This window comes from Labrus mixtus, chromosome 20, assembly GCF_963584025.1.
Source record: "Labrus mixtus chromosome 20, fLabMix1.1, whole genome shotgun sequence".
In the NCBI taxonomy this organism is placed as follows: Eukaryota; Metazoa; Chordata; class Actinopteri; order Labriformes; family Labridae; genus Labrus; species Labrus mixtus.
The window spans coordinates 19,077,721-19,305,503 of record NC_083631.1 but is presented as its reverse complement, the minus strand read 5'-3'; the positions used below and the strand labels follow the sequence as shown (position 1 = coordinate 19,305,503).

The 227,783-nt window shown below is 41.2% G+C and overlaps 10 protein-coding genes and 1 long non-coding RNA gene across 21 annotated transcripts; 4 read left to right on the top strand and 7 right to left on the bottom strand.

The window, feature by feature from the left end:
* Positions 1–2,841: 2,841 nt before the first annotated feature.
* clcn7 (chloride channel 7) lies at positions 2,842–18,617 on the bottom strand. Of its 2 annotated transcripts, XM_061065484.1 has the most exons (25): positions 18,376–18,617; positions 17,289–17,366; positions 15,765–15,830; positions 15,114–15,179; positions 14,861–14,993; positions 14,032–14,141; positions 13,494–13,574; positions 13,279–13,341; positions 13,014–13,097; positions 12,655–12,748; positions 12,082–12,146; positions 11,835–11,951; positions 11,036–11,090; positions 10,829–10,889; positions 8,698–8,839; positions 7,818–7,911; positions 7,505–7,677; positions 6,358–6,409; positions 6,019–6,146; positions 5,546–5,631; positions 5,246–5,378; positions 4,830–4,889; positions 4,564–4,740; positions 4,365–4,445; positions 2,842–4,272 (listed from the first exon to the last, which is right to left on the bottom strand). In XM_061065484.1, the coding sequence occupies exons 1-25, from the start codon at positions 18,487–18,489 to the stop codon at positions 4,186–4,188; spliced, it is 2,400 nt and encodes a 799-aa protein (XP_060921467.1). In that variant the 5' UTR covers positions 18,490–18,617; the 3' UTR covers positions 2,842–4,185. The 2 variants fall into 2 exon arrangements, with proteins under 2 accessions (XP_060921467.1, XP_060921468.1); XM_061065485.1 differs by lacking the exon at positions 17,289–17,366.
* A 1,751-nt stretch (positions 18,618–20,368) lies between these two features.
* Positions 20,369–24,915, bottom strand: LOC132954015 (pentraxin-4). The gene is made up of 4 exons (XM_061026440.1): positions 24,719–24,915; positions 23,559–23,740; positions 22,318–23,144; positions 20,369–21,391 (listed from the first exon to the last, which is right to left on the bottom strand). Exons 1-4 carry the CDS (start codon positions 24,842–24,844, stop codon positions 20,691–20,693), a joined length of 1,836 nt encoding a protein of 611 aa, XP_060882423.1. The 5' UTR covers positions 24,845–24,915; the 3' UTR covers positions 20,369–20,690.
* Positions 24,916–26,460: 1,545 nt separating this feature from the next.
* slc2a6 (solute carrier family 2 member 6) lies at positions 26,461–31,528 on the top strand. Its single transcript, XM_061027041.1, has 8 exons — positions 26,461–26,694; positions 27,148–27,419; positions 27,623–27,719; positions 27,863–27,962; positions 28,158–28,351; positions 28,817–28,992; positions 29,256–29,533; positions 30,736–31,528. The coding sequence occupies exons 1-8, from the start codon at positions 26,647–26,649 to the stop codon at positions 31,062–31,064; spliced, it is 1,494 nt and encodes a 497-aa protein (XP_060883024.1). The 5' UTR covers positions 26,461–26,646; the 3' UTR covers positions 31,065–31,528.
* Positions 31,529–40,777: 9,249 nt separating this feature from the next.
* Positions 40,778–47,838, top strand: si:ch211-157c3.4 (Lipopolysaccharide-induced tumor necrosis factor-alpha factor homolog-like). Its single transcript, XM_061026851.1, has 5 exons — positions 40,778–40,884; positions 45,859–45,908; positions 45,994–46,095; positions 46,217–46,418; positions 46,707–47,838. Exons 2-5 carry the CDS (start codon positions 45,863–45,865, stop codon positions 46,822–46,824), a joined length of 468 nt encoding a protein of 155 aa, XP_060882834.1. The 5' UTR covers positions 40,778–40,884; positions 45,859–45,862; the 3' UTR covers positions 46,825–47,838.
* Positions 47,640–48,397, bottom strand: LOC132954317 (uncharacterized). The gene is made up of 2 exons (XR_009665739.1): positions 48,149–48,397; positions 47,640–47,871 (listed from the first exon to the last, which is right to left on the bottom strand). It is a non-coding gene; the product is annotated as an uncharacterized LOC132954317 (long non-coding RNA).
* A 1,328-nt stretch (positions 48,398–49,725) lies between these two features.
* Positions 49,726–134,386, bottom strand: usp7 (ubiquitin specific peptidase 7 (herpes virus-associated)). 8 transcript variants are annotated; one of them, XM_061026194.1, is made up of 49 exons: positions 134,240–134,386; positions 132,736–132,787; positions 126,264–126,362; positions 119,407–119,720; positions 118,490–118,537; positions 115,187–117,253; positions 114,880–115,075; positions 114,310–114,743; positions 113,957–114,088; positions 113,684–113,848; positions 111,364–111,552; positions 111,036–111,199; positions 110,768–110,845; positions 110,398–110,565; positions 109,482–109,637; positions 109,130–109,249; positions 108,788–108,967; positions 107,842–107,892; positions 74,543–74,594; positions 70,385–70,489; positions 70,070–70,268; positions 68,714–68,852; positions 68,491–68,579; positions 68,251–68,359; positions 67,247–67,377; positions 66,989–67,043; positions 66,824–66,904; positions 66,152–66,242; positions 65,907–65,989; positions 65,094–65,203; positions 64,228–64,405; positions 62,430–62,574; positions 62,109–62,239; positions 60,495–60,629; positions 59,440–59,541; positions 58,919–59,024; positions 57,309–57,401; positions 57,130–57,197; positions 56,755–56,855; positions 56,134–56,287; positions 55,784–55,851; positions 55,222–55,330; positions 54,550–54,627; positions 54,313–54,413; positions 53,346–53,445; positions 52,727–52,846; positions 52,522–52,593; positions 52,311–52,401; positions 49,726–51,437 (listed from the first exon to the last, which is right to left on the bottom strand). In XM_061026194.1, the coding sequence occupies exons 5-49, from the start codon at positions 118,533–118,535 to the stop codon at positions 51,331–51,333; spliced, it is 7,449 nt and encodes a 2,482-aa protein (XP_060882177.1). In that variant the 5' UTR covers positions 118,536–118,537; positions 119,407–119,720; positions 126,264–126,362; positions 132,736–132,787; positions 134,240–134,386; the 3' UTR covers positions 49,726–51,330. The 8 variants fall into 8 exon arrangements, with proteins under 8 accessions (XP_060882177.1, XP_060882180.1, XP_060882179.1 ...); XM_061026197.1 differs by having other exon boundaries at positions 55,222–55,324; XM_061026196.1 differs by having other exon boundaries at positions 107,845–107,892.
* hapstr1a (HUWE1 associated protein modifying stress responses a) lies at positions 79,237–89,549 on the top strand. Its single transcript, XM_061027241.1, has 5 exons — positions 79,237–79,631; positions 80,740–80,820; positions 81,984–82,051; positions 82,229–82,439; positions 84,537–89,549. Exons 1-5 carry the CDS (start codon positions 79,436–79,438, stop codon positions 84,851–84,853), a joined length of 873 nt encoding a protein of 290 aa, XP_060883224.1. The 5' UTR covers positions 79,237–79,435; the 3' UTR covers positions 84,854–89,549.
* On the bottom strand, positions 90,201–93,211 carry dctn5 (dynactin 5). The gene is made up of 6 exons (XM_061027242.1): positions 93,033–93,211; positions 92,815–92,883; positions 92,578–92,696; positions 92,296–92,407; positions 91,317–91,419; positions 90,201–90,873 (listed from the first exon to the last, which is right to left on the bottom strand). Exons 1-6 carry the CDS (start codon positions 93,078–93,080, stop codon positions 90,776–90,778), a joined length of 549 nt encoding a protein of 182 aa, XP_060883225.1. The 5' UTR covers positions 93,081–93,211; the 3' UTR covers positions 90,201–90,775.
* ndufab1b (NADH:ubiquinone oxidoreductase subunit AB1b) lies at positions 93,807–96,918 on the top strand. 3 transcript variants are annotated; one of them, XM_061026806.1, is made up of 5 exons: positions 93,807–94,006; positions 95,911–96,036; positions 96,121–96,208; positions 96,494–96,615; positions 96,752–96,918. In XM_061026806.1, exons 1-4 carry the CDS (start codon positions 93,839–93,841, stop codon positions 96,583–96,585), a joined length of 474 nt encoding a protein of 157 aa, XP_060882789.1. In that variant the 5' UTR covers positions 93,807–93,838; the 3' UTR covers positions 96,586–96,615; positions 96,752–96,918. The 3 variants fall into 3 exon arrangements, with proteins under 3 accessions (XP_060882789.1, XP_060882788.1, XP_060882790.1); XM_061026805.1 differs by having other exon boundaries at positions 93,808–94,006; positions 96,494–96,609; positions 96,735–96,918; XM_061026807.1 differs by having other exon boundaries at positions 93,810–94,006; positions 95,911–96,030; positions 96,494–96,609; positions 96,735–96,918.
* Positions 134,387–152,658: 18,272 nt separating the features above from the next.
* rbbp6 (retinoblastoma binding protein 6) lies at positions 152,659–170,324 on the bottom strand. The gene is made up of 19 exons (XM_061065511.1): positions 169,845–170,324; positions 167,951–168,056; positions 165,792–165,843; positions 163,330–163,374; positions 163,123–163,205; positions 162,156–162,252; positions 161,895–162,034; positions 160,652–160,818; positions 160,270–160,373; positions 159,913–160,083; positions 159,455–159,603; positions 159,085–159,196; positions 158,873–158,939; positions 158,452–158,734; positions 158,107–158,247; positions 157,877–157,993; positions 155,487–157,589; positions 154,602–154,707; positions 152,659–154,366 (listed from the first exon to the last, which is right to left on the bottom strand). The coding sequence occupies exons 1-19, from the start codon at positions 170,008–170,010 to the stop codon at positions 153,368–153,370; spliced, it is 5,208 nt and encodes a 1,735-aa protein (XP_060921494.1). The 5' UTR covers positions 170,011–170,324; the 3' UTR covers positions 152,659–153,367.
* Positions 170,325–190,838: 20,514 nt separating this feature from the next.
* cacng3b (calcium channel, voltage-dependent, gamma subunit 3b) lies at positions 190,839–217,741 on the bottom strand. Its single transcript, XM_061026503.1, has 4 exons — positions 216,179–217,741; positions 202,830–202,913; positions 200,026–200,166; positions 190,839–196,848 (listed from the first exon to the last, which is right to left on the bottom strand). The coding sequence occupies exons 1-4, from the start codon at positions 216,393–216,395 to the stop codon at positions 196,337–196,339; spliced, it is 954 nt and encodes a 317-aa protein (XP_060882486.1). The 5' UTR covers positions 216,396–217,741; the 3' UTR covers positions 190,839–196,336.
* Positions 217,742–227,783: the final 10,042 nt, after the last annotated feature.

Here is a 227,783-nt window from a genome sequence, read left to right as displayed (position 1 = left end):
TTTCATTCAATCATCTCCTCCATCATCTTGAATTTTTCCTCGCCCTCCTTTTTTTTTTTTTTTTTTTTGCTTCCCTCTCCTCTTCACTGACAGAGAAACACAAAGGGGGATACTTCTCACTTGACAATCAGACACACTCCCTTTCACACACGTCTGCACGCACACACCTTGTTCACATGTCGTTCAGCGGCTGTGCGGCTGTCTTACGGCATGTTATGAGACAACTTCTGTTTTCTGTCTCTCACCCTCTAAAACCTCCTTTTTATTTATTTTTTTTACAAACATGCTGCATGCAGTTGAATTGAATCTCTAAATAGTCTGTATAAACATGAATTGAACACCCAAAGCGTAAACGACACCTGAACAAGAATCTTTGGCTAACCTGATGTGACCATGCCCAACAACAAGACAATCCAGACTCGATCTTTAAAGCACAGACAATACAAAAAAAAAAAAGAGCTCATGAAAGCTTTCAAAAGAACAAACCGTCTGGTTCTCTGATTGAAATAACCGTCATAATCCGTCAAAACTCTTAAGCCTCACTTTCAAAAACCTCTTACAATGGTTCACAAATGTAAAACTATCCATTTTCTATGACTAGCCCCACATATCACCCGTGTCAGTGTCTACAGAGGGTCTTTTTCACTGTCTATCCCGAAGCAAGCTGTGCTATAAACCCATTATATCATACTGCTTTATGGAAATATAAATCAGCGGCAGCAGTGGTCCCTGGTGGAATGAGTGGCGTCTATAAAATGTGTGCTTGAACAAGGTAGTCGGGAATGGTGTCATAAAGAGTGTCTGAGCATGAGAGGCCCCCGCCCCCCCCACCCCCCAGGGTTCAGCCATGCAGAGCCACATATTTCTATTCAAACAGGATAAACCTGATAAAATGCTCAGCAGGCAACGGCTAACTTCCTGCTGTGCTGAGTTTTATTTTCGTAACATGGAGTCAGCCGCAGAACGGAGTCAGTGCATCACCTCTCTATTTAGCGCTAACTCAGAGCAGCTGTCATATGTCGTTGTCTACTGTTGCTGCATATTGTATCCTGATTGGCTGAAAGGTGCAAAGGTTAAAGGTGAAGGGAAACTGTCTGTACATCACTCCAGTTTAGCTGGCCACTGCTGACTTGTTTCTTCTTAAAACTGCTTCCAACACTTAATAAACTATTGTTAAAATATTGATTTGGGGACAACAACATGGCTCGCTAGCTCTCTAATCTTTCAAATGTTTTCACTACATGTCAACCATTCACAGATATTTGCAGTTGAATCTCGCTAGCATCCTTTTACCTTTCTGGCTCATAACTCCAAAGCATACATTTAATTGCATTAGGACAGTTTATCAATTTGTTCAGATATTTCAGTCTGTCAAAAATACTTAAAAATACAATTAGCATTTTTCAACGCAGACGCATTTTGCTCATAAAAGGATATTTTGCATTCTGATGGAGGCAATGCTGAGTCATCTGACGCATTTAAGTGGGTTAGAACAGGTCTTTAAAAAACTAATTATGGCTTAATTTAGTTTCAGTCTTGCTGGTTCATGGTTAAATCTTACAACACAGTTTGAAGAGACCACAGCCACGGTTAATGTGTTTAGCATCTTTCTTGCCATGAAAGGTGGCTACATGAGCTTCAAGTTTACAGAATTGTTTGCATAATTCAATGTGTGTATTAAATGAGGGGAAACTGTAAACGTGTAATACACACACATTAATGTACTTTAAAGCTGCTGCTTTGTGAGTATTTCTAGCTTTAAACACAGCTAGCTTTTACCCCCTTTTTCCTCAGTCTTGATGCTAGCCCAAGCTGCCAAACTGTCTGTGGCCTTGCTATCTACAAAAGTGACCAAAATTGCCAACAAACCACACTCAAGTTTCAGTGTTTTTACTGTTATTAAACAAATGTAACACACCATAATGATAAGTGAGCAGAGATAGAGCCATTTGCTACTAGCTGTTCTATGCTAGCCAAAAGCTAATACAAATAACAAATGATATCATGGAGGTATGGATTTACAATGTAAAGTGATCTTAGTATACATCATGAAAACTGACATAAAATGAAAACAGTAGGTCGACTGATATGGTTTTCTAACTGCACACATTGCTCACATGGAAGTGTGTATCAGGATGCGATACCTCTTTCCATTTGGAAACACTGGGCGGCTACATCAGTTCCATCTCAGACCAGTTAGTCAGGTATGTGGACTTACATCAGGAGAGACCTGTGCCAGTTTATACACTGGAAACTGCACTCCCAAGTTGCCTATGAGCGAAAAACTCTTGATGTATTAGATCTGTTTTGTTAACTCTGCTTATTAAATAATTATATAAAGATGCTTTATTGATTTTGTTTGTAATACTTTTAGTGTTACCTTTTTTTTTTTGCTGTGGTTTCCAAATGGAGGGTTCTTCCATGGCCCCTCTTCATGTGTTTTGTATTCTTGTATTAATGACATACGCAATAAAACATACCAAACTGAATCACTATCGGTGAAACATATACTCATACATCGATGCAAGTGTATACAAGTACTGTTCTAATCATTAGCTTTAAATCAAACATGGACATCATATCATTTTGAGCTGACTAGTTAATGAAGATTGCATGCCTGCAGCAGCCCAATAAGCCAGTGCTTAATTGCTTTTACTGACATCTAGTGGATACTGAGGGAAGTGCTACAAGAGCTATGAAGGTGCATCTCTTTATTTTTGTATTTTTGATGGCTTAAAAAAAAGCTTTTGAAAGACTTAACCAGCTTTACTGATGAAAAGCAACAACAAGAGTCGAAAAGTTGTTTTCAGGTGTACCAAACAAAGTGACTCACAAATCAAATAACAATCGGTAAATTTCAACTTTATTCACAAAAGGCGTATCCAGTGGTTACAAAATGGAGCATTGTCTATATTTTTACACTAAGATCTGTACAACAGAACAAAGAGCGCAAAGTAGACAAAAAAAATGAAAGAGTGAAACCAATGATGACAAAACAAACACATTAGGTAGAGAAATGAGTTTAAATAACAGATTTATAAATCAAGACTGTTCTGTGGGATATTAAAGGAAAACACTGATTATGTGGTAAAGAACGGTTCACATTCAAATAGAGCTTCATGAAGGACAGCTGTGGTCCTTTCCAGAGAGGGAATTTTTTCAGTAGTGAGTCAGAGTGCAAACATTAAGTAGCAGGGAATAGGATGTTAGTTCCTTTGAGTAGTCCATGTGTTTATTGACAGCTGAATAAATATATTAGATCAGTAAGTAAAAGAAAGAAGGGAGCATCTGTATATTCATATCTCTACTCAGCTGAACGAGAGAAACAGGGGGCCATAAACTCTCCACTCATCACACTATACCTGTGAGAATGTCTTGAATTACGCGACATGTGAAAACTTAACTTTGCCTGGATGCGTTTTAAGTCTAAACCACACACTTAAATTAAAACAAGCATTCAACATCAACAATAAATAACAGCTTTCATTCAGTGCAAAACTACACAACAATGGAATAATAATAATAATAAGAATCATAATTTCCAAAACAGACCTTAAATAGTACAACATGAAGTCTCACTCGTAATCAATTAAAACCATCAAAATATGTCTCATGAGTTCAGTCGTAAAACAAGCAGAGCGTGTGAATGATTGAAAACGGACTCAATGTGCTAACTGATTTATAACCATCACGTTACCTCAAAAGGGAAGTAACATTTACCTGCTCACGTGATGCTGAGGGGACAGAACAACACAAAGAACTGACAGAGACGCACCAGCGGACAAAATTGAGTATCTTATCTGGTCAGCTGGAAAGGTTGACGGGACTTCATTTCACTTGTTTCACACACAGTCTTTTCAATCTTTCCTGTCCATTATGTAACCTTTGCAAAAACCCACAGGTTGATCTCTTCAGACACAATTAAAAGAGCGAATTTGTGCTTTAGGTGTCATTATGTTTGTAAACAAGATCAGTTTGATATTTGAAATGTGGCGTTAAAGAAGTGCTGTAGAAGTTGTTTTTTTTGTGTTTCCATGGTGACCATTTTGGTATAGACAAAGAAAGAATAACAACAGGGACATTGTAGACCTTTCTCGTGTCCTTTAAGGCTGCATAGCTGGTGGATAACCGCTTATGGAGGCATACGGTGGTCATAGTTCGCAGGTTTATTCATGTGTGTGTGTTCTATGTCTGGGCCAGCTGAAGTTCCTCCAGACCGTGTTTGCCCAGGTGATACCTTGCCAAGTCTTTCCTGGTCACCAGTCCAACCACCTGCAGATGTAAGATTGGAACAAATGCTGTCATCATTGATATTGAAAGCAAAAAAAAAACCGAAAGAAAGTAAGAAAGAGAAACGCTCTTACCCCGTTTGAGTCATTCACCACCACCAGGTGTCGGAGTCCCAGCGCTCTGAACAGCTTAAACACGCGAGGCAGGGATGTTTCCTGCAAAAATAAAAGAAGCCTTATTTAAATTTAAAGCTACAGGGACCTTTCATTTTGTCAACATAGCAACATGAAACATTTTCAGATCTGTAGTGCAGTATGTCTACGTGTTTGTTACCCGTGGAACGGTGTAAGGTGTTGCATTCATGAACTCTGTGAGGTCCATCATACACTCCCTCTCATCCTGGGAGACGTGGATGCTCTGAATCGGGGGGAAGCGGGGATATGCGTCTCTGAAGTCCTTCAGCTGGAGCTTCCTCGTGGTCAGCCGGGTCCTGGCCAACTCCACAAACACCTGACGGGACAGAGCGTGGGAGAACGATGACAAAGTCCGTCTAAATGACCGCAGTAACGATGGAACTTTTTCTTGTTTGCTGATGTTACCTTGTGCTTGAGGAGGACGATGAGCTGTGAGCGGAGGATGAGACCGCAGAGCTTCGGCGGCTGAGTGGGAGAAAAGATCAATAACAGGTGTGTTGAATGAAATCAAAGTATTTCCATTGGCATTGAAGCTCAAATTCATTATTTAAAATCTGCATCATTATCAAAGATTTCTCCTAATTGTTGGTATAAAAAATACACCTTAACAGACAGAAATCCAATATTAACTGTGGATGACTAAAAAATGAGGATTTGAATTGTCTCTAATTTGTTGTTCTGTAGAATGACCGCATATGAACTCCTAATTTCAAGAAAAATTTGATTTCAAAGTTTTTTAAGCGTATTTTAAACAGGAATAAACCAGGTATTAACACATTTATTTTTGTCCTTGTGCGAGGTAAAGGCTCGGTCAAAAGTACCTCATCACCAGCAGTAACCTCCACGACGACAGGGAAGCCGTTGTGATTGGTCGATGTGTTGCTCAGAATGTCCACGATGGTTCCCACCTTCTCTAACCGGTTCAGACAGGTGACCGGAGAACTCATCACTTCTCTGGACGAGCATCAAGGAGAGAGAGAAAACGATAGTGAGAAAATGACAGGCTCATTCTAAAGTGTAAATGTCTATAATCATAGTTCACTTTAATTCCTTTATATTAAAATAAGTTTTAAGACAAAGGGAAAGTTTTGATTTGAATCTACAAACAGAGAGGGTGTTACCTGGCTGTCAGCCAGTGGGAGGTGGCAGGAGCGTCCCAGTGCAGGAAGGGCACACTCTGCAGCTTGATGTGGATATCGTACAGACCCTGAGGCAGGAAGACACAGTTACAGGCAAGGCAATGTGTCCCAGTGCTAACTGTACACAGCAGGCAATATATCTTATCTTTGTGCTGCACATAATTGTTCAAGAAATCACCATTTTGTTCAAAGAGGGAATTATCCTTTATGTGCGCAAAATAGACGTGAGTGGAATGGGATACCTCTTGACAGTCATTTCATCAGCTATAAGTAGCTCATTCATTTCTTCTCTGTATTCTTTATGAAGAGTCGGATGTGTACTTTAAAGGCACATCAACAATCAAGCATTTTCCCAATACTCATTTTCACTTTTTTCATGTAAATGTGTCAATAGTTCTCAAATTCAGTGATAAATCACATTTTCCAAACAGCACGGTGTGTATTTCTTTACTCACCTCTACAAAGTAGTCTCCTACTATCTTGGCGGTCATGAGGACGAGCATGATGGGAAGACCGTACGTGACGTTTCCTGTCGCCTCCACCATGATGACGGTCAAACTGAGAGTCATCCTCACAATGCCACCTGTGGAGCGGGCAGGGCATTATGTGGTAATATTCTCATTTCTTACAGAGTATCAAACAAAAATAGTCATCTATAAAATCAGGGTTTTATAAAGAAGGCGTGAGGAAAACACTGGAGAAATCATTTCAAAGGATTCACAGCTGATTATTGTTTTTAAATGTGTTTTTTTTTTGTACAAAACACTCACAAGGTAAGGAAAGACATGACTCACCTAACTGAGCTGCGGCTCCAATCAGGGCATATTTACCAGGGACAGCCCAAATCTAAGAAAACACACACACACACAACAAAGTTAAACTAGAAATCAAAGCATGGGCAATGTTGGTTCAGCTGAAGACAAAATAGGTAAGAAATATTATCTGCCTCAATTGGATTACCTTCCTTTCACTTTTTGACTGTTAATACTGAAACATTCAGATACCTTGAATACAGTTTCTGTACTTTGTAAAGCATTACTGATCCAGGCAAGTGACGCAGTGACAATCCTTATATTCACCCAAGCTGACGACTGGGAGTTGCCCTTTAAAGCTTTTTTTTAAATGTTATTTTTTGCAAGTTTGCATATTTGAAAATTCACAGCAACTTGTTGCAGGTATGTATTGTGAAAATGATTCATGATCGCAGTCATTTGATCGGCTGGTATAATCATCTGTATCACAGGGCAATCAGCAGAAATGTTACACAACATTTAAAGGTCCCATATTCAGCTTTTTCTGGTTTTATATGCCCTTTAGTTTGTTTTCCAGGTGTCCTGTGCATGTTTAGGAACATCTATGTGCAAAAATTCAAAGTCCGCGGAAACGCTGCTTCTCCTACGTCCTCCTGTTAGCTGTAGCATTAGCCGCATGTAACGCTCGGTTCTAGCCTCCCTCGATAAAAATTTGTCAGTGTGAGATCACTGATCTAAGCTCATTGGCTCGTTGTGGCAAGCCCTGCAGCTCATGTTGCAATTTCCGAGAAGCGTGCTGAGCAACTGACCAATAACGACAGAGCGGATCGGCAGACCAATCAGAGCAGACTTGGCCCACGTGGGGTCTAACAGTGTGGGCTCAACAGAGTGTAGCTGACGGACTCAGAGCGGAGAGGGAGCAAGGAGGAGCAGTACATGAAAACAGACACTTTTTTCTAACTTTAGCTATTGTGAACGAACAAAAGTAGGAACATAGATTAAATATACGAACCCCAAAAAGGGCAGAATACGGGCTCTTTAAAGAGCAAGAATGGATGTTTTTTTTGTGGACAAACTACATTAGATGAACTGGACAATTCAACCATATTAGGGGGTTTGTTTCAAACGTGGGACCAGACAAGATTTCCCCTAAAGCTCATCCAACAGAGCAGTGCGTTATACACATTACGTTGCCAGTGGAGGTGAAGGAAGCCAGCAGTATCCCAAACAGTCTTCCCCAGGCGGCTCCTATCAGCAGGGAGGGGATGAAGACTCCAGCAGACACCGCCAGGCCGTACGTCCAACACGCCAGGAAGAAGTAAGTCAGAGTGAACAAACCCAGGGTCAAAGGATTGTAGGTTCCTTTATGAAGGAGAAGAATAGGAAGGTATAAAAAAAGGAGCACGGTAATGTTCCCTATCCTCCGTACAGTACACAAAGAGAGAAACAAATGTCTGTTGTATGATGATTGAACATTAATATGTTTGCTAGCTTTTCCTTACCTGGCTGGGTGTGGAAGAGACTTCGAACACTTCTCTCGGGAGTGTTGAAGAAGGCCGTTGCCATGGAGTTATACTCTCCATCTGCACAGAAGAGCTAAGAGAGAAAATGTCATAACTGTATGAAAAAGACACAAAGAGCCTCCTCTTCTATTAGTCTGTGTGTCTGCTTCAAATCGAACAAGCTGTTAACTTGCTGACATACAATCCTGAAAATGAAGAAACATGCAGACAGCGAGAGATAATACAATGTATGGTGGTATAAAACAGTATAAAACACAAAACAAACACACATAAGGACAAAGTTCTGAACCATTAAAACGGAGGGTTTTATTCTGAAAATAAACTGGATGTTTTAATGTTGTTTCGGTGTCTTATTTCTTTTCCCACTCGATCTTTTCTGTGGTAACTTGATGCGCCGTGATCTGGCAAAAATAGAAGCCTTGCGTATCTGCTACGTAGGGCTCTGGACTGATAGAGCTGAGACGCAGCGCAGCGAGAGCCAGTGGAAGCACACACATTGAATTTGCCCGTAAGAAGACTTGAGCCTCAGCTTTTCTGCAAATAAATACAGAGACTACAGGGCTGCAGCGAGAGCAGCTTCAAGTGGCAACTGTCACGTTTCATTTTGCAAAACATCCTGTGCTCAAACAGCTTTTTCTGTGAAAGGAGTCAAATCCTGGAACTCGCTACCTGATCACTTTAAGCTTACTGGGAACTTCATCACTTTTAAAAGAGCCACCAAATCCTTATTTATTTGGAACTGTTTTAATCTTTTATTTACCACCCGCTATAAACACTATGATGTTTGTCTATGTATTCTGTATCAGTCCCCATCAAATAAACCATTAAAAAAAGTATTAATATGTGTGTGTGTGTGTACCTGCAGTGGATACTCCTCCGTGTGATCTGGTCCCAGAGGCTGACAGTCATTAGAGAAGTAGATCATGGTGAAAGACACTGCCGCTGTAACTGCAGCAACCAACATGGCCTCCATCACTTGCAAGCAAGGACGGTGAACATAGCTGTAAAACACACACACACAAATACACACACACACACACACAAGAGAGAGGAAGTTTTGAAGTCAAACACATAAATGAAATCAACCAGCTACGTCCATAAAGTGGTTGTTAGTGTTATGGACTTTCCCGTGTAAGGAGGAAACTCTTGGTTCAATTTAAAAAAGACAACAATAAAAAAGAAGGCCGTGCCAACTCATCGCCATTTTGTGCGCAAGGGTGAAGTCGCTCTGTAAATGTCAAGTGGAGTCAAACTAGTGTTATAAAAATGTGAAGCAAAAACCCATTGTGTGAGAGGATAAAGGAATATTTTCAGAAGCAGGACTGGCATGACACCAAACACTAAGCGAGGAGTATTTATGCACAGATACATTTATCAAGGTTATACAAACATACTATGTATAGCTTTCAATGAATGTTTTTTTATGGTTCAGTAATTGTTTGGCTGTGCAAAGGTAAGATGTAATGAATAATCCCTCTTTAAGAATACTAGACGACACCTTGTCATGCTGTCGGTTTATTTAGCAACGAGGCCGAACACAAAAATACAAAAGAAACTGTTGCTCTGTATTCTTCGATCACTACAGAGAGTATGTGCTGATGAGTGAAATGAGGATTCAGGAAGTCTGAAGGCTTAATAGCGTGATGATTACTCTGTGCCAAAGGAATGTTTGTTTGTGTTCAGCTTGAACATAAGCATCAGTTTTTAAAATGAAAGCAGCGAGCCTTCTCGGCTGTTTATATGTCGTTTATTGACTTCATAGTTGACCGTTAGCCTCCAGCTAACAACACATTGCTGTTGTTGATGTTGTAACAAAGGCTGTGATGTCACCATGTTACGGACCTCAGTAGTTATTTCCCTACTTTTGAAAAAAAAAAAAAAAAAAAAGGTGTAGAGGTGTTTTTACACATGCATCAAACTCCTGTAATTGTTCTTAATTTTCGGTGTGAGCTGCATGTGTGAATGAAAACGACCAGATTTTTGTCACCCTAACTTTACCTGGATTTTTTCCTGCAATCCCCTAATGAAAGCGGTTGTGCGGAACGCAACAAGAAACATTCAGGAAAATTCTCAGCCAGCGATGACGTTTATATCAAGCAACTGGTAAAATGTCGATGTATGTTACCCAGTACGTCCTTTTCTACTCATTTTTTACAACTCTGTTTTTGCACATTTACATTTAATCTTTCATATTTAAGACTAGTAATGTTTAGTTAAATCCTGGTTGTATATATTCACATTCTTAGTTTTGATATTTTTTGTGCTTATTTACTTTGTATTTAATATTATATTGTGTTTAGATTTGCTAACATTGTGTTTTTTGCTCATATTGTGTGTTTGGATAACCTGCTGCTGTAACGCCACAATTTCCCAGTTTGGGATCAATAAAGTAATTCTATTATATTCTATTCTATTGTGTCTAAATACATCCAATCGCATGTACCACTCATAGAAAGGGGGAAAAAAAGTAATTTTTCTGTTTAACTCCGTTAGTTGTGAGCCACCTTTGATTTGTTTTTTGTCCTGTCTTACCTCCTGAGACACCCCCACCCCTCCACCCCTCCACCCCTCCACCCCTCCACCGGGAAAACTTCATGCAGGTAATGACATATGTGTAATGTGTCAATAAGCAACTCGAGAAGATTTCAGGGGCAAACTGTCCTGACATTTTCTAAAAACTTTTCAGGAGTACCTGTGTGAAAACTCCTCATTACAAGGAAGCAGGGACCAGCAGGTGTATGACCAGAAGTCTCCCAGTGATCAAACCTGATGTGATATATTTAAACACTGTAATCACAACATGCCGACATTCTAAGTGATAGATTTAAGAGCTCATGTGAAAATGTCCTCGTCTTAGGCTGCGCCCTGTTTTTGACAGACAACAACAAAGCCTTCATGTTGCCTTGTGTTGTTTTTCTTGGCACACGGCACACACAAAGCCATTCTTTATACGCCACCTGACTTTTTGTTGAAGCCCTCTCCCAACTTACCGGATCCTGAAGATGGTCAGCCAGTAGTTGAGAACGTTGAACAGAGCTCCCAGTAATCCCCCTGAGCAGGAGAGGAAAACAAAAAGGTTGATTATCTTCATAATATTACAACCGCAGGACCGTAATCGAATAGATAAACACCACATCTATACTAGAGGCGCATCCAGCCCCTGAGGAATAAATTACAAATAATAATGATTGTTTTACCTATAGCACCCATAGCGATGAACAAGGGAATCTCATACAGGTAGTAGGCCACAGTCTGAAAAACCACAAAGTGACATCAGGTCAACTTTGACACGGACTCACAAACGGCAGAGAGCAGGAAAAGTACTTCATATTCAGTCTTTCTTCAAATAAAGAACAGGGCGCTGCTGAATGATTTACCTCATGATTTCTCTCAAATCTAGAAGATAACAGGCTCTTATTTGAGTCAGGCCTTTATTTCATATCCTCTATATTTCATCACTATGATTGGTAATGATTTAATAGAAGACCTTTTTTTTTTTTTTTTAAATACTTATTTTGGGGATTTTTTAATAGGACAGTGGATAGAGTTGGGAATCAGGGAGAGAGAGAGAGTGGGGAATGACATGAAAAGGAGCCACAGGTGGGATTCTCACCTTGGGAGGACTACAGCCTCCGTACATGGGGCGCGCACACTAACCGCTGCGCCACCAGCGCCCCCATACAAGGTCATTTTTGATCAGTAACATTGTGCTGAGGTAATTTTACTGCGACCTGCTGTTAGTACAATCCAACATTTCTTGTATTCAGTTTGATTTAAATGGCTTCTTACAAAACTTTTACTTTACTAAAAGTGCAGTTTGGCATGATGCATGAAAGGGGAAATTAAAATGACTGTAATACAATAGAAATGTAGGGTTATTTGATGACCCTTAACTTTCAGCTTGTATTTGGGATCACTATAATTAATGGGTAGCAGCTTCTATTTGACCATTGGCTCTTATTTGAGGAGATTTGGTACGTGTAAAAAGTTTCCTACATCGGTCTCAAAGCGTCCAAAATTGATCAGACCGGGGTTTGAAAGGTCTCCTGGGTTGTTGTGGTAGATACTGAGGAAGAAGTTCAGGGTGAACGTGGAGATCATGGAGGCAAAAAACTGCAGAGGAGAGACGTAGAGAGGGGGGGGGGGGGGGGGGGGGTGAAAAGAAGACATTATTTACCATCTTTTTCCAACCACCTTACATAAACACTGCACAATATTTATGAGTTGATAAACAGGGACTTACTATCCTCCACGTCAGCATCTGGTTCCAGAAAGATGCTCCCTCCTCCAGAGAAAACAGAACGCCACCTGTAGATCAAAGAGATTGAAAGAAAAAACTCACTCAACGAGCACCGGCAGCGTTTTACATGATGGGCTGATTTCAGGTGAGCTCAGTCATCGCACAACTTTATTACTCAAATGAATATCTGAGGCTGCAACTTCATTGAAAGAAAAAGCTTTGATATATATATTTTTTTAAACTTTGTATGGACCTGCAGATGCATTTATCTGTTGATAAAAAAAAACCGAGGTGCCAGTTTTCACATAGTCCTAACATTCTTGTGTCATCCATCATCAGAATGAATCTGCCAAGGTGCGGGACGGGTGCACAGCCAGTCCTATAACAACAAGCATTATAACAAGTGCCTCAGAGGGAGTTTCCTCACAGCTGCTCTTTGTCTTCGGTTTGGGCGTGCGGCTACACTCCTGCACTGTTGCTCAACTCAGGCTAAACTGCTCACACAAATTAAGACAGATTAAAAAACCAAAGATCACGATTAGACTGGGCTGTGTGAGGACGGCTGCATTTCTTTACCGACTGGTGCTCCGAACGCAGCTGAAACTCCGGCGGCGGCTCCAGCAGACACAAAGTCCCGTTTTTCTGTGTCTCTCCGGAAATATTCGAAGATCTACGAACGCAAGCATGTCTAATTAATCATAAACAATTATTCATAATGAAGTGCATGCACTCTCAAAAAAAGCATTTTGAAAATATCCAGTGTTGTGTGCTTTTAAAGGAAAAAATTGTTGTATTAAAATAAGATGTTTTCTGGCATTTGACATACTAGAACTACAACCCGACCGATAATGATGTTTATCGCTCCCCATTATCCATATCGGTCGGGCCCAATAACATGCACCCACGCAGGCCTGTAAGTCACTTCCCACACTCACCTTGAAGTCTCTCTTTAAAGAGGTGCTCCTGCCTTGAGAGATTCCTGCGGCAACCACGGCACCAGAGTGGATCATGGGACCTTCCTAAAGTAATTGTGGGTAAACGAGAGGACAGGTGTGACAGTGACAGTTTTGCATTCAACGTTGAATTTAAAGTATTTAAAAACTTGTTCAGGCACAAAGTATCAGAATGGTGTCTGTAAAAAAAAAACAAAAAAAAAATCAGAACTGTAATTGTTTTGAATCTGCATTAGGGGTGATTTACCTTTCCAACTGCAAGACCACCAACCACTGAGCAGATAACACCGCACACTTTCACTAACAGCGTCTGCAAGGACAAACACGTTACAGATTTTAAAGTCCAAGAGTGTGTGTGTGTGTGTGTGTGTGTGTGTGTGTGTGTGTGTGTGTGTGTGTGTGTGTGTGTGTGTGTGTGTGTGTGTGTGTGTGTGTGTGTGTGTGTGTTCTAGCAGCCTTTACCTTGAGTCGTACCACCCGGGGAATCTTGACTCCATTCAGGTAACATTTTATTTGAGGAATACCACTTCCTGCTGCTATGGGCTGGAAGGAGTGTGAAGAAAAAAACAAGAGTTTAAAGGAAGGAAGATGGAAAATCCAGTGTACAATGTTTGTGATTTTCAGGACAGATGTCTGAGGATGTGAGAATAGTGATTTTTAACATGTTGATAATGAGACTACACTCTGTGATTCTCACATGAAATAGCAGCTGACACTAGTGGAACTCTAATGCCTCCTTTTAAAAATACACAAACCAAAGCAAGCTGTGGCTAACCAATCTGGCAGAAAAAGAGAAACAGAACCAACAAAAGTTCAATATTTCACCATCGTGGAGTCGACTGGTGCAGATATTCTATTGCCCAATCAGCTCATATGATTTTTCAATGGCGGGGAATTACGACTGAACGAGAAGCTTTTATGACACTTTACTCACATTTGAGGAAACACAAAAAGAGGAAGACAATTAAATAGGGATACGTTACTTCTCCTTCACCCTTACCTCAAAAAACGCTACTATGATTGCGCCCACCATGACGATGGCAGAGTTGAGGACGGCCCAGAGAATGAGGGAGATGGAGAGGCCACCGACCTCGGTGAAATTCTCTATGTCTGTGAGGAGTCGGAGGTCAAGGAAAGACTTCTTAGCACGGGGCGGATTGAGGCACAACATGGCCACGCGGCTGAGGCTCGTAGTCAACAAAAAAGAAGCGTTTAGAAGATAGTAAGCCAAATGGAGGAATCAGCCTCAATAACGGATACGACTAGTGGACGATATACTGTAGGTCAAATAGCTCCAACAATCCAAAGCTGAAAGCCAGGCAGGTTCAAAGAGAAATGACTTTCAGGAATTAACATAAATATTAAATGATTCAAATAACTACATCTAGACCAGATTATTAAAAATCTTAGGGCTGTCAGCATCGTGTTAACTGAGGTGTGTTATGTTCCCCCTCTTGACACCATTGCTTAGCAACAGTACTGACCACGGCGTCTCGCTGCAGCCACAGTGACAGAAAAGAATGACTCATCTACGGCAGGAAGCTCAGATGATGATTCAGAAGAAGTCTCCACGCTGTGACATCGAACATTTCACCTTTTTACGAAAAGCCCGACCGATTCATTTGCCAGCTGATAAAATCGTCCGACATTAGCATATCCAGTGACTTGTTTTTTTTTTTTAAACGCAGATATGCGCCGATCTGTGTCCCTTGTGGATCACTTTAAAATGAAATACAAGGGGAAAGCAAAACCGTCATGCTCCGTGTCTTCACATAGAAAACCGTAGACATCCGTGATTAGCACGTTGCTGACACAGCGCTTCAGGATACTCTTTTTGACCACTTGGTATTTGATTCCAGCCAGTTCCTCCACAGCGATGTCAATGAAGCAGGCGATGAGGCCAGTGAAGAAACCGATTAGACCACAGACGACCCAGCGACTGATCTCCAGACAGCGGAAACCCTAAAAATAAAAAAAAAGAGGAAAGACAGAGAGAAGAGGGCACAGGAGAAGTAGGACATTGAAATACAACACATGTGTACACACTGAAATATTATGACTGTGTCAAAACGACAAACTTACCATGTAACTCATTCTCCTCTCCTCCTCCAGAAACAGCTGGTTCTCAATGTTATCATAGTCCAGACTCTGTAAGAACACAGTCAATACGATCAATCAGTTAAAAAAAGAGAAAGGAGATGATGAGGAGGATGCATGTAGCGTTCAATTCTTCAATCTTTCTTGATAAACAGAATGTGTGTGTGTGTGTGTGTGTGTGTGTGTGTGTGTGTGTGTGTGTGTGTGTGTGTGTGCTCGTTTCCAGTCATATCGTGTTGTGTAGTAACGTAGCATATTGTAGCGTCTCCTATCGCGGGTCACCCTGCAAGCTTCACCCTCCACCCTCAGGCGGTTGGGTACATGCCTTTTTGGGTGAATGCCAACAATTTCACAGATTTATTTTTTTAATACAAAGCTGATTTTATCGAATGTTGCAAGTTTCCATCTCGTCTGAGCAGATTACTGTATTATTTGTTGCCCAAGAAATGCTGTTTGGACTCTTTGGCCTATATTGCATTTTCTCTACCTTTGTTTTTATGACTCATTTCTTTGTTTTGAAGTATCAAACGCAACACACACATATAGAGGCTTTAAACAGCAATAATGCCGTCATGTCAAATCAGGGTTTCTCCCTTTTAATAATCGGAACTGCGTTTGAGGAGTTTTCTTTCATACCTCAAATTTTAGCGACAGCAGCTTCTCGTTATGAGCGATCTCTTTAGGCCGCCCTCTTAAAGAGTCCTGCAGAGGTAAAAAAAAAGAAAAAGAAAAGAAAGAACAGAGGTCACAACACCCACACTGATAAACCAACACAATGACTTCTGAATCATGAGAGAGACTAAGTCACTGAAATCAGAGGAAGCTAAGTGTTTGGATGAAACAGCAGTGATGAAAGCTGCAACATTTCAAACGACATGAAGAAGACATCTATGACTCAAGAAGAACTGAAGAGGAAGAGCTTCATAGATTTGATTTACGTGGATAATGAAGAATTAATCTGAGGTGGATGGAAGACGCAGTGACGATTGAAACACTGGCGTGAAGAAGAGACATGCATAAGAGTCAATTACATGCAATTCCAAAGTTCATTTTGTTATGCATTGAGCCTCTGTCACACAGCTACGCTCCCAGCTTGTGACCACACAATCAGCAGCAAATCAAGCAACTAACATGCAAAAGACTACAGACCACACAGGAAGAAAAAAAACATGTTTTTTTGCAAAAAACAATCATGCAAATCACATGCACGGCATCACATTTCCATCAGCCAAAGAAAAACTGCTAGTAGCTAGCTATAGTCATTTGCTAGTTGTAAACTGAAACAAATCTTCAGACTGTCCTCTACAAACTACACAGCCAGGTTTATTTGATTAATTCTAAACTGAGCCAATGGTGCATCAAAATATTTTAATGTTAACACCTTAACACACCAATTAGTCAGAAGAGACACGTTGAGGTAAAATGTAAAAAAAAAAAAGAAATAGGTGAAAACAATGATTAAGTGTAAGGGTGGATTCGGTGTCTTAAATTTCAGAGTTGTATCTGTAATCTTACAATTCTCAGAATGTAGACTTGATAACTCAACGTATGAGACTAGTTTGGAATAAACGTCTACCATGTAGAAGTTGTAATCATTATCTAGTATTTCCATCAGTCCCCACAGTGTGTCATCCATCAGCTTCTGACCACAAACACTGAATGGTTGAGCTGTCAAGGCCATGAGCACATTATCTGTTGAATTCTTCATTTGCAATGCATCACGGTGGAAAATATTAGATTTTTGTTTCTTTTTTTTTTTAAACACGTGCTTTTTATTCACTGGATGAGTCAGCTGTCTCTGTGCCAATCTTTTGCAGCTCTTTTCAACACCAGACTTGAGCTTAAATGAAATGAAATAATGTCTGAGAGCTCAACCTATCTCACTCTCCCTGTGCACACAAACCGGCCTGAGCGTGAGGCTGAATCACATTAAGTCCACTCTACATAATGCCGAGTTCTTAAGTCTCAAACTCATCCCTTTTCATTGATTTAATTAGAAAGATTGGGTTTTATTTACGTAGACATTGCGTCAGGAGTCTAAAAGATATGTCCCTTGATGTCTTGATGGAGTGATGAGCGACAGAAACGACAGACACAGAGAGAGAAAGAGAGAGAGAGAGAGAAAAAGGCGATTGGTGTCAATTCGAGCTCGGGCTTTACCTCCTCTGATGTCATCTCCTCCTCCAAATCCACCGTGCTGAGTCTGCCTATTTGAAATACATTTCCTCCTCCAGACAGCTACAGACACCACAGACAGTAACAGAAATATATACATATGTATACAGCTATTTGTAGGCGTGTGTTTTTTAGGGATGTATGTAGAGACTCAAGCGGTAAAAGAAACCACATCGCATGTAGAATAAAATCTACAAAGCGAAACTCTTCTGCTAAGTAATCTACTAATCTTTTTTTATACTGTTATTTAATTTAATTTGGCTTGAGTTAAAGCAAAGGTTCATGTTTCAAAATGTTAACTTAAAATAACTGAAGAACATTCACAAAACAAAGAGCAACACTTCCACTTTTGGTCCTGATGGAAGGAAGTAGATCCTGTTGTCTCAAGGAAAAAGGAAGCTGCATTTTCCATTATTTCAGTCTAAAGAGGGCAACTATTAAATTATTAGAGCTAGATTGACTTAAAATACTCTAATTCCTAAACCATGAAATACATTTAAATAGTATAGTAGCAGACTCAATGTAGGCAACCTGTAGCACCTGTATGACCTGCTTTTAAATGATGAAATGTTATTCCTATTTGTGGTCTGTCACTTTAAGAAATAATTGATATCATAATGTTTAGTCTTTACATGTGTAATGTGAACCTTTAAGTTGTTAGAAAAGTGTAATGTTTTCCTGCAAACTGCCTCTTATAATTAAATACAGCAAGCCAGATGGACAAGCGTCACAAAAGTCTCTTTCATTGAATTTCTGGTTTTTATAACAAAGAATTCTGAAGTGCATCATGCAAGCAATTGCACAAACCCGCTAATGCAATTACTTTCAAGCAGTTACATTCAGTCTCAAACAAAGCTTGTTGTCCCATCTGATCAAGTAGCCCAACCGCAAAACAAACCAAACACAAGAAATCAAACCCGAAAATAAACATTTTAAAAGGTGGCAATGCATTCAAACTCGTTCAAAACGTACATAACCCATGCATCTTTACCTTAAAATGGTTTATAAAACATGACAAAGCATCTTAATGATGCTGTAGGGGGCTAACTTTAGCCTGACATGCTAACAGTACCTGTCTGGAGAGTGGCCGCTGCTCGGCGCCGTTAAGCAGCGGTGTCGCCTCCCCGGTTATCCCGGACTCGTCGGCCCGACTGGACCACGACACTTTCTTTGTGATGTTGGCCATGCTGGCCGCCGGTAGCTCTTCCAGAATGTCCCTAATTTATTTCAGTGTAGTTGTTTGCTAGCTAACTTTTGTTATTCTTTCTCAGCTCCCCATGATCGTCCCCGCAACTCGTGACGTTTTGGATGGGTCGCGCGCAGGGCCAAAACACTGTATGCGCGATGCATTCTGGGATTTGAAGTAAAATTATTTTTCGACTAAAACTCTTGACTGATGATGAAGTAAATCAATAAAAAAGTAAATCTTAAATCTTAATCTTAATCTTAATCTTAATCTTAATCTTAATCTTAATCTTAATCTTAAATCTTAATCTGAATGATGGAAAGTTGAAATGTAAAAGACAAGTCTTTTTCTGTTGTTAATTAGGGCCCGAGCACCGACCTCGGAGCGAGGAACCATTTTGAAATCGAAGGAGTTATTATTCTCCCTCGCCACAATGAATCACTTATTTGGGGGCGTTAACATGCATGAAAACTCCCCAAACTTCACCCAAAATTCAGCCTTGTGTGAAATTTACATATGAGAGTGGTTCGGTGCGTGGCCGTCGCCGAATGGCTCCAGAGTGCCCCCAAACGTCACTCAGGGTACTGCGATTAACCTACATGAACGAAAATTGGTGAGCCATGAAGCTCAATGAGACAAGAAAAAAATTACATTATTACCATAGTCTTAAATGTAGGCCTACAGGAAGTGCGCTAGGTACAGTCAAAGTACATTTTTTGCGGTTTTTCAGATTTCACAGCATCCCTATTTGAAAGCACTTGTCATGCAAGATACAAGGCCCGCCTGACTTCATACTTTTTTTTTAGTCACATGGCCACCTGTTGACAACAGGAAGTCACTACTGTTCATATCTCCCTGAATATTCCTGTGGATCATCCTAAGACCTTGAACATACTATGTTTCCAAGCTCAAAGGCCTGTTTCAAACGGTGTTGGCGTATGCCCCTGCACATGAGTGGACCAGAACGGCATATGCCACTCATGTGCCATGGCATATGCCACTCATATGTGGCATATGCTGCAGCACATGAGTGGGCCAGACCGGCACATGCCACTCATATGCAGCATATGCTGTGGCACGTGCATGGACCAGACCGGCATATGCCACTCATGTGCTGCGGCACATGCCACTCATATGTGGCATATGCTGCGGAACATGAGTGGACCAGAACGGCATATGCCACTCATATACAGCATATGCTGTGGCACGTGCATGGACCAGACCGGCATATGCCATTCATATGCGGCATATGCTGCGGCACGTACATAGACCAGACCGGCATATGCCATTCATATGCGGCATATGCTGCGGCACGTACATAGACCAGACCGGCATATGCCACTCATGTGCCGTGGCACATGCCACTCACATGCGGCATATGCCACTCATATGTGGCATATGCTGCGGCACATGCATAGACCAGACCGGCATATGCCACTCATGTGCCGTGGCACATGCCACTCATATACTGTGGCACATGCCACTCATATGCGGCATATGTTGCGGTACATGAGTGAACCAGAACGACATATGCCACTCATATGCGATATATGCCACGGCACATGCGTAGACCAGACTGGCATATGCCATTCATATGCCTCGGCACATGCCACTCATATGCGGCATGCAGATGACACGGCATGTGCCAATCTGACATAGCACGTGTGCCATCAGTGCCACTCATATATGACTGTACCAGACACAGAGGCAAAATATGTTACTACACTGCTGTGTCTCTGCACTCTGTGCATCTAGCAGCTCAGTCATCCTTTTTAAAAACTCAAAATCATACTTGATGATAATTGCACGATATTGCACGCGTGTTTATATAAAACTCTAGGTCTTAATGATTATGATGACAGAGAGATGCTTCTTTTAAGAGTTGCAACACGCTTTATTGTTGGGATCATATGGTTTTTATTTTTTTGTACAGAGCACTCTGCCTAAGACAATACATGTACTGTTAGAGTTGCAACATTCTAATTTAATAATTCTGTTTTATGTTGTCCAGACTTTCCAAAGAGATTTGAGCTGGCAGTATGAACATGAGAACAGACTGTACATACAGGATATATAAAAAAAGGAATAACAACAATATATTCTTATCCTGTCAATACAGGCACAGAAGAGACATTAAGTATTCCCTGCAGTTATTGTGTTTTGGAAAAAGACCTAGATTTCATTCTTCCTCTGTATCTTATTCACACACAATGCTCTAAACATTCACATGACACTTGCTGCACTTCTCCATGAAGCTCCTTTATGTCCTCCATGCCAAGGACCACCCCTCTGGGCACACCTCTGCCTTCTGCCACACCCTCCACCTCTGCAGGACTCAACACACGTTTCCACACCCTAAACCCAGCCACCTGCCCAGCAAAACCCTCAGCAGCATCAAACCCACCAGCAACAATGTCCTGCTCCTGCCCCAGCACCAATGATCCACCTCCAGGAACCTCCCAGCCCTTCCTAAAGTTGGAGCCTGAGGAGATGAGGTGTTGGTCACTGTAATGCCAGAAACGACCCTGGATGGAGGACCAGAGGACGCAGAGGTGGTGCCAACGAGCATCCAGCAGCGACCACACAGGGAGACGGCGATGAACAGGGTCTCCAATGACAAAGTCCAGAGAGGAAGAAGAAGAGGAGGGGGAGGAAGAAGGTGAGGATGGAAGAAGAGAAGAAGAGAAAGATGCAGATGAGGAAGAAGCGCCGTGTCCGTACAAGACTAGCTGGTTGTCGTTATCATCTGTGGCATAAGAGAGCAGCGTGCCGATATGCTGGGCCTCCACACGGAGCCACAAACAGACCGAAAGTTCATGGAGGTCTGGGAGTGTCAAGGAAAAGGTGACGTAGTTCTCTGCGGAGGCCATGGGAAAGAACAGCATGGAGTCCACGTTACAGACTGCAGACAGAATGAAGAGAGGATCTGTTCAGTCAATTAAAACCCTCATGCTTACATGTAAAAAAACACTGCATCATATTAATTTTGGAAATATTAGGATGAATTTTAAACACCTTAAACTTGCTTACAGAATAGTTCTAACCCGTAAAGCCCCTCTAGCATATAAGTATGTTACAATTTTTTAAAATTATACAATAAATCACACAGCAGGCCAGATAAATTTGACTGATATTTGCATTAAAAAAAAACCCAAAAGGTATCAACAATGTGTTTCACAGAGGTTATGTTACTGTATGGGTTAAATTAACAGAAGTGACACTTGGCACGCAGCCAACAGCACCTGTCACCTGTAATGATGCATAACTCTAGACTTTCATATAATCTAAATGGGGGATTTTGAATTTTTATTTATAAAATTCTAGTTAGGTAATCATGACGAAGGAGATTAGCAACCTCTCTTATGGGGATTGTCCATATACTGTATATTAAGATGGACAGACTAACAGCTGAGTAAACAGATGGAACATGGGTCAAACTATAAAGTTAAAATACACGTCAAATAATTTTTTGGGCAAACCGGGATTCTCTCGTGACATGTAAGTGTTCATTTAGTTTAGTAGTTTTGTGACAGCTCTGTTGTCAAATGCTGCCACTGCAGTGTTCTCAACCAACTGGTTTCAAGAGGAAAAGAGGAACAGCAAGAGAAAGCATAACGAAAAGTAACACCAAAGTCATTGAACTTCTGATAAATGTGTCTGCTCTAAACCAATAAAGGAATTAGTCCTCGTGTGGATTGTATCGACCTGAGGGATGTTTTGTTGGGGAAATGTCTGCTTAACTGCTTGTAATTGCTACAATACTAACACAGTGACAAAGAAAAGTATTGAACTATCAAGCAGTTGCACAGAGGTACGAGCATTACTTACTGGTTGCATCCTTTTTTGGAACTGGTTGTGCAGGGATCTTTTGCCTGACAGGAAGCTGACGCAGGCTGTGGATCACTGAAGACTCTACTTTTGTGTCTTTTTCTTGCTCCCCTCCTCCATACCTCTCATTGGCAGGTTTAGGACGAGTTTCAGTCTGGGACAAAGGATGGGACCTAGAGTGATGTCTGTGGGGTTTTAAATGAGACTGGGATCTTTGCTGTTTTCTTGGCTTGGTCTTGGCTCGGACTTGGATCTGCGATTGGGGGTTGTAAGGTACTTGCAGATATGATTCTGGCTGAGGTCTTGACTTCTGGGCCTTTGGATATTTAGGCTGATTTGGTGTTCCCTGGTGCTGATCGGGCGGTTGAGGCTCTCTGTTCTCAGCTGTGGCCTTGGAATGATTTTCAGTCCGCGGGTTGGTGATACTTTCGGGTCTTGATTGGGTTTGTCCATCCAGAATCCTTTCAGGTCCCCCTCCTCTATAAATCAGGCTCCTGCTGCGTGGCTCATTGTACTTCTGAAATTCTCCGGTTTTAATCTGCAGGACCTCCCCAAGCCGACCCTCCAGCCGGGTCACACGTAGCACCTGGTTTTTCAGAGATTCCTGCAATCCTCTCAGCCCAATGAGGAGCTCGTCCCGTTGAGCCTGGAGGGCAGCCAGCCTTTCTTCTTGGCTCTGGAGCTCCAAGGTGAGGTTGGAGAAATCCTGACCAGGATCAACCTTCTGTTTGTGGGCAAAGCGGCGGCTCTCTCTCAGGTTCCGATCCATCAAAGCAACACGACCCTCCAGTCGCTTACTCTTCCTCTCTAGCTTCCTACTCCACTCTCTGGGATGATAATACACATGGGAACACATGAGCTCTTTTCACACATACAATAAAATGACTTTATCACTTAAGTCAAGTCTAAGGCAATCTTAAACTGTTTCATTACAGTTTTTGGGTGATTAGAAGCTGTTGCAATGATGACTTGTTTGGCAGACAAACTTAAAGACACAGATTCTTCAAAATGGAAATTACCCACTGACTGCACACTTCAGTTATATTACAAAAACAACTGGGGGGCACCGGTAACCTAGTGGTTATTACGTGTGCCCCAGCATGTCATTCCTCACTCTGTCTTTCCCCAATTTCAAAGTCTATCTTCAGTCCTATCTATAAATGAAGGCATAAAAAGCCCCCAAAAATAAACCTTGAAAAACAGCCAGTTGAAAACCTCCTCACAGGTGCATGTCCTCTAACCTGAGACCCCCTATCTCCTTCCTTGAGCTCTGCTTGAGGTCCTTGAGGTCCTGTGATGTCTGCAGCAAGCGGTCATTCAGGGCCTGAACACGACTCTCCAGCCCCCATGAAGAGTTCCTTCTGTCCTGGTTTAGGGCCAACATGTCCAAACGGGCCTGGGTCAGCATTTGGAACTGCTGGAACTAACACACACACAAAAAATGTTTTCACAAGACTTTCTGCAGATGTTTGGTACCTGATTTCTGATTTAAAATATATATTTTAATGCTAGGTTATGGGTAACTTTATTCAAAGTAGTTTTGGTAAAATGAAACCATATTTAAATTCACTGTACGTCCCAGCAATAAATGAAACGCTCTGATACAATCTGACTGTCCCAGGCCTTTAAGAGACCCATTTCAATTTTGTTCTCACCAAATAAAACGATTGAAAGGTTCACCTGAATCTCCATCAACACGCCTGCTTAATACAGCACTCTATCCCTGCATACATTACACACAAAGGAAGTTTGAAAAGGTAAAGCTACAGTAACAACAAGTCTAAAAAGTTATACTGTAACATGTCTAATAAGCTAAAACTAGCTAAAGCTAAAGATATCAACAAGTCTTACAAAGATAGCAACAAGTTAACATGCTAAAGCTCACAACATGTTAGAGGTATCTTGTATACAGTTAGCGGTAGCTAAAGCCACTTTTACACTTTCAAGATGGGATTGTTATCTTTTTTACACCACGCAATTCTGACTAAAAGGTTCGAGGTTAATGGTGGCTCACGGTCATTTTGCCACTGGGACAGCAATTTGACAGTGCTGTTTGGTGCAGCCTAATCTCTATTTACAGATTCATAGAAATGTAGAAGAAATTAAGTCAAGCCTCTTTGTGACACTTAATCTACTGTTGAGTAAAACATAAAGTCATAATGGCAAAGTATCGTAATGGTGTTGTTGCAGTATAGCTGTTAAAAAAGGCATGTGTTGTTGTTCCCCCCAACACTCTTTCTTAACTTGTTTTCAATCAGAAGTCAGAACATCAGTGTCTTCTTTGGCAGTTGTTTAGACATATCCTGCAGATAATCCATCACACTAGTTGGTTTTCCAACTGCTGCTTCGACAACTTTGCATTGCTGAAAAAGAAATATCAAAAAACACACAGCAAGCTTACCTGCTCAGTGAGTCGACGGAGCTTCTGGGACACATTATCAACCCCGTGCACCAAAATGGGCTGAATATGTAGCAGAAGTATGTGGACCAGGACCAGGTGCCAGAGGCCGGGCCGGAGGTCACCCATGGTTAACTGAATCTGGGATGGATGCAGCTGTGAATCAGGGTCTCTGTCTCTTCCACACTATTTACAGATATGTGCAAACACAAGGCTCCAAAACACACCCACAAGCTTGGACAAGAACACATTTTCCATTTTCCACAACATCACTGGGGACCAAAGAGGAAATGCAGATGGATATAACAGGTAGTCAGCTTCTTTCTGCCTTTCTCTCGTGCTCCTGCACACATAAACACAAAGAAAAGATCAGCTCAGGGCCAAAAAACACTCAGCCATCTCATGCTGAACGTTTTGTTAAGCAAATGGAAGCATATCGCTGCACCAGTTTCAATGAACTGCACTCATTGCTCCATTTTCACTCCAATACTACAATCCCAATTTTGAAACGTTTAGATATATCTTTGATTGAGTGTTCAGTAGTGTGCTCACATTTACCACTAACCAGCAGCATGACAGTTAATGTATTGGTACAACAAAGCACTTACTGATGTTTGATTCTTCATGATTTTATTCAACAACTTCTCGAGTATTGGCTTTGGGCCTTTATCTGATGGACAGCTTTAGAGAGACAGAAAATGCAACGAGAAAGTGGGGGATGAATTTCAACAAATAAAACTAGGATCAGAAGCCTTTATACTCTAGAACAGGGGTGTCCAAAGTACGGCCCGAGGGCCATTTGCGGCCCTTGAGGGGATATTTTGCGGCCCGTGACTTCAAATGAAGAATCAGAAGATTTTGGCCCGTGGCCTTGATTAAGATTGGCACAAATGTTCAGTAACATGTATGTTGTTGTTTTTTTAAATCTACAGTTTTTACTATTTTCCACATTTTTTTGTAAACTATGAAAAAAAACGTTTTTGCAAACAAGCGGACTGTTGTTTAACCATTTAATGACCTGAGCTAAATGCAGAAAGCTTTTCCAAAAAACTGAACCACGTTACAGGTTTGATCCTGAGAAAAAAACAAATAAAGTAGAACGAAGAAATCTAAATATTTGATTTCCTTTTATTAAAGCGTTTCTTTAGCGAGCCTTTTGATTCTGATCTACAAAGACTTACTATTTTTTCAACTATATTTTAAAAAACAAAACCTGTGGCCCGCGAGCGATTCTAACACGACAATTTTGGCCCGCAAGAAAAAAAGTTTGGACACCACTGCTCTAGAAGTCTGCTCTACCAACCGAGCTAAAACAGCACCCTGTGACTGGGCACTTTGATTAATTGATTAAACTGAATGATACGTTGTTGAGTCAGTCTAATAAGCGTGTAATCCTTGATTCGTGTGTGTATTGTGATGGCGGCTCAGAACAGTTAAACTCATGATATGTGAGCGGGTGGAGAATCAGCCTGTACTTTCCCTCTTCCTCCTGACTCATATCAGGGGGCTCTGTTCTCTTCTGCTTTCTTTAGGACCAGCCCAATCCAGGAAATCCCTCATGACCGGGTTGCAACACTGTGACTTTAAACATTTTTAAAACGTTGCACTTTTGAGAGGTGGTTGCAAAAAAAAAAGCTTTAGTCTCAGTTTCATTTTGACCTCTGTTAGTTCCAGTGTGTCAGTATAGAAACACCACTCTGCGCAGAGGAAGTTCAGGCTAATCACCTGAACAAGCTGTTTTTAATTCCACAATCACATGTGTGTTTCCATTTGTCATCCTGGCCTGAGGAAGAAGCAACATTATAAGGAGATTTATGAAGAAAGACTGACTTTGATAGCAGTGTTATTCTTTTTTTTAGTGAAATCTTTTCATGAGGAGAACAAAGATTTAAAAAGGCTCCTGCGTGCTGTGCTGTCCTGCTGCTGCTGACATGGATGAAGAAACCCCACTGCTGACCGGAACACCATCTAAACCCAAGGTTGGAAAATGTTTTTTGACTGATCTTAATATCTCAACAGTTGTCCAAAGCCGCTAAGAATTATAGCTGGGTTACAGGTGATTATTTGATGACATTTCCTACTGGTCTGTAGTTTTATCTAAATGATGATTTCAGAAAAGTGCAAGGCAAATAAAAAAAAAAATTAAGATAGACTTTTATAAACCCTGAAATCTCTCGGGCTTTGTTATATTTGCGACTTCATAGAAAGTTAGGGACTTTTTGCAATCTGCCCTTTGAGAGGTGAGAAGAGGAAAACTCACGGTTGACATCAAAGAATAGAAAAGAAGGGGCGTGTTCAGACCAGGCTTGCCAAATTGGTGCGCTGGCTTATGTAAGAGTGGCATGAATTATCTATAGAACCTATTGTCCCAATCTTAAGCACCTACACACATGACCTCTGAGTTTGAACTTGTGCACGTCTTTCCACAACAGATCAACAACTCCAAACTGTTCCTGGCCGTCTTCGCAGCCGTCTTGGGGAACTTCACTTTCGGTTACTCTTTGGTCTTCTCGTCCCCGGTCCTGCCGAAGCTGAAGAGCCCTGATGCGGACCCTCGGCTCAGGATGGACACGGAGCAGGCCGCCTGGTTCGGCTCCATCTACTCACTTGGTGCAGCCGCAGGGGGGTTGGGGGCCATGCTGCTCAACGACTTGATTGGACGGAAGCTGAGCATCATGATGTCAGCGATACCATCGACTATTGGGTTTGTAAACCTTTTGTTTTATACTCGGGGAATGTACCAAGATACATAAACTCAAGTTCTGTTTTTTTTTTCCCCCAAATCACTTCATTGTCCATTAAAACATCGTTGTAACACTCAACGGTCTGTTTCTCGATAAACGCTGTTACATCCACACATCGGCCATGATGACTGAGTGCTGAATGTACATCTGTACATGCGTTTAGATACATGCTGATGGGAGGGGCTGTGGACTTGTGGATGCTCCATCTGGGGCGTTTCCTCACGGGCGTTGCTGGGGGAATGACGGCGGCATCCATTCCTGTAGGTCACCGTGGTTACAGAAACTTATTTATAATACAAGCAAGCTTCCTCTTTTTTTTTTTTGGTCCATATTAACCCCTTTTCATCATGATTGTTGGATGTTTGAACATGTATTACCTTCATTTGTTTTGCATGTTTTGCAGGTTTACATCTCAGAAATCTCCCACAAAACAGTGAGAGGAGCTCTGGGCTCCTGCCCTCAGATTACCGCTGTGATTGGAGCTTTGGTGCTCTATTCCCTGAGTAAGAACAAATAAATGCTGCTTAATACAAATGACTTCACCGTTCAAAGACATTTAGCTTAAACTCCTATCCAGAGCAGATAACCATTTCTGAAAATATGCACCATTCATAGAAGCCTTATTGGACCAGATAACAAAGTAACTGCATTACGGCCCGACTATCTCCTATTATCTATTTATCACATATGATGTGCAGGTCTGAAGGTACCGTGGCACTGGATGGCCGTGGCAGGGGAGCTGCCGGTTCTGTTGATGGTCGTGCTGTTGGTGTTCATGCCCTATTCCCCCCGGAGGCTCCTCTCTCTAGGCAGGGAGGAGCAGGCTGAGAGGGCCCTCCGCTGGCTGAGGGGAGAACACTACGACACACACGCCGAGTTCAGAGACATACAGGTAAGAGAACACATTCATCGAGCATCGATTTACCATTTTGTTAATTTTCTCTGAATTATTGAATTACCGATTTTACTCCTCTTTTTCTGTATGCTCAGTTCTCTTATCTAAACCTATCAAGGTGCCTCAATAATCCAAGTGTGCATCATTAGTACTTACATGTAACTAGATACAGTTATTTTTCATTGAGCATTTATACTTTGCATGTGTTAAAAGTCTGATCTGGTTGTTCACACGTGCACCTCACATCCAGAGGCTATACCTCACTATGTCTGCCGTGTGTTTATACAATCTGAGACTAATAACTAACACACTGATATGTGTTTAAGGATAGGTGGAAGATCACACCAATAAATTACTTTAGTAGTATTTATGTTTGGGACAATGATGTACTTTTTCCAAATCAAAGAGATTAAGCACATGTCGTCTTTTTTTTTTTTTTATCATGCGTGTCTCTCCCTGCAGCACAGCATCAAATCACAGGGGAAAGTCACATGGTCCGATCTGGCCGCACCCCTCTATTACCGACCAATCTTGATCTCAGTGGTGATGCGTTTCCTGCAGCAGATGACAGGCATCACTCCCATTCTGGTCTACCTGGAGTCCATCTTTTCCCATAGCAAAGCCGCCCTGGAGCCAAAGTTAGACCCCTGTTCTATTCATCTTTAAGTTTCATGTTTTCTTTTTTAAATGTTGCTGTTTATAGAAGTTTAATTAATGATCCTGTCAAGCTATGTGCATATTAAGAATTGTCTATTATTATTATTATTGTTATTATTTGTCAATGATTGCAATAAAGAAACAGAAATATTTGATCCTAATTATAAAAAGATTACAAATAAGTTTTTATCTTCAGTTCCAGGATCATCCACTTCCACAGTAATCCCTGTTCTTTGTCTGTCAGGTATGATGCTGCCATCGTGGGTGCAGTCCGCCTCTTGTCTGTTGTCGTGGCAGCCAGTTTGATGGAAAAGGCCGGCCGAAAAGCCCTGCTGTACACGTCCAGCATGCTGATGTTCCTGTCCACCCTGACCCTGACCATGATCTACCACAACCCAGGTTGCCCGCCAGGCCCCGCCCCTCCTAACATCACTGCTATTTCTGACTTCAGCTCCCATAGTGTTGTTGGAAACCCCGTAGCAGGCCTCCTGCCTCTCATCTGCACAATGGTGTTTATATTTGGTGAGTGTTGGGAGAAATTCAGTCTGTTTTATGTCCATGCTTTACCTTATCGCACATTTTGGTTTTTGGCCTGTAGCAATGTGTGACGTTCAGTCAACCACATCGACCCAGACTGAAATATCTCAACACTGAATTCATGACATTGCCAATAAGCTGTCCACCTAGTCTCTGTTTTGTGCCAATTATACAACAGCTTGTTCTGACAAAGTAATCTGATTGGACAAGAGGTATCCCATGAGCGCTGACATAAAGTATTACAGCACTGGGACTTTACTCTTTGTGTTTCACTCAGCCTCAGGTGTTCTGAACACCATTCATCAAACATTACATCAACTTATTTGTTTGTTTATTAAAGTTATTGAATAAGGACAGTGCACATGAATCATAAAACATCAGCAATCGCATCAGTGTAATTATGCCAGAATTAGCGCAATAGCTCATTTTCATCCATAAGGCATATTCATTCACATTGCAGCAAGTGCTGTTTGTCAAGTTTAAGAAGTTGGTACTCTTTTAATCCCACACAGGCAGCCAAAGCAACTGTCGATGTTTGCATCATAACGTTATCTAATGTTTTCTTTTTACTGTTTTTGTCACTTTTAGATCTGTTGTATAAAATCAGCACTGAGAGCTGTGCTGTTGTACGTAATATCAGCACAGATCTGACTCATGACTTAGACAGAATCATAGCCACGCTGATACCCAGTGGAACAGCACACCTTCTAGGGGGGTTAATTGCTTAATTGTTAAACGCGAGTTTGCCTCCGGAGCCTTTTCAGGTAGGCAAAAAAAAAAAAAGCCTTGCTCAGAGGCCATTAAAAGCAAACTGTCTATTTGATAACCTGTCAGGCCTGTAAATATGTATTTAACAAATCACGTTCTGTTTGCTGTGAATTATCTTTTGTTTTGTCTCCACAAGTCAAGACCTGTTATGGCCTCGGGTCATTTTGTCAAACTGAGCTCTCAAAGCTCTATTGACTGTCATCGGTTACTCGTCAGTCTGCTAATAATTGTCCCTATGAAACGTTGATTGGGTCGGTTGTTTATTACATGATTACACGCCTTATTTAATTAGGAAGACTTCCAAATCACAGGACGTTGTGACCTTGCCCAAACAAAGCGCTATCCAGGACTTTTGTTGCCTTTTGTCGTACTGTAGCATCAGCTGCTTTGTCATCACATCATTGTTGGTTGTCTCCTAGGATACGCCATGGGATGGGGCCCAATCACGTGGTTGCTGATGTCAGAGGTGTTGCCGCTCGCAGCCCGGGGCGTGGCCTCAGGCCTGTGTGTCACTGTGAGCTGGTTGACGGCCTTTATGATCACCCATGTATTCACACACCTGGAGGACAAGTACGGCCTGTATGTGCCCTACCTGCTTTTCATGGTGGTGTGTGTGCTCTGTCTGCTGTTCAACGCCGTGTGCATACCAGAGACTCGAGGCCGCTCGCTGGAGGAAATCGAGAACTATTTCAGGACGGGACGATCGTTCACCATCAACAGGAGTAATTCTAATGCACAGACAAGCTGAAGGCCAAAAATTCCATTGATTTTAAAAAAGCAACTTTTCACATTATGCATCTCTAAAGCAGTGATTTTTTAATTATATATCAATAAGAGGGTCTAAGGAAAGACATTGTGTGTCTTCAGAGTGTGCATCGTTTATATCTCTACAGAAGATAGTAAACTGTATGTAGAGCCTGTAATATCAGCAGTTATAATTGTTCCTAAAATGCACCATCTGTATTTAATCAATATGTTCTTTTAACTGTATTTCTACCACATTTATTCCCTTCTGATTGCAGGTTGGGTGACGTATGATATCGTTAACTTCAAACATATTTTTGGTCAATTTAACTACTGATGTGGATGGAATGTATGTAACTGCCATGCAACCACGGATCTGGCAACATCAAGTACTTTGTTGTTTTCTATGTAGTTACTTGGACTGGTCAGAAGAAGAATATTTTCTCAATAAATACTTCACTAAAATCAGCCTTGCCAGCCACTATGTCTGCCACATTGTTTAGAGCAATGGTTCTCAACTGGAGGGTCGAAGACAAAGGTTGGTGGCAGATGTGTGCCTGGAAAAGAAATTGTATAAAAGTCTATGAAGCAACCCCCCCAACCTCCCCCCACCCCTGTGTTAGCTTAAATAACCAATTTTTCAAGGTTATAATTATCGTCCAGCTGCTCCTGGACGTGCTCAAAACAAGGCTCAAAACTAGGGGCGATCGAGCCTTTTGTGTTGCAGCTCCGACACTTTGGAACAGATTACCATTTAAAATAAGATCTGCTGCCACAACTGAACAGTTTAAGTCACTTTTAAAAACCCATTTATTTTCCTTGGCTTTTACCTCTAGTTGAGTGTTTTATCCCAGCAGCAGTGTCTACTAGAAATTTTACTATTGTTTTGTGTTTTAATTTACTTTAAATTTTTGCTTTTATGTGTCTTTATGATGTTTTGGATGAAATGTATTTTGCCTAATTTACTGTACAGCACTTTGGTTCACCTCGGCTGTTATAAATGTGCTATATAAATAAAGTTGACTTGACTTGACTTGACTTATCTTTATGTTGTATTCATGGGTTAAATAGGCTAAATAAAAGTCTATACAGACTGTATATTAAGATGGACAGAGGAACAGCCAACTGGGAGTGAAGCCAAATATTCAAAGCTTGGAAAAGTTCAAATACTTCTCAAAAAAAGTTTTGCCAAACCTAATGCTGGTTCATGTCCAATAATTAATTTGTCGGAATAGTTCTCTTTTAGTCAGTATATGATGCATGGTTACATGAATAAAACAGGAAACAGAATCACTTATCCTATCTAAAGGAGACCGAGCCTTTGCGATCAGAGCCCCTCGACTTTGGAACAACCTGCCTGAGGAGATAAGGCGGGCAGAGTCAGTGGCATCTTTTAAATCACTTCTTAAAACACACTTTTATAGACTTGCTTTTATGTGATTTCTCCTTTAAAGATCTATCTCTTCCTTTTATTAATTCTACTGCTCTTAACCTTTTTATCGTTCTCTTCTTTAAATGTTTTAGCCTTTATATGTATCCCTTCCTGCTCTTAGTCTTTTTAAATTCCTCCTCCTTTCATCTTTTTAACTCTTCAGCTCTCTGTTGCTTTATTCATTTAACCAATGTCCCGTTTATCCCTTCTGTTTATCTTCATTCTGTGTTTACAGCCTGTGATGTGATGTCGTCCCACTCTCCCTCAATTTCAATTTTGTTCTCTCCTGATTGATTTTAAACTAATTTTCCTTCACTGTGCTCCATACCTGCCTGTCGACTCCATATCATTCTGTGTTCATGTTTTACACTCTTTGAGAACGAAACATCAACTGAATGAATCAATATGTAAATGCAAGTAACAGTATTTTTAACAAATAAGTGAGGATTAGTGATCGACCGTCTACTCTGGGTCTATAAAAACAGGACAGGTCACATGCCACAGAGAGCACACAGTGTTTTAGGTTCGACTCTGACTCACACGGTGAAGAGCATCAGTGCCACCCAATCCTCACAGTACTCATCATAAATTGCAGCTGTTACGTACTGAATCACAAACTGCTTATTTTTTTATAAAAAGTACAAACTTGTCCAATAGACTTAAATCTAAATAAATCATTTCTTGCCTACATACAAGTGGAGAACATCAAGCATAGAGTAAAAAGAGGCCATACAAGTGAATGATATATAAATACATAGTCAACATTTTCACACCTCTCCGACAACATCAGGTGTTAATGTTATTTAGCAACCACCTGTATGTACTGTAGTTATAAGCCTTCTTCAGTGAGCCTGTAGGGATTGGCCTATGAGGCAAAGATAATCAGGAACTCCTCGACAATGTTATGCAAATCTGTGTTGTCTGTTCCATGCTTGATTGACATGGCGAGTTTATCAAAGAAGGCATGGCACGATGCCAGTTTCGGTATGTGAGTGTGAGTGTCAGGTTTTGATCTCTTTAGACACTCCTTACTGATGCAGTGTGTTCATTTGCAGCAAACAAGATAATGTAGAAGGTTTGATACAGCGCAGGTGCAGTTATAGTTAAATGTGAAGCCCAAGTGATCTTACAAAGAACGCCTACTTCACTTAGACGCTATTTTTCAACTATAGGCTGTATTGAAGTTACTTAAAGATAAGGCTTTAAGAAACTAACACACGTACTTTGAAATGACTGGTCTGCTAAGGATCTGTGATCAGTGGTTTTAAGATGGGAGTGTAGAGTAGTAATTAGCCTTTTCCTCTGTTTCACCAGCTTCTTCTCTTGTCAAATGTCTGGAGAAATCTTGTATCCATTTTGAAACTATCTGTGGAAAATAATTTATTATACCGATATAAAGTTAATTGGTTTATAGTTTCATAGAATTATTTTTTCAGCCACAAATTTATTCTAATAAATCTAGCCAATGCAAACACCTCGCACACATCAACAACCACTTTGGGTAGATAACTAGCAGATAGGCCTACTTTTTTGTGATGAGGAAAACCTGCAGTCATTTTCAGCTGTAACTGAATTAACTTAATGACCTGATGTGATGCTTAAACCACAAACATGTGAAATAATTAAAAGACAATGTGGCTTTAACTTAACCTAACATAGCATCAGCCTAGCTTCAATGCTCACCTGGCTGTGAGTATTAGGCTTGCTAACTTCTTAAAGAAAAAAAACAAAAACCTGTGGAGGGTGTTTTGTCAAGTGGTAACCACTGGGGTTCAAAAATGACGCCATTGCAGAAATGCTAAAAAGTGCAATTCTTTGACTGTCCGATTGAGGCTGGCTCCAAAAGTCACATGTATACCATCAATGTAATTATTAATGGACGAAGCCTGAGTAATGTCATCCATCTGTAACTGTAGGGGGCTGTCGTCATGCTGTCTCACCCTAACTTTCAGTCAACCTAACGACAGGCGAAGAGCTTTCTTATCTCCCCCTGTTTGAATGTTTCTTGGTTGGCTCAATGTCAGGTTGAGATAACATTATGAATTTAGGCCGAGACCAATTAAAGAAGCAATTTATTAAACATTACATAATGGCTTTTGCTTCCTTCTGAACTTGTCTTTACCATCAGGAAACTGTTAATCAGCTCGTTAGACAGAACACATTCCTTGAAGCATTACTCAATGAAATACCTAAAGGTGACAGTCATTAACAAACACACCTTCTGTTAAAACATACATGTTGCTATGGCAGGCAGTCGTCTCTTCAGGTGTCTTTACTGTATGTGAGCAAGGCTGGTTCAATTACGCTAACATCAAATATAAAGAGATATAAACTTTTTCTATAAAGAAAACATTAACAATATTTAAAAAATCCTTGGTAGTGTGGTATAATTTGTTAAATCATCTAGATCACAAAGATAAAAATAAATATTTAGATGACGGTTTCATTTTTTGGAATTGATTCACATTAGAAAAAAAAGAGAAATATTAATGAAGTTGCTTTTGCAGATAACAGTTTGTGTTTAAACAAAACAGAACAAGCTGTGTAGAGAAAGGGCCAATCAGATGAAAATCAAACAAACAGAAACAAGTGAGATAGTAAAGAGTTAGGAAGAGATGCAGACGGTGAAGACGTCAGTCTCATTGAGACACTGCTTATATACCCGTTGAGTCAGAGGCTATTTTTATATTTCTGATTGTACCCTCCTCCTTCTTTCTCCTCCCTCTCACCATCACTTCCTCTTTCCTCATTACCTGTCTGCAGTTTAAAGATAAACTTTTTAAAATCATAGTGTTTAGAGATTAAACAAGAAGGTTTAGGTTTTATTTGACATAAATTATAAATATCTTACTTTCACTTCCCACATACATTTTCACATTTCACAGGTGCCATCCTTCTCCACTAATGGCACCCATGCAAAAATGAAAGAGAGAATATTTTCTTTTTAACACTGCATTATTCCAATTTTGACTTAATAGGGGGCGTCACAATACATTTAAATGTTTTTATCCACCATATCTGGGTGCATGTTATAGTTGTAGCACAGGTGGAAATGTTTTTTTTCTGTTGGTCCGTTATAGAGTCTCTGCCTCAGTGATTCAGATTTGTGGCAATCCTAAGCATTTTTTTTAATTCTATATGAATAATCCGCAAATGTTCTTTTACTTTACTTCTATAATACTAAAACAGTAGCCCACTTCTGCATGTCCAATGGAAACGAGAAACAAAAACGTAATGTCAGCTATCCTGTCCTGACACATTTTCGGATTGCTTCAACCCGCTTTTGTCTCGCTGCAGACCGCAGCCGTGCACAAACTCCTTGAATCATGTTGTGGGTTGCCAGGCCGCAGAGAAAGGGGGTTGAAATATTATGTTGCTGTTGATTGGCCATGTGTATCGTCATTCATACAGGATCTGGCAACTTTGGCATCTTCAGACAAACATACACAATGTATGGATTCATGTTAATGGGTTATTTAGAATTAGGTTGTAGGGCCGTGATGATTACAGGAGTTTCCCCCAGAGAAATGACGGAATGGGAGGGTCTCAGTAGATGACCTTAGAGGAGAAAACTGAAAAAAAAACTGGGGTGTTGGCGGATATGTCCGTTAGTGATTTAAGTGAGAAACATAAAAAAAAGTGTTTCATTTCACCATATTTTCTTCTATTGGTTAATCTTGCCAAGTTCAGATGATTCTTTAGTCACTTGTTCTTAGAGGTGCTTTAGTCTAGATAATGTCTCCCTATTTACATATTCACATCAACAAGTTACAATAACTACAGGTTCTTTTAGGACTTTGTAAAAGACAAATAACAGATTTCGCATTTTGTTTATAACCCATCAGACTCCTCATGTCTTTGCATCAATACTAAATATTTTAACCCTCTTTTAAAGAGGAAAGTAGCTTTAAGGCCTTAAAGGCTTTATATTCGATTTTTCACACTTAAATATAATAGAAATCAAGTATATCCTCTGAAAATAACTCTGTGAGTCATGACTGTCTACAATGGGTGTAACACCCGAGTCCCACTGTCTGTGATGTTTTCAGAGTTTTCAGAGTCCTATCTTCTATTTGTTTACATCGCCGGGACAGCGGCTGACTCCTCCCCTCGCGTATAAAAGTTGTTTAATTGAGTGACTAGAGAAAAGAAGAATAACATACTGTACTCACTGCTTAACTGCGTTTCTAGATCACGCTCATTTCGGGTACATTTACATGCAGTGTGAAGATACGAGCATAATAAAGATCGCTAGCATTAGCATGCTAACACAACAATGCACCGCGAGTTGTTTTGGTTTCATGCTGGTGCTCAAGGGCGACATCTGCTGGATCAGAAAATTGCATATAAAGCCTTTAAGCATAATATCTGCTTGACGCTGAAATTAAGATTAAGTCCTTAAGTCTTCTTTTTTTCTTATATCTTTCTTGACAGGTGTTTCAAATCAGCATTTTGCTATAAACACTACACGTTCAACACCAACGTTACTGAATTTTAAGTAATTTATGGTATTTGCCCTTCCGCTGTGGTTCTAAAAGTGTCATAGATAAAGCTTGTATACTGTTGTATATGAACTACAAATCCTCAACATTTTCATTAGTATCTGCATTAAAATCGTGTCAATACTTCTAAAGGGAAAAGGGAACAACCTCTGCGCTGTAATCACTTAAAAATGTTCCAGTCAAAAAAAACATCACAGCAGACACACACCTCAGCCTTTTAAGGAATGTAAAACTCTATAGGGATTGGTCAATTCCCTGGAATGTTGTCTATCAGGCCCTTCAAACACACACTCGCACAGACAGACTGAAACACACAGGCACTCACACACAGACTCACGCTCGTGCACATGCACACACCTCCACCTCACCCAGATGACACGACTAGCAGAGGCAACACCCCACTTTCACACACACCTTTTGATACTGATGTTCCTCTTTTGGGTTGGAGGAACATTTTAGAAGAGGAGATTGGTTTGCAATGTCAGGCCCTCTGTCAAAGTAACAGTCCAGCATATCTTCAGTTTCAACATAGCAGATGTCGATGCAACAAAAAGAAACCTGAGAGCATCATAGGGGAAAAGGGTCTTCAGCAACCAACTTTCATCCACATTCAACACTTCAGACTGAGCACCCTCCACCACCCTTCCCTCTGGTTCTATCACTCATGTTGGCCTCACATTAGCCAACCTAAGCAGGGAGTAAATGACGCCAGGATGCCAGATCTACCTGTCCCCAACCTCCAACACCAGCAACACCTCCCTCATGGTAAGGCATCTGCCAACAGTATGCCAGCACATCTGCAACATATTCAACATATTCCAAGCAATTGCACAGTTTCAAGAAAGCTTAAGTATTCGGCATTGATTTGCCCCAATCTCCCATGGTCCTATCTCCAGCAAACCCACCCACGTGTTTGAGTTGGGGCATTGTGCCCTGGGATGCCCAGCTTCTGACACAACTTCCTGGGCCCTTTGGTGCCTTTGGTGTTGGCTTTAGCTCGCTCACCTGGCAGCTGGGTTTCCCATTCCCATACCTGTTCATTTCCAGCAATCATAGCAGATGATTTAGCTGGGGCTCTTGACTACCAGGTTCTTTCTTCTCCCTGCTTCACAAGAAAACTCCACATTGCAAGCACCAGGCATACCTAAGTTTAATTGATTCTTAATTGAAGTTTTCCCTCCAAACGGTTGTTGCTCAACTATCAATTTTACGCTTTTCCACTAGTATACAAAATACAGACCATCAATGATAATTGCATAAATCTAATACTCCTTATCTTGCCTTTCATTCACTAAACGCCTTGACAAGAACACAGCATCATCAGTCTTCTAGCACCCCATTGAAGTGCCACTCCCAAATTCCTATCTGGATTGAATTGCCTTTATGTTGCTGCTGAAAAGCACACACGAGTGTCTTTTCTGACCCACAATGACTTCTTGTGATAATTTAGTTCATACCCACAAGGTTCATTCTTGTCATTTCACAGTGGTCCAAAATTCCTGAACACTCTGCCAGAAGCCCTCTGCTAGATCCTGTCCAACAACTATTAGATTCCATTCCTAATTCAAAGACAGGTTACCTAACTAAATCACTCTTCCAATCTTTAGTTTCCTCATGGCCCCAATTTTTGCCTTTATGTCAATGGTAAGTGTAGTTCAATATATTCACGGTACCAATGATAGAGAAGAGACATACTGGCAAACACAGGATACAAATGTCATCACCCTCCCCAGCTCCCTCGGTACTATTGTGCTGAATATTTCCTGCATCATTTCGACATTGGCTCACCCCAAACTAATGTGGAAATTTTACTTGGGGGGCTGGCAAGAAAATAAATAGGTAAAGACAGAGTGACTGTTTGCGTTCTTCTTATAAATACTCATCAAACCTTTCATTCTGGAACCCTCCACCCCCCCACTGGTTTTCTCTCTTTTTTCGGTCCTTTATATCATCTGTAAAGGCCAGGTGGGGTCTGATGTGCCCTGGTGCTAGGGTGATCAACAACAAGCATCAGCAAATAAAAGGAGTAAGGCTGACAGACTAATGGAAACCTGAGCCTTGTGAATCAATCAACAAACCCGGGCTCCATTCATAAAAGCTAGCCACATAGTGACAAAGTATGTACTAATTGCCTTTCCACAGGATTTCTAACATCCTATTTCAAACAGTGGTTCAGCTTCTTCTTAAAACACCCAGCCTCGGTCCTGACATCTGGTCTAATTTTAGACTTATCTCCAAGCATCTGATTTTATCTAAAATCCTGTAAAAAGTTGTTTATCAACAAATAGAACCATACTTCAACTAGATTAAATTATTTGAAACACTACAGTCTGGTTTTAGGGAAAACCCCAGTACTGAGACGGATCATATAGAGTTCTTATTGGGTTTTTTTTTTTTAGCAGCAAACAACAGGGACTGATCTATTTGAATTGTTTTAGACTTCAGCTCTGCATTCGACACGTTTGATCATAACTTGCTTATTACTGTCTTAAGACTGGGCTGTGATCCCGGGGCAAGCCCCTTCGTTTGTTAAAGTCATATCTGGAAAACAGAAGTTTTAATGTAAGTTTGCGTTATACCATTTCCTCGTTGTCCTTCCTTACGTGGTGTCCCCCAGGGATCAGTTTTAGCACCTCTTTTGTTCTCCCTATAAATGCTGCCACTGGGTCCCCTTATAAATAAACATGGCAAATCTTTTCACTGTTTTGCCCATTATATACCTCCTTACATCCTTACCTTTAATGACAACCCAAAAAGCATTGGCACCTTCAATAGACCAAAGCTCTTTCAATGCAAGCTCCCAAATATTGACAACACTGAGAGACGGACAGTGAAAGCCAGCACATCACTGGGGTTATCAAGTGTTCACCTACCTGCACCAAATCCCTTTTGTAGACAGACGTATGTGAGATAAGAAAATCGACTTACAAGCGCATTTGTTTCAGTGTGTTTCTGTTGTTTGTGCTACATTCTGCCAACCCTCTGTCATATAGTTCAGCAGATGGATTAGCGTTTTCTTTTTAAATACCATAATGCATCCTGATATTTTATGAGGTCTGTCTGACTGTTTAACCAAGCCTGCTCCCAGTAGATCACAAAACACACACACAACTGGACAATTCACTCTGACATTGTGCAATAATAATGTTATACTAATGTTATATTATGTTTATCAAACCACTTTGTGCAATAACATGTTACACTTCATGTGCACTGTGCATGTCTGTGTATTACAGACTACACTTTTGTCAAATAGCTGATCTATTTTTTATTTTGTAAATCTATTTTTTTGTACATTCTTAATTTTTATTTTTTATTTAAATTGTACTGTGTTCACTTTTTGTCTGCAATCTTTGCTCTTTGCTGCTGTAACACTGTAAATTTCCCCGTTGTGGGATAAATAAAAGATTATCTTATCTTATGTTTAGTGAGAGTAGCTATTCAGAGCTTAAAATTATTCATCCAAATACAATTGATATCTGAAAATGGTCATATTGGTCCATACTCACAGTAAGTGTGTGATTACGTGTGTAAACGTATGTCACTCAAAAGTAGCTTTCTGGTCACATTCCAACACAAAAACTCTGATTGCCTGCGATACTGTCTTAGAAACACAAAGCAGCAGCAGTGGAACTGGTTTTTCACATGTAAGAGTGCCAAGAACAAAGAACAAGTTAAAAAAGACCAGTACAGCTACACCTAAACTGCTGAGTGACTCATTCCTGCTGTGGATATTCACGTCTTTGTGGATGACGGCTGGCTTTGGGCGGGGCTAGAGGGAACCTTGTACAGGTACAGGTGAAACAGGTGGATGTCTCAGTTATCTGGACTCTACTTCAGCAGCAGGTTACACACACATCACTACATAGTGACTGCAACACACAACCGAGGTAAGAAATTCATCTGAACATCTGTTGAGTTTTGATAGACAACGTCTTAAACTGTTAACAGGATGTTAAACTGAAAATGTAACAGACGTTACTGTCAGTAGCTTATGAAATACCAGCTTTATGACAGAAAACGTACTTCGAAAATGTGGGCCAAATCACTGTAAAGTTGAAACAGGATGAACTGAGAGACCATTCAACAACATGTTAAATGCTCACCCGGAAAACTTTCAGTAGTTTGTTGAGAAAAGAAAACCTCAAACATAGAATCTGTTGTAACCTAAACCTTTGACATTTAACAGGAAAACGTACAATTTCATATTGCAGGGATTGAACTTTAGGTTTATTGTCATGCTTATTCCTGGTAACACTTGTTGTGATTTGTCTCTCCTTCCTTTTAAATCAAATGGAACCGTGATGGGTGTAGCCCAGCTGGGTGAATCCAGTTGTGATAATAGTCCAGGTTTTGTTCAGTAGGTATACAGAGCTCCCAGTACTTGTATGTATAGACATCGGATTTTTGCAAAAGCATTGAAAACAAACGATTTTAGATGGTTCTTGAGTAACAATATAGTAGTCTATGGATCTGTAGCTTTTCTTGTGACATAGTTCAGGTTTTTATATTTTCCTCCAGTTTTCACTTTCTTAAATAAGAGTCACTGATTTGAAGTTTGGGTCTTGGTTTTTTATTTACTAAGAAGTTGCTTCGTAAAGTAGTATAGCAGTAAGAATACTCAGACCACTTTTAACATTACACCAATGACTCATGATTGTATCTTTTTAGAAAGGGCGTTAAGACACAATAATGTCTTTATCGTGCTGATTGGTGAAGTTTGGAAATATACAAGTTATCATGTCTTGAGAAATTAAAGAGAGGACATTTTTAATTTCAGGGAGATAAAATAGGGCAGTGTGATGAACTTCTTATATTATGCTGTTTTATTTTCTAGAAATGTAAAGGAACAGATATAATGGAAATGCTTTTATAAGTAGAAGTGCACAGCCCTATTATTATAGTGCATGGTTTTAATTGTTTAATGTAAAACAGAACACACCCAAGAATTACAATCAAGACAGAAAGCACAATCCTACTAAATGGATAAGGTGCGGCATTTAAAATGTGTTCCTTTATTTATTTTTTATTTGAGTAATTATTATTAAAGTTTAAAACTAGATTCAAACATTTCTCTGTTTTTTTCTCTTTGTCCTAAAAATAGTTTTGTATTGTCATAGTTTTATGGTTTTACATATTAAATCAAAGGACAACATGAATTAAAAAAACAACTTCTAAACTGATTTATTATATTAACTTTTAAATTAATGTTTGAGTTTTTGACAGTATATAGCAGGCTGTGAGAATAAATACAAGTTCACAAAATGCAGGAAATGTTTTGAGGCAGTATTGGGTTCAGACTCTCAGGAAGCTATATTCGATTAACTTGTTATTTTTCCCTTTAAAATAAACCTTGTTTTTACAAGCTGGTCATTGAAATACATCATGGAGAAAGACCAATAATACTCATCTCCCTCACACAGAGAAAGAGAGAGTCTGGTTTGACAAGCACAGATGCCACAACCAGTAAAACCACACCCATGAACCAATAGTGTCTCGGGGTGTTAACTTTAGAGGACAATTCAGTTCATTTCACTGAACTCCACAGGTCAATTTGTCGATGAATGGTCATTTTGACCACAATTGATTAACAGCTGATATAAATGTAAATGAAGACACCGTGTTATCACCTAAAAGGCTAGAAGGCTTGTGTCAACTTGTCATTTTGAAGAATGGTTAGGAGGGAGAAACTGGCTCATCATGGGCCAGTTTTTCTTGATCAGTCACACCCAATTCTCTTCCTGTCATCCACTTCCAACTTGAGGGATTTCAGATGCTGTACGAGCTGAGGTCATGTTGCGTGGCTCTCACTGATAAAGGAAGTATTGTTTTCTCAGCAGCTTCAAACTTTTCCCTGTGTATTTTTAAAGCATCATTGTAATGTAGCAGATGAACTTTTCAAAAGCTGCACCCACCGGCTGCGTCCATCAGCAGCCTTAAGCCTTGTGTGCAGACATGTCAGTTTTTTTTTTTTTTTTTACAAACAAACAAACTCTGAGGTTGCTGGAAACAACTTTATAGACCAAACTGTTTCCTTATCTGACTTAACAAAAGCTACTGGAAAATTATATTTCCATTTTCAGACACAAAAGCCAATGCAGCTTGTGGGTTCAATCGATGGGAAAACATAGAGACACCATTGAGAATACAATTATATTCACAAAATAACCCTTTAGGATGTTCTGGAAAGATTTTGCAGTCTAGGTTTTTGCTTATTTTAGAGCATACTTTAAATGAAACCGGTCAGATACATAATACTATGTCAGGATACTTTGTCCCTCTCATTTTGCTCACAAGACAGATTTTCAGATAATTTTGTGAAAGGCAGTCTGTATCACTGAGGAAAGCATGCAGGTCAGTGGCATTCCTGCACAAACATATGGGCGTATATGTGTGTGTGTGTGTGTGTGTGCATGCCTGGGTGTGTGGGATGTACTGTGACAAGACGACAAAGCAGTCTGTCATGTCTCCCAGGTTTCATTGCTAGCTGTAGCTACCTTTCAGTACATGTCATTATTAGTTTGAGGAAAATCTGTGTGTGTGTGTGTGTGTGTGTGTGTGTGTGTGTGTAAGGGAGTCAGGAGGTACTGGACGAGTGAAACTATGGTCCCCAAATCTAACTTGAGTCTGTGTGTCTTGTGTGTGTGTGTATTAAAGGGAGATAGGAGGTCCCCTACCAGAGACCTTATAAAGAATGGACAACACGGTGCTGTCACCTCTCGCTGTTCAAAAATGAAGCCAAAATACCCCTGTTATGGACGCTGAAGAGTTGCGCAATTTGGACCCGAAGTCTGTGCGGCACGAAACAGCTGGAATAGCTGCGGTATTGACATCTTGGTGCTTCCACAACCAAAAGCACACATCGTTTCTAATAAAATGTGGAGAGACCGCTCAGGCTGACACAGTCCACAGCAGAACAGATTCTCATGTTGCTTTGAAGGACTCGCATTATGGAAGTTCAATAACTTTTACGTTGCCTCTCACTGTGTCTGCTCCTCCTCCGCTACCTGTTGCACACGGCGCGGTGCTGTGAACCCTCTGTTAACCTGAAGGAGGCGGGGTTTACAACCGCGTGCAGTCAGCAGGGGGAGCTCTAGTTCTTTTGGCTTCACTTGAGGCGATTATTCCGCTCTCCTTTCTTCATACAGTCCATGCCCCCTAAATATAATATATAACCTATGGTCCTCAAATGTGACTTAAGGCCTGTATTTGTGTGCATGTGTAAAAGGTGTTTTAGAGAGGTCCCCAGTGAAGTAAAACTACGGTCCCCAAATGTGACTTAAGTCTGTTTATGTGTGTTTGAGAGGTTAACAGAGTGATGCAGTTTTGCCACAGTGTATTTAAGGGTTTGTTTTTATGGAAATAGTTCTCCAAGGAGGAAGAAGAGACAAAAACAGATGACTTAGAGTCATATGCATATTTTAGGCTGTTTTTTTTTCCTGTATGGGACGGACATATGAAACTGATCACGTTACTTTTTTATTTTTTTGAAACAGACTTAAAACCAGACATACTACCAGCATGTGCAGTAAAACACTTAACTAGACTGGCATATGGAAAAGTAATGGTTCGGATTGAAGCTACTAACCTGTGGATATGTGAACACTATACTATGCATCATTGTAGAGTTACTCACATTAACACATTGCTTAATATAACTGTATATTTCCTTTCAAGAACAGCCAAATAAACAAAGCTGTGCTTGAGTATTAGCTCTACAAGCAATACATACATACATTTAAACACATTGTTTGAAATGGGCACTTAATATCATGTCAAAACTAGACGGTGTTACCTTATTTGTAGATCAGATATGTGTCACATCAGGAGAATGCTCATGATGTTTTAACGAGGCCATGTCGCACTCTGAGAGATGCTCCTCATCTCAGCTGCAGAGAAATGTACTTGAAGTAATCAATGTAGATCTATAGCTGTCAGGGCTATGAGAGACTTTGATTTAGCCTTCTAACACGTCAACTAGTGTTTAACATGACTTGATCCCTCCACCACCCATCGCACTGTCTGATGGCTGTGTGTTGCTTGAATTGCAGTCTTGTGATGTTTTATTTGAAACAAATATTTTCTATATAATAAGGCAGCAGCATGTTTTTTTTTTGTCACCTACATGTAAAATATATTGATAATCAATGTGCCAGTGTGCGAGTGAAATCCAAACGCAACCACAGATACAGATTTTCAACAAGCAAAGAAGCAAGCACTATGTTTACATTTCAAATAAATATCAGCCACACCACTACTTTAGTTGATACAGAAAGTTGTTTAGTAGGGAAACAGTTGTGAACACAATGCTGTTTCGCGAGTCGTTTTATGTGAATGACTTGTTTAAATGTCTAGTAGAAGATGTCCATTAGAAAGAAGGCATAGTGACATTTCTGATAAATCGTTATATGTAAACAAATCCCTGCAGTATCTCAGTCAGCTTTCGAGATTTTCGGCGTGAATTGCCAAAGACACTAAAATGCAAACTAACCTTTCATTTAGCGACCACACCCTGAAACATGTCAATCATCACACCTCAGACTGAGTCCCGCCCAGGCGTTTCCCCTCAGGGCTACTGACAAAAAAACAGCTACACAATGTAGTCAATATTCTCTGTACCAACAACTGATTCACTTCACTTTGAGCTAAATTTTACTCAGGAAGCGACAACAGTCACAAGTAGCACAGCCTGACGGTTTTAAGAGCTGCCATTCTGGCTTTGGCGCCATCTGGTGGCAGAAAAATATATTGAAGTAGTTTCAAGCAGGGACAAGGTGTGGGAAATGTATTGAAAGGTATTTTCATCAGGGCTTAGTGTATTTTCTTAGTTAACATATCTTTGTGTGTTCTCTCTCTCTCTGCAGCACAATGAGTGCAGATGGAAAAAAGCAACTCCCTCCCTACATCATACCAGGTAAACGTAAACACAAGCGAGCACATTGTTGCAATCATTGTTGTTGGACTGCCTCACTGACTCAATCTTGTCTTCGGTCAAGTAGAAGGTCAAGGTCAAAGTCAAGGGGATGGAGTGACGGTTTACAAGGTCCACAGCCCCTTCGATTTTCAGAACCACGGGACCAACGCGGCTAATGCCCAGCCAGGTAAACACACGCACCCGAAGTAACACTCTCCTAAAGACACCAGTCAAAAACTGAAGTTTATTTTCTTATAAACACTTTACTGACCCCTCCCTCCATCCCTTCATCTCTCTGACTCGACCAGTCTTCACCAGTGGAGGCGGAGGTCTTGGTTCAGGTCTGGAAACTGGCGATGGCAAAAGACGGTTCGTGAGCTACGATGCAGCACTCGGGGATTCTCCAGGAATGACGTCCTGCACGTCCTGCCAGCAACAGGTCATGACCAATGTCACCTACAAAGCAGGGACGTACGCCTGGCTCATGTGCTTACTCTTCATCTGCTGCGGGTGAGTGTGCGCTTCAGGATGCTTGTCATAGTTTGCCCATCTTCCTGATCTCGTAATTATGAGATAATATGCGTTATTTTATTTGGTGAATGCAATGCGCTTTCCGTATACATTACCTACAAATTATAGTGAAAAACATGTGTGCATTATGAAGAATAGACCAACTCATGCAGACAGCAGTGGAAGCTAACTTTGCCTCAGTGTCTAAAAGGTGAAAAAAAAACAAAAAAAACATGTCTTCTGCACTGCTACATGACGCTAACAGTGCATTGTATATGTGTGTTGTAGGTTAGTCCTGTGCTGCTGCCTGATTCCCTTCTTCATGAAGAGGTTCAAGGACGCGTACCACACGTGCCCCCGCTGCAACAGAGTGCTGCATGTGGAGAAGAGGAAATGCTGTAAATAAATGACGAGCATGAGGGGCAGAAATGGACCCATAGAAATATGAAATAACATCCCGCTACCTCTGCCTGTGTTAGGGATGTTCATGTTTATTTCTATGGGTGTGCAGTGGCATAAGCCTATCTGATATCATACATCATATTATCTGCAAACAGACTGGGAGTGATTGCACTGTCAAAAGTTCTGACAAGTTAAATCGAGCACGCCCTTTTTGCACTTTTTGTAAGCAGTTTTTTTTTTGTCTCAGCAGAGAAAAACTTGTTATTCTTCCCAGAAACATATGCATACATAATGTTATTAAAATGAAGGCTTGTACATACACTTCAACAAATATTCTATTTTTAAAGGGATTGTGGATTTGAAATAAAACAGACCAGTCTCCTATTTTATGGTATAAAACAGTCCTAATAAAAAAAGAAGCCAACGCAATGGATAAAACCAGAGACCTTTTTGTTAGTCAAAAATTAAACGTAGAGAATATTTAAATCCAGTGTGACTCCTTTTGTGTTATATTTATATGTTTACACCTCATTTAACTCTTTTATTCTAACATTATGGGATGACGGGTGATGTGAGTGAGCAGCAAATTCAAAGAAAAGTTTATATAAAGCACAGCAGCAGGAGGATGTAGATATAATTATCTTTAGCTCGATCTTTACCTCTGAAGAAAGATGTCACTTTGATGCATAACAATGCAAAGAACAATGCAATATTAAAGCAAGACTACACTATGATGGGATGTGTTCAGTGGCAGCGGCAGTCAACCTCTCGGTGACCATCTCCTGTGTTGAACTAACATCTACTAAGAAATATAATATATTTCTTTTTGTCTGATTGCTTCGTTGTTCTAGCGCATGAAAGATTTCAAGAAAGCAGGAAAATTGTTATGCGGGATGTGACTCGTCTGCACATTTTCCACAAAATGAAACCTAGTATGTTTGGACTTCTGTTATGTGCTATTATTATCTATTTTATATCATTATTTCCTTAATAAAAGTACACTAGATGATATATGACAGACGGTTGTGTTGTTTCTCTTTTTGTCTTCTGCCTCGCCCTCCACCACAGAGGAGTTAGCCTATTCATGTTCTGAACCCATTCATCCCCTTAGACGTCTTAGATCATGGACTCACACTTTACAGTAGCCACCGCCAGGGGTTCCCAAACTTTTCAGGCTGCGACCCCCAAAACAACAGTGAAAGAAAATGAAGACCTGCACGGTCCCTGGAGGTGGTTAAGGTATGTAACATTGCCCACAGCTGCATACTGCAGCGCACACGCACTAATAAGCCTTTCCAAACACGGACACAAGATCAACCCAAAAGAACACTACAGCCTAAAATACAGATTATTTCATACAGTAAATTATTCTAGTGAGCATTACTGCTACTGTCTGCATGTTAGCATTTAGGATAGTCTTTCCTAAGCCAGCTGTGTGTAGTCTTCTGATGTTTGATGAATCACATGTTCACCTCGAGTAACAAGGCAGCATGAGCACTCTTCACCTAAAGTGTCTCTGACTTCTTCAGAAGACATGTTCCGTCCTGAAGCATGCTGCATGGCTCTACAATTCAAATTAAAAAAAACTTCATTGAACGGGAGCAGGTCTTAGCCTCCTGGGAAGATTCTTAAAATAAACTCAAGGATAACTCAAGGTAACAGGGATCATTTTTCTCCCCCATGCCAGTAGCATGTGACGTAAACTAAAAGGTAAAGTTCCTGACCCAAGAGTCCAACAGTCTTGGAAACACTTAATTGCTTTGTGGCTAAAAGTTAAAGGTAATATTCTTTTTCATGTTTGTCTGTCATTTAGAAGCTAGCTGCCCCCAACAGCCAATTAGCTACATACAGGTTAGAACCACAGACTGTAAATATTAATGGACGACACCTGAGTGACGTCACCGTTGGGCTGCAGGGGGCTTTGGAGTCCCGTCAACGGTAGTGGTAATGCTTGAAATGCTCTCAGTCAAGCTAACGACGGGCTAAGAGCTGAGACGGGCTTGAAGCCTCTTGATAAAACCCGTTACATCGTGCCCGCCTGGTCAGTTCCACGCCTTTTTGTGAATAATGCTTATCCAGCATGAAATCAAAATAGATGAGTTATCAAAAATCACTCCTTGTACAGTGAGTTCCAGAGGAGACCTGAGCTAATCAGACCTATTTTGTTCTTTGTACCAGGCTGTAAACATTTTTGATTGCTGCTGTATAGGCCGGCTGTTTTGTCTTGGTGTGTATGTGACATCGGGTACCTCCGCAGCCAGCCTCAAGCGGACACTGGACGAACTGCAGGATTTTGCACATCCGCATTGGCTTCATTTTCCAACACCGGAGGATGCTACAGGGAACTATCTAGGTGGTTTTCTTGGCTGAGGTTTGGCTCATCAACAACCAGAGACACATTTTAATTTACTCTTGTAAGGATAAGCCAAATTAGACATTGCAGAATAATTGGGGAGATTTTAAGGTCATGGAAGGTAGCTTCTGAAACCTTTGGAAAGAGCAAGGCTAGCTGTTTCCCCCGGCTTCAAATTGCAATTTTAAAGCTATTGTACTTGCATGCCGGCTTTTATTTTAAATTGCAAACGAACCGACAAGAGTTCAGCATGAATCCTCTCATTCTACTATCCACCACCAGACAATAGTACATCTTGAAAAGTCCAACTTTCCCTTCAAGTTGTTGAGGTCGAACACTAGTATGGACAAGCAGCAGTGCTTTAGGTTTTATAGAAAATTTTATTCAACATACATTTTCCAGCAAAAGGCAATATACAGGAATAGTTGTCGTACACTGCTGCTACACTGAGGATTTTAAACTGGAAAAGATCAAATTAGGTGTGATTCTGCAGGTCATCTTTGTACTGCACTTTTTAACAAGACAAAACCAATGCAGTTAGTTTTTAAAGAAAAAAAAAAAAAAAGAAGAAATTCCAAATGTAACAGAAAAAAATCGTCAATGGTACATCAGGAACGCAAAGAAAAAGAGAAAACCCTACACACAAGAAATATGAACACCTGGCTCCTTCTGTACCCAACAACAAAGGCGTGTGTTTCTCTTAAATTTTACACGTTCATATTTTTAAATATACAATTCTTAAATGTTGTTTTTACAGAGCCAGCTATGCGCTATTGGGGGGAGCATTCCATCTGTGCTTTTAAAAAAATAAACAAAAAATAATAAATTCATAGGGCTTTAAGTGTTTCATTACAATGCTGGTTTTTGTCTCTAAACGATCCTCAAACCTGCAGGCTCGAAGTGTCAGCAGCTCCCTACCAAGCACAGCACAGTTACTGCCCCAAAACCACCCGGAGGCGACAGTTTCAATCAAGAGAGGAGATGTCAAAGCTCATTAATGATTGTGGTCAGAGGAGGAATGACTGAGAAAGACATTAAACCCCCTGAAAAAAAAGAGAAGCAAATAAAGAAAGATGGAAGCGTAAGTCAAGGGGGGGTCATGTCCATGCATGTGTGTGTTCCTTCGAAGTTACAGAGCAACTCAAAAACACAACCAAACTGTACATTTGCCAGTCCTGAGAAACCTCTGACATTAAGTGCCTACGTGCAAGATGAAATACAGACAAATTTCCTCCTTTTTTTCCCCCCCATTTATTTTTAAACAGATGCAGTGGATTTTATTTTATTATACAAGATCTGCAGAAAGAGAAAAAAAAACAAACATATTCCTCCAACCAAACTAAGAAAGAATTGTGTGTAAACTTGGAAAAACTTTTTCTTGTTGCACTAAAAAGGATGGCAGAAAATATTTTTAAGAACCACATCAGGCCAACTCAAAGATGGTCACCCAGTTTGCAGCCGTCTTTTTGCAAAAAAATGAATGACCATCAGCCCTCCCTCTCTTTTCTGTCAGTCCTCACAAACATCCTTCCTTCTCATTCTCCACTCAGCAGCATGGTGCCTCTGCAAAAAATCATTAATTAAAAACATTCCCCCAAAAAACCTGAAGGGAAAAAGCTAGTGAGTGGGTAGGGGAGAAGGAAAAAAACTAAGTCTAGAAGTTCATATATATATATATTTATGTATATATATATATACACTTATATTTATACGGTGTCCCGCTTCATCTTCCCCCTATGCTTATTTTTGTGTTAAAATCCAATTTCTTGTCTCCCACTTCCAGATCGGCAACAAAAAAAGAAAAGGAAAAGAAGCCTCAAACTAAGAGGGAGACGATAAAAAAAAAAAAAAATCAACAGTCAGGAGGTGGTTGGTGCAGTTTATTTTGTGGTTGAGGGGAAATCCATCAGCTGCAGCAAAATCTATTTTTCCGAAGACATAGTGCCGGTGTAGAGCTGTAGAGGTGTCCAGGCGGGTGTTAAAAGTGATGAACACACACACACAAGCACGCACACACGCAGTCTCTCACACACAAACTCACACGGTTGGTTACAGTCTGTGGTTATGGTGTTAAAGTAGGAAGGGAGGAAGGCGGAGCTGGAGCAGGAGGCAGGAGGAGGATGAGGAGGACAAAGAGGAAGGGCGGGCAGCTTTTTTTTAGTTGTGGATCTTGATTGCTTTCTCCAGGTAGGTGTAGCGTCCTCTCTTTGGAGCTTTGTTGAAATGATCCAAGCCCAGCCAGGGGCGCGGGTGGGACATGTTACCTGGAGGAGAAACAGCGAGTTCAAAAGTCTCCGTACACGAAGAGAAAAAATAAAGAAGCTCACGCGGTCGTTTTATATATATATATATATATATTTATATATATATATTTAAAAAAAAACGTAGATTAAGGTTGTGTGACATGATTGTTGAGTGTACAGAGAATTTATGGAAGTGGGCGCCCTCTGCTGGGCAAACTTAGTTATTACCCCACTGCACTTTGGTCCTGAATCATGAAATTCTATTTTTTTAGCAAGTTGCTCCCGCTGCCTCGTTAACGGCGTATGAATGTGTATGAATTAGGTTCATGACTTCTGATGGTCACTTCACATAGTAACCTCTGCAATAAGTGTGTGAAAGCGCAGGTGTGACATGAGGTGTAAAAAGTGCTTTGGAGTAATCAGAAGACTAGAAAAGCACTTTACAAGCTCAAGTCCATTTACCATTTAGACCTTTACTACATTGTTATTGAATTTATTCTCAACACATTTATACCTGCATTGAATTACTTGCAACAGGAGTTGACCCCAAAGCACTTTAGAGTCAATATGCAGCCCTTCTGGGCAGCTGTTATTGTTTATAAATGAGTTGAAATGAATTGCTACGACTTAAAACACATCTTCCAGAAGGAAAAGTGAAGTCACTATGGCTGTCTTAGGTTATAATAAAAGTATCCGTTTTTAAAAGTTGGTTAATGACAAAACAAAAATATGGTAAAACTGAAAATATTTTAGATTAAATATAATTTGTGTCTTACTTATGGCAGCTTAATTTATCTTGTTTTAAGAGATATGTTGCTGTTACACTGTTGCTGTTTACACATTTATTCGAACAGCAGCAGTGTGACAGCAGCAGCAGAAGCAGTAGATAAATACCTGGCTGTGGTTCAAAGTCCTTCAGGTTGACCTCGTACTCGTCTTCAGTTATGTACTGATGCCGTCCCATCATCACAATCGCAAACTTGAACTGAGGAGAAACACAAATAAAATACACATTTGTTAAGAGTCTCATTTTAAGAACTAAGCGGATTGGTTATTTTAGCCAGAAGCTAAAAAAATGATACATATCCATCAGAAGGTGTTGTACCTTCTCAAATTCTTTCTCCTGAATCTCCAACATGGTCTGGATCCTCCTCATCACCTCCCGAAATGACTCGCCCTGAGGTGGGAGATGAAAGATAGGAACAACCAGACAAACACAGAGAGTGAGTAACAGGGAAATAAATTATGTTACCTGGACTGCAAACTCTCTCTTAACACATTCGTGATCAAAAGCATGCACACACACACACCTGTCTGATCTTGAGCAGGAAGGGGATCCCGAAGGTGCCGAAGACTTCCTTGTGGAAGTGGGCGACAGGAATTAGCATTTCACTGTCTTTATCCAAGTCCACCTGGTCCAGAGGAATCTCCTGATAGGAAATATGCCAGAGAAGAGGTTTTGTCAAGACAGATACTTTAGAAGAGTTTTTGAAATGGTTGGGAAAAGGTTACCAACTTCAAAGCTTCTTTTACAGCGTTTACATTAAATGGAAACTTATTTACCTGCTACTCTTTTAATTTATACATTGCTCTTTTATTTGTAAAACTTTGAAGCTGACTCTAGTGGAGATGCACACAGATTAAATGTACTGTCTTTGACCTCTGCTTATGGCAGTAAACATTTTTCTAGTATGATCTATTTTTGGTAGTCTCTGTCTGTTGAAGTGCAAGACACTCAAGAAGTGAAATCTTCTGGCTGACTAAGAAAGTCTGAACAAATGTTTTTGAAGGAGTGAGACACAGCAAGTGACGGCTGCCAAAGTGGCGGCTTGTGTAGAGAAACTTAGCGGACTGCTGTTAAGTGGAGTAGCGACTACACAGGAAAGGATTATAAAAAAAAAAAATACACACACATTGCCTCACACTTACCTCTATTCTGAAGGTGCGGCTGGCAGCCGGAGATAAACATTCTAGCAGCTCGTCCTCCTGGTGAACTCCGATGATTTTATAGCTTACTATCTCTAACAGCCTACAGGGAGAGAGACAGAGAGTCGGGGGATTAATACCACACACTGGCTCATCAAAGAAAAAGTCACATTTTTTATAGAGCAGAAAATCACATTAAACAACAGATAACATGAATTAGTGAAGACAAAAATGTAACCCCACAGTTGATCCAGACAGCGTGTTCTCAAATGAGAAAAATCAGTGCGGGTCTTTGATTTGAATACCGCATGAGGGACCAAATGGCTTGTATCGCAACAAGACCACAGTCGGGTATTTCAATCAAACAAGCACCTTGTAAATGTGCAACTGGTTATATAATGTCAACTAAATATATATTTTTTCAAATATAACTGTCACTGTCGGTGAGCTGGAATAATATTTGACATGGAAAAAGGATGAAATACACAATAAAAACAGTATAAAAAGAATTTTAGTTAATGATGAAGCCTGGTGATTTGCAGGTTATCGTGGGCGCTGGAGTCCGTCTCAGGGCGGAGGCCAAAAAAACATGCAGCACGGACTCTCTCTACCTTAACGGCACGCCCTTTCCGTCTGCTTTTAATTGCTCTACTCAGTCTGTTCACAATGTTAAATCAAATCTCAGTGGGTATAGAAGTGAGATAATACGATGATAAGAAACATGATCGCACTCAGCAGTGCAGTTACTGAGACGAGAGAGACGGACTGTTTATTTCAAACGCCACACTTCTGAATGAGAGCGAAACCTGAAGCTGCAGATAGCTGGAGCTGTTACACACATGGCAGCAGGAAAAGCCGTGACAGCCGTGTGCTCCTGATTGTATGTCTTTGATTACCTTGGCAGCGATGTCTTGATGTCAAATAAACGGTTCACATGATGCACACATGCACATAAACACAAGGTGAATACCTGAGCTTCTCCGAGCCTTTTTCAGAGAGCTCCACTGCCTTTTTACATTCTTCCAAAAGGTCGCGAACACAGCCGTGCTTGTCAGGGTAGAGGGTGATCTCCTAAAACAAAAACATCGGCATTTTATGTGAGTTAAGTGTGCTCCAATCACAGAGGCACACTCCATGTGTCACAGGAGAAATGGGATTCAGACTGACATGCATAGCATGGTTGATAATGAGCGTGCGAGTGTGTTACCTCCTCTCTGAACTGGCTGTTGAGCCAAATGGATTTAAAACTCCTCCTGTTTTCAAAGTCTGTAATTTTCATCTTTAACTGTGGAGAGAAAAAAAGAAACAAGACATCAAACAAGTTGTTGTTACCCTGAGAGCTCCATCAGGAAGCTCTCAATAATGGGATTTGATCAACACCAAACGGAGACTCAATGTCAAAATTGTCGAATCATATAAGGAGAATACAAAAAAAAGAGTAAGTATAAATAAAAGGCTGAAAGTAGGAAAGTAGGACTTCAGCAAACTTCTATTTCAACTCAAAGCCCATCATTTAATCTCTTGGTCTTTAAAGAATTGTGAAAACGCACAAGTTAAAATCTATTAAATGGCTTCATTTATCATCCTGCTAAAATCTAAAACCAAGAAAAGAAGCAAATTCTTAAATTTGCCCAGCACCTTGTTGGTATCAACTTTTCTTTGCAGCTCTAATTAAAAGACAAGGCTAGAATCTCAAGTATGGATAAGGGGGAAAAGGGAATGTGAAGATTGACCAAGTAAACAAAATGAGAAACAGAAAATTAAGAAGAATTATTTGAAAAGTCATCTCATTGGCCCCATTGTGGATGTCTCAGAAAAACAAGCAATTTATTAAACACAACTAAAAGATTAAGTTGCAGAGCGTGCAAACGGCTCCTACCTGCTGGTAGTACAGTTTCTTGGGCTGCCGAGGTTTGAAGAATTGCAGCAGGTCCCGCAGCGTTCCCTCATAGTTGTGTCTGAGAGGATTCCCTGGACCGTCCCTGTACCTGGCCACCACACCACCAGGCAGGGGGGGAGGATGACACAAGGGAGGAAGAGAAGGGAGCCAGGAGAAGAGACAGAGAGGTTGGGGGGGAAAAAACAAAAGGAAGGAGGAGAGAAGAACGAGGTAGAGACGGGTAAACGGGAGCAGAAGAGAAAATTCAGAGGGATAAAGAGAATGAAGAAAGGAGGGAGGGAGAGAGGAGGGGAGGGAGGCAGAGTGGGAGGAGTTAGAGGAAAACAACAAAGAAAGGTGGGGGGGGACAGGTTACGCAACATTTCTACTGACAACTGAGTATCAAATCAGAAGCAATTTCAACACAAACAGAGAAATGTGTGCACAGAAATGCACTTCTTGGGTTGCTTTTAACATAATCCATCATGTGAAATTCAACACAAGAGACTTTATCTGTTCATTTGTGCGTATGTGTATGTTGGGAATGAGACAAGCCTCCTACCCCTGTGACTTGAAGAACTGCAGCAGCATGGGGTCTGTGTTCAACCTCTGCGCTACTGTCTTTGCCACCTGAGAAAATACACAACACAGTCAACTGAAGTGGAGATCATTGCATCCTGTCAGGGTTCATCTGTGTCTGTTAGCATTCAATTATTGTAAAGAATCAAAATAGTGCACCATTAGTCCACCAAAATCTAAAAATCTCTTCTTCACTTACGTACCAGATGTTTTGGAATTTCACACAATGTGGAAGAATTTCAACTGATATATCAAAAACTGTTTTCACACACGTACTCCTGAAAAGTGCAAGAACATTTCAGCAAGGCCGGATGTGCCTGATGGGGGCCATACCTGAAAATAGTTCATGCGGTTAGAGAGCGTGACCACGAAACCGGGGTCATTGTGGATGGTCTTGTCACAGAAAATGACGTCCACGCGGTGGTAGAGGTCCCGGAAGTAGTCCTTGGCCGTCGGCAGCTCACTGCTGTCGTTCTCTGGGTCGTCCCTTTGTGATTTAAAGAAGGCAGGAAAACAGATTTATTGAGGTACAGAAAAAGGAGTGCTGACAGGAGCAGACAAAAGACAAACCGAGGGAAGAGTAGACTGAGGTGTCGGCTGGGAAGTGAAGAAGCAAGATCCATAACGGGTGAGAATTATTTTGGGCTTTTATGCCTCTGTTAAGATAGGACAGTGGATAGAGCTGGAAACGGGGGAGAGAGAGTGGGGAATGACATGCAGGAAAGGAGCCACAGTCCACAATTGAACCTGAGCTGCCCACTTTGAGGACAACCTCCTCTGTACATCGGGCACACAAACTTGCTGCTAAGCCAACGGATGAGTAACATCATGAAGAGTGTATAGAAATACAAGGACAGAGGGGAGCACCGAAGTGGCACACACCCACACCCACCCACACACACACACACCCACCCACCCACCCACCCACCCACACACACACACAGTAAGTCTTACTTCTGGAAGACAATGATGTCCCCGTCCATGAGCTCATCCAGGGCCTTGTCCAGAGAGACATCATAGTCCTGTATCCGCTCTGTTAAGTTGGGCTTTACTTCCTGCAACACACAAGGCAACATGGGATATGAAGTCAATGTGTAGCTGTCTGTTTAGTGCAGAAGAGTATTTGTTTGGGAATGTGAAAAAAATTCAAATCAACAGAAGGAGAAGAAGTGTGAAGAAAAATAGAGATGCTGCATATGACAGGCTGAGAAGATGCAAACGTTTGTCTGCCTGCCAGAGAGAGAGAGAGTGTGAAGAGTCTGAAGAGATAGAAGGAGAGAAAACAAGAGAGGAATGTGCCTGTGAGTGAGTGTTGCATAAATAGATCACCTCATAGAGGATAAGGCTAGTTTCCTGCTGAAACCCTGCTCGCTCACACATGACTGGCAGCAGGTCTCCTGTTTACAGCAAGAAGAGAGCGTCAGACACATGATTTCACATTTCACCTTTGCATGCATATTTACTGAATGCACAAAATCATTTCCAGCCTCAAGTTTGCCACTACTTACTTATTTTGCAGGATATAGGTGTGTAGATATGTCCACAATAATTTAAGCTTCTGGTTTTGGGGTCATACATCTTCAAGAACAACATGACATCATCTGCAAAGAAGGAGACAAAGTCAGACAAAAGTTAGAGGTAGTTTGTTACATCAATCCTGATAATAAATGTTGTAATAAACCTAATGAACATTAAACCACTAAAACAATCTCTGTATTATTATCTGTCCTCAAAGTCCTTCATACAGATTGAGTCATTATTGATGATAACTTAATGATGATGGCCTTAGCACTGTGTTTGTGACATTATTTCACTCCATTAGCTTCAGTCAAAGTGTAAAAAAGCCTACTCACTGTTTTAACAATACCCTCAACTTTGTTTGATCACTACATAATCATATTTGATTTCCAAATACCAGACGAAACTTTACAGTTGACAAAATGTATTCATTGGATGTTTGTCTGATAGCGCTCCGGCTACATTTAAGGAAGAAAGTCCAGCTACTTTTATTTCAGTACCCATGTCTTCCTACAACAGATAGCTCTTGTGCTAACGATAGTACCTCTCAGCCTGATCAGTTTGTTGATAGCAGCAGGCTCACTGAAAATAACTCCTGATTACAATGACGATGAATGCAAGTCATTATCAACAGGCTTAGTACCGCAGTCATTTGAAATAGTTGTAATTAAACCTATTCCTAAATAGCAAACACTTGATTCAGGCTACTTAGCTAACTATAGGCCTATTCCTATCCTTCCCTTTATCACAAAAATCCTCCAGAAAGAAGTGGCTCATCAGTTATGTGACTTTCTTTAACAAAGATTTAATCGAGGATTTTCAGGATTTAAAGTGAACCATATCTCAGTTTATGAATCTTAATGATAAGTCTCATTAATTGCTTGGACCAATTCTTTTCACTCAATAAAGAATATCTTTCCTCTTGAAAAACGTGAGAGGTGTGCTACGTACACTTCCATTTTTATGCAGAAAATACTCAATTATACTTCAACCAATGCAGCCGGACAAAACCAATCAGTTATGTAAGCTAGTAGCAATGTGTCAGTGATATTAAGACCTGGATGACAAGAAATATTCTGTTACTTAACTGAGACAAGACTCAAGTTTTTGTGCATGGCCTAAAAACCTCAGACACATTTTCTAGTGATGTAACTGCCCCAGATGGCATCAGCCTGGCTTTCAGCACCACCGTTAGCAATCTGAGTTTTATTTGATTAGGATACGTTCTTCAACTCCCACGTCCAACAAACTCCAAGGACAACCTTTTTTTTTTTTACTTCACAACCAGCAAGGTGCATCACCTCATGGTTGGACGTTTTAAATGTCTTTTTATCAAGCTGTTTAAATGTCTTAAAAGACATTTTACCCCAGCCTGCTGCCATGGACCTGCCTGACTCCAACAGCTACGACTATTTATATCAGTTTTAATTTGATTATAATTCTTGATGTTAATCGTAAGTTGCTTGACATAAACTCCTACAAAATCACATGCTCCCCATATGATCAGCATTATATGTTGTTGATGCTTATGTTAGACCTGTTAACTTCATCTTTTATTGTGTGTAATATGACATTTAGAGATGGGACCGGTTGGACTTACGGTCTTTGTCAAACTTGGGTAACGTGGCCCCGCTGGCTGCCATCTCTGGATCGACAGTCTCCAGAAATATTGTCCAGGGGTTCTCGCTGTCACTCAAGTCAATCATCTGGAGCACAAGCATGCACAAAAATGTGTTTACATTAGAACAGGTTGGATCACACATGATTGAACACATTAACACAAACAAGGGCAGCTTGCTCAAATTACTAAATGCACTAGCAGTAAAGGGGCGCTTAGAGAATCAGGGACTTTGAGCTGATTAAGGTAATGTGGTAAAAAAAAAAAAAAAGAAGAAGCTATTATTAAATGATTCACTTCAGATAGTGATAATAGTAAAAATACAGTTTGGAACGGTTTTAAAACTGTGCTGCAGTTTAAAGTGCAGACTAAGTAATTCTTCATCTTTATGATGCTCTAAAAAAATTACAAAACAAAGCACCTCAAATGATTGCAAGTAAAAACGGCAGAAGAAAATGTTTCAACAGTACCAGAAATACACACTCCACATGACAAACACTTACCGACTTGTTGCAGTCGGCCTCGTAGTCGAGCATGGCGGGTCGCTTGGTCCCATTGCTCCGGGCCTGCATGGGCCACAGCCTCATCTGGTCCTGTGGGAAACCCTGCAGTGCAAAAACAGGCGAGTTTAAGATTAATTGGCATCAAAGACAAAATGACATTTTAGCATAAAAACATTGAAAGTAGCAAGAGGACAAGAGAAAACCAAATTCAGCAGATTAAGATAGACACGTTAAAAAAGCATTTAAAGGACAGGAACGGCAGGGTTCAGAACGATTTCAAACAATATTTCAAATTATTATTTAACTATTTCCACCCAGTAATCCAGGCCACTGTTGTTCAATGGTAGGGCGAATTTATGAGTGTGTTTATACTTGTTTTTCTTCACACTGGCAACTGACTTTAAAGCTAACACATAACAGGCAAACAGGAAAATCAACAAGCCTTCTCTTTGCCGAGAGCAGTGACTTATATAAAAACAGAAAGTTGCTTAAAAGATTGGCAACATATAAAGTTTAATAGGGAATTTAATTGGGCACATAGTAAAAAGTATTGGATCAATCTACTTCTAAAAAAAATCTACTTTGATTATTTTGAAATTAAAATCTTGACTTATTAATAGCTAGATTAAAGTCAAATAGAAGTAACTGTCCTGCAGCTGAGTTTGTCTGGAAGCTTGAAGGGTAACAAAACATCTGTGAACCAGGCTTCACACACACAAGCCCTTTTTCAGAGTATGATTCCTGCCACCTCACTGCATAACGAAGCTGCTCTATCATTACGTCTTTGTACATTCATATTGATACAGCTACAGCGTAATGACTGTGTCCTAGTCTGTGAATTCACAGTGCCGCGGAAGCACAAAGTATAGAGAAACAGCGGGAAGGTAGTACAGAGGGGGGATCACTTTGTCCCTAATTTCACCTCTGTGACAGTCACAGTGAAGGTAAAACATCAAAGGGAAGGGAGGTAATTATCCAACTTGGACGGTCAGTCAGAAAAGGACTACTGACACAAATGTTTCTTCCTTACATACACACAAAGATACGCCTCTTACCATGGTCTGAGAGAGGTTCTGGACGAACTCCTGCAGCGTCGAGCTCTTCAAGACCTTGAACACCGTGTACTTCACCTTCTCCTCGTCATACATGTCGTTGCCCTGATGACCACAGAACTGGTCCTCTGTCACCATCTGTGGGGAGGGAGAAGGCAGGAGGAATACAAACTTAGTGACTTTGAAAAACTGAAAAAAAAACATCAAAACTATAGACAGTACAATGAGCAGACATATGTCCAAACTGTCGGCTGTATCATGTCACCTGGAAAGGTCACTGTCGTTACTCATTGAAGGAACATACGAGCTTTGTCGGGTTCTGTCTTAGTGGCACATTGTGTCCCTTTTAAAACAATATGAACTTTGTGGGTATTCTTTTCTAAGACAACTAAATTAAAATCCATTGCCAAGATTGATTTATACAATGAGAAAGAAGTCTTACACATTTACAGTCACCTTGGTGTTACCACATCATCCTCATGATGAGATTTATTTTTTTACCCATGTTGCTTTTCCAGAGTAAAGTACAAACCAAAAATAAGCCATTTGTCCTGACTTAATACTTGTCCAAAGATGTTAGCTGCTCTGTCCTTTGTTCTTTTGACAGCGTAAAACTTTATCTCAAAACATGTTTAGTTCTAATTATAATACGCTTCTGCTCTCCACAATCTCATAGCAGACGCTTTTGTCCAAAGCGACTTACATCAGAGAGTAAGAACAACACAAGCAAGGATCTAGAGAGTCCTAGCACACTGTGATCTGAAGTGAAAAACCTGAATCATCGTCTGCTGCTGAGTGAACTTAATTTCTCAGCCAGTAAGTGAAGTGCTCTGCTGTTGAGGAGTAGCAGGCTGTTTGAAAAACCCTCAACATATGAGCTAGAATGAGTAGGCAACGACCACAAGTCTACAAGCATAAAGCTGAAATCATATTTCTAATCATAACATTTTTTATTTTAAATGTTAATAGACTGTGACACAGGTATCACTCACATAGGTTAAGACAATTCAACAGGTTTCCATTGTGAGGAGCTGATGTTAGCTTATGAGCAGCAGGGATGTTTTGTTTCCTGACAGCTGAGTACAACACTCCACTTTCAAGAGGGCAATGAAATGCATGGACACATAATCATTTGTATTTTTGACATTTATGATACCATGGTATTTATTTAATCCTGACTTTATAGACAACGTTCAAGACTTTTAACCACATTTAAAACTTAATTTGAGAAAATTAAATGTAAGACTTTTTAAAGACTTTTAAAACCCTGCAGGTTCTGTGTTAGAAGGCTGTACAGCCTGCACTACCTACTGGTGGAGGATTCACAGGCATCAGCAAGGATCTGAGCCAAGTTCCGTGGGCAAAAAACATCCCATCAGTTTTGATTCATTTGCCAAACACAGTTCATTGGTTGACCTTTGTTTTGCATAGCTTCACATGCATCTTCTTTTTAGTTTTAATGTGGAATCTTTTTAGAAAAATATTGATAGACTATAAGTAAAGAATGAAATATGATGATCTTCAGTGCAGGTATAATCATGATGGTAGTGTAAGCAGTTTTGCACTCAGCCGACCAGCTTGCAGCTTCAACAGCTTACAATTGTTGTTGTTTCCTACCTGGACCTGCATGTAGAGGTGAGCCTCTTGGCGCTCCTTCCTCTTCTGTGCCTCCACCCTTTTCTCCTCCTGCAGACGCTCCACCAGCTGCTGCGGAATGTCTACATCAGTCATTGGCTGGAGAACTTCACCTGGGGTACAAGGAGAGATGCAAGTAAGAACTGAAGCTGCATGCAAATTGGGCAGGCCCTAAACCTTTGTGCAGTAGTCATTTAAAAGACCAGCAAAGATTTAAATCAGCACTTAATGTTCACATGTTTGAGAGAATGCAAGAAGGGGTTCAGTTGGATCTTTTGTTTAATACAGCACGGTGTTACTCACTGAGCTTGGACTCTCTGATGTAGACCAACATGTATGCGTTGGTGCAGTGGCGCACTGACAGGTCATCATCATGTCCACCATAGTTGTGCTCTATGGCTTCCTCCTTGGTGCACCGTGAGACCACATCATCATCAAACTTGCACCACTAGAGAGAGTGTTGGAATGATGGAAAAGAGAGGGTGGAGAGGAGGAGGAGGAAGGTGTGGGAGAAAACCAAAAAGCACTTAAGACAACCATTTGTGTAATAGAAACAACTGTATTTATGTAGTTTTTATTGACAATGTATGTGTAGTGATCTTTACATGCTGTCAGTGAAGCCCAGTGTCAACTTGCTAATTGATGAAGTTGAAATAAACATTAATCTGTTCTTCTAATGCTAAATATTCATAAGCTTCTGATTGTCCTTCTTTTGGAGGATTACAACAGGGGTGCTCAACCTCTTCATCAGTCAGAAAGTAAACTAAATTGAACTGCACCACTTTGTGTTGGAATCAGGAGTTAAGTAGGTGAGTTATTAAGGTTTAAGAGACACACTCACACTTTGGATTAGAGGCAAACTGATATATCAGTGATGTTATGAGCGGCTCTAGTATGTCTGATGAAATGGAATCTCATAGACATCACTGTTGTCACGGCAACCTATTAATGTATATGGTGATGTGCCTCGACTAATCAAAGTGCAGATGTCGGTAGGTTAATTTAAAAACCCATCAGATCATGCTCCACCTCCTTGGCAACACACTCAGCACTATCTACAGTCACAGCGGCAGAGCATCACAGAAGAGTGAAGATGGTCTGAAGTCGTATTGATCAACAACGCCTAATAATGTTGAACATTCACTAAGATGTCATTTATTTTTCATAATTGCCTTGTGAAAGCATTCACATAGATTTTACACTTATTTCACTATGTGAAAAATCTCAGTTTTCATCCCACTTAAAGAAATTATATAGAGCGGCATATTGTCAATCTGTGATTTTGTCCCCCTCTTTGAAGTCAGTGTTGGTTTGTGTCTCATAAACCCCAAGTCTGTGGGGCTGCACTGCAGATTTGCAGATTAAACATTTCTAATGAAAAAACACAGACAATACACAGACTTAGCTTAAATAAAGTCATGTGCTTAGTCAGCAACAAAAGCTGTATTGGTTGGTTTTTAGTCCACTACTGACAGGCAGAACTTATGCCGCTTAGTCACGATTCCAACACTGGCATTGAATCCTCTGATCTTTAGATACGAGACATTTTCTAACACCAAGTAGCTTATGTTACTGCTTGTTGGTCAACTTAGAATCTGAGTGGGCAGCTCAGCAAATGATTCACCTAGTTGTAGCAACCCTCTATACTTCTGGAATAACTTATCAGACACTAGTTTCATCTTTGTCAAGTCGCTGATTCCAGCTTTTACATTATGTTCTCAAGGCCAAAATTAAAGCAGATAAGTGCAATATACAGTTAATAGCTGTAGTAAGACTTTAAACGTTGGGTTATTACGGTTATTAAAGTTCTTAAAATAAATAGCTACGTTAGAATATTTTTTTATGATATAGTAGATTGATAGTTAGCCTCTAATCCGTTAAAATGACTGACAGCCTTTAGATTTCTCTATCATTATTCAAAAAACTTAATTGAAAACAGAAAATATCAGTTTAATGCAATCTCTTTTGAGTAGTCAATGGCTGGATAACCCAAGTGCTAAAATAATCCCTGGCAGTATTACCAAGAGACAGTGTTGACATTTAACCCCAAATATGTCCACAGAATTTTTGAGTGAAAGGTGTGTAAAAAAAATGTCCTCACTATTGGTTCCTTGACACTCACTTTGCCGTCTCCTTTTGGGTTAAGATAGACGACGTAGTGACCGCCATGGTTGTCCCCGCTGTGCACTAGAACTGCATGCAGGATGTAGTTGGCTGGATCCTTGGAGTCCGGCTTCTGGAGGAACTCATCCAGGGGTAACTGATCTGGAAACTCAAATCTAGTGAGGACAGGGGAGGGCAGCAGAGAGGATGGACAGATGGGGAACGATGGGGGGGGGGGGGGGGGGGGGGCAAAGTGTGAGAAGATTGAAAACAAGAATGACAGAGGTGAGGAAAGGAGAGATTTGAAAAAATAAAAAGGACACAGGTTAAGACAGGGAGCAACATAAGTGAAAAAGGAAAAAATTGTGTGTGTGCGTGTAAATAAACAAAGCCTTCGGGGGGCCAGGTGCAGTGGTTTCGTCACAAGGATGACTCACGGCTTGTTGAAACGCAACAGACAGAATAAGCTAGTCTGTAGGCAGTATGTGTGTGTGCTCCTCATGTGTCACATTATCCCAGGAGGATTTTTAAACCAGCATTAGCTCTCACAAAGCATAACACACAATGACACAGCCAACAGGAAACACTCTCTGTGACTCACTTTCTCTCACAGCAGGAAGTCATGGTGTGCTGTTCACTGTCCTGTTTCTGGAAATAGCCTGATCTTTTAACCTAGGTTTATATGGACCAGACCTGTCACTAAAATGATGTCTGTGCACCAGCCACAGACGTATTGTGGGAGTGTGACAGTGACCTAATTCAAGCTTGGCGATGTGTGTGTGTTTGTAATGGAATACGTGCATGCATGTAAGAAATATGAAATAAGAGGTGTGTGCGCGTGTTGAGCTCTTGTGTTTGTTCTACCTGTCGTTGATCTTGATGTTTTGGTCAGTCTGTGGGTCATACATGAACCTCATCAGCTGCAGGTGAAGGATTGGAGGGAAGGTGAGGAACTTCACTCCCTTTTCTGCCTCCTGCAAACATAAAAACAAATATGTCAAAAACGTCTCAACAATCCGTGCACAAGTTGTATTCCAAGTATTGCGCAACAGCTGTTAAGCACCATAAAGTCCGGAATATAAGTTGCACTTATGTATGAAATGCAGTCTGTTTTTTGGGAGGGGGGTCTCCCACAGAGAAAAAAAGAGATTAAAACTGTCGTCCTGCAGCTCTTTAGTACCATCTTTTTTTGTTTTTTGGTATTTGCATTCCTACTAGCTGGAGTGCTCAGCCTTTGGGGAAAGTTGTAAAAGTAGGGACCCACAGCCTGCGAGTCAAGATGCCCATCACTCGCTGATTTTAATTTATGAATCTTTCAGTCAAAAAGAGCACTCAATACACCAGCGTTAGGTTTAAATGTTTGATTATGACCTCATGAGGGAGAAAAGATGTTTAAAAGTGGCACTGCCTGACTGGTCTGCGTCGCTATGTATCCTAACACAGTTTACAATTCACTCGTGAAAATTCAAGTGGTCTCTTAATTTCTTCCGAAGCTGCATACGCAAGAGGATCATGCTTCAAATGTTGACAGATTAGAAATAAAACTTTGATTTGAATAACCTTGAATACCAGCTTCAATATAGAAAAATAATTCAAACATTAAAAAAATATGTCGACAAAAATAAACTAGAATAAAGTCACATAAATCACGTAGATCCAGTCACTGTGCATCCTCACCTGCAGGCCATGCTCTCCTGCGTCGTATTTGTTGTCTCCATCTAACTGCTCAGTTGCAACATAGTCTTTGAATGACTCGAAGACTGGAAATAAGCAGAAAAAAATATAATCTATATAGGTCACTTTGAATAAAATTGCTGTCAACAGTCATTCAAGCCAATGTCATTAACAAGAGTGAAAAATTAACATTTAACATTACTGATTCATTCTAGAAACCAGGGATTAGTGTTGTTGTGTCTACTCACTGTTCTTCTTTCCTTTTATGCTGAGCTGGATGTCATAGTAGTCCTCTATCCGCTCTGACCGGTAGTCCACATGCTTACACTGAATGTATGACTGGAGACAAACACACATAAAAGTCAGACTGTGTTTAGCTGCATTTTCACAATTCATCAGCAGCACCTCTTTCAATTTTGCAATGTTTCATTCGATACTCCATTCTTCTAACAGGTGATCCGCATGTGGATGAAGTTAGAGTATCGCAATGATCCAATACTATTAAAACAACGTAATACGGAAGGACAATCTTCAATAAGAGACGTCAAAGCTCTGGGTTACAGGAGGGACGTACCAGTGGACATTATCTGTCTCTCACTGATCGCCTGCAGAGCATGTGTCAGAAATGACAAAAGGCAGGGCAAAGGGAGACTGTCCATTAATGTATGGATCGAGGGATATCTTATACATATAAAAAGGACAAATGCTTAAATAATCGACAATCCTACTTAGGCAGCATTGCCCGCTGACTTCTCCAGGTTTTTCATGACCATACAACCCCTGTCAATAGTTATTTTACTGTTCCACATGTGACTCAAGAATGACCATCTGTGTTAACATGAGAACATCTACACAAAGTAACTGCAGACGTAAAGACGAGCAAGTAAGGAAGAGGACGAGAAAATAAAATAAAAACATACCACCATCTTTCCTCTGAAGAGCTTGGGGATTGTTCCCTCAACACAAGTGCCTTTCATTTTGTTCTCCACATTGTCCAGGAGCTGGAAGACAAACACGCAAGGTCAGTAATGATTCAGCATTCATACGCACTTAAGATTTTGTCAAGACAGGATGAGAGAACTCACCACTCTGCACAGCTCCTGTACATCATGTTGCATGAAGCTATCAAGTGTTTCCCACCTTCAAAAAAAGGAGACATAAACAATCTTGATTTTTCCCACTCCTGCAATCTTTTGAGCCAAATTTAACACCCCCATTACTGAACCTTACAGACTCAATGCTAGTTTAACTTCTCATTCCAGCCTGCTTTTGTTCGCCCCAACACAGAGGACAGGTGAGCTGTAAATATATATATATAAAAAATAAAATAAAAATCACACTACCCAAAGGACTTGGTGAGTTTCTTTGTGCCGACGGGTTTGTCGCTGTGTTGCAGCTCGTAGAAAACCCTCTGCAGTGCAAGAGGAACGCTCTTGGACGAGTCGTCTCCCTCTGTGGGCATCATGTACACCGCCTGGGAAGAGAGAGAAGAGGGTTCACACCAGGATTAGAAAACTCAGAAAAACGCATAGATTGAGGGTTTGATTCAGGTTAAACTCTTTGTAAAACATAAACATTTATAGGGAATAAATGCCATGGACCTCACTGTTATTGTCTAGTTTGACCGTTAGTCACAAGTTGAAAGGAAATAAATTCCATGAATCTAAGGCATTCATATGAACAATCTTTTTTTGACACAATTCTCAATCTTGTGTCTGCCAAACAGCATCTGATAGACACCAATTATTAACATGAAACCCCTTCATTCTCTGTTTTTAACAGTTTGAAGGAGCTTGCCTGTTTATTATGAACAGGAAGACACCTACAGTATGTGTATGAATCTTGTTGGGAACACTGAAGGAATCCCAACCCAACTGAGATAACAGTGAAGCCCCTCTCACAGCCCCCTCTTTTCAACGTAACTCTGATCAAATCTACACTCGCTCTGCTAGCACTTCCCTGTTGTTGCCCTAATCATCACAGGGTTAATTGCCTGATATTAGTTCAACAGTAGCAGTGGAAATAATTCATGGTGGCAACAAACAACTGAACCGTCTCTGGCTGCACTAGAGCTCACTGATGTGAGGTGGAAAGAAAAATTGATTCCCCTTAAAACAAGTGGAATTATTTTTTCAGAATCGGCCCATGGAATGGCGCAATACTAGAACCTGACGTCGCTTTCAAGACGGTATGGAGGATGTTTTTATGCTGATACAGGTATGCAGATAAGGCCAGCATAAACACATCTTTATCTATTCTTGAGCCAATGCCCCTAACTGACTTGTAGATTACTCAGCGAAAAACTCAGCTAATATAAACACAAAAACACGGAGGGATAAAAGTTTACCCGCCGCAGCTGGTTGGTGAAGAAGAGCGTCTGTAGCAGACTGTTCATGTAGCACGTAGCTCCCTGGTTCTTGAGACCAACGTAGCCGGTGTGTTTCTTAGAGTCCCAGCTGGTAACAAGAGAGAAATCAAATTTTAGCTACAAAGTTCATAAAACTACAAAAATGCAGAACCTTGTAGAAAACAGAACCAGGACAAAAAAAAAAAAAAAGAACTCAGAGGAGAATTAGGAAGTACATACGCCACTCCGTGTGGAGCATCTGCCTGAACGTAGACTTCAAAGGTGACTTTGTCATCGTCAACGAAGCCTCTCTCTGGATCAGTCACATCCTGAAACAAACATCCAAATCAGTCAGTAGACGCAATACACTGAGGTTCAAATAAACAATGTGCTATTTTTGTGTCTACTCTTTGGGCCTCTGTAACAAAAAAAAACTATCCATCCCGTCAGTTTCGGTACTTACACTCCAGGACATGAAGTTTGAGAAGCCCCAGTCGTTCTCTTTGTGGAAGAACAGGTGACTGATCCTGCGGCTGAAGGACTTCTCGTCATCTTTGTAGTTGATGATCTTGAGCATGGCCTGTGCGTGGCATGACCATGACCTGAAAGACAGTAATCCAGAGATCAGATATGATGTACACACCTTTTAGATTGCACTCTTGATTATGTTGGCAAGATTTAAAAAAAGAAAAAAGAAAAAAAAAAGGATTTGTGCAGGTATGATGGATAAATGAGCTTTTAGACTTTTTGTTATTTAACCAAAATAACCTCATAAATGTAATTCAAATAATCAAAAACCAGTTAAGTAAAAAGTACCAATCAGTAGTCGAGTAAAACTGATCTGAGTTCATTTATGTCAAACACAAAAGGAGCAGTGAGTGTAAAGACACTTGGGAAGGAGAAGTCTGGATGCTAATTAAAGTTCAGGCAATGCTTCATTATCATGTGTAATATTACTCTTCTAAATTGAGCTTAATCAAGTTCTTTAACATCTGCAATTATCTTTTTACAACACTTTCGCTAGCAAGTGAAATATCGCAGTCATATAGTATCAAGGTGCAATATAAGATGGGCAATAGAATGACCGTTGTCACTTTGGAGCTTCCTTAAAGGGAGTCCGTGTCTGAAATGCTAACACTACTGTCAATTACTGCTGTCTTACTCCTTTACTGAACTTATCTCACTTCCTTCTTTTGGCACCCTTTCCCTGAATGTGACCTTTATCCACTTTATAATACTCTTCATGTTTAAGTATTTCTCTAATATTTGTGGTGCCAGACGCCACACAGAAACAAACCATGCACATTATGCAGTGTGGTGGTGGTGATAGCAGACTCATGCTGAGGGGATGCTAAAGAAACAATGGCAGACTTGCTGCTTAAAATTGAATGAAAGTTATGGAGGACTGCTGCGTGAGCTGTACTTAATGTGCATCAATTTGCAGAGATTGATTCACATGGACATGAAAGAGTAATAAAAAAGTAACGTTCCGTCAACTGTGACTCAATGTTATAAAACTCAGAAAGGTGTGTGGGAGGGAAGCCAGCTTTTTTCTGCATGTTATGAACTAAAAGTTTAACTTTAAAACTTCAAACATGTTCACTCAAGGAAGCAAAATCTGTCAGTTAGAAAATCAGGACAGAGGTAATAACTGTAAAATAATTGTTTGTTATTATAGAGGCTGTTTTTTCAATATTAGATATCACTGTTTATGTCCGTGTACCATATCAGGACCACAAATATAAAAGCTAAGTAAAAGGTTTGCACGAGTGTGTCTCTACTGTGTCGCCCGAATCCCCCGTCCCAACGAGAAACCTACGTTGAATCGGACTCTGCGTTACACTGCAGGAAGAAGCCCACGCTCTTCTGGTGTGGCCGGTCCGGATAGAAGCGCGGCATCACCATGATCTTCCATGGGAGGTTTCGGACAAAGCAGGACGGGCTGAGCACCGACTCACTCAGGCGGCTGAAGCGCTCCACCACAAAACGGAATGTGGCCTCTGAACGCCAACTGGTGTCTGTGGATAGGAGATGGGATGCTAGTTAGATTATAAATGGATAGTAGGTTTCCTCCAAGTTCACCTCACAAGACTCACTGATTATTATTATTTATTAAAGTGCACATCCTACTCACCATCCTCCATGTCCTCTTCTGTGTTGTTGTGTCCGTCTGCCATAGCCACGTTACCATTGATCACTGGGTTGGCTGGGATTCTTGGAGGGTCGTCTGTGTCCCCAGCTGCACAAAGAAGAAAACGATATGACAAGACTGTATGGACAATAGGGGAGCTACCTCTTCCACCGGTAGGAAGCATGTTGACGCTGCATGCTTTTAGTAGGTCAGAGACAGTGGGTCAACTTTGTCAAGTATCAGGGACTTAATAAGGAAAAATAAACAGCTTCTTTTCTTTAATCTGAGTCATGTGAATTTATCAAGATGACCTGGCACCAACTACAAGCGGTGCCCATAACAGACACCGCTAAATTTGCATCAAATATCTGTTTAAACACGTTATTTCCATTCAATTTAAATAAACAAATCGCTTCAACTCAACTTTTTTCCAATCAAGGTTGTCAAAATTGTCATCTTTGGATACCAATTGTTTTAAAACGATACAAACTCTGCTTATCTCTTAATCTTTCTATTTTAACAGTTGATAGTGTCTAAAAAGAACCAAAGCTTTAAAAACATTATATATCTTCAGTTACATGTTTAACCAAAAGCTAATACAAGCTGTTCAAAATGGAAAATCAGACATTTCTGCTTCTTTTCAGACTATTAAAACATGTCAACGTTACTAGTGTGTTTGTGCAATCTAGACCCTGCGCAGAAAGTTTTCTGTATTTAAAAACAAGAAGCTGTTTATTTTTCCTTATTAAAAGAGGAAAAACAAGACTACATCATTTGCAATAAGTAATGCAGCAGCGGTCTCCCATAGATCTTTTTTTGTGGGAAAACCCTGCTGAGGCAGCATGACAAGTCTTCTTTACCAGACTGACTGTCAGGTTGAGGACCACAGGGAGAGAATGTGTGTGCATGCACGTGTGTGTTAGTGTATCGCCCATCGTGCAACATTACAGTAGGCTGGGTAATTATGGACACACAATACAGGATTAAGCTGCAAGTCATCAGTACAAAAACAAACGCACAGGCAGAACAAAAATCATCCTAGTCGCATAATGAGCCAGCTCACTGCACCGTCTCATCTATTGAAACGCATTGATAACAGAACCAGAGGAGCTTTGAATAGACTTCAAGGACTGAGTGAAATCTGCTTGGGCCCTGTGATGAAGACAATGATGCTGCAGAAGCGAGCCTTGAAAAAAAACACTGTGGAATGTCTGCAAACGTGTTCCTCTGTCTCTCACTCTGCATCTCCCTAAAGCTGCAAGAAGCAGTCGTATCAGTGTGTGCCTTTGCAGGTAACTTTATCGACAGAGTCCTCCGGGACACTGACCTCGTTTCCCCAAGTGGATTACACCCTGCTAATGGGGTCTGTCATTCAACTCCATGACAACTTCCTGTCCCGCCTACTGTATCCACTTATTCTGAAACCTCTGAGAAGTCCACTCCGATGGATAACATTTTAAAAACCTGCACAAGCTTTAACCAGACATTTTTCTATGGTAGAGGGAAACTCTTGAACTTCAGCCACAAGTCGGTGCTTTCAGAGGAGGACCTTAGACATTTTAAAATAATTCAGTGGACTCCTCTCAGCCTCTGAAGAAAGTACTGGAGCACTTTATTATATTATATTAAACACAATTATTTAAATGCTAAGTAGACCAGTACGTCCATTTAAACTGCACTGGTGTTTAATGGGCAAAACAACTAGCATCTCAAAAAGCCAATTACAAGCAAATAATTGCTTTGGTGGCACTTATCCGAAAAACTGTTTGTAAACTGCACCAAACATCCTTCATATTAAGGGACAAGTGTCAAAAAAGTACTTCAATCTTACCATGTTTTTCACAGCATTAGAAATTGTATCATTTGAGAAAAAGCACAATGGTTGCTTCTGATCCCATTCCACAAGTTCCTATATAACTGCAGGCCATACAGGCATAAAAATGATTGTGTTGCAGCAAATGCTCAACATCCAATTAAATGATTTATGATAAAATAAGTGCAATATACAGAGCAGGTGTTGGATAAATGCAACTGTTCTTAACCTGATATTGTAAAATAAAATGACATTAAAATGTGAAGACCTATCGTCAACTTGTTTTCACTGTCCCTGTAAGGATGCAGTGCACTGGTGATGATGTCTGAGGAGAGCACTTGCTTCCAGTAAGTCAAGTATAAAATGAATGGCAGAAAAACAGAAATGCCATCCTGGGAAGTTTCTGAATGCGTTTGTCATAATGTAAAAAAAAAAAAAAAAAAAAAATAGCATGGTGCAGTGTTGTATTAAGAAAAGTGTATGTTAGAAAATAATAATAAAATCACCCGTGATAAATGACGCAGTGATGCTGAGGGCTCCCTCAAGCCAATACTCTGTCCAAAGTTGACATTAGTAATAAACTTTGATGAAGGGCGGTTGATTCTACGTGAGAAGAGCTAAAACTGAAAGAGAGGTGGCCCCTGTCTCAAAAATCTGCCAAACAAAAACACAGATCATTAAAAATGGCGAGCTCCATGCCGTTTTGGTCCTCCATACAATGAAGCAGCAAATCCCCCGCGCTGCCTCCGTGCAGGCCTGGCTTACCGCAGCGGCGACCACCACCGTTACATGCCAGCAGCGCGGACACGTATCATGGGACACAGCGGCTAAATCAGTTACACGAACAAGTTAACAACACAGCAGAACTCAAATTTCCACTGACACCTCGTCTAACAGAACGACTGAACCTGTAACAACACAAGTCAATTTAGCAAATCACGACTGACGCATCTGCGTTAGCGTTAGCCACCTAGCTATCTAGCGAGCACTCGCAACACATCTACAGGCCGTTACTGGCTTAACATTAGCTGGAATCACTAATACCGGCTATCAATATGGAGAAAATACAAGATTAGAAATACCGCCTAGGATTATACACACTACATCGTAAAATAAATATTTAGATAACTGGGAGAAAAAAATCCAAATTACGTGAGGCAGATATTCAAGGCCTAACATTCGAGCAAAAGCCAAATCGACCGATGCAAAATACAAGCCGCCATTTTGGATCGCCACACACCCCCTCCGTGAGCTTTAGCCGAGGAGCTAACTAGCATGCTAGCTGGAACATTAACGTTTAAAAGTGCGACTGGATGTTGTTCCACTAGATTCAAAATTAGCTGTCCCGCAACGTTTTTTTTCCAGCAATATGAATACACATGGTGGATCATCAAGTATCATGTTTTTTTTCCTACAAAAAAAACCCCATTACAAATAAATGACTTCTCAATTTTAACGATTTTAACCTGTTGTTAACCAATATCAGTTCTGCAGGCCTGTATTTGATGCACAAGACACGATGCTAACCCACATTGTTTTTGAGGCTGGTATTAGTCTTTTAAATGACAAAAAAATTCAACCTCATGGACAAGACGAGCAAAGAAAGTCACTATTTACTAAAAAAGCTGACTTTTGACAAGGGACACACCTGTCAAAATAGGTCCAATGCGCACAAAACACCTCGCATTATCAATATTTATTTACCTGGCGAAGTTCCACGGAAAATGCAGGACCCTGTACTAACATGTAGTTTATAAAAAAACAACAACATGCATTTGGTTTAATGACTGCAAAATAAAAAACTAAAATGTGGAAAATGAATCCTATTTGTTGGTACATCACGACACCTAACATGTAGTTTATAAAAACAACATGCATTTGGTTTAATGACTGCAAAATTAAAAAACTGAGATGTGGAAAATGCATCCTATTTGTTGGTACATCACGACAGCTTGTTTTGAAATATTATGACAGAGTGAATGCACGTTTTGTGTGGCTAATTTCCAACATTGTGGATGATGGGCCAGTTGTTTTTTTTTGGTTATCCCAATATAAAAGTGGAACTTTGCAGACACACGGTGGAAAATACCAGCTCTACTGGCTTATAACGCAAAATGAGGTCAGCTCCACACAAGTATGCTGCAACGGACGCACAATCAGCAAAAAAAAAAAAAAAATGCAGCCGGCTATCCTGGCTAGCTTTTGGGGCCTTCATGTTTACTGTAAAGTTGAGCTCAGCCTGAACATGTGAAGTTTTTATTTTGCATTTCTGATGCAGTTGTGAAACTACGAGGCAAGGGTTGCGGAAAGTCCCAGTTCACACTTCTAAAAAAAACCCGTCTTCTTACCTTCCATCTCCATGTCCTCTGGTTCACTGAGCTGCTGCTCACCGGCTTTCTGTTGCTGCTGCTGCTGCGTGTGGTGATGGTGGTGGTTCATGTTCGCAGTTGTTGTTGTGGTGGTGGTGATGGTGGAGGTGGTGGTGGTGATGCGGGGCTCCTTGGTATCGGGGTTTCCCTCGACCTTGTCCAGGGTCGCTTCGGTTGGGAACCGGATTCCGGACTGCTGGTGAGGTGTAGTAGGATGCTGAGGCGGGGTGGACAGGTCGAGCCTCGGCGGCCGGGCCTGCTCTGCTGCGGCGACCTCGGCCTTGTCCGCTGTCAGCGCCGGGGATTGAGGAGGGGAGGTCGGCGGGGGAGCGGGTAGAGAAACGCGGACGTATTTGCTCGCTATTCGCCCAATCTCGGCGCCGTTAGCGAGTCGCTGTCTTGACTGCGGGGTGTGTGTGTGTGGGGGGGGGGATGTATGGACTATGGGGGGGGGAGGCCCGCTGAAATTTACTGAATCAACCCCGGGAAATGTGGGGGTAACGGTGAAATAAGACAACGCACAGCACGGTGCACCTTCAGGAACAAAAAAAAAAAACCCGTGTTTATAGCTAACGTTAGCGTTCAGCTACCTGACACTGGGCAGCCAACTGGTCGTATAGGAACAACAACAATGAAAACAAAGGCTCATTTGATATTGACACACATTCAACAACTTTGCCTACGATATCCCCAGTCCGTGTGCTCCTCCGATTGTCCCTCGTCTGGGGGAGAGCGGAGGAAAAAGCTATCCATTCAAAGCCGTTTCCAATACGGAACAGCGCTAACGTCAATGTTGCTTTGGAAGTTCGCTGAGATAAGAGTCGCCGCGGCCCAACACAAACCAATTCCGCTAACACGACAAACGACAGTATGTTGCACCGTGTTGCGTTTCCTGGCTAACCTCTTGTTTTCGTACGAAGAAGGTGGGCCCGGTCACACAACGTTAAGCCCGAGCCGTGTAGCTCTCAACCCGCTCCTCCAGTTAACGGCTTGAGATGTGCTCAGTCTGAAGTAAATCTCAAAATGGCGGTCGCGCTCTTCTCTGAAATGTCACATCCGCATGGAGATCCAAACACTGGCCCATCCCCGACTAGGTTCAGATCCATGTTAGAACGATACGGATCATGCAAGTGCACAATGATACAGCGGAATAAGAATAATTAATTAAGCAATATTGGGGGAAAAATGTAATATTATGAAAGAAAGGCATTATTGGGCCGGGCATTCTGGTGGTTGCATTAAAGCCCCAATCACCATCACTGTAATGGGGAAGAAAATTACTGTCTGACTAAACTAACCTACTGAACTTTGTAAATGTGTCAACTCATTTAGCCTAATTTTATTTCCAAATACAGAATAAGTTTTCTATAAAACAATTAAAAAAACAACAACATTTGGCCTCTTTCCTGAGTTAAGAAGTGCAACGTTATGGCAGTAGCTTATGGGTTGAAAGAAAACATATGAGCTCAAATTCAGAGTAAAACCGAGAAGCTTCTTCAAACAGAATATCACAAATGAAATAAATAGGCTTAGTAAATTTATATATTTACAGTGGGTAGCGTTCAACCTTCAAAGTGGGTTAATTTAACTGAAAATGAGGCTAATTTAGAATTTTTGATTCAATTCAAACTACCATACATTGCCCATCCTACCTGAATGAGAGTTCCTTTTTTTTTTTTCTTCTTCTTTTGTTGTTTTTAGCTGTGGATGTTTGTATGTGTGTGCACTTTAAAGGTGAAGCCAAATAATTTCGTTGTACAATTGTATAATGACAATAAAGACATTCTATTCTATTCTAATTCAATAGGCCTATTTATATTTACAATGACATATCCTATGTCTAGATCAATCCGTTCATGGCAGTCATAAATATTTTGAAGTTAATTTGAATAGGCCATTGCCAGTTTCTTTTAATGATCTCATGACTACAATTGGTGTTTTGTTGCGAAACAGTTAACAAATGAAATAAAGCAAAAATAGCAAGAACTTAAATAATACAATTTAAGAAGCAATTACAAATAGCTAAAATATAATTTAAAAATGTAAAAACACAAAAATTTATAAAATGCGCAATGGAGGAGCTGTGCAGTTGACAATGAAAAGGGTGGCAGAAGGGACTTGGGTTGGGAACCAGATCCAGGTGCCAGATCACTTCCTGAGCACTGCCGAGGTGCCCTTGAGCAAGGCACCAAACCCCCTCCCCACCACCAGGAGCGCCTGCCGGGGGCGGCTCCTCTGACATCTCTCCATTAGTGCATGTCCATAGGATCCTGTTTGTGCATGTGTATATTTCAGCCTATGTGTGTGTTGCATGATAAACAGAGTGTAAAAACAGAATTTCCCCTTGCGGGATCAATAAAGTAAATCTTAATCTTAAAACATCTTACAGTGTACTCTACTCAGAGAGTGCATGTAAACAAAATACATTTAAAGTCCAGTGAGCACTAATGTAACGCATAAAATCAGTTTCAGCCTTCACATTACTGTGCTATTCTCTGACTGTGGGAATGGATGTGACTCTGCGTGGCTAAATAGTTAATAGCTCCCTATCCTCTGGCTGTGTCCCAGAATTCTTGAAAACTGCCACCGCTTATTAAAAAACCCATCCTTGATCCACCAGAATGCAGTAACTATAGACCAATTCCATTTTTTTTGCAAAAATCCTTGAAAAACTATCTCAGTGCAACTCCTCAAAGTACTGGAAAATAATGACATTTATGAAAAGTTCCGGTCTGGTTTCAGACAAAAAGTAGTTGCCTACTGAGACTGTGCTTATTAGAGTAACAAATGATCTTTAAAGAATTGCTAATACTGGTGAATGCTCTGTCTTTGTGCTGCTGGAGCATTTGTTACAGTCGACCATAAAAATTCTGAATGAGAGGCAGCAGCTCTGGGTTAGTACATCTGGAACAACTCTGACATGTGGTTTTACCTACTTATCTAATCTATTCTGTTTAATGTGTATTTTGCATGACCTTACTTGTCTGTGATGCTGCAACGCCCGAATTTCCCCTCTGGGGATCAATAAAGTACTATCCTATCCTATCCTACTCATCCTCAACAGGTTGAACATGTCTTGTGTCTATTGATGATCCTGCTTCCCTCACTCCACAGTGAATTGTGGAGTCCCTCAAGGATCAATACTGGGACCAATTTTATTCTGCTTCTATGCTCCCTCTTGGCCGCATTATACAAAGACACAATATTCAGTTTCACTGATGACACAGAGCTATATCTCCCAGTCAAACAAAGGGCCTCTCCACTCCTCTCACGTCTCTGAATTTAATTTTACTCAAATTTTTTACAGACATTAAAAATGAATGTCGGCAAATATTCTCAAATTAACCCTTGTAAAACTAAGATTTTAGTAATTGGTCCTGATAGGTTGCACCCTGACATCCAGTTCTCCCTTGGTCCACATCTTTTAATGTGAAGCAATATGTCATGAGGCTAGGTATGACCTTTGACTAAACACACAAACCAAGTCGTCCAGTCTTATTTAACAACCTCAGGAATATTGCAATATTTAAGGACACACAAACAAGCATTCATGCTTTGACCTCTTCACAATAAGATTATTGTACTGGTTTTTAAACAGGTAAACAAGAACTTAATCAGTCATATCCAAAATTCAAAATTCAGCATGATGCGTTTCTTTAGTAGTTGTTGCCATTTTCATGACATATGAGTTTATCCGTTTGCCGCAAAAAAATGCATATAGGCCTAGGCTATAACTTCTTAACAGTCCACTCACATAAAAATACAACAATATTTTGGTAATACAATAGCAAGCAAATTCTACTTCTAATTAGGCTACTTAAAAATGTTCACTTTATTTACGAGCGAAAGAACTTTAGTTTCTATTTTTTTTGGGTTGCAAGAACTTCTGTATCCAATCATGAATGATTTATATTTGTTTCAGTAAAAATATTTAATACTTGATTGTGAGTCCGGTTGTTGAGTCAAATACCAGTGAGTTATTAGGGGGGCTCTTCCTTTTGGAGGGGTGGCCACCGGGGGGTCCAAGATCAGTGTTACAGGGGCACTGGCTCCTGTTGGCCCCTGCCTAGAACCGCCCATGCTAAGTATCACCGTTTCCGCAGTGATAAAACCTGGCCTCAGGGAAGGAACAGGTAAGAGTCTAGATTTGAGTAAATGGCACCATCCAGTGGCGAAAACATAGAAACAAAAGACAGTGCTAGAGTGATATAAATGCCTTCACAGATGAGCTTTTTACGCCTGTTTCATTATCAATCAACACCAATGTTTTCTCTTTGACTATATAGTCATGTTAGCTCATTTACATCTACACTATAGACTGTAATTATAATTTCGTCCAAAGTGTCACTTTGTCATTTTTTTTTTATATATGAAATATCATTTTATATTATATTATATTACTAGTTAATTTTTTTTCTGTCACGAAACAGGTTTTATGACAATAATTGTACTCTCTTGCAAGCTTAACTGACAGAATTGTGAGTGTTGTTCTTTTGTGTCAACACTGCGACGGACTTGTCGCGCAGCCAATCACGTGTCGAACAAAGATCTAAAGCCCGCCCTGCGGTGCCCAACGCGCCTATAATCGCTTAAACACGATGCAACGGGCGGACTTAAACGCACAGCAGGGTAGTCTGCGATATATATATACGGACGTCGCCAAGTAGGAAAAACAGTTAGCGAAGCTCATCTGCCACATATGGTGTAAAAAGAGGAGCTATGTTACGCTTGGAGTGCGAAATAAAACAACGCTAACTGTATTCATGGGTTTTTCGCACATAATTTGTTAAATATATATATCCTTCTATAAATATTAACAACACTATAAGCGCATATTTTTTTTTTTTTTTAAAGCGGGGTTTAGTGCACTAAATGGAGGAGAAGAAGGAAGACGGAGACTCGGAGATACAGGAACACGGACCCGAACACTGGTTCTCAAAATGGGAGCGGCAGTGTTTGGCCGAAGCGGAGCAGAGGGAGCCGAGCGAGGAGGAGGCCGACAACGACCAGGATAAACTGTGGCACCTTTTCCAGAACTCCGCCACAGCTGTAGCACAGTTATACAAAGGTTCATACCGGCACCTTCTGTCTATATATATCACTGTGTATCCGGCTGTACGTTGCCAGTGTGTGTTTTGTTATCAACCTGCCTTCTTATCGATCTACTAACGCTGTCGGTGGAATCAGCAGAATGCTAACTAGCCTTAGCGACCGGACTCTGGGGTAACGTTTACAGCTGATTTTGCAGAGCTAAATTTAGCAACCTTGTGGCATCCAGCAACACAGTTATGAGCGTAAATCGTTTATGATTAACCCCTTCTTCAGTAATAATCACTTATATATATTGAGTGGCTTTTTTTTTTTTTTAGTGAGTTAAATCTGTCTTTACAAACAGCTTGTTGACACGAAGTTACACAGCAGAGGGTAGCTCAACGTTAGCAAAGGCTAGTTACAAAATGGCGATGGTAACAACAATCGTAGCTACGCGACATTCCCCAGATGACAGATAAACTGTCAACTGTTATACCGGTTTGAAATGTGCCATCAACACGTAGAAGTGTACACTTTTTTTTTTTTTTTTTTTAAATAAAAAAAACCCCAGTCTGCTGCTGCTGCTGCTGCTGCTGACTGAGCAGCTTGTAAGGCAAAGAGAGGCAAAGCGTTATTATCACAAAATGGCGAGGATAGTGAAAAATAGTGGTATGTCAGCAAGTCTGCAATGATGCTTTAGTTTCGAGACTAAATAAGTAAACACGCAAATTGACAAGAGCTGGACTTTAACGCTTCATTTTTTTGTTGTGCATGTTTTAAAAATGGCTTTGCAACTTTTACTGCTGAGAGGGCAGTTAAGAAGTTTGGTTTTTGCCGGTGCTTCATTTGCTAAAACAAGCTGCTGCCAAGTTGGCCATCTAGCGCCGACTGACAGTTATTTATACGCCAAACCCTGCAAGTCCATGCAATTCTAGATGCTAGACAAAATGGCGAATGAAAATGATCCTCACCTCAACCCTGTAATCTTCCAAGCTGTTGTGCCTTTGCCGGTGTTTTTTGTTGTCCTTTTTTTTGGGGGGGGGGGGGGTCACCTTATCACGATTGAGTGCTTTTGTTTTAAATAGCTGCTGCATCATGTGCAAGACACTAAACATCTTTCCCTTTTTTTTTTCTTCCTCCCACAGACAGAGTATGTCATCAGCAGGGCCTGTCATTGTGGGTGCCATTTCAGAACTCTGCCACAGCAGTAACCAACCTTTACAAAGGTACTTCACCGCCGTCCTCCCTCTTTCCTTGTTTCTTCTAGGGAAATGTACAATTCACTTACCAGACGCTTTTATCCAAAGCGACGTACATCAGAGAGTAAGTACAACACGAGCAAGGATCTAGAAAAAAAAAAAGGGAACAATGTCAGTAAGAGCAAACGATCGGCTTTGAGTCTGATTGGACACACAGGTGCTGACAGGAAGTGACCAGAGGCAAAGCACAACATTGACGGCAGTTCTTGAGAGCTCTAATCAGTATAGAAACCATCTTATAAGTCGTCGTTATCAAACAAAAACCATCGTCACAACCATCATCATCATCAATAATATGGAGACCATCATCATTAAGTTAGTAGGTATTCATGAAAGAGCTGGGTCTTTAGCTTTTTCTTAATGTATTGATCTGCCAACCTCTGGCCCTACAGTTGTTATTGTTCTTTATCCAATATATAAGATTAAGATAAGATATACTTTATTCATCCCAGCAGGGAAATTTAGGTGTTCCAGCAGCCAGCATACATACAAACACACAACACAACACATGTATACATACATATCCCACCCATACATAAAAACATGAGCCCACAATACAGTTTGATATATGATATATGCAACTCAGGTCTGTAGCTGGCTGCCACTGTACTTGATAATGTAGACATGTTTTTTTATTTATTGATAAGCTCACCCAACATGCAATAGACACAAACCTCCTGAGTATTACTCTTATGTACCTGTGTTGATCAGTTTATCACAGGGCCTTGTCTTTTTTATGTCAGTGAAAGACATGTTAATTGTTGGGTAAAAAACAGACTCTATTCTAGAACAAAAAAAGCAGGAATTCACCAGTGCAATAGAGCTGTTTTAGAAAAGATCTAATTGTGCTGTATGTGACTTGTGACAAGTTTTGGAGAGGCAGATTGCTAGAAAAGGGTGAACCCTCTAGAAGAAATGCTGTTGTTGATTTGTGAAAGCAGGCGTGCGAGAGCTTTTTCTGTTTTAACAAAACTAATATACAAACCATTTGGCCTTAAAGTATGACATGATGCACTAACATTACATAACAGTTTATCCTCTTTATCTTAAAATATCATATTTGCTTTCCTGTGGTATATGATGATGATAAGCAGTTATAATTAATCTTTTATTGTCATCCACCATAACAGAGAGTGTGGAGGCCCATCAGAGGAGCTTTGACCGGGGCTTCCAGATAGGACACCAACGGCGCAATAAGGTGAGTCCCTTTGGTCGTTACGGTATGTTTTTGTGTAGATAGGGAGATTGTTCTATCTGATATGAAAGGTACCGGGTGCTTAGATAACATATAAGTTTCACACAAAGGGGTGTTATGAAGAAAACGTATTGTTAATCAAATTAATCCTGGGCTCTCTCTCTTGTTTTGGATTTGCAGGATATGTTGGCCTGGGTGAAAAAGCGCCGGAGAACCATCCGTAGAGAGGATCTTATCAGCTTTCTGTGTGGCAAAGCACCACCACACAGGAGCAGCAGGGCCAACACCAGACTGGCTATGGTGGCCCCCAGCCGGGCTAATTCCCCAGCTGAGACTGGCTCGTCTGTGGAAGCAGACCTGCAGCCCTTCAGGGAGGCCATAGCACTGCATGGTGAGGAGCAATCTTAAATATATTTTGCATGTGGCCTCAGCATATCGCAAAATGTTTAAATAATATCAATTCATGACTCAAGTATCGTGTGGTGATTCACACCCCTACTTTCTATAATTGCACTTTTTCCTGTATTTATCGTGCTCTGCCACTCACGTCTCTGAGTATCTAATGAAGATCAGAGAAGATTCTGGAGTTCAGGAAAGAGTATGAGGCTGTTTCATTACGTGCATTATGACACAGGTCAAAAGTCACAATGAAAAACTCAGGGTTTTTTGGTCACGTTCACACCAAGATATTTAAGGGGAGATTTCAGGAGCTCTGTGTTTGTGAATGCAGCACAATTGGAGAAGTTCCCCTAAATGTTGACAAATTGTAATGCAGTCCAAGCACTGAACTACAGTGTGTTATTTTGTTTACTGCGCGTGTGCTATTGATAGTGTTTGTGTTAGAAAAGGTCTGTCCTTCACATGTTGCTCAGCGATAAGGGTTAAGGGTGTGTTGGTACTGGCCAATGGTGAGAGAGGGCCTCCCTTAGCTCCTTGTGTGTGTTGTAGAAACGTTTTATTTTTTATTTTAATAACCCTGGTTTATATATTATTTAAATCTTACAACGCTCTCTGTTTTTAATTTATTAAAACACTGATGTCTTGTGGGTGTGGGGAGATATCACCTGATATTAAAAAGTGATGATATTTCTTGTCGAGTTGAAAAGGGCTAGAGATATCTGTACATAGACGCAGAGCAGCAGCCATCATGGCCGAGTGGAGAAGAGTGTCACAGCTGATCCGTGATCTGTTTGGAACACCCACCTCGGTTGTGCATTCGTACATTTAGTGGCAGGTTCTTGATTCGTTTGAAATGTAGGACTTTCAATCGGAATAAAAGACAATTTCTCCCGTCATGTATATTTTGTCATCGTAGTCTTCTTAAAACTTTAAAAAAAATATTCATCATTAGCTGAGTCACACCTACACTAATGTATTGATCCTTCTGTTGTCCTGTAACGGCCACACGTATTAAAAATGATCTGAAGGTTTCTACGCTTTTAAAGGGGTCCTTTTAGCGTGTAGCTGAAGATAGGGTGGGTTGATGTTGATGGAAGGCTTTAGGTATACACACAAGTGAGGTGTGAAACATGTGTGTCAGGAGGTTGCAGTGTGTGTGTCTCCTCTCAGGTTTCATATATTTAGCTGTCAACACCGATGATTGTGTGCGTTGGGATTGACATACACAGAACATTTTTACATTTCTGTGAACAACATTCTTCTTTCTGAAACTCACAAAAGTGTGTCAATTCTTACCCGTCGAGAAAATGAATATTTTTGGATTGGTGTAAACACATTATGGTTTAAATCAAAGTCGTCGATTGTAAAATATAAATTTTACCACAGACATGAACATTTTTTTATTCCTTCCTCTCTGAGTCTTTCTTTTTGAGATGGCTTCATCTATTGCTTATGTCTGGAAAAACATCATAACATGGCAATTCTGTAAACGCTAAACCTGACTCCTGCATTTCTCTGAAATCCAATATTGAGACCAAAACAGACCCTGAAATAACCACGTGAGTGAGGGACTTCTACAAATGAAGTCAAAGAGCTGCTAAGTTGCTGTGCCCTGCCTCACAAAAGGGGAATGTCTTACAACCGCCCGTTACTGTTAATGGGGAAACACCAACAATATTATCGTTCAAAATTGTGTTAAAAAGACGGCAATGTCAATTTTTATCTTCGTGTTTGTCTTGGGCAAATCTGAGGAAAATGTATTTTTTCAAATTCAAATAATGTTACACATTCTTAATGATTATTAGTTTGCATACATATTTTTGCTTTGGTGGTACAGCTGTATGGATATGAAGCATTTAACAATACCCTCGACAAATAACTATACCATACACAAAAATACCAACATGGCAACTAATGGACAATTTCTGCTGAAGAGTAGAAGGTCATCAGACTCTATTGATCCTCCGTTTGAGAGTCAGACACTTAGTCTGAACCTGTACTTGTTTCAACTAGCGGTAGCTGGCGTTTCCCCTGTATTTCTTTGTCCAATGACTCCCTCCTCATCTTTATACTTCTCCTCCTGTCACAGGTCTGAGTGGAGCCATGGCGAGTATCAGTGTGCGCTCCGGTGCTCCAGGGTCTCCAACACACGTCAGTGGCAGCAGCAGTAACGGAGGTGGCGCTGGTGGAGGCGGCTCCTCTGGCTCAGGCCCCGTTTGCCGCAGCAGGCGTAACGGGCTCCAGGACGTCGACCTGAACACTTTCATCTCAGAGGAAATGGCCCTGCATCTGGACTCTACAGGCTCTGCCTCTGCCGGAGGGGGAGGAACCAGGAAACGAAACTCCACCCAGTGCAGTGATGTCATCACAGACTCCCCTACGCACAAACGCAACAGGATGATCTGATGTGCTGCCTGCCTATGTTTGTGAGGGGGTGGGGGGAAGCCTTGGAAACTGAGGCTAGGAGAGGGGGATGGATGGGCTCATGTGGGACAGATTTGCAGATGGAAGGACAGACATATGGATGCCTGACTGTGCAAAAGATCCCCGCTGAAAATGAAAACAGTGACTGAAGTTTCAGCCTGAGTTCACTCTTCTGAGATGCGGAATGAATTCTGTTCCTTGTCTCCTTTCCCAACATTATTTCTACAAATCACTGAACTGCAATCAGATCACTCAAAGAGTGTGTGGGGGGAGGGGGAGGAGACCAGGGTGTAAGTACTGCATCGCTGCCCTGGAAAGGAGACGGTGGAAGGGAGTCAGCAACTCATTCTCGGATGCTAACAGTTCTCAAAGGGGGGGGGGGGGGGGGGGGGGAGGGATGCAGCGTACTGCTTGACAAGAAAAGCCACTTGATCCTTGACACATTAGTGCTCTTCCCTCCCATACCTTAACCTCACCCATCCTCACCCGCCACCTTAATAAGGAAGTGAGGGCCATGATCAAATCGACTCACTCACAGAATCAAGTTTCTCTCGCCAAATGTTGATTCCCACTCTGTCAGAGACTGGCCTCCGCATCGAACCACACGCCTCTTTCTGTTACTTTGAGGTAAATTGTCCAGTAGGAGATCATCTGGGACATCATCCTGCCGCTTGTACACGGTTACATTTCTCTGGTTACTCAGTTAAAGGCCTGCAATGTTCGGACATTCAGGCCCTATTTTCTGCTTCAACAGTGGCTCACTTTAGTTCATCCTGTCGCCCCTTTTGTCTTTAGTTCATCAGCCACCAGTATTACTTTTCTAGGTTTGTTGCCACGGCTTTTCAGCAGTGATAGCCAAGTTAACTTTCGGTTCTTTCTCCCTCTTGTTTTTTTTTTTTGCTTTGTTATTGTTGTACTTGAGGATAATGAAAAGGATTTTTTTTTTTAATATTACTTGTGTATACAGCTTCTCAGACAGCTGTTTCCTTATTGCGATGTCCTCTCCCTCCTTTACCCTTAGTCTTATTTTGAAAGCAGCTGCTGTTTTATGTGATCTTGCTGATGAGTTGCAATAAGGATTTTTTTTTTTTGCACTTAGCTTTCACCTCTTACTCATGCAAACTAAATCGGCTCTTCCATTGTATCCCAGTCGTAGCCTTAGAAAAGCCCCGCTTGAGGTCAGTCCTTACATTACTTTACCAGTTGGTGCTTAGAAAAAATAGGAATGGAGCACTCTCGCACACCTCTGGTTTCCAAAAAAAAAAAAAACTCTTTAGAAGTATTTGAATAAGTTGTGGAGTGTTTCTGACTCAGAGTCCTTTCGCTGTCTGTCAGAAGATTTCACTTGTGGGAAGATAATCGGTGAGCAGAAATCACAGAATTGTTCCAAAAAAAAGGTAGCAGTTTTTTTTACAAAGACCCACCAAACAATGGCAGCCGGTGCAGAAAAGGGGGCTGAAACTCTGGCCCAAATGTTGGTTGTTTGGACTGGACACTATCTGCTCGACGTATAAGGGATGTGTGCATTAATGAGACGTGGATGGGTTTTTGTTTTTACCTGGTACAGGATGATGCAACTCGCGGCTTGTTTTTGTTCTTGAATTGTTTGTTGCCTTCCATCTTTCTGTAAGGGAGTAGAGCAGGAGACACTGAAATCACACAAGTCACAACGTGGGTATATTTAACCATCAGTAAAGTGAAGCGAACGGGTACTGTTGTCGCCTAGTCTTTGTGCGTTTGTTATCTTTTATTTCTCTAATGATCTGTTTCAGGGGAGTCTGAAAATGGTTTGAGTTTAAGGGCATAACAGAATATTAAAAGAAAAATTTTTAGCACTGCGCTATATTAGTTAACAGACTTTAGAATACACATTTTACAGACAAATCGGGCCGTCTGCTAACGGAAATTTCTGACAAAAGCCGCAATGAGTTGTAAAAGAAGCGCAAGAGGCAAGGTGTGTAAACGCGCAGCGGGAACCTCACATACACACACTCAAACACCCCGCTGTACCAACCTGCTGGCTCTGATGTTACACTTTGCCACCGTCTTCCTCCCACTGTTCCTGCCTCCGATGGCGGATCAGGTGTGGAACGACTCCACCCCACCACTCTTCTTCTTTGTGTCACAGATTACAGACAAGGCGTTACAGGCACAAGTACACCGCCTTCGATTTGTCACTGGCTTATGTTAACCACAAGGCTTTTTCCTTCACGTAGAAGGCTTGGGCAGGGTAATGTCACATATGTCCAACACAGAAGGTTTCTGAGTTTCTTTTTAGCCTGCGTCTCCCTGACACATTTGAACACGCTGACTCTTTTCATCGAGTAACGATTGGTCGACTAAAGGAGGCGTTCCTTTTCATTTAGCAATCAGAAAGTACTTCAAATTCAAATTATTTTAAAAATCTTATTTAAAAAAAAAAAAAAAAAAAAACAAGTTAAGGGTGAGTTCACCAGGGTGCAACTCCCTGCTGTGGCTGACTTGTGAGATGTCAGTGTCTCCTTTATTTTGATTCCTTGTTTATGTGGACTTATTCACCTCCACCTTCATGACCGGGAATCAGGGGTATGTCGTTTTGTTTGTATAACGCATGCCAGTTGTTATTCTGTTACATTTTGGAGTCACAGAGTTCCCTTTTTTTTAGCATTCATAGGTTGGCCTCTCTATTCATACATGATTACTGACTTGTCAGAGTGAGAAAAGAACCAGGCGGAGATTTATTAATTCTGTCCAGATGAACAAAGAATTCAGCATTTGGGTTTTTTTTAAATCTCTCATTCAAGTAAAACCACTGTTGAAAATGTAAACTGATTTCTGTGAAGGAGTGCCAACATGACAGTCTGGGTTTGAAAATCTGATTTCAGCTGTCACAGGTCTGATGACTAATGCAAGAAAAGAAAGATCCATATTTATAGAGTTGACTCTCAAGTCTTTAAAGCTCCATTAGGGTCCTTAACAGTTCTACACTCATTGGTCCTGCAGATCGATCGGTTACAGAATATGTTGCACCGGGCTGGCAAAGGATAAAAGGCTGGTAGAAGTGCAATAAAAGTTGCTCGCCAATCCTGTGCACCAACAAAAATTTCTATCCTCTATCTGCTTTTCCGGGGTGGACATATGAAGTTCCTCTTTCTCCTGTCTCTGACCTTGGTCCATGATGACAGAAGTGCAACACGTCATACTCCAGAGCTGTTTTCACACATGCACTCCTGAAAACCTCTAGAACGTAACATGACAGCCTTCCTGAGTCGCTTATTCACACGTCCCTTACAGTAAGACGTTTTCCTTGTGTGACGGGGGGGGGGGGGGGGGGGGGGGGGGGGTCTCAGGTTGCAAGATATGATGTAAGAAAGATGCTGCAGAAATCCCAGATGGCTGACAAAGCGACAAGGTCCAACACTATAATCACAGGTTTTTAGCCTTTGTGTCAATACTTGGTGAATTTGAGTGCACGGATCACGTGCACAACCATCGCACCAGCTGGTTGATAGGTGATCCCCCCCCCTCCTGCTCGCCTGTGGTGAATATTCCTACATTTCACATCAGCTCACCCTGACTTCATGCAGACATTTCTTTAAGGTTCTGACACTTGAATTAGACTTCAGTGCATGTGTGAAAACTCCATAAGCCAAACCTACTGAAGATTGAAAACTGTAGCACATTCTCTAGTCCTGAAACCCTGAGATCTAAATGAAAATAGCTTCACACAAGGATATCATTGGATTTTAGGATTATTTCAGCGCCTTTATTCTACCAGAAAGGAAGTACATGTACAACTATCTTTACATTCTGTTTGTCTCATTTGCTTCTCTCCCTACCTTGTTTTTCTTCTTAGAGATATGATCCCTTTGAGTTTAATTTATGAATCCAATCACCAGGTAAAGTCAAGTAACCAAAAAAAAGGAAAAAATGTATGCCTTGCGTACCTTAGCAAGTGCCCCCCCCCCCTACTCATGCTTAGTATCCTGTTTCCACTTCTGTCTTCCTCTAACTTTAGTTTTTTCCTTTCGGACGCTCATCCAGTTCAGGGTGCTCTACCCTGCCAGTGGTGCAAAGGCTCACCTTAAAGGCATTTTTCTGTTGTTACCGGGCAGACTAAATGACAAGGAAGCACCTTCCCACAATACAAAGTCGATGAGGCCATTAGCAGTTTATCTTTCTGGTGTTTTGGAGGGAAATCCCACTCTGTCTCTACAGACTTTTTCATGATGTCATCGATTTGCAATGCTTGATTAGATTGCAATGATAGAAGTCATGATTAATCATGTTTGCAGGGTGAAATTCAGATTTGTTGTCCAGAAATTCTCCTAAGAGTTGGCTGTTAGCAACACTGTGCCGTCTTTCAAATCCCAATCATCCGATTCCAGTGTTTGAACTGCATTGATTAGCTGGTTAACTTTAGAGGGGACACTTTAGTTTTTCTTTTCTCCCCCTGAGCCAGTCACCGGCCTTCCACCACAGCGTTTCAAAAAGGCTGACTCATGCCTCGTGTCTCTGGAGCCAACACTCTTCTCAGCTGTTTCTTGATACTTCTTTGTTTGAAAAGTAATAAATGGCTAATCTATATACTTAACATTTAATTGTCGGTAAGATATATGTGGTTCACATTGTAAAAGAAATAAAACCATGAGTTGCAATTGGATGGACTATGTTTCATTAAAAAAAAAAAGTAAGGAAACAGTGTGTTGTGTTGTTTGCTTTTTGAAAGTTAGATTTGCTAAAAATTGAACTGACATTTTTTTAATCTTCACTATCATGTCAAACAAGAGTTGAGGAAGTAGGGTCAGTCAGCACAGGAAGCTCAGTCTTTTTGTGGTTGCAGATATTTTTGTAAACGAGCTTGCGCCACATGCTCCAATTTAAAAAAGAAGTAGTGAAAATGCAAAAGAAAAACCCTACAGAATTCTCTCCATATCAGGGTCAGCATGTCTCACTTTAGGCCACTAGGTGGTGCCAGAGCACAGAACTGCAAAACTGAACCTGTATGTCGAGCGTATGATAAAATGCAAAAACATGACACAAAAGATGAGTTATTTCTCTAACTGCGAGTTGATGGTTCTTTCCAGGATTTCACAAATATTGACTTAACAAAATACGGAAAATGACCGTTTGTTGCAACAGGTTACAACAATCATCTATGATACTGAAAAAACTACATATTGATATAAATAAATCAAACCTACATTGTTTATAGAGCTTTTTTGTATTATGTTGTATTATCAGAATAAAATCTCAAGCACCCCCTTCAGTTCCCTAAAGTACCCCAAGGGGGCCTCATTCCCCATTATTACACAACACTGTTCAAGAGCAAACACAGCTTGGACCCGTATTAGACTGGTTTTCATTGACATTTATTGAATTGTTGCACTATTTCAGATTAGACGTTGGCTGCCCTGCATTTCTGGGCATTGGAATCAACTCAGTATGAAATACGTTTCTGGACAAATAGCATTAACCAGCAAAAAAAAGAGAAAGGTTTTTATAAATAAAAGTTACAGAGAGCAAAACAGCGGAAGTGTTCATACGAGTGTTCTGTTGTCTAGATGAAGTGCAGATGTAAATAATGGAACATCATGTTACTCAACTTTTGCTTTTGTTTTGGTCCATGGATTTAATTTCTAAACCAACACCTGTTTCCTGTCCATCTCCACCTACACAGAGCCACAGAGGTCCATGAGTTTCTAAATTTGAGCTTTTCTCATACTTCAAAGGTAGCATCATATTGGGGCTTTTTATGAGACCAAAATGTGTTTCCTAGTTTGGAGAAATTCATGTCCTCTGAGTGCAGAAGGTGATCTTAGAGAGTCCACATTGGTCAGATGAGAGAGCTGGACACGGGCCCAGATCCGGAGGTGGCTGGAAATGCTGCGGATCCTGCTGAAGGTGTGTGTGTGGGAGCAGCAATCAGATCTGGCTGAGGGGCAGAAACTTCTGGTAGTAGCTCTTTGTTACGTCGATCATCAGGTCCTGTGTGCACTCCGGAAGCTCCCCTGAAAATAAACCTGAGAGAGAGAGAGAGAGAAACGGTAAGGTCAGCGAGTCAAATCTGATCTGGCAGAAATGAATGAAAGGAGTGTGGCGTCAACAGCAACTTTAATTCCAAGAATTCAATAATCTGGCCCAAACATTTTTATTTAATTCTAGCTTTCAGCACTTAAACAAAGGTTTAATAGAAACCAATTATTAAAAGAAATGGCAAAACTATAAAGCATTGAATCCGTGTCATCAGCCACCTGAAAAACAACTCTTATACAAGTTTTAAACAATTCCTCTCAGTTATTATACAAACCAACAAGTGTAGATAAAATCCAAGGTTTTATTTATACCAAATGTTCGCACTACAGTCAACGACATCCTGATAAAACCTGAAGAAGAATAAAGAAAGCAAGAGAGGAAAGGGCCTTTGCATGCATGTTTGATTGAGTGTTTGTGTGTCGTGGTCGACCTGGGCATCCAGAGAAGACAGTGAAAGGAGGCACCACAGTCTCAGGAGGGAGCACGGTGTTGTCTAAGATCTTACAGCAGTCCTTCAGCACACAGCGACGGCCCTGCAAACACACACACACGCACACACACGCACACACACACACACCTTTAACACTTGCAACCAGTACAACCAAAAGCAGACATCTGTGCTTTACTGCTCAAACTTGAACATCATCTAAACCAGAATCGACTTTCAATTGTTGAATCAACCGGATAGCCTAGCGGTTATGTCGCGCACCCCATGTACAGAGGCTTTAATCCTTGTCGAAGCGGCATTGGGTTCGATTCCGACCTCGGCCCTTTGCTGCATGTCCTCCCCCACTCTCTCGCCTCACAAAATGTCCCGTCTCTCTTTTTTAATGTAAAACTAAACACCCCAAGAATTGTTTTGTTAAATCTAGCTATGTAATTTATTTATATACACTTATACTTATATGTGTATTTATCTTTAAGACCACTCATTTAACCGCTTCTAACAATTATTTATGACCTATTTATCATGCTTTTAATAGAGCCACTTGTGTGTGTGTGTTCCTGCTGTATGTGCACTGATGCTCTGTTACACAAATGAAGCTCCTGAACAGATAAATAAAGTTATTTGAATTGAAAGGTAATAAAAGGTTTTTCTATTTCTGCTGTGGCAAGTTTACAAAACTTAACTTAGTTAACATCAAATTCAAAAGTGAAACGGGTTTCCTTTCGTTTTTCCAGGTCAGACTCGTGTGTGTGCAGGCGGTTTGCTGCTGCGCTCAGTTCTTCTAAACATGACCGCCATGTGACTGTTTCACCTCAGGCAAGAGGAGACACTGCCTCCGTTTGTGTCCTCTAAACCCAGAACACAACGTTGTGTCTCTCTCAGTCTGCTTTCTTTCTTTCTTTTCTCTCTAATGGATCACGAATGTGTGTGTGTGTGTGTGTGGGTTTTTCATCCCACTCACTATAACACAGTTCTTGCCGATGTGGACGTAGGAACCGATCTGCGCTGCGTTGACCACACAGTCCTCCTCGATGAAGACATGGTCTCCGATGTGCAGCGGGAAGAACGCCACTCTGGAGGGAAGACAGGGGAGAGGGACGGAGATAAAAGATCAGGGGTTCGTTTAACCCTGTGGACATTCACCACGGTCTCTTTTTAGTCATCATCACTTTATCTTTTAGTTCAGGTTTGTTGATTTAGTCTCACTCTTATCAGATCACATTGAATAGAATAGAAGTTTTACCCTTTGCTGAACTTCTTGAAAGGTGGTCTAATGACACTCCGGCTCTTCACCACACAGTGTCTGCCCACCCTGACGTTAGCCAGGTCTCCTCTGATGATACAGTCGTTCATGACAATAGTCTGGAGGAAATCAGAAAAACATAAATCACAACAAAAGCTCTTCACCTCAGTCTAACAGAATACACAGTAAACACAGTCTAACTCGCTGTGCTCACAGATGCTGTTTAGTTTTCCTTACTTTGCCATTGAGCACGATGTTTTGACTTCCACACAGCACCGACTGTCTGCTCACTTTGTTCCCAGAAGCCTGAAATCAACCAGGAGATTTTAATATTGTGTTTAATGACTTCAAGAGTAAAGAATAATGTCGATTACAGACCGCCCAACGCCCCTTTAGCTTCAGTGAGCTAAAGCTACTAGCCAGCTAATAATAACAACTTAAATCGAACATATTACCGTCTCAATGTACTCCGCTTTGTTGTACAGTATTTCAGATAACTCCATGACTGTGGATTTAGAATGAAATCCAAGAAAGCGTGCACTTATTAAGCACTAATAACATCTGTTTTGTGTTCTGTGTTCTGCTGTCTCGCCTAGCTCCTCTTCTTCTTCTTCTCTTGTGACGCGAGAACCGGTGTTGCCAGATCTCGCGAGAGAAACAAGCAACCGGCTCTATGGAAACAAGCCCAAAACAAGCGACCCCCGGCTCCTCAAATAAATAAAATGAAGCCAAACAGGTGACCTAAACCTACCACATGGAGCAAAGCAAGCAAAAATAAGCAACTGCACTTTAGAAAACAAGCCCCAACACTGGAGAACCCTGCTGAATGGCTAATTCAGACCGTACGGGTTGAGCACCGAATCATCGATTGACGGTCGTTGAAGAATAAAACAGATGACATTTTAAGATCTGAATTTTACCGCACATCACTCGAGTTAAAACTTTACATTGAGTGCTGGATTCGTCTGATTCCTGCACTGTCCACTTATTCGTCTGTAATGAATCATTCGTGTGATTCGGCGATTGATTGGTGTCCCTCAAGAAGAATTCTAATTTCCTTACCGCTTAGCAAGTTTTTTTTTTTTTTTAATGTTTAACTTCCTTCCTGATTTATAATTAGTCACACACAAAGAAAAAAAAATAAAAGTGTAAATTAAAACATATTTTTTGTGTGTTGCGCATGCGTACAGCGAAGCCCTTGCTTGACCCCGTTTCTTATTCGCTTTGCACGCTGGGAGCTTTCAGTCACTCATCCACCGTCATGGCGTCCCGTGTCCTGCTGCAGTGTGTCCGCTCGCTCGGCCGGCCCTCGCTGAGGCTTTCCTCCGCAAACCTCGCAGTCAGAGCCGCCGCTGCCCCGGCGGCAGCCCACCGACCCCTCTCCTTCGCCGCGGACAGCCGGAGGCCGCGATGGCTCGGACGGAGCCCGGTGAGTCTCCGGTAACATTGAACGCACGTCGTGGCCTAACCGTCTGGCTGCTGTGACCTACCCGACGTCTTTCAAAAACGTCCGGGCTGCTGAGAGTTCACAACGGCATGCAAGTTGTTTCTTTAACCACAAATACAAAAAGTACCGGCGTAAAAATCCTGCTCAGAATCCACGACACCTTAATAAGTTATATTCGTGGTTATACAACAGCCATGTTTTGCTTGTTAGCTGCGTAGCAAGTGAGCTACCTAGTTGTCTAACTAAGTTCACTGACTCATATTTGTGGTTTTGCTGATCTCTTACCTGCAGCCTGGAGAGATATTAATGTCTAAGTACTCATTGTTGATAAATCTAGTTAGTGAATATGCATCAAACGCATGTTGCTCTAAATGCTTACATGCTGCTGCAGACAAGGATTACTTTTCATATTGTGTTAACTTTTTCATCTCTTAAGAAGCATGCTGTCTTAAAGGTTTGGATTATATCAAGCTGCAAGTGATTCAATCAATCAATTTTTATTTGTATAGCGTCAACTCATAACAAGTGTTATCTCGAGACACTTTACAAAAAGCAGGTAAATTACCTTACTCTTTGTCTGTTAACATTACAAAAGAGCAGGTAAAAAGACCTTATTGCTATGTTACAAAGATCCGGCCTATCCATCAAAAAAAGTATTCAATACTCAGTTATACTCAGATGTTTTCAATGACCAGACAAATGCAGACCGGTATGTCCAATTTAAATTTGATTGAACCTGACTAATTAGTAAGAAAATAATTTAAAAAGTTATCTTTTAAATCAGGTTGTTTTACTGAGAAATAATTAAAAAACATCCTCACTGGATCTAAATCTTATTCTTTAAGTACAGTTTAAAAAAACAACCACCCAAAAGTCTTGAGAGATCATTGGACTGTCCCTGTGCAGGTGAGATAAGGATTCAGGTGTCACACAATATAAGTATATTAGAATTGAATGTCTTTATTGTCATTATACAATTGTACAACGAAATTATTTGGCTTCACCTTTAAAGTGCACACACATACAAGCATCCACAGCTAAAAACAACAAAGGAAGAAAATAAAAAAAGGAACTCTCATTCAGGTAGGATGGGCAATGTGTGGTAGGAGTTATTTACAGGTAGTAGCATAACAGAATATAAATAGATATTGCAGAAATATAAAGTATGAAATGTAAAATATTACATAAATATTAGTCTGAAATGTAAATGTTACATAAATATAAATAAATATTGCACAGTATGAAATGTAAAAATTACATAAATATAAATAAATATTGCACAGTATGAAATGTAAATATTGCACATGCCAGAAGTGTGTGTGGTGAGGTTGTGTTTTTGTGGGTGAGACGGTCAACGCATGTCCAGGTTCAGTGTGGTTATGGCTCTGGGGAAGAAGCTGTCCTTGAGTCTTTTTGTCCGTGCTCTGACAGACCTGTAGCGTCTGCCAGAGGGCGACATGTCGAACAGATGAAAGCCGGGGTGTGAGCTGTCCTTTTACAATGTTTTTTTTTTTTTTGCTCTGTTCAGGCAGCGGGAGTTATAAACTAGTGATTTAAGTTAGTTTGTTCTGAAATATTAATGTAAACAAAGTCCTGGAGTAACGTGTTCAGCTTTACTCTTAACTCAGACAAAACAGTGTTAGAGCGGCTGAAATTCACATGCTTAGAATATGAAACTAGAGTCAAAACATATTATGAGCGATGTTGCTAAAGTGATTATTTATCCCAATTTATGTGCTTCAAATCATTCCAGGTTGGCTCGTGTTTATGATCTAGAGCTGCCCTTTTACCCAAGGATGTGAAGGGTCCAGTACCTCTATACCCTTCATGATTACCTTCAACATACTTACTTCCCCCTGACCGCTTCTTCTTCCATCTCTCCTCAGATCCCCTCAGTAGGCGTGCTGTGCCGACAGTACGGGGACCTGCCCCCCCTCACTCTAGAGACCATCAAAGACCGCGTCATGTACGTCCTCAAGCTCTACGACAAGATCAACCCTGAGAAGGTGAAGGCGAGTGGCCACTAGCTGGGATACTATTAGACTTAGACTCCGCACACTGACTGGCTAATACCCGCGTGACTTTGTGTTCCTCAGCTGCAGACTTCCTCCCACTTCATGAAAGACCTCGGTCTGGACAGCTTGGACCAGGTGGAGATCATCATGGCCATGGAGGATGAGTTCGGTGAGTGTTTGTTGACGTAGCAGAGATGCACAGTATGTTGTTATTTTTATATCAGCTGTGAATTAATTGGTCCTAATTTAAATGACCTACACTGTCTGCAAATCCTTTTTTTTTAAGCCAATTTACTACAACAGTTAAGTTCAAATAGGCCACGCCCTTATTATGTTTGCCTCTCATTCTTAAAATAATCAAAACAGAAGAGTTATAAAAAAAAAAAGATTTCAGGCACAGTGAAGTTTGAACCCAGAACATTTTGAGTTCATACCCCGCTTGTTTCTCCTGCAGGCTTTGAGATCCCCGACGCAGAAGCGGAGAAGTTGATGAGTCCCGCGGAGATTGTACAGTATATCGCAGACAAGAAGGACGTCTATGAATAATCTGTCCTGTAGCTCACCGCAGAGGTAAGTCTCTGTGTCGGCCATGTTTCCTGCCTCTTCTCCGTCACTGTCACGCACACATTCTACTTTTTAGCTTGTTCGTTTATGACTGATCAGTTCTGTGTTTTTTTTTTTTTTTTTCCTTCCAGAGAGGTTGAGCCACGACATGACCCCCCCCCCCCCCCCGCAGGAAGTAGCAGATGGGCACCAATCCATTTCCCCACTTCCTCCCCGTCAGCTCTTCTGTCCATAACAGCACTGTCGTTGGCTGCCGGTCTTGTTGTTTGACTGTATTTAAATGAACATGTGCTTTTTGGAGCTTGGAGACAAAAATATTAAACAAGGTTATATCACCATTTTATTTTCTTCTTCTTCCAGCTCCACCCTGTGGTTCCAATGTATAATTTCTCATGAATAGATAATAAAAACACATGCTGTGTGACGATCTGATATTCATTCCTGTACTAACAGGAGCATCCTTTAAACGTCTGTGACTCCAGAGAGAAAGATTTACATTTGACATGAGAGCCACAAACACTAGTGTGAAGGTGGAAACATTTTAAGATTGAATACACAAATTCTTGAGTAGAAGTATACATCACAAAGCTTTTAATGGTCGTCTGCAACATTTTTTTAAGAAATAGAAATCAAATTATGTTCCAATATTTAGACTTCACGTTGGCCTGATGAGGTCGTCTGACAAAATTGATGAAAAAAAAAACTTCACATTGGTTGTTATTATTCTACCATTGATCTCCCAGGAGGGAAATATTTACTCACAAGATGCTTTCGATCTGCCGCCTCCAAACCTCCAGGACTGAGCTCTGCTATATGGGGGGGACGGAGCCTTCTATTCTGCCGCCCCACATCTATGGGATGATCTCCCTGACCCTCTGAGGGCCCCACAGACTGTGGACGCCTTTAAAAAAAAAAGGGCCAGAAAATGTTTCTCTTTAAGAGCCTTTCCCTAAAACCATTGCTTTTAGATCTTTTTTTATGAATGGTTTTATTCCAATTGTAGCATCTGGAGATTTCGTTCAAATGTAAAGTGGGTTATAAATAAAATGTATTATTGTAATTTTTCTTGAGATAAAATTGTCAAAGCTGTAGAACATGCAGATTCTTGAATGGAGTTTCTAGCTCAGTAAGAATGGGCAACAAAGTTTTGAAAAAGTGAGAATTATTCTGCCCTTTCATTTGAATGGGAACCATTCTTTGGAATATTTTTGGAAAATACAAAAGTCATGTGAAGTGCAGGCGCAGATTGCCAAGCAAGTCATGCACCACGTACAGAGGCTTTAGTCCATCAAGCGGGCGACCCAGGTTCAAGTCAGACCCGTGGCTACTTCCCCGCATGTTATTCCCAACTCTCTCTATTCCCTTGTTTCCTTCTCTATCCACTGAAGGCAAAAAGCCAAACATGCATATTATCACAAATGTTGTGAGAAGTCCCTGCTCACCATTTCTTATTGGCATCTAATCTTTGACAGAAATTTGTAAGTCCCAAAAAAACCGAGGTAGTGGCAGAGCTGCTGTTTTGGAGATGATCTGACCCAGTAGTTTATCCAAAGTCACTCACACCATCATCCCTTTTCATTGTCCAACACGTCAACTTTGCAGACAAAATGTTTAAGTTGCTGCCTAACATGTCCCAGACACCGACAGGCTTCCATTGTGAAGAGATCATCAGTGTTGTTTACTTAACCCGTCAGTGGTCTTAATGTTACAGCTGACTTGTTTTGTCTTCTTAGCAGAACCATGGCCGTATTTAAATACAGAAACTCTGGAATTGGTCAATGAAATAATGAGTCCATGTGCAAACCCGAGTCGTTGTTAGTCTTTTATTGAGGGTTGTACCCAAGTTTTACAGCTTTGTATGACGGCTGCAGGAGCCATAGGTTACAAACAGTAATCAGTATACGAGTACAGCCAACAGAAGACCTACTACCTACTACTTCTACACCTTAGTACAGATTCTCTTAAGAGCACTAAAATCCAGAAAAATAAAGAGAGAAAAAAAAATACAGAACAAACCAAGCAACAAAAGCAGAATAAAAAGATTAAATGAAACCAAACAAATAGACAGCATCAGAGGAGCATTCATTATTAGAGCACACTGGAGTTGGTTTTCTATACCTTGTAATATCAGGCGACTTTGTTTTTGTCAATTTTTATACCCATACAAATAAAGATTGTCCTTCAAAAAGTGCAGTTTTCCCCAAAAGTTTCAGATAAAATCCTTTGATGACCCAAGGAAGACATTTGAAAATAAAAAGGTTCTTCCTGTTTTGTTTGTAAGAGAGGAAGACTTCCCTCTCGTTGATTATAGACACTGTACGTTTATATTCTCATATATATAGATATATATATATATTATATATAGTTTCAACAGTCTCCCAAAGCAATGTGCATAATAGGTTTACAGGTGATCCAACTACACACTGTGGATTGATAGAATCTCTATAAAAAACATTGTAGTCGTGTAAAATTTGCAGTTTCACCGGCCCCGCCCCCCTCGGCATATCGAGGGGGAGACGCGCTGTGAAAATAAAGAAATGGACTTTTGCAAATCTTAACCTGTCCTCCTCTCCTGCTACAACTGGCCCGACGGTTGCTAGGTAATAAAGGTTTTTTTTTCAGTTTTTATTATTATTAGTAGTACTAGCAGTACGATTCAACGATGGCACAACATGTTTGAGGAATATTATTGGGAATCCCATCTCAGCGGTTTGTTATAAAAGTTTTGGGATTGTTTTTTTTTTTTTGTTTTTTTTTAAAGAGAAAAGCAAAAACAAGAAAAAACCCAAGTTGGACATGGAAGCCTGGGTTCAACACTCCACTGCATAGTCTCTCTGAGCGAAAAACCTACCCCACCCCTCTGTACTGGACCCACCCAACCCAACCCCAATAATACGCCCCTCCCACCCCCACCCAATCCCACCCATTTCTTTGTGCTGGTTCGACTAAAGCTTTTCAGGGTTTGTTTGTGTTCATACTAAATGTAAAATGACAAAAAACAGCAGATTCTCACAGTTTTCGTGTTTGTTTTTGTATGCGTGTCAAAAAAATAGCTTCAGCGCTTTTTGATCAACATAAGGAGCTGTTGGGTGTGTGGTGTTATGATATAGCATAGCATTAGCTCACAGGATAGTGAAGTCAAGAGAGGAACTAAAGTCACATTATTATTAATTTTCTTAAACATTTAAAAAGTAGTATCACCAGCCAGCTTCCCTCCTCTCCTACCCTCCTTTCCTTGCTTCCTATCTTCTTTACTCCCCTTGTCTGGCCCTGTCAGGAAGCCGCTTGGCAGCCCCCCGGGGGATTGTACATTGCTCGTGGTGGTTTTCACTTAAAAAGGTTTTCCTCACATCATCCTTTTTGCAAATGACATTTTTTTTTCTTCAAGCATTTAACATTGTCCAGCTTTTTAAATACATGTACACACATACACAACAAGAACCAGAAAAAAAAAAATTCAATCCCTTTCCTTCCCTCTCACCCTCCCTCCTTGATTTGGCATGATAATATGTTCGACACACACACACACACACGCTCACACACAGACTCACACACTAACAGTAGATCGGACAGAGCGAGATTAAGCTCGGAACATAAAACAGTAACACCGACAATGAAAGGCGTTTTACAGACGTTGCTTATCCCTTCTCTAACAGCAGAGCGATGCCGTCTCCTCAGCTGCTGATCTGGGCTCAGTTCATTGGTTTACGGTAAAGATGCTGAAGAGCGAAATAACTGCTCCTAGATCAGCACTTGGAAAAAAAAAAGGCATCGCAGAATCAGAATGAACGAAGTGTAAGATCATTTCAGCGAGAGTTCAAAGGGAATATCGACTACTTTAGTGTTCACTTGCCTCAGACCTCCTGTCAGTTTTGTGCCACCTCTCCTGTAGGAGTTTGGAGAGGGGGCTGATCCTGGATAAGCCAGAATTGAAGAGGCAAGTGTAACCCTGTGTCCCTGAAAGCCAGTCACAAGTCACATCCCCTAGCCTGAGTCACTACGGGGCTGACGGGAAGCCTCGCCTCTTTTCAGTCAATCTAAAGACCCGAGCGTCTTCCTGCTGTGTTCAGAACGGTAGCTGAACACGCCGAACGAAAACGCAAAAAAAAAAAAACAGAGCACGGTTGCTGTAACTGATTTTTTTTTTCCACAATGTGCTGGATACAAGTTTGAGGCCTTTGTTTAAACCTTCTTTTATTTTTTTTAAAACCGTTCTCGGCTACATCCTGTGACGACAAGTCGGCCCAGCGAGAAGGGAGAGGTAAACCTGGAGACGAGGACGCCAACGCCACCCTCTCCTCCGCTTGCTCCCCTGACTGGAGCCAACAAAGCACCATCTTCTCACAACACAAACACTTTTTATCCTGCCTTCTCCACCTCAGACAGACCTAACAAAAAAAAAGAAAAAAAAAAGAAAATGCAAACCGAACCAACACCGTCCGCCATGGCTCTATATCCGCTCGCTCGGCTTTTCTCTAAAACCACACAAGTGCAAAATCCAAGGCTCCTCAGTTCAATTTGTAGGATTAAGTTAAACTCAGAAAACAGAAACAAACACGGTTCAGATGTTCCACTTGATAACATTTGTTTAACAAGACACAAAACAAATAAGATATATTTATATATATAGTTTAAGCAATGAGATCTGGAATTAAGTAAACTAATCCTTTAAATTATTTGGTAGAGAGCAGTTCAATACTGGCACACACCAATGTCAAGTCTGGCTAATACTCAAGGTTCTGCCTCACTACGTTCGCTTTTAAGTTGTTAAATATTCACGGCTAAACTTAAAAACACAACTAAAGACGACCTACTTCTGAAATTAAAACCTCTCACGGGTAAGTGGGAAAACACACACACGCAACAGGCAAAATAATAACACGATGAAGAAAGGAAATTAAGGTCCATGGCTTCGCTAATGCTGACGTCTCGTTCACACACGCTCTCTGAAGCTTTTTTTGTTTTGTTTTTTTATCTCCCCCCCCCCAAATATTTGTGCATCGTTAGTAACTAAACAATCACTTTTAGAAAGGTGAATCTAGCGTTCACATGTGGATGTTGTCAACAAACAACACTGCTGGGTTTACATTCACGCTGTTCACACACGCTCACACACACACACACACAACCCCCCTCCCTCTCACAACATTTCCCCTCACATACCACACTCACATGCGCACACGATTCATAAGGTCAGGAACTTCAGATGAGTACACCCCCACCCTCCCACCCTCCCCTAATAAAGAAAAAAAAAAAAGCAGTACAACAATACAATCATATTCTATTTGTAAACAGGTAGAAGCCACTTGACTTGTTGTTGCATCTTCGGACACAAATAGGATCAAGGCAATGAAATGTGGACGACTTTTGCACTGTTAAAATAGTATCTTCAACCAAAACACGTTTTTTTTTCGTCTTTCCTTTTTTTTTTTTTTTTTTCAAAACACCATTTGTGGCAATGAGAGTGATTAAAACAACGAAAAAAAAAAAGCAAGTCATATTTCGCATTTGTTGTACTCAATGAAACATTTAAAACATTTTCAGACATTGGAACAAAAAAAAAAAAAACGCCTCTCAGTAGGCCATGTGAGAGGCTACAGTATGCATAGATACAGATTCGCCTTTCTCTTGGTTTATAAGTCTGACAAGGAGACAGAACTGACAATCACACGCACACAATAAACACTCCCCACTTTAGATTTTTACATCAGTGGAGTGGAGGACAGGAGGAGAAGAGAGGGGATTATTACAGCCAATCCTCCACCCCCCCTCCCCACCCCTAGCATAAGGACCCCCCCCTCCCTCACAAGACAGCATATTGAAAGCAGTGTGTTGAGCTTCTCCAGCTTAAAGCAGTTATTTGGCAGAGAAAAAAAAAACTTACAGACTTATACATAGTTTTCAGTGCTAGAAGTTGGATTTTCCTTTCCTACAAGGAGTAGTAGTTTTTTTTTTTTTTAATTCACCTACAAGGGGGGGAAAACTGGCTTGATTTCCTGAGAACCATTGCTGGTTATTTAGCAGACAAAGAGGAATAGTTCAAATAACCAACGCCATGGCCAAAAAACACTGATCCGAATTCCCAGAGTTACAAAGTATCGTCTTCATCCTCAATAAGAGATTACATTTTTTTGTTTGTTTTTGTTTTATAGATTTTTTAAAGCTTTTTTTTTTGTTTTTTTGTAATTTTTTTTAAAGGATTTTCTATTTTATTCCATCTTCTCTTTAAAATGAAGAATGAACACACCTTCTGCCTCCTAAGTCTTGTAAACAAGAGGTTGCAGTGTGGCACCTCCAAAACATTGAAAGCCTATTCTGAAAGTGCTGTTCCCTCCTTGCCCACTAGGGGGCTAGCGGGAGGGCTTGCTAGATAGACCCCGCCCCCTCGATTAGGGTGGGCGGGGCTTGCTAGTCCCAGCTGCGGCTACAGTCCTTTGCACTGCAGAGCTCAACGTTCTTTAGTTTTAAAACAAAATTGGTGCAATACTTTTAATGTCACTTTTACTATCACCAGATAATCCTCCTAAGTCAGCTTTTATTCTTCTTGAACTATCTGTTGATCTTGAACTCCAAGACAACGCAGTAAGGTAGGCGTGCCAAGGCAGAGAGGAGCGCACACATACTCGTTCACACACGCGATCTCACACACACAGAGTACTTTCACACACACACACACACGTGCGCGTGCACACGCATACACACATACGGTAAGGACCGCAATGAGTAAACAGCTACACTGGAAAAACTGGCTGCTCCCTCTATATTGCAGATTATATATACTGAGAAAAAAACCACATTCAGTGCAAAGTTAAAAAAGCTCATACTCCAACATTGTCAGCCAACAAATGCAAAAAAAAAAAAAAAAAATTAAAAAGAAAAAGTTAAAAATGAAAAGAATTGGAATTCAAATAAACATGACGAATGAAACAAAAAATATATATAATATAATGAGCTCGATTGAAGCTTTTTTCGGTCTGAAAGAGCACTACCTGGAAGCAAATATCCATCTGTTCACATTATAGAATTGGCCTGCATGATTCAAGTATTCCAACTGATATGTTTTTGGGCTAACACAAAGTGGACATATGTGCAGAGAGAGAAACGTAACTTGTTTTCCACAGGGAGACCCCGTTTTGTTGAATATATTGTAAGTGAGAGAGAGTCCGACTAGTGCCATTGCGTTTATAACTACTTTTTTCCCCCATTTTCTTCTGCTGATTATTGATAAATTCTCTACTGACCCTTCCTCGCACCTGTTTGATTAGCAGGCGGCTCACATGGAGTCCCCGCCCCCTGTCAGGTGATCCACTGGGAGGAAGGAGCTGATTGGAGAGGAGCTGCTGATCCGGCCCACCTCGGTGCAACTGGGGCTCCCCCACAGGCTACTGGAATAGTTTGGCCCGCCCCAGAGGGAGGAGCTGTGGAGGTCGCTGCTGTTCCACTGGTTGGGTTCAGGAGCGCGGCTGGGGAAGGGGTGAGACTGATCCATCCTGCTCTGAGAGGAGCCGACGGTCTGCCAGCTGGAGGAGGGGGTGGTCAATGACTGCCCTTGTGCAAAGAAACGGTTGATTTCCTCCTCGCTGGCAAACTCGGCCAGAATGGTAGTGTTCCCCAAAACACACCTGCAGAAAGACGATAAGTGAGTGTCTGCTGCTTCATTACATTCACATCAGTTTGTTCTCACTCAAATAACCAGATCAGAATGTACCAGTCTGAGCTCAGGTTGACTTTAGACAGACTGCTTTGACACAGTTAAGTCATAGTCCTGTACCTACGCAGCCTAATTATGTACCATGACCGGCACCTCCTCAAATATGTAACATTGAGTTGAAGCGATGCAGACTGCGAGCCCTGTGATTGGTTCGCTGGATAGCATCATGTTTCCTGCATTAAGAACATTTTCATTACTGGCCCCGTTTCCAAATCTGCAGAAGGAAGAACGCTATAACGCTATTCATCACCTCCAAATATAACACTTGGTTTCCGTCTCTCTGTGTTTACCTGTACACAATAAAGACACTAGCGATATATAGTGTTGTAACAGGCGGAGTATTGAAGAGCTACAAAGACACACAAGTAAGTTTTGCTCACGACTATTTAGGCCACTAGGACGTAGATTCAAAGCAGACGTATAAACCAGGCTTTAAAGATGGTGTTTTCAGGAAGATCTAAGGGGCAGCGCGTCCTGACATTTTCAGGAGTACATGTGTGACAACAGCTAGAAAGTAGTGAGTCTGCGTGTGTGCGTGTCTGCTTTTGTCTGGGGGTCTTACATGTGCAGGCTCTTCTGGGCCTTGGCGGCCTCATCTTTAGAGCTGTAGCAGACCACAGCATTGCCATGCGGCAGGTTGAGGTGGAATGTGATCAGAGGGCCGTGCTGCATACACAGAGTCCTCAGGGTGGAGCCGTCGATCTATGAGACAAACACACCAACACAAAATTGAACAAACAGATTCAAACATGGATAAACATGCACAGACAGGATCCTATGGACATGCAGTAATGGAGAGACCAGACCAACAAACTTCCATTGAACCAGCGACCCTCCGGTTCCCAACCCTAGTCCCTACAGACTGAGCTACTGCTGCCCCATCAAATATTGTACTCATGTATATACGAAGTGCACGTACCTGCGGTGTGAGATTTTTCAGAACAAGCCATTGGGATCTCCCTGAGCTGCTGCTGCTGTCACCCCAGCTGGAACCTGCCAATACACACAAGGTTTAATCACTACAGCTTCAACACAAGCTTTGTATGCAGAGTGAGGTCATGGAGTTAAAAAAAAAGCTAAAACAAAATGAATATCTCCTTTTCTATGTTGAACCAATTTTCTCTTTTCTGCAGTTCACAGTTTCATCCTCATTTCCATTTTCAGCACAAGAAAAATAATTAAGAACCGTAACAATCCCACAAATACAAAACAACTTGCTATGGGTTAAACAGTTAATTTGCCTTGGCTCTCACCAGGGGTGTATCTGGACTCAGAGGAGCCCCAACCCCCCAGCCTCAGGGCAGAGCCGTCCCAGCCGGAGGAGGCAGAGCTGGGCTTTTGGCTGGTGAGGCCGGGTGGGGGTCTGGAGGGGGCCGCCACAGACAGAGCCTTGGGAGGCAGGGGGACCTTCCACAGCTCGTGAGCCAGGGAGGAGTTGGACACAGAACCGCCGCCGGGAGACCATTTTGACTCATTGGGTCTGGCTGCAAGGACCAAGGGAGAGAAAATTATTTTGTCACACATTTGTTTTTTTTTTTATTGGAAATCAAAAGTCTGAAAAAAAGAACACAGACCCAAAAGGGGAGGAAAGGTAAAGATTTCCACAAACCTGAAGTGCTTTGTGCTGTACTGGTGAGGGAACCGCTGTGGCTGGAGGCACGAATGGATGACCAGGCACTGTTAGAAGGCATCGTGGTGTTCAGTGATGAGGATGGCCCTGTGTCACAAAAAGAGTGCATTGAGTTTATGGGACAGAGTGGCGCATCTTGCTCTCATAAACCATCTTTGGCTGAGCAGAAACTGGGTGTAAACTGATAACAGAATCTGACAGTGACAGCTGTTTTTTAAACCAGCTTGACCATCAGCTGCTGGTTTAAAAACAAACAAGATTCCTAAGAGATTACCCATTTTTAACTGACCTGCTAAAATATAAGCGACTTATAAGCAAAACCAAAATAGAGCCAGTTATCAACAGCCTACTTTCTTTTGTGTGTCCCTGAGTGTGTGACCTACCGTTGTTCCTGTCCCTGAGGTGATCTGTGTCACGGACGGTGTTGATAGAGAGGTTGTTGATGACACTGCCGGGGGTCACATAAGGGTCAGTCTCAGGGTCAATGTTGGGGTAACCTTTCCAAGGCTCCCCGGGCCGGAACTCTGCAGACACAAGCAAAAACACAAACACATGGAATAAGCGTTTTTTTAAACAAAAAATTTGTTTATCTTCATAGATGTGGAGGCAGGATGTATACCTGGGGGCCAGGTGACAGTGTTTCCATGGGGCGGGGGGGAGTTGGCACGGGGAGGCCAGCCATCACCCACAGAGCCCATTGACTGGCCGGGAGGACTCAGGGGGGAGGGGCCAGGAGACAGGTAGTCATAGAAAGGGGAGTCCTCCAGACGCAGACCAGACGACATAGCACCTGATGGACGAACAGGAAGGGGAAAAAAAAGTTAGTGTTGAAACATTTTAGAAAAGAAAGGTAGACAATTTAAATGTTCAGAGTCTGAAAAGTGGATGTATGCATCCACTTTTTGAAAGCATATTTTCCACATTTTCCCATAGTTCCTAACTGAGGCATTAATACTGAAAGGTGAGTGCTTCAAGTGCAAGTAAAAAACTGAAGATTGGCTGTTGTTGATATTTGAGCTGTACTACACACTGTTTGATCCATCCACAGAGAAAGAATGTCTAAAGATTATCTAGGTCTAACTTTGAAGCCAAACTGTGAATCCAAGCGGAAACCAGGAAAAGCCTTCTGGGGAGGAACAGTGACATTTTTCATATTGCGAGCTCTAAGTCCACACGGTCTAGAGGACTGGAAATGTGCTCAAACTCATTCATTCACAGACGCTTTCATGTACGGTAGTTGATACCCTACAGGTCGATGATCATCAGTTTGTGACCCAGTTCTTTACTCACCAGGTTTGCTGTTCTGCTCCAGAGGGTCAGTAGCCCAAAGTTTCTTCAGTTTGGACTGGGGTGGCTCTTTGTAGCTCATAGCTCCAACTCCACTACTACCACCGCCCACGCCCATGTCCATGGATACATTCAGGTTAGAGTTCAAGCCTGAAGGGAGTTGGTGGAGAAGAGGAGAGGAAGAAATTCAGTCACTATGTACCCCTAAATGTACCATCAAAATATGTGAAAACATACTGATCTAACTACGAGAAAATAATAAGAATAGTAGCCAACGTACTTAAAGGGAAGTTGCTGATGGATCCGAGACCAGAAGTGTCCTTCTGCATCTCAGGAGCATTGTGGGACAAGTAGTTCTCCAAGTACGGTTTTAGGGGCGGGGCCTGTTTCAGCAGGGAGGGGTCCAGGTGACGTGGTGGCTGCATCATTGAAGGAGACGAACCAATAGGACGTGTCTAAAAACAGAGAAAACGAGGTTAGAGGAGGCAACACGTGTTTGGCCGTGATAGGCCAGGATACAGATTAGATACAGTTAGATTATAAGACGCGCACACACCTGTTCAGTGGGTCGTCCCACTGGCATGGCTCTCTGGCTTTGAGCTTTCTGATGCTGCTGCTGCTGTTGCTGCTGCTGCTGCTGCTGCTGCTGGAGGAGAAGACGCTGCAGACAAATAAGAGGAAACTTTAAGTAATGTTTTGCACAATACTGGAGACTTTGGATGCACTCATAGGCAGATTCACATGCACACGGTTCTAACAACACTGCAAGGGAACATTTTATAAGGTTCACTACATGTGTTTCAGTGCAGATGATATATACATGATGTGTGGTATACAAGTGTAAGTGGAGTGAATAGATACAGTGTATTGTTTAACCTTGCAAATGATCCTCTAAAATTACAAAATGCACAGTTTAATAGCAGAAATAATTATGTTTACAGCCTAGTACCAATTACTAAACCGGTCTCTATAGCTCCTTTGTTTATTTGTAAAAACTGGGGGTGAGTTTTTACAACAAGTTTGTTATGATAATATAATAATAAGAGCTTGGCTGAGTTGACTGACAGGTAGGTGCATTGTAGCTTTTTAGTCAGGAGTCTTAAGCCCTGCCTCAGCTTCAGCTCTTTGCCCGTTACTGGACAGATCCAAAGTAAGGTGGAGGTAGCATCTCCAATATGTAGACCCCTATCTTAGGGCTTAATAACACCTTTTCAGAAAACAATGAGTGATGTCACCGAGACTACGTCCACAGTCTTTGAAATAGATTTGATTTCAGAGCCGGCTTCAAGCGGCCACTCCAGGAATTGCTGTTGCACTTGCAGTTTCAAATACTGCTTATTATCTTCTGATTTTTTTTTTTTTTTACATATTTAAAAAAACATATAGACAAGACCATATCTCAAAATTAATTTGAGGGGGTCTTAAAGTGACAGTGTCTGACAGCTAATCGGTGTTACAGGCTCATTCTAATAGAGCACTGCACATGATTTCAAACATTAGAAAAATACTCTTTTCTCTGTGCCTGTGTGTTTCAGAGCATTTTCCCATCACCGTACCTGTAACTGGTTGATGTGGTTGAGCTGAGACAGCTGGTTGAGCTGGGAGAGTTGATTGAGCACAGCCACCTGCTGAGGGCCGAACAGAGGGTTCAGGCCTCCGTTACCTCCTGGGTACTTTAGCAGGGAAGGAGGGACCTGACCAAAAACACAGTTCTGGTTGAAGTTCACATAGTCTTTCTGTAAATATGACGATAAGTACACATCAAACTCCAGACGAGAGAGAAGAAGGTACATGTAACTCTCAAACTTTTACATCAAGTTGAGCAAATGTCAAATCATAATTAACCAATTATTTAACTCAGGAGAAAAATGCACGACAGCATGAGTCTTGTGTCTTACCTGAGAGGGGAGGATGGGGGGAGGCACTTGATTACGAAGGTTGGGTTGGGGAGGGACCTGGGACTGGGGGCCACCTCGGCCCTGTGCTACGCTGCTGCCACCCATCATGGGGTTTACATTCTGGGTTGGGGAGGACACAAAAACACAAACATAAATGGTTTGACACTACGACTTTTGCATGAACTCACGTGCAAGCACAACCACAAATTAAAAGTCAGAAATGAATGTGAAAGAATACCACTCGAGTAATGTGTATTTTTTCACATCAACAAAATTATTCTAATGGTTTAGTATCTCAGGGTCTGATGCTCAAGACCTAAAGATGGAATCCTCTTCATCCTCCCACACTCACCTGCCGAGTGACCCCAGGACCAGAGTGGGAAGGGGACGGCCCCGAGTCGAGACCCGGGACAGGCGGAGCAGAATTGGAAGGGGAAAAGCTCATGCTTTGATTGGAGGAAAGCTCATCAGAGGCTTGGCTATCGTAAGCAGAGGAGGACATAGACAGCTGCAGAGGCAAGGCCGGGTGCACAGCAGATGGATGGCAAGCACAGAAGGACAGGAAGCACCATCGGCAGCCAGAGAAGTGCGCAGAGGGAAGGAAAGAGAAAGAGAGGACGGAAAAGAGTTAATTTTGCAGAAGAAGAGAAGAAAAGAGGAGGAAAAAGTAGAGGAGATTTTGAAGTAGAGTGTGAAGACCATAAAGGAGAGAAGTGGGATGAGCAGTAGAGATAAAGTCAATAGGAAGGAAAAAGAGACGCTAGCACCAGAAGATGAAAATAAAAACAGAAACAAGCAGAAGCAAAGCAACAACGTAAAAAAAAACATGGTAGCTTCTTCAGAAATAAATAAAGGAAATGTAAATTAAAGTAATTGCAGCACTAATATGGAAGTGTTCATATTTGCTTTGCAGCTTTTAAGTGACAGGTGTTTAATGGCCCTTTCCTTTAAATGGTGTGTGCAGTGTGTTAGACCAACCACTAAAGGGCGCTACAGGTCTGAGAGTCAACTTGCCAGGCAGACAACTGCAGCAGATTTAACCCTTCCACACCTACCTCATGAGCGGTGCAGAGACACTGATCAACCTTCATTATTGTTACGTCGCTAAACATGTAAATTATTATTCCTAAACCTACCTGATTCTTTTTGGCTCGTTACATCATTGTTGTTTTTGTTTTTTTACATAGCTGCTGAATCCCCAAGATTCAACCAAGTGACCTTCCCCTCACTCAGAATACACTAGGGAAACTTAAGAGATTTCTGCGTACCTTGTCATAGTAAGGGCTGCGATCCATGGCTGAGTCCTTGTGGAGCTGGTGTCGGGACCCGGGGTTCTTCCCCATCACTCCGTTGTAGTCTCCAATGCTGCCCATGTCCATACGCTTGTCCTGCATCATCCCAGCTCCAGTCTTCATGGAGTCGTCGGGAGAGTCTCTCTGCGGGGGAGGAGACGAAAAGAGAAGGATAAGGATGCATATTTCAAACAAGATAGATCGTCACAATCAGAATAATAACACCCTGCAATCACAGATTATTTAAAATCTTGTTTTTCACAAAATTATCAATATTTCCATATATGAAACATCAAAACATTCAAAGACACATTTTTTTAAAGAAAAAAAGAGAACTGTTGCTTACAGAGAAGTTCATGTTGTTGAACTGGTTGACGAAGGGTTTCATCCAGGGTTCATCCTGTTTGTTGACTGGTTTGTTCATCTGAAACATTCCAGAAAGGAAAGACAATTGAGCCACTAGAAGAGTTTTATTTCACTTTTATTGCCAGTATATTCTATTCTGTCACGTCTAGAGTGTTTTTTTTTAAACTTACAAATGAGGTATTTATTTGAAGCAGTTTGATGTCTGAATGCTTGGGAGGGACAAATGTGCAACACTGAGGTGTACAAACCTTGTTGGAGGTTTTATTCTTGTAGTTCCAGGTGTTTTGGTCATGGGACCGGTTGTCCTGTTGACTGTTGTTCCACATGCCGATCTCCACCTCCTCTTCCTGGTCCCAGCTGTTCATGGACCCCTCTTCACCACACCATGTCTCCATTGGCTTAGGACCTGGAGCTACAAAAGAAAGAAACTACATGTGAGCAAGTGACTACATTCAGTAACATTGCTGCCATGCAGACGTTACTCCTGCCACTTTGCATCAAAGTCAGAGAGTAAACATGACTTCTTATCCTTTCAATCATTTTAGATGAAGTAATCAGGATCACGCATGGACCTACCAGACTTATGCTGGTTGCCCCATCCAGGTCCAGAGTCTCTGTTGCCTCTGCTGGGTTCCTCCCAGGTGGAGCTGGTGTCCATGGGCTTACCCCAGGCAGACGTCCCGTTGTCCACTGACACAGGTGGAGCATTGGTCTGCTCGCCCCATGTTGAAGACTCTTTGGGTTTCTGGTAAGGCTCGCCCCAGCCTGGAGGAAAGAGAGGTGAAGTTATTAGAATGAGGATTTACTTCTTGTTGTGTCAACAAGCATTACAAGCAATATGTTGAACTATGCAATACTGTTCTCTTAATAAAAAGGAGCCATGCCACGCCAGTTTGGATGCCCTAAATCTTCAGATGCCAAAAAGATGACCTAAAAAATGCATACAATCATTTTTGCATCAATATTATAAGTTTATATTGTGTTTCTCTGCTGGAATCAGACACCTATGCTCGATATGAGAGCCCTGCTCATGACCCTGGGGAACCCTTTATCGACCTGCTTATGTAAGTGTTGTTTACTTTAACTCTGGTCAGAGTGTGGATGTGTGCACACGCTCCTATACACTTTCAAATGTCAGAATATGTTCGAGGTTATGTTAGTACGAGTTCAAAAGGCTCCTGTTACAGATGACCATCCAGACCGGCTACTTTCTCCCTGCACAGGAGGCGCTTGGGGAGATGCTAGGGATGCCTCCCTGTAAAAATAGGACAGGTCATGGGGTGGCCTCGGGATCCAGTGTCCCTCGTGACTGGGCGCAAAAAGTAAATGAACATAAAAACACTAAGAAACAAACACAGCTGAACAGACGTGCAGCGGTCGATGCATGCAGGATACATGTCGAAGGATATGAACAAACTATTGTGTGTCTACATGAACCAATGCAGACATGCAAATCGACAAAATGTAACTCTAAGCTGTATCTTTAGCATTGTTTCACTGGCTGCACAACAGTGGGTGTGTGTGTGTGTGGGAGGGAGGGAGGTGTCACACTGAGTCTAAAATATATTGGCATGTTTCTTTGACACTTTTTCTTCTCCATCTTCCACGATGGTTTTGCCTTTTTCCTTAAATTACCTTTCATGTTAACAGAAATAAAACTATAATAAAGTATATATAAAAAAATATATATATAATAAAATTCCTGAGGTGAATCATTATCTACAACCTGATTCTTTTTCTCATCACAATAGCCTGCCATTTTGCCCCACCTTTACTTGCCATCCAGTTTGCTGCTCCAATTAGCTCACTGGTAACCAACCCTGAATAACCCTATTAGCCCCTCCCCCCTGCTCTACCAGTTCTAAGCCCTCTGCCACAGAAAAGCTGTCTTCCTCCTTTTTATTGCCCCCACTTTACATTGGAACCGTTCCTATTACTAAGTCACCAGAGCTCCCTCTCTACCACTCACCCTCTCTCTGTCTTTCAGTTTCTCTCAAACCCAACAAAAGCCAGAGTTTCTACAGAAGGCAGAGCTGGCGGGTGAGAGAGAAAAGGAGCATGGAAAAAAAAAAAAAAGGCGAACGTGGAAAGAGAAAAATCGATGCTCTTAGCATTCCAAAGGGATGACTCAACCGGCTTTACAAAAAAGCTCTCAACATAGACAACACCATGGGGAGATGGGGGAGAGCGACTATTTGTTTTCTCTCCATACTACTGTGCAAACTGCGTATGCTCCTGAATACATTTGTAAATATAAGTGTGTCCACACCTTTTGTGTTTGTACGGTCTAAATCTTTTAAATCACGCTTCAGCTTTCTCAAAACCAGAGTGTGGGTGGGACTTGCACGTTTTTTTAATTTATTCTTATGGCTTCCAGACTGCACCAGAAGGCTTGCGCTAACATGTCCATATTATTTTAAGTACTGGCTCACAGGCTCACATCCTAGCATTTCTATTTTTTACCTAAATGCAATGCTAAACCTAAATTACATTGATCTGCAAGGTAGTGCAACGTATAATTGCACAAGTTCTCAGAAATGTACATCTGACAATCTGTAGAACTATGAAATAAATTCACACAAGAGGGTGCAATGATCAAAATCTCTTCATAGTAAATTAGAGGATTTTAATCATGAGAACCTGGTTGCCCACATCTAGCAATAGTCAGTGGTGTTAGAATCATTCTTTTTCACATTCATAACCATGCAAAAGGTGAATGGTTATGTGTATATTTGTTGGACATTTGTCTTAATTTGTTTTCATAGTAAAAGCTTTGAGAAATATATAAAGAATTGTGGACAGAAGAGTGTTCTATTCCATAACACATTTCAATAAAATTAATTTAAGTTAAAACAGTAATCTATTATGACCTCTGTAAATTAATATTTAAACTCACTAGAAGTGCAGCTTTTGTCCTGTGCCATAGGGTTCGGGGGCTGCTGAGGGGGATGCTTGACAATGTGTGCTGGGTGGGATTGGTGCTGAGAGGATGGGCCCACAGCCTCCTGAGCTGATTGGCCAGTCCTGTTCCACTTGGTGGCAGGTCCACCACTGTATTTACCTAGACACAAGGTTTTATTACATGGTGAGTCATGGAAATGCGTTTTATTTAATTTAGGACTACGAAATCTACTTTTGAAGAAATTCATAATTTTTTTTGAGTGTTTACCAGGTTCTCCCCAAGCTGCCGTCCCATCATCGATCTCCATCCTCCGACGAATCGACTCTGGAGAAGGCTCTTCCCACCCGGATGACATCTCCTCCTTCTGACCTACTGTAGGTATGGGACCTCCCAGCCAGCCTGATGGCGGAAAAAGAAGAATTAAACTGAGTCATCAATTGTACAACCTCCCACAAGCCTCTCTATGTATTGCTAGAATAGTAGAATTCCATTTTGGTACCATTTCGTCTTCCTTACAGTACAGTAATACACAAAAGGAAAATGACAAATGAGGACTCTTTTAAAAAAAAAAAGGAAGAATCTTGCTCTGGAAAGTGGTTCTGGATAAATTTGCTGACTACCTGTGGGCTTGCTGGAGCCTTGATTGCCTCTGGACATGTTGGATTCAGGACCTTTTCCCCACTCATTGGAGGGCTTGGGATTCTGCTCACCCCAGCCCTGGCTGTTACTCTGAGGATTGTGTTTGTGGACTGAGTCACGCCAGTTGGAACCTGGGTTTGGAGTGCTCTGGTCAGGTGTATTTGATCCTCCGCTCCCAACCCAGGTGTTGCTGCTGCTGGTGTTGGTTCGGCTAGGCTCGCTCCAGCATCCAGAGCCGGAGCGGTCACTGTCGCTGTCCCAGCTCGCTGAGCCGGCACCTTTCTGGGGCTCCCCCCAGTGACTGCTGGCCCCTGGTCTGGCACCATCGCCACCTTTCCCCCAACCTTCACTTCCATTTCCAGTGTTGGAACTCCAGCCCTGCTGCGATTTGGGGGCATTAGTCCATGTGTTGGACCTACAAAGAAACAGTAATTGATCAGTAAAATGGAAACTGAAATGTGGACAATAGAGGTTGAGAAGAAGTAAAACATTTGAAAATTAATGGCAGTCAAACATTTACAATAATTTTATGATTCCTAAACATAAACTACCTGTCATCTTTGTTGATGTTATTGCTCCAGGTGTTACTGCTGTTGTTGTTCCCTTTGTAGCTGGATCCATCATCCCAGCCACTCTGACCAGATCCTCCACCTGCTGAGGGTTTGCTGTCCCATCCAGAAGTAGGCCGCTCTCCCCAGCCAGACCCACCTGTACCTGGACCTGAGCTGCCTGAACCGTTTCCCCAACCTGAGAATACAAGAAAGGGAAATTGTTAAATTTTGGTTTTATATTTAAATATATGTGACTTTATCCCTAGACTGCATCCAAAGATTTCTTGAGGACATATTACAGCCGTACCTCCAGAGGTCTGGGATGGAGCTGCTGGTGTTGCTGTGCTCCAGCCTGAGCCTCCGCTGTTTGGCTTTCGTACGTCACCTCTTAGACCTTGGTGCTGATTGTGAGGAGAATTGACATCCCAGGCGGTGTTCTGCCGTATGGGTGTCTGACCCCATCCAGTGTTGGACAGAACCCTCGGATCCACATCGCCCTGGGGCACGGCTGCCACTACTGGTGCAGCAACGGGGCCTTTTCTACGGTTTCCCACTTTTGTCTGGTCTCTGTCTGAGCCTGATCGGCCTCCAGAGCTCTCTCCGCTTCCCTCACTTCCTCCCGAGCGACCCCAAACTCCTGTGACACTTCCCAATGCTTGGGCTCCACCTCCACCCACTCCACCTCCACCCACTCCACTTCCACCTCCACCTCCCATGCCCATGGCGTCATCCTCCAGGCTCTTCCAGCCATTGTTGGCAGAGTTTCCTTTATGACTTCCAGCATCTGCATGGTTGTTACCAGGAGCTGCTGATCCCCAGTCTCCATTTGACATCTTGTTGTTAGATGTGGAAGAGGATGATGAGGACGAGGAAGAAGACGATGTGCTGCTCCCCCAGGGGCGAGGTATCCCTGCTGGAGGGCCCATCGTGGTTTGGTTGCCATTTCCTGGTGTTTGGCCGGCAGAGCCAGTGGCTTGATATAGACCAACCCCCCAGGACATGTTGTTCTGAGGCTGGTTTGGGTTAGTTGCAGGCCCCTGGTCCCAGCGTGGGGCCCCAGTGTTATTGTGGTTATTATTACTCTTGTTAGCAGCAGAAGAGGAGATTGGGGGATTCCCAGCCTGCATTAAGGCAGGGTTTTGGGGGTTCACAGTGTCTGCATTTTGGTGGCCCTTGTCTCCAGGGTAGGAAGTGGTGCCCCATGGCGTACCGAAGGCCCCAGGACCCCCAAGCTCACCTTTGGGTTGCTGGGGGGCTGATGAGGAGATTCCATTAGCCAGTGGACCCCCATTACCTCCTCCTATAGATCCCCAGGAACAATCCCCGCTGAGCTGGGGTGAGGCGGTAGAGTTTGGTGGACTAGAGGTCATTGTGGCGTTAGTAGTAGTAGTAGTAGTATTCATCATTATAGTGTTATTTGGTCCATTGGATTCAGTGTTCAGGTTGGTAGGCTGCAAACCACCATTTCCACTGTTGCTGCTTCCTAACACCTTGCTGCTTGCTGTACCATTATTCACCTCAGTGTCGTCCATCATACTGCTGTTGTTTGGAGCTGCCATGCCACCCCAGCCCAGGATGGGGCCCTGTTGGGGAGTCATACCCAGTTTAGAACTCATCCCCTGAGCCTGTGAAGGCCGTTGGCCCTGGGACGCTGGGCTTGGATTCTGCGGCCAGGCACCGTGGTTGGCATTTGGATTTAAAGTGTTTGGGTTCACCCCTCCATTGATGCAGGGGTTGTTTCCGCCAGTGGGGATCATGTTGCTGCCTGATTGGGTGCCCCACACACCACTGTTATTGACGGGCTTGTTGTTGTGGGTACCCATGTTATTGCTGCCAATACTACTGGACCCTGCCATGGAGTAGTGGGAGGGCCCAGAAATGTGATTATTTCCATTATTTGCACCGCTGATGGTTCCCATACCTCCACCAATTACTTGACGACTGTTTCCGTTGCTGTCTCCGTTCACTGAAACGCCGACCATCATCGCGGAAGTCACCAAAGGGGAGATTGGCGGAGAAGCCGCTGATGACACAGAAGGAGAAGCATTTCCCGACATCATCATCACTGTCGTCACAGCGGCAAGGTTTTTCTCTGAGCCAATCGAGGAGCTAGAGTCTGCGTCCATACATTCTGATGCCAGCTCAGGGTCTGATCCCGACCCGCAGCCAGAGGAGGAAGAAGACGAGGAGCAGGAGAAGGAAGAGGAGGGGGGAGGCCAAACAGAGGAGTTAGTTGAAGACGGGTTGTTGGGTTTGTCAGTGCTTCCATCCACTAGGACTTTGCCCCAGTTGCTGTTGCTGTCACTGCTGCAGGGAGAGCCAGAGGACCAGGGGGAAGGCTCATACTGGGAGTCCAAGCCAGGGTGCTCCAGACCTGGAAAGAGAATAAAGAGAAGAGTGTCAAAATGGTCCATTCTTTTAGATGTCCTTAAGTTGAAGAATATTGGTTTATTTAATCAAGCATTCAGCAAAGTGGATGTGTCATTGTTTTCAATAAATGATAAGACACAAATATATACTATATTAAATACAGAACAATGGCAGTTATTCTTTATTCACGGCCACTATTGATATTTTTTTTTTATCCATCCAACCTTCAGCTGCCCAACTGTTCTGCATGTGATTAGTGCCAGGCCTGAGCCCGGACACAGCTGCCACCACTTTGTCACCACAGCAGGACCCAAAATCATGCCAAAGCTTTAAACCAGCATTCAGGGAGGTGTAGGATAATTATCAGCAGGAGAGGAGAGATGGAGGGCATTAGGGTAGATGGTAAGTGAGGCTGAAAAGATGGGAGGAGGGAAAGAGAGGAGGAGGTGGTAGCAACTTAAAGAATAAGACTACATTTGAAACTTAATGACTTTCCCAAGTAAATAGAAACCGTCTCATCAGAATTCTCCTAGAGAGTTTCTAAAAAAAGACTCCAGTAATCTATTTTGACCTGATTTTGCTTTTATGGCCACTTAATTTAAGTACTGTCAACTGCCTGTATTTTCAAAACAATAGCAAACCCCTCTACATGCTTCAACCGCCATGAATCCATATATTAACTTTTGTCCATATTTAAACATTAAAGGTACTGTTAAAAGTGAATCATAATAAAGTTAAAAAAGTCTGGAATTTTGAGCAGATTTGATTTGGTTTAGTAATTCTAACTTAAACATGGTAGATGGATACTTGCACCATGTGGTGTTACAGTACCACAGATGAATGCCAGATTTGTTTTCCAGATTCTTCACCAGCAGTCGTCTGAAGAAAAAAAATGGCTGTATACAAGTTTTAAGCCTTTTCACCACTTGGTTGCTTATCTCTGGGTCCTTCTCCTTTTTGCATCTCACTTCACAGCTCTCTCATTCAAATAGTCTGGTTCCCAGCTCTCTGCGCCACTGTTAAAGTGTGCTTGCCAAGTCCTCCCTTGTATCCTCTCACACCCATCACCTCACTCATTCTTCTCTTCGTTTCTCTGATGTGCCACTAATACAAAGCACCGTCTTTCAAGTTCAGGACAGACAGGGTCTACGAAGTGGGACCCTCACAAAGCAGAGAGCCAAAGTAAGACATTGGATCAAGAATGGGACGCAGGAGAAGGAAGAAGGAAATGTGTAGTCACCTGTTTGATTAGGGGAGTGGCTGACGGAATCCCGAATGGGAGCCATGTCTGGAAACAAAGAGAGGACAGGCTGTCAAACAGACTCGGAGGGAGTAAGAGAGAGACAGCAAACAAACAAAGTGGGGAGATGTTAGGCAAAGCACAGATAGGATATTCAATGAGAATCAAGCAAATGTAGAAGAAAAAGTGTGTTAGTGTCAGAGGGGTTTAAAGCAAGAAAGGCTTGCAAGTACAAAAGTATTGGTGGACAGCCCCAGCTGGCAGCTACCAGAGTTAGCATTTATTAAAAAAAAAAAAAAAAGGGATTAATCCAATATTTGAATTCAATTTACTCTGCTAATTGTTGTTTTGTATAGAGATCTGCATAATTCTCAGTGATGTTTTTGAGCTGACATTTAATTTTTAGTGTTTCTTAATTATAAAGCTTGACAAACAATCAATTGTGCTGTCGTGATATGAATTTAGTTAACAGTCAAAATGTAGTGCACATATACTTGGGAAACCAAAGAGAAAAGGTCAATGTTACACTATATATTTGTTTTGTCCTTTAAAAAAAAAAAAAAGCAACAAGTTAGGGTTTCTTTCTCTCCAAATGACTCATGTTTAAAGGTGCCATTTAGAGCAGCCAACAGTATGAATTAATTCCAGTCATAAAAAAAAGTTTGTTTTCATTCTGAATGGATGATTTGATTTTCCACTACTAGGACAGAAGTACAAGCTGAAACTCATCAGCACCTATGTGTAAGAACAAACTCACATGTTAACATTTAAATGTGATTGTCAAATTGATTTCATACTTTTTCAAGTGTTTGATTACTGGCAGACATTGTGCTTGTGTAGGCCCTGAATGTGTTTGAGGATTCTGACTAATCTAACTTGACTGTTATTCCCTGCTGTTGGCTCTTTTCAGTATTTACCTGTGAGTGCGGCTCCTGGCAGCAGCTCCCGGCTGGGCAGGAGGGTGTCCCCGCGTTCAGTGGCGAACAGGTGACCTTTGGTTCCCAGGTCGACGAAGGGGAGGCCAAAGTTTGAAGTTCAGAGGGCGTAGCCTCAAGGGTCTGAGGTGAAGAGGCAGGGCTTGTCAGAGCGGGCAGCAGGCTGATCAGGCCTCCTTGGCATTGCTGAGGACTGTAAGTGTGTGCGTTTTGGTGTGTATGTGTGTGTTTGGGGAGGGGGAAGGGGGGGTGCGTTGTAGATTTCGGACTCTGCCTTCACTTGGTATGCTCTGGCACTGCAGAAAAAGGTTAAAAAAAAGAGACAAGAGAGTGTAAGCAACCAAAAACTCCAAAGAAAAGCACCAGTCAAACAATACATCTGTCAAAAAACAATATTTCATTTGTATTCTTTTTTTTTTAAAGAGCTTCAGGAGCATTTCATGTGTCACCTGTTTGACTCATAACCACAGCACCATTTCACTGTCTCCAGCTAGATCAACCATGATACTGTGATCTGTTAAAGAACAATAAAACCAAGACTACCAAGGTGTGAAACATCAAGTTAAAGAAAATTGGTTGTTTCTACATCTAAAGCATGATGTTAGTGGAGGACATACTTAACATAAGGCCCCCACTATCATTTGTTTTTTCCCCACACCTAGTCAACTGACAAAGTTACTATTACTGCAGTCTTCTGTAACTAGTGCAGGTTTTCTCTGAATGCCTCATCTTAACCTCTGATGTGATTTCCAGTTTGCCGTCTGGTTGAATGTCCCTGAGCAGTTGCTTACCCAGGTGTTGTCACTGGTTCATTAACTGGTGGGTTTGATTCCCCAGCATGGGGCGTAACAGCATGACTAATTGTGGTCAAATTCTTCATTCCACATATGAGGATTATTTCTGGCATTGCTGAAAGGCAAAAGATTGGATTTCTCAATGTTATCTTCACTATCTACCAACCCCACCCTCCACAAACAACCACAGCTGATCACTGATTTTATAGTCCCCTCCTGGAACCCCTTTAGTTGCCACAGCATCTGGTGACAGTGAGTTAGTAAGTTAGGAGATGGTGCAGGCTTGATGCGGTGGAACAAAATCTGCTCTATTTTGCATTAGCAACTTCCACTCTACTAATGTAATGACTCAGTGCACAAGGTCTTATCATTTGACTCTGTTCTTACACCCACTGAACGAGACTAATAATTCCCATCCCTCCTTGTTGAAGGTAAACTGAAGCATGATACATGTATAAGCATAAATGTGCAAGATGGTCATTTTACTTCAGCCTTCACACTACTTTTTTTTTTACCTACCCTCTACTAAGGGGATATAATGTGTATGGGACTAGATTAGGGTTATACAACCGGCTTAAAGCTGGTAGCACTGTCCTAGGACACAGTGGTAACCACAACCGCTTATCTTAGAGGAGAGGGAAAACAGGAATGCAAGAGAGTGAAGTGACAAGAAACAATGAGAGATCAACAGAGAGAAGACGGATGCAGTCATCCTTCAGTAAGAGTGGACCGGTGTGTTTGACAGCGAGAAAGTAAAGTGTGTGTCTGCGTGTCTCCTGACCTTTTCTTCCTGCAGGTTACAGAGTGTGCTTGCTCTCACTGCCTTCTGCAGCAGTACACAGGTCTATTTATAAACCTTTAGTGCAAATAGCAACCACTCCGTTCACTAGCCAGCACGATAAGAGAACAAACAAACCCATGTGTGCACTGCGCCCTGTGTGTGCACATGCAATGAAGCGTGCAAGGCTACAAGTTTGGGGCATGTTTTTCCAAATGAATGACTTTAATAAGTCGAGTGGCCCGTTTATGGTTTAGTGTAAAGTACAACTTCATTATAACAAAAAATAAACTGATGCAGTTCATATCCGGGAGCGAGTTCATTTAGAATTCCACAGAAAAGGTTAACCGAGGTGATACGCCACCATTTCAACATCTAAACAGAAAAGGCTGCCAGAAGATGCTTGCTGTTCTCTGGAAACAATCAAAACTACAGTACAATGAAGTCATCATAACAAAACGACCTCCCACCCATCAAAGCATTTGAAAAGTATTGTTCATCTTGCCTCTTTAAATGACGCTTGTTCCTTAAAATAAACAGAGCAGAAGGTTTAAGCATTGACTTCTGAGTTGACTTGCTCCCTCCAGCAGCTGCAGCACTTTAAAAGTACAAGCCTCTTTCCAGAAAGCTGTGCTTGTTTACACTTCTGGATCTTGACTCAACCGTCCTGCATGGAAACACCTCCGTCAACACCAAAGCATCCGAAGCAGAGACACACAGGGCTGTTGTCCTTATAAGGCAGAATTAATCATAGTAATGCAGACAGATGGACTTATTGTGCGCAATTTGTTTGTCTGCATTATATTGTGTTGAAGTGCTGAAATGTTGTTCTTTACAACGTGAATGACCAATGAGCTGACCAAAATGTCCTCAGCTGGAAAGAGAAATAATGGTTTGAATGTTCGTCCACCAAATATTCAGTATCTTGGAAAGGTCAAATAAACCTTTAACAAGTTCTTTTGTAAGGTGACAAAACTTTTTAGCTTTTCTAATTGAACATATTGTGTGTGACAAAATATGTCCTCCAGCTGTGGTGCCATATAGCCTAGCGGCTGTATTGCACGCCCCATGTACAGAGACAATAGTGCTTATCACAGTGGCTGTGGGTTTGAATCCGACTTTGCCCCTTTGCTGCATGTCGTCCCTAACAATCTCCTCACAACATTTCCTGTCTCTCTTTAGCGCTCCTATCTAATAAAAGGAAAATATAATATGTCCTCCAGCTAGATAAAAAGTGGAGGTTTCTTTGTATATTGCAAAAATAATGATATTCTATTTTACGTTCCTTAAGGTTTTTTTGTTGTTGTCATATTCATTAAAACACAGCTTGCCAAGTCTGGAACTCTGGCTATAGGTTCTGATTTTTGACTGATTTTTTTTAAAATACATAACACAATGTACCTTTAAACACAATGTTGCTGTAAGGTTTCAGGCAAAAAAAAAACTACCAGCTGTTTGTTTATTTAGCTGATAAATGATTACAGCTCCCATTGCATTCTCTTTTTACGTTATTCTTGAATAGCCACAATTAAAAACTCCACTGAGGCCCAACCCTAGTCCATATAAGTATGTTCAGTGCCACTGTTCAGTACACAGAGTACAGTTTGTTCATCTCGGCTCCTGCTTCCATCTGAGAACGGCTTTCATGAGGGCCCCTGGAGCTGGCAGCAGCCCAACTGCTGCTATCATCTTACAGACAGACAGACTGAGAGAGTGAGCGAGAAAGAGAGGGTGGGGGTAGAGGGAATATAGGGACAAGACACAAACATGGCGAGTGTGTCTGAGGGAGAGTGAGAAAAAGAAATGTTAACAGAATAGGAAAAAAACGAATGATTCTCAAGTAAGGAGAGGGAGGAGTGGAATGTGAAAAAGAGGCCGGAGTAAAGAGCCTGTCATTGAGGTTGATGAGAGAGGAATGCAGCTGCAGCTTCTAACATGTATAAAAAGCAGAGGTCAACTTCCTGAAGTCAGTCATGAACCCAGTACAATGTGTACTCGGTTACCTCTGGGTGCGAAAGAGTCCAAGCAGCCAACTGCTGCAAGGTCCCAGAGAGAGCTAAAGGATCAAAAGACTAACTCGAATACAGAGTTTTTGACCCCGTTTTCTACCTTTGTAGAAAACTCAGGTGGAGGGTAGAAGTATTTGTTAAGAGTTGGACTTAAACAAAGATAAATCTGAATAGCAAGAAAAGGCTGGCCTTTACAGCATTTGAAAGATTCTGTAAAAGCTGACTATTTGAACATATTCATGAAGCTTATACATTAGGCCTGCATGATATGAGAAAAATATGCAAAGTGCCTGGACATTGTTGAATATTTCAATGATTATATGTAGTGCGAGGAATAAATAAATGTTAGCGTGCATAGTATCTATAACTCAGTTTCTATGTATTTCTCCTGTTCTTTAGGCTTTACAGCCTGTGTTTCCAGCATGTCCCTCCTAAATCCCAAAATATATCCAAAAAAAGCACATTTTCCAACCACTCAATTATCACCAGTTATTCTGACGGCAGCTAATAGCTAGCTTGAGATTGCAATCTGAGCTTTTTTCAATATCATGCAGCCCTCGCCTACACGTGATTTTAGGTCAACAAGGCTCCAGTCTCTGTTGTATGATGATATCAGAATAGCAACATTTATAGCTCACATTCATATTTTTCCTTTGTAAAAAAAAAAGAAAAAAAAAGAGAGAAGACGAGGTGTTAGTTGGGCTTCCTTCTCACATTATCAGCTTACAGCGCTGCATGATTAAGAGATCTGATTGGCCAGTGTGCGTTCTTTCTACAAACTGATTTCTTATCCTAGACATAACCTGCAATTTTGAAATGTTGACTCTCTAAACTGTATAAACTAAGTTTATCGTTATAGATTATGTGATTATTTAATGGATTTCATTTGAAATCGTTGTAATTCTAGTTGGGGAAAATCTCCCAAATGTATTTTCTGGACATGTTGTTTGGAAAGACCATGTTGTCATAGCAACACGCCTGAACACTCCCAATTCCTCTGGGCTTGTCTGTGCAAGATGTCTGTCTGTCTCCCTCCAATATGCAAAACCCCTCCTAGTAAATTAGAGAAGCTCCAGCAGGCCTGGAGTTTTACTTCCGTGTTTCAGGTAAGACCATCATGGAGGACAGAAGAGCACGAGCAAGTGTAAAAAAAAAAAAAAAAAAACTTTTACTAGAGTCCAGGTGTCATTATCAGTACCTATCCAAACAGTGCGCAGGAGGTGATATTGCATGCGTGTGGGGAAAATGTGTGCAGGAGGTGATAAGCGCACTCATCATACAGTCCACCACCTTCACGTCATCGCTGGGAGGGGCGCAGAGGGGCACACGCAAACACCAAACTAACCAAAAGACACGTGTGCACAAAGTACTATCTTTAGGTTTTGACTTATTCAGCTAATTTGTCCATCATTCAGCCAACCATTGGACGTATTAATAACTGAATCTGTCCAAACACACAAAACTTTTATCATCTCAACAACCAGTCAATAAGATTAAAGTCACTTTCCTGATTGGATTCTCAAAATTGTTCTGAAATAGTTGTTTTATACCATGATAGTTTTTTATAAAGCATGCCCTGGTTTGTATCCAAAAACTAAACTGCAGCACTGAGGGATTTTGAAACTGTTGGTGTCCATTCCCATTAGAAGGGATCATAACGAGGGATTTTTCTTTTTACTCTGAGTTTAACCGGGCCTGAGCACGGTTACCTCTTGTACATAACGTCGTAACACAACACACGAATGGCTTTGCGCAATCACGAAGCGTGCTTAGTTAACAAGTCAGGCAGCTTGAAAAACAAAAACAAATAAAAGGGCGATCGGACAGGACAGCTACTTTACTGACTTTGTGGCTTATTTCGAGTCATTTTAGTCAGCACCCGTGCACACCTCTCCTAACCATGCCAGGAACAAGGAAGTGTACCGAAGCACTCGCACTAGTTAAAAAAAACTGGACTTTAGGGGTGAATTTCCAAGGTTTTTTCATATAATATGAGGAAACCTCGCAAATTTTTACATTCGAGAAGCTTGGACCAGATAAACTTTATGTTATTTTTTTAATGAAAATTAAATCTGAATGTTAATAAATTGTCACAAGTGGTACAGATGGAATCATTTTATATTCCTATTGGAGTGAAGACAAGCTGATGGATGTAGCTGGTTCCAGATGAAGAGCTGCTGACCACTGAGGGTAAATCAGCCTATAGACTGCAGCTGTAAGTACGACACAGTCAGTATAGACACTGCGTCTTTTCAGAGAAACAATGACCCCACTCTTGTTTTTCTATAAGCATTATCAGTCATGGAGCCTCTGTGACGTTTCACCTCACACTCTGGTACTACAGAGACTGATCTGATTGTACTGACGCACAACAGACTTTAACAGCAAACTGAAGGGGAGGGATGGAGAGGAGCGACGGACACATAAAGACCAGCTCAAGGTCAGAGATAGACGCTATCAGACATCCTGCCTACATTAGCCATGACCGGGGTTTCAGGTGTAACGGTAGTAGGCTTGTAAACACAGGACTCAATGGAAACTGTAACGGCAATTCAAATGGAAAACCCTACTGCGTCACATGGCAAAGGACACGAGTGGTGTCACAGGAGCAAAGCACACAGCACTGGGGGGGGGGGGGGGGGCATAAAAGACAACGCAGACGATTCAAGCTAAGAAAAAAAAAAGGTTGTAAAAATACACACTTAAATTGTGAAAGGATTCACAGGTGAATCAGTGAGATATCTCATACAGCAACAATTGCTATATGTATTACAGGACTCATGAATCACAACTAAACTGTAGCAATGAAGGCATTGTTTTTTCAACTACCAAGAGTAAAATTCTGCCATTACACAAGATTATCAAATTATCCTTAGAAATACATGAAATGTTTGGCAAAATGGTCCTCTTGAAAAGAGGTACAACCCAATTTAGATTGGGCTCATTCTTTGGTGACCACCATTATTAAACAAAGGCTACAAGTGCAATGTAAGAAGGAAGAAAACAACTTGTAATCAGGGAAAGATAATGTAATCGGACCTCTTCTTTTAACCATCTAGTAATTTGAAGCAGAGTTTCTGTGTAAGAATAGAAGTGAGTATCCTTGTAGCAAGGGCTTCTAATAAATCAAACAGGAAACAACTCAATCAATACAGTTGCACCTCCCTATGAATGATGGTATCATGTTTGAACGGACACTGACAGATGAAACTTCACATCCTAATTTGGCATGACAGACACCGTACTATCCTTTCTTACCTTTTGACCAGACCTGTATCGTCTTATCCTTCTTCCTCTTCACACTCTCCGTCTCTCTCTCTCTTCCATCCACTGTTCTTCCCTCTATGGGTATGTACCCTGTGAACAACAGGAGGCAATACTACTTATATTGAACATACAATGCATTCTTGGTGTCAAGTTAAAGACCAAATAGCATGTGCCCGTACCACTGCTTTGGAGTTTCACGTCCATATTCATCAGCTGTATGTTTTTAAAAGTTGCCCGAACAACACAACTTCTGTTTTCAAATGTGGAACTCAATAATATTTGGTTATGACAACAGCGGATCCGCTGTTACTTGGACCGCCTGCCCAGTTACCGTCTATGTGTGGGAAGCACTATGGTTCCTACAAGCTGAACTTAGACGGCTGTTACAGAGGATGAGAGTACCACAGAAAAATCCTCAAATTAGACAAGAAAGCTACAGCAGCATGTGATGGCATCAATGTTTTCATCAAGGTTTTAAATTAAACTTCTTCACAACACTTTACTGAGAAGAATATTATTTTTTTTAGACAACATACTAAAATGAAGGTCTTCCAACTAGGAGTGTAATCAGACTGGTTCTTTTACTGATTGTTGCATTTAGCTGCACTGGTCGTCGTGGTGGGTGTGCCATTTAGCCTGCAGGAGAAAGCTGCAGGCTGCAGACTAATCCTATAATGGGATTAGAGCACAGCACTTACTTTAGCTATAAACAGACATACGTACAGAGATGCTCACACCACTCAGACAGACTGCATGTCTGCACATTGCACTGTTTCAATCATTGGAATAGTTTATGGGTAATATGCACATTGACTTCTAGAAATATTGAAATGTTCTAAAATGGGATAATTAATCAAAGTGCAATGCAATGTCATCATTTGGGAAATGTTATTGTATTAGGAAAGTGATGGAAGGACAATTACAGCTGCAACAATAATATATAAAGTGTCAACCATTAAATGATTCACTGACTGGTTTGATAATCAATGATTTCAATAATATTTAAAGATGTAAAGGACATTTTCTCTCATTTGAGCTTAAAAATACAGGAATCGTTTCTGGTTTGTCGGGCTCCTCTGTGACAGTAAACTAAATACTTCTTTGGGTTGTGCAAAACGAACAAGACATCTGGGGATGTAATAATGGGCACATGTCGTCCGCATGATAAAAACAATTCAGACACGTGCACGACTCACAGCTTCACCACAGTAGATAGTTTATGGGTTTGCTTGCAGTAACTGACTTCAAGCAAAGAACAAAAACACCTTTTTTCACCTTGATTTCAATACAACAAGTCCTTTGCTAGTTAATGAATAAAATAAAATGGGGCCGCCGGTAGTGTAGTGGTTCTAGCGCATGCCCCGTTGTACAGAGGCTGTAGTCCTCCAAGCGGATGGCCTGGGTTTGAATCCAAACTGTGGCACCTTTCCAGCATGTCGGTCCCCGATTTCTGACTCTATCCACTGTCCCATCTCGAAATAAAGGCATCAAAAGCCCAAAAATAAACCTTCGAAAAAATGATTATCATCACTTGCAATTCTGTACTGATCTTAGAGACACTGTTGACTGTTGTACACACTGGTATAGCCAACCCCCAAAATTACTTTTGTAAAAATGTGCATGATTCACAAGATCACACATCTTCAGGTCAGAAGTCCAGATTAATCCATAGAAATCCTAACCCCGCCTAAACAGATTTCACTTTCCTTTCAACATTCATAAATACCAGATAACATCAACCGATTGCCTTTATCTATAATAATTAAGTATAAATGCACACACAGTGCAGCCTACCACCTTCACACACAGACACACCCCTCCCTCCCTCTGTTCCCACACTCCCCCCCCCCCCCCCATCTCCTTCCTGCACTCCTCTCCAACCACCGAGCACTTCAGCAGATGGCACCGGACTCAACAACAACAACAGCAGCAGCGAAGCATGGTGGGGGCCCTCCTGGAGAGCACACATAAACACCATGGACAGCATCTGTTTATGAATGGGCCAACAATTGCCCAACCCCCGACAGCTACAGCTGACGGGAAGAGGGGAGGGGAAGGAGGGTGTTAGATGAGAGGGAGGAAGGCCAAGTATGAATTTGTTATACATTTTGTGGTTCTTGCTTTTACATTTCGTTAAAAAGAAAAAAAGAGAAAAACTTGAAAACCCCCCAAAAAAGCTTACAATGAATGTGGATCAGGAAGTTATGTTTTTGGGCCATTTTTGCATTTATTGGATGAGATAGCTAAAGAGACACAGGAAATGAAAGGAGGAGAGTGAGGGAATGACATGCAGTAAGGGGTCGAGGCCGGATTCGAACCCACTGCTGCCACGAGGACTGTAGCCTCTGTACATGGGGTTCTCAACATAACCGCTAATCTATATGGCCCCACACATTGTAACTTTTTTATTGCGGACAGTTTCCTTCACTTAAAGAAGCAGAGCAACATCTTCAAAACAATAAAACTGTTTAGAACCGGAAAAGCAGCTGTAGTTAAATGCTTCCTTCTGTCTTTGTTTTACAATTGTATAATGTATTATAACTGTGCAGAAACAACATTAAGCCTCCAAGTTTAATGACCCTCAGAGTTATAATGAAATTTAACTGGCAAACAACACTGGGTTGGCTAATCATCTCAACTTTCACCTTTAAAGCTCATGGCTGCGTCTGTGTGCGTCAGGACAAGGGTCAGGGTTCAAGAGTAAGAACTGGTCTGTAATGATTATATATCACAGATGAGCTTCATTTATTCGGCAGTGCCAGCTCTAGATTTAACGTTAATAAAAATACATTTATGTTTTAAATTCACATTACAATGTGCTTCACATAAATGGGACAAAGCGTATTACTGCAAATATTTATCTAAAAGGCAAATTTCATCTTCTATAGTCCACAAAGTACACTTAGAATCTACTTAAAAACATTCACAACATGTGTAAGGTGGTAATTTAAAGTGCCTTTGATCTCCTCCTTACAGTCAAGCATTCAATCCCTTCACCCTAACACATGTAGGAATCACAGTGTAGCTCACTTGCCTGCTCTTTTCTTTCCGCCTTCTGTCAAAGAAAGCTAAAAAAAAAGCAGTATATTTGTGTCTCTGAGGCAGTAGAGATATAAAGAATTCTAAGACTTCGTAGAGCTGCATCCCATGACCCTGTAGGAGTGTTTTTCTCCTTCAAATTGAGTCATACAGTGAAGATGGCAAGTACTTTATAATTTATAGGAGACGGGGTATTGATCGTGTGAGGTTTCACACATACACGCCAGACAAACACCCAAACACAAGCTGAGGAACACTAGCATCAGAAAACACTCCAAAGACTCTGTCTGTGCCTGAAGAACAAAAGCCAGGGGGGTAGTCGCATGGCTAATTTACATGTACAACATTACATCATTTGCATCAATTTGAATTAGCATGTTCTCACAGAGGCAGAACACTGGAGGCTCCGTTCAGGGAAGCCATCACTCAATTAGCGAATGACAGCAAGTGCATCCTCATCATAAACAGCCCGAGAGCGAAGGCTTTGTGAGGAACCGCAAGATGTGACATTTCCTGCCTGACTACATTAAACATGACGTTTCAATGTTGCAGTCAAAATCAGGTCGGTGCATCTCAGGTCATGAAACTTCTTTTTTTTCTTGCTAGACAATAAGATGTAGTAGCAACAAAACACACAAAGAAGCAGAGTAATATACAGCAGCCAGATGATACAGCATAGCCTGAAGTATCCAGCTGCCTCTTAAGATCAGTTGAGCGGAGAAACTTTGGGTGCGAGTTTGGTTTTTCATTGGGAGAATGCCGAAAATGCTAATGAAAATTAGACTGCGTCACCCTGAGGTGCCAAACACTGGAGCTAGGCAAAAGAAAAAGAGGGACCGAACAACCTATCCCCGCTGTTTTTAAAAAGCCTCTGGATGTGAAAGCAGAGAGAGTCACAGACATTAGCGAAGCTCATTAGGGTATGTGTGCTAATGCAGGAGTAGAGGACCCCGGATTTAAGGTTGTATTACAGTGCATAATGTCCAATCCTGCTCACAGTGACGGCACCCTTTGGGAGTGATCATTTTGAACTGGTAAGAGGTGCATAATATAATAAAAATGAATCATTAATGAGCTATTGCTCCTACAGGCACATATTTTATTTGTCATATCAGGATATGTTCTTAATTTATGTGTCGTTTTTTATTTTAGCTTTTTTTGTTGTTTAAGTTTTAATATGCGTCAGGCAGTAGGACCTAGCCCAGATTCAGACTGACACAAGATGAAACAAACTGTGATACGCCAGTTTAAAATAAATGAGAGAAACCTAGAAAAATGCATCCCGGATTTTATGTTTCCTGTAGAACGGAAACTGACCCCAAAACCGACGTATATGTACCAAACTGTGACCTCTCTGAACGTGACACCCCTGACAAATATGGAAAGCTCCTGTGAGAAACTTTCGGTTTATGTTGTTTTTGGTGCCCCCTGTGGACAACGTAAGGAGTGATTTTTCTTTGCTAAATGAGTCCTGTACAATTGAACGCAGTATTTTTCTAAATCGAGTCTCATCCTGATCACATTGTCATTATAGCATCGTATAGCAGAATCTGTTTTATAACTGGCCAAGAAAACCTCACAGGAGCTTTACAATTAAGATGTACAGGTCTAAACCTGTTCAAGTTTTAAAAGTATGTTTTCGACATGTTATTATGTCAGCTCCATTGATCAATAAGCACTGTACACATCAGCCAAGGCACATCAGCTACTGGATATAGCCAAAATAACATGCTCACTTCAAATTGTTTTTGAATCTATGTACCCTGCCCGAGTGTGTAGAAACGGCATCAAAAGCTCCACTTCAGCTCCTTCCTTGTTTTCAGTCTCATGACCATCTGCAGGTGTGGCTTTACTGCTCACACGGGCAATGGTCACTACATAATCCTCAAGCAAAGCAGCTATGAATTTATAGCACTGCTGTACCAAATTCCAAATATAGTTTACAGTGCTTCGGCTTCAACACCTCTTAAACCTCTTGGGAACTCGCTGGATATTTTTAGACGAGAAGTTAGAGAACAATAGTTTCGAGAATGGAGCCAGACAACCAAAAAAAATAAAACGAAAGTGGACCTGGAGAGCAGGCGATTTTATAAACACAAGTCACACTTAATCATACGCTATTTTTACACTGGGTTATGATTACAGACCCACAAGAAAGAAACTGGATTTGTGAGTATCTGTGAGCATGCTGCACGGTGAGGCTGTGTCTAGAGACTGACTCACAGTCGGATTTGTTTATGCGTAACTAGAGGGCTTCAGAGTATGAGCGCTTAAAACTGTTTCAGTTTTTGCCCCCGAAGGATGTGGTCCCCACTGGTGCCACACAACTTATAAATGTATCACATTTACGCTGCCGGGGTTTTTCCTTTTATAGAAACATCCACACGACAGGACTTCTCCTGATTATATTAAATTGAAACCACTTTACAAACTATGAACTGAAACAGAAATGCCCTTAAGCAGTGCTGTACTGTTGGCAGTGTGTTATTTATAGAAACAAAATAAAGATTGAATCTAGGTTTATTTGAGAACTGATTTCTTTGAACATAAACACAATTAAGTGTTACACTGTGTTAAATTAGAGGTTAAAAAAAGTATGTATGATACCAGTGTGATAAATTTTAAAACAATTGTGGGCAACACGTACAAAAAACTAAACTTCTTACTATTCATTTATTGAATAGTTAACCCTTAAAATACTCCCACATACACATTAATAGAAATGATGTCCCTGTAATCAGAAGATATCGTCATCAACTGGCTTTGGCAAGCAACCAAAAGAAACCAGCACAATAGAAATAACATCACGTCATTAGTAAGAAACTATTTTCAGACCATGAATCACAACAAATACATTGAAGGAGATGGGTATAAACTAGCAACAACAACCCCCCCCCCCATTAAACACTGAAAACAACAAACAGCAACAATGAAGATGCATGGATACAGAGGCGTTCTATGATTACACACAGTCAAAAATAATTATTCTCGAAAACTGTGCTCAATATCAAAACTTGCAAACACGTTTAGGATTTCAAATCAGATTAAATGTAGCCTTCAGAGCAGGCGGGTCACTAGTTTGGTCTGTGGCTCTCTTTTTTTGTGTGCCTGCTAGACCAACTGTTTGGACACAATGTGCTGCACAAACACCTCTCCTCACACAAAACATCAGGACACTGGCTTCTCATTTAGCGATTTTAAAACAGCAAAGCTTACTCAGCACAATGCAGCCTAGACCAACCCAGACCCTCCAATTCAATTCAAACGGAACTGCATGTGCTTGCATAAGCAGCAGTTGCCCGTCCCCTCCTGCCCCCCTGACCCACACACCCCTTTAGCAGCCCAACCATACAGGAGGTACACACTAGGTTGTACTCAAACCAAACAGAAGCATCACCTAGGACCTTGCGCTTTGTACACTAACCTGTTTAGATGCTTCTGCTTCTTTGGTGGCAACAGCTTCCAATTCCGAATCTCTGCAAGAGAAAGAAGTGGATAAAAAAAAAAGTTTAGTACCTCAACCATCACCACCCATTGTGATTGGTTTTGTAACTGCACTGACATTTCTCAAAATCATTTTTTTAATAGTGCTCGGGGTTAAAGCCATGCACCTCACCCACAAAATCCACCCACAGACAGGCATAAACAAACAAACAAACAAACAAGCAGCCAGTAATTGCGGAATGAAGAGTATGCCCATTAGTTGAAATGCAGGTCGAGCTGCATAACAGGGCAGTGCACGTACAGCTGGGGCCCTACAAGGTGATTGGAGAATATGTGTGTGAGAATGAAAGATAAACCACAGAGTGTGTGTGTGTGTGCGTAGGTCAGAGTTACAGCTCGGGTCCTGATCGGCCATTATCTCAGCTGTTGCCTGACTTACAGCTTAACCAACATGGCTTCTAGCGAGTCTGGTATTTTCCCCCAGCTTCTGCCAAGACTAACAACGACCTTAACATCGCACCTATAACAGTGGATAGCACAAAAAATAGGATTCGGCTTTGCTGTATTTGCAGAGAAGTCAGTGAAGTGTGCAAAACACTAGGAGAATACGACGGCAGAAGCCAAGCATAGTGGAGGTAAAAAAAAAAAACCCAAGAAGCTGCGTCGTCTTTCTGCCGACAGAGGGGGTTAAAAACTCCGACATTTCTGCAGGTTTTACAACCCCCCAATAAAACTGTGCATTCACACACCGCGTCTGTACGCCTTTTTAATAATTTAAAGACACGTGAAAGTCAGTCTCCAGTTTGCATTTCAACAAAACAGTCGAGTAATATGCTGCAGGAGTCGCCGCCGCCGAGGAAACCCTGCGTCGTCAAAAAAATCGCATAGCTGCTAATGCTACCAGAAAGCTAACGTTACGAAGCGGGTCGATATTTCCCTTAAAATTAAGCGAGGTAACGACTTAAAATAAAAACAGGTGGTTGATGAAATCTATAAACTGTTAAATATTGCGCATAAACAAACCGCTATGAAACAGTAATAGACAGAATTTACTCGCGTTTGTCAGTAAGTACGCACAACTGGCGAGCTAAGGTTAACCCAACACTCGATCAGTTAGCGTTAGCACACTAAGGTTAACAACCTGCCCTACGAATACAGAAAAAAAAGGTCTTGCCTGTCACACACACGACGTGAAATGTTCAGCCACCTGCAGAAGAAAAAAAAACCGCAATCCCCCCTTTTGTTTTCACTCGATGCGTTTGTCAGTTTGCAAACGACAAATCGAGCCGCCGGAGGAGGAGGAGGCTAGTTAGCTTAGCTTAGCCGCGTCGCAGCTAACTAAACAACAGCGGCTGCTCCAGCTTGTCTTAACACCAGTCTCCTCCGGCTCCGGGCTCTCTCTCTCTCTCTCTCTCTCGTGTGTACATTAAGCTCGACAGAAAATACGTGGTTGTATTGTCTACAAAGGTGAAAGCAAACCGTACCTCATTGAAGTATAAAGTGCAACAGAGTGGAAAGGAAAAGCCGGCTGTAAGGCTAAAAAGAATTTCAACGCGTTTGCAGCATCTGCGGGGGGAGGCATCCGTCCTGCATGATCGCCATTTTCTTAACTCGCTGCTGGCTAACCTTCTTTCGCTTAAGCTCTGCTTTCCCCTCCTCTCTCTCTCTCTCTCTCTCTCTCTGCATTCACTTAAGCTACGGCTGTGTGTGTGTGTGTGTGTGTGTGTGTGTGTGTGTGTTTCTGGAGGGGGGAGACACAGGGCAGGAAACACATTCACCACCACTTCCCCTGAATTAGAAAAACCAAACACAGTCAAAGTAGAATATAGAATATAATAGAATGACTTTATTGATCCCAAACTGGGAAATTGTGGCGTTACAGCAGCAGGTTATCCAAACACACAATATGAGTAAAAAACACAATGTTAGCAAATCTAAACATAATATAATATTAAATACAAAGTAAATAAGTACTAAAAGATATCAAAACTAAGAATGTGAATATATACAACCAGGATTTAACTTAGCATTACTAGTCTTAAATAGGAAGATTGAATATGGAAGATTGAATGTAAATGTGCAAAAACAGAGTTGTAGATGGTTGTAAATTAAATGTAAATGTGCAAAAACAGAGTTGTAAATTAAATGTAAATGTGCAAAAACAGAGTTGTAAATGGTTATAGATTAAATATGGAAGATTGAATGTAAATGTGCAAAAACAGAGTTGTAGATGGTTATAAATTGAATATAGAATAGAATTACTTTATTGATCCCAAACTGGGAAAGATTAAATGTAAATGTGCAAAACAGAGTTGTAAATGGTTGTAAATTAAATATGAAAGATTGAATGTAAATGTGCAAAAACAGAGTAGTAAATGGACAGTATTGACATAAGTTAAAGTGCATGAGTGTAGACATATTATAAACAGAAACTATACAATATAACGGTGAGTAGACAGCCAAGTGAACAACTTTAGGTAGTTCAACTTTATCGATATATGTGTAAACGCAGGTTAAGCTTAGCTGCTCAGTTCATTAAAATCAATAAAACCACAACTAATGTTACCACTTATATCTTCAGATTCCCTCAATTCTTTTAAATCCCTTCTTAAAACGTACTTTTACAGACTTGCTTTTATGTGATGTCATCTTCTTAATGTCTTTTCTTACTGGTTTTACTATTTTTTATCTTCTTTTACTTCTTACTGTTCTTTTATTTATGCTCTTATCTCGTATTTATGCTCATATCTTAATCTCCTCTTGTGTTTTAACTTGGTAATTTCTTATCTTACTTACTTTGTCTATTTATGTTTCATATTTATATTTACTTTTTCTTTTTATTAATATTATAGTTGTTTTTTTATCCTTTAACCACTTGTTTCTATTTCTTTTACTGCTCGTACCTTCTTATTGCTGTTATCTTTTTATTTATTTTTCAGCTCTTTTAGTTTCTTACATATTTTTTAATCTTTGGTCCTCTTGGTCTCAGCTCGTGTTGTTGGGTTCTTGTGTTGCCTGGGTTCTTATGATGGTTCTTATGATGGTTCTTGTGATGGTCGGGTTATATATGTCTGTTGGGTATCGTGCACTTTGGGTTCTTTTCTGTTGAATTGTATTTAATTATTTTCAGTATTTTGCATCTGTTATATTCTTGCTGTTGTTTATGTTCTTCTGTGTTTGGTTCAGTTTGCTTTGTTCTTGTTTTTGCTGTTTGTCAAAGCACTTTGTAAACCTGTGTTTTTAAAAGGTGCTCTATAAATAAAGTTATTATTATTATTATTATTATTATGTGTCATGATGCTCACGAGCTAGCACTAGCCTGCTACTTGCTAATGTATAATAGAATAGAGAGAACACACAAAAAATGAAGAAAGACGATTGAGACACTAAACATTTTAAGGATGTTTCTTTTTTATTTCCTTCAAAATAGCAAAAAACTAAACTTTCCTCTGGTTATGCATTCATCATTCATCCAGCATTTCCTTTTTTTAAACCAAATATTTACAAAATTAATAATTAAAATTAAATTGAATTGTATTTAATTATTTTCAGTATTTTGCATCTGTTATGTTCTTGCTGTAATGTTCTTCTGTGTTTGGTTCAGTTTGCTTTGTTCTTGTTTTTGCTGTTTGTCAAAGCACTTTGTAAACCTGTGTTTTTAAAAGGTGCTATATAAATAAAGTTATTATTATTATTATTATTATTATTATTATTATTATTATTACTATTATTATTATTATCATATCTTTGCTTTAATACAGTGTATAACTTCTGTACAGTTTATTTTAATTTACTTAGCTGTTAATACAACTTACTTATTTTTACTTTTACTTTTTTTGTACTTTTTTGTACTCTTTTTTTTCTTACAATGCTAGTCTATTTTATATATAATTTTAACTTTTTTTTGTAGAAGCTGACTCAGGGAGAAACGCACAAGAATTCCAATGTACCTGTACTGTCCTGTACCTGTGCAAATGGCAATAAACATCCATTCTATTCTATTCTATTCACTGCAATTGGAGTTAAGAATATAAAGATGAATAGTCATTTATTATGTTTTGCTCATTTTGCAGTGGCCTAATTATAGGTATTCTCCATATTCATTAGTAAGAAAAACAGCCTTATCAGAGTAGGAAATGTTAAACACAAAATATTAACACAGGCACAGCCCACCTACTGTAATGTTTTATTAATCCGTCATACTAGGGCTGGGAGTTGTGGACCAAAACTCATATCTCAATATTGTTTAGCTGAATGGCGATACTCGATATATATCGATATGTATTTTATTAACAGTGAAAACACGTGGAAAAATAAACTACCTGTTTGTGAATTTAAAAAGTAATATTATAAAATAAAAATGTTCCTTAAATACAATAAAAGAGAGAGAGAGAGGAGGAGCAGGGTTAAGAGGGACAGACAGTCAGTCACCTGGCACCTCTGTAACATTATTTTAATGCAACTTAAACTATATTACTATATATTAACTATATTAACGATATTAACGATATTGTCTTACCCTATATCTTGTTTGAAAATATATCGATATATCTTAAAAACTCGATATATTTCACACCCCTACGTCATACAGGAAAATATGTTTCATTTCTGAGTTTGGCTGCAACGCAAAATCTGCTGTAAAATTATGATTTCGTATCCTACATCTATCATACATATTTTTTACCTTTTTATTTAATACATATATTTTATTGCCATTGGTGTACATTAGTCTAAATCCATTTCTGTTTGTACCATTTTATTATTTTGCTTGTTTTCAGTCGCTGTAAAGCACTTTGAATTTCATTTGATTTGTATGAAAGGTCGAGGTATATTATTTAAACGTCCTTGCATCAAGGAAAAATTGTGCTTCAAAGCATTTTCTAAATACAATCCTGAAGCCTATTAATCTCTTTTTTTTCCACCTAAAAGTACCCAAATTGAGTCTAAAAATACTAGAGTGAGAACAATGCGCCTACTGTTTTATTTGTTATCCTACTGGCTAGGTGTATTTCATATTTGACACACTACGCTCAACAGTCTGCTGTTGCTTATCTTATTGCAAAGTCATTATAATGATACATAAAAAAATTCAACATCAAAACACAAACACCGTTTGGTGCTGGGGCCCAACAACGGCACCTCTAATGTCTTTAACTGTGATGTCAGGAAACAACTCTAACAAACAGGAAAAAGAGAGGAGGCATGACTAAACATCAGAGAAACAAATACAGAGAGGAATCTGCCAACTGCAACATTTCACCAACCGGACAAAAGCTGCTAACAGGAGACACTAGCAATACGTGTGTGCAGAGCAATGACCATTGAACTGTCATTGGCAAAAACAACCCCCATCCTTGTGCACAAATTACCTCTCTTATCTGTGTTTATTTGACTTTGAGGGAGAGGGAAAGAGGTGTAGAGTTCATCCTGGCAGACAGGGATTTTATTTGACCCTGTATCAAAGACAGGGAGATTAGATTTTACAGTATGTAAACAAGTGAGTAAACTCTCAAAGGTGGGGCACTGCTGCCAATAGGTTGTTTTTTTTATAATTCTGATGATCATTATCATTAGAGAGTCAGATACTATTGGCCTGCATTTGTTTAAATAATCATTTATTTCCCCCTTTACTCTACAATGTCTGATTTGTGATAAATCCACCCTTCACGCATTTTTTCTTAAAGTTCTTATTTCCAACTCAATTTAAGATGGACAAATACAAAATAGCTGAATTCCCAAAGGTTAATGAATAACACCTTGAAATAAAACTTAATACAGCAAGGCTACCTGGTTATGTAAACAGGTCACTCTACCTCTGAATAATCAAACCCATGTAATTTTCAGAATTAGTTTAAAAGCTATGGAGGACATTGATATGAATGTTTTAGTTAAATCATAGTGTTCCACTGTCATTATATTGCCAAATAAAGGTTTTTGATGTCACAAACGCATTTTGTGGTGACAGTTAACAGCCAGGCTGGTAATCATTGTATACATGCAGAGATAGTTATTAAAGGATGTTTATAACCAGTGTAAAGTCCAGAAGCTAAAGCCAAAACACACAGGCTATTAAACAAGAGTCTACAGCAAAGTGGTGCTTTAAGCTTAATGCTAACATCAGCATGCTTTTAACCTTCACAATGAGAGAATGCTAACAATGAGATGGAATGCATATTTATTAAATATGTATTATATATATAAAATAAACTTTCCCATGTTCCCAATGTTTCCCAAATATTCTCTAGTTTGTCTACACCCCCCCCCCCCCCCCCCCCCCCCCATTATATGAAAAGTCCATCCTCTCTGTCTTTTTCCTGCTCCACTTTTCAGAAAATTGTGTGCTCAAACAGGCTGTTTGGAGAGTTTCTCTTTGTGACATCACAAGGGTCAGTAACCCCTCCCCCAAGTGGGTGACACTCCCACAGCTGACAGAAACAATAGGGCATGGTGCAAGAAATCCCAAGCCATGTCCCCTTCGAGAGAGGGGCGTGGTCATACACAGCACGCTTGCATTTAAAGTTACAGACTCAGAAACAGCCTGTTCTGAGCAGGGCTGAAATAGAGGGGTTTATAGACATGCTAAAATACAGGACCAGATTGGATTTTTAAAAAGAAACTTCACATACATGTTTTGGGGACCTCCAAGTCTTATTTAAACTTTTGAAAGGGACGATAATATGTGACCTTTAAGTTAGAGTTTAGCTGAGTTTGTTGAGATGGCCGGGATAGTTGATGGTATTTTAGTGTAACAAGAAATGTCTGTATACAGTTAAAAATTCCCTCTTACCGAAAATCCCAATATACACTAGGCTAGGCTAATGTTGGTAATACACGGAAAGCATGGGGCAGTAAAGGACATGCTGACATTTGGAGCTGATAGTCTGGGGCACTTTGACACATCCATACAAACAAACCACAGAGCTCACACACCTGTCGGGTTGTAACTCTGTGTTTGATAAAAGTAACAGAGCTATAACAATAGCAGTGGTGCAGTTTGGTGCTGGGTGAAACTACATTGGTACCCAATGTCTAAACTCAGAATTTATCAAGTTTGGTGTATTTGAAAAAGTCTACAAAAGTAGGCCGATACAAAAGACCTGCAAGTTATCTAGCTCGTCTCTTAACAATCTGCTCATGCATCAGTTACTGAGTCAAACTAACAATCAATTAAAGGTCATAATACTCCTTTTCAATAATTGAATTAATCTCAGAGCTCCCTAAAAGTTTCTTGTTTTATATCCACTCTGATCCTGTATTTGATCATGTCTATAAACCCCTCTATTTCCGCCCTGCTCAGAACAGGGTGTTTCTGTGTCTGTAGCTTTAAATGCAAGTGAGCTGTGTTTGACCACGCCCCCTCTAGAAGGTGATGTGGCTGGGCTTTCTTGTGCCATGCCATGTTGTTTATGGTGGAAAGGCAGACTCAGAGGGCAGAACAAACACCGAGCTGTGGGAGTGTCACCCACCTTGGGGGAGGGGTTACTGGCCTTTGTGATGTCACAAAGGGAAAATCTCCAAACGGTCTGTTTGAGCACACATTTTCTGAAAAGTGGAGCAGGCAAAAGAGGGAGAGGAGGGCCTTTTCTCATAATTTGTGGTGGTTGGTAGACAGGGAAGGGACACATATTAGTATTAAAAAAACATGGTGAAGTGTAAACATAATATGGGACCTATAAGCTGATAGGCTTACACAAAGCAGTAATTTCCAGAGACAGCCGGTAATCAAACCTGGATAGCAACATGACAGAAATATATGACAGAATAGAGCCACATTGTAAAATGTGGTGACATCTAAAGAATTTTATACAAAATCTTAAGCCTCTAATTTTTATTTTAAGAATGGTCTCGAAACAAGCACGTGAGTGATTACAGCAAATTAATTACAGTTTTTGTCCTCTTATTAAAATGAAGGATCATTATACAATTTTAAAATCAGCGGTGTGTGTGTGTGTGTGTGTGTGTGTGTGTGTGTGTGTGTGTGTGTGTGTGTGTGTGTGTGTGTGTGTGTGTGTGTGTTTGCATAACATGGTTTACTAGCCAGAAAGCAGGGGCACTGAAGTCCAAAACTTTTGTAAAAGTCTGCAATAAGTCAGTCACCTCGACAGGCAGACCAGGCAGATGTTTAATCATTCACACACATGCACACACATGGACACACACACACACACACACACGGACACACACAAGTTCAAATGCAGGAAAGAGATCCTGGTTACATGAGCAAAGAAATGTTAAAAGGTACGCTACATTTTTTCAATTTTCCCCAATATTTTATTGTTTTGTGAATTTGGTTGCATTTGGTTGCAAGTGCATACAAACAAAAACACGCGAGCACACACACACACACACACACACACACACACACACAGAAATACATTCTGGTCACAGTTGCAGGACAGCAGGGAAAGTAAGCGGGCAAGAGAAGGGGAACAGAAAGTCTGTGAGTGTTCATGTTGAGCGGTGAGAATGTAAGAGACAGACAGCACCGACTCACAGGCAGAGGAAGGTTAGAAAAGAGATTTGCATGTCAAGTAGTAATAGGCTTGTCCTGAGCACACTGCTAAGCTGCAGCTTGTTGCAGGTGCATCATGCAGTGCATTGTTTCTCCTGTGGTCTGCAAGCGTCAATGAGCTGCCACTGCAGCCCCCCCAAAAACATAACTGCTGCTGTCTCCATTTTACTCTGTTTATAAAGCATAGAGTATATGTCTATTTAAGTGTGTTAGTGACTGATGGTCTGCTTCTTCCTCTTCTTCAAACAGCCTCGCTCCAGGCTTTACTTTTCATCATTCTTCACCTTCTCCATTTCTAAGGTCACTATCTTCTCCTTTATACCAACCTTCTCCTTCACTTCCTATCATCACAGACACACAGATGTTCTAACTCAAATTCATTTGATCAAATAATAGTTGTAAAATAATATACTGTGAGGTGACTTCAAACCCTTAAGAAAGTAATCAGCTGGAAACGTTTTCATGTACTGTGGAATGATGCGCCGGGTAAAACGCGAGGCTCTCGTAGGATGGTACAGGTACTTGGTGTGGCATTGAACCAGAAAAAGAAGAACAAATTTGAGTAAGTTGAAGCTACATTGCTTCACAATCTGTGATTTTCCATATCTTTTTCCCAGAGTACCAGCTCTGTTATGGATGTATTGTGGATTAACAAACACCTACCAATTACCTTAACATTTAACCCCCCCCCCCCCCCCCCCCCCTCGCTCTCATGCAATTCGTTGGCACACAACAAGCTGAATATCAACCTAATCCATCAAACATCTTCCTTGTGACTTTTTTACATCCTGATGTCTCTAACTTACCCTTGCAAACTGTGTTTTGCATGCAGATTATAAACAAATGCAGTTTTTTCTGCTCCGTAGAAAGATAATATTTCTTTATTTCCAACAGATCTTCTCATGTACGTCCCTATAATCCATCACCAGGGCTTGGATGTGCAGATAGTCTTGATAAGTGTGCTAGGTGACAGTATAACATATTCAAATGTTCCCCCTTTATTCAAATTCACTCTCATTTATATTCATATCACTCATCCAATACTGGCCTTGCTCCCCTATTCACAGGAACTCATGCAGATCGCCGGTCACAGGGTACATTGACTGGCTGGTTTTATTGTCATTTATCCCTCTTGTACATATTTTACTATTCAGAGGTGGAGACATTAGACTGTTTTACATTTACACTGTACCTTCCAAGGATCAAGGATTTCCTTATTGTCCCTGAGGGTCAATTTGATCTACAGCAAGGAGTACCACACAAACCCTCACACCAAGAAAGAAAAAAAGCAATTTCATTACATGTATACAGCCAAATGCTAAAAAAAAATGAGCCCTCAACAACTTGCTAAGGTCAGTCGGTTAAAGTGGTAAACAGAAGGCTGACACCCTTGTGCTGTTCAGTCATTTTCATGCTTGTTTCTGTGGAGGTAGACGGAGCGAAGAACAGATGACTTAAAAGGAAGAATGTCATTTTTTGCTCAGTCGACTTTCGCAAAAATGCAGTTTTCTAGCTCTTTCCAGCAGAAAACACTGTATCTCTTATTGTTACAATTTCACCTTTTAAATTTGTTTGGCCAAGACTGGTTCAGATGTGTTGAATGAGAATGATCAAATATAGACTCTAGCCCCTTTATCTAAATGTTACTGTATAAGTATCCTCAGAGAAAGGCTAGTAAGACAGCTAACTATTTGTGTGTTGAAATATTTAACCAGGACTGAATGGTTTCGTTGATTCCAAAATCAAAAGAGCAACATCTGAGATGTGGATTTGGATTTTGCTACTTTCCTAGTCCTTTACTATTTATATTTTCTAGTCATTTGTTTCCTGAGATGTGTTAACTGCTGTGGCCTTTAAAGCATTATACGTCTGAAGTTTAGATTGCTGAAGGGGTTGAGTTTTTGTACAGTTTGTCACATTAAGCCCAGTTTAGTTTCTCTGCTGGGCTGTGATGCAATGTGTGGCATGCAGGCTGACCTGAGAGTCCATTGTCATGGACAGAGCCACTGCTGGTCTTTTGTTAGTGCTGCAGGCTAGCAGACCTCTTGTGGAGAATAAGCGAGTGTGTAACTGCAGTTCAAAGTGTGAATGACAAAGAGGAGAATGATGTGATGGAGGGGGTGTTGAGAGTGGAGAGTGGAAAAAAAGAGACAGTAGCTGACAGGAATGACTGAGAGCTCATCCTGACAGTGAAGGACTTTGTCGCATTAAACAATGCACACTCACGTTTAAGTATTCTTAAATCACCCTGTCAAAATCAATGATTGTACACTTTTCTGTTTGGACAATCTACACACACCCCTTCCCCCCTTGCACTAGAACATTCTGAGCACACGTCCAACATATTCACACATGGACTTTGGTTTAGGCCCCTCTGACTGGCACATGGGGGTTGGGGCAGTGTGTGTGTGTGTGTGTGTGTGTGTGTGTGTGTGTGTGTGTGTGTGTGTGTGTGTGTGTGTGTGTGTGTGTGTGTGTGTGTGTGTGTGTGTGTGTGTGTGTGTGCTTTCGTGTTGGAGTGTGTGTGTGTGTGTGTGCTTTCGTGTTGGAGTGTGTGTGTGTGTGTGTGTGTGTGTGTGTGTGTGTGTGTGTGTGTGTGCTTTCGTATTGGAGTGTGTGTGTGTGTGTGTGTGTGTGTGTGTGTGTGTGTGTGCTTTCGTGTTGGAGTGTGTGTGTGTGTGTGTGTGCGTGTTTGAGTGTGCAATGGGGGCCTGCCAGCATGACGGGCGTCACCAAGGCAACGACAGAGCAAGCTCCAGGTTCCAGATGCAATGCATCATATTTCTACAGGAAAGAAACACACACAAATGCACGTGCACACACACACACACACACACACACACACACACACACACACACACACACACACACACACACACGCACACACACACACACATGCATCCACACATGAACAAAGTTAAGGGGTAGCAGACTTTAAGTTAGCCATGCAGATAGATTTTTCGAGATTTAATCATAAAGGATGAACTCCTAAATTCTCATCTGCACTCAGATGGATTATTGGCTGCCTGCAACACATATACACATGCTGAACACAGACAATCTACATCTTGTATTACCTGTTAGAAGATAAAATGGTTTAAAAAGAAAAAAAGTATGTATACCAAGTGTCAACCTTGAAAAATTAAGCCAATGTGGATTTTCAAAGGACTGCATATCTATCTATCTATCTATCTATCTATCTATCTATCTATCTATCTGTCTATCTATCTATCTGTCTATCTATCTATCTATCTATCTGTCTATCTATCTATCTATCTATCTATCTATCTATCTATCTATCTATCTATCTATCTATCTATCTGTCTGTCTGTCTATCTATCTATCTATCTATCTGTCTATCTATCTATCTATCTATCTATCTATCTATCTATCTGTCTATCTATCTATCTATCTGTCTATCTATCTATCTATCTATCTATCTATCTATCTATCTATCTATCTATCTATCTATCTATCTGTCTATCTATCTATCTATCTATCTATCTATCTATCTATCTATCTATCTATAACGCCTTTGTCCTCACACATTGCATCCGCAATACCATAATATTGGTGTTCCACTTTGTGATTTAATATTGCATTGAAGCTTCACATACACAAACATTCAGACATGCACACACACAGCGCTGTTCCACCCTGCCGGTGTTCCATCGAATATTGCTTCCCATCGAGATGTGCCACCATGCAGCATGTAAGCCCCATGCGATTTTTTGGTTTTGGTAATGGAGGAAATCGGGAGGGTTTCCTTATTCAATCAGGAGATGTCACACAACAAAGAGAAAGAGAAGGTATGTGTATAAGAGAAAAGAGGGATACAACAAGCATGTGTCATTAAGTGAGTCCATAGGAATCTTCCTGTGTTAATGAAAGTGTGTGTGTAGTGTGTGTAGGGTTTCAGTTTTCATGACTTATTCATAACGGCATTGAGTTACAGTCAGCCCTAACACAAACATCTCAGCAGCAGGTAACCATGGAGAAACCTGAAAAAACAGAATTTCTGAATCACACACAACGACATATTTGAATCTCTTGAACAGGAATTTTCAAATTGAAACATTTTTCCTTTATACATAAACATTTACAGGACAAGCAACTCAAAAAACACAATCATCGCCCGTCTGGAATCCCAGTCTTTGTGAGCAAAATATGATAGTTGACAATGTATGCAACAAGTCAATGCTTAGTTGTCAATGATGTTACTAGGGCTACAGCATAGAAACAACCTTCTGCCATCGACACATTTAATGGTTGAAATACAACTCTGGCCTCTGTGATTGTTAATGTTTTGTCTGAATTATTTTAAAATGTTATTTGAATGTCTCTCTTCTTGTCATGAATTTCCCTTGTCACCGAAATGTGCTATCCTAATAAAGTTGCCTTGCCTTAACTTCAGTTTGCATCCTCTTATGTGTTCAACAATATGACGACGTGTAAATGGGTTATGTATGTGTTTCAAACACTCGCTCGGTTTGAGTGCAGAGCAACAGGAAAAGAAAAAAAAATGTGTAGGAGGCGTGTGACGATGCAGCTCCAGGTCGATTAGAGCACTGTGTTTATTTATAACGCCCTGTTCTGTTTTTCTCATTACTGTCACAGTAAATATGTCTCTGGATGTGGGCGTAAAGCTCTGAGGGCCAGAGTTCATATATAGGAATGAAATAAGACTGGTGAGGTAATAATCACACAGATCAATAGGTAGAACGTTTATGTAGCCTTTATGGTGTATACATATAATCAGCAACAGATACCACCAACCAATTTCCTGTCTCAATAACCTGCTATTTAAACAAGGGTATGTTTATGTAGGACTAATGTTCATATAAAAATGTGTGAAATATAGCCTATATAATTCATAGACGTTCATAAAGGCCTTTATACAACTTTGATTTTGGCCTTCTTGAACCATTAATAGATATCTCCTATAATCGGAAATGTGTGTCAGGTGGTGTATGTGTCTTGAGGATGAAGAGAGAGAAAGAGAGAGAGAGAGATAGATACGAGAGAGAGAGAAGAGAGAGATACGAGAGAGAGAGAGGGGTAAAAGTGAAAGAGAAAGAACGACTTAACAAAGGGGAGGAAGCTCTGCGGGTATTTCCACTCAGTAGTCACAAGTGGAGAAACGGCAGGAGATGTGTCAGAGCCAAATAAAGATAATGCATATATCCACATGATGGTAATCTTTCTCTGGCATCACAACCAGGGCGGGGAAGTGCTGTTATCATGTAAAACTGATGTGTTCCAGGTTGGAAAAAAAATCATTGTCAGTGGTCAAATTATTATTTTATCAGTTTCAGATTGACAAGCAGCTGAAAAGAGAATACATAAAAAAAATCTGAATGTTTTATGTGCACTAACATCGCACATGTCCTGTGTTATGAACTTCATCAAGTCCAGCTGGTTGCGCTGAGTTTTGCTGAAGATTACCTGCTGCATCCACACATCGGCTCACACCAACTTTTAGGCGTTAATGATAAACAGACAGACATTGTCAGTCTAAGTAGAACTCTCTCTAATGGTCTAGTTGGCTTTTGTATGTTGTAACAGTAAGAGAGAGAGCGAGAGAGAGAGAGAGAGCGAGAGAGAGCAAGAGAGCGCTTTATTACTCAACATTTCTATTTGTTTTTCTTTAATGAAGCTTGTGAAGGCTGTTCCAGAGAAAAGAAAAACTTGTTTACAGAAGGATTATTGTGCCCAAAATAGCAGAGGCAGAACAAACTGAAAAACATGAAACTTGAAAAATATAAATACATTTTTTCGTGCCTTATACCTGAAATGCAGCTACTCAGACATTAAATGTAAAACTCAAACTTCAGTGAGAGTGGCTCAAATATTAGCACTGATTGAATGTGTGTGTGTAAAGATGTGAGTGTGTGTGTGTGTGTGTGTGTGTGTGTGTGTGTGTGTGTGTGTGTGTGTGTGTGTGTCAGAATGACATTTCAGCTTTTGTCTGACCACAAGACAGCCCACCAATTTGCATTATTCCCACCGCCGACCCTCTATTGCCCCTCCCCTCTGCATGTTAATTAGCAGTTGCCGGGGATACGCTAATTATACAGAAAGCTGCAGACTCACTCGTTCACTCAGTCAGGAGTACAGAGGAATGTACACATCACCCAAACACTTACAAACTTACTGCGGCCTGGTGTTGTGGTGGGGTTAGAGCTCTAACACAAACACGTGTACACACACATAGACACGCATACACACATAGACACGCATACACACAAAAAAACACACACATGTTGATTAAAAAGTATGACAGACAGAAAACCCAAACACACATAAATACTTGGCAGAAACCAGAATCACTCTTTTTCATCTTCTGTAAGTACACACCAATGGATGTGGATGTGTGTGTGTGTGTGTGTGTGTGTGTTTAAAGTGACATGCCTACTTGTTTTCTGAGGATGGCCACCAACACAAGAACACACAGCCATTAATAAGATGTCTAGACGAGCACAGGCGACAGTCTGCCCTCTGCTGTGTGTTGAACATACAAATCAACAGAGTGACGGGAGCAGGGGAGAGAGAGCAGAGAGGCTTTATATAAATATGTATGATCTGTCTCCTCCTTCAGGAGAGACTGATTCATCACGACTCCTGCTCATGAACACACACTTACACATGCAGAATAATGAACCTGGAGGTATCTAAATGAACAGTAGAAGAATATTTCTAAAGCTAAATTTTTTTTAAATGATCTCTATAGCAAAACATGGATGAAGGTTCTTGGTAACTTAAGCGTCTAAGATTTTATAAAAGCTCATTTTGCTAATAATGTCCATATCATATTATTGAGTCAAACAGATTATAATTAGAGAGGGGGGATAGCTGTTTCTGGGGGTCAAAAACTTGTACGGTCTAAAAAACTTGCGGCACACTGCAGAGTGGATGATAGGGGGGATTCAATCTTGTGTGCATGTGTGCATGTGTGCATGTGTGCATGTGTGCATGTGTGCATGTGTCTAGGAAAAGAAACACACACATGCTCACTCATACTCCCATTTACAGAAACACACTCACACACAAAGTCAGGGTATCCTAAGATGCTCATTGTTATTCTGCACACAGTTGTGGTCACAGACAGGACCATGCAGGAGTTCAGACATGCACACACACACACACACACACACACACACACACACACACACACACACACACACACACACACACACACACACACCATGGGGCACATGGTGTCATGACACATTACAAATGCTAAATACCATACAAGATTAAGAAACACAAAAGCAGTACTAATTTGCATACACACAATGGCACGTAGTACCACACACACACACACACACACACACACACACACACACACGTATAAATTTCATCACTGCCAGAATAACATCTGCCACCACTACACTCATTCTATCAATGCCGTCTTCTTTAAACTTTTTTAATAGTTTGAGAAGGGTGAGACAGAAAGAAGAGAAAAACCACAACGTGCTGTCTGTTTGTAAAAAATGTTTTAAAAATTAACCAACACTGAAACAATCCTCTTCAATGATAAGAATGATGGAAGTTTGGACTAAAGTTTTGGCTTTATTGGTTGAAATGTCCCTAGTTTACCACAACTCCACACTAGAGGGCACTTAACCTACGACTTGTTTACACATCACCTTGTTGTCACTTGTTGAGACATTAAAATGTAACAGCCAAAAAACTAACAAATTAAAAAAACTATGTTTAGTTTCCTCTGACCTCAGACCTAAAAACATAAATAATGCAAAGTTTGAGTTGGAACTGATGTCTTACTCTCTCTCCCGCACACACACACACACACACACACACACCCACACACACACACACACACACACACAAACACAAACACTGCTCTAAGAGTAGTATGTACACATACGGCAATTGTATTTTATGCTATTCCACTACATCCCAGAGGGGGAATTCTGTGCTTTATACAGAAATATAAAATATGATCATGATAACATTATAATATACATATACCGCATTACCTCTTACACTAAACTACCTTCGAGAACTAAGTAAAATGCTTCTCACACACTGATGCATTCATAAAATGGATCTCATAATCTAATATGCAAGGACAAACATGGCAACTTTTAATGAAAAATAATGTCCTTTTATTTTCAATTTGATGAGAGTATTTGAGCAGATATTTATGTGCACACCGTCTACTTGTCATGCAGTATTTTAATATTGCAGTAGTGCACCTTTAACCTAAGTGAGTGATTAAACCTAAGTAGGTAAAGGTATTTTTTTTGCATGATTATGTATTTATTACTGACTATCATTTGCATCTGCTTTCCATTACTGCTGTCATAGTGAATACACTTACAATATGTTTTTATACTGATTTTGTTTCTGCTTTCTTATGATCTTAATTATTTCTGATGCATTATTTTTTCTGATAAATAATCCAGGAGCAATAAGCTGCAACATTATATAAAAAAATGGAATCATGGAGGATTCTGCAAACTGCAATTTCAAACATGTTTTTGTTTTAAATGACCTTGAATGCACCAAAAAAAAAGGATTTGTTGTCCACATTGATGGACATTTCTGACATTGCAAATTCTAAAGTATGGGTTTTGTTATTTCAAAGGGCAGACTGGCAGCAAGTCCATTTCCTTGCGGTGCCAATAAACAAGTGTTTGCAGCTGCCACCGGCCCCCCAAAACAAGCCAATCTGCATACACCAACACACACACACACACACAAACAAGAGCACACACAGCTCGGTCTTCATCAGGCAGCGCTGGCACGGCGCCCTGAGACGTCGGCACACATCACAGGCACAAAGGATGGAAGGAAACCCAGACACAAAATGAAAGACACGTCAACAATAAAAGAAGAGGCTAAAATAAGAAGAGAGGAGGAAACAAAGCGGGTGGTGGGACGACGGAAATAAAGCAGACTGAAGATAAATCTGACAAAGCGTACCTCGTTTCTGATCCTCACCACACAGGGAGAACAGGAGGGATGTTGCTCCTGATTGCTACAGGGTCCACCTGTCTGTGTCTCGATCCGTCTGCATGCCTGGATCTTTGTCTGTGCATCTGTCTGCCTGATGTCTCATATTTTCTAATGTGCCTTTGTGTTACACAGGGTCAGTGTCTGAGTGTTTTTTTTTTTGACATCTTAATGTACATTTTGCTTTCTTGTTCAATCAGAGCAACTACCTGTCTGTCCATCTGAATCTGTCTATCTGGATGTGTCTCTCTGTGCATGTCTGTGTATTTATCTGTATTTTGACTCTTAAGTTTTTCTATTTTTAGCATCCAAGGCCAGCCTGAAATATATAGTTATAGTCTGCTACCATCTATGTGTATGTGTCTACAGTGTTCACCCACACACACACACACACACACACACACACACACACACACACACACACACACACACACACACACACACACAGTATGCCAGACAGCACAAAAGCAGTCAGAGCCCAAAAAAACAAAAAACAAAAAACAACAACAACTGCAGATGACACACAGTAGGAAACAGGGCGTCCCAGAGAGCTTGGAAGCCATCTTGGAGGACACGCAGCGAAGCACCAGAAGCCATTGGAATGTGTTTCAGACTCTCCGGTCACCCTTCAGTCCAACATTTTGGGACACAAGCCAGGTCGAGCATCCTCACACCCACCAGATTTCCCCTGCTCAATCCCAGCATGCCCTGGCACAACCACCACAAGCGCTCACGGTCACATCGACAACACAGTGAGGAGACAGAAAGAGACACAGGCGGCTGGATCTCTGCCACGTCTTCCCTGTAGTGAGTTAATGAGGCGAGAAAAGCCTGGATACACTTCAAGCATCAACTCTCTCACACACACGTACGGGCACACACAATAACACAAGCCGGGCGCTAGACATATTGAACATGTCTTTGTTTGTTTCCAATATCCTACACTAAGAAAAAAAACCACAGAAACAGAGAACAACCTGTAGGAAGACGAGACACCTTCACATTTTAGTTCATTTTGAGGTAAAGCAATGTCATGGCAACGAGCAAACAAACCCTAAGGACAGCACAGACATGATGCTAAAAAGCATGCAAGTTAATATCTTACACATTTATCTCAGCTCCCTTTAACCCTCTTATTTAATGCCATTTGCCTTTTTAGATTTTGGATATCAGATTCAGTCTTTTTGTCTTCTGTTTCTTTAAGTTTGTGTTGATTGTTTTTTCTGTCACTGTAGATGTGATGTATGTTGTGTAATGTTTGTGTGTCCTGATTTAGAATGTGAATCTACTAGGAGGAATAACTTATTGCTTCTGCTCAAACTAATGGGGATCCAAATAAACAAACAAACTGAGATCATTGTCCTGTACTTTAGACATTGATTTCTCTGCATTGGGTTAATATATCTTTAACATCTTCACGGTACAATACCGTGAATACAAACACTGTCATTGTAGTGTTAGACACTGTGGCTTCACTTGCCATCTTGGAAATGTTGTACGCAAACTGTGACTTCCACATGGTCCCTTTAACCCCAATGATTGCGCTCTTGAGACCCCTCCTCTCTTGTCTGACAAGGAAATTCTCCATCAGTGAGTGACACATGGACTCCAGACAATTTCTAGAAAAGTTGGAGACAGGGGGCCCTGAACTCTTCCAGAGCTGCTTACTGAAACGTCCCACAGGAGGCAGGACTTGATGTAGTGGAAATCCAAGATGACGGCCAACAATATAATGACGGTTTTTGCAATAGAATCAATTCTACATGTAGTAACAGTATCAACGAACCATATAAAAAGATCATGCTGGCGTGCAGAGTATGAAGCAGCTTTGTTGGTTCTCATGCTCAAAGGTTGTGAACCGGTCACATGATAAGGTCATCAGCTACTCCAGCTTGATCGTGAAGATTACCTGCTGCGGTCACCCGATCGGCACAGTATCTTTTTATTTGCTTTTAGCTCTTTTAGTTTCTTACATATTTTTAAATCTTTGCTCCTCTTGGTCTCAGCTCGTGTTGTTGGGTTCTCGTGTTGCCTGGGTTCTTATAATGGTTCTTGTGATGGTTCTTATAATGGTTCTTGTGATGGCCGGGTTATATATGTCTGTTGGGTATCGTGTACTTTGGGTTCTTTTCTGTTGAACTGTATTTAATTATTTTTTAGTATTTTGCATTTGTTATGTTCTTGCTGTTGTTTATGTTCTTCTGTGTTTGGTTTAGTTTGCTTTGTTCTTGTTTGCCAAAGCACTTTGTAAACCTGTGTTTTTAAAAGGTGCTCTATAAATAAAGTTATTATTATTATTATTATTATTATGTGTCATGATGCTCACGAGCTAGCACTAGCCTGCTACTTGCTAATGTATAATAGAATAGAGAGAACACACAAAAAATGAAGAAAGACGATTGAGACACTAAACATTTTAAGGATGTTTCTTTTTTATTTCCTTCAAAATAGCAAAAAACTAAACTTTCCTCTGGTTATGCATTCATCAGTCATCCAGCATTTCCTTTTTTTTAAACCAAATATTTACAAAATTAATAATTAAAATTAAATACAACACAGAGGTTCAAATCATAAATATGGACAGTATTTGTTTTCAATTGATCACAAACTGCGTTCAGCAAAACTCGACGCACTTCGTGCTCCTGCATGAGACCGACTGGCCTGCTGTCAAAATAAACATTTTCCTTTTCTGCTAGTTGTGATCCTGCATGTTCAGTAGGTAAACCATAGTTGTTGGCAGTCCTGCAAATTGTGCAAATTACTCAAACTATTAAGTATCAAGAAGTCAAAGGTTTTACACTTGCTGTCATTCACATTCATTTGTTTTTTTCATATGTATTCTTAAAGTGCTTCAGCTTCACATTTTGTTCACTTTCACAGAGTGATGCATGTTTGATACGAGATATTTTAAAGTGAAACGAAAAAAAAGAGGAAAAAAAATAATCCAGGCACTTTTGCACAGAGAAAGAAAAAAACATAATTCAAGTAAATTTGATTTTCTTTCCATGACGATTAGATGACGTAACAGCAGAGCTTGGTGTGGTCCTTCACCCCTCCGTCACTCTCCTCTTCCCTCCATCTTTGCTTTTCACAAGGCCTCCTTTTTTCCTCCAGCAGCTCTTCACTTTTGTGCATCTTCTCCTACTCTTCGGTTGTCCCTGCAGCTCTCCTGGCTCGATGAAGAACTGTTGCTGCTGCGGCGGCTGCTCGGCCTCTCCCCATCCTCCATCTTTTTCCTGTCAGCGGAGTCCATCTGCCCAGATTTACGCCTCATGCCTCCGTCGACCACCTCCTTCTCTCTTGCGAAAAATCCCTGATTTTCTTTTCTTTCTTTTGTCACTTTATTCATTTTTTTCTCCTTCCATTCTTTATTTTCAACCTTGCTCTCTTTTCTACTGCTGTGCGTTACTTCTCGACCGGAGCTGCCTATTCTGGGCTTACTGATCGCTGACCCTTCAGACGATTTGGAAGAGAGCTGGTCTCTCTCCCAGCTGTAACTGGGACGATCTTTGTCTTTACATTTCCAGTCAAGTGACATGTTTCTATCTCTTTTGTGCACATTTTCATCAGGCAGTTTGAAAGCGTTACTTATCGCGCTGCTTTCACAGCTTTTGCCACTGAAGGAATTCCCAACAGGGAATGAGGAACTCTTCTTCCTGCTCTGATCACCCTCTTGATGCTTCTCTCTCCTCCCTGAGTCACGAGTTGTCGAAGAGGAGTGAGAGTGAGACAAGGGTGGGACACTCCTGGAAGTATTCCTCTCTCTCTCCCTGTCTCTCCCTTTATCCTCCTCCCTTGTTCTCACTTTTGATCTTGTGCCCTCCTTATGCTTTTCCCTCCGTCTCTCACTCTCCCTCTCTCCCACCCTGTCTCTGTCTGAACAAGGGGTGTTGTCATGTCGGTCTCTGCCACTGGAGGGAGCCACACTTCTGTGTGAGTTTTTCTCCCCGTCCCTGCCTCTACCTCCGTCCTTCACCTTTTCTCTAACTATTTCAGTTGACGTCTCTCTCTGACGTTCGGTCTCTCTCCCGGTTGTTGCCTCTGCTGTCACAGACACAGACGTGGAGGGCAGAGACACTTCGTCCTCAGACTCTCCCTTCTCCCATTTGGAGTGTGGGACCTGACAGAGAGAGAGAGTAAAGACTGATAAAACAACTTGTTTTTGTCTGACGTGTATCCATGTGTGCTGAGGCTGTAAATCTCTTGCAGAATAAACCTCTTAACTAAAAATAACAATTCAAACTTGTAGTACAACTAAAGAGTTACTAATAAAACAAAACACCTGCAGAACTACTGTTGAGTCACACATTTTAATTTCTTTGGTGTCACTCTGCAGGCTACTCCCGAACACAAACCTGTTTGAGAACGAGCTCGTCTTCCTCGTCTGCAGCTGGGTCATCAGTGTATTCCTCCAGAGTTTTCAGCAACCCTTTTCTCTCCTGACAAACCTCAGAGCTGCTGCTTTAACACACAAACACACAGAATACAGAGTAGTAGGAAACACCTGTGTGTATACATGTGTGGCTCCGTTTACTTCCCTTTTTTTTGTATGTTCTGTATTCTTTGCATTTTTTATATTTTAAATCTATTCAATAAAAAAAACTGGAAGAAGCATCACTGTGGGAGTAGCTTTTACATATAACGACTGTCTAATTACTTGTGGTTTCAAAGAGTTGAAAGAAAATAAAAAAAATATACCATACACTACTGACACCTTTCATGTAAATCTGAAGTAGTCTTGGGTTGTTGCTTAAAGTAATCAATAACATAGGTACTGGAATTAGTTCAGGATTAAATGAGTGGTTATCATTTTCTACAGACTGATAGAAATTTTCTAATGTAACGCAAGACGCATCAGAGAGCGCGTTGTAGACTATTAGCCTGATTATTAATAACCTAATTAAATGAGAAAATAAAGGCATAACAATAAGAGTTTCTATGCTACTATCAGAGTCTTTTACATTAAGATATCTCTCATGTCATGGCTTTATTTTTTATACCAAATAATGAAGAGTATTATGGATACGTATCGGTAAGTTTTGTGTATCGATAAGCAGCATCGGTGTCGATAAAATCCGGATAATACCCATCTCTACTGCTAGTGCATGCTGAAATATTGAACTGGTTTTCGTTTGAAGAAAATCACAGGATATGTATTTAAATATGTGATTTAGATTAGTGATCTGATAAATTAAGATCTAAGATTAAAACTTAAAAGAACAAAGAAGAAACCTCCTAACCTGTCTTCATCCAGAGTGGTGTTCGGTTGCTCTTGGTTGCTTTCACTTCTGCTCCTCTGTGACTTTGACATCGATATGTCTCTTTCTTTTGTCCTCCCCTCCATCTCCTTCGGCTCGGCCTTCTCCAGCAGGGTTTCTCTGTTTTCCTTGCCTGCGATTTCACCTTTGGCTCCCTCTTTCTTGGCACTTAAAAACACCTCTCCCATCTCTTGACCTCTGCAATCGCTTTCTTTTTCCTTTCTTCCTCTCACACTCCTCCCTTCATCATCCATAACTTCTTCTCTGTCACTGGCCTTCATCCTGTCTTTATCCACCCACAAGTTTTTACTTTCCTCCTCTTCCCTCTCCTCCTCACAGTCCCATTTGTCCAATTCCTCATATTCTCTGTCCTCTGTCTTACCTCTAACGTCTGTTTTATCTGCAGAGATTTTCTCAGACATCTCTACCGTCTCCTCTTTGAAGGTATTTTTCGCCCACATCTGTCTTGCCTCTCCTTCTATCTTTACTTTTTGTTCTTCTTGGTCTCTGCTGGATTCCTTGTTTTGATCTGTGTCGGTTTCCATTTCTCCTCTAATCCCAATCTCCTCCTCTCTAGCACCCGTCTGCTCAGTTTGTTCCTTTGAATAAGACGTGGCATGTGCTTCAGTTTTGTCTTCGTTCGGTTTTGCATCCAGCTTGATGTTGATGCTTATCTTCTTCTGTGGTTTTACTTTCATCCCATCCTCCCAGATGTCTTTCACTGCCAGAGACCATGCTTTCTTCTCATATTTCTTCTCTGGTTTCTGCTTCGTTCTCTCAAATGGATTTTGGGATTCCCCCTGGAGGGGTTCAGGGACCTCTGTAGTTTTAGTTTTCAGCCATTTGCTGCTTTGAGCCTTTTCAGATCTTCTCTCCATGTCCTCTCCTTTTCTTTTTCTATTCTTTTCAGATCTGGAGTCAGAAGCTATGGGGTGTCTGTATCCGTGTTTCTCCATCCCGTGTTTCCCTGTGCTGGACCTTTCTTTGTTCTTTGTGACATCTCTCGAAATCCTGGAGTCTGAGCATTTGTTTCTTCGCATTCCTTTCTCTACATCTGTATTCCTTTGTTCCCTGCTTTCTCTGTCATAGTCTTTATCCAAATACTTATCTGGGTTCATGTGTTGTTTGGCTGATTCTGAGGCCTTGCTGCCGGTTGCCTCTTCTTCTACTGAGGAACCATCATTACAGACACTTTGGCTCTTGTCCTTTTTGCAGTCGTCCATTGAAGACTCCTCTCCTCTTCTTTCCTCTTGTTTTAGGGTGCTTAGATTCTCCAAATTCTTCACCTGAAGCTGTTTCACATTTTTATTTTCTTTTACCCCGACCTCCCCACTTTCCTTTTTATCTGGCCGGTTGCTGTACTTCTCGTCGCACCTCTGCTGAGCTCCGTCTTCAGACTGAGTTGAGCGACTGTCACTGGAATTCAGAGAAGTAGGGGAACGAATGCGGTTCGTTGAATGCGTTGGGGAGGAGCTTGTGTCGCTAGATGCATGAGATGATTTGGAGCTGCTGTCACTTGAAGACTGAGATGAAATGGAGCAGCTGTCACTGGAGGACTGTGACGGAGGGGAGTGGTAATGTGACCGGGAAGCACATCGACCTTGGTGCTGGTCACGCGAATTGGCGCGCTTGTTATATTTGCTTTTTTCTTTGTCCCCGCCAGGAGGAAAAGGAAAAGGAGGAAGAGGAGGCAGCTGGTGGAAGTGCTCCAGGTAGCTGCTCAAATGTTTCTCACACCACTCTTTGTATTCTCTTTTCCATTGAAGGTAGCGCTGCCTGTCCATCTCCGGGCTGCTCGTTTGATCCGCATTCTGAGGACACATGTAGCCAGCTGAACTTCCAGCAGAGCCTCCCTCTTCACTGTGGTGCTCTCCTCCCCTCCTGGACCTGGAGCTGCTTGTAGCTGATTTCTTCCGATGATGGGGATGATGTGATGGCGACTCATGCCTGGAATGGTTACCTGCTCGAGGTGAAGAGGACGAGGACGTTGTAGGAGAGTGCGAACGCTTGTAACCAAAGCTGTAAGCATGGGAGGAATGGGAGCTGGTGCGGTGATCTCTGTGGCGGGAGGAAGATGAGTGGGGCCTGGAAAAATAAAAAAAAGGCTTTTATTCATTCATGTCTTGTGTTGTAGTCCGTAACAGGTCAAGGACAGCTATCAATTTCCTCGGATAGGATTTTTTAGGCAAATTTTTCAGGATCCATAAGGGGCTAAAATTAGTTGCACACTATTTACTGTTTTAGCATTTTCACATTTTTCCAACACCCTTAAAACCACATCAGTATTTCGCAGGCCTTCATAATTACAATGCAGGTGATTACCAATCTGAATTGATATAAAAATCTTAACTTAAAAAAAGGGCACAAAATACCTTGATCTGCCTTTGGATCTGGACCTGGACCTGGATCTGCTTGAAGGGTAAAAGTGAGATGATTTGGACTTGAACAACTTTGAAGAGCGTCTATAGGCTGACCCTCTGTGAGGTGACCTGAGTGACAAAGAGAGGAGAACAGCTTAGGGGATGCAGGTATTTCTTCTTATTATCAGTATTTTTGTCCTCCTACAATACATTAAAAGAAATACAAAAGATCATATTTATACCTTGGACTGCCTTTGGACCTGGACCTGGACCTGGACCTGGACCTGGAACGTGATCTAGATCTGCTTGACGGGTAGGAGTGAGAGGACTTGGACTTAGATGACTTTGAAGAGTGTCTGTAGACAGATCCTCTGTGAGGCGATCTGAAGGACATAGGGAGAGAACGTAGAGAGACTATGAGACTGTAAAATCTAACGTCTAAAGCAATCGCCTTCATAAAGTCTAAAGCCGATGGACTTTGGATGTTTAGAAACCTTTCAGCAACTGACATTTATGATGACATAAGTATAACTGGATAAGGGTTACACTTAACTGGTAAGTCCAGTTAAGTGTAGTGTAGTGTTTACCTTTCCTTCGTCTTCCTCTGATACATGTACCAATCATTGGGTATGAGAGCGGGGATGGGGGAGGAGGAGGTAGTGGAGCAGAGGGAGGGAATGGGAGCTCTAGTAAGTGTTGGGAAAGTCCAGACAGGAGTGGCAGGTGGGTATCCAGAGGGGTATCCGCTGAGAGGCTGGAATGTGGGGAAATGTGGGGAGGCAAAGAGAGGCGGGGGAGTTGGAGGGTACGAAGAGGAAGAAGAAGAAGAGGGAGGAGGAAGGTGCTGTAGGTTAGATTCACTCCATGAGCCTGTGGGACAAGGGGAAGAGGAAGAGGAAGAAATGTGTGACCAATACGTCAACAAAATGAATTTCTTATGCAAATGATATAACACGCCAGGAACAAAACAGACGGTTTGATGAACAGATGAGAAGTTTAGTCTCTCACTTGAGGAAGACTTCTGTTGATTCACGCTGACCGACTGTGACTGCTCAACCGCTGGAGTGTGGTCAACCTGAGCAGAAACAAGCACCCCAGATATCACAAGGAGAAACTTTGCAGTATGGAGTCAGTGTTTCTGTGTGTGTGTGTGAGTGTGTTTCTGTGTGTGTGTGTGAGTGTGTTTCTGTGTGTGTGTGTGAGAGAGTGTGTGTCCTCACCAGTGGTTTGATCTCTGATGGAGCAGCAGTTTCTGAAACAAGTCCAGACGGGGCAGCAGCAGCAGCAGCAGCAGCAGCCTCTGATTCATCCTCTGTCTTTTCTTCAGATTTTCTGATTAAACAGCAGAAAGATCAGAGAGGAACAAAAGTGTAATTCCTTTAAGTCTCTTCATGGCATCATATCCAAGTAAAGATTGCACCACATGTTTAGTTCCTGTGTGCACTTGACGGCCGTATCTGGAGAAATTAGGACTTTATAATAATAATAAAATATTAACTTCTTGGGACCGTGAAAATATGTCAGATTAAGTTTAGCTCTTTAACCAGGCCAGACATGACTCACTGCAAACCCTGAAGAAAACTAGCTTACTCAGTTGTCTCCTGGTGGATTTGCAGAGTCTGGGGGGACCTCTCGGGTGTATTAGAAGCAGAGGTGGGGCCTGTGGCCGAGGGAAGAGCCTCAGACTCCTGAGACAATGATGGTGTGTCAACAGTCTCCAAACAGTGCAGGAGAGGATCCTAAAGAAAAAACAGGGATCAGAATACAACTGAACTAGCATGAAAAGCAACCACATCTTATATGAGAAACAGTAACGAAGTATAGCCACACAATGTAAAAGCACATTTCTTGTTCGTTTAAATATGGCAAATGCTCCAAAAGCTCACAGTTCCTTAAGAGTTCTTGAAAACAACTGTCACCCTGAGACGTGAAAGACGACTGACTGGGATCAAAAATACTGTAATTATTCTGTCTGCGACTGAGTTGCAGGTTTAAGTGCTGTTCATATATTGTTCCTCTCTGACGAAACAAATAATTATAAGGCTCACCTGTTGGCTCTGGATTAGTTGGACAGGCTTCTGAGGTTGGATCTGTGAAAAGAGAGGGGGCGGACTGGGAGCTGGGCTCGGATTTGGGGTTGGGTTATTGGACTGCGAGGTACCACACCCTATTCTCAGTGTTTTGGAGTTTCCTCGGTCCTTATGAAAAGTGTTGATAGCCTACGATGGGAGAGAGCGGAGGCCGTGTCAGAGCGTTACTACACTGATGTTAAGAACTATAAAACAACATAATAAGAGGTGATAAAATATTTACCCCCCCCCCCCCCCCCCTTCCCTTGTTACTTCACTTCCCTCCGTCCCTCCTCAACTCAAGCAAAACACATTTTCTATACATCTGACAATCACCTGTCGGAGGAATTTATTGGCTATCAGGGTATCGGGGGAGACATCTGATTTGTTACAAGTGGGGCAGGTGTGTTCCTCAGAATCCAGTAAGGCAGTGCGGATACCTGAATCAAGGAAAAAAAACAGGTGAAGTGTAAATAATGAGACCAATGAGGTAAATTAGTCCTTAACTGAAATATGGCCAAAGCATTCCTTAAATATCTGAGATGATAAAGATAACCCTTTTCTAAGACAACATTGGGAATATTTTAGCAGCTTTCATTTCACTGTTTGTTTACAGGTTTTGTTTAGATTCTGAATCTGCTGAATGTGATAACGTATTACAGATTATCTGGTTCTTTCATTTCGGGAGTTACAAAGTAGCACGGAGACAGTCGCTCACAGTCATCACAGTAGCTGTTTTTACAGCAGGGGATGACCACAGCGTCACTCAGCAGGTCTCGACAGATCAGGCAGAGAAGTTCATCAGGTACAGGATCCTCGACTGCCTCTGGCTGATCCGCCATAAGAAACGCAGGCTTCTCCTTCTTGCCGATGGCGTATGCTTCCCTACGTACAGACAACAGTTAATTGGACAGATATTTGGGGGTCATTTTAAACCATTAAAAAAATGTTTTTCTCGTTTTTGTTTATAGAAAAATTAGATCCAAATTTTGGATGGAAAAGGACATGTTCCAAGTATGTCAACACAATTGGTTGAATTCCTTTATTCTCTGCAAACCAGACATGAAAAAAACGAAATAAAAATGTTAGAAATTACTTATTCAGATTTTACTAATATTTCTGTTTTACATTTATTTCTGTTACTGAAAATAAATAAACTCACACCAGTAGGTAATGTGTACTGAATGGCCTATTCCACCTTTCAACCTGTCTTCTGCCTTATTTTGCATTTTTGATTGAAAGGCTTTAGATGCGATTTTTCACACTTAAATGTAATAGAAATCAAGTATATCCTCTGAAAGTAACTATGTGAGTCATGACTGTCTCCAATGGGTGTAACACCCGAGTCCCACTGTCTGAGATGTTTTCCGAGTCCTATCTTCAGTTTGTTTACATCGCCAGGACGGCCAGCTGACTCCTCCCCCCGCGTATAAAAGTTGTTTAATTGAGTGACTAGAGAAAACAAGAATAACATACTGTACTCACTGCTTAACTGTGTTTCTAGATCACGCTCATTTCGGGTAAATTTACATGCAGTGTGAAGATACGAGCATAATAAAGATCGCTAGCATTAGCATGCTAACACAACAATGCACCGCGAGTTGTTTTGGTTTCATGCTGGTGCTCAAGGGCTACATCTGCTGGATCAAAAAAATCACATATAAAGCCTTTAAAATGATTATATTATTTATATAGATGAATTAAACACTTTCACATACATACAGTAAAGATGTTATTTTGTGACCTTGGGAGGTGCTGGTAGGCAGAAATGGTTACCAAAAGACACAACCTGTTTTCAGTCTTAATGCTAAGCTAAGCTAGCTTGCTGTTGGCTGGAGCCTTTCATTTCACAGACAGATATGAGAGTGGTATCGATCTTCTCCCAGAGAAAGTGATTCCCCCAAAAAGTGGAACCACTCCTTCAGAGGAACAGACTTATAAACATTGACCCATTTACTCACGCGTCGATGGCAGGGATGGCGTAACGTCCAGAGTTGGTGAGCATGGCTCCTTTCATACTTGGATCATCAACCTCTACCATTAAGGAGCGAGGAATTCCTGTGCTTTTTTTTATTTTTACAGGGGTCTCAACATTTTTATCCTGCATTCAAACACAAACACACATGTACACTTTATGCAAGGCTTGAAGTTAAGAAAATGTTAAAACTCACACATACATAAGTAGTTATTTAGTAAAATATAGAAACAGATGTTGCTCTCACCTTACTGCTGGGACAATTTTTGATGTGGTGTCCGGTATTTCCACAGCGATAACAGATGTAGTTTAAGGGAAGAGGGTTACCAAACTTATTGTTGTAACTACAGAGACAAAGAGATGAAGGAAGGACATTTTTTAGAAAAGAAGAGGGAAATAAAGAAAATTAAAAATATATATATATATTGTAAATATTGTACATATTTAAGTAAAAAGGATTAAGGGGAATAAGGAGTGAATGTTTAGTTAGTCCAGATTCACAGCGGCCATTTTCCTCTGGTGTCTACAGGTTGGGAGGCTCAAATGCTTTTTAAAGTCATACCTGTGTTTTAGCTTGAAAGCAGTATGAATATAGACAAACTATTATTTCACTGCCAGCCAATCAATGTAAAACTAAAGACGTTTGTATTTCAAGCTAAAACGGCTATTGTTAGCATTCAACTGCTTCCTAGCTAGCATAACATTTGCCAGAATTTGAAATAAAACACAAGATACGTGTGTCCTAATGAAAAGAAAGTAGGCCTAACCTTCAATCTAACATCAGAAAATTGAGATATTTATGTATTTTCTTTTGTAGAAAGTAACACACTGACCAATAAAAGTATAAGCCTCCAGGTAGACATACCTTCTAGCTAACTGTAATGTTAGCTAGTTCCTCGGTTGTCTAAAAAGGAGCTTATCTGATTTCAAGTAGGTAACTTTACTTTGAAGTATTGGCAGGTTTCTGTCTGTATCCTAACTGTTCATTGTTTTTTTTTAAGCTGTGCCTTAATCAAAAAGTGTCTGATGACAAAAATGTGTAGAATTTGTGATGTGGAAAACAGCAGTACAACGTCATGACACTACTGAGCTGAGCTTCCCATCCTGAGAGTGACGGCTTAACAAACACAGAGGTGCAGATTTTTACAAAAATGGAGGGGAAAAAAACTGGAATAAAGAAGAAGTAGATTATAAAGAGTTACAGGAAGACTCACTTCATGGAATCATAGGATGACTGATTCATCATGAGCTTGATCTTATCCTCCTCAGACGCATCTGCATCAGCCAGGTTAGCCATCTAGTTTGTACATGGACACAAAAGAATGTATGCAAGAGAAAAATAATGTGGGTTTTTTTTTTCCCCTACAAAAATGGCTCACAGAGTTAAGGCAAACTATGAAAGATATAAAAGGAGAGTATACCTGAGAGAAAAAGAGTGACTCTTTGGAAGAACTCTGGTCGGCCATCTGTTAGAATTAAACACAATATCAGTTTTACGTGTAAAGTGATGAGAGCCTCTGGATTACTCTCTTTTTACATAACGGATGCCCATGTTTCACTTGAAAGCGAGATCATTTGTCCTGTTAAACGTAATCCTTTAACACTGTTGTTTCCTAAAAGTCATACCGTATTACCCTTGAATCCTTTTTTTTTTTTCATAGATCACATCAACATCAGCATCCTGCAATGATTTCCATAAAGTGGATAATAAACTGATTGTCATCCGATAACTGCTTCAGCATATCTCATCGGAGTGTAATATTTACAGTCTACGATCTCGTCCCTTTCAAACTTGAGTCGCTGAAAATAAAGACGACAATGCCACAATGCCCCCGACAAACTGTCACCTGTTGGGACTTTGTAAAACAAAAATCATCACGTCTACCACACAGCCTCCTAGAACTCAGTTCTTCAGTGTTACTGACCACCTGTGTCTGTTTTGTGCTGGAAAAGATAAGCGGATCACACAAGACAAATCAATACAAGGACAGATGAGGATACTGTTAATCCATTTGGATGGTTGCCCATAAATTTGGACAATTATGGTAACGGCGTAACAACTATTTGATTTATTAAGTACAGACATTTATGGCCCTTGGAGGATAACTCCAAAAAAACATTTTGATCATTTGACTTTCCATCCAGCACCACGACCAGATCACAATTTCATATTTGTTGAATAATTTGTTTTTCACCCAAATATCTGCTAAATGGACGACAGTGTCTACATTGTCAGCTTGACTTTGTGTCCACTGCTGTTGCAAACATTAGCATGCCTCCAGGCTGCACTGTGATCGTGATCGTGGTAAATATTAACCCTGCTAAACATCAGCATGTTAACATCATCAATCATCATTGTGAACGTGTTAGCACAACTAATTACAGCCACAGCTGGCTGGCTGTGCTTAGTCTTTTCACAATTTTTTTAACCTTTTATTTTTTACCACCAAAGCAATAAAGTGTTAGTTCAAATAGTTTACCAAAGTTTTAAGTAATCCTAAAAATTTGACTTGCTATGATGACTTCTTCCAGTCGCTCAACTTTTCTAAATTTACCTCTTAGTTGGTCAAATTATTTCACAGAGGTTGTGTTGTGATCCGGTCAGGGTTAGTATTGTGACTGACTGATCTGTATATCCACAGTAAGAGCACTTAATCCTATGCCGATGGCAAATGGTGGAACTTCCTGCCTCTTAAGAACAGCTTAATCTAAAGACTGACGCTATCAAGTTACATCAGGAGAAAGCGCATTTAAAACTTCACCCAAATTGAGGACTAAAGTTATAATTCTCCTTTTTGGTAATATATTCCCAACTCTGTGAAAGTGCAATACTAAAAAACCCTGCAGTTCCCCTTTAAGCTCCTCTGGTGTCCGGTGTGATTCCAGTACATGTTGATCTTTTTTTTTTTTGTTTGTTTAAGAGGAAAAATGCCGTTAATTCAAACACATAATCAATACACAAGACAGCTTCATACAAACGACTTTATTGATAAAAAGCACAAAAAAAGTATGCGTAGTCCAACAGACTCACAGTACAGTGAGTCAGCAGACTCACAGTTGCAGACACTTCTCCTACTGAGAAACCAGAGAGAGAATCAGGTCAGGTCAGTGCACACTAATTCAGTCTGCAGTAAGTCAAAGCTGTTGAGATGTTTAAGAGATAGTTTAAATGATAAGAACCAAAGCTGTCAAAAAAAGAACAATGACGCATCACTCGGTTTCTGAGGAGTGAGGTGAAGAAAGGCTCAGTTGCTTTTGTCGGTTACATTATGTTATGAGGATACTCCCAAATAAATCCCTTTATTATAATCTCAAGCCCTTCATCAGTTTAGCTAACAAAAGAAGCTGAAAGTGTATACATGTACCCTACATGCTAAGTTAGCTTCAGCGGCTAATGGAGATGTGACTGCTGTGCAATGAGCATCATGAAGAGACGGTTGGGTTTATCAGCTGTTAATAGCTGTCCCGCGTGATAATGTCCGACCCGCCCAGGCACCACCCACTGATAAATACTGAACGAGTGCTGACTGGTGACACAGCAGCTTGTTAAACAAACAGCTAAGAGCCTTTATTTACAGTTACATTATTACGCTCATGATTAGGATTTAAACACTAAGGTCTGTGGTTCAGGGAGGTCGCTTTAACAGCCGTTGTAAAACGTGATTTATCTGTGAACACTACTTCCCCTTAAATCACACAATCACACTTCCTCTTCGCAGAATGACTTCAAACTACTGTAGAGGAAACTAATCTTTAGATTCACTACTGGTTTGTTTAAACCGATCATTCCCACGAGAACATACAATATCAAAGACGTGTGTGTGTGTGTGTTTAGTGGAGTTGTGTGAGGAGAGGTGTAGCTTTGTTTGGTGGGGTTACGTACTGCTCTGTTGGCTCCGTGGACGTGGCGCAGCTGCTTGACATCTGATCGCTCACTGCAACATAAAGAGAAATCATTTTTTTTAACCAGTCATGCAAAATCAGGGCCGATATCACCAACATCTTTCATGATCTAAGTGGATTTGTTTTGTGTGCGCCTTTATTAGAGATAGGAAAGTGGATAGAGTCGGAAATCAGGGATAAAAAGAGTGGGGTAAAACATGCGAGAAAAGGAGCCACAGGTCGGATTTGAACCCTGACCCGCCTGCTTGGAACACCATAGCCTTCTTACATGGGGTGTGTGCAAAAATAACACTACTCCACTGGCGCCCCATTTTATTTTTAATACTATACATCAAGTATAAAACATAAAAGTGGAGTTGAACGGTTGCATCATCAGTCTGATATCCTGATCCTAAATGTTAAGCCTGCCTCGCACTGCAGGATAAGCGGGCCGATTTGAGATCCGATTCCTCCTTCCTCACAATCGCAGAGTAGAATATCTGTTAGGATTCTCCTCATGTATGCTGCCCCAATCCAAAATCGGGAGGGATTTTAAAACTCCTGCAGTGTGAGCCAGGCTTAAGTAACCATACCATCCAGCATGGGACTCATTTTTGTTCAACAATAGTGCACAAAATCCAACTCTTGTATTTCTACAACACATATTGATTTACTACATTCCCCAGAATGCCCCTTAATTGTCCATAGTCAATATGAAGATTATGATGCTACTGAGGATCAAGAAGATTTTTTTTTTTTAGTTGCCATGTTTTCTAACCATGCACATTTTTTTTTGTTTTGTTCTGTTTTTCTTAATAGCTCAATTGGAGTATTTTTTTTGGATTGTCCATTTAGTTTATTTTATTGGATTTTGCATTTGATAATGGTGAAGAATGGGGGGTAGGACTTGACAAGCCTAGGCTTCTTCCTATCCCTTTTCGAACGAGTCAAATGTGTATTATATTGAAATTGTCTTTTTTATTTATTTATTTTTATATACAGATTTTTTTTTCCATTTGTTTATTCATTTTCATCTATTTTTTAATCGTTCGAAATAAAGAAAGAATAATTTTATTCATTCATTTTTTTTAAAGAATGAGCGTGCAAAAAAAGGAAATGTTAAAATGATTTCAGTAGATTTCATATCTAGAAAATCTATAAATGTGTGTATGTAGAAGCCTTGTCTTAGTTCCTTGGAAGTGCCTTCGAGTTGAGGGACTGTTAACGTGCTCTAACGGGTGGACCGTTTGTTTCCTATGTTTAATCTTTTGTTCAGCACAACTCATCGTTTAGCCTTCCTGGAAATCCCTGCACACATCCCAAAAACACAGAAAACCCAAGAGCCTTCTGTTATTATGATAACCTTCACTTTTATCCTGGTAAGAGTTTATCATATGAATTAATTGTCAAGTAGTGGCCATGTGATGCCTGCCTTTAACAGTAAATGTTCCTATGACCACGACAGCACCCCTGGGTGGGGTTTCCAGGGCACCTGAGTGCTGTGCCCAAACACAGATGGAGCAAACTGTGAGCCTAAATCAGTCTCAATGAGGCAAGACCATCAGGGGAACCTGTGTCCATCGGGAGGATAAGACTCCAGAGTCGCAGAGCAGATAACATTTGACAGTTTATTTATATGATTTGAGTTTAAATGTCTTTTTTTCCCGCTTGATGTCATATTTTTGGATTTATTTTGGATTTTTCTATTTTAATTGTAATTAATGTTTTCACATTTAATCTGTGTTAAAGGTTTGTTTAGTGATTTTTTAAAAACATTTTCTATTTTAATGTTTCTTTTTTGTCTTGATGCTTTTGATGTCTTGTCTGAAGCACTTTGAATTGCCTTGTTGCTATAGAAAGAAACTTTACTATGACTATGACTGAGGCTACTGTCTGTTAACTCACTCTTTAACCATGTAATATTTTAATAACTGTTTTTTGAAGGAGTCTTCAACATGAAGTAGAAGCTCTTTCAGGCAGGGTGGAGACTATTCAATAGAATTCATTCAAATTCAAAAACTTTATTTGTCCCCATGGAGGGCACTTCAAAGGCACATGGAGCAGCTTAGGACAGGTCAAGGTATCATCCCCAATAACACTACATGCACAGCATCCCCCCACCATCACCACCACCCCGAAAAAATAAGGAAATACATTTACATGTTGCGTGTTTTGCTGTTCATGCCCGACTTCACTCCAACGATGGGGATTCTCCGGACGATGACGGAGGAGCCCTTAGGAATCGCACCTTCTTCATCTTTGTACTCTGAGACAAACAGACGAAGACGGTGTGAGATGGAAGTCAAACGAAAATGATTTCTTTGAGAATGAAAATGTTCAGCTTACGCAATATAAGCAAATGTCTTCCAGTCTTTTCAAAAAGATCTGCAAACTTTCTGATGCTTACTTATATAAAATGAATCTAAAGCTCTCTATCCAAGCTAGGTAGCTAAGCAGGGCCTCCAGCTTTAAGCTGAACACATCAATAGCTGTTGAGATCACCTAGTCATTAGTGCTCTGAACATCGAAGACCAATAACACTTCAGTGTCAGATTCAGCCGTTCGTCATCTTATCGGAAACATAATGTAAAGAGAGATGTTCATGTGATGCCTTAATGGGATGCATTGGCTGGCTTGTTTTGTCAGAACTTAAAATTCAAATATTTATCCAGCTGCTGTCATTGCCAGGTTAGAAAAGAAAAGCGAGAAGCTGGAGGTTATTGGCAATTTGCTTATAAAAACAAACACACGAACAAACAAGGATCAGTCATCAAAATAGTCACTGAATGCGTTTTTGCTAAACACAATTTGATTTATTGAATACTTGTCAGCTCTAGATGAATCAGTTGTACATTTTCTGGTCAAGAGATAAGTGACACTCATACACAAAACGCTGCAATGACTATTGAAAAACGACAAGACTTCATTTTAGACCTGTCAACATTTACATTACTCCACAGCTAGAAGGTTGTCTGAGGTCCCCTGGCAAGGCCACTTTAGTTGCTTCACAGTCAAGGCTCAGGACAAAGTGTGCCTTCTCTGTACTGTGGACCAGTGAGGAGATGAGGCTAGCACAATCAAATGTACAGAAATAAATCTCTTAAAAAACACTTTTATAGTCAGGCTTTTAGGTAGACCATCTTTCAGTACGTTTTATCTTTATATGTCAAATTTCTAGGCAAAAACTGTTTTTATCTCTGACTGCTGATGTGGTTTTAGTTGTGCTTGTCTAAATCAGTGGTTCCCAACCTTTTCTCCTGCCCTCCTTCTTGTATCAAAGAACCCCCCCCCCCCCTCTCCAGGACCAACCGGGACAAAAGTGATATATTCCTTTAAAAATTAACACAAGTTTTAATAGTTTATATTTATAAAATCATATCAGAATACGCCTACACACTTACCAAAAGACATACATTTCCCAGTAATGTTTTAAAAAGATTTTTTTTATGTGCAATTCTAATATTGACAAATTTAAAGCAGACAGAGCCTTGCGCCCCCCTTGAGAAGCCCCTGGACCCCCAGGTTGCAAACCAACAGTCTAAATCACATATAGCATATATTCTCTTTATTCTTACATAGCAGTAAATGCATGCACAGCTTAGCCTAACATATATTGCAGGTCTTGTATCTACAGACAATCTCTGAGGGTATACTGTACTTTTTTTTTTTTTTTTTAAGTATGTGTGCTTCTGTGTCGTCTTAAAGCTTATGGTCATGCCTATTGCCTACAGGCTGTGCTCCTGAACTCCCACCTTTTGCTATTTTTATCCCACATCTCTCGTGGCACTGTCAGGGCTGATCCTGCACCATCAGGGCGTCTGATTAGGAGCATGTGGCGTGGATGTGGCAGGAATGTGGCCCATTCATCAGACTCTTTTGTTAAAGCTTGACTTTTCTGGACCCCACCACCACCACCCCCAAATCCTGAACGTTGACGCAGCACTCTCACCACACAGCTGTCAACCCACGAGCACGTGTTTGTTGTCTTCCCAAAGTTCAAAAGTGTCACGATAAACACACACTCATTATCAGCACACAGCAGCTGCGTCGTTACCTTGCTTGGTCTGTGCGTTGGTGATCTGCAGGTCGCAGTAACCGACTCTGAGCTTCTCCATGTCCATGATCTGCCTCTTCAGATCCTGCAGCGTGATGTTCGGCCCGTCGTGAACCACCGTGTTGTAACTGAGTTTGGAAAAAAATTTATAATGCACATGAGTCATGTTGAAATCAAGCAAAAAAAACCCAAAAAACCCCACTTCTACACTGCAAGAACGCCAACAGCTGACAGTTTCTCTGCAATGACAGAAAGCGTGTATCCTGCCAGTTGTTGCTGTGTGTGACTACAAAGTTAGCCGGCTAGCTGGCGTTAGCACCGCTCGGCTGCGTCGAGGTCTTTAACTAACAACTGGCTGGTGAAGTGGCGTTCACAGGATGACATTTCCCGGCGTCTACTGACACGGCCACTGTGAGTCAAATCGAAACGCTCTCGGTAAATTTCGCAGCTAATTTAAACTTTTTTTATTCCCTGCCCAAAAAAAAAAAGAGCTGCTCTCACGCCGAAGTGTTCGCTGACAGAAACTACCAGCTGTTTCCAAAAGCAACGGGGCTCGTCAGCACAGTGCGCACACAATCCGATGGTGCGTTCAGGTCCCCCTCGAACACCACAGAGTTATCAGTGCAAACTCACTCATGACCTCATGACCAGTAGACCTATCGTTTACAGTTACGTTAGATTTATGAGGAAGCTCTATTGTACTCATGCCTTTTTATTTTAAGACAATTTCACCATGGAAAATGTTTATTAGGCTACTTGTTCCATATCGAGTTTAATAATCAGTTTAATATATATATTTTTTTCCGTTAATCCTTTGAATAGCTGGTAGAAAAAAAAAACCCGGAAAGGCTCTAACCAAAATCAAGTGTGATCAGATAGCCTACAATTGAGCTTTGAATGTATTAAACGATTGTAATTATATATATATTTTTACATTATTAGACATAAATCGTTATGTCTAAAATGCATGCAGGAAAAGGTATGCGAATGAAATCCCTGCAAACACCATAAACATTTTTTTGATTAATTCAATGATAATCTTATATGTAATGACTATTCTGCAGCAAAAGTAGCAAGAAAATAAAATACAATTAAAGCGTTTACAGATTATTAACTCGGTAAAGGAACAACAAATTACATTTAAATATGTTTTAATTAATTAAAAATCACCTTTTTTTGTCAATTCCTTCAACCTACCATTCGGTTGACATTTTACAAATTTTCCTGACTACACCTGAACGCAGCTTCTTGACTCCTCGGTGAGAGCAGTGCACCTGTTTGGACTCTGGGGAAAACAGGTTGGCCAACTGAAAGCGAACCAGATTTACACCTTGTAAAGATTAAATACTTGCGGTCACTTGTCAGTTTCTTCTGTTATAGATCCGATGCGTTGATATTTATGAACTACATTTAAACATAAAGCAGGCCTCACAATCCCATGACACTCCCTGAGAGTTAGGACGATAGAATAAACATCTACTTTTTCAAATCACAGAAGCTACAGAATGGACATATCTGTTAATTAAATATAATTGTTGACTGCAGGTCTGTTGCTTGTGTTCCGTATATTATCCACTAAGGGGCGACACATTACCATTTATGATAGCCAACTGACGTGAAGCTGAACTGTCCTGGAATTCATAATCTCAAAGGTTTATACTTTGTGACATTTGGTCCTAAAGCCTGACTAAACATTCTTTGTGGTCTTTAACCTAAATGTAGCCCTGCATTATGTGGCTTTACAGCACAGACTATAAGCAGATATCTTCTCAAACCAGATGCCTTAAATACATTTGAGCATTTTGCTTAAACTGCAGTTACTTTATAGCATGTGGCCCCCATCAACTCTCAACGTGGCCCTCAGGTCAATTTTTACACATCAATTAATTGGAAACATGAAGAAAACATGACAAAATCTGCCATGAAATCATGAAAACCAGAAATATGTCCATAATAATATTTGATCTCTGGTATATGTTGAGTTAAATTTGTGACATGATCGACTGTAATCGTTTTTTGTATGCTACAATTTGGCCCTCTGGCAGTGAGAATTAAATGAATGTGGCCCTTGCTGTGACCAAAGTTTCCCCATCCCTGCTTTATAGCAACCAGTTAGCATAGCTTTCCTGAACCACAGATCTTTCCACCAGAAACAAAATCCCAACCAGAAGACCTACACACACCCAGAATCACTCGCTATTTAGTGTATGTTTTTTTATATATATCAGGGATGGGCAACTTTGGTCACAGCAAGGGGCCACATTCATTTGATTCTCACTGCCAGAGGGCCAAATTGTAGCATACAAAAAACGATTACAGTCGATTATGCCTCAAATTTATCTCAACATATACCAGTGATCAAATATTATTATGGACATATTTCTGGTTTTCATGATTTCATGGCAGATTTTGTCATGTTTTCTTCATGTTTCCAATTAATTGATGTGTAAAAATTGACCTGAGGGCCACGTTGAGAGTTGATGGGGGCCGCATGTGGCCCCCGGGCCGCCAGTTGCTCACCCCTGCTATATATAGTAATTAGTACTGTCCGCCATTGAGATTTAAAAATCTGAGTTTTAAAATATATCCACTTAAAAAAAATAAGAAGATTTTTTGGGGGGCTATTTGTGCATTTGTTGGAGAGACAGGACAGTGGAAAGAGTTGTAAATGGGGAGAGAGAGAGAGAGAGAGAGAGTGGGGAATGCAGGAAAGGAGCAACAGATTGGGTTCGAACCCGGGCCACCCACTTCAAAGACAACGGCCTTTGTACATCGGATGTGCAAACTAGCCACTTGACCATCGGCTCCCAAAACATTTTTCCACTTTAAGATGCTGACAAAATGTTTAAAGATATATTTTCTGGGGCGCTTGTGGCGCAATGGTTAGTGCGCACGCCCCATGTATGGAGGCTGTAGTCTCAAGCGAGCAGCCCGGGTTCACATCCCACCTGTGGCCTCCCTTCCCGCATGTCATTCCCCACTCTCTCTCTCCCTGATTTCCAGCTCTATCCACTGTCCTATCACTCCATTAAAGGCATAAAAAGCCCAAAAATAAATCTTTAAGGATATATTTTCTATGTAAGACATAAAATCAATTCCACTATATAATGTAAATAGAGTAATTATGAGAATTACTGTCGAAAGACTAAACCACGTTGTGAAATTATTAAACGATGATGATTATTAGATGACTTTCTTCACCTGGTAAAGCTGCTGAACATGAGACAACAATGACACCGATAATGATACAGCCCAACTTTACATCGCAACCAGTTATGAATAATACCTGCAAGAAAGCACGACATCCTTCTCGCTCGGTCACTCTTTTTCTCTTCTTAGCTTCATCCCTCTTCAGCATCTTAGCCATTTTATCAAACAGTATCAAGACCGGCTAACTGGCTAATTATGCACGCACTTCTCCTGAGGGTGCCACGGCATGCTGCCAAACTTACATCGTGCTATAAGCAGGCGACCGGGGCGACCTATGGACATGGGATCGACTTCACCATGTTGAAAGTTGTTGTTGTAGATCGACTTTGAAACTCCTATTATAAGGTGGAAAAGTTACACGTTGTTGCTTTAACATTCCTGCAGTTGTTCATATGAGGGGCGACATTTCCTGTATAATGTTACCTACCTGTTAGCTTCCTTCATTTTAAGCCTGTGTACACTTAATTAACTCGCCATCCATGTAGCTGCTGCCTAACAGAAGTTAGCAGCAGCTACTTTAGCACATGTCGTAAGCTTAAAGCTTGAGCTAACACATTTAATTTAAAGGCGTCACAAAGCCTACAGCAGACATACAGGTGGTAACTTTCTTCTTCTATGACTCCCCCCTTAAAGTAAATAAGAACACATTTGAAGAATATTTACATAAATTAAAAGTTTTGTTGTCTCAATTTTAGAAAAACGTAGACTTGCTAGAGTGACAGACACGAGAGATGAGGAAACAAGTAAGCTAGCAAGAAGCTTAGAAAGAAGGAACCTTTTCTGACATCATCACCTCAGGTTAGTGATGACACACACACACACACACACACACGGAGGCACACAGGGGAGTCGAGGAGATCACAGTGGAGCTAGGAGACAGTGGTTTAGCGGGGGCTGCATGCTGATTGGTTGGATGCCGATAAATGGAGGGAATGAAAGGAGAGATGAGAGAGGAGTGTTTGAGGAAGCGTTTTGCACTCGGTCTCCTCACTCTCTTGCCTGCTCTGCTCAGAGGAGGGATTTGCCCTATCTTCCCTGGCTTAGCGCACATTGTGAAAGCAGTGGGAGGATGGAGAGATGCAGAAGGAGAGAGAGAGAGAGAGAGAGAGAGAGAGAGAGAGGGAGAGAGGATAAAAGGGAAACAGCTGCTGCCTTTAAACTGATGTTCTTCTTATCGTGATATGATACAGGACATGTTCTGTGACTCAGCCATCAAAGAGCTGCTTGGAAACAATTACATCCTCAGATTTGGATGAGTGTGGGTGTGCATGTGTAAACTCGGGATGGCAAATGACGTGTTTAAACGGGAAAATATTCCACTGCTCAACAAGGTGAAAGCCCATTTCTGAAAATGTAGGAATGTCAAACACTCATAGTGAATCAAAACGAGATTTGACATCAAATCAATACATAGAGAGGCAAAAAAGATACATTAAATGGGCAGTATAAGCCTAAATTCAGATGTTTTTTTAGTAGGTTATGGCTTGGTATTTTCAACGACCTCACAATTCAATTATATTTTGTTTCTTTGGGTGACGATTCGATTTGATGTTAATCAATTTGTTTGAAATTGATTCAGTAATACATATACTTTCTGATATAGAATAGAATAGAATTATTTTATTGATCCCAAACTGGGAAATTGTGGCGTTACAGCAGCAGGTTGTCCAAACACACAATATAAGTAAAAAACACAATGTTAGCAAATCTAAACACAATATAATATTAACTACAAAGTAAATAAGCACTAAAAATATAAAAACTAAGAATGTGAATATATACAACCAGGATTTAACTAAGCATTACTAGTCTTAAATATGAAAGATTAAATGTAAATGTGCAAAAAAATATATATATTTGTTGAATAATTGTGTGTTCGTTATTTGTGTTGATTTAAAACAAACCATAGCATTATTCTTCAAAACATGAAACTACTACAGGATGCTTTAAAGTGCACATCTGTGTTTGAGCTGAATTTACAGCACAAAAGCAATAAACAGAACTGTGCTGTAATAAAGTTAAAGTTGAAATAAGTACTTGGAAAAAAGTGTAGTGAATGTACACCTAAACCCCCCCCCCCCACCCCCACCCTGAAATCTTTCTCCAAGGATGTCAGATGAAGTCCTATATAATCATTACACCATAAATACAAAACCAAAGTAAATGCAAAAATTAACTTTCTCAGATGTTGAAATAAAATAAAAAACAACAAGTGCCTTAGAAATGTGTTTGAAATATCTGTTTTGTAAAAAGAGCACAGATATACAGACACTAGAATAAGCTGAATAGGATGAACCCATTCAAAACAGTTCTATCTTTTCTATTTCTTTGCTGACAGCAGGCTGTGACATGTGTTTCAGGCTTCATTGGCTTCTCATTGGCCCAGTTGATCGTTGATACAGTCTCTGATTGGTCAACAGACCAAAACAAGATGGCAGCTTTCACGTTGAAGCTGAAAGAGCAAACAGAAGTTACACTAATTCACTAAAATGTTTACGTAAATCCTCACGGGTTACATTCCTTTTGGGGAGAATTGGATTTGGATAGTTACTGAATATACATTATCTTGAACACATGGAGTTTATCACTGGAAAGCCGCTGTTCTCACTCAGCTAGCGGATGTTCCAGTAAGTTGCTACATCGTAGAGTTTCATTTTTAGAACTGATGATGAAGGCTTAACTGCCTTTCAGTATATTTTTAATGATAATCAAGTCAGAAACAGTTCACAGACTTATTTAAAGAGTGCAGTAGACTTTGTTTATTAATTGAAAAAATGTCCTTTTAAAGAGACAGTTTTGAAATTTTGAGATGGATGTCCAAGCTTCAGTCGGAGGAATGGCAAGTGACCTGTTTTATGTTGTATGTGGAGGCTGGTGGTTGTTTCTTACATGTGCTGAATGAGGAGGCAGCAGCTGATTTTTTTTTTTGCCAGAGGCTACAGTTGGAGGCAGAAGCTGCTGGAGTTGATCAGAGGTTGGAGTTGGAGGGTATGGGCTGCAACTGTAAGCCTACAACTTAGGATTGAGATGGTTGCAGGTGAGGTTAAGGTATGCTGCTGCTGTCTGCAGGTTGTTAGCAGAGGATGGACTTGGACGCATCAACTGCAGTGTAGTGAAGTAAGACGTTGATGGTTTCTGGCAATGCTTGCTGGTGGAGGGTGAAGTGGTTGAATGTTGGAGTCAGCAGCTCACTTCAAGGCTACAGGTGGAGGCATCGGTTACTGATGTGCTGCATTGGCTTCAGTCGGAGGTGGTTAGTGTTGGTGTTTGGCAGAGACTGCAGCTGTCAGGGTGGAAGCCACTTCAGGTTGCTGCTGGAGGCTTGAGTAGGAGGCACAAGAGGCTTTTATATTTCACAGGTGGATGTAGAAGCCGATAGTTTTCTGGTTTGTGCTAAAGGTGGATGCAGCTTCAAATTCTAAGCTGAGGCTGCAGACAGAGACACGAGCTCACATTGCAGGTAAAGAGGTAGGGGCAGTTCATGAGTCACAGAGGCTGCAGTTGGATGCATCGCCTGCAGCTGTTGTCCACTGACTGCAGGTAGAGGTTGTTTGAGTTGGAGGCGCTGGAAGCAGACGGCTTTGTTGTTGCAATGGTTGGGGGTAGAGGATGATGGTTACTGTCAGAGGCAGCAGGTGCAGTCAGCAGATGCAGGTTGTTGGCAGTGACTGCATGTCGAGTGAGCAAGTTATTTTTTCTGTCAGAGGCAGCAAGCAGAAGCAGCAGCTGCTGGTGTTGCAGAGGCTTGAGGTCGAGGCATGGAGTACAACAATCAGAAACTATAGAAGTCTCTATGTGGAGTTGCAGATTGGCTGCAGTTTAAGGAGGCATATGTTTGGGTTTCACAGTTTCATGTCTTTATATGGGAATAAAAGGGGTGTTTTTCTATAATATTTAGGTAATACATGCACAGGCTTCTAGTGCAGAGGACCTTGCATTAGTCAATTTAAGAACACAGTTGTGAACAATTTGTTGTTTTTAAGAACAAGTCAAGAATCCAACCTAGGCTTTTCTTAGAAAGTTTCTTGAGAGAAATCTTAAGAAGACTTAAATGAGTGAAACCCATTGCTGTGAGTTTGGCTGAGGTCCCAATTGGGATTCATTGGCGTTGGATTCATTGGTGTTGGATTCAAGGTGTTGCAGTTTGCTGCATGAGTCTTGAGTTGAAGGTGTAATAGTTGTATTTTATTATTTAGAGGTGCAGGTGGTTGATCTTTTTTGCTGTTGTTGTAGAGGCTGATTGTTATTTGCAGAGGCTGCAGGCAGAGCTAGAACCTTACATAATTTGTAGAGGCTTAATTTTGAGGCAGCTGTTGGTGTTCAGCAGAGGTCCTACCTGGAGGCATGTGTTGAAGCTATTGACTACCTCTTGGGAGGAGGTAGCTGTAGACTTCTGGCAGAGGCTTGAGTTGGAGATGCAGTGGTGGCTGCTGGAGCATAGACGATGCTGCAGGTGGAGGTAGCTGGCTATAGAGCTATTAACTACAGAAAAGTTCAGTTTGAGGTGGCTGCAGTGTGTTGCAGAGGTTTGAGTCGGGGGCAACAGAGGCAGCTGTCTCACAATTTGCGAAGGTGGAGGTCGACACTAGTATTTTAGGAAAGGCAGTTTAATGCTTTGGCTACAGCTTTTGGCCAAAAACTGCAGCTGGAGGCGTCTGCAGTTTTCTGGCTGAGGCTTAGGTTAAAGAGTTAAGTCTAATGGTTTCTAGGAGTGGCTGCAGCACATGGCAGTGATGGAATATTCTTGGCAGAGATGCAAGGTGGAGGCAGCAGCACACACTGCTGTGAGAGGCTTCAGGTGGAAGAAGCAGCAGGTTATATCTAGTAGAGGCTGCAGTAGAAGGTTGTGGCTTTTGGTGTTTGGCAGGGTTTCAATTTAAGGCATTGGTGACAGCTGTCAACCACAAACTGCAAGAGGCAACTGCAGGTAGCTGACAGAGGATTGAGCTTGAGCAGGTGGAAGCAGAGGCTGATGGTTTGATTCAGAGACTTGAGACGGAGGTTGAAAGATGTTTTTTCCCTGTGCAGCGTCTTGGTGGTAAAAGCTGCTTGCACATGTTTGAGGTCGCAGATGTTTTTGAGTTTTTTTTTTTTTTTTTTAAATGGAGGCAGGTTCGATGTTGAGGTTGAAGCAGAAGTTTAGAAGAGGCTGAAGATGGAGGACGGTTCAGGAACTTCAGGTTGTTTGCATAAAGTTTGTCTGTCCTGGCACTTGGTGTATTTGGAGTTCTTTCCCTGATACTCTTTACTAACTACTAACTTTTTTTTCTAAACTTAAACTCAAAACAAAAACATTTTACACTCAACACTAAATTATTTACAATATTTACAGATCCTAACTGATCAACTAAGGTAAAGACTATCGTATCAGTTCTTTACTCTTTTTCTCTGGGGTGCTCCGGGCTCCGGTTCCCCAGATACGTCCACATCATACAGGGGAGGATTGACTCCAACCCCGTATGAGACGTTCACATGAACGAGTCCTGTCTCGTCTACAGTTTCTGTGAACATCGGGCGATCCAGTCGCTCCCACAACTTCTGCTTCATAAGAAGTCCAAGAGTTTTGCTGTAGGGCCGAAGACGACCGTCCTTGTACCTGATCCCGTCGTTCCACCACAGAGTGATAGAGCGACTGGTACTCTTCTACTGAATACTGGTGGATCTTTAGTGAGCTGTTGTCTAGCACTGGAGCGGTGGAGGGCTGGAGACCGGGGACAACAGAGGTGACCGTAGGTAGCTGATCAAGTGGAATGGTGGCCCGGGGCCTGAGGACCAGAGCAGGAGAGTCAGCATCGTTGGCAGGGTGCTGAGGAGCAGGAGAAGTGGAAGGAGGGGCCACAGAGGTCCGCTTCCTCTTCCTGGACGGTTCAGCAGCAGGAGCTGATTGGTGCTGCTTTGTGTCCTGAAATAACAAACAAACAAGAAGATGTCAGGCTCCAAGTTCACAGACGCATACTTTCCCAAACTCACAGGTTAATTTAAACTGCATGCAGACACTATTATGGAATAATAATTGAAAAAGACTTCAATTGTGCATATTTTGTAAACGTTTATTGGCCGATATCAGGGATGCAGTTGATGAAATGCTAATTTATATTCAGACTAGTCGACTAGTTTAAAGTCAACACTCACTGAACTGTCAATATTGAGCACAATTTATGCAACACATTTTATTGAAGCAAAATGTATGTATTAATGATCTAGTATGGTTGACTTTAACGCTTGAGAAAGTTGGAAATGATTTTCTCAAAATATGGATATCAAATGTCTTACCAGGTCGTTCCTGCAGCACGAACATCGAGTGAAAGCTCGAGGCTTTCTCTCCGCCCCGGCGTGCTGAGACTCTCACTGTGTGACGGTTGTCTTGGTCCTAAAGGGTGAACGGGCACAACACACTGTAACGACACACACACACACACACACACACACACACACACACACACACACACACACACACAGAACAACGCTTCAGAGATACAGTCAATGCAACAAAAACACTTCATGACTTCATTAACAATGTCCTGCAAATGTTAATACATGCCAGGAATAAGGCTATTTTTAATAGTCAAAATGACCCGTTAGTCCTTTTGATGCATCCTTTATATAACCCACCAGACACAAAATGAGCTCCTGCGCCACCACTTAAATCCAGTGTGCTCGATTTTAAATCATTAAAATACTAACCAGCTCTGGATTCAATGTGATGAGAATATTCAGAATATGGGAAAAAAGGTCTTATAAATATTCAGATGAACCATTCCATAATAGATATAACTGATCTATAATGTCTAGATCTATGATTATTATCATCTTACTTTACCATCACTAACTGCACGACCTCATTTAATTAAATATATGTGTTCAACAACGTCATATAAAACAGACTGCAGGAGCCTTTAAAAACAGTGATGGCTGACTGTGAGGTAGAGGACGTCTGAGGCATTGTTTATATCATATAGTTTAATAATCATATTAAAACTTGATTTATGTAGCACCTTACCAAACCCTGGTTACATCATGCTTTACTGAGGTCAAAAAGCTCCAGGACCGCTTGAAGCATGACGATCAACTTTATTAACTAATTAGACTGACGCGTATCGGCTCGTGGCCTTCGTCACGGTCATCCAGAAAATCCCTCTGTACAACACGCTTCACAGCAACAACAGGATAAAATAACAGTGCTGATAGATCAGATCTTACAAATCAAACAGGATTATAAGTACTAAGGCCCGACTGATATGGGATTTTTGGGGCCGTTACTGATAGTCTTAAATTCTTTGTCGCTTTCATGTAGGCATACATGTTGCTGTGAAACATGTGGAATCCTCACGGCTCTTTTAGGTGTTTGTTTATTAACATTAACATCATTAACTTGACAAAAATCACCAAATTCAAATTTGCAAACAACAGCAGAAACGCCTTCAATGTGTGGTCCGTTTATATTTCAGTTTAAAATGTCAAAACAACAACTTTGAACACGACTGAGGCCGAGTCTGTCCAGAGTTTGATTGATGAGTGTGAAACACGTCAATCCTGAGCTCGTGTTTCCCCCCAATGTGTTTGTTACCAAGTCATTTTAGTCCCCCAGAAGAAACAACTGAAGTTTATTGACCACTACAGATTTTTTTATCCCTTTTACTGACACATATGAAGACACGTATCTGCTGGAAATGCAGCAAATATTCATATAGGGCACATTTGCTTCATTGCTACACTTCCACAGTATCAACTTGTTGGCGGGGAGGATGTTTTTTTAATTTAAAAACATGTAAAAAGATTGCATAAATAACAGTATATTAAAAGCATTTTCACAGTTTGTGTCAATGTCTCCAGTCTGTTTGTGACAGTTAGAATCATGACAGTAAGCAGCAGAGAGTCAAAAAGTGAAAATCTTACATTTTCCATGACAGAAGTTTGATTTCTGTCTGGTGTCAGTTAAAGTGAAGCTTTGATCCTTCTTGGGATTGAAAAACTCTGCAGTTGAAGCGTGATTTTCAGGAGAAATCGATCTTTGCAACTTGAGAACAACTTTGTGTGGCTGTCTGAGATTGTGTTTGGGTTGAAAATGATGATCTGATATGAATGATGCACTTTAAGGGGAACCATGAACCATAAACAATACGTAGAGGATCAAAGTCAACTTTCACACACAAATAGACTGCTCCATTTAAAAAAATAAATTATATATATATACTTTTCATTTTATTTTATTTTAATTAATTTTTCCCAAATACTGTAAATATTAATGGATGAAGCCTGAGTGATGTCAGCCATCTGTTACAGCAGGGGGCTCCGGAGGCTCATCAGCAGCAGCCGCCATGCTGGAAATGCCGTCTCAGCCTAACTTTCAGTCAACCGAACGACAGGCTGAGAGCTGGAGCTGAGGCGGGTTTTAAGCTTCTTGACAAACCGTTGCATCGCACCCACCTGTCAATCATGTCGGCTAACTCAGCCTAACTATGGATATGATGCATTGTTCTCAAAATCAAAATGGAGCCGTTTGAAAAAAAAAAAAACACCCCCGTACAGTGTGTGCCCATGATGAAAATTAATAATCAGACCTATTTGGATTTTTGTACCAGGCTGTAAACATGTTTATTTATGCTGTAAAAACTGCTTTTTTGCCTGTTGTGTGAATGTGACTTCAACAGCCCCCCCCCCATCACGAGACCAGTGCAAAGCTGTGGTTAAATGTTTGATTTAGTTTTGTCCTTCTATCTTCCATCCTCTCCTTCAGCTCTCTTACACTCTTACCATCTTGCCTCGCTGCTTGAGCAGCATTCACAGCTCCCAGGCTTTTTTTTTCTCCACACACTGCAGATTGCCAGTGTTACTCCACTCAAGAAACACACACGCACACACACACACACACACACACACACACACACACACACACACACACCATTGCTCTCTTTGTCAGGGACAATGGTTCAGAGTGCTCTTCACTCAGTTTGTCCTTCTCAGAGAGCAGAAGGGTCTCTTGTCCTCAAAAGCTCAATTTGCAGAAAGTTTGATAACCCCGTCTGTTACTGATCTGATGCTTTGTGTTTTCAAGTTTAGACTTTGGCATTCATCATTTACAGCCCAACATGATTACACAGAGTGTTTTGGTTGATTTTTAGAGAGCTGAATAGAAATGTAAACTCGTTTGGAAGGTCGATCCAACACTTCAGATTACGTCTTCTGATGTCTTCTCAAATCAACTAAAATAAACCGTGTTGGACAGAAAATTATTTGAACATATAGTGGTAGGATTCGTGTATATTTGGTCCAGACAAGTCATAGCTTGCAGAAGATGAATCCGAATACCATAACTGACCACCTGCCTTTCCAACACAGTTCATGAAAAAGCCTCTATGACTGAATAAACTTAGGCTCTTTAGCACGAACCCCACTGCCTATTCATTTGAAATGTACAGGAAACCCCGTTATTAGGCATGTTAAAGATAAGACCGCATAGGACTCACTTAGGGTTAAGGCAAACCTTCTCCTGCATGCCACTTAATAACAAACCACTGGTTGCACTCTCAATGCTAGATGCAGCATTCCATTGGTCTAGGGCTTGAGCGAGGTAACAGATTAGTTCAAAGATGACATTTTCATGTCTTTTGAAATTGTACAACATACCCTTCCCTAACCCCCCTAGCTGGTTAGAGGATTGTATTCATGAAGGCCGTTCTAAGCACAATTCTATATCCTTAATATATGACATTTTACTGTTGGTAGCCACGCCCTCCTTGAATCATCTGAAATCAAAATGGGAGGATGATGCGGGTGAGAGGCTCTCAGAAGAAATCTGGAAGTCGGCTGTGGCTGGGATCCACTCAGCCTCTATGTGTGTCAGACATAATGGTATTCAGTTTAAAGTGCCTCACAGGCTTCACCTGCAATGACTAGTCTCGCCCTATTTTGATCCAACCTGTCAACGGTGTAACCAGCTCCCAGGAACTCCTTCCCAATCATTCTGGCCATGCCCAGGGATGGGAACATTTTGGAACAGGGTTTTTGAGACATTTTCATGTGTAATAAGGACATCGACCCAGAGCCACAGTTGGCAACATTAGGAGTGGCTCGGAGACCTGCGCTTTGGCAAGACATCTCATTTTGGATAATTGGAAGACCAACTTTTCCGCCCTGTGTAACCGCTGGGTCAGTGATGTCATGGCTCGTGGAAAAGCTCAGATATACTACTCAAGGTTCAATCAATGAATTCTATTTATTTTGGCGGCCATTCCTAGACAATTTAAAATAATTTCTATACTTCAATAAATGCAGTTTAATGCCTTACTGTGCTTTATAAATTGTATGGTTGTGTAAAAAATTCCAATCCAATTCCCTATTATTATTATTATTATTATTATTATTATTATTATTAATACCTGGGGATGTGAAATATGTCAAATAGATCTTGAGGAGACACTGCATGAAGACACACATACAGAAGGACAAACAAGGGGGAAAAAAACATGCTTTTATAACGGTGCAGCCAAAAATACATAAACATAGATATATAGATATAGATATGTGGATAGATAGATAGATAGATATCAAAGCCAGTAGCAACTCTCCCTCCGAGCCTCATTCAGTCACAAACAGCTGTTAGAGCAACATCCAACTGGGACACGCACACACACCTACACACACACACACACACACACACACACACACACACACACACACACACACACACACACACACACACACACACACACACACACACACACACACACACACACATTCTTGTATTTGTGTATATCCATGTTGGCAGAACTTGTGTTTGTGTTTGAGGCTGGAGTTAGAGGCTATTGCATATATTTTTGTCCCAAATAAAAGATTCCCTCTCTGACCTTCAGTATTCAGAACAAAACACGCTCTGCACTTACTCCTGTTTTATTTTTAGAGCACATAGATGTGGGACATTACTGTCTGCTACAGCACTATAAAATAATCTGATATTTGATTCCTGCTGGGAGTTGCTCAGTGTCTTTATGGGCGATTAGCATAACGGCCCATTTCCTCTTATTGGGCCGATGAAGCTGAAGGAAGCAAATTACTACAGTAGCATACTGCTCGATGGGAGGGTGGGGTTTTCAGATGGAAAAATGTGGCAGAGGGGGAAATGGATAAGAGGATCATAGAGAGAGAGAAAAAAGGCAGAGAGTCAGGGTGAAAAGGGGAAATTGGAAAAATGAAATGTGGGGATGGTCACAATATCTCTGTGCGACGGAAGAGACGAGCAGCAGCAGAGATTTAGAGACAAAAATGGCAAATATTAAGGCAGTTAAGAGGAATAAAAGCAGAGTGGCAGAAAAATCCCAGTGTGGCGGAGACTCTCCCATAATCCCGTCATCCACTCTTATCTCTATGACGACGACGCGGAGCTCCATAGGTGACGTCACTCCTATGAATATTCATCAGGTGCAACTGAGCTCTTCACTGAATCCTTCCTTCTTAAAGTACATTCTCCTCTGGTCTTGTTGCCATAGTATAATCTCGCCTCATACAAAAAACAGATCTGACTTAATGTGGGATTTATATATAACATTGAATCACCAATATTTCAGTGAAATCACTCCAACGTCAGAAATGCAGCACATTTCAAAATATGAATGTATGTAATATGAAAATATGTCATATGATGTTAAGAACCCATTTTTCTTGTTTGTATTTTTGATCTAGAAATGTGACTAATAATAGGGATGAATTCTGAAATAGTACTTGTTACAATTTTGAGTATTTGAAATTGCACATTTTACTCATTATTTCAAAAACAGATACAAAAAGTAATGAATTTAAAACACAACCATATCAGTAATATTGCTTTCACATTTGCACAAAACACCTGAAAACTCACTTTTCACTCTGACTTTATCCAGGAGTTTCTCCTGCCAGCCCTCTAGTATCTTTCCTTGGATGGATGGTGTCACACTCTGTATGTTTGCTCAGACAAGTCCAACCAGGTTCCTTACCTTTCAGGAATAGATAGCAACAGTTTTTTCAAAGTGGTTGACAGGTCTTGTCCCCAGCATCCCATTCCTTGAAGGATCCAAACACAGTGTTGTCCTGTTTGACCTCTCCGGGGTTCCCAATCTTTTCTTGAATGATGCCTGAAAACAGCAACCTCCTTGAGACCTCTCATCTGTGGTGGCAAGTGATGTGATGTCCTAGTCTGTTAAATGGAAATTTAAATTCAAACTACACCCAGAAAAAGGTCAAACTGTGGTACTATTTATATAAAATTGTCTGAGAGTTAATCATGTAATGTGGATTCCCAAGTGTGGCTAACATTAGCAATGCTAGCACCGCCAGCCTTCTGTCTCTCCTGCAGGTCAACATCCACATGCCTGTGCTAAATCTGATCATTGGCTGCTCTGGTCGAAGCTGACACAGCCTACATACATTTCTATCTCCCTTTTCTGGATCCAAAATCCAGCCAAACTGTGCTGCTCCCACGAGATGCTATACGTTCACTGTGCTTGTTTACATCCTAGTAGTAGAGTGGGAAGAGCAGGCCCATTAACGTGAGCTGCAGCCAGGAAGATTATGTTCTATTGTTTAGTTGATTAATGCACACATCCCCAGAATAAATGTTTGGATTGGAAGTTCTGTTAAGATTGAGATTTGTATAACTTAAAAAGCTAAAACTCAGATGAATTTAGATTTATTTTTCTAACTTCCTTTTCTCAAACTTGGTAGGTCATCCTTCAACCCCTTGAATTGATTCTGCAACATGAAGTGGGTCATCAGGTGTGCAGCCACAGCTTTAGATGGCACACATTCTGGAGGTTTTGTTAGCCAGTGATGAGTTACACCAGTCACATATCTCCTGAAAATCATCTAATCAGTGGCTCCTGCAGCACTCTGTGAACAGACGGAGACCACCTGATGTGACACATGGTTAAACCCTGCATATGAATGATGCAACACTCTCATAGGGATGCAGAAAAAGATGTACCCTTTTCAATTGGGAAAAAAAAAAATCTGGAAAAGCGGCAAATACATGGTTAGCAATCAATCTCACACACCTGAACTCATATCGCACATGCATGTTCCCCAAACACAGTCACGCATACACAATTCCCTCAAAGCTTTTCTCTCTTTATCACCTGAAAACAGATCAAATCTGGCACATCCTCCTGTCTCCTCATTAACTTTCTCTTTCTTCTTCTCATTTCCCCCTCTTAACTCTCATCTTCCTCCCACCCTGTGCCTCTTTGTCATTCAGACATCTGTGTGGTGGCTGCTGCGATAAGCACAGGGCTTATCTGTTGGACAGATTATTCGGAACAGTTGATACAGCACAGCTGATACACATCACATGGTTAGTATGCATGAAGGGAGAAGTGTGCAGGTTATATGTACACTTCACATTAGAGCCCGACCGATTAATCAGCCAGCTGACAATATCGGCCGATAATAGCATATCCAGTGACTATCGGTATCGGCTCATTTTATCGCAGATATGCGGCGATATTACATTTTAACAAGTCAAATAGCATTTCATTTGAGTTTCATTGTATTGCTCTAGCAGTTCTCTTTCATGTGTGTTTTAATATGTGCGAACATGTGCAGTTACTTTCCAGTTGAGTGACGATCTTGTCTTCATTATATATCTTTTCCACAAGTGTTTGATAACTGCATTTGAGGGATCGATGCAAAAAATGTGTATATCTATATCTATCTCTACGGATCAAAGATAGATCTAAGAAAGATATCGGCCGATATATCGGCATCAGATTTTTTTTCTCTCCCCAATATCGATAACTTCTGTTATGGTTTGCCTGATTTGTGAAGTATGGCGGCTCTGGTCCCACCTCTGAATGAAGAGAAAGGATGTCTTGGCAGGAAGTCCCAAAAAGCTGCCCATTGCTCCGAGAGGTTTTGTCACTGTGGGACGATGGAAGGTGTTCTGAGATTGGTGTAGCTATGACTAATGTTACACTCTCTGCTATAGTAACACTGCATTGTTGTTACCTTACATTACATGAAAATCAGTTTTTCTTTGCTAGTCTAAAACAGTTACCAGTAGCAGCATCACCACCTCCATGATGGCAGAACAGTGCGCTGCTGCTGGCTCTGTTTTATGACAGTGGATCAAATGTTACATGTGATTATTTGTTCAGTATAAGTCATGATATCTATTAATCGAACAGAATGGCGCATTTGCCCATATTTGATGCTGCTTTCAAGGAAGTGTTGAAGGCATTTCCAAAATAAACACCAGTATAAGTGTCATCAAAAGAGCAAATGTAATGTGTACTCTTCTTCAAAAAGCTTGATGTGGTAAAAGACTACAAAGCATGTTATCCCTCTCTCCCTTTGAGTGTACATGCAGCATGTAAGAGCAGCTCACACAGCTACACATCATTCATTTACACACATTCAGACACAAAACAAGCTCACCACAGGCACTTTGAAAAGGTGACTCTTTATTTTCTAATTATTATACTGTATATAATATTCTTTCTCTCTATATATAGGTATTCATATTTATATCATGTAAGTAAAAGTGTGCTTTTATCCACAGCATGAGTCCGTGTTGGACTGCTGTTAGTTGGAGGTTTACATTAGAAAGTATACAGTGAAACTGGCTGGCAGCTATGTGTGTGTGTCTGTAAATGTGTGTGTGTGGTCTGTGAGTGTTATACAGTCAGAGTGCCTGTGTATAGAAAGACAATGTGAGTGCCAGCATGTTTCTGCATGCGAGTGTGTGTGTGTTTGTGTTTGTGAAGGGCTTTGTATCTCAGAATTGGGCTCAGAGTAATGGAGCAGGATAAAAAGCTGCCCATTGACACAGATTTCAAAATATCCTCTAAACATCACAACCCATCGCCGCACTTTAAAGTGGATCAAAATTAGGACCCACAATTCTGGGGCGAGCGGGGGGCGGGGGGAGGGGGGGGGGATTTTATTTGTTAATGCTACTTGAGGGTCCAGGTGCACATTAGTCATTAGCCTTTCTGGGGTTTTTTTTCATCACAGAAAAAAGCATGGTTTCTATTCACCTTCCATATCTGCATCTGAAAAGTTTCGCCTCAGAGCAATCTGCTACATTACCTGCAATAAACACTCCCTGAAAAGAAAGTTGAGGCTTTTGCAACTGCTACACATGTCTAAAAAAAAATCCCCCTTAATTCACATTTTCAACTCCGCTTTCACTGATTTTCACAACTGTTTTTTCTGTGTGGGGATTTTCCATCCTTGTCACTGCGTAAATGCAAATTCAAAATCCAACTCAAAAACAATTTAAAATCCGCAAACCTATCCATCCCTTCTCCTGAGTTTGTAATGTAGCGTTTGCTAACAGTCCTCAGGTCAGTTTTGTAATGGACAAAGTCAGGTTACCCCACACAAACCTTTTCACAAAGTGTTTGTATCCTACGTTAAATAAGAACACTGAGAGTCTGTGTTGCCCTTTGAGGCTTTAGGCTACAGTGCTTTGAACAAAATACTAATGCCATTAGCGTAGCAAGTTCATAACGGCATTGCTAACATTAGCTTACTTGCAATTGTATTGGGCCTAATTCAAAAACTGTTCTGAGTAAGAGCACATCATGAATCTGACTTTGATTTTTCTTTGGGACGTAGCCTACTGGAAAACAAAATATTCCCATTGTGAGCATGTTAGCATGCTAATACTTGCTAATTAGCGCTTAACACAAAGCATGGCTAATGCTAAAGGGAATCTTAGGTTTGGAAAAGCTTGAGATAAACATGAAAAGCTACTTAATTTCTTGACAATCCACACAACAAATATAAAGCCATTTCACTTAAAAAACACAGATGTTTACCTAATGGTGCTAATACCAAAAGTAAGTTTCCTTTCTGTAACTTTTGCTGCTCTTTTTGCTTGGTAGCCTGACTCTACCCATTACATCATGGCTCAGTGATAAGCGATGGTCAATTTAGTGTCTTAAATGGCATAATATAATTAAGCCACATTTACGTTGTAAGAATTGGACCAAATAGCCTATTGAAAGTGATTCTTCAGAAATATCATTCAAATGAATCCCAACAAGAATCTGGTGATCTCTTTGTAAAAGACTCACTCCGAAACACAATAGGGAGAAATCTTTTACGTGTTCTGTTGCTGCTGCTCATGAACAATTTATGCAACGGGGATCCTGAATGCACCTGATACAGAGCAAAACTCTCAATGCCTGGTAAAATCTGCTACCATTTCCGGCCCTTCATCCTTGGTCAGTCAACCGTGCTGGGCTCGAGCATGTTTCTGCATGTAAACAACACTTCCTAAACTTAGGGCTTGAGGCGAAGCCATAAAAAAAAAAAAAAAAAAAAAAGCAGATTTTAATTGCTCTGTACTTCCTGTCAAGATAATACATGAAAAAATGCAAGAAAGGTACGAAATCTCTCTCGCTAACGGGCTAAAGTTTGGTACACTAAAATGGGAGGTTGTTAAGGAAGAGGAAGTCTGAAAAAGAGGCTAAATAGGCCTCAAGGCCGGAGTAAGTCTTGATATCCTGTTGCTAGCTTTTAATCTTCAGACCTATGCAGACAGCCTCTGTAAATCTCCCTGTAAACGGATGCTTTATTTCCAGTTGACACTCGTGCAAGCTGACCCCTCTCAGTATCTTGAAGAGGAAAAGCTGTCCTTTAAAAGCCTCTAAAGACAAAAGTGAATGTTCCTTTTCTGTGGCAGATTTCAGGGAGTTTGAAAATATGAAGAACAAGCAGGCTACACCAGGTGACGCTGACTCAAGACCAGCTGTCATTGGGGATCTGATAGTTTATTGTCTCTGCTGCTATGGCCCCTCTGCTGATCCTGAATCAACCTCACAGAAAGTGACAAAAAGTCAGGGTGAGAAGAAGAGCCGATGTTTTCAAATAAAAGGCCAACAGTCAAGTCAGACCTTCAAGATGTGAAATTACTTCCATTTGAGTAACCTAAACGCCATGATTAACCACAAACCGCTGACTCCAGAACAGTCCTTGTACCTTGTATGGCTGCGTCTGCTGACGAATGACCGGGGCAGTTAGCTCTAAAGCTGATCCCAGTACAACCATTAAAGGTCGTGGGAACGCAGAGGAGGTTATACTGGAAGCCCCATGGCTGATCTGGGAGCTTTCTGAAGGCAGGACAGGCAGGCACTGGGTGCATGGGTGAGGAGAGGCTAACTGCACACGCACACACAGACACACACACACGCACACACACACACATACACACACACATGCAGGCACATAACTCCACCCGTAAGCCCTCCTCACACAGTAACCTTGTACGTGTCAGTGGATGTGTGTGTGTGTGTGTTGTCAGCAAAGTGTATAGTGTGTATTATAACATGTTTTCCATTAAAATTCACATTTCTCACACAGTTCTTCTGGTCCTCCATGTTTGATTAGCTGGCTCAGAGTACTTGTAGTTCCATCGAGGAGCGACACATCAGCGACAGAAACAGTTTGTAGTCCATCCCCCCCACCCCCACCCCCCCAAAAAACAACAACACTTAGAATGATTCCCCCCCCCCCCCCCCCCCCCCCCCAAACATGACACAGTGATTTTGTTCCCCCACACGGCACCAGTCAAAGCTAAAGCTGTGAGTTTGTACTGTATGAATGCGTGCCATATGTTTGTGACCATTTTTAAGTGTGTGTATTGCTATATGCTGTATGCTTCTATACTTATAAGGACCTATAATGCTCAACAGTCATCTCAAAATTCTTCTGTCTTAATTTTCTTTTGAGGTTTTTGAGTGAATGTTTTAAGTTCAAAGTCCCAACTTGGCATTTTATTTCCAAGTAGTTTATTCATACAGAACTGTAGGGATCTTAAAAAATATAATTTTGTGCTTTGATATTAGTTAACACTAATGGATCATGCTTTTTTTTTTGATCTTCTAAATATTTGTGCCCTTATTTTCCGATTTGTAATTATATTGTATTGCATGATTTTGTTGAACATATTAACAGTAAAAGCTCCATGTGTTGAGGAATTAAATGCAGTACAATCCTACACGGTAGCTCTGCAAATACACTAATATAAAACACTGAATGAACAGATATAATTTGGAATCACTTCTTAAAAATCCAGCTCGGATGACCAGGTCATGCATTGTAAGAAATGTAGAAATTTGTTGAAGTTTGCTGAGTTTAGTGTACAAAAAATAATAATTTTGATGGCTTTGGTTCAAATTACTGTCATCTTTTTTAGGCTGTAATTGAGTTGTGTCATAGTGTACATTACTGTATAACCATCCCGTGATTTTGACCTACAGATTCCCCCCCCCCCCCCAAAAAAAAAGATTATTTAAGCTACATAAAAGTCTACATTTTTTAAAGACTGCTGCTTTTGATGGCTTCGTTTTCTAAATTTAGCTCTTTGACAAGCTCCGAACAAGACTTTTGCCTGTAGTGCATTTGGCTTATAAGTCCTCAGAAGTATAGTAACCGTCCCTTAAATGCATGTATGTGTGTGTATTCTCAGTGTTACACGACCTCCGGCACCAGTGAGGTGAGCTCAATGTCCACGAGAGATCGTTCGAGCGCTCCTCTTCTCTTCCTCTCCTCCTCTCAGAGGCTTCAGATGTGATTGAAACAAACACAATCTCACAAAGCACATCGAAGTAGAAAATGAAACTAGATTAATAGAATATTACAAAGACTACCACCCCTGATATCCCACTCTGCGCCCCTCTCAAACCCCCCAGTAATAGATTAATAATAACTATAATGTGTGACAGAGTTTATCATCCTCTGCACAGTGGCACCTTTAGAGTAGATTTTTTTTTTTTTTTTTACTAATAATACAATTATCTGTTGCTGATATCAGAGTATCAAAGCTCTATGGCGTAAGAAGAGATAGACAGAGGTCTCAAAAAGCACCCTGTGCTCTACTGGAGTAAACATCAATACACACAGCACAGGCTTTTGGGCCCTCACACCCTTGTAAGGCGTCTTTTAAAAGTTTAGAGATAAGGGTGCTATTTGAGACTTGATTAGAGATATAGCAAATGTAAGCACTGGAAGCAGATGGATATGGCATGCATGGTTTAGGAGGTCAATGCTGACATGGCTCATGGATGCGGATCTGAAATCTGACCCCTAACAGACCCCCAGAATACCGGGGGCCTCTGATGTGCTGAGCTACATGGCTACTTCTGCTGAGTCACTACACTGCAGGAAATCCTTTGAGAAGAGTACTTAGAGATGTGAACCTGTGATCTAAAGCTAACCTGGAGGCCGTGATCTACAGGATACATTTGGAGTAATATTTGGCACAAAGAATGATTAACGATATTTTGCTAATATATGATCAATCCTTAAGCTAACTCAAATAACTTCCAATAAAGATTTGTATCCTACGTCTGCCTAAGGCAACATTTGTAATAGCTAATTATGTCAGAGCGTTAGCCGTCTAAGCTAAAGGTAGCGAAAAAAGCCGCTAAGGCTAACCTGTGAGCAGAGGAGTACAGTTTTGTGTTTTCTCTTCCTCTGCTCCTCTTAACATGTTTTATCGTTGGTTAGCTATTCAGCTGGTTTAAAAACGCTTGTTCCTGTGCAAATGTACTTTGCCTTTCCTTCCTCTGCTCCCACATAACACACTTTAAGACAACGCCGCAGCGCTGAGCATAAAAAGCCCTTGTGTGCTCCTGTCCTTTAAAAATTAAAAGCCCTTGCTTTTAGAAAAGCATTTTTTTTTTTCCCTTTCACAGTCCGTGACAACTGCTGATGTTGTAGTTAGCTTGCAAAATTAATATTTACACGTGGAGGACAGCGAGAGCTCATCCGTGGTGTTGCATGTTTGTCCCTTTAAGCTCCATTTATGGCGTAAAAGACATAAGATACAACAGCAGTGTCATAAATTAAACAGTGACTATGGTTTAAAAATGTTTTTATTATCAGGGTCTGCATGTAGTGATGTGACGGTATCAGCTCAGTGTTGTTTCATGTTTAGTTTATACAAAACAGTGCAATGGTGGCTTTGAGAGGGGGGGGGGGAAAGGAACAAAAGTGGGTTTTTACTTCCTCTTTGAGCTCACTTTTTTACTCAGAGTCCCAGAAAAGGTTGGAAAAGTAGTTAGCATTAATGCCGTTGCTACTTGCTTTTTCTTTCCACAACTTAATCTTTGTTTGTCCGACTGTTTAGCCTCTTTCTCACTGACAGCCCCTCCTCCTATAAATGTATGATCAGTCGTCGACCCTGTGATGTGAAACGTGATTTTGCACATTACTTCTTTGCTAGCGTTACACTGAACAGAGGTTTTTTGTGGGTCAGTGACTGAGAGCAAAAAGAAACTAGGCCTTCATTTAGCATTGATTTATATAAAAAAGCAGCAACATCACGCCTGATGATGTTTATTTGAGATAGAAAGTAAAGTGACTGTAGCCTCTAGAAAAACTGAAGCCAATGTGGGTGTGCTTTCCCCACCACAAATGCAGCAGAGGGCAACTCTACAAGAGGCAAAATAAGACAATTTTATATTACTAGGTGAGAAATTAGCCTACTTCTCACTTTCTTATTAGCTCAGTAAACATTTCCCTTATGACTGTATGCACCAATCACTAGATATTAGCTTTCTTTTATACAGAATGATGTTAATAAATAAGGCAAATTATAGTCTAATTCTAAGCAAATTTGAGGATACAGAAGGCTTTAGGGCATGGCTACCTGTGTAGAAATATGTATCGTCCAAATATGCTCACTTTTGGCGAACTCGCAGCTGTTTCAGTTTACTGTGACAATTTTCCAGTTTGTCCTAATGGGTAAATTACAGTATTTAACATCTGTTCATTGACACCTCACAAAGATCGCCTGAGCCATATCAATTTACATTTTTACGTTTAAAAAAAAAGCACTGCAGGATTTGAGAGGTTATTTAAACTTGTGAAATATTGTGGTTTTCGCTTGCCCTTTATTGCCCTTCTAGTTCTGAATGCAGAAAATCCCATCGATACTAACGTCTCTATGCTGCGTGGTAAATGCATTTGTTTGGCAGTAAACGATTAGTCACTTCTACTGGCTTATGGAGCTTCAATTTCAAAGAGAGAGCAACACAGAGACAGAGGTAAATTTGGTACAAAGGGCCGGTTTGGCAAATGTTTGGTGTCTGAAGTTTGATAGAAACATGACTTTGCATGTAACAGCTAGAAGACAACATGTGATTGGCAGATAGATACACTTTTTAAATGAACAGGAGTTAAAGAGGAGGAGAGGCTGTGAGTGACAGCTAATTAGAAGGAGCATAGATGTGGAAAAATAAAGCATATTGCACATATTGGCATCCCCCCCAAGTCCATCTATTTGTCTTTAACTTTGAACAGATCCTTCTTAGGAGAAGAGAGATGTGTACTTAAGATTTAAGTGAGCATTTATTAATTTCTGTAGCTACAGCTTTTGACACTTTGTCTGGCAATAGAAGAAAACTTTCTACTAAAAATTCATTTGAAAGATTTTCACCAGGAGGTAGTGGGCAAACATAAAATATGTCCATCTGATAGTTGAATGTCTTTTGGCTCCGCCTTTAAGTATATTCACAGCTCAGCGGTCTCCTGAACCAACAAAACCTCCAGAAACCCTCACTAGTCTACACACACCAGCGGAAGACAGCACCTAAAGAGAGACAGAGAGGGTGGAGGGGATGTGCAAGAGGGTGGCAGTGAGGTGATTCATGGGGCTGTACAGGAAAATGTGGAGGGTGTAAGGTGACGAGTGAAGGCGCACACATAAACGGACATGATCATCTCTTTAGGTGGAAAATAAATAAATCTGAAGACGACTCTTGTGGCGGAAAACGGGGGTTAAAGGAAGCACCGATGATCAAACTTGTACCCTTCATTAGAAACAGTTCTGACCTAGGATCAGAGAGATGGGGGTCCCCAGGATGGAGCTCAGTTCAGTTTCAGTTCGGATTTGAAGCGAGCTCTTTCCAACAGCCAAGATAAATCAATAAATATGAAAGAAAATATACAGACGATATGTATAGAAAAAAGAACAACTAGTGCCACAAATGTGCTGCTTCAATGTACAAAACTTCATATTTAATTTCTACTTTGATTGAACTGAAAATGAATCAACCCCCATCCTGAGGCAATAGCTTCCACACTTTTTTTTTTTTGTAACAGTTTCATAAACAGAGGCTGAATCCCAAACTCCACACGGACTCACGGACTTTGAGGCATGTTTCCTCTTAGTGTGTGAGTGCTTAGTGCTGCCCGTCTGTCAAATCATCCGAGTGCGGGAGGGCTCTGATGCAGACTTTTCAACGGCAAATTTATTCACTTTCCGGTGGAGTCCACATTTTGTGCTGACTCGCCCGCGGGACTTGCTTTTGGTTCGTTGAAGACGTGATCTTCAAGCCCCACCAAATGTAAACAAATGTTTGTGTGTTGAAGCAGTATTAAAAAAAAAAAAAAAAGGTTTATAAAAAGAATAAATGTGAGCTAACGCGGACAAGATGGGGAAAACAAAAAGTTCACATGATGATATGTAGTCTACTGAATAACTTTAGTGGTTATATATATATATATATAGTGTGTTTAAAGATTTCTTTGTGTTTTATACAAAGTGATAATGTTCACATTTTTTCTGAATTTTTCGAAAATATATAAAAACTGTAAAAAAAAAAAAAAAGAAAAAAAAAGAACACACTGGAGTTGGGCTTGTTTTCTTCTATAATAGCGCATCTTGTTTCTAGGCAACGTGTGATGTCATGATAGTGAGTCCCATTATACATTTTTTTATACCGTCTCAAGCGCTCACACACTGCATGCCTGACGCTGTTACAAGTCCGTGAGGGTTCAGTGCTTAGGCTTTAGAGTGGAGATTGGGATTGGGCCAGAGACAGCTTCTCTGCGCTAACGCAACGCTGCTGCTGTCCGAAATGTCAGGAGGTCCGAGGTCAATAGGTCAGAGATCACAGACTCTCTCACCCTTTTCCCTCGTCTTCCTGTAGTTCACATTATTTTCAGATTTGAGGAGAAGTTGCCCCGAACAGCAAAACCATCAACAATATGCTTTAAAACTTCCTGTTTAAAAGAGGCCAATTTCTAAATCAAACGTGCCTTCATATGTCAGAATTCTCAGGTATGACTACAGTGATACGTGGTAAAGTGGAGTCAGGAACAACTTCTCCGTCAGTACCGACCCTGCTACACACACTGACACTCTCACAGGGCTCAGGATTAACAGTTCAAAGGCTTAAAGTTCACAGTTCACAGTCAGTTTATCAAACCCCGTTCCCTCCCCGTCACCCTGTGTGTCCCTGTTTTCACGATCCTCCTCTTAAGATATTCTGATTAGCTGATTTCTGCAGTCACACCTCTCACACGGGCGTGGTCCTGCGGTTGGGGTCCTTGTTGTAGTCTTTCGTGAGCGTGCTGCTCTGGAGGAACTCCCTCTCTGAGTTGAGAATGCCGCCCATGCCGCCGCCGGATTTGGTGCCAGCATTTCCCGCCTCGCGCGGGTTCAGCGTGTACATGGGCATCTCGGAGGCAGCGGGCCCCGTGTAGCCTCCTTTACCCAGAGGGGAGGCGTCGCGGCTCGGGACCTCAGAAGAACGCACGCTAGAGCGGCGCCGGAAGCGGTAGCGATAGGAAGGGATGCGGCTGAAGGTGGACTTTTTGATGAGCTCTGTGCGGGACTTGGCCCGTTGCTTGCGGTGCTTCTCGATGAACATGTGCACGGCCAGCACGCCCACCATCTCTGCCATGATGAAGGAGAGGGCACCGAAGTAGAAGGACCAGCCGTAGGAGTAGGACTTTTTGCTGTCGCTCTGGCCCGGGTCCCCAGAGTTTGCAGAGATATAGACGATAATTCCTATGATGTTACTGAGCCCTGCAAAGAGGAGGAAAAAAAGAGAGAAGAAAATCAGAATTTGGGCTGAAAAAAAGGACCAGATTGAACCACTCACTAAAAAAAGGCAAAAAACTCCAAGTACCACAATAGCCTGTTTTACATTGCCTGTTTAAGGTTGTAACGGTGGTGTAACTGAGCCTCATGGAGTTGGTGTAAACGTTGGTGATGGCAAGACAGTGCGTTTGTGTGAAGCTTGGCCTCTCGAGCTTCAACAACAACCCAACACTTTGTTAATTCACATAACATTCACCGTCACCACAAAGGCGCCGTGACAGCGGAGCTTTGACTCAACCTGAATCTCAATGTAAAAGGGGCTAACGTCAAAACTGTAAGAGCCCGAAACACAGACAAAGAAGTTCATGAAGAAGAATCAATGAAAGCTGTAGCCATGCCAACAGCTCTGCAAAAGCACATCTTAACTTGTCTTAGTTTATGTGGTTAGCAAATACTGCCGTAAGTTTCACAGGTACAAGTTCATTAAAAAAAGGTTTTCAGACTCGGCTTAGGTATTCATAAAGTAATCACGTGTACAGTGAGGGGCCTCATTGTTGTGCATGGATTTTAAACTTTAGTAGTTAAGATATTTAACTTTCAACAAAAGCAGAGGAGACACATTGCTTCCCCCCCCCCCAAAAAAAACAATCCAAAACCATTTTCTAAAGAACAATTGTGTGGGTAAAGTTAAGAGAGAAGTGTTTCATTGGGAGGAGAGAGAGACGGGAGACAGCCAAAGAAAAATAAATGAAGCAACGGGTTGAGAGCTTCAGAGAGAGGCAGAGAGTCACTGAACACAGCTGGGCTCTCTTATTCCATATCATTAGTCCAGAAAAAAAGTGCTCATGCAGTGTGCTGGAACGCACAGGAAGGGGACAATTAGCCAGCAGTAATTAACCAGAATCAGCCCCACACTATTGTGGTAAATAATTACCAATTAGGATCCATAAATCTACTACAAAACCCGATGAGACCCTACACATCCCACTAAACAGCAATTACAGGCGAGAGCATACGTGTGTGTGAAATGTACGTGTGTTTCAAAAGGAATTATGTGTCAGCATCCATGTGATGGCTTATCCGTGAGCATGAATGTGTGCTCACGCTCTCACAGCGCATCACAGCAGCTTCATGCTATTCTGACCGATTGATTAATCAGCTGCTGTATCTTTACTCTCTCAAACATCATGAGGCCTCTTCTGTGAGCTTTGGACGCCTGACGGGCTTCTTCCGCAAATATTTGAGTGCCACCCCTCCTCTGTTTAAAATGGCTCTGCAACTACACACACACTCAAAGACACACACACACACACAAGCAGCCCCTTGTAGGGATCTCAAGTTCAGCTGGCTTTCTTGTATAGAAATTTACTTGAACCCGTAAGCTCCTCCTCTCAGGTTGGTTGTTTCATGCTATTCGGCTGTCACTGCAGCAAAGATGTTTAATAGTGGAGATAAACATTGCTACAATTTAGGGATGCAGCACCAGCGAACATTGGTATCGGCCGATATCAGCACTGTTTACAAACATCGGTAGATAATATGCACCAATATCAGTAGCTGATTTTTATGTGTTGTGTTGCAGCAATTTAACGATGGCGTGCCAGTATACTGCAGATTTGTTTTTTTTTTGTCTGCAGAAGTCGTCACCTGTAGGACAAACTTTGATTTGTCTTCATAGTCAAACGTGAATGTGGGACTGGGATTCTTGTACGGTCCTCTGGGAGAGATCAGCGCCATGCAGTTTGTAAGTCATGTCCCACTGACCTCACAAGAGGAGCGACTGGTTGCAACAATGAAATACAACCAATCACATAGTTCATCTATACAACAAGCACAAAGAATTACAAAGAGGTAATGGACATAACATCAATACCATAATCCTCAATTGGCTAAATTTTCATTTCTAACATCTACATCAGCGCTGATTTTCATAATTGATGCATCTCTACCACCATTAAATATTAAGGTGCGCTCCGACCCGAAGGACAGGGATGATACAATGTCACGAGGGACTCAAACCGTGACAGGAAGCGAGTAACAAGCTGAGCTATGTGTCTCTTGATTGAAAAAAATAAATGCTTGCCCTAGTTCTGTTTCCACAGCTGCATTTCATTTGCAGAGGTGGAAATCAGAACAACCCCCCCCCCCCCGCAGAAGCCCATAATTTGTCATATAATTTGGACAATGAATCTCGCACCATCTGCTATATTTTCTTTGCTCACTGTTATGAGGGAGAAGCCTGAGAACCCATTATTCACATTAATTGTTGTGACACTGTAGGGCGAAAGCCTACCACTGTTTGGATTTTAAAAGCATCCTGAGATTGGTCAACGTTACCTCCATTCAAAAAAATGATCTAGAAGTCGTTTATTTGACCGACTTGACAAAGCACGACTTTATAGTTCTTAACATTTTTCATTATTTTGAAGTTATTTCCACATCTTTTGACCTGTGTCCATCACATGCACACGATGGCTGCCGCCCTGTGTCCCCTGCGCATGCTTCGTGCGTTGGTCTTGCGGGTCCTCAAACACTAATGCCACACGGACTCAAGATGAGGTATGCACATGAACAGTAGGGGCAGCGTAGAGGCAGAGAGGATGTGAGACAGTCAAAAAGCGAAATGCGTCTGTGGCTGCGTCTGTGTGTATTTTGTTTTAATCAGATAAATAGCTTACTGCAGTGGTTAGCACCGTTGCCTCACACTGTGCAGTTTGCATGTTCTCTCTGTGAATGTGTGGGCTCTCTCCCGGTACTCCGGCCTCCTCCCACAGTCCAAACACATGCTCGTTTGGTCAATTGGTGACTCTAAATTGCCTGTAGGTGTGAAAGTGAGTGCGGCTGGTTGTCTGTCTCTACGTGTCAGCCCTGTGACTGACTGGCAAACAGTCCACGGTGTACCCCGTCTCTCGCCCAATGACAGCTTGGATCGGCTCTCTGGCCTTAGGACAAACAATATGTTTTCTTGCAAAAACTAAATCTTCAACATGTAGATATAAACAGCACAAAACGTCCTGATCCAAACACAGGAACTACTGTACTGATGACTGATAGCCACTGTCCACTGTGACAAGACAGAGGAAAGATTCAGTTCAATTTAAGCACAAACAAGCAAACAAACAAAGAAATAAAAAACAAAAAGAAAAGAGAGAGCAGACTAACCTGCAGATACGAAGAAGATCCCTGCGCTGAGGATGACGTTGTGTCGACTCCGGTAAAACTCACTGGCAGCCACGCAGAGCCCCCCCAGAAACAGCAGACCCACACTCATGATGGGGAAGATACTGGAGGCTCGCACAGCTCCTGAACACAAAGAAGAGTGGGAACACAATTAGAGCAATAAACAGATTTTTTTCAGACTCTGCAGAATGACAACACAAGATGAAGGAAAGCTTGTGTTGGAAAAAAAAAAACATGGCTGAAAAAATAAACAGTATCTGAGTCCGTCTTGAAGATTATTTGGAGACTGATGTTAATACCAATCACAGAATGTGTTCAACAGTTGAAAATGCGCTAATTCAGTTTGCCTTGATAATTATCTTTGTGATAGATGTTGGTCGATTGGTACAGTCGGATAAAAGGATTGTTAGAGAGAGAGCTGTTAAAGTCCTATGAGTGTGTGCTGAGTGGATTAAAAGGCAGTTTTGGAATTTGAGTCAAACATTTGACCCTTTAAAAGATAAAAAATGGTAATTTGAGTGTTTAGAATATACATTTAATTCGTCAATTGTTGTGTTCAATATGACATTTATCATTGACAAGACAAGTAGTTTTTATTTTTTATGCATTTTGAGGCTCCGCGTCCACCAAGCGTTTTTTCCCCGAGCGCCAGCATCTTTTTTCCAATTGTTTTCAAAGAGTAGAGCGTTTGTAGCATCAGGCCGCTCCAATCACTCAAATTGAAAACCTTTCAACTTTTCAGAAAGTCACTGATAACGTCACCGGCGCTCTTTTCCAAATGTATGACATTCCCCGTAGTTATGCCACCTACAGATCGTGTCTTGTACCCACATCCTCTCTGCTCCGTGTATCATCGGGAAAAAACTAATTCAAATAAAAAAACGGACAGTAAAAAAGAACAGAGCAGTGTCGGTCGGTCACACAGTACAGCGGCTGTTGTCGACAGACATAGACACGTGCAGCCCTTTTCTTCTTACAGCCTTGCAATAGTACAATTCAAGGAGAACCAATAGATTTTCCAGACCTAAGAAAGACTTTTGGTTTCATTTCAAATCCACAGCCCTGGAAAATGTAAAATATGTCTTTGTTTTTGCACTCACACGACACACACAGATGCAAACCCGTGGTCAAATGTCTTGCTGCATGCTTGACTGGGTCTGAATCCAGAACATGTTAAAGCATTCAGAGGAGAGAGAGAGAGCAAGAGTAAGAGAGAGAGAGCTAGAGAGAGAGAGAGAGAGAGAGAGAGAGAGAGAAAGAGAGAGCGAGAGAGAGAAAGGAAAAGATGGAGAAATAAACAAGACAGATGGAGAGTCACACTGACACATATGCGATGCAAAATAACGACTAGCAGAGATGCTGAAAATGAAAACGAGGCGTCAGTAGGAGTGAAATATTTGTCAGAGCCCCATATGTGTGAATGATGTGACAACATATCGGTGAATATTTACAAACTGCTCTTCCTGTAGTGCTGAGCTGTGTCGAAATTCACTCAGCGGATGTTTACTGTGAATGTATTTTGTCCCAGTCACATTTCTGTGTTTGTGTTTCTTCATGTGGATCTTCTTTACGTTCCAAAACATTTCAAGCTTGACATGTCAAGCTGCGGCGGCCAGTGGCGTGCGGCCTAAGCGTGTAAGCCCCGCCCCTGTGGCCCACACCCCTGGGCTGTATGTAATGGCGGTCACTAGGTCCCTGCTTCTCATTGGCTGGCAGGTTCTGAAGCCTGTGATCTAATTGGCTGCCTCTGGGGATGTTGCTCTGTGTTCAGTGGAGCAGTGAGAAAGATGCACAGGCTGAATCTCCCCCCTCAATCTTTTTTTTTTTTTTGCTGTTTTCTTGCTCCGTCCATCTTTACACTGTGTTTACTGTGAGAGAAAAACACACCAACCCCCTCCATTCCCTCTCTCCCCTCTATCTGGCTTCTTTTCTTTCGATCTTATTACTCCTTCTAGAAACAACAATGGGCTTGTTCTGTCTCTTGTTCTCTCTATCATCCCTCTCTGTTGATCTAGCTTATTTTACATGTGATAGTTTTTTTTATTCAGTATGCAGCTATTCCCTCGTTCCTTCTTGTTTGATTGACCTTTCTACTTATTCTAAAGTACCAAAACCCTAAGCAGACATGCATTTCCACATCTTACTTACTTTGTTTTCCCATCATGATGAGTCATTTACAGTTATGCACTGTAGATCTTGACTTATTTGTCTTGTTAATGCTAAAAACAACATACAGTATTTCATAATCCATGAAGCCATACCAACAGTGATGTTACAACAGCCAGTGTTAGCATTCAGCAATGTCCTAGATAAAATGAACATTAGCTAGTAAACATGTAACCTTCAGGTAGCTAACATTACTGTTAGTTAACTGGTGTGTTAGCAAGGACATTTCATACTGTACCATGCAACATATTGATCTGTATTTTTGTTTTGTAACAGTTAGCTTTGGTAGCTTTGAAATATGTAGTTTATAACATCGACAGATGTCCCTCACTTTTCTTCAACTGATCAACCAATTAAAAACAGAATTATATTAATTAGAAAGATCGCCTATATTTACATGACTTGCACTCTGGAACTGTGTACAACAAACCAACAACATTATAGCGTCCCACCCTGAGAAAATAGCCTGTCTAAAAGATAGGAACTTTATTAATCCCTTGGGAAGGTTCCCTCAGGAAATTCAGATTCCAGCAGCAAAATGGAGGCTGGTTATATTCATTTCAATTGTTGTGTATACTTTTAATGCGCATGTGTTGTACTTGGGTTTGCGTCAAACTCACGTAGAAGGTACTCGGCGGCATCTGCTTCATAGTCGGCGTCCTCTGGGAAGTGATCAATCTTCTTACACACACCTCTGAATGTTCCTGTCGGGGAGAGAAACAGATCAGTTCAGTTCAAATATAATATGAATGTTGATCTGGTGTTTATTTATAAGTGAGCTGAGTTTGACCACGCCCCTCTCTGGAAAGGCTTTGGGTGGCTTGATCTTTCTTGCACCATGCCCATGTGTTTATGGTGAGAAGGCCGATCAGACGGTCAATTATAGTTTAAGTAAAGTGACCATCAGAAGTAACAAATCCCATTCTTACACATTCATACGCCCCCGACGAAGCAATGGGAGCCACTTGGGGTTAAGTGTCTTGCCCAAGGACACAAGGGACATGTGGCTGCAGGAGCTGGGGATCGAACCCCTTCCAGTTGAGAGATGACCAACTCTACCAATTGAGCCACAGCCGCCCCTGACATCGTCAAAATAATTTGAAGCATTGCCATTATACTCTGGCCTTCATCCAAAAGTGTGCAAGTATAGAGTAAGAAACAAAGCCTTAATTGGAACACTTTTAGAAAGAATACCTGAGGCTTATTGGTGCACAAAGTTCGTTCAAACATCAGATTTTCTTTTAGCCCACAGACAGAACAGACAGATAGTGTACCATGGAGAGATATTTGGTGAATTTGACAGCAAGTGTATTGGATTTAAATTGCATTACCCACTTTTAAGTGTTTTGTCAATAACCAATCCCATTTTGGTCTGATAGTGTTGTACCAAGGTTGAAGACATGAATACACATCAAAAGCAGTCCAAAAATGGCAGGAGAGAGAGAGAGAGAGAGAGAGAGGGAGAGAGAGAGAGAGAGAGAGAGAGAGGGAGAGAGAGAGAGACGTAGAGGTAGGGAGGAAAAAAGGAGTGAAAGATGGCGGATGATGCAGGACAGAGCTGAAGCCTTCAGGGCATGTGTAGAAAACACAGATGAAAAGCGTTATGACGCACACACACACACACACACACACACACACACACACACACATACACACACACACACATACACACACACAAAATAACCACAGCTATTAAAATACAGACATTAAGCGTACACACACATATCATACAGGCTCATTGCACTGATACATGAACGCCATCAATCATGCATGTAACTAAAAGCCTTCTGCATCTACATTGTTTATATCAGTGTGTGTCAATTGCTGTGTGTGTGTGTGTGTGTGTTTGTTGTATTGACTAGGATGCAGTATCCCACGAGTGTCCCGTGTGTCAGGCAGAGAGTGAGTCATCCTCTTCAGTGCGAGTCCTTCTCTAATACACACATATCTGTTGGCGTTGATGTGTGTGTATCCTCTTCGTTCCAACCCATCATTCAGTCCCATTCACACATGGTCAACACCACAGGGGATGTGAGAGAAGGATGTGTGTGCGTGTGTGTGTGTGTGTGTGTGTGTGTGTGTGTGTGTATGTGTCGGTGTGTGTGGACTCAGCAGGGATGAAGGGGAAGAGGAGAGAGAGCGAGATGAAGGAGGATGAGGAGAGGAGGAAGTACTGGTTGAAAGCGGTTTGGTGGTAAAACGACGCAGGAGAATTAGAGAGAAATTGGAGGATAGAGGCCCGAGATGAACAACGAACGACTCTACACTAATTGCTTATTTGCATATGAAGAGCTTCTTCTAAGTACACACACACACACACATGCACACTTGCACAAATTCATTCATAAATTGATTCATCAGCTCGTGCCGTGAGCAAGGATAGTGACTGAACTTGGAGTGAGACTTTGACAGAGACACTTTAATAATTAACAAAAAACAAAGAAGCTTTTGTATTAAACCTTTTTGTCCAACATCCTGTCATCATTCATCACTGATTTTCTGCCCGTTTGGTTGCTAGTGCTAGTAAATCAGTACTTGGAGCTTGTGCCTTTTTTAGTGTGTCCACAGAAGTCAAAATGAATATGGCAGTGTATGTTTAAATTCCTCTTAGTGTTCCCCTATCATGCTCTCTTGGTCCAAGGTTTGGGAATCACAGGTACATGATATGATACGATACGCAGAGTTGCTGCTTGTCAACGGGCAAAGCAGGCAACAGCTTAGGACCCCAGACTGGTAGAGGGGCTCGGACTACACCCGGAGTTTCTCCTGCCAGACCTCTAGTAATTTTTCCGCATGCAGGACCGAGTGAGCTGATGGGAGAACGCAGCGGGATTTTATCTGGAGAATTCACCTCGAGCCAATGGGGAGGGGGGAGTGAGGTTTAAATCCTGTGACTGCTGCAAGGTGCATAGACTGTGTGCACTCGACCACTACGATCTCCGTGCACGTAATTAAACGACTGCATTACATTTTCTCCTCGTAAGTATGTTGTTCTCGGCTCTTTTGTCGACGTCGTCATTCCGTTGGGCTACACGTAGCATTGATATAAAGGCAAATATTCTCATTATAGCGCCGTGTACAGAGGCGCTGCTTGTCAACTGGCAAGGCAGGCAAGCAGCACCTAAAATGTGCAAATTTTGCAATGATGGTAGGAAACCTCACTAAGAGGGTCTGACAGCACTCATTCTCGTTGCCCTGCTGAATGTTGGTTGGAGGGCCCCCTAATTGATTTTTGCCTAGGGCCCCAACAGTCTCCCACTGTGAACAGCCAGGTTATGAGAATATCCGGAGAAGTCCTCCTGAAATGATCCAGATATTTTCAGGGGTGCATATGTGAAAACGCCTCTAGTGGGCATTCTTGCTACTTTGTGTGTTTCTGCAAGTTGCACATGAATGCGCATGTATCTTTTATGTTTTCATGCCTCATCCTTTCAAACAGAAAGAGCGTCTCCATAGTGGACCTTGTGATTCAGGTTCCAGCTTGATTAATGACGTGAGGTTAATGAATGGTCTTTAGAACACCTGTAGTGAATTGATATGCATAGTTACAACTCCCAATGCTGTTGTACTCCGAAGCAGCAGTCGTGTAATGTTGTTTGTCCAATCAATATACGAGGTTGGGTAAATCTTTTCAAATAAGGATAAGTAAAAGTTTCCATTCTCAAAGGCCACAGAGTGTAATGTTCTTAACAGCAAAGTATTTCCCTATGTTGTTGGTTTTGGTCTTCTTCTGAGAAATGTCAACATCAACAAAACACTAAGCTCTCCTTTCTCCTTGAATGTGGTTTGACTGCAGTAACAGGGTATTGTAGCTGTAGCAGTTTAATGTTGAGGTGAAAAGCATCATCAGTCAGAGCTCTGCCTCGTGTCTGTCGGACACAGAATTCATTATACCTCCTGCCTTTTAATGTATCGAGCCGTCCTGATGAATGCCAGTGAAAAATGTACACACAGATACACACACACACACACACACTCATGAACACAGGGTACGCTGCGAGGAGGGAACACAGAGATAGATGGCTGCTTTTATTTGCATCTGAGTGGCCGAGAATCTAAATCACAGCTGGAACAAAAACACACACTTACACACATGTACACACAAACACACACAAACACACATACTCTCACCCCAATTACCTCACACTTCTGTGTTAGTAAACAAGGTTACGTCACATGATTACCTCCTAGAAAGTCAAGATTGTCTCCAATGAATAACACAAACACGTAAAACACAGACACACACACACACACACAGACACACACACACACACACACACACACACACACACTGGGAAGTTTGAAGCTCTACATCAACATCAAAATATGTTCAAATATCCACAATAAGAAGCAGGCATTAGAAAAACAATCTGAATCAGGTCTGGCTGAGCAGAAGGAGACACAGGATTTGTGCACCTGTCATCCTGCAAACACGGACCCTGCCCCCAAACGTGCATCTCTCAAAGTGGGGTGCATGTGTGTGTTTTTACTCAAAGGTTTACACGTGTCACGTCTTTCTCAGGTTTTTGAATAGCTACCTTCATATGCTGCATCAGTGAGTGAGTCAGTAACTGTCACAAAGGCTTACTTCAAGTGTCACAACCAGCCTATGATCTCATCAGAAAGAAACCGGTGAAACGCACACAAACCCACAAACCCACACACACGCGCGCACACACACACACACACATCAGGAAAAAGTAGGCCAAACTATTTATTGTAAATGAGCTCCTACAGTTTATTAATACATGTATTGCACAGACTGGCTCGGAGATAAATGCATTACTTTTCATGAATTAAAAAGCTTTCAGCTGGCTGGTGTTCTGATAGCCTCCCTCTGTCTCTCCATTTTACCGTTCTGCTTTTCACATCTGCTCACTGAAAAACTCCATTTCCCTTGTCTCACCTCCTCAATCTGCTTTGGTTTCTTACTTGCTTTGCATCTAGCAGCAGGTGTAATGTGTGATATCACGCTGATTATGCTCTACCCTCAAACTGCTATGATTGGCTTACTTAAATATCATCACAAATATCATGAACCTTTCCAGTTAAGGACAGCATCTGCAGAGGAGATAAGGGAAGGCAGAGAGAAAGAATACCTAAAACCTTTCAGAAATAACCAATAATTTCAGTGATTCTTTTTCACAATTACACATTTATGCAGCTTATGTAACAAAAATACAAAATCACATGCATTAAATGGAGCGGTTAAGCAAACTACATATCAACCTAACCGCTAAGTCGTAATCTCATTTTTTTTTTCACCTTCACATCTCTTTAAAACTCTCTTCAGTCCCTTCTCTCTCTTGACTTCCCTGTTCAGCTCTCTGTCTCCTTAGATTTATCTGCTTAATTGTCTTTTTTTCACGCTTACAGAGCCGATTCTTTCAGGATTTATTCACACCTATTTCTCTGATTTAAGACCATTCTTTCATCTTCTACTTTCATCTTCTTGTACTTAAAACTATCCAATAAAACACACGACTGCTGTAACAATTCGGTATAAATTAACGCACACATTTTCTAGATGCTCACAATGTCACATTAAAAAAATCAATGAAGATTGAGCTCTTATACTGAAACACTGATGTATTGATTAGGGCTGTTTCAAGCAGACTAATAGTCAGTTTAAAGTCAATTTAAATTCCATTTTACCAACTAGGCTATAGATAAGGGAACACTCAGAAAACAGTCAAAATGCAGCACAATTTATTTGAAATTGTCTGCGGGGGGGAAAGTCATTTGGTATGCTGAGTGTGGCTAACATTAGCACCGCCAGCCTTTGGTCCTCCTTATACGTTCCTGTGCTAAATGTGGCTTTGCACTGCCCCAGTCGATATGCTACTTTCGCCTGACCTAGCGTTCATGAACTTAATTTTCATAATACTGCCTAACAGCTCTTCCTGCAAGATGTTTTCCGTTCACTGTGCTTGTTTCAATCCTGGTAGCAGAGCATAGAGTGCTAACTGAAACTACAGCCAGTCTATGGCTGCAGCACGGCCAGTGGCAGGCGGCTGTGTTGAAGGTTGAGCATAACATTTGACTGGCCAAACTATTAATAATACATTTGACAGCGCTGTAATTCTGTTGCTGACGAGAGTGATGACCTGTAATTGTTTAGTCGACTAAACGTGCACATCCTTAGTTTTGGGGATATGTAGAGTCTTAATCAGGAAAAAAAAAATGCTGACTAGTCCTTCATCTCTCCGTCTCCACACACACACACACACACACACACACACACACACACACACACACACTCTGTACAGCACTTAAACACCATAAATCACAGTAAAATGATGATCCCAGAAAGACCTATTGTGGTCCTCATACGTAACATGTCTGATGTCAGTAAATATTGAAGTGATCAGACACTTCAAAGCAACGTGTACAGAATAACATGCCGAAGAGTTATTCAGATGTAGTATCTCTCCATTTCCTCCTTTGCCCGAGAGAAAACTGATCCCTGCAAATAAAACATTTGGGTTTGTTTGGGGGGCATTTTAACTCGTAACTTGTGCTGGAGTAATTGTTGTTCTTACAGACTTGTTCCCAAGAGAGCTGTCTCCATCCCTAATCAGTCCATGTGTTGGCTAAAAGCTGCTTATAAGTGGCCTCTCTAAACCCAACCACATGCACACACAAACATGCTGAGAATATAAAGCGTTTTGTCAAACAGAGGAGAGAAATAGGAGGGAGCGAGCCAGAGAGAGGAAAGGGAAGTTGAAAAGGGGGAGCAAATTGGACTGCTTGTTTCCTCAGAGCGCCTCTGACAGCTCAGTGTGGGTGACTGTGCCTCTTCCTCTCTCTCCCACCCTGTACCTACCTCGCTCGCTCACTCTGATTACCTCTTTCCAGGCAAAGAAGAGAGGGAGGAAGAGGCTAGTTTCCACGGTGATGGCTGATGAAAGAGAACGAGACAGGTTCTGCTTGGTTGCACACCTCTCCTCTTTCTCTCTCTTCTTATCCCCCCTTTTCTCAATCTGTTTTTTTTTTCTTCAAACGCCCATGTTCTACTTCCCCCCGTTCCTTCTCCAAAACATTTCTTTGTTCCTGTTTCAGATTTCCTCATCCTCCCCCTTTACTCTTCTTAACCCCCCCTACTCTTATTAACTCAATAACCATTGATCCCTTTCCAATCTCGCTTTCATCTTCTCTCCTCTCACTTTCATACATGCTTGTTTCTGGTATATAGAGCGTCACTACTTTGCAAAATTTATATGGCATCCCAAATTTCACACCTGCATGTTGTTCTATAAACTGTACACACCAACATGCAGACTTTAACCCTCTGGTGTAGTCATCCACAATATTTTGAACATGGCCACAGGTCTTGACTTTCATAAAGCCCCAAAACCATTACCTCTTTCTAGCCACTTTCCAGTTCAACCTAGAGGTGGCTGATATGGTTTTTCATCACCCAAACATACATAACAACTTATTTTCACACTTAGCTTTAATCCCTGGGTTAGCCCCGGCATCCCCAGACCAGCTTGCAAATATAAATTAATAGAAAGAAATCTCATCTCATTTTGATTCCTCAGGATCTTATTAACTGTCACAGAACAAAAAGCCCCTTAAAGCTACCAAAAATAAGAGCAACAAATCCAATATAATACAAAGACGTTTGGAACAACGTGATTTGGTAGTCAACTAATGCCCTTTGTATGTATAGTGAATCACTGTCCAGTTCAAAAGGGACCATTTTGTTTAATGCTGGTTTGATAGCATATTCAGAAAGTTCAACATCAGTGGCAGCCATATTGACTCTTATGAACAACCACTACAGACACAACCACCAAAAGCTATCTGAAGCCATTCCTTTACCCACAAAGCAGCTCTAAAACATGCTTTTGTAATATTATTTACAGAGACATATGAATTATTCCACGATGAACAAGCACCTAGCAACAGTAGGAATGAAAGTCTTCCTGTTAACAGGTAGAAAACTGGATTCCCTGGTAGATAGCCTCATTTATTCATTCAACCTCTATTTAATCTGGAGATATCATTGAACGCATGCCCTCATTTAAGATGACACGACCAGATGGGCCGAGAAAGTCGAGTAGGGGGAAGATAGGGAAAGAGGAATCTCTGTGTTCCCTGGCTAATTGGATGGGGCATTGTGATACTGAAACAGCAGGGGGCCATTCTTAACATTTTCAAAAAGTTTGAAAAATATATCGTCTGAAATTAAGTTCCATTGTGTGCCGTTATATTCAAATTTCTCATATTTGTAACTAAAGTGCCCAAGAAAAGCGGTCCACATGCCTTAAGCCATAGTATATACGTCTCCACCATGTTCATTTCTTTCCAAATTACCCTATTTTTACTCTTTCTGTTGCCCCCTTCCCTGTCAAACATTACCTCCCCCACCTCCCTCTTTCTCCTCTTTCCTTCCTCCGCCTGGGTGATCGTTTTTTGCCCCCATCTGCGTTTAAAACCCTGTTCCTTCTCTCTATTACCAGGTGATCATTTAGATCCCTGGCGCGGTCAAACACTCCGCAGAGATTCACCTGAAACAGAGGCCATGCACAGCTCATCCATCACTTTCCAACTATTACCACCAATCCCCCCCCATCCCCCCCCGTTTCTCCCATGCAACATTGTGGTCCCCTCTTCATTCATGCTCTGTCTCCATCCTTTAACCTTCCCCGTCTCTACTTTCCTTCTCTCCTCATTTCCTCGCTCTCTTGTGCTCATTTATCACAGTGGGAGCTTAACACTTCAGTACACCTGCACAGACACACAACAACAGATTTACTGAACACAGAAAATAGCAACCTAACAACACACACTAACTGTTTGTTGATAGAGGAAACCCCACAAGGTCTCATTGCAAAGCATCACACTTAAACATGGTGTTAATTAGAGATTTAACCCAAGAAGAACATAAAAAATCTTACCCCTGTCAATCATGTGTGATTTGTGTCGACTTCTTACTTGAAGTTCACATTATTTCCCTGATTCTTATAATATGTACTCCAAAAGTCTTCTGTATGGGATTAAAGGAAGAATGTGCGACTTTTTGTTCCAGTAGATGTCGCCCTTGAGCACCAGCATTAAACCAAAACAAACTGCTGTTTGGCAACACCTTCGCTATTAGGAAGCCTCCGCTCTCCTCCAGCGACACACCTCCAACCCCTCTCCATAGCACCGATCTGATACCCAATGAGCCAACCACAAAATCTGGTTTCTGTTGAGTTACTGTTTGCCATAAACACAACAACAGTGTGATGCTTGTTAGTCAAAGCTAGCAATGTGTCTGCCTTTACTAAGTATTTATTTTGAATCACACTAATGTCTGAGGGCTTCTTGGTACTGAACCATTTTCATGAGAAAACACGGAGAACTTTTAAGATTTTTTTCAATTGAAGAATGCTACTTTCTGGCTATAAACTGCTGAAAATCAGTCTGGCATACTTTTCTACAAACACTGCACATGCCAGTTTAAGTGAACCACTTTCTGTGTTTGGGTTCAACTCATTTTTCCTTTGCTGAAAAACAGCTTGTTTGAAGTATTTTGCTTTTGGAGAGAGCGGCAAAGACCAACTTAAATGAGATTTCAACCAGTGGGTCAGAGATACCGATATAAAAAAACGGTCAAACTTTAAAGATTTCACTCACATCTGGCTGAATTACAGCACTAGTCTTACCTTACCTTCTATTTTAATAAATTTTTCTATAATCAGGTGAAGATACAAATGACTTGATAAGATGGTATTGGGGTACTTATCTCATCCATGCGTAATGTTTTATGCAAAAGCCATCTTCACGTTTTCTTCAATAGCTAATAAAAGCTAAATAGCTGCATGATATATATGCTGCACAGTGCACATGCATGACTGCTCTATCCATTTCCTACAAGAACGCTGCATACATGATGTTTTCCAACCCCCTCTGTCATCCCATCTCTCACTCAGCTGCTCTCTGATGTCGCACAGAGTACGAGCACACATGTACGAGTCAGAGACATCCATTTCCTGTCACTTTATGAGGCGTTTATGAATTATGAAACTGTGACAACTGGGGACGTGGAATGAGCAAAGGGGGGATAAGATGGGCAGAATGAGAAAGGAGAACTAATTCACTTGATCGCGTATGTGTTTGTGTGTGTGTCCATGAGTGTGTCGCATGTGGGCCTTCATGTGCGCGTGCATTTGTGCGTGCACTGACATTGTGCTGACATTGTGTTAACTTGCCGTGCTGCTCCTGCAGCTGTGCTTATTTGGTGGCTTGGGAATATCCTCAAATTTGTCTATTTATTCATTCAATTATAAGTCTCTGTATGTGTGTGTGCGTATGCAAATGAGAGTGTGTGTTCAATAAAGCTTATACCTGTGCCATCTGGCCCTGTAATAGCCTTCTATGCCCCCTAGAATGAGATGGTTATGACTGGCTGCATCTCACACAACACACACACACACACACACACACACACACACACACACACACACGCTACTACTTCAGGCAATGCATCTTTTTCATGGTAATTGAAAACAAAGTTCTAAATGAAGAGTATTTTCAGAGGATCAAAGTCAAATCATATACAGTGAGTTATATCTGAAGGCCTAATGAGTGATGGGAAAATCAAATAATCTTCAAGTCTTTTACCTCATACAAGGTTAAAAGCAACTCGACATTGACTACTAATCAGGTTTTTTTTTGTTTTAAGCCCTTTTTGCTAGGGACTTAAGAAATTGACCCCTCATGACGTCAGTGTTTTACTTTATTATTCTCAAATTATCCCCTAAGAAATGACATCTCCTCGTAACATTCCTTTTTTTGTTATCAATAGGCTATCACATAATATCTCTCGTGCTTTTTCCCTAAAATGTCATCCATCAAACCATTTTGAGAATTCACTCTGAATTCAAGCTTGCTCTTCCTGTGAACCTGTCTCCATGCTGTGCAACCTGGATTTGCACCGAGAATCCTGTCAAATCGCTCATTTTTATTTGTCAGCGCAGCCTCCGTAATTCTCAACGGGAAAGAGACAGGGGAAAGGCACACAGACAACACCAAAACAAAATCTCCTTCTGAGGTAAAAGTGATACAGCCCCAATTCACAGAGATGTCGATTTGCAAATAAATGATCTCATGACTTCTGATTGGGTGAAATGTGGTTGGTTATTAGCAGGGAATTTATATTACTTTTAGCAAATTAATGACATTGTAGATTTGAACGGTATTAGGTTAAAAAAAAAAAAACGACCTCTGCTATTTCCACAAATAACTAGACATCCCCAGGTTATACTAGTCCCATGCAAGGAAGGCAATAATAGAAATGCGATGTGAGAATTGATACCAGTTTCATTCTTCTAAGTAGCTAAAATGTTCCAACAATAATAATGCTGCTTGTGTTGCAATTTCAGTTTTGTCTGCATGAGAATGTCACAAAGCTAAGGCACATTATGGCCTATGGCATTTTGTCAACTTGTTTAACAGCCAGAGGAGACCATATTTAGACGACAATGCGATGAGGCTTTGCTGCATCTCTGACCTGGTGGACAGGCTGCCATTGAAGGGACTTCTCAGTCACAGTCATCCACACCACCTCTGAATGAGAGGAGAGATCCCTACGTATAAGCTAGTTTGTTCATTTTGTTTTTTTAACGATAAATATTTTTTTTTGTGATTTTTTGGGGGGGCTTTTTGTGCCTTTAATGGAGAGTTAGGACAGTGGATAGAGTTGTAAATCAGGGAGAGAGAGAGGGGATTTACATGCGGGAAAAGAGCCACAGGAGGGATTTGAACCTGGGCCCGCCCGCTTGGAAGACTATAGCCTCCATACATGGGCGCGGGCACTAACCACTGCACCACCAGCGCCCCAAACGATAAATAATTTAAAATGCTCTGTAAATGACAGCACCATGATAATGTTTTGCAGTTGTTTAATCTATAAATGCATGATGAACTTTGCAGAAACATTTAATTCATAAACTTTGCTGGAATCAGGTTAGAAGGCAACTGATTTTCACCTGTCCCTCACATAAACAGACACGTTTCAACATGATCTATGTTGTCTCAGCAACATCTGGAAATCAACAGGGAAGGGTTAAGGAAAGGCCGGATAGACACAGACAGAGGACCGCATGCAGAATGAGCCAAGGTCAAAGCCCAGACTCAAAACGTGCCTCTGAAGCGGTCTTCAACTGCTTACAAATTAAAGTTTACTGTGATGGATCTAATGGATCTCCTCGAATTATCACTGCCCCATTAACCTATCTCTATGTCTAGACTCATAAACAGAAAGCTTGATGTCATGGCAGTTAACCAATGTGTCTGGTTTTGCTGGAGGTTTCTACCTGTTACATGATTTCCCTGCTGCTGTTGCCAAGTTCTTGCTAATTGTTGATTAATGTTTGCTAAAACTGATGAAGAGATGGAGGATTAAATGAGGCGGGCAACCTGGGTTTTGGTAGAAGACCAAACAAGATGTGACAAAAGTGGAGTTAGAACCTTAACAAAGGAGGATTTCCTAATGATTTAATTACAGGTGTGACCTCATTTTGCATTAACTTTACATTCTTATGGGTGAGGTTAGTGAATTGTGACTTGTAGAACTGTAGGCTACACTGGTGTTACATTACGTTTATGACTGATGGAGATGAATGTGGGAACAGAGGCAGAAAGAACATGCAACAACCATCACACCTGTTTGAATATGGATTTCACAATTTCAAGATACACAATCTCATTTCTCTATGAAAATTCAAGCCGATGATCTCAAACTACTTAACCACATGGTCCAAATGTTTTCAGTGAATGATGTCCTTTTTTTGGTTTGTTTTAATTCTGCATTTCTCTATATTCTAAATCATAGCAAAGGAGGAAACCCTTAGGGATTTTTGAGGCTTAAAGAAAGGCATGAATGAATATGAATTAAGTCCCAGGTAATGGCCACTGCATGACTCTGACTGAAGAAAAAAAACATATTCATTGAATGCAATTTATCTCCAAAAGTACAATGTCAAAACAGGGTTTTCAACAACGGTCAGTCCCATCAGTCAGCATTGCAATAGGATGATGTCATTTAGCAAAACAATGCACAACACTGTTATTCCTATTGCAGGTTTCATTCTAACCTGAATGTGCTTTTCTGAGAGAACCACACTTGATCCCACACGAGCAGACACTTCTGCAACAGTGACAAGGACCTCTTTTTGACAGACAGACACCTTGAGCAGAACAATACTTACTGATGCACAGCCGTCTGCCTCGACTGGCATTAATGGATGAAAGCAGCGTGTAATCAGTGAGCTTCTGCAAAAGTTGACAGGTCTTTCTCAACTGTCAGTGGCTTGCCAAATGCACACCCTAAACCAAACCACCAAACCACGGCGATGCCATGCTTCCCACATTTGTTTTCTGCCTTCCAACTATACAAGACAACAAGATGACTTTGAAAATGCAGAGCAAAAATCTTCATAACACAGTGCACATGAGAGTTCCCAGAAACAGTGTGCAGATCTAGGTAGCTGTTAGTGGTGCAGCTGACTAATAACCCTGCCAGCTGTCTGTTTGTGCCTGTTTTATTTGTGCCTCCAGCCATGTAGTGTGTTGACAACAACATCACATTAATACATATTCTAGTTTATTGTGTTGCAGAGGAACTGAGGCAACTGTGAACTCCGGGAAGGACAGCTTCTAAGGAACTGAGTTTGGGGGGGGGGGGGGGGGGGATTATAGGATGCAGACACACACACACACACACACACACACACACGCACACATGCACACACACATTGGGCACACCGCCAGTGCTCTTCTGGTGTGAGACAGACAGAGGCAGACTCCAGGAAAAACAGGATGGATTTTGTGTGCTCTGTGTGCATGTGTGTGAGTGTAAGTGTGTGTGACTTAAACAGACATCTAGACACACGTTCACGCACTAACTACACACACAGAGACAGAGAGAGAGAGAGAGAGAGAGACAGACCGCCAGTCAGTCAGACTGATCACGTACCTTCCAGACAGCAGGTTCGCCAGAGGCCGGAGTGCGTCATCACCTCCTCGTTCTTGCGGCTGGTGTCGTTGTCGCCGCTGTTCTTCGTGCGGCAGACCCCGCGGGAGTACAGCCAGTAGTCGGTACCGACGGCGATGGTCATGAGGCTGAAGGCGGCGAACGCGCCCACCGTCGTCACCAGCATCTGGACGCCGCGGTCACACATCAGCATCTTCATATAGGCGGCTCCTGTTTCACTTAGCCTATAATTTTTTTTTCCTCCTCCTTCTCTTTGAGATTCACCCTTTAATTTTCCTTAATATCCCGCGAGACTTTGTGAGTCAGGGTGAGGGGTTCAACAGAGAGAACGCCTTTTCAAGTCCTAACCTAACGACGGCGAGAAATGCGGGTGAAAGTGTGGATTTATTAGTGTGGGAGCGATGAAGAAAAACACACTTGGGGTAGCTCGTCCGTTGACTTGACAAGTGGGCTCGTGGCAAAGGGCGGGAAGGTGGGAGGGCGGCGCGTCACTTTCTCGCGCATCAAAAACCGGTTTTCACCACCATCCAACTACACCACCATCATTAAAACACGCACACACCGGGGGGTTTTTAACGACCACCGGTTGTACCCAGACTGCCTGACACTGCCCCTCACCCAGTCAGTGCGAGAGGGTTAGGTTGCCACATTCCAGCTCTCCCTTCCCTCCTCCCATGTAGCTCTCAGTCCCAGGCTGAGCTGCGTTTTATCCGCAAGTAACCACGAATCTTCTCCTCCTCCTCCTTCTTCTTCTTCTTCTCTTCTTCTTTTGTCCCCCTCTTTCCCCCTTCCTTCTCTTCAACTTCTGCTCCTTTTCCAAAACAGTCCACTTAATAATCTGTTCACCATTAACAGTCTTGGTCTGCGTGGAGGGACTCCATCTTTAAAACAACAACAAAAAAATGGGGATCTGTTTGATGTTAGCGCACAGTATTGGTGGAGGGAGACGGTTTCAGACGTGTTTCTAGTCAAACATCGTTCATAAGGCGGGTCGCCCCTCACTCACCGCTGGATTTCTTTGACCGGTGAAGGTTCTCCTTCGGCAAACTCTGTCTCAGCAGCGCCAGAGGCGGCCGTGCAGTGGATTTATCTTCTCCTGTTCGGTTTCCGGCTAAATTGCTGAATGAATGGACGAATGAATAAAGCCCATACCTCAGCTATGACGAGAGGGTGGACGCTGACCAAGATCCGTCGTGTTTCCTCCTCTCCAGCTGTTGACTCACTGACATGTTTTTTTCCCCCCCTTCCTCCTCGATGTCCAAAGCGTGAAACTCTCAGCCTGTTTGACACATTATCTGCAGTGGAGAGACAACACGGCACGGTGATTTAAATAAGCTTTAAATAGGCACCGACGGGATTAAATAAATGTCTCCAACGAAAAGAGCACGTCTTCGTGTTTTTTTTTCTGTCGCAGCTGAAGTTCAGTCCCCCACCCGGACAGACCGTCAGATAAGACGCCTGCTGATGGAGCCTGTAAGACAGCTACACCCGCCTGGGTTTGCTCCCAAGAAACGTGCCCGTTGGTACAAATGAAAAAAATGACAGCCGTCGCCTCCTCCTCCTCCTCCTCCTCCTCCCCCCCCCCCACTCCTCCTCCTCGTAGCCTTCCTCCTCCTCCTCCTCTCGGTCCAACCAACACAAACTAAAACTAACCGCGCGTCTCGGCTAACTCCGCCCAAAGCCGCACTGCTCCGCTCGGATTGGACTCCGGGGTTTGACAGTGCCTTTCGGGAGCTAATCGTTCTCCGTCACTGGTGCCTGTCCCGCCCACTGACGCAACGCTGTCAGTGGGCTATAAAGCAAGGGGGCTCCGCTGAGGAACTGAAATCATTTTTTTTCACTGTTTTATAGGAGGGATAATGATCAGAGAAACAACTTTCTGTAGCCAAAATATTGACTACCATTGTTGAAGCACAGCAGCAGATTGAGCATGTTGTCAAAGCAGACTGTGGGGGAAAACTAATCATAAAAGATGTTGGACTAGTTAAACAGTAATGATGATCAGATTTGTTTCCTAACCACCAGTTTCTGTCCTAAATTTGCCACGCTGTGCCGATTGCCGCTGTGGGAGCCTCCCTCTCTCTCTCCTGGAGAGCTGTCCGTGGTGCTGAATGTGAGACGCTTTGGCGCTGTCCAGGGTGCTGACTTGTAGCAGAGCGTTGTATTCTCCACTGTGTTTGCCGCTCTCGTCCGCCTTTGCCGCGCAGCAGCCCCTGCACCGCGCTGATTAGAAGAGAGAGCAAAAGAGAGAGAGAGTGAGAGAGAGAGAGAGAGAGAGAGAGAGAGATTGGCAAGCGATGCATGAAGAATCGCGCCCGGGAGAGAAGCAGAGACGCCACTTAAAGAGCCACGGACCGTTTTTAATGATTCCACTCCAGCGAGGCTTCCACACAAGGCGGTCTGAGCTTCACAGTTCACTTACCACGCAGGATGTGTGTATGTGTGCACAACGACTCGCACGTACCGAGAGCGTGTGGCTGCTCATGTCTGCGTTCACTTTACATTGATGTGTACAAGGACGTGTGTGTGTGTGTGTGTGTGTTTGTGTGTGTGTGTGTGTGTGTGTGTGTGTGTGTGTGTGTGTGTGTGTGTGTGTGTATGCCGCAGGCGGCTGAGCAGATCTGACTGTTTTAGAGCTCATTGTGTTGCCTGTTTAAACAGCAATGAATGAAGCCGTCCTCCTCACCCGAGACCAATACAAATGATTGGATGAGGGGGCTGCAGGGATGAATAAATGCATGTTTCCCCCCTTTTCTGTTATTGGGATGTTTTTATTGACTGGTAGTTTTTACCGTTTGTCTTTCTGTAATGAGAAAACAAAAAAAATGTATAATAAATGAGAATCAATAAACAGGTGTGTAACAGCCACAGCCACACACTGACAACTGACACGCATACAACAAAACAGTTGCATGTTTGTAATGGTGACACAATAGAGACAGATTCATATTTAATCGGTGGTGTAATGTTATTTCCTGGAGCAAAAGACGGTATAACGGGGTGGCAATGCGTATCAATGCAGCAGCAATAACTACCTGACTGACTGATTTACAGGGTGACTATCAGGCAGTACATGACTTAAAGATGGAGTGTGTGATGGACTGATTGACAGATCAACAGGGTTGTTTGGAATTAGAGTTCGTCACACTGACTATAAAATAAACAGAGGAATTAAAGTGATCAAAAATAAACAGAGAGGTAGAAAAGTGGAGAGAGAGAGAGAGAGCGAAAGAAGGATTACAGTTTATAATTAAATAATTGCATGAACAGATCAACAGAGAAATCCCTGACAGGTCCTATCATCCTTCTCACTTGCTCTGCTAGTTTGTGTGTGTAAGTGTGTGTGTGTGTGTGTGTGTGTGTGTGTGTGTGTGTGTGTGTGTGTGTGTGTGTGTGTGTGTGTGTCCGAGGCCTTTGCCTGCCTGCGTTATCTCACAAGGAGACTCATTAACATAGAAATGACTTCAGGAAGAGAAGTACAGCGTTTCACCTCGGCTGAGAGACAGGAGGCAGAAACGGAGGCTGGAGACGGGAGGGAGGGCGAGTGACAGCACAGAAGGAGAAGAGGTACGAAAAATGAGAGGGAGTAAGAGGTGAGAGAGGGGTAAGGAAGGAGAGATAAGGAAGGAAAGGATGAGGAGTGGGTAAGACATAGGGGAGGAATGTGTTGGTGGAGGGAAGAAAAATCAAAGACTGTTGGAAGAAGAAGGGGAAGGTGAATGGGATAACAGGGGAGGGAGGAGGGAGGAAAACGGGAGAGGGAGGAAGAGGAAAGAGAAAGGCAGGGTAACCCTGTCTCCTAGAAAGTACCTTTAAAGAGTTCTAACACATGTTTCAAAATTGCAGGGAGGTCGATGTGGTTGATGGGTGTGTAAGGCAACAAAGCACATTTTTTGAAGGTTTGAGACACATTGATTTTGGTTACATGTTATATAAATATGAACATGTATTCATACGTAATATGGACGTAGTCTCAGTGACGTCAATCACTGGTTTCTGAAGTGAACTTTTGAAGCCCATCGGTGGCACTCACCATGTGGCAAATGCTGTCTCAAACTAACTTTTGTTAGTTCAGAAACAGACAAAGAGCTGGAGCACATGGGCCTTAAGCCAAAATTCAATCCCCACACTGTGTATATGCAAAAAAAATTAGGTTTTCAGATTAAATTAGGTTTTTAACAGGGCTGTAAACACGTTTATTTCTATTCATGTGTCAGCTGAAGGAGTCAAACCTACTGAAGAACATGGATGGAAAGGAAAAATCGCTTATTTTTTTTTCTCAATTGTTTAGTCTGTGACATAATTTGTCGACGATGAAACTTCTCTTCAAAGTCAGTTTACTTTTTGGATTATGACTCCTACGTTTCTAGACAGTATTGGGGTAAAAAAAAAAAAAAAATCGTGTGGACAAACCTGGGAAATTAAGTTTACAGTTTGAAGTGTCTTGTGTTTGACCTTTCTCTCTCTCTCTTTGTTTTTTCACTCTCTTTCCACAACGCTCGCTTCCCTTCTTTCCTCGGATGTTGGCTGTAAAACAAGAAGATGAGAAGAGAGGGACAGGCTGGTTCTTGAAGAGAGTAGGAGGAGGAGGAGGAGGACTGCAGGGCTTCTGCTTAGTGAGCTGGAACCTTCTCATGCCTCTGGCCAGTTCTCAGAGACTGGGGGAAAAAGGAGGAGGAGGAGGAGGAGGAGGAGGAGGAGGAGGAGAAGGAGGGAGAATAAGTAGAGATGGGGGGCAGGCAAGAAAAGAGGAAGAAGGGAGAGGAAATGAAAAGCCACAGAAATTAGAGAGTGAAAGATAAAGTGTTTGGAGGAAGAGGCGAGGAGGAGGGAGTGCAAAATGATTGACACAAATATACTGCAGAGTGAGCGAGCTCGGTACATTAACAGTCAGAGACACATACAAAGACAGGTGCCTTTAAATACATGTTTGAGTGTTACAATGCGTATGTGTATATATGTCCCTGCCTTTGTGTGGATCTGTGTTTATATTTGTTTATTTTTTTTGTGTATGATTTACCAGATGGGAATGTCTCCAGACCGGAGAGAGAACATATGGTGATGAGGCATGAATCTGGCATGATAATAAAATGTCAAAATGATGATTTATGACTTCAACGTCCACAGATACATTCCAAGCGTTTTCTCTATGCAGTATATTCTGTGAGTTTATTAAAAGTGTGACATTTTCAGATGTGTGTTGAATAGTTTTGCAGCAGCAGTGGCGTGTCTGGAGTCTTTTGACTGGGGCGCCCCACTGGGGGGAACCAACTCACACAGGGTTGGCATGAAGTTTGTACGTAATTGACCCTGTCTTATGGTACAGTTTTTTTTAACATTCCTGTGTATAAGTATGTTATCTGTGCATTAACCTACTCAGTATCAACATAAAAATCCTCCATCATTTATTCCTTATCGACTCAAAAAGAAAATATGACAACAAAAAACTGTTGAAAAGAGAAAATGGGCAAAATTTGAAATGTCACAAAAGCTGCTAGTAGCTTCTGGTTTGAATTTAAGTCCTGCTCTGACAGGGCAGATAGCCAAACCATAATTATAGGGGGGCACCTGGGATGGCCATCGTGCTGATAGGAAGTGCTGATTTCCCACCCTGGGCCACCTCCTGGAAACAGACCTGTGCTGCAGGAGAAAAAAAAAAGATGGAGATGTAGATGGAGGTTGGAGCTACATTGCTGTGTGATTGGGTATCTTCCGAAAGGTATGCACCTTTCAAGCCTTTCAAGGTGCATTTAATGTTGTCAGACTTTTTGTGAACAGTCTCTGAACCTCTTGGCGGGTGTCTAAAAAACCCAGCCGATGGACGTGATGGAGACCCCTGGTTAAAGCATTTGGCATGTCCTTGCGTAACGAAAATGTGTGTAAGGTTGTGTGTGTGTTTGATTGGGCAAAGGACTGACAGTTGGATTGATCAAGAGAGAGAGAGAACATTATAGTGAAGGTGAATCAGGGAGAGAGCGAGAGAGAGAAGTGTATCTTAATTGTGAGGGCATATCTCTAATTGTGTGAAAGTGTGTCTAATATGTTTGCCTAATGAAAATGTGTATAGGGCTGCATGGGAAAGAGAGAGAGAGAGACAGAGAGAAACAGAAAGAGAGAGATAGTGAGAAATAAATCCAATAAGCTCCTCTGTCATGCTCCCCTCTTTAGCGTTTTTAAGATCCACTGAATAAAATAAATAGGAGATTCTTTTTGCTTTTGTCACTTTCCCCTTTTCATCTCTTTTCCCAGTGTGCTGCAGTGCCCTTCTGTCATTCAGTGCAGCTCCCATCGTCCCTTCATCCCTTTCTCTGCATCAGAAACAATGGCTAGCGTCTTTGCCTGCAAGTTAACTCAAGCGTCAGAGCACAACCACATAAACATGGCAGCCATTTGTAACATTACAATGGTCCAATGCAAGCTTTGTAACCATGTCCAGCTTTGGATTTCTCAGCATTTTGAAATGTTGTGCATGGAGAACATGTCTTTTTTGAACCCATAGGCAAAAACATGTGATGGATTAAAAATGTGTTTAAATGCTTTAACGTAAAATGCAATCGTTAGCACGTTCGGAGGAGGAATATGCAACGTTTTGATCCAGTAGGTGTCGCCGTTGAGCACCAGCATGAAACCAAAACAAACTGCTGTTTGGCCACACCTCCGCTATTCTGAAGCCTCCGCTCTCCTCCAGCAGCACGCCTCCAACCCCCCTTCCCTCAAGTTCGCACGAAGGAGTTATCAATTAGAACGCGCCATAATTAAACCCCATTAAGCTCAAGCGGCGGACAAAATTATCCTGTCCAACATTTTGCCTATAAGTTGGTTGTCATCGTCGTTTGCGTCGCTGAAGTAGATCACAACAGTGCTACTTCCAGCCTGTACACACCGTTTGTGTTTGCTTGTGTTAATATGCTAGAAGAGAATTTAGAAAGTTTAAGAATGAATTGTATATAAGCTGAGTAAAATGACGATACAAGAAGCACATTCAAGGAAACTATACAATATTTCAGTGTGATTTATTATTCTACAATCAAAAACATCACAATACACATTTTCTTATCAGTAAACTATCTCACAAGACACATTCTTACTCTTCTTTTGCAGTATGTTGTGCATGTAAAAACTGTAAATAATCTTCAGTTTATTGATATTTTACGTGTTTAGCACATTAAGCCATCTAAAATCAAATAAGACACAAGTTCAAGAGGCAGCCATCAAATTTTAAGCACTAAAAGCTCGTCAAATGTCAAGTTTAATGTGAGTTAGCCTTGGCAAGGCTGCACATTGCAAAAGAGAAGAAGGGCTAAATGTTAAGGAAAGCTTTAAGGGACATATCAGGGAGAATGATGCACAACAAGCAGCGACAGAATAAAAACAAGCAAGAGGAAAATGGACCTCAGAGAGGAGAGAACAAAAGCGGAAAATGGTAAGGAGGATGGGCTGTGCTTATTGAGAGGGCTAAAGGTCAAGAGGAAGGAAAATGAGGTGAGGAAAAGACAATGAGGAGGCGGAATGAGAGGAAGGAGGAGAGGAAAAGGTCAGAGAAGAAAATAAAATGACGAATGAAAAGGGGCGATCAAAGAAAAGGTCGGATGGAAAGGAAGGAGTGAAGGAGGGATGATGACACTTAAGAGTTTGTGCACTTTCAGGCCAATAATGGTTGAAACCTGCAGAACATAGAAAACTGAATTTGGGCTAAAATGATATTAAAGTCGTCTGATGTTTTTGGCCCCTTTTGATACTTCTATTGCAATACATAATTGAACACCTTACCACACACGTTTAAACTCGTAAACTCAGATGGAAATGGAAGACTAACAAATTGAAAAATATTTTTATATTTACAAATCAAGCGAAAACATGGCAATTTTATAATATTTTCATAAATAGTTCATAATGACATAAGACATACTCTTATCTACACTGACCAACATAAATCTAATCTCATCATAAATGTATGTCTAATTAAGTGATAATTAAACACTAGTCCATAAATCAACACTTCATAAAGGACAAATCCATATCACTGAGATATGACAGAGAAAGAAGAGATCATCACATGCATGCATAGTAAAAACTCCTAAAAGTCTTTATGTAGGATTTTAAACACCGAAAATAACCACACAAAAAAAGAACAAGATGATGATTTAAAAAACAAACAAAAAAAAAAGTGTAATGTTTGTTACTAAACAAAGTCGGGTTTTGATTTCATGTTATCTCCGAGCAACAACCTCTGGTGTTGAAATATGTCAACGCTGGAGGATGCCCAAAGACAATGTGGAAGTGCAAGAAAAAAAGAAAAGACAAAAAAGGCAGTTCCTCGAGTGACCACTTGAGGCTTGCTTAAAAAGCCAGGGAATCCCATAGACTGAATCAAACATGGATGTTGATTGAGGCTAAGAGTTATGTATATATTTGCTTTATTGGGGCGGATTCAGTTGACTGACAGGCGGACGCAGTGTACTTTGTTTTCCAGGAAGCTTAAGTCCCACCTCAACTCCACCTTATGTCTGTTTCTAGATTGATTGAATGTTAGGTGGAGATGACATTTCCAAAATGGCAACTGCCATCATTGGGCTTCAAAATGCTTCCTCATAAAATGGGTGATGTCACTGAGACTACGTCCATGTCTTTTACAGTCTATGGATTGCGCTGACATCTAAGTGCAGGAAGAAAGAGGCTGCCAGAGATTTCTTCTAAGATTTATAAAGAAACACCTGCATTCAATTGGATTGTATCTATAAGTAATGTTACACATACTCGGTGGGTCATTCTGTCAAGCTGTCGAGTGCTTTTAAACGCTGTAGGGTCTACTTTCCCCCACAGCAGATGCTAATAGTAGGCGTTTTTTAAATATTAGGTAATATTTACAACCTTAACCTGAGCATATACAGCTGTAAAAAACACACATAAATTGTACTTTTTTTTATAGTATACAACACCTAAATGATGGAAACAGACCATTCAATCAGATTCAACAAAAACATTTCCAATAGGTGAATGTGTTAGGAGGAATGCCGTGTTTGTGTATTCATATTAACACAGTATAAATATGTACAATATATGCTATATGTGCTGTATACATGTAGGTACTGCTTGTGTTGATTATAGGAGGAGGGAGTCTATCTAGGCCTGTGTAATGGACCTACAGTATATGTCTCTTGTGCCTCCAGGAGCAAACATTTCACAGTCATTGTCTGCCTTGTTACGCTTCACCTCATAATTCCAACCCTCAGTCATGGATTGGACTGTATGGCTCAGTGTGTGTGTGTGTGTGTGTGTGTGTGCGCGCACGCGAGTGTTTGTGTAGGTACAGTATGTGAATCTTGTTGGCATTATAGCCTATGTAATGTGGTTTGAAGCTGGAAGGCAGATTTGCTGAATTTGAGTTGAATTTGAGATAATTGGCTTTATCCAATGAAGCCTAACAAACTGCACAAACACATACTGTATATATATGTTGTAACATGTATGAAGAAATAAGGACGTTTTTCAGAACTTGCACACAAACACTTATAAAACCCATACTGACAAAAGGTTTGGGGAAGGAATTGAAAAATAAGTTATTGAAAAATGCAGCATTGCTGTTTTTTATTATTGCTGTTTGGGGAATAGCTCACTTGGGGGTTGTCAAAGCAGCTCCTCATTCACTGTATGTGCATCTGTGTGCTTTTCTAGAGGTTGCCATATTGCAAACCCCATGACACCACGTCACATGAAGCTCCAAGTGAGGTCTTGTCAGAAGTACGCATTAGAGCCAAACCAAAAAATAAATAAGGGAGGACACCAGGGGGGTGAACGAAGAGAGGAGCCAAAGAAAAAAAAAAGGAAGGAGGACGTGCTTTGCTCATTAAGCATATTCATCCGTGGTTGCCAAGTGTGAATTACTGTTGAGGAACAACTCATAACACACAGGCTGACTGAAACAGGCAACAATGCTCAAAACACACATGACACTGTTCTTTAATGGCTCACTGCACTCATCAACACTGATCCTGCAGATTCAGTTTGTTAGATTCATATAGTAGTATTAATTTATCTTTAATAGTAAATATCAAAGTGATGAAAATAAAGGGATCAAACTGTATAAACCACTTACATTATGATATTCTAGCAAAAAAAAACATGTTTTTTTAATTTGGTCCCCTCATTATCTAAAAATATTTGCTTCTCAAGAAGCAGGCAAGTAAAATTCTTGTTTGGTTTGGTCCCATTTCTTTATATCCTTTATCACACTTTTTCTCAGCCCTCTGCTTCTCATACTGATGCAGAAGGAACCTTAGAACGTCTCCATAAGTCACAGCAAGTTTTAAGCTTGCTCCAGTGTAAACCAATATTGGTTTTTTTAGAACAGCTGCTCATCACAATGTAGTAGAAAAATGAGCAAACCCAGTTTAGGCTGGTGGCCCTTCATCCCTGAACCAGGGTTTTAATTTCCCTGTTACCTGGTCTTTGGAATTTTTTAGGTAGGACTGGTAATTTCATCCAACATAAACTAATGTTATCTTTGTTAAAACTGTCCTAACACCCCTACTGCAATCAATAAATGATTTACTCTGGAAAAGGAATGAAAAAGAGAGGTAATTTAAACTGAAACGTGACAGAACCAATGACAAGATAGAAGGCGGGACATAATGTTGGGATGACTTTGATTTGATGATTAGCTTTGACAAAGCTTTTTAATTTGTCAAAAAATTAATAAACGCCCCTGAGTGCAGGATGAGTCATCAGACAATTGAAATGTTCAACAGGAAATACAGTTATTTTGATACTCAGATAATGCTCAGATAAAACATATATATATATTTGGCCGATAGTGAACATTTAACACAGGAATGCTGGATTAAAACTGGGAAAATGTCATTTTCCATGGGGACGTTTTTATTGCATTGCCTTGCAAGACATTCTTTGCCCATCCATATGAGTATGGGACAAAAATACAGAGGGGCTGTTTGTCAACAGACAAGGCAGGCAACTACTGGGGGACCCAGGCCAGTAAGGGGCCAACGCAGTCAGTGGCTCAAAATGTGCAAAGTTTGCAATGACAGAAAATATCCCTAAGGGGGCCCCATTTACAGTGCTCACTCTTGCTCGCTGCCAAGTGTTGATAATGAGGTTTAAATATAAAATAGGAAATAGTAAGAGAGCAAAACACTTGAATAACATAACTTCTGCTAGCGTAACATTATGGCCTTGTTCTTCTTTACATTGGTAATCTTAGCTAGCAGAGCAGTCTAGTGTGTCCAGCTCTGTTGGCTGGGACCGGAAGTCATAAAGCTGGAACCCCAGCAGTTGGCTTGTTAGCTTAGCTAGCTGGCTGAAAGACAGTGAATAAGACACTCAATAACCAGTTAGCTTGGTGTTGAGCATTGTCATTGAAATAAACATGGCTTCGCAGTGAACGTTTGAAATGAAATGTTTGTGTTTGTGTTAGATTATTAATAACGTATCGATGATGACTGGTTGGTGGGGCCCCTGTGAATTTTTGCCTGGGGCCTTTACAGACTCTAGAATCACCACTGCAAATAAAGATCTTGACTTGACTGACTTGAACATGCAGCTACACAGGGTTATGTCAAGTTCAGAAGGC

Excerpts from the sequence above, each read along its gene's own strand:
- ndufab1b (XM_061026806.1), top strand. The coding sequence starts at position 93,839 with ATGGCGTCCCGTGTCCTGCTGCAGTGTGTCCGCTCGCTCGGCCGGCCC. Across the intron at positions 96,037-96,120 it reads TCAACCCTGAGAAGGTGAAG|CTGCAGACTTCCTCCCACTT; the intron begins GCGAGTGGCCAC and ends TGTGTTCCTCAG. Across the intron at positions 96,209-96,493 it reads GGCCATGGAGGATGAGTTCG|GCTTTGAGATCCCCGACGCA; the intron begins GTGAGTGTTTGT and ends TTTCTCCTGCAG.
- dctn5 (XM_061027242.1), bottom strand. The coding sequence starts at position 93,080 with ATGGAGTTATCTGAAATACTGTACAACAAAGCGGAGTACATTGAGACG. Across the intron at positions 92,884-93,032 it reads AAGCGGAGTACATTGAGACG|GCTTCTGGGAACAAAGTGAG; the intron begins GTAATATGTTCG and ends GGTTGATTTCAG. Across the intron at positions 90,874-91,316 it reads TGTCTTCTCTGGATGCCCAG|GTTTATTTTCAGGGGAGCTT; the intron begins GTCGACCACGAC and ends TCTCTCTCTCAG.
- LOC132954015 (XM_061026440.1), bottom strand. The coding sequence starts at position 24,844 with ATGGGTGACCTCCGGCCCGGCCTCTGGCACCTGGTCCTGGTCCACATA. Across the intron at positions 23,741-24,718 it reads TCCGTCGACTCACTGAGCAG|TTCCAGCAGTTCCAAATGCT; the intron begins GTAAGCTTGCTG and ends TGTGTGTGTTAG. Across the intron at positions 21,392-22,317 it reads TCCAAAAAAGGATGCAACCA|TCTGTAACGTGGACTCCATG; the intron begins GTAAGTAATGCT and ends TTCTGTCTGCAG.
- si:ch211-157c3.4 (XM_061026851.1), top strand. The coding sequence starts at position 45,863 with ATGAGTGCAGATGGAAAAAAGCAACTCCCTCCCTACATCATACCAG. Across the intron at positions 46,096-46,216 it reads CGCGGCTAATGCCCAGCCAG|TCTTCACCAGTGGAGGCGGA; the intron begins GTAAACACACGC and ends TGACTCGACCAG. Across the intron at positions 46,419-46,706 it reads TTACTCTTCATCTGCTGCGG|GTTAGTCCTGTGCTGCTGCC; the intron begins GTGAGTGTGCGC and ends TGTGTGTTGTAG.
- rbbp6 (XM_061065511.1), bottom strand. The coding sequence starts at position 170,010 with ATGACTCATGTGCATTATAAATTTTTTTCCAAACTCAGTTACAACACG. Across the intron at positions 163,375-165,791 it reads TCCACGGAGCCAACAGAGCA|ATGGCCGACCAGAGTTCTTC; the intron begins GTACGTAACCCC and ends TAATTCTAACAG. Across the intron at positions 162,253-163,122 it reads TCATCCTATGATTCCATGAA|TTACAACAATAAGTTTGGTA; the intron begins GTGAGTCTTCCT and ends TTGTCTCTGTAG.
- usp7 (XM_061026194.1), bottom strand. The coding sequence starts at position 118,535 with ATGGCTCCCATTCGGGATTCCGTCAGCCACTCCCCTAATCAAACAG. Across the intron at positions 60,630-62,108 it reads ACCTCTACATGCAGGTCCAG|ATGGTGACAGAGGACCAGTT; the intron begins GTAGGAAACAAC and ends CCCTCCCCACAG. Across the intron at positions 57,198-57,308 it reads ACCTATATCCTGCAAAATAA|GAGACCTGCTGCCAGTCATG; the intron begins GTAAGTAGTGGC and ends TGCTGTAAACAG.
- hapstr1a (XM_061027241.1), top strand. The coding sequence starts at position 79,436 with ATGGAGGAGAAGAAGGAAGACGGAGACTCGGAGATACAGGAACACGGA. Across the intron at positions 82,052-82,228 it reads GACACCAACGGCGCAATAAG|GATATGTTGGCCTGGGTGAA; the intron begins GTGAGTCCCTTT and ends TTGGATTTGCAG. Across the intron at positions 82,440-84,536 it reads GGAGGCCATAGCACTGCATG|GTCTGAGTGGAGCCATGGCG; the intron begins GTGAGGAGCAAT and ends CTCCTGTCACAG.
- cacng3b (XM_061026503.1), bottom strand. The coding sequence starts at position 216,395 with ATGAAGATGCTGATGTGTGACCGCGGCGTCCAGATGCTGGTGACGACG. Across the intron at positions 202,914-216,178 it reads GCGAACCTGCTGTCTGGAAG|GAACATTCAGAGGTGTGTGT; the intron begins GTACGTGATCAG and ends TCTCCCCGACAG. Across the intron at positions 200,167-202,829 it reads TGCCGCCGAGTACCTTCTAC|GAGCTGTGCGAGCCTCCAGT; the intron begins GTGAGTTTGACG and ends CTTTGTGTTCAG.
- slc2a6 (XM_061027041.1), top strand. The coding sequence starts at position 26,647 with ATGGATGAAGAAACCCCACTGCTGACCGGAACACCATCTAAACCCAAG. Across the intron at positions 26,695-27,147 it reads GAACACCATCTAAACCCAAG|ATCAACAACTCCAAACTGTT; the intron begins GTTGGAAAATGT and ends TTTCCACAACAG. Across the intron at positions 28,993-29,255 it reads AAAGCCGCCCTGGAGCCAAA|GTATGATGCTGCCATCGTGG; the intron begins GTTAGACCCCTG and ends TTTGTCTGTCAG.
- clcn7 (XM_061065484.1), bottom strand. The coding sequence starts at position 18,489 with ATGGCCAACATCACAAAGAAAGTGTCGTGGTCCAGTCGGGCCGACGAG. Across the intron at positions 15,831-17,288 it reads AGGAGATGACATCAGAGGAG|GACTCTTTAAGAGGGCGGCC; the intron begins GTAAAGCCCGAG and ends TTACCTCTGCAG. Across the intron at positions 13,098-13,278 it reads GTGGTCTTGCAGTTGGAAAG|GAAGGTCCCATGATCCACTC; the intron begins GTAAATCACCCC and ends CAATTACTTTAG.